Genomic DNA, 288,358 nt, shown 5'->3' on the forward strand with positions numbered 1-288,358 from the left:
GAAGCAGATACTATTATTACCCCTACTTTAGAGATGGGTAAATTGAGGCCCAGAGAGGCTAAGTAACTTGTCCAATGCCACACAGCTTGAAACTGGCAGAGCAGAGATGTGGGCCCATCATTTGGGCCAGGGTGCCATTGGAACACGGGAACTGGCTACCTCCTAAGCTAATCCCACCCACCCAATCACCTCTCCCCTCTGCCACTGACAGGTGCCTTCTGTGTTATCTGCAGTTACAGCTTCGAGACACGGCTGGGTTCTCTCTGCAAGTCAGGACAAGCACACAGGGTGGCTGGCCACAGGCTGAAGGCCCTCTGCCTGCTTTCCCCGCCCACAGACCCAGCCTCACTCCAGCTTGGGAACCCTCTGAGGGTGCTATGATCTGAATGTTTGTGTCCCCCCAAAATTCAAATGTTGATGCCTAACCCCCAAGGTGATGGTATTAGGAAGTGGGACCTTTGGGAGGTGATTAGGTCATGAGTGGAATGAGCACCCTTGTAAAACCAGCCCCATAGACACCCCTTGCTTCCTTTCCACCAGGTGAAGACACAGCAAGAAGTCAGCTGCCTGAGACCCTGGGAGGGCCCTCACCTAACCATGCTGGCACCCTGATCTTGGACTTCCAGCCTGCAGAACTGTGAGAAATAATTCCTGTTTGTTTGTTTATAAATGTGTTTATTTAATTATTTATTTTTTGGCCGCGTTTGATTTTCATTGCTGCGAGCGGGCTTTCTCTACTTGCAGCGAGCGGGAGCTACTCTTCGTTGAGGTGCGTGGGCTTCTCATTGCGGTGGCTTCTCTTGTTGCGGAGCGTGTGCTCTAGGCGTACAGGCTTTAGTAGTTGTGGCACGTGGGCTCAGTAGTTGTGGCTCGCGGGCTCTAGAGCGCAGGCTCAGTAGTTGTGGCGCACGGGCTTAGTTGTTCTGCGGCATGTGGGATCTTCTGGGACCAGGGCTCGAACCTGTGTCCCCTGCATTGGCAGGCTGATTCTTAACCACTGTGCCACCAGGGAAGTCCATTCCTGATGTTTATAAGCCACCCAATCGGTGGTATTTTGTTATAGCAGCCCCAGTGGACTAAGAGAAGTGGTTTTGTGCCGTCACCTCACTGCCAGGATGACCTGGCCGGGTCTGTGGCCAGCTGCCTTGCACACCCCATGAAGACCTGGCAGTCAGCCCCATGGAAGCAGGTCCTAGGTCAGGCCTAGAAGCTCCCGCAACCCTAGGAGAGGCTGCCCGAGACCTTGTCCTGGGCCTGCTGCTTGCCTTGGGGCTGAGCTTGCAGATGGGGCCGTGGGAGGTGGGTGGGGACTGAGGGAAGGCACTGCCTCTGGCTCTGCCCTACCTGCCGCCTTCCCCAGCTCTCCCTGTCTGCACCAGCTGCCCCAAGCCCCTGCCACCTGCTTTCATGCCCTTTCTCATCCAGTCAGACCTTCTCTCGTCTCATCACACAGCCTCAGTTCACTTACATCTAATGAGGAAATGCCTCCACCACCACTCAGCACAGGGCCTGCCCACAGCCAAGCAGCCCAGTCCTGCCTCTGGCCTCTGCTCCATGGCTCCTACACCGCCCGGTAAAGGGCGGCCCCTTCAGGCCCGCTGCCATTGGCAACACTCTTCTGCCTCCTCTCTATCTGGGAAACTTATTCTTATCCTTCAGAGCCCAGCAGAAGTATCACCTCAGGTAGTGTCACCCAGGCAGGGGGGAGCCTCCACGCCAGCTGCCACTTCTCAGACCATGAACCGAGAGGACTTGGGGCTGTTGATTTGTTTGATGTCCCTAGACCGAGCTCCCCAAGGATGGGTACTCATCTCTTCTTTTTCCCTTTGGATTACTTTAAAAAAATTCAAATTACACAAGTAATCTGTGAATATGTGCATACTGTAAAAAAAAAAAAAGTTAGAACAATACACAAAAAGCATAAGCCCCGACTCCCTCCCCATGGTTAATAGTTGTGTGAGTTTCTTTCTCTCTCTATAAATTGATTTAGTATCTTTTTCCATAAATGAGATTAACCTATAGGTGTTGTTCTATGGCTCGCTTTTTTCACTTAATCATAGATTATGTGTGTGGTAGGCAGAATAATGGCCCTTCTCCCAAAGATGCACATGTCCTAATCCCCCAAATCTGTGAATATGTGACCTTCCATGGCAAAAGGGACTTTGCAGGTGTGATTAAGTTAGGGATCTTGAGATGAGAAGGTTCTCCTGAATCATCTGGGTGGTCCCCATGTAATCACAGGGTCTTTATAAGAGGGAGGCAGGAGGGTCAGAGAAAGATCGATTGGAACATCTTACACTGTTGGCTTTAAAGATGAAGGAAGGGGCCACAGCCAAGAAATGAGGTGGCCTTTAGAAACTGGAAAAGACAAGGAAATGGATTCTTCCCCAGAGCCTCCAGAAGGAATACAGCCGGGCAGACATCTTGATTTTAGTCCAGTGGGATTTCTGACCTACAGAACTATAAGAAAATAAATATGTGTTGTCTTAAGCCAGTTCGTTTGGGGGTAATTTTCTACAGCAGCAGTAGGAAACTAATATGGTGGGTATACAGCTGAGATAAACAATAATATTTATGGCAGTAATTAGTATTTATTGAGTATATACTATATGCCAGATGTTGTTCTAGTGCTTTGGGTGGTATATTAGTGTGCTAGGGCTGCCATAACAAAATACCACAGACATTTATTTTCCCAGGGTCCTGGAGGCTAGACGGCCAAGATCAGGTGCCCACAGGGTTCATTTCTCCTTCAGCCTCTTTCCTTGGCCACCCTTTTGCTACCTCTTCACGTGGTTTCCTCTGTGTGCCCATTTCTTTGTCTTTTCCTGTTCTTACAAGGACACCAGTCATATTGGATTAGGGCCAATGGCCTCATTTTAACGTCATCACCCGTTACAGTCCCTGTCTCCAAATAAATCCTGAGGTACCGGGAGGTTAGGGCTTCAACACGTGAATTTGGTGGGGGACAAAATTCTACTCATAACATGTGGATTATCTCATTCAATTTCCACAGTAACCCAGTGAATTAGAAGCATTATTATCACAATTTTACAGATAAGAAAACAGGCACAGAGTGGTTAAGTTACTTCCCCAAATTTACACAGCAAATAAGTAGCAAGGCCAGGTCTGGGAATCACCTGTTCCTATCCTTTGCCCATTTTTCTATGAGGGAATTATCTGCTGTTTTAGGTTTGCAGGTGCATGGGTGCTCCAGAAGCATTGAGTAACAAATGAATGAGTCGGAATAGCTCCCAGGACTCCTAGAAGAACGTGGGCGAGGCTGGGCTGAGCCTGAAGGCTGCTCGTACCCACACGTCCCCAGGATGGCAGGGAATGCCTCCAGGGGAAAACCAAGAACCAAGCAGGAGGTGGGTGGCCAGGAGGGGTGGTGGGAGAGGGACGGTGCCACCCTCTGTTCACCAACTGAGCATACTCCTGGGAGGCTTTCTGGATGAGGGGGATGGTCTGGTTTCTCTTAACCCTCAAGGAACTGCTGCAGACAATTTTGTAGCTTGAGGTGTTCCACGGACAGTGTTGGGATGCTAGTGTCAAATCACTCCACCTGCAGCTCCAGATTCCAGATTTCAGTCACTCAGATGTCCTAAGAGAGCTCCTCTTCAGTATGGGCAATCCAGGCCAGCTGCAGAGGAGGGATGGCCAGTGACCTGGCCAGCTGTCTCTTGGACACAGGTGGCTGACCAACACCCATGGCCGAGGCCAGGCTTGCCTTGACCTGGCCTAACAACTCATTCTGGTCACTGTGGCAAAGGAGACAGTTGCCCATGAGGCCCAGGCAGGTCTTTGGCTGGCCGCCCAAATCAATGGGAATGCCCCAGTTACCTCTCGGGGACAGCAGATAAAGATGGCCTCAGAGCGTGGAGCTCCAGCAGACCCTTCCCACATGAGACTCTCAGCTGGCTGTGGTCCAGGGGCCACCACACAGCCCACCATGCCTGTTTCTTGACCTCTTCTCTCCACTCCATCCCAGTCTGTAACAGCAGGAGGTAGAGACACTCAGCAACAACTTTATCTTGATCCACTATGGTACTCATAGAGGGGAATTCAAGGGCCAAATAGAAGCTAAGAGAGTTCCCATTTCATCATAGGCTCTTGGTGTGAAAAAGTGTAACTATCACGTAGCCCCACTCTTCCCACTCAGCATTAGAGGAGTAGAATTTCCTATATAACATTCCCAGGGCAGAACGATTACCCGCCTTTGCTTGAACTCCTCCAGTGGTGGGGAGCTTACCTCTTTGCAAAGCAGCTGGTAACATCCCCAGGCAGGTCTCACGGCTGGAGGGTTCTTCCCTGCATTGCACTGTAACCCATCTGCTTGCTGCTTCTTCCACCCATCATCCCCACAGAAGATGGCCATTCCCCATTCCTCCTGGCTCTTCAGAGATTTGAAGGTGGCAAATGGGTCTCTTCCTTTAAGAGAAAAGTTATGGGGTTTTAGCAGGAGGAAAGAGATCCAGCCCTGTCAGTCCTCAGGGAAGGTCTGCCCTGAGTTTCAGGCCCGCTACAGAATGGCTTTGCTTTACCGATCTTCTCTGTGAACCTGCATGTGGGCCCAGGGCAACAGTGTGGTGGGTCTCTAGGCCCTTTGGACTGCAGACACATAGCCTTGCTGGCTGGGAAGGCCTCAGCCCACTGTCTGAGTCCCGGTGGAGTGTTTCTGGGTCCCTAGGGCCTGGAGATAGGGATACAACGCCCCACAGAGAGCACTGACCTTGGAATTTGACCGCCCAGCTCCCTGTTCTGGTTTCACCACTTCGGAAGCTTTAGTTTCTGGGCTTTAGTTTCCTCCTCTGTAAAATGGGGAAATGTCATGTTGTTGTGAGGATCAAATGACATCACATATGGGAAAAAGCTTTGTCGACCAAAACACACTCTGCAAATGAGTAACCAATTCTAGTGGTTAGCAAAGGGGGTGTGGGGCTTGGAGTTTCTTTGTTCTGGGCCTTCCTAGGGGGTGAGTGTTGAAGCAGAGTTGGTTTAAAGGGGGCTTTGGACTCCTACTCAAGCCCTGTGGCTGGTCCTTGGCACCCTGGAGGGCTCCCCACTGCAGGGCTCACAGCCCCCCATCCTGTATGACACCTGCAGGGCCTCTGTGCCCGTGTCTCCAGGAGTGGGTTCTGGCCCAAGTACCTCAGCCCTGCTTTGGAGACCTGGAGAGGTCGGGTAAGCCTCACGAGGTCAGGGTTTGGGATGGGGGCCAGGTAGGAGGTACAAGGTAGGGCCCCCTGTCTTTCAGTTGATTCTCCTCTCTTCTCAGGAGACCCCAGGGCTGCCTGCCCAGAGCTGCACATGCATGGCCTTCAATTTAGACAGAGGCTAATTCTAATTCCCCAGTAGAATGGGTTTATTGAGAGAAGCAATGGAGGCTTGGGAGTCGGGGCCCAGCCTGATGACAGTGGAGGAGTGTGGAGTAAGGGCATCTCATCTAAACCAACCCATCATTGGACAGATGGGCCCCTGGAGGGGAGGGCGGTCCCAGCCCAGTAGTGGGGGGCTAGATTTGCTGTGCTGGGGACTCCTGTGTCCCAAGCCAGGGCTCTTTCCCGGCAGCTTCCCTGGGTCTCTGCAGACTCTGTGCTTCCAGCCTGTGGCCCGTGACTCCGGCCTGTCTTCTGGCTGGCCTGAGCCCCGTGACTGGACAGAGATGGCTGCCGCCCTCACCCTCCTGGTGTCACAGGAGCAAGAGGCCAGGAGCCTCCACAAAGAGCAGCGTGTTGCCACCTGCCTAACCCCAATCCGGTTTATCCTGAGTTGGCAGATGCACCAGTGGGACGTACTTCCCAGGCGGAGCCAGGCTGGGCAGCCCCGTCCTTCCTCATGCCACAGGCCGCAAATGCGGGCGGGGGGCTGGGGGGAAGGGGAGACAGGTCTGGATTACCTGGGTGGGGGGTGAGATGAGGTGGGGAGCAGGCAGCTTGTTTCAGTGGAGGCACATCCCCACCCCAAGATGGTAGCATCCATTCCAGGGGGCAGCAGCGCTTCCGGCAGGGCCGTTCGCCCAGCTGGTGGCAGAGACGGGGCAGGTGCCGGGCTGTGACGGTGGCCTCCCCTCTCTGCCTGCCCATCCGCTCTGCTTGGGCTCCCCAGCTATAACGCAGAAACAAGTCCCATCCCTTACCTGTCTGGGGGGACACTGAGCCGGAGTGAGGTAATGTCGGCGTGGCTCAGCTCTCCACTGAGAGAGGCAGCCTCTAAACACAAGTCTACTTTTACTGCCTAGAGCTCTGCTTGGCTCCCTCTGGGGCCCCTGCTGCTTCCTGGCCACCTGGAGACCCGGAAGCTGGGCCAGTGTGCAGGCTGCCCAGGCCCGTCCTAGGCATGGGAGAGGGAGCTCCCAGCACCTAGCTTTCTGGGCCCCCCGGTCCTTGGTCTGGATTAACTCCTCACAGCCCATTGTTCAGGGTTCAAGGAGCTGCCCACTCCTGGCAATCTGGTTCCACCAAGAGTCTGGGTGGCCAGGCGCGGCCGGGGCCTAATGAGCAGGGTGTGCCCTGAGGAGTTGTTAGGAACAGGGTGACAGCTGTGGGCAGGTCCCCACCCTTGGCCGTCGGGCGGGCCGGCTTGCACAACAGTCACCTGTGCTGCGGACACCACGTGGCATCCTTGCCAAGGGTTTATTTTTAAAAAACAAATACTCAGCTTTGGTGGTAGGGGCGGAGACGGTTTCTAAATATTTAAAAGACATCATGCCAGCACTTTGAACCCCCAAATCTATTGTATTGGGAAAGATGATGCAAGTTTGTAAAATTGCTCCCAGTTACAAACAGGGTAGAACGCCACACCCATACCTAGGTTCTTGTCTCCCTCAGCTCGCCCCTTCCCCATGAGTTTATGTCTTTTTTTTTTTTTTTTTTTTTTGTGGTACGCGGGCCTCTCACTGTTGTGGCCTCTCCCGTTGCGGAGCACAGGCTCCGGACGCGCAGGCTCAGTGGCCATGGCTCACGGGCCCAGCCGCTCCGCGGCATGTGGGCTCTTCCCGGACCGGGGCACGAACCCGTGTCCCTTGCATCGGCAGGTGGACTCTCAACCACTGAGCCACCAGGGAAGCCCCTTCCCCATGATTTTAAAAGGAAAAGATTTCTGCAATCACTGGGCGATTGTGGGCAGGTGGGCCTCACACCGCGGCCATCCTCCACACCTCGGTCAGGAGGGGCTTCCTACTCTCTGCTCTCTGCCGGCAAACATAACTGCCTGTTGTCCCTTCCTGGGTTGAAAAATGCTGGCAGGAGGGTGGATTCCTGCGCCTGGCTGGTTTTCACGATAGGGCTGTCACCTAAGATCTTCAGCAGCTCATGGAGTTCGGGACCAAATCAGTCCTCCAAGTAACGACCAAGTGGACTCAAGATGCTGTGTGTTTCTGTGTGTCTTCTCTGTCTTCCAGAAGCAGGTCTCCTGCCCGGTAGCAGGAGTTAGTCTGATGGACACATGGGGCCTGTCGAGAAGGATGCTGAAGTACGTGTGAGTGTAAGTGTGTGTGTGTGTGTGTGCGCACCGGGAGTCTTGCATCCCGGGTCCTGCTGTCAGCTGGAAGGCTTCCAGCTTAGAAATGGGACTGTGGAATCAGAGGGCTCAGTGGGTGAGCTATGGGGAAGGCAAGGGCAGGTGAGCCTGAGAAGAACACTGCGATGGTAGCAATGTGTTCCGGAAGCTGGATGGATGCTGCTGGGTCTAGCAACATAGGGGGAACTTGGGGACACCAGACTTCCAGTGGGGTGGGGCCCAGAATATAGGCTGTTCCTCTAGAATCTCTTTCCAGTATCGTAAGCACTGGGGCCACAGCGAGGGCATCTGCTGAAATTCAGCCAGTCGGCCATCTCCATCATCGAGCAGCTTCGCCGTGCACCGCGGCAGGCTCTGAGGATACCCAGAGATTAGCCACCTGTGGTCAGCACAGCTTCAGGTCTCACTCTAGCCCGGATCTCTCTGCTGAGCCCCAGACCCTGTCGAGCTGCCCACCTGACACCACTCATCCAGTCTTCACAGGGCTGCAGGGTGAACACCATTGCCTCTGCTAGCAACACCGGAGGGATAAAAGGGAATGCAGACCTCGTCTCTGCCCACTCCCATCCCCCCAGTCCCTGTACTCCAGACACAAGAGCTCCTTCAGGCTCTGGGACAAGCCAAGCTCATTCTTCCATCCACCTCTGTAGCACACTGCTATCCATCCCTCTATTTTTCCAATTTATTTCAGAAAAATTAAGATCTCACCTTCCCTCTTCTGGGGAACATTCTTCAGTCAAGCCCTTAAAACCTGTCTCAGTGGAGGGAGTTTCCATCACCAGAAAACAAGGGAAGAGGGTCGTTGGAAAGACCTGGAGGTTAATTGTTAGAGCAGATGACTGCCATGGGTGGGGGGGTGGTCAGAGTAGAACATCTAGAAGTATGTTCAGTCTTACAGATGAGACAGTTCTACATTGTGATGGAGTGAGGTAAGGGGGGCAGGTACTATGTCTAATTTAGCAGGAGACCTTGGGCAAGTCCACTCCCCATTCTGAGCCTCCATGTTCCCATCGACAAAATGGGAATGATGAGTCCCACCTCTCAGGGTGTTATGAGGACCAGACGATATATACCCCTTATGAGAGTTTTTAGCACAGACCTGACCCATAGGAGATGCTTAATAAATGCCAGCTCTTTTTCCCCTTTTCTTAAGGCATCAATCCACTGCAAAGGCCAGGAGAGTCTAGAGGTACCCCCAAAGCATTTACATCCCCCAGGGCACTTCTGGGACAATGAGGAGGTGGAGGGACTAATCAGCAGGGACTGTGACAACCGGGCTTTAAGAAATTGCCAGCACTATGGCCATCATGCTGGTCTCTTAATTAGCCCGAGTTGATGAATAGCATGATTCATGATTTGCTGCTTCTCAACTATGCCCTTTCTGCTTGCCTTCCTCCCACTTGGCCCGACGGTTGCCACCCCCATCCCACCGTCCACATCACCCGTCAGCCACGCAGCAGGCCTAGATGTCAGCCACATGCAGGAGGAGGGGGTCGACTCTCCTCGGCCCCCTGGGCCCCCAGCCCTGCCCCTGTCTGGTTCTTGGACCGGCTGAGCCCAAGGGAAGTCCCAGCGGGTGCTGAGGAGCTCTGTGTAGGAAGCCCTGAGTTAGCCTCCCGACAGGGGTGACAGATGACAGACTTGGCCAGGGCCACATAGTGTGTTAGGGGTGGAGCTCGGGCTAGTGCGCTGAGGCCTCTGGTGCAGGGACTCAACACGCTCCGCTCACCTACCCCCTTCTTTGGCCCTGCCACACACAACTGAAGCAGGGCCTTGTCCTTCTTGTCCGTACAGACCTCTAGGGGACTGGCTGCGCCAAGTTCTCAGCAAATGGGTTCATGGAAGAGGTCTCCTGAATCTTCCAGCTCCATCCCTCTCTGTCCTCTGAGGAGCCGAAGAGGGCAGAGACCTAGGAAGTTTGAAGGGTCCACCGTGTTCCTCAGCCCTACGGCGGTGCCCACTTACTTGTCCACGGCCACCCGTACCACCTTCCATGCCCACCGATTTACCTTGCTTCTTTTAGTTCAAGAACTACGTAAATATTATGAAATTAACTTGTTTGTGTTTGACTCCTCATGAGTAAGGTTTGTTAGGTTGTATGTGGTAGTATATTTTGTTTGTGTTTTTAAATTGTGGTAAAATACACATTACATAAAATTTACCGTCTTAACCGTTTTAGGTATACAGTTCAGTAGCATTAAGTAAATTCACATTGTTGTGCAACCAGTCTCCAGAATTTTTCATCTTGCAAAACTGAAACTCTAGATCCATTAAACCCAGCTCCGCATTTCTCCATCTCCCGAGCCTCTGGAAACTGTTGTTTTTGTCTTTCATTGAGGTATACTCTGCATAGAGTGAGATGCATAGATCTCAAGTGTAAAACCCGATGAGTTTTTTTTTTAAGTTTCTGAATACTCCTTTTTATTTTATTATTTTATTTATTTATTTTTTAAGATGTTGGGGGTAGGAGTTTATTAATTAATTAATTTATTTTTGCCGCGTTGGGTCTTCGTTTTTGTGTGAGGGCTTTCTCTAGTTGTGGCAAGCGGGGGCCACTCTTCATCGTGGTGCGCAGGCCTCTCACTATCGCAGCCTCTCTTGTTGCGGAGCACAGGCTCCAGACGCGCAGGCTCAGTAGTTGTGGCTCATGGGCCTAGTTGCTCCGCGGCATGTGGGATACTCCCAGACCAGGGCGCGAACCCGTGTACCCTGCATTAGCAGGCAGATTCTCAACCGCTGCACCACCAGGGAAGCTCTCTGATGAGTTTTGACAGATGCATATATGTGTAACCACGTCTCCAAACAAGATATAGCATCTTTCCATCACCTCACAGACTGGCCTTATTCTCCTTTCCTTTTTCTTTTTTTTAAAACAAGTTTTATTAACTATAATCACAATCACCATGTTGTACATTAGATCCCCAGAACTTTTCTGTCAATCCCCACCTCCTTCTCCGAGGAAACCAATGTTCTAATTCCTATCATTATAGATTAGTTTTGCTTGTTCTAGAACTTCATATAAATGACATCATACTATACGTACTCTCTTGTGCTGGCTTATTTCTTTTAACACAATATTGTTGAGATTCATCCATGTAGCATCTATCAATACAGGCACACCTCAGAGATCTTGCAGTTTCAGTTGCAGACCGCTGCAATAAAGCGAATATTGCAATAAAGCAAGTCACATAAATTTTTTGGTTTCTCGGTGCATATAAAAGTTATGTTTATACTATACTGTAGTTTATTAGGTGTGCAATAGCATTATGTCTAAAAAAATGTACATACCTTAATGAAAGAATACTTTATTGCTAAAAAATGCTACCTATCATCTGACAACACAGGGTTGTCATAAACCTTCAATTTGTAAAAAACACAATATCTTCAAAGCACAATAAAGTGAAGCACAGTAAAACAAGGCATGCCTGTAGCTTGTTCATTTCTATTGCTGAGTAGTATTCCAGTGTACAAAAATATCACAATTTGTTCATGTATCCACATATGGATGGATGTTTGCTTGTTTCCATTTCTTGTTGTTATGAGTAAAACTGCTGTGAACATTTTTGGACAAGTGTTTTGGTGACTATATGTTTTCATTTCTCTCTGGTAAATGCTTGGGAATGGAACTGGTGAATCATAGGGCAGGTGTATGTTTAAATTTATAAGAAACTGTCAAACAGTTTTCCAAAATGGTCAGACCATTTTACACCCCAGCTAACAATGTCTGAGTCCCAGCTGCTCCCTGTCCTCGCCAGCATTCGGTATTGCTGGTCTTTTTAAGTTTAGCTCTTTCAGTAGGTGTAAAATGTGGTCGCACAGAGGTTTTATTTGCGTCTCCTGATTAACTCAGGGATGTTGAGCAATCTTTATTTGTTTATTGGCCAATCTTCTTTTGTGACATGTCTGGTCAAGTCTTTTGCTCTCTTTTATTTATTTACCTATTTCTTTATTTGGGGGAGTCCTTTTTATTATTGATCTGTTGATATTCTCTATATATTCTTGATACCAGAACTTTGTCAGATATATGTTTGGTGAATATTTCTTTGTAGACTGGCTTGCCAATTTTTGTAACAATGTCTTTTGATTTTTAAAAAATTTTGATGAGGTCCAATTTATAAATCTTTCTTTCAAAAAATGTTTTGTGCTTTTTGTGACCTGTTTAAGAAAACTGCCTTCTGCAAGATCATGAAAATTTTCTCCTCTGTTTTCTTTTAGAAGCTTTATAGTTTTAACTTATCTGTTTAGGTCTATAATCCATCTCAAAATAATTTTTGAGTATGATGTGAGGTAAGGGTCAATGCTCATTTTTTAATACATGAATATCCGGTTGTTCTAGCACCGTGTGAAATTAAAGACTTTCCTTCCCCATTGAATTACCTTGGTGTCTTTGCTGATTTGCTAATAATCAGTTGGCCACATGTGTGTGGATACATTGGGTTGGCCAAATGTTCGTTCGGGTTTTTCCGTAAGATGTTACAAAAATCCGAACGATCTTCTTGGCCAACTCAATACTTCTAGACTCTGTTCCCTTGATCCCATTGTCTATTCTTATGTGAATACCCACTGTCTTGATTACTAGAGCTTTATAGCAAGTCCTAAACCAGGTAGTGAGAATCCTCCATGGGGTAGCACAGTTTTGAAATACCAACAATTCCCTCCAGTATTTATTCTCTGCCCTTTTCACCACTCGGGCAGTTCTGTTTGCCAAGGGGAAGTAAGCATAAGCACAATCCCAAGATGCAGGGCAGACACAAAAGAGAGATTTCCTGGCTTTGGTTTTGAAAGCCCAAGTCCTCAGAGGAATAGAGACATAACATTTGGGGAACACAGCGTGATAGAGAGCAGCCTGCCCCTCAGCTTCTAGTCAACAACACTTTTAAGACAAGATAACCCACCCTAGGATGGGTGGAAGGAATTAGAGCAACCGTGCACCCCTACGTCGGGGTTAGGATCTCAGGGAGGCAGGGGAACCCTTGCAGAACCTCCCCTGTCTCTGCTGGTCCAGGGCAGCAGAACGAATCCTGGACCCTCACTGTGGCCCTGGGAATAGCTGTGTCCTGAATAGGCTGTGGATCAGAAGAGCAGCCATCCCGACAGAGGGATGGAAATTTACCCCGGTGCCTGGGTTCCCTGTAAACCTCCCAGAAGATCTGTCCTGACCCTAAGAAAAGGGGGAAAGGATCATGAATGGACTGTGATTAATGTCCTGCTACTCTGGTAGCAAGGGGTTTCAGCTGAGTTATAGGGAAGGAAAGAAAGATCCTAAAACACCTGAGTTTATTGCCTAAGATTTATTCTGCTTTATATGGAACTTCTAACAAACTACCTTTAAATGACTGAGGCTAATGATAATAAACAGTGAAGATGGGGGAGAGGAGCCCTCCTTTCTGCTGGGAGAAGGGCTGGTGGGGAGGAATCAGGGGGCTCCCTGGCCAGGCCATTTGCCTGCCTCACTAGTTGTTTCAGCCCGTGTTTTGGATCTCAAGATGCCATCAAACAATTCATCCTCCTAACATGTTCCTCTGAGATCTAGTGCCTCTGTCCCGAAGCACCTTAATAAAGTCCTTCTGCTTAATGCATCGCTCTTGTCTTTAGCAATTCAAAGGACATCATGCTGGGTCCCAAGTGACACCTCAAGATCCTCATGGAGGGAAGCTTGGAGGTGAGCCCCGTTTCCTACATGGAGGGACTGTCTGGGGAACTGAGACTCAGAGTGAGGACACTGTCTTCTCCTGGTTGCAGAGAACATTGAGGTAGGGCTGCCTCATGCTTCCCAGCCCTGGTGTGATTTTCCATGCCATCTGTGTCCTGACTACACCCATTTTAGGTATGGAGAAACTGATGCTTCAGCTCTATGTATTAAGTGCAGGACAATCTAGGTTGCATGTTGTTTTGCTTATAGTAGCATGTTCAGCTTGTGCCTTAACTCCAAGCATGTAAAATAAACACTTCAAAACACATTGAATTAATACCTCCCTCTGCTGGGATCTCATTTCCACCAAATGTTCAGAAATGGGACATGTGGAAAATGGAAAACAGACCAAAAATATTTGCTTGACTGGCACTGTGGATTAGGGTGTACAGGAGAGTATAAACACACACACCCACTCCACATACGCACCCTGCAGGTTGAGCCCTGGATTAGGGCCCTTTCAAAGCAGCCAAAGCTAGGCTGCCAAGTTCAGGGTTGCCCTGGGCCTGGCTGTGCTGGGGTGAGGCCAGGGGTGCTTGGGTCAGAGAAATGCAGTGTTCTGGAGCTCACTGAGAGGCCCTGCACCCACTGCCCAGAAAGGGGTGTGGGCTGTCACCTCCTGCTGAGAAGGCCATCGACACCCAGGGGTTGGCAGAAGGGAGAAAGGGTAAAAGGACTTCTAGCTAATTGCTGAGTAAAGTGAGCTCCTGTCCAGGGTCCTGTGGCCCCTTTCCCCAGCAGGACTCCTGCCACATGTCTAAGTGGCCCTGCTCGAGGGAGTGTTGAACTCATTCACCCTCCCAGCAGTTGACGCTCATGGGCCTCTTACTCATCCCGAAGTCATCAGTCATGTTCCCAGGAGTATGAGTAATTCAGGGAGGGAGGGGGAAGGGGAGAGGACTCACACTTGTTGTGGGGGGATGATGTTGAAGAGGCAGTGTGGCCCAGAATGAGCCCTCATCTTTCTTATTCCAGAGCTGGAAATGCTACTCTTTTTGAGAAGTAATGCATCCTTAATCTGCTGCAAAGTGTGGGGTGTGTGTGTGTGTGTGTGTGTGTGTGTGTGTGTGTGTGTGTGTGTGTAGAATGCTGGCAGTTTAAGGAAACTAGAAACCAAAGCAACAAGGACTTCTCCCTTCACTCCTAGGCAGCTGGGGAAGTGTGGTAGCCCAGAGGAGAGATGCCAATAGGGTACCTTTTAGACTTATTGATAAAATATGAACTCGATTTTTTTCTAACACATTATCCCATTTGTCTCTCTGAGGGGAACTGAAGCTCAGAGAGGTCATGTGAATTGCCCACCACCGGGAACTATCAGAGCTGGTATTAGAACCCAGGTCCCTAGACTAGTCCAGCACCTACGTCTCTGGACTGTGAGGTCTGGTCTTTGCCAGCCTCTGGACTTGTTTTCTCTGCCAGACCAGCTCTCCACAGCTGGGCTCAGCCTGGACCCGACAGCCATCCCCACCTTTTCCTACATCACATTCTCACAGAGGTCCCGGCAGTGGGTGTTCCTGGTGAAGTTCAAGTCCAGATTATTTTTCCCTCTTCCTGCTCTGGGGCTTGGCTGCCTTCAGGGTAGAACATTTTCTGAGGTAGTAACAGGTGGAAAAGCCAGGAGACCACATGTAGGATGGAGAGGTGGTGAGCCAGTCAGCCCAGACTATAAGAGGTGACCAAGGAAGTGTCCTTCTGGCCCAAATAGCGGTCAGGCATTTTGGCTATGGATTGGCTGAGGAAGCTGACATCTTAATACTGTACCTGAGTTTCTTATGTTTCCCGGCACGCTCCTCCCCAGAGAATGGATGGAATACATCCTTAATTCCCTGGAAGAGGAAACCCTGCAGGAAATACACTTGGAAGGGGAACTCCCACATAGTAGGTGAGCACCTACTATGTTCCCAGACATTGTGCTATGTTTTACATGTATTATCTTTTTGGATCTTCACAAAAACTCCCTGTGAGGCAGGCAGTATGATCCTCATTATACAGGTGAGAAACTGACGGTTCAGAAACTGACGTTTCAGAGTTTATGTAACTTGGGCTACATCACCCAACTAGTAAGCGAAAGAGGCAAAATTTGAATCCAGATCTGATAGCTCAGTGCCTAGTCCATGGAATCATCCTGCCTTAGAAAGTCTACAACAGCTCAGGAAATATATTCTAAACCACCTCATCTCAGGGGCTAACCTCAGATCGAGATCAAAGAAAAAACCGTTGTCACAGGATAATGACTTCTTGAGATCAGAGCCTCTTATCAGCGGAATTGTGTCCCCCCAAATTCATATGTTGAATTCCTAACATGATTGAATTTGGAGACAGGGTCTTTAAATAGGTAATTAAGTTAAAATGAGGTCATATGGGTGGGCTGTAGTCCAATGTGACCAGTGTCCTTCTAAGAAGAGGAGATCGGGACACAGACACACACAGAGGGAAGACCATGTGAAGACACAGGGAGAAAGCGGCTGTCTGCAAGCCAAGGCGAGAAGGTTCAGAAGAAACTAGCCTGAAGACCCCTTGATCTTGGACTTCCTGCCTCCAGAATTGTGAGAAAATAAATTTCTGTTTAAGCCACCCCATCTGTACTTTGTTATGGCAGCTCTAACAAATTAATTCAGAGCCCCTTTTAAAAATCATCTCTGTGTTCCGCACACAGTAGGCACAGAATCCACGTTTGTTGATGGGCAGAAAGAAGGAAATGCCTCTCCAGTAGACAGAGAGGATTCAAATTTTGACTTTTGCAACCAGCATCTGTCCTTCTGTTGAAACTTCCTGTTTCTGAGGAACAGAGATTTTTACAGATCCCAGAGGGCATCCAGTAAACCCAGCAGGGATTACCAAATAACTCTAGTTTTGATGAGCTCAGTGAGTATGAATCAGAAACAGACAGAGTAGTGTTTCCCTTGAAATATACCCAAGATTACATTTTAGAGGGAAAAGCAAAAATATGTTTGGGAATTTATCACCAGCCAGGAAAGATGGACAGTGTTGGGACCCTAGGCCAGGTGGAAAAGGTCTTTCCTTCCTTCTGTGCAGAACAGGAGCCACCATGGGCTTAGGCGAGGTCTGATGTTGCTATTGCTCATGCCGGGGCCTGTCCTCGTGGTTCTCACCCAAGTCTCCTATTTGAAAAAGGAAATTCTGCAGTGAGGGTCCTTCTTGGGAGCCCTAGTCATCTTGGTGGGCTGTGGTCTACAGGATGACCTGGCTCCAACTCCCCCAGGAGGGAGTCCTGGTAGCTTCCCCAGAGATGTAGAGGTTTGGGACAGGGAGAGAGTATGGGGTCCACACAGCTAGGACTCCTCAGCCCCTGACTCGGGGAATCAGGGCTCCAGGTCCTATGATGGGACAAGATGGGGCATGGGTGAGAAGGTCGAGGCAGGGTGGGCCACACATCTTGGTGAAGCCTGGCTGTTTTTAAGAGAATCCCACGAAACTGGCCGTGGCTAAGGAGGAGCTGTGAAACATCATGGAAAGTGAGTTCAAGCAGGAGGTCCTAGGGAGGCCTCGGGATGGTAGGGTTTGGAAGCAGTTAAGAGCTCAGACATCCTGGCTTCTGATTTTGGTTCTGCCACTTACTGGCTGTGTGATGTGGGCAAGCTTCAATGCCTACGGCACCTCAGCCTTTATATCCGTCCACTGGGGAAATCCGATCTACCTCCGAGGATCGCTGGAGGGTGGCATGGGGTGATGTGTGATGAAACCTCCAGCGCAGGCCAGACCCCCGTAAGAGCTCCATACTGGGGCCAGTCTCTCTCTGAGCGAGCTGGTCACCCAGCTATCAGAGTCACTTGCCCACATTAGACGAAGGGTCTCCTCTCCCAAGAGGGGATCTGACCACGCTCTCCTGGGTTTATACCGTCAGGGGGCCTCACTGCCTGGAAAGAGCATCTCGGCTCCTTCGGGATCGGCTCTCCTTTGCTCTTCAACCTCAGTTCTCGCCACCTTCCCCTGCACCCTCTCAGGATCTTTTTTTTTTTTTTTACATCTTTATTGGAGTATAATTACTTTACAATGGTGTTAGTTTCTGCTTTATAACAAAGTGAATCAGCTATACATATACATATACATATATCCCCATATCTCCTCCCTCTTGTGTCTCCCTCCCACCCTCCCTATCCCACCCCTCTAGGTGGTCACAAAGCACTGAGCTGATCTCCCTGTGCTATGCGGCTGCTTCCCACTATCTATCTACCTTATGTTTGGTAGTGTACATATGTCCATGCCTCTCTTTCGCTTTGTCACAGCTTACCCTTCCCCCTCCCCATATCCTCAAGTCCATTCTCTAGTAGGTCTGTGTCTTTATTCCTGTCTTACCCCTAGGTTCTTCATGACATTTTTTTCCTTAAATTCCATATATATGTGTTAGCATACAGTATTTGTTTTTCTCTTTCTGACTTTCTTCACTCTGTATGACAGACTCTAGGTCCATCCACCTCGTTACAAATAGCTCAATTTCGTTTCTTTTTATGGCTGAGTAATATTCCATTGTATATATGTGCCACATCTTCTTTATCCATTCATCCGATGATGGACACTTAGGTTGCTTCCATGTCCTGGCTATTGTAAATAGAGCTGCAATGAACATTTTGGTACGTGACTGTTTTTGAATTATGGTTTTCTCAGGGTATATGCCCAGTAGTGGGATTGCTGGGTCATATGGTTCTCAGGATCTTCTTACAGTTCCCCAAATCTCCCTCCACCCTGCAACCTCCGTGCCTTCTAGCACAACTCTCCTTCCTCTGCCTGAAACTCCCTTCCCCTCCCTCCATCTGGCGTCTGCCTACTCCTCCCACAGCGCGTATCACAGAGTCCCCTCCCCACCCTCTCCTTCCTTCCTGGGGGGCAGTCTTTCCTGCCACTCCCTCTGAATGGCACCGAGGCCCCTGGCCTCTGGCCTCATCTCCCTCTGCCCCCGGCACACCTACACTCTGCAGTGGAACTGTCTTTCCCTTCTAGGCCACGAGCTCCCAGTGTCTTGTCAGTTCTCTCTCCCTCCCCTGTGCCTAGTCCAGTGTTTGAAACACGGTAACAGTTCAATAAACGTGTGCTGAAAGACTTGATGACTTGCTAAATGAATGGCTTCTCCTGGATATGGGGGCCAGTCTCATAAATGAGTCACCGTGCCTTGCCCCCTCCCACTGACCCAGGTGAAACACTCCTTGTGATGACATCACTAGTTGCCCTTGATTCTCAGTATCACCCATGCCTTCTTCTTTCTTCTCCTTTTGGTTCTATTTGCTTTTCATCTCCCTCCTCCTCCTTCCTTTCCTTCCGCCCCTGGGGGCAGCACATCTAAATAAGGTGATGCTTCCCCTGCGGCCGGCCGGGTACAGCCATGATTTTCACCCAGTTACACTGTTGGATAATGGTGAGATAGAATCCTGAGATCCATCCCCAGGTGAGAAGGTGGGACAGATATGATTCCTGTGGTGCACCTAGCGTTGGACACAGAGACCCTGCAGCAAATGTGGGACCCTGGTGTTCTTGAGTTAACTGAGTAGGAACCTGAAAGGCGTGGGTGGGGGAAGGAGGAAAGTGTTTGATGGGACCTGGGCCAAGGAGAATGGGCACGGTGTGTGGGAACCTGGCAGGTTTGGGACCCTGAAAGCCTCCACATTCAACACTGATTCTGGTGTGGGTGGCGAGGGGGCACCACCCTCACGCATACACTCATGCCTGGCTGCCTGTGGTCCCTTGGGGAGGGCAGTTGTCCTTCCCCAACCCAACTCAGATGATTAGGCAGGAGCCCAGAGGTGACCGCTCCAGCCCTGACCCCCAGCCAACCCCAGGGTACACCCCTGCTCCTTTTCTCTCATTTTCCCTCCTTTTCCCCAAGACTCCCCTCAACTTCATTAAATGTCATGGAGGTGTTTCTGGCCTAAGTTATGAGGACTAGCCTTTCAGAGTGTGCCTCGAGATCACTGCCATTTTCCAGTTGTGTACTTTTCCATGAGAATGAAAAAATAAATTAGTACCTGCTTCTGGAAAACTGATGTTTATAGGATCATGAAGGAGCAGTTGGGATATTTGTGACTCTTAAAACAGAATACCACAAATATCTGAATAGAAGGCAGCTTCTGAGGCTGGAGAAAAATAATATTATAATGAATAAGAGGACTGCGACTTCATGTATTTGGTGGGAAATGTATGGCATGAACTGACCTCAAAAAGTTGGTTTGTAAATAAGTAAAAGTAAGTTAACCCAAGAAGAGATAAATCAAAGGGTACTTCTTGGGAGGGTTTTACGGGGCAGAGGGACACCAGCTGGCCACACATCTCTAGCCCCACACTTCTCACACTTCTCCAGTCATCTCGTCTGTTTCCTCACTGGCTGGTGAGCCCTATACAAGGCTTTATAGGCCCAGTGTCTTTATATAGCATCTCTCTCTCAATCCCTAGTGCCAGGCACAGAACCTGGCACAGTAGGTAGGGTGATCATATCATTTATCATCCAAACTGGGACACTTCAAGAGTGAAAGGAGGCTATTACTCATGATGTCAGGACAACAGTTATAATCTGGGACTAATGCATGAATGAACAAATGAACAAATGAATGAATGATTCTTTAAAAGGTTGAGGCTGTTGGCACTAAGGCAGCCATGATGTCACTGTCAAATAGAAAATTCATGTACCATGTGTACCATAACACGTTTTATGGTCCATCTTTGTTCTTCTCTTGCAGACGAGGACTCCTGTTGCAGAGAGCAAAGCTGGGCTGGGACTGAAAGGCCCTGCCGGCGCTGCTCAGAGACTCCTCCACCGTGGGCACTGCTTGCTTGGGTGCCAGGCACTGAGCTAGGTGCTCTGTGTTCTTACTGCATTTACTCCTCCCACCACCCTTGCGAAATAGGCGCTCTTCTAACCTTTTCTAGGTGAGTCAACCAAGGCTTAGTGAAGTTAAACAATGTGCCCAAAGTCACACAGCTAGCGTTATCAGAACCGCAACCCAGGTCCAAGTCTGTTGGATGCCGAAGCCTGTGGTCCTAAAAGTCCTCAACCCACCTTTTGTGCGGCCTGTTCTCTCCTGCTTGGTGCCCAGTAATATCAGGTTCATCTGCTGGAGAGGAGTCATGGGGGCTGGGGAATAGAATGGGAACAGAGAGTATGCCTCCCTGGAGGCCAATCCTGTGTCCAGTTGTGGGGTGGACAGGGCAGTGGCCAGGTCAGGACAGTGGGCAGAGGGTTCTTCGTGGGCAGCAAGCCCTTCGGGCTCTCCACAGGAGAGGATGCCCAGACCCCAGTGTTGCATCTGAGTCCACACGGCCAGGGAGGGTGGGTTAAGGAAGAGAAAGTGGGTCCCTTCTACATCCTACCTCCTGCCCTCCCCACCCCATCCCACCTTCACCCTTCCGGGGCTGTGGGGTTTCCTTGGACCCGGCCTGGCTATTATTCCAGAATGGCCATCTGAGGCCCAGCCACAAACCATTGGGAGAGCAGGCCCAGGGGCCTGAGGTCTCCAGCAAGGGTGGACCATGGCACACCCAAGAGCCTGGGGGTTGGGGGGAGAGGCTGGCAGGGGCCTGTCCAGGCTGAAATGGAGGAGGGGAGGCAGTGCCAGGACCCGTCTTCCCTCATAGGCACTGCTCAGCACCCTGCTGGCTGGATGCGGGGGGGGGGGGGTGGGGGTGGGAGGAGGCGGGCCAGGCTGGGTGTAGGCCAGGAAAGGGCTCAGCTAGGGCTCTGCTGAGCACTGGTCCCCACCTGCCGGCCTCTGCCTGCGACTCTCCTCAGACAGGCCTTGTCCCCTGGCAGCCAGTCGGGCCCCAGCCTGGGGACTTTGCCGGCCAAGTACAGCTAACTGGCGCCCTCTAGTGTCTGCCTCTCTCAGTCCAGTTGCCCCTCTTGGGAACAAGGCACATCACACACAACTCCCCTGAGCCAGTCCCCGGGCCAGGCCCCCCACAAACCTATCATGTATCTTCCAAACCAGGACGCCTCTGAGAGTGAGACGGGGCTCTGTGGACAATGAGGCTAGGACAACAGACATAAAATGGGACTGTCCCAGGCAAGTCGGGGCGTCTGATCACCCCACCCAGGTCGGAAGCACACCCTCCCTGTCGTGGCCCCCAGAACCATCTCTGGGAGGCGTCCCATTAAGGAAATGAGAACCCCGTTCGCACAAGGCCTGGGAGAGTAGGTGATCAAGAAACGTGTGATCGGGCTTCCCTGGTGGCGCAGTGGTTGAGAGTCCGCCTGCCGATGCAGGGGACGCGGGTTCGTGCCCCAGTCCGGGAGGATCCCACATGCCGCGGAGCGGCTGGGCCCGTGAGCCATGGCCGCTGAGCCTGCGCGTCCGGAGCCTGTGCTCCACAACGGGAGAGGCCACAGCAGTGAGAGGCCTGCGTACCGAAAAAAAAAAAAAAAGAAACGTGTAATCAATAAACAACTACCAGCTACACGTGGTGGTGGTAATCACCTGTTTGCTCTAGCGCTGGGCGCCCTGTTCCAGCCGGGCGGCGGGGAAGCTGCATCTAAATCTCCTTGTGAAGCAGGAAGGAGGACTCTGGCTCTGGAGCCTGGCATGCAGCAGGAGCGCGGGCCTTGGGGCTGACAGAGCGGACCCAAACATCGGCCAGTGATTAACTGAGATGTCCCCCTCCGGCTATTTTGGGTCTTGCTGCGGCGTCTGGAAAGAAAAGCACCCCTCCAGCAAGAAAACGACATTTTGACACGGCATCTCTTCCCGCTGGTTTTCAGGTGGGTCCTCAGTCTCCCTGCCTGTCCCTTTTTGCGCACGGGTTCGCGATGACCTCTACTCTGCTGCTCGCTCAGTGCCCTCCGTGACAAACACAGGCCAGCGGGTGGGCCGCCACGTGTCCCCGCCCCACCCCTCCCCCTCCATTTCCTCATCACTGCCTCGTGGTTTCTGGGGAAAGCCTCAGGGACGTGTGATAACTGCTGGCTCCCCGGGGCTCCCTGATGTGGGCTGATGCAATGTGGCCAGCATCTGTGACCGCTGCACCAGGTGGGACCCAGCGCAGGGAAGCAGGATGGGAGCAAAGGATTTCCACAGGTGGAGGTGGGGGGAGGGCCCGAGCGGGCTCAGCTTGGAGAATTCCAGGGCGAGGGCTCTGGGGTGGCACTCTGTGTGTGTGTGTATGATTTGAAGTGACATATAAGTGACTTTGGTGAAGTCAGGCGGATTTGGGGGCTGGACAAATGCCATTCTGGAGAGTTCCTTGGCACAGGGATGATGGGGCAGGTCTGGTGCCTTGTGTGGGAAAGGGAAGAAAGCTTTAAGTTGGTTTTTGTATTCCTCAAACCAGTTTGCCCACACCCTTGGCATCTGTGCCCCATGAAGGACCTGTTTGCAGCTGGGCATGTCTGGACCTGAGGGGCAGAGTGCCTGTGTGAGGCCAGTGGTCTCTCCAGCCTCTTGCCCAGCGGTCCCAGCCACTGCTGGAGTGGAGGAGCGTCTGGCTCTGCCCGCTGTCCTCCTGCTCCTCACTCACTCCTCCCCGAGTCCTCCCCCTCCCCCCACCCATCCCCTCCTCACTCATCCTCCCCCAGTCCTCCCCCTCCCCCCACCCATCCCCTCCTCACTCATCCTCCCCCCAGTCCTCCCCTCCCCCACCCATCCCCTCCCCACTCACTCCTCCCCCAGTCCTCCCCCTCCCCCCACCCATCCCCTCCTCACTCATCCTCCCCCCAGTCCTCCCCCTCCCCCACCCCATCCCCTCCTCACTCACTCCTCCCCCAGTCCTCCCCCTCCCCCACCCCATCCCCTCCTCACTCATCCTCCCCCCAGTCCTCCCCCTCCCCCCACCCATCCCCTCCTCATCCTCCCCCCAGTCCTCCCCCTCCCCCCACCCATCCCCTCCTCACTCATCCTCCCCCCAGTCCTCCCCCTCCCCCACCCCATCCCCTCCTCACTCACTCCTCCCCCAGTCCTCCCCCTCCCCCACCCCATCCCCTCCTCACTCATCCTCCCCCCAGTCCTCCCCCTCCCCCACCCATCCCCTCCTCACTCACTCCTCCCCCCAGTCCTCCCCCTCCCCCAACCCCTATCCCCCAGCCAGCGGGCCCAGCTGGCAGCAGCGCAGGCTCAGTCGCAGCAGCTCTTCTCTCTGCGCCTTTTCTGTCCTCGGGGCCCTGGCTCTAACATAAGGCTTCCTTCTCCAGCCCACCTGCAGGGCTTTGCACAGCCAGCAACACACAGGCATTGGGTCTGGAGCAAAAAACCCCGGGTTTTTGGGAGATTGGGATTGACATATATACACTAATATGTATAAAATGGATAACTAATAAGAACACGCTGTATAAAAAAATAAATTAAATAAAATTCAAAAATTCAAAAAACCCAAAAAAACAAAAACCCTGGGTTTGAGATCAGGCTCTGCCATTTACCAGCTATGTGGCCTTGGGCAAGCTAAACTCTTGGAAACTCAGTTATCTCATCTGTAAACTGGGGATAATAATACTTGATGGTCCTTATCTCACAGGGCTGTCATGAGAATCAAATGCATCATGCACGTGCGAACACTTTGCAAAGGGCTCCACCAATGGGCGGGATTATTATCGTTGTTTTCATACCACACTCAACCCAAACAGAACACTCACCCAAGACTGGAAACGTGCTGAGGGCTGGTGCTTTTCTCATATGGTCACTGTCTGGTGAGCTCACTGTGTGCCAGGCACTGTTCTAGGGACATGGGCTATACAAACAAATATGAGCCCCCGCCAACCTAAAGCTTACATTCTAGGCGGGGAGCTCCCCCACACCCCAATCTGCTCAGCTCACCCTCTGGCCTTTCTCCTGCATCTGCAGACCTTGCCTGAGAAGTCAGACAACATCGATCAGACTGCTAGGAGTTCTCTTCCTAAGTACCTCGCAGTCACCTGATGGCCTGGCAGAAGCCCTTGAGTGGGAAAACAAGGTCATTCTGATACTTGCTGGAACACTCAGAGCATTGTAGCAAGAAGAGAGCACGGTCATTAAGTCTAATCGCCCATTTTACAGATGAGGAAATTGGGGTCCAGAAAGGTTTAGCTGCCTTACCCTCGGTTATGCAGCTGGTCACACAGTTATTCATTTGGTCAACAAACATTTATTGAGCTCCTCCTCTGTGCCTCCCACTGGACACCAGGGACAAGGCTCTGTCTTAGTTTTGGCATAAGAAAGCAAGTAGGTGAATTTCAGGTGGTGAAGAGTGCTGGGCAGGAAACTAGGCCTCCAGATAGGGAGGGGGAGTGCCTAGGGGTTACGGAGGTCAGGGGAGGCCTCGTGAGGTGTCAGATTTGAGCTGAGGAATCAAGCAGAGGCCTTGAAGGACTCCAGCAATCCCCTCCCTACACTTAAAAGGCAAAGGAATCCCTCTCCATCCCCGCCCCCTGGGAAAAAGAAATGGCATCAGAAGAGAAAAATGGGGCTTGCCCCCTCCTGGGGGCAAGCAAGTCTCTCTGAGCCTAACGCTGAGTGACTCCTGGCGTGAAGAGTGAGGTGGCCCTCTCTGTTACCCAGAGCTCAGGGTACCTGGGGCTACTTTGGTTTTTTTAATAGACTAGTTTTTAGAGGAGTTTGAGGTTCACAGCAAAGCTGAGCAGGAAGTACAGAGAGTTCCCATTTACCCATGGTCCCCCATGTACCCCCGCCCCACACATGCACAGCCTCCCCACCATCCACGTTTGCCACCAGCGTGGTACATCTGTTACAATCCATGAACCTACACCGACATGTGGTTATCACCCAGAGTCCATGGATTACCTTAGGCTTTACGCTCAGTGTTGTACACTCAATGGGTTTTGACACCTGTATCCGTCATAATAACATCACACAGAATAGTTTCAGTGCCTTAAAAATGCCCTGTGCTCCACTTATTCACTCCTCCCTCCCTCCGAACCCCTGGCAACCACTGATCGTTTTACTGTCTCCATCGTTTTGCCTTTTCCAGGATGTCATAGGGTTGGAATTGTACGGTAGGGAGCCTTTTGAGATTGGCTTCTTTCCCTTAGTAATTTGCACTTAGGTTTCCTCCATGTCTTTTCATGGCTTGATAGCTCATTTCTTCTTTTTTTGGTTTGTTTTAATTTGATTTATTTATTTATTTTATTTTTGGCTGCGTTGGGTCTTCGTTGCTGCGCGCGGGCTTTCTCTAGTTGCAGCGAGCAGGGGCTACACTTCGTTGCAGTGCGCGGGCTTCTCATTGTGGTGGCTTCTCTTGTTGCGGAGCACGGTCTCTAGGCACACGGGCTTCAGTAGTTGTGGCTCGTGGGCTCTAGAGTGCAGGCTCAGTAGTTGTGGCACACGGGCGTAGTTGCTCCGCGGCATGTGGGATCCTCCTGGACCAGGGCTCGAACCCGTGTCTCCTGCATTGGCAGGCAGATTCTTAACCACTGTGCCACTAGGGAAGCCCCTCATTTCTTCTTAATGCTGAGTAAAGTTCGGTCTGCATATAGGGGCTACTTTTGTTTCAGTTTTTGTTTGTCAGCTGGGCTTCTATCTAGCTTTTCCTGCAGCAGTCTCAGCCCACCAGCCTCTCATTCCCCAATGGTGGAGGTGGAGCAGGGATGTTGCTGCTTGGTGCTTGCAGCAGGTCCAGCTGGAAAGGATGGGGCCTCTCTGGGCCCCAAGGCTGCACCACCCCTGGTCCCCAACAGGTGGCCACACCACCCAGCTCTGGCCGGCCTCTAGTTGGTAATGACTGAGAGGGACAGGGGCATCTTGGGAGACTGTGTGAGGGAACAAGGTAGAAGTGGTGGCTGTCCCCCATTGGCCACCTCTCTTTCTCTCTCCCTCTTCCCAGGCAACTCAGGCAGCCGAGCTATATTTCTTGATTTGGGGGAGGGGGAGACCTGGAGCATTTTGCCATTCGTGTTCTTCAGGGAAAGAAGTCTGGTGCCTTGCCCTCACACGATACTGTCTTCTAGAAGACTAGAAACTTCCATTGTGTTCACAATGGGATCTGATCCCCCAAGTAGGTAGTTCTCTGGGCAAATGACCCCATTTGCATGGGGAGAGCCTCCCTGGGGTAAGGAGAAAGGGTGCTGGTATATTCTGCTCTTGGAGCTGGCAGCGTAAAGGGGGAAATATTTCTGGAGAAAGAGGCTGCTCCTTTTGTTAGCAAGATTGAACCACAATGCCTGGGAATGGATACAGAAAATGTATATATATACACCATACAATGAAATATTATTCAGCCTTCTAAAGGAATGAAATTCTGATAAATGCTACAGTACAAATGAACCTTGAAAACATTTTGCCAAGTGAAATAAGCCAGACACCAAAGGACAAATATTGTGTCATTTCACTTATATTATGTATCTGGAATAGCTAAATTCATAGAGACAGAAAGTAGGATGGTGGTTGCCAGGGGCTGGGTGGGGGGAAGGAGAGTTAGTGTTTAATGGGGTCAGAGCTTCAGTTTGGGATGAAGAAAAAGTTCCAGAGATGGATGGTGGCGATGGTTGCACAACTCTGTGAAGGTACTTAATGCCACTGAACTGTACACTTAAAAATGATTAAAAGGGTAAATTTTATGTTAGATATATTTTACTACCATAAGAAACCTTAAAAAAAAAAAAAAAAAGAAAGACTGAACCAGGATCATAAAGTCCATAGAGCCCATCATGTTCTTTCACCATTGTTCACACTACCCCCCGCTATGACAATCCAACATGGAACCCTACGGCTCCCACCCATGGAACCCTACGGCTCCCACCCATGGAACCCTACGGCTCAAGAACGGAGCTCTCACTACCTCAAACGAGCTTTGAACCTCAGATGAAAGGACTTGAGTTGAGCCTAATCGCTGAGCCTCATCTTCCTCAGATATAAAACCGGGAAAGAATACTTGACCTTTCCAATGTCACAGAACTGTCACAGGATCAGTGAGGTTATGGATGTGAAAGTACTTGTCAATTCTGAAGCACTCAGTACAGATAAGGAATCATAAACAATAGCATCCTTATTGCTTCCCTAGGTCATTGGCTCCATCTGGGGACAACTCTAATTGCTGGAAAGTTCAGGCAGAATTGTGAAGTAGCAAAGGTTGCTCTTGGTATCACCTCTCCTCTTACATATGTCTTAGGATGTGCCTCTCCATGTAGCAGTTTCATCTTCCATCCCAACCCCTTAACATCGTGAGTGATGCTCACCTCCTGCCTATATCTTTTCCCTTGGGAACGTGTGTTAGGAAAACCCACTTCTCCTGTGTGTCTCCTTTGTTCTTGCACTTCTATCACACTCACAGCCCTCCTGACGCCAGATGTGTGGGATTTGTCCCCACCTCCCGACACCAAGCAATTCTGTGACGCCAGCTGGGTGTCCTACAATTTAATTTGGAATTGAATCCAATTCTGACGCTGTCTACCTGGAGATAGCATCCGATGCCACAGGTTAAGGGCTTAGTCCCACAAGAGTGCCCCCTGCACACTTCAGATGCCAATTGCAAGTCCAGGTTGCCACCTGTGCTGTTGACTGACTGGCTGTAAATCGGAGGTTTGACTAATTTGCTGCAGTGGCTCACAGACCTCAGGAACACTTTATTTACTGTTTACCGGTTTATTATAAAAGGATATAATTAGGGACAGCCAGATGGAAGAGATGCATGGGCAGGGTGTGTGGGGTTGGGGGGAGGTGAGGAACTTCCTGCCCTCTCCGCGCACGCTGTTCTCCCCACGTGTCCACCAACCTGGAAGCTCTCTGAGCCCCATACTTTTGGGCTATTTATGGTGGCTTCATCACATAATGATCGATCATTAACTCCATTTTCCCTCTCCTCTCTCTGGAGAATCCGAGGTGGGGCTGAAAATTTCCAAGTTTCTAATCGTGGCTTGGTCTTTCCAGTGACCAGCCCCCATCCAAGAACCCACCAAGGGCCACCTCATTACATCAAAAGACACTGCTATCACTCAGGAAATTGCAAGGGATTTAGGAATTCTGTGTCAAAAACTGGGTCAAAGACCAAATATGAGAACAAAAGATGCTCCTAGTGCTCTCATCACTTAGGGAATTATAAGGGTTTTAAGACTCTGTGCCAGGAACTGGGAAATAGATATAAATATTTTTTCTCTAATCTCACAGGATTCAGGATGCCACCTCCTCCAGAAAGTCTTTCCAGATGCTTCCTCTCTCTCCCTCATCTGAGCCAGATGGGGTTTTGGGAGCTGTGTGATGCAATGAATGTACAAATGAAATTATAAAGACCTAGGTTGAATTCTGCTGCCATGACTTACTATGCACGTGACCTTGGCAAACAACCTCTCTGAGCCTCAACATTTCTCTATAAATTAGTGGCAATAAGTTACTTAACAGGACAGTAATGATTAACTGGTATAAACAACAGTGCTAGAATATGAAGGATGCTCAAGAAATAAGTTTCCTTCCTCTGAACTTTCATAGCCCGTTATCTGAGCTTTCAGCCTTGTGTTACAGGTATCTGTGTCATTCATTCATTCATTCAACAAACATTTAACTGAATATGAAGGCAAGAAGTGTTATGACTAAAACTAAAGATGAAGGAGGATGGTTAGGAAAGATTTCACTGATAAGGCATTATTTAGGGAGAAACTTGAAGGAGTGAGTCCTATAAATATCAGAGAAGGACTTTGGGGCAAGAGCAGAGTCCCTGAGGCAGGAACATGCCGGTGGGTTTGAGGAGCAGCAAGGAAGGAACAGCCAAGGTGGCCAGATCAGAATGAGCAAGAGAGGGAGGGAGGAAGAACAGAGAAGTAGCAGGGACCACATCACATGGGGCCTTTGTAGACTGTGGCAAGGACTCTTTTTGTTCCCTGGTGAGATGGGAAGCCGTTGGAGCCTGTTGAGCAGAAGAGTGGAAGAACTGACATAGGCTTTAAAAGGAGCCCTTTGTCTGCTGTGTTCTATGCCGTTGACTGCACGGTAGCAAGGGTAGAAATAGGGAGATTGGTTAGCAGGCTATTACAGTAACCCAAGCAAGAGATACTAGTGGCTTGGGCCAGGAAGGCAAGTGGAAGTAGAAAAAATGGTCAGATTCTGAATATATATTGATTTGAAAGTAGAGCCAAGACTACTTGCTGGACAGTAAGAGAAGGATCTAATGCCAAGGTGTTTGCCTGGGGAAATGTGAAGATGGTGTTTTCATCACCAAGATAAGGAACCTACAAGGAAAAGCAGGTTTGGGTGGGACAAAGTGGGAATTACAAATTTGGCTTTGTATTAATCTGGTTATTATTATTTACCATGGTCTTCATTTGTTTCTAATAATCCAAATTTCCTTCTTATATTACCTTCCTTCAGCCTGAGAACTTTAGCATTTTCTGTACTGAAGATCTGCTAATGGTGACATTTTTTAGTTTTTCTTTATCTGGAAATATCTTTATTTTACCTTCATTTTTGAAGAATAGTTTTGCCGAGTGCAGAATTCTGGGTTGAAAGTTTTTACTTTCAGTACTTTAGAGATGTAGGTCCACTGGTTTCTTCATTGTTTCTTTTCTCCCCGGGCCCCCCACCTTTTTTTCAGCTTTATTAAGGTATAACTGATAAAACTGTAAGATATCTAAAGTACACAACATAATGATTTGATGTAGGATCCATGGTGAAAGGATTGCCCCCATCTAAGTTGATTAGTACATCCATCACCTCCCATATTTACCTTTTCTGGGGGTGGGGTGAGAACATTTAAATTTTCCTCTTAGAAAATTCCAATTATACAATACAGTGTTATCAACTTTAGTCACCATGTTACACATTAGATCCTCAGACTTTATTTATCTTATACCTGAAAGTTTGTACCCTTTTACCAACCTCTGCCTATTTCTCTGACCTATAGCCCACTCTTCTGCTCTCTGTTTCTATGATTTTGATTCCCTCCCCCACCCCGCCTTTCTTTAAGACTCCACATATAAGTGATACCATCAGGTATTTGTCATTCTCTGTCTGACTTATTTCACTTTTGTTGCAAATGACAGGATTTCCTTCTTTTTTAAGGCTGAGCAATTTACTATTGTACACATATACCACACTTCCTTTATCCATTCATCTTTTGACAGACATTTAGGTTGTTTCTATACCTTGGCTATTGTAAATAATGCTGCAAATAACATGGGGGTACAGATATTTCTTTGAGATAATGGTTTCATTTCCTTTGGATATATATCCAGAAGTGGGATTGCTGGATCATATGGTAGTTCTATTTTTAATTTCTTGAGGAACCTCCATACTGTAGCGACTGTACCACTTTACATTCCCACCAGCAGTGCACAGGGTTCCCTTTTCTCCACATCCTCATTGGCATTTTTCTCTCTCTCTCTCTTTTTTTTTTTTTGATAATTTCCCTGATGATTAGTGGTGTTGAGCACCTTTTCATGTACCTGTTGACCATCTGTATACCTTCTTTGGAAACATGCCTATTCAGGTCATTTGCTCATTTTAAATTGGGTTATATGTTTTTTTGCTATTGAGTTGTATAAAATTTTGTGTATATATATTTTTTATTGGAGTATAGTTGCATTACAATGTTGTGTTAATTTCTGCTGTATAGCAAAGTGAATCAGCTATACATATACATATATCCCCCTTTTTTGGATTTCCTTCCCATTCAGGTCACCACAGAGCACTGAGTAGAGTTCCCTGTGCTATAGAGTAGGTTCTCATTAGTTATCTATTTTATACATAATAGTGTATATATGTCAATCCCAATCACCCAATTCATCCCATGCCCCCACCCCCCTTGGTATCTATACAAATTTTGTGTATATTTTGGATGTTAACCCCTTATTGGATATTGGCCTCCATTATTTCTGGTGAGAAGTCAGGGTCATTTGAGTTGGGTTTTTTTCCCCCTATATGTAATGTATCCTTTTTCTCTGGCTACTTTCAAAATTTTCTCTTCATCTTTGGTTTTTAGCAGTTTAACTACAGCATGCCTTGAGGAAGTTTTCTTTGTATTTATCTTGCTTGGGGTATACTGGGCTTCTTGAATCTGTAAATGTATATTTTTCACCAAATTTGGGGGAAATTTGGGCTATTTCTTATTTTTTTTTCTGTCCAGTAGTCTCTCCCCTTTCCTTCTGGGATTCCAGTTACATATGTTAAACATTTTGATAGTGTTTCTTAAGCCTCTGAGGCTCTGTTCATTTTTTTTTCCAATCTTTTTTCCTCTTTGTTCTTCAGATTGGTTGCTTTCTACTGGTCTAATATCAAGGTCATTGACTCTTTCCTCTGTTATCCCCATTTTGTTGTTAAGCCTAGTCAGTAAATTTTTTATTTCAAATATTATCTTTTTCAGTTCTAGAATTTCCATTTAGTTTTTTTAAAATAGAGTTTATTTCTCTGCTGTTTTCTATCTTTTCATTGTTTACAAACATATGACGGCTTACTTCATGAAGCATAGTTATAACAGCTTACTTTAAAATTATGATCTGCTAATTCTAACATCTGGGTCATCTCAGTTTCTGTTGATTGTCTTTTGAGTATAGGTCACATTTTCCACTTGTTTCATGTGTTGAGAAATTTTGGGATATGCTGGACATTGTGATTAATTTGTGCAGACTCTGGATTCTGTTCTACAACTCCCCAAAAATGCTGGACTGTTTGTTTGCTTTAGCAGGCAGTCAACTTGATTGTATCAAACTATAAACTGTCTCTTGGGCCACAGTTCAAAACTCAGTTAAGTTCTTTTATTCTTGTCTGGGCCTCTTAAGCCTGCCTCATGTACTACATTTCAGGAATTGGCCAGAGAACTGGACAGAGTTTATATATAAAATGTGTGGTTCTTCTTCTCTGGGTCTCTCTTTTCCTGGATTCCTCCCCTCACGTTCTAAAGGCTGTGGCTGCCTTAAACTCTCTCCTTTGATTCTTCAGGCAGAAGGAGTGCAGGTTTTCTATCATTTTATCTGCCCGTTGTGACTCTACTGTAGCCTGCTTCAGGCAAAACAAAAACAAAAACAAAAACAAAACAGGAAACACACCCTGTGCATTTGCTTTTTCCAAGTGTTGATTCCTCTCCAGAAACTGCTTGCTTCTGTTCACTCTCCAGGGCCTTCAGGTAACTGGTAGTTTTTAAGAGTTCATAGTTATTATCTACAGGAGTCTGTCTCATAGGAGCTTACTGAGCTATCCTGGAAACAGAACTGTCAGTAGTTTTGGTTTGGACACATTAAGTTGCAGATGTCCATTAGATATGCAAGTGGAAATGTTCACTAGCCAGTTAGATATGCACCTAGAGTTCTGGAGAGAAATCATTCAACATTTGAAAGGATATAGATGGTGTATGAAGTTATGGGTGTGGGTAAAATCAACCAAGGTGTGAATATACCTGTAGAAGAGGAACAGGCCCAGAACCAAACCCAGGTGTACTCCAGGGTTTAAAGATCAGCATGATGAGGAAGAAATTAGCAAAGCAGATCAGGAAAGAGTGGACAACAAAGGAAGAGAAGAACCAAGAAAGGGTTATCCTGAAATCCAAGAAAAGAAAGGATTTCCAAAAAAGGCAGGGTAGTCAACTGTATCAAATGCTGCTGGTAGATTACCATGAAGATGAAAAACTGACTGCTGGATTTAGCAACAAGAAAGTCATTGGTAAACCTAAGAATAACTGTGTTGTTCAACTAGTGGAATCAGAACTCACTGAAATGAAGTGAGGAATTGAAGTCCAGGAGAATGGAGAAATCTATCAGGGACTTTTTACCATCAAAGAAGGAAGAAAAATGTGATTGAAGCTGGAGGGGGTTATGAAGTCAAGAAGTTTTGTTTTGATTTTTGACATCAGGAAAAATTATACCATGTTGGTTTGCTAAAGTAGGAAGTAATTGAGAGGGGATCATTGGTGTGTTGAGAGAGAGGGGACAGGATCCTGTGCACATGTGGAGAGATGGTCTTAGATAAAGTCATGAGCAGCTCATTCATAGCAACTGGAGGCAAGAAGAGAAGCTGTTGGGTATTGGATGTGATGGGGGTGGGAAAGACTATTATGAGAGGACCCAGAATAGGGGGAAGTCAAAAGAGGCAGCGGGCCAAAAAGAAATCCCCTTTATTTCTTAAACCAGTTTGTGTTGGATTTTGTGTTGCTTAGGACCAAAATCATCCTAAATGATCAATATGGTTGTTATGAATCTTTCAAAAATGAATTTTCATAGACCAGAACATTATTATTTATAAGAAATGACTACAAACTAATGAACTTTCATATAATAGACCAGAAGTTCTGAGTCCAAATGGGTATTTGCCATTCTTTCACTTACTTCTGGGAGCCAATTCCAAAGAATATTGTCACACCTTAAAATATCTTTTGACTCTATTCTGTTTTGAATTACTTTAAAAATCTGTGTTACATGTTTTGAATACCCTCAAAGATGACAAATCATGGTCTTTTGTTGGTGGATTAGGTGTTGGAAATATACATAAGCTAGTTGGAGTTGAGTCTGGCAAATATCTTTTATTTTATTTTATTTTATTTTTTTGGCCACACTGCCTGACATGCAGGATCTTAGTTCCCTGACCAGGGATCGAACCCGCATCCCCTGCATTGGGAGTGCAGAGTCTTAACCACTGGACTGCCAAGGAAATCCCTGGCAAATACCTTTTTAGACCAAAACCTGTTCCGCAGAAAGTCCAGTGCAACCTGGAGCCTTAGTATGGGAAAGAAAAGAGTCACTGTCCAGAGTTTGTTCTTTTGGAGTAACAAGTCATCTTTTGGATCCCTCTTGGTTAGCCTGACCATTCAACCTTGTGGAATATTTTCAACAGACACCATATGCTGATGTCAAGGAAAATAGCCAATGTGAACTTCATTTCTGATGTGCAGGAAGTTAAATTTTCTCCTTTGAGACAGGATAATCCTCAGATGTGTGTGAGGCAAGAGAGCTACGGGAGGGTCTCCTCTTCTCACTTACCTTTCACAGTGAGTCTGTATCTTTTTTTCTTTTTCTCTTTCTCCCTCTCTCCCTCACCCCCTTTCTCATGCTCACTGCCCCTTCTCCCCTTCTTTATTGAACTCTAATTGGCCTACAACACTATGTTAGTTCCAGGTGCACAAAATAGTGATTTGTTATTTCTATACATTACAAAATAATCACCACAATAAGTCCAGTTACCACTTGTCACCATACAAAGATATTACAATATTGTTGGCTATATTCCCTGAGCTGTTCATTGCATCCATATGACTCATTTATTTTATAACTGGGAGTTTGTACCTTCTAATCACCCTCACCTATTTCATCTATCCACCCTTTCCCCCCTGCTCTGGCAACCCTCTGTTTGTTTTCTGTATCTATGAGTCTGTTTTGTTCATTCATTTGTTTTGGTTATTAGATTCTACATATAAGTGAAGTCATACAGTGTGTATCTTTCTATGTCTGATTTATTTGACTCCAGGTCCATCCATGGTGTCACAAATGGCAAAATTTTATTTTTTATTGCTGAGTAGTATTCCATTGTATATATATACACCACATATATACATATATATACATCCATTCATCTATCAATTGACACTTAGGTTGCTTCCATATCTTGGCTATTGTAAATAATGTTGCTATGAACATTAGGGTGCACATATCTTTTCAAATTAGGGTCTGTGTTTTCTTTGGAAAAATACCTAGAAGTGGAATTGCTGGATCCTATGGTAGTTTTATTTTTAATTTTTTGAGGAACCTCCATACAGTTTTCCGTAGTGGCTGTACCAATTTACATTCCCACCAACAGTGCACAAGTGTTCCTTTCTCTCCACATCTTTGCCAACACTTATTATTTTTGTTTTTGATGATAGCCATTCTGACAGATGTGAGGTGATATTGTGGTTTTGACTTGCATTTCCCTGGTGATTAGTGATGTTGCGCATCTTTTTATGTGTCTGTTGGCCATCTGTATTTCTTTGAAGAAATGTCTAAATATTCAGGTTCTCTGCCCATTTTTTAATCTGGTTGTTTGGATTTTTTTGAGTTGTATGAGTTCTTTGTATATTTTGGATATTAACCCCTTATCAGATATATCATTTGCAAATATCTTCTCCCACTCAGTAGATTGCCTTTTTGTTTTGTTGATAATTTCCTTTGCTGTACAAAAGCTTTTAGTTTGATGTGGTCCCATTTGTTTATTTTTGCTTTTGTTTGCCTTGCCTGAGGAGACAGGTCCAAAAAAACATTGCTGTGACTGATGTCAAAGAGTGTACTCCCTGTGTTTTCTTCTAGGAGTTGTATAGTTTCAGGTCGTATATTTAAGTCTTTAATCCATTTTGAATTTATTTTTGTATATGGTGTGAGAAAGTAGTCCAGTATGATTCTTTTGCATGTAGCTATCCAGTTTTCCCAACATCATTTATTAAGGAGGCTATCTTTTCTCTCTTTTCTAAAAATTTATTTATTTATTTGGCTGTGTCGGGTCCTAGTTGCAACATGCGGGATCTTCTGTAGTTGTGGCGCGTGGGCTTCTCTCTAGTTTTGGCGTGCGGGCTCAGTAGTTGCAGTGCGCAGGCTCTAGTTGTGGTGCGTGGACTCCAGAGCACGCGGACTCAGTGGTTGTGGCACATGGGCTTAGTTGCCCCACAGCATGTGGGATCTTAATTCCCTGACCAGGGATCAAACATGCATCCCCTGCATTGGAAGGTGGATTCTTAACCACTGGACCACCAGGGAAGTCCCTAGCTTTTTTCCATTGTATACTCTTGTCTCCTCTGTCTTAGATTAATTGGCTATATAAGTGTGGGTTTATTTCTGGGCTCTCTATTCTGTTCCATTGATCTATGTGTCTATTTTTGTGCCAGTACCATACTGTTTTGATTACTGTAGCTTCATAGTATAGTTTGAAATCAGAGAGCATGATACCTCCAACTTTGTTCTTCTTTCTCAAGACTGTTATGGCTATTTAAGGTCTTTTGTGTTTCCATACAAATTTTAGAATTATTTGTTCTAGTTCTGTGAAAAATGCCATTAGATTTTTGATAGGGATTGTATTGAATGTGTATATTACCTTGGATAGTATGGCCATTTTAACAATATTAATTCTTCCAATCTGTGAGCATGGTATATCTTTTCATTTGTTTCCATCATCTTCAATTTCTTTCATCAATGTCTTAGAGCCTTTTTTGAGTACAGGTCTTTTACCTCCTTGGTTAGATTTATTCCTAGGTGTTTTATTCTTTTTGATGGAATTGTAAAATGGAATTGTTTTCTTAATTTCTCTTTTTGATAGTTCATTGTTAGTGTATAGAAACACAACAGATTTATGTATATTAATTTTGTATCCTGCAACTTTACTGAATTCATTTATTCTAATAGTTTTTGGTGGTGTCTTTAGGATTTTCTATATATAGTATCACATCATTTGCAAACAGTGACAGTTTTACTTCTTCCTTTCCAATTTTGATTCTTTTTATATCTTTTTCTTGTCTGATGTGGCTGGACTATGGCTTGGACTACCAATACTATGCTGAATAAAAGTAGTGAGAGTTGGCATACTTGTTTTGTTCTTGATCTTAGAGGAAATTGTTTCAGCTTTTCACCATTGAGTATAATGTTAGCTGTGGGTTTCTCATATATGGCCTTTATTATGTTGAGGTATGTTCCCTTTATGCCCACTTTTGGAGAGTTTTTTTTTTTAATCATAGATGGATGTTGAATTTTGTCAAAAGCTTTTTCTGCGTCTACTAAGATGATCATATGGTTTTTATTCTTCAATTTGTTAATATGATGTGTCACGTTGATTGATTTGTGGATATTGAAACATCCTTGCATCCCAGAGATAAATCCCACTTAATCATGGTGTATGAGCCTTTTAGTGTATTGTTGAATCAGTTTGTTAATATTTTATTGAGGATTTTTATATCTATGTTCATCAGTGATTTGGCCTGTACTCTTCTCTCTCTCTTTTTTTTTTTTATAGCGTCTTTGTCCAGTTTTGGTGTCAGGGTGATGCTGGCCTAGTGGAATGAGTTTGGAAGCATTCCTTCCTCTGCAGTTTTTGGAAGGAATTTCAGAAGGATAGGTGTTAGCTCTTCTTTAAATGTTTGGTAGAATTCACCTGTGAAGCCATCTTGTCCTGGATTTTTGTTTGTTGGCTTTTAAAAAAATTTTATTACTGATTCAACTTCATTACTGGTAATTGATCTGTTCACAGTTTCTATTTTTTCTATATTCAGTCTTGGGACATTGTACATTTCTAGGGAATTATCCATTTCATCTAGGTTGTCCATTTTACTGGTGTATAATTGTTTGTAGTAATCTCTTATGATCCTTTGTATTTCTGTGATATCAGTTGTAACTTCTCTTTCATTTCTGATTTTATTTATTTGGACCCTCTCTCTTTTTCTTGATGAGGCTGGCAAAAGCTTTAGCAATTTTTAAAAATCTTTTCCAAGAACCAGCTCTTAGTTTCATTGATTTTTTAAATTGTTTTTTAGTATCTATTTCATTTATTTCTGCTCTAAACTTTCTGCTTTTTTCCCTTCTAGTAACTTTTGGTTTGTTTGTTCTTCTTTTTCTAGTACCTTTAGGTGTAAGGTGAGATGGTTTATTTGAGATTTTTCTCGTTTCCTGAGGTAGGCCTGTATCACTATAAACTTCTGTCTTAGAATTGTTTTTCCTGCTTTCCATAGATTTTGGATCATTGTGCTTCCATTTTCACTTGTCTCCAGGTATTTTTTTTTAATTTTCTTTTTGATATTTTCAGTGATGCATTGGTTGTTTAGTAGCATGTTGTTTGACCTACATGTGTTTGTGTTTTTGCAGTTTTATTCTTGTAGTTGATTTCTAGTCTCATATCATTGTGGTCAGAAAAGATGCTTGATACTATTTCAGTCTTCTTAAATTTATTGAGGCTTGTGACTTCCCTGGTGGTGCAGTGGTTAAGAATCATCCTGCCAATGCAGGGGACATGGGTTTGAGCCCTGGTCCGGGAAGATCTCACATACCGTGGAGCAACTAAGCCCATGTGCCACAACTACTGAGCCTGTGCTCTAGAGCCTGTGAGCCACAACGACTGAGCCCGAGTGCCACAACTACTGAAGCCTGTGTGCCTGGAGCCCATGCTCCATAACAAGAGAAGCCACTGCAAGGAGAAACCCGTGCACTGCAACAAAGAGTAGTCCCCCCTCACCACAACTAGAGAAAGCCTGTGTTCAGTAACAAAGATCCAATGCAGCCAAAAATAAATAAATAAATAGATTTATTTTAAAAAATTTTTTTAATTTATTGAGACTTGTTTTGTGGCCTACCATGTGATCTATCCTGGAGAATATTCAGTGTGCGCTTGAAAAGAATACGTATTCTGCTGCTTTTGGATGGAATGTTTACAGATATATGGAGTCTGTCTGATCTGTGTCATTTAAGGTCAGTGTTTCCTTACTGATTTTCTGCCTGAATGATTTGTCTATCGATGTCAGTGGGGTGTTAAAGTCCCCTAGTATTATTGTCTTACTGTTAGTGTCTACCTTTATGTTTGTTAATATTTGCTTTATGTATTTAGGTGCTCCTATGTTCGGTGCATATATATTTACAATTGTTATATCTTTTTGTTGGATTGATCACTTGATCATTATGTAATGTCCTTCTTTGTCTCTTGTTTTAAGTTCCATCTTGTCTGATTGTATTGCTACCCCAGCTTTCTGTTTCCATTTGCATGGAATACCTTTTTCCATACTCTTACTTTCATTCTGTGTGTACCTTTAGATCTGAAGTGAGTCTCTTAGAGGCAGCATATATATATGGGTCTTGTTGTTGTTTTTTAATCCAATCAGCCACTCTATGTGTTTTGATTGGAACATTTAGTCCATTTACATTTAAAATAATTATTGATAGTTATGTACTTATTGCCATTTTGTTAATTGTTTTCTGGTTGTTTTTATAGTTCTTTTTTTTCTTTCTTCTTTTGCTCTCTTCCCTTGTGATTTGATGACTATCTTTAGTGTTATTTTTTAAATTTCTTTCTCTTTTTTGTGAGTATATCTATTATAGATTTTTGGTTTGTGGTTACCATGCGGTTTATAATAACTATAACTATATAAATGTATAAAATATATAACATATATGATTAAGTTGATCTCTTAAATTTGTACACATTCTAACAAACCCTGCATTTTTATTCCCCCTGCCACATTTAATGTTTCTGACGTCATATTTTACATCTTTCTGTTTTGTCTATCCCTTAACTACTTATTGTAGATACAGATGATTTTACTACTTCTGTCTTTTAACCTTCCTACCAGCTTTATAAGTGGTTGATCTACTACTTTTACTGTATATTTACCTTTACCAGTGATATGTTTTCCTTTCTTTATTTTCATATTTCTAGTTGTGGTCTTTTCTTTCCTGCTTAGAGAAGTTCCTTTAACAATTCTTGTAAAGCTGGTTTAGTGCTGCTGAACAATTTTAGCTTTTGCTTGTTTATAAAACTATTTATCTCTCCTTCAAATCTGAATGATAGCCTTGCCTGGTAGAATATTCTTGGTCATATGATTTTTTTCTTTTCATCACTTTAAATATATCATGCCACTTCCTTCTAGCCTGCAAAGCTTCTACTAAAAAGTCAGCTGGTAGTCTTGTGGGAGTTCCCTTGTATGTAACTAGTTGCTTTTCCCTTGCTACTTTTAAGATTCTCTCTTTATCTTTAATTTTTGTCATTTTAATTACAAATGTATCTTGGTTTCAATCTCTTTGGGTTGATCTTGTTTGGGACTCTGTGCTTCCTGGACCTGGATGTATGTTTCTTTCCCCAGATTAGGAAAGTTTTTAGCTATTATCTCTTCAAATATAGTCTCTGCCCCTTCCTCTCTCTCTTCTTCTTCTGGGACCCCTACAGTGCAAATGTTAGTATGCTTGATGTTGTCCCAGATGTCTCTTAAACTACCTTCATTTTTTAAAATTCTTTTTTTTTCCTGATGAGCTTGGGTGAGTTCCACTACTCTGTCTTCCAGTTTGCTGGTCTGTTCCTGTGTATCATCTAATCTGTCGATTCCTTCTAGTGTGTTTTTATTTCAGTTATTGTATTCTTTAGTTCTGTTTGTTTCTTCTTTATATTTTCTAACTCTTTGTTAAACTTCCCACTGTGTTCATCCATTCTTCTCCCAAGTTCATTGAACATCTTTATGATACTTACCTTGAATGTTTATCAGGTAGATTACTTATCTCCACTTAGCTTAGTTCTTCTTCTGGGGTTTTATCTTGTTCCTTCATTTTGCAGATATTCCTCTGTTACCTCATGTTGCCTAATTCTCTGTTTTTATTTCTATGTATTAGGTAGGTTGGTTACATTTCACAATCTTGGAGAAGTGGCCTTATGTAGGAGACATCCTATGGGACACAGCAGCACACTTACTTCCCTTTGGTCACCAGAGCTATATGCTCTAGGGATGCCCCATATATGGGCTGCATGTGTCCTCCTGTTGTGGCAGGTGGACTACCATGGGCACACTGGTAGATGGGGCTCACCACCAGCTCTGTTGGCTGCCAGGCCCTACTTTGTGCAGAGGCTGCCTGCTTGCTGGTGGGTAGGGCCAGATCTTAGTACAGCTGGCTGTGGGGCCGAGGAGATCCTGGGGCTGGGGCTGGTCCACTGGTGGGTGGATCCAGGTCACCACTAACCTGGCTGCTCTGCCTGTGGCCGGAGGGGGGGCGGTCTCAGGACTGGTACTGACTGGCTGGTGGGTGGTAATCCCCTGGTGCTAATAGGCTAGAGAGAAGACTCCAGAATGGCATTTGCCAGCACTGGTGTGTTTGTGGTAGAATGAGTTCCCCACAATGGTGCCACCAGCATCTTTGTCTTCAGGGGGAGTCCCATTTGCCTCCTGCCTCTCTGGGAGGACCTCTAAGATCAGCAAGTGGGTTTGACCCAGGCTCCTTTCAAATTACTGCCTCTGTGCTGGGTCTCAGAGCAGGTGAGATTTTGTGTACCCTTTAACAACAGAGTCTCTGTTTCCTACGGCTGGCTCTCCTGTATGCAAGCCCCCAGCCTTCAAAGCCAGATGTTCTGGGGGTGCATCTCCCAAGTGCAGGACCCCTAGGGCTGGGGAGCCCAATGTGTGGCTCAGACCCCTCACTCTTTGGGGAGAACCTCTGCAACTGTGATTATCTTTCATTTGTGGGTCACCTACCCATGTGTATGGGTCTTGACTATACCACATCTCACCCTTCCTACCTGTCTTGTTGTGGTTCCTTCATTATACCTTTAGTTGTGAAAAATCTTTTCTGCTGGTCTTCAGTTCATTCTCATCGACTGTTTCTCTGTACATAGTTGTAATTTTGGTGTGCCAGTGGGAGAAGGTGAGCTCAGGGTCTTCCTATTCTGCCATCTTGGCCACACCCTCAAGTCTGCATCTTTAGCTAAGATAAAGTCACTAGCAGACATTTGGACTGCCAATTTTCCTGAAAACTTTGAATTCTCCTAAAGAAACTACTCAGGCAGTATTTGGAAGTGTGGAATAAGAACTAGAATAGGGGTCAGAAACTACTGGCTTTTTGGCTCTTTCATTTATTAGCCATGCAACCTTGGATGAGAAACTCACTTGAGCCCCAGTTTCTCTATCTGTAAATAGCAGTGATTCATATTTGACCCAACAAGATTAAAAGGGGAAAGGTTTGTGAAAGCACCTAGCAATGTGTAATAAAGGAGTCATCTTGCTCAGGTTCAAATCCTGGCTCCAGGCAAGTTACTTAGCTACACTGTGCCTCAATTTCTATGTTAAACAGATATAATAATAGTATCCACCTCATAGATGTTTATATCAATCAGAGTTTAGTGCAGAAAACAGCAGAGAAACAGTGTCTGCTTTCCTCCCATGTTCCAAAATTCAAGCAAGTCCTTTTAATTGGTGGAACCAGAGCATCAGCTGCAGGCTGCTTTCTAGCTCCTGCAGTAGGAAGGTACACAGGAGGATGCTACAGGGGCTGAGGAAGCCAATCCACACACACCTCCCAAGTTATCACCAGGATGAAGTGAAATGATGTATATGAGGGCTTAGTAAGTGCTCAACAGACATCAGCCATTGTTACTTTCAGCACATAGCTAATGCTTGAAATATATTTGTTTATTCATTCATAATGGACCAGAATATAATCTACTCTGTTTATACAAATAGCATGTATTATGGACCCAGGTTTTCCCACAGCAGACTGAAGGTCTGAGTCTCCCTATTTCGATCAATGTCATTCAGGCTTTAGACACAGGTGTCTGGTCTACTGTGGACCATTGCTACCCTTCTTTGAGAAAACTACTAAGCGATTTGAGATAATATATGTAGAATGTTCTATCTCTGGAGGAATACTTAAGAAACTGATGACAGTGGTTTCAATGGTGTGCGCAGGGCTGGGGGTGGGGGTGGGAATTGGTTGAGTGGGGAAGAGGAGGGAGGGAGACTTGCATTTCACTTGCAGTGAGAAGGGTCTACCTTCTGTCATTCCTTGGAATTTTGTAATATGTCCATATATTACCTGTTCCAAAAATTGTAGAAAATTTAAGTCTTTGAAGCATACACTGATTTATTATTGGCATTCAACTTCAAAACAAACCCATCCTAGTTTCAAGCTACATGAGTCATAGCATCCTGGTTTTTAATGCCCATTCAGGGCACTCATCACAAATCAGAGTGGGTCGAAATGGGTTGTTGACAGAAGAAGTTCCAATGTAAGGCAAAAGGCGTTGTATAACTCTGCCCCAACTCCAGTTCTTGTGAAATGGTGTCTAAACAATCTGCTCCAGGCCTCAGGTGAGCGCCAACAGGGTACTTCTGCTCCACAAATACTGATGGCCAGTTGTCTTCCAGAAGGGTCCTTGAGGAACAGCTGTCCCTGGTAGGCAGCTACTGTGAGGAGAACAGCTCAGCACAGCTTTGCCATAGACCACACCACTGTTCTTTCCCCCCACCCCACCTTTGGTCAGTTTCTTCAGTCTGCAGATAATAGTAAATAAATCTATTCAGCAGGTTAAGTAACTCAGGAAACTGGGAAGGGGGGATACGGATTATGCAGCTAATTCCTTGCCATAATTCAGGCACTTAGTCAATCCTGGGTGAGAGGCATCAAAGTGCTGAGATGGAAGGGTCAAGGGAACAGACCTGATTATTGGGCAGACTCTAGAGGCTCAGTGGGTCAGAAGCTCTGGCTTAATCCTGAGGTGAGGTAAGGAGTGTGATCAATGAAAGCACTGAAACGGTGGCTGTCATTATGAAGAGGTATGTCTACAAGTGGCAGGACACTCAGGGGACCAATCTCATAAGAGAAGATTGACAGCATCTTCCTGATGAAAGTCTGAGATCAGCCTGGGCATTCTGCCACTGGCTCCTTGACCGGTGTATGGCTGTTAGCATAACTGATGCCATCTTGGGCCTTATACAATTTCTCCTGTCCTTTTGGTGACACTACTCAGGAAAAGTACTATGCAGTGAATCACTTCTCTGTCATCAAGAGCCTTGTAGTTAATAGATATTGCTTAATAATCATTTGGACCTGGTAACCCCTATGCTCTGTTAGCCCCCAAACAATGATGAAGACCTTTGCTGACATATTCCTGGCACCCACGAGACTAGTTACCCATCATAAATCTTAGGAATGCGTGTCCTGTTTCCAAGCACCTACCCGCCTACCCCGGGTTAACTATAAAATTGTCCCAATGGCCCCTTGGCGGCACAGAGTGTAGCTGCAGGTGCAGCTGGATTGTTGTCTGCCTGGTCCAGATACCCCCTGTGAGTAAGTCACCCTGCAATAAACTGACCCCTGGATTGTATGGAGCTGCCGGCCTCAATTTTCGGTCTCAAGATGCCTTCTCAGTTTTGTGGGCACTTTTGTTCCGTCTGTCCTTGAACAACTGGGAACAGAGTCCATCAGAGGGTGGTCTAGGAGGTTGGCTTTTATTCACCAATTTCACATCATAATTCAGTGCACACATATGGTACATACACTCATGCATTATTGAATCTACACTTTAAAGAAACAGTGTGTACCAATTAGTTATGATGCACTCTGATTTTTTCTTTTAGTGCTAGTTACAACCCACCAAATTGATGTCATAACCCACCAATGGGTTCGAACCAGTAGTTTGGAAAACACCACCCTAACCACATAAGCTAATCAGCTCTGGTCTGTCTGATTCTCAGGGGTGGTGAGCCACACAAAGATCCCAGGAAGTCTCTTGCACAACGGATTATCTTGGCATATCTATCCATTCCCAGAGATTTGCATATATGAACTTCAGAGCGCACTTGTGTGAATGCACACTGTCCTCCTTGACCTGACCTCAGACAGACTCACTTTCCTGACATTAGAGCCACAGTGCTGAGTGCACCTCTTCATTCCTTGCCTCTCTGATATTTGAACCCAGCACTGCATCTTTCCCACTCAGTCCCCATGGGAGGTCCCTGAGGTTAAAATATCTGAATTACAGAATGTCGAGGATGAAAGAGACCTTAAGAATCATTTAATACAACCACCCTTTTGATGCACCTCAGTAGTCTCCAGTATCTACTTGCATTCCTCCAGAGACAGTGAGCTCACTACTGACTGGGGCAGCCCCTTCCATCTTTGGACAGTATCGGCTAAACCAAAATCTATCTTCTTATGCTTCCATTTATTTGTTTTTTGTTTGTTTGTTTTGTGGTACGCAGGCCTCTCACTGTTGTGGCCTCTCCCGTTGCAGAGCACAGGCTCCGGACGCACAGGCTCAGCAGCCATGGCTCACGGGCCCAGCCGCTCCGCGGCATGTGGGATCTTCCCGGACCGGGGCACGAACCCGTGTCCCCTGCATCAGCAGGCGGACTCTCAACCACTGCGCCACCAGGGAAGCCCCTATGCTTCCATTTATTACTTTTTGTGTCAAAATTAGTCAATGTGTCTTCTTGGAACAGTGCCTGGCACGCAGGAAGCACTAGGTAGATATTTGTTACTGGCGACTAGCAGTGGTTGTATTAGGGTATGAACAGCAGTAACTCATCTAACCCTCTTCTCACATGACGGCCCTTCACGTGCTCAGAAGAAGGCATCACGTTGCCTGGGTCTTCTCTCTTCTCTGCTAAACAACTGCAGTTCCTTCAGTCCTTCTTGCTGTACTGTGCTTTCCTGCCCCTTCGCATCCAGCTTACTGTCCCCCTGATGCGGGCGGGTCTCTGACACGTTGATACTTCTATGCAAACACCAGCCTTCACAATTGGCCACCGGACTCCTCGTGTAGGGTACCGGGGCAGAGAACAGAGACTCTCACCTCCTGTGACCTGAGCACTTGGTGGCTAATAATGCTGCCCAGGGTTATTAATAGCCCACATCAGAGCAGAGGGAGGCCTGCACCCACAAATAATGGAGGAGTGGGAGGGGTGGCATCCCCCCCTCCAGAGCACGGTCCCTTAGGGGAAATGCACCAGCTGGCTTCCTGGAAAGAATGAGGCCTGCAGGAGTGTGGCGAGCCCACCCAGGAAGAACTCAACATCCTGTGGCTGCACCAGGGAGTCTCAGACCCAAATAGCTTCAGGGAGGTGAACGAGTGGTGGGACTGTAATGCATTTGGGAGGCACATGCTCCCCCAAGGGAAGATGCACTTACCCTGCTCCGGCCGGTTATTACCACGCAGGAATGTGGGCCCTCATGTTTCAAGATCATCCACATTTTCCAAAAAGCCAGAAATATGAAGTTTTAAATATAGAAACATCCCACTTTAAAAAGTCAACTAGTTCAACATCTTCATTCAAAATATTGTATGAGGCAACAGTGTCCAGGCTAGACCAAAGCCCTGTGACCCTCAGTTCTCCTTTTGGACCTCTGTTCTCTACCTGCAGAGCAGGGGGCCTTGGAGGAGGGTGCTGGGGCTGGGTGGAGCCTGGTGACTTCCTCTTACTTCAGTGTCGCCAGACAGTTCTCAAGTCACACTGCAGCCAGAGCCAAACTTGGAAAAAGGGCTCTGCTATCTGAGCAGCCAGAGGGAGCTTGCTGGAGTCTCACACTAGTGTTTTCTGGGCAGGTGGAGAGAGCATTTAGGGGCTGCCATGCGGTGGAAGAAGGTTTTGAATGGAATCCAACCCCATCCCCCTCAAGAGGTGGGAACATTACCACCTGGTCAACATTACCTGCTCTGTGGGGGAGGGAATCAGGCTTTCCTTGGCCTCTGGCTTCCTGAGTGACCTCATCTGTCCTTCCCAATGACTATTTGCTTAACTATTTGCAAAGTAGTGAACATAAAAATACTTTTGTGTGGTTCAAATGTAAAGCATGCAAGACAGTGTTAAAACGTAGTTGCTTATCCTAAAATTTTCCACTCATTATGGGATCCACAGAACCATAGATTTTTAGAGCAAAAAGGGGCCTTTCAACCAGCGAGCCAGCCAAATGAGGTAAACTGAGGCAGAGAGTAATTTGCCTAAAGTCTTGCTGCTGGTTTACTAATTCCTTTATTTCCCGTCATCCTCCCTGTGCTTTGGGAAAATGAACCCCAGCTGCTCCTCGCCCCATCCTACCACTCACACACACCACAGCTGGCCTGATCAACTTACCTTTGCGATAGTATCATATTTTGTGCAAAGTAGAAAATTTGCATAAAATATTAATAAATTTTAAGATATGATTTTATTTTAAAAGATTAATAAAAGTATTAATGAAGCCTTCATTTATATGTAACACATGATACAACGCAAGTCCCCAAAAGTTTTAAAAATTCTTCACAAATTGCATAATTTGAAACCTGGCAGGCCAAGTGAATTATAAACTGTTTATGGTACTACCACATGGTGCTACAAATTTAGCTAGTAAACAGAAACTACTACCAGACACTGTCAGGATTGGTTTTAATTTGCATGAGCTTTAAAATGTGCAGGTTTTCAAAATGCATTTTTCACATGAAATGAAGTGCCTGGTACTCCACTGAACACATTTTATTGTTTTCCCAGCTGGATGAAACCTGCTCTGGTCTGAGAGTTCTTGGTGATGTGGGAGACATTGCTGGCTGCCTTCCCAGTAGCCATCCCTGCTTTCTACCTTGTGAGTAGAATCCCAATTTTGCTTAGATATTGATCAACAAACAGTATGCTCAAGGAAGGTGGTACCAGCCCTAAGAGATGAGTCATGCTTGCTCTAGGCTAGACATGGTAATCCCATCTCCCTTGCCAGTGATTGACCCAGTTCTGCCCGCTGAGACTCAAGGAAGAGTCAGCTAGAGACCTCTGGGAATGATTTCTCTTGACAAAACATAGACATACACCAAAAGAGCCGTGTGTCCTTCCTGCCTTTGGACATTGTTATATAAACATGGGATGCTTGGAGATGTGGCAGCCATTTTGTAACCACGAGGGAAAGCAAAGAGAATCATAGAGAATACCTATATGCTAGGCTGAAACATGTGTTTTATGGTAACAATAAAGGGACAAAGAAGAAAAGGGAATAGACACAGAAATGTGAGGCATATAGGGCCAAACCTCCCAGCAAGACAGGACGAAGTCAGGATTACATTGGGCTGCCTCTCTTAGCCCCTGAGCTATTTCTCCTACACTAGAGATGTGAAAGAAACATATGTTCTTGGAGTGGGAGCAGAGGGCACTCAGAAGGTGTGGGGTTGCGGGGGACCCAGAGTGTCCTGTGTACCCTTAGGGGAGTGTGTGGGATATTCCTGCATGTGCCGTGTGCATGTGTGCTCTGGAGAGGACACGAGAGTTTCCCTGTGCCCCATAGGTATGTATGGAGTTGTGGGATAATGTGGAAACTCTCCTTCCCTTGGAAATTAAGCCATTCATCAATTCACTCAGTCATTTTACTAATTTACAAAATGCTGACTTTGGGCCACACCCTGTGTTGCTTCTTTGGGGGATGCAAAAAAGCAGAACACAGCCTTGCTGCCTTTTTGGAGTTTGCAGTCCTGGATAGGGAAAGAAATCATGCTTGCAAATTATTAAGAACCAAGATAGTACAAATCAAATAGCAGGTGAAGGGCCGAGGCAACCAAGGCTTGAGGGTTCAGAGAGGGAAAAGGTCTCTGGGGACTGGGGAGTCAGGAAAGGCTTCGTGGTGGTAAGGGCAAGAAGAGGAAGGAGTCTGATACGGAGGTTTGGTAACTGGAAGACAGGGAGACCGGAGGTTCTCAGTTTGGGATGTCAGAAGAAGGACGCTTCATCTTCCTTCCTCCTTGCACCAATGGGAGAAGCTTAAATTCTAGGTCTTAATCTACATTCTAATTCTTTGCTTCATTCATGTCAATAAATTTTTGTTGAGCAGCTACTATGTGCCAGCATGGTTGGCAGTTGGGGCTATAGAGAGGCAGATCCCTCCAGCAGCTCTGTATCTGTGTTGAGACAGCCAAAGGCAGGGGATAAGTGCTGTTCTAGGGAGAGACACCAGGTGCCACCAGGCCTGGCCAGAGGAGGGACACCAAGGAGAGCAGGAGGAATGGCAAGGCAGTTTTCAGGGGCACAGATGGCAATTTATCTTGAGCTTCTAGGGAATCTGCTAGGCTGGGGTGGCTGCTGGCTTGCTGATGAACCTATCCCCCACTCAACTTTTCAGTAGGGTCCAGTCCCTGTGACCAAGAGCTCACCCCGTCTCTTTGTGTGGATGGTACCCGTGGTCCATCCTATCATTTTGGTCTCATCCCAGAGGAAGGGGATTGAATAGGCAAAGACTCTGCTTTGCCACCCTGAACAGATTCTGTTTGCCTTGAGTTATATGGACAGCTGTAAGTTGACACCTATTTTCCTGGGGTGAGGAAGGGTGTGACAGGACAGCATGGGCCATCCTCTGCACATATTCCTCTGTAGGCAGAGCTTGAAGGTTGTTGGGAAGAGGTGGGCAGTTGTGAGCTGCCTCAAGGGTCTGCTCCCTGATCACTGGGGACCAGCAATGCTAACATCTCTACTGGGTGGAGTGGCTCCATCTGAGGTCACCTGGTAGGAGAGGACACCAGAGGCCTTGGGAAGGAAACTCCCCGAGTGTGGCATTCCATTTGCACAGTGCAAAGACCTGAGGCCATGTGGAGTGGCCAAGCTGATAAGGCAGGAACCACTGGGGCACACCTTCTTCTTTGGCCATTGTCAGGGGTCTTCTCTGCTCATCCAGGCCTGTTCCTGCCCAAGATTGCTGTGTTGGAGGGACAGGAGGAACTGGGAGGTGGCAAAAGTAGCCCAGTGCCTGGGGATGAGGTGTGAGACAGGTGGTGAGGTAGTTTTGAGGTGAGAAGGTAGCTGCTGGCCTTTGTTGGTTTGGGGGCATCTCCAGCCACAGGGAAGTGTTTGTCCTTCCCAGGATGGGTCATTACTGGGCCATCCTCATTTCCATTCAGCAAATACCTTTTGTGTAGGACCCAAAGGGACACAAAAGCAGTTCCTGCCTTAGGGAAGTTTGCCACCTATAATAGACAGCCAATTTGGATGCTGAAAGAGAGATGCAAAATATTCTAGAGCTTCAAAGCAGGGTGAGATCACAGCTGGTAGGAGGTGACTGGAAACAAGCTCCAATAGTAAGCATTCCTGCATCGCTGCCGGGAACCACATGCTGCATTGAGCACCTCATACTCCCGGCTTCATTTCTTCCTCACTTCACTGAAGTATGGATCAGCCCTTCCTTTTATAGATTGGGAAACAGGCTCAGAAGACAGAAATATGTGGTTTGCTCAAAGGGAGTCTTTCAGGGTAAGGGAGGAAGGGAAGGTTTAGGTTCACTGTAGAAGGCTTGAGGGCCTGGGCCAAGGCTTAGGTTCATTGTGGAAGGCTTGAGGGCCTGGGCCAAGGCTTAGGTTCATTGTGGAAGGCTTGAGGCCCTGGGTCAAGGCTTAGGTTCATTGTGGAAGGCTTGAGGGCCTGGGCCAAGGCTTAGCTTCATTATGGAAGGCTTGAGGGCCTGGGCGAAGGCTTAGGTTCATTGTGGAAGGCTTGAGGGCCTGGGCCAGGGGCTTGTGTCCCAGAGGGAATCCCTGATGGAGAGAGGAGGCCCAATGATGAAGAGAAGGGAAGAAGCAAACCAAGACCGAGGAGGAAGGAGGGCAGCGGGACACGTGAGCTGGAGGTGAGGGGAAGCGGGGAGGAGTCTCCTTCCTCGTGTGGGCAGTGGAGTTTCTTGGAGAAGAGCTGCCCAGAGAAGCACTGTCTTGGGCTGAAGGTGCAGCAGGCAGACGCCAGGGAGGAACCCAGCAGTACCCACCACTCTGTGGCGGAGAGCGAGAGGCCGGGTGCGAGGCCAATGAGAAGAGGGAGGAGGGGGCTTGTGAATGGTCAAAGTGAGAAAGGACCCTCTGTTAGCTGGGTTGGGGGGATGAGGAAGGGAGAGGGTCTGGTGAGAAGCACAGTCAATTCTCAAATATTCTCCTCAGTCCCAGCCCTGGCTGTGACGTGCTGTGAGTCTGTAAGTCCGTGTATCTTGCTCAGGGCTGAAGTCACCCTTGGGGGAGCTGGTCCCCACGGGATGATATCTGCTTTCACAGGTCCCATGAGGCATATTGGACCTGTGGTGCTGGCTCTGCCCTGGGCCAGGCTCTGTGCCCTGGACCCAGATGCAAGCAGCCATGCCCATGCCTCCCCATCTCTGGGAATCCCCACCCCATCCCATCAGACCTGCCGGCCAACCCATTATCAGTCTGCTCATGGCTCACCTCCATGCCTTTGCCCAAGCTCTTCTGATGAGTGCACATCACTTCTTCCAGACCTGGCTCAAGGTTTGCCTACTCTAGGTAGCTTTCCCGCAGGGTCCCACCCTTCGTTCTCTGCTTGACGTCTCTGTGTACCCTTACATGCTCTTTCCTTTTACTTATACAGTCTCTAGGCTTCATTTTTTGTGTATGTTCATCTTATCTCCCCAAAGAGATAATGAGATCTTTGAGGGTAGGGATTACATCTTACATCTTTTCTGTCTCCCACATAATACCTAAAATTGGCTCATAGAAGGCCCAGCATTCACAGAATATCAAATGAATGGGAATTCCCTTCCACCCACACATGGGCCCTGTGGCTCTAGGAATGTGACCACAAAACATACCCAGAGGATGTGGTGAGATGCAGGTGGGGAGCAGGACCAGGCAGGAACTGAAGCATGCCTCCACCATGATGTTTCTCTGGAATGATGCTTAGCTGGAAGGGACCTTGGTGATGATCCAAACTTCTTCCTCCATTGACTGGTAAACAAAAGTCTCAGGTGGGGCATAGGTGCCCCCAGGGGCACAGCGCTGAGCCGAGACTCCAAAGTACAGCATGAAGACCAGCAACAGCCCCCTCTGCTAGAACCCAATTTCCCAGGTCTTAGATCCGTGTCTTCTCAGCAGCATCCCCATGTTAGAAACACTCTTCTCTCCATGACATAGACCTTCTACTTCTCTGGCCAGTTTTTCTTTGTCTCCTTTGTAGGTTTTTCCATCTCTAGCTGCTCACTAAATACCAGCATTCCTTAGGATGCAGTCATTAGATGTTTCTCTTTCCACCCCCTCCATCCTCTCTCCCTAGGCAGACTCATCCCACCACACCTGGAATGGCCATCTGACTTCCGCATAACTCTGGCCCAGAATTCTCTTCAGAGTTTTCGATCCCTTTATCTGCTGCCTCTTTGGCATCTCCCGAGTGTCCATACCTGAACTTATGACCTTCCTCAGCATTCTCCAAAAACCTCCTCCCTGCCCAGTGGTCCCTACTCAGTGCATGAACCACTGTCCACGCCAGTGCACAGGGAAGAAATTGAGGCGTTGTTTTTTCTCCCCTCTTACGCATAATCCATTGGTTTTACTTCCTGAACATCTCTCTACCCACTTCTCTCCATCCCCACCACCATCCGCCAGCTTCAAGCCTCCTCCACCTCCTGCTCAGAGGGTAACAGCCTCCTGTCTGGACCCCTCCTTATCTCCCTATCATCCCTACTCCACACAGCCATCAGTCCCCTTTTTAAAATATTAGGCAGATCCTGTCACTTTCCCATTTGCGACTCTTTATTAGCTCCTTGTTTCTCTTAGGGTAAAGGCCAAGACGTGACCAAGGCCTACAAGGTAAAGACCCAGATATGACCAAGGCCTACAAGGCTTGAATAGCCCCTCCTACCTCCCCTGCCTCAGCCTCCCTTCCCTCGGCATGGTCGCCACCCTGGCTCTTCCCAGGATCCCACTAATCACAGAGCCTTGAAATCAGCCTGGGAGAGGTCCCCTGGCCGCATGTGTTCATATTATCATCTTATGTGCATTTGTAAAACTAATTCATGTTTCCCTCTCTACCTGCCTAGAATATAAGCTCCGTGAGGTCAGGGGCCTCACGGGGCATGTAGAAGTAGCTCAAGAAGCATGTGTTGGCTCTTAGGCCTCTCTCAGGGATGATGCTCCTGAGTTCTGGTCACCAAGCTATGGGGCAGATGAAAACCCAGGTGACCCAGCACTGCATGGGCTGGACATATGGCACATGAAGAAAGCACCTTTATTCTCTTATCAGCCCCTGCAAATGTTTCTTTGGATCCATTCTTCCCTGCCGGGAAACCCCAGGCAGCTCCCACTGATTTTCTGGTCACTCTCATGTAATAAAATATCTAGCTCTGTGGGAGAGATGTCAAAATGCCCAGCTTCCTTCCAGTCAGCCTGGGGAAGTTGTGGGGTGGGGGAAGTAGTCCGCTTCTGTCTCCATCTCCTTTCCCCCTTCTGGGAGAGCTCGGTGCTCTTGGGTGGAGGGCACGGGTGGGAAGGCGGGGGAGGGCAGGGAAGGGTCTGCTGGACTTTTTACAACTGTATATCTCCGTGGTGCCCTGCCTTCAGGTACCAGATTCTCTGGTGGAGGAGTCTGTGGTCACTTTGGAACCTCTCCTAGCGCTGAGGTTATTTTCCCTGTGGTTTTCTGCCACAGGCCACACCTCCTCAGCCTGGTCACACAGGGTCCTTCTGGCTCTACCAGTCCTATAGGAAAAATATAGTATTTTATTGGTTGTTTTTTTGTTTGTTTGTTTTTTCTTATTCTTTTCACAAAAAAAGAGCTCTCACAATATATACCTTTATCTTCTTAGTTTCTTTACTCAATGTTATACCCTGAAAAGCTTTGTTGGTTGGTGTGGGCCACCCCATTCTTTTTCATTACTGTATAGTATTCCATAGAGTGGCCATACCACAACTTATTCAATCACTTCCCTAGTGATGGACAGTTACAGACTTTCCAATATTTAAAACAACAGATACTTTGTTCAAAAGAGCTGGGAAGCTACAGGAGTCGATGCTGGCAAGTCCCAGTACTCAAGAGGGGCTCCGACAAGGCTCACATGGTAATGAGAAGGCGCACAAGTCGGGTGGCAGGGGAGCTCTGCACCAGCAGTCGGGAGCCCTGGGCTTGAGCCCACTCCCCTTCTCTGGGCGTCTGTTTTCCCTCCTCTGAAATAAAAGGGTTGGGATGCTCCAGGTTCTCAGTCTCGGGGTTACTCATCTAAATCACCTGGGAAACTCTAAACAACATGACTAACAACAAAACAATGAAATAACACCAATAAGAATAGTGCCTGGGCCCCACTCCTAGAGATTCTGATTCTATTGGCCTAGGACAGGGCTCTTTCTCAGTCATTTTTTAAAGTGCCCCAGGCAACTCTAATATGCAGCAAGTTTTGAGAACCATGTTCTAGACCAGGGCTTCTTAAATTCTACTGTGCACACAAAGTATCTGGGGACCTCCTTAAAATCTGTTTCCTGATTCAGTAGGTCCTGGGTGAGCCTGAGGGCCCAGATTTCTAACAGGCTCCCAGATGCTGCCAGGGTTGCTGGTCCTAGACTGTATTTTTTTGAGTGGAAAACTAGATCCTCTAAGCCCTCTTTCCATCCTAATGTCCTTTTCGACCATCCTATTTACACATTGACCTTCAGCCAACTATTGCTGGGCTAAGTGAGGCTGGTATGGAGAGTGTGCCTGAAAACTTGGATGCAAAACACAGTGGTTCCCCAGGACCATGCATGGCAGCTGGGGAAGCCCAGGGGCTTGACTCCAGCCGTGGGTGTATTGAGCCCAGAAGACAGTGGGCAGAGGGTTGGCAGGGCTTGTGAGATCCAGCTCCAGATCCAGTGCTTCCGTCTCGGCCATAATTTAGGCAACAGTTGGCCTAGGGGCCTCCAAGAGAAGGCAGCTGTTTCCAGTCAGGCCGCCTGAGCCAAGCTGCAAGGGATTCAGAGCAGGGAGTGTCACCTAGGAGGCCTGCCTCTAGGCAACTGCATTAGACACCTGGAAGGGGGTTCCCCTATCAAGACATAAGCTTGGTCTTTTCGTCCCAGTGTCCCTTCTGTTTACAGTATTTCTGGGCATCTTTATCAATCCGAGGCCAATTAGAATTAGACCATCTAATTGTTTTATCTGCAAAGTCATGTATTTATTTTACATTTTATATCATTTCTGTTTCAAAGTCCTTTCAAAATATTCCAATAGGTGTTATAGTTTCGACAGTGGGGCTATCTCCCATTCTCCTTTTTGCTTGCAAACCAGGTCTCTGATTTCAGGTTTGAGAGGATTGCTGTTATATCAGCATTGAGACTGACTCCTGAATCTTGTTGGAAAGTAATTTCTAGTCTGTCTCTGAAAATCTCCCTTTTGATTCATCTTTTCTCTGCTTACTACACCGAATCAAGATGTAATCAATTTTTATGTTCTTTAATTTTTCAAATAGATTTTATTTTTCAGAGCAGTTTGAGGTTCACAGCAAAATTGAAAAGTAAGTACAGAGAGTTCCCCCATACATCCCCTGGACCCCACATGCACAGCTTCCGCCACCATTAACATCCCCCCACCCCCCGCAGAGTGGTACATCCAGTACAGTCCATGAACCAACATGGACGCAGCATGATCATCCAGAGTCCACAGTTTACATTAGGATTCACCTTGGTGTTGTACAATCTGGGGGTTAGACAAATGTGGAATAACATGTATCCACCGTCATGATATCACACAGAATAGTTTCCCTGCCCTAGAAATCCTCTGTGCTCTGCCTGTTCATTCCTCTCTCCCCCGACACCCCTGGCAACCAGTGATCTTTTCACCGTCTCCATAGTTTTGCCTTCTCCAGGATGTCACATTGTTAGAATCACACAGTTTGTAGCCTTTTCATATTGGCTTCTTTCACTTAGTGATATGCATTTAAGGTTTCTCCATGTCATTTTGTGGCTTGGCCATTCAGTTCTGTTTAGCACTGAATAATATTCCATGGTATGGATGTACCACAGTTTATTTCTCAGTCCACCTACTGAAGGACATCTTGTTTGCTTCCAAGTTTGGGCAATTGTGAATAAAGCTGCTATAAACATCCATGTGCTGTTTTTTGTGTAGACAGAAATCTTTAATTCTTTTGAGTAAATATCAAGGAGTGTGATTGCTGGATTGTAGGGCAAGAGTATGTTTAGTTTTGTAGGAAGCTGTACCATCTTGAACTCCCACCAGCAATGAATAAGAGTTCCTGTTGCTCCACATTCTCACCAGCTCTTGGTGTTGTCAGTGTTTGTATTTTGGCTAGAATAAGTGTGTGGTGGATTTTAGGTTGCATTTCCCTAATAATATGATGTGAAGCCTCTTTTCATATGCTCATTTTCCATTTGTATGTCTTCTGGTGAGGTATCCATTCAGGTCTTTTGTCCAATGTTTTAATTAGATTGTTCATATTCTTATGGTTGAGTTTTAAGAATTTCTTTATGTATTTAAGATGACAGTCCTACATCAGATATGTCTTTTGCACATATTTTCTCCTGTCTGTGGCTTGTATTCTCGTTCTCTTGATTCCAATCAATTTTGACAGGGGAGGTCCCAGAAATCACTTTTAGTAAATTCTGACCTGTTTTCTGGGCTCTCTCGATGCCTGCTAGTTTAGCGTGCATGCTGGGATTCCTTGAGTCTTACCCTGGATTGGTCTATTTTGCTTTTTTCATTGCTAATTTAGCCTTTAATCTTCATACCAACATGCGAATTTGTTGGTAGAGATCTGGCAAGCCTGGCTTATAGGCTCCTGGGAGATCCCAAATTCTTCAGAAAGGAGGTGTCTGTCTTGTCAAGACTTGGAGAAATCCTGGGCAATAGTTTTTGGGTGTGCTGAGATCAGGGTTTAAACTCTATGGCAGATGACATGTGTGAGTCTCAAACAGGATGTATTTTTAAAGGAAACTGATGTTTTGGAGTGTCAAGGGGCTTGTTAAGAAAAAGGCAAGAAATCCAGGCAAGGGGAAGGAAGAGGTGGAGGGACTGGGGTCAGATCTGTGTGAGTGGTAGAGAGTGTGTGATGAAGAGCAGGTGGGTGTAAGAAGTGGGGCTTAGTGAGAGAGGTGGTTTTATCCCAGATGGTTTTACATTTTGAGTCATCAAGTTCCTTGTTTACCCTTGACCAAAAAATTTGAAGAACTGGAATTCTGCTTAGACGCGTCAGGGTACCAATCAATAAACACTGCTCATTGGGCCTGAGGAATTTTATTCTGGTCTTGTTCTAAGGTACCTCTCAAATGAGCAGTTCTACTTAAATCAAGTGCTTCCCCCTCGTACACTGTTGGTAGAAATGTAAATTGGTGCAGTCACTGTGGAAAACAGTATGGAGGTTTCCAAAAAAACTAAAAATAAAATTACCATATGACCCAGCAATTTCATTCCTGGATATATATCTGAAAAATAAAACAAACCCCTAATTCAAAAAGATACATGCACTCCAGGGGCTTCCCTGGCAGCTCAGTGGTTAAGAATCTGCCTGCCAATGCAGGGGACACGGGTTCGAGCCTTGGTCCAGGAAGATCCTACATGCCGCGGAGCAACTAAGCCTGTGCACCACAACTACTGAGCCTGCGCTCTAGAGCCGCGAGTCACAACTGCTGAGCCCACGTGCCACAACCACTGAAGCCCGCGCGCCTAGAGCCCATGCTCCGCAACAAGAGAAGCCACCGCAGTGAGAAGCCTGCGCACCACAACAAAGAGTAGCCCCCGCTCACCACAACCAGAGAAAGCCCGTGTGCAGCAACGAAGGCCCAACACAGCCAAAAATAAACAAATAAATAAATAAATTTATTTTTTAAAAAAGATACATGCACTCCAATGTTCATAGCAGCATTATTTACAATTGCCAAGGTATGGAAGCGACTTAAGTGTTCACCAACAGATGAATGAATAAATATGTGGTGTGTACGTAATGGAATACCACTAAACCATTAAAAAGAATGAAATTTTGCCATTTGTAGCAACATGAATGGACTTGGAGGGCATTATGCTAAATGAAATAAGTCAGACAGAGAAAGACAAGTACTGTATGATGTCACTTATATGTGGAATCTAAAAAATACAATAAATCAGTGAATATAACAAAAAAGAACCAGACTCACAGATATAGAGAACAAACTAGTGGTTACCAGTGGGGAGAGGGAAGGGGGAGGGTCAATATAGGGGTAGGGGAATAAGAAGTACAAAACTGTTAGGTATAAAATAAGCTATAAGGATGAACTGTACAACATGGGGAAGATAGCCAATATCTTATAATAACTATAAATGGAATATAATCTTTAAAAATTGTGAATCACTGTATTGTATACCCGTAACATATAATATTGCGCAGTGACTATACTTCAATTAAAGAAAAAAATTAAGTGTTCCTCAAAGTGTCCATTGAAGGCCCAAGTCATCCTTGGTGAAGTTCTGCTAGAGGGGACACAGGTTGGATTGAGAAGACTCCTGGCTACCGTCAGCTGAAAGTTACAGTCAACTGAAGTTGCTCTTACAATCTTCTGTCTCGGGCCCCTGACCTAATAGTCAGCTGCCTCTGAACACAGACCCAACTACCAGAGTCCCTGGCAGGTAGAGTATATCAGAGAGAGAGAATGCTTTCTTCGAATCAAAATCAAGGTCTCAGGACAAACAGCCAGGATGGGAGGACATTCTTTTCTGGCTTTATTGGTGACTTACAGCAAAGTTTGCTCTCAGAGGGTACTGATCTGGAGAGAACTGCCAACTCCCTGTTCTGTGAGGCTGGTTCAAACAGCCAGCTTACAGGAATGATGCCTGTGTTCCACTGTGTGGTCCTCCTCCACACGACAAAATAACACTCAAGGACACAGGACAGAACCAAGGGACGGGTAGAAGCAAATCACCAAGGACGCAGCCCTGAAGGGGAGCCCTAGCCAAATATAAACACCCAGGATTCAACAAGTGAATGAAACAGCCAAGGAACCTAAAGGAGAGCGGAGTTGAGGTACCACGTAAACTGACTTGTTGATACGGACGATGGTCCATGGGCAGTGAGGCTCAAGGGTACCACACCTGGACAAGAGCCACGGTCCACAGTGACAGGCAGGTCAGGCTGGATCTGAGTCATGGCACCAAGATTCCAGTCAGAAAAATCAAACAAAACCCAAGAGAAAATTAGTCAAGCCTGTTTCTTTATAAACTTGCAGCCACAGGGAACCGTCTGCAGTCACTTTCGTTTCTGCAGGGGTTCAAAGGTGTCTGAAAGGAGAATAAGTTTCATAGGGGAAGAAAGGAAATACTGGCAGTCTCTGATTGGCAAGCATTTTCTTCGGGGGGATTTTGGAAACAGGGGAGACTCTGATAGACCTTCAAATCTATTTGCCAGTCCTTGATTGGTTCACTATCCATCAGTTATAAGACTGGGAAATTTTCAGATTTTCCTGGGGTTTTTTTAGGAGGATTATTTTGAGAGATTTCTCAAGCATAGGAGGACACCTGGGCCAGACAGAGACCAAGCAGGGCTCCCTTCCTTTGTGTGGTGATGTACTGTTCTTGGTCCCAAGAGTGTAATTCTTGGGACACAGTTTCCTCCTGTGTGCAAGGCTGCAATGGAACTTTGCAGGGACTGTGAAGGCAGTTCCAACAGGCCCATGTTTGGATGGCTGACAAAATTAAGTAAGTGATGTAACACAGCTACAGAGAGGGCAGGAGCAGTTAATCTGCCATGAGGTAGCACTGGATTCTGTTCACCAGGGGCTCCGGAGGATGACTGGAGCCAGGCTGGGTATTTTCATCAATGTAGCAGTTGTTGAGCATCTGCTGACATCAGGCCCTGTGCTAAGTACTAAGGACACAGCAGAGAACCATTTGGCCCTTGCCCTACTGGAGTTTGCAATCAGAGAGACAGGATAGAACTTGAACAAGCAATTCCAAGTGTGTTGAATATTGGAGGAGAAGCAAGGCCAGGGAACCATGAGACAGGGCCTGACACTCGCTGGGCCAGAGAAAGCATTTTAGGAAGAAATATTTATGCTGAGTCTGGAAGGAGAGTTCGTGAGGCCAAGAGGTGGGAAGGGGATTGGTGTGGCCTGAGAGTTCCGGGCAGAGGGAACAGCATGTGTTAAGGCTCTGAGGCGGCCAAAAAGATGACACGTTCAAGGAAGTGAAAGGAGCCCAGCAAGCCTGGGGTCCGAGCAAAAGGGTAGAGGAGGGCTTAAGGCTAGAGGGAGGAGGAGGACATGCAGGGCCTTAGAAAGCATGCCAAGATGGTTAGACTTTGTCCAAAGGGCAGTGGGAAACTGTCAAAGGCTTTTATACGAGGGTGTGACATCAGATTTGCACTTTGAAAAGATCCTTCAGGCTGTTGTGTGAAAAAAAACAAAACAAGATTGGAACAAGCAAGAGAGGACATGGAGCAGCTATTACAGCCATTCAGGGGAGCAGAGATGGTGACATGGGCCCGGAGTGGGGCGGTGAAAACAGAGAATGATGAGTAAGCTCATGAGGTGATTGAGGGTCTAGAACGGATGAGACTCAGCAATGAATGATCTGTTGGGCTGAGGAGATGCAGCTTTCAAGAATCATTCTTGGGTCTGTCTACAACCACTGTTGCCACTTCCTGTAGGAGTGCAAATGAGTGCAGGAAAATCATACGTCCCGTTCTTAACTCCTTGAGTTTGAGGTCCTATGAAACATCAAAGTGGAGATGCTGAGTCAATGAATCAATGAGTTTATGGGGTTTGAAGGTTGAAAGAGAGGGCTGGCTGGAAATGGAAAGGTAGGAGTCAGTGAGGCATAGATTTTAAATGAAGCCGTGGTGGGGGCGGGTGTGGTTGGGGGGGTGAGATCACCTTGGGAGACAGAGAGAGGAAGAGGAAGGTCCAGGCCAGAGTGCTGAGGAGCTCCAGAAGCAGAGGGGGAGCTGGCAAAGGAGGCTGAAAAGGAAGAGTTGGAGAGAAGAAAGCAGGAAACTACATACATGCAGGCCCAGGACAGCATTTTCTGAGAAGAGGGGTAGCAGTCAGCCGTCAAACGCTGCTGAGACGTCAGGTAGGATGAGGTCTGAGGGCCTCACTGTCCACTAGATTGAGCAAATTGTCGATCTTAGAGTACGTCTGGTAGTGATGGGAGCAGGAGCCACGGTGGAGGGCAGGGGAGACGAGCGAGGGGAAAGGGTTTTAAAAGGTCACCCCCCTCGGGGATGGGCGAGGGGGTGTGGTGGCCGGCCTGCAGGGGCTGTTACAGGAATCCAGGCGAGAGATGTTACAGGTCAAGAGCTTGGAGCCTCACTCTGCTTAAGGAAACCTGGATCTCAGTGTCTGCAGAGAGGAACAATTGAAAACTTGGCTCCAGGTGGCTCCCAGAGCAAAGAAGAAAGAGAGTGGGGCGTAGGAGGAGGCATCCAGGGTTTCCATGGAGACCACACTGAGCTTCCGGCGGCTCTCTGGAGAGCCTGCGATTAAGGCCTACAGCCCTGGGTGTTCCTGGTCACACGTGTTTGACCCCTAAGAGGCCTACAAGGGTCAATCAAGGAACAAACGGAAATGAACAAAAGTAAGGAAGTATTGTGTCTTGGGTTGAGGACTGGCCTTTGGGCCAGAAAAAGCAGTATTAAAAATCTGGGCTCACCACCTGCTCTCCGTGTGATCTTGGGCAAGCTTCTAAACATTTCTGTGGTTTATTAGAGACTGTCTTCAGAAATGTTACAGTATGAAAATGTACGGGGATTAAAATGGAGAAAATTAGGAATTTGAAAATTCCTTTTCCTCAGGTTTTCTCTTCTGGGTTCTAACAGGTTATCACCCTGCAGTTATAAAGAAGGTCCTTCCAGAATCAGGGAGAGAAGAAAGGACTACAGGCTGGCCTGCCTCAGCCAGCAGTGCCCTGAAGAGAGGCACACAGGCGCTCCCCGGGAAACAGAACCTGAGGTGACAAAGCTCCGCAGGGCTGTGCCCAATCCAGGCCTGGCTGTGCTGATGACTGGAGCCCAGCGCAGATCTGCCCGCCCAGCCCCGCCTGGCCCAGCAGGCCCATCGGCATCGGCGCCCTGGGACAGAAGGCCGGCCCCCTCCCCCTCCCAGCCCACGTGCACGGCCCTCTCCCCAGGTGATGCCCATCACAGGTAAACAGGGAGCCGGCCAAGCAGACACACTTGTGCATCGTCATCATTACTAAGGCTGCTAACACCGCGTGCAGTGTGTGTGAGCGAGGCTGACGGCCCAGCCCCACAGCAAGCTGATGACGCCGGGCCACAGCCATCTCCCGCCCCACAGCCAAAGGCCCAGAGGCCCCAGTCTGGATCAGCAGTGCAGATGGAGAGACGTCGACAGCCGGTAAGCTGCCCCGATTTGGTGGTAGAGAGGCGTTCTTCCTTCTCTGGATCCGTGGTCCAGGAGAAGCCCTCTGAGCAGGTGGTCCACTCTGAACACAGGCCAGGGAAGCATTGGGGTCAGGCCACGAGGGGCTGCAGGAACCAGGATCCTCCCAACATGGTCCTAAGCATGCGAGGTTCCCAGGAAAGGCCAGGAGACAGTGGCTATTCCCTTTGGATTTGAAGAACAGATCATAACTCTCAAAAGATGCAAAAGAAATGGAATAAGGGGGCTTCCCTGGTGGCGCAGTGGTTGAGAGTCTTCCTGCCGATGCAGGGCACGCGGGTTCGTGCCCCGGTGCGGGAAGATCCCACATGCCGCGGAGCGGCTGGGCCCGTGAGCCATGGCCGCTGAGCCTGCGCGTCCGGAGCCTGTGCTCCGCAACGGGGGAGGCCACAGCAGTGAGAGGCCCGCGTACCGCAAAAAAAAAAAGAAAAAAAGAAATGGAATAAGGGAAAGCTTAGCCACATGGCACAGTTCCCGCGGGAGCACCCCCTCAGTGGGCAGAGGGCTCTCACACCACTTCTCTCCCCAGGGCACTCCCCCGGCCCTGCCCCGGGGGATCTCAGCTCTGGAAGATCCAGGGAAGAGCTTCTCCTGTGTTCCAGTGCCTACTGGCCATGCTGGCCCACCTGTCTCCACGGGAACCCTCCTTCCAGAATGGAGATGCGGGCCCTGGGCTTTATGCTGGTATCTGCTAGTGCAGGGTCTGTGCCAAGTCTCTCTGACTTGAACCTGACCACTCCCGGGCTGTGGTAGAGAGGGCAAGCACTCTGGGTTCTACCCTGAGTAGCTGAGCAATTGGGCAAGATACTAATCCTCTCTGGGTTTTCATTTCTTATCAGTAAAACTGGCCTAAAAATTCCATTGCTGCAAGCGGTCGGGGTGATTCAGCCCTACATGATGAATGGGGAAAGAGCCCTGGACTTGAATCAGCGAATCCAAGACCTAGCTCAGGCCCTTAGTCACAGACTGGCCCTCCTGCTTTCTCTGCCTCGGTCTCCTCCTCTGTACAATGGGGGTGGAGGGGACTGACTAGATGGCCGCTAAGGTTCAGGTGCCCTCTGACCAGTTCTGACCTAATCCCTGCTGCTTTCCTGCCTCTGGGTGGGATCCTCCCGAGGAGGGGAAAGGAGGTCCCAGCTGGGCATCCACCAGCTGGGATGGAACAGCATCCCTGTTTGGTTCTCTGGTCCTCCTGAGGTGGCCTCCACAGGTTAGTGGGTACCCGGAGTCCGGGCCGTGAGGTGGTCAGGCTGAGTGGCCCGCTCAGACTCAGCGCCCGGGAGGGAACGGTCGTACTGCCAGACTCTCCTGCCCAGCTGGGTGCACGAGCCAGAGGCTGCCCTCCACCAACGCACAATCAGGCTCCTTCCCGGGCTTCCCTCCGGAAGGGTGTTTAAGACCACTTCACCAGGCTCATCTCTCAGTCACGCCTGGGAGAAACTCACAGCTGTGGAGGTAGAAGACTTGGGTCAGAACCTCCTCTTTACAACTTACTGGTTGGGTGACCTTAGTTAAGGCTTTTAAGCCTCATGAATGTAGCTGGTATTAAATGAGATAATTCATTTATGAGTTTGATTAGAAGATGCCTGGCACCTAGTAGGTGCTTAGCAAATGCTGTTCAAGTCTTCACCTGGGTGTAGGTGCACTAAGGTGTACAGATGGGGAAACACATTGACGACTCCCCCGCCCAAGCCCTGCTCGGGGCGGGGGAGGGTGGGAAGGGGCTTGGGGGCTGTCTGGCTGATCACCTCAGGCTGCAGATTGCCCCATCTGCTCAGTCTCTGTGTTGTGCAAATACCACCATCTTCCATGTGCTGAGAGGCATAAAGGTTGGGAAGCACTGGGGGGTCTGGGGGGCTCAGAGTCTGGAGATGGTGGATGAGAGACGGGAGAGAGGGACCAACAAGCAGAATAGCGTGCGATTTGGAGGATGTCAGGGCTCGTGCCGTGGGGGCCTCGTGCTCCCCGTCTGTAAATGGTGGCCAGTCGGTGACGGTGCCCTTCTCTGCACAAAGGTTTGTGCGGGAGGGAGGTGCCCTATATGCTTGAAGTAGGCAGCTCGTCTCACCCCTTCCCCAACTGCTGTTGTCCAGTTCTTCACACTGCACGTGAGAACATGGAATTCATGCAATCAGTCTCACAGACCAGGAAACCAAGATGCAAGGAAGAGGAAATGCCTGCAGGTGGTAACGGGCACCATGGTTGGTCTGGAACTGTAGCCTACACATCCTGGTGCTCAATGACTGGGCCTCTCCAGGCCCCAGAATCTGGCCCTTTCCCCACCTACTCCCTGACCTCAGAGGGAAGCTCCAGAGTTTTACTCAGTGTGTTCCTGTGGGTTTCCTCTCTGGAGAGGCTGCCAGGTCAGTCTGACTTTGTCAGCATCCATGGCCTGTTCTGGCATCAAGCCACGTCCCAGGGACCTTTGGCTCGTCCAGAACAGCAGAGATGAAGCCCTCTTCATCCCTCAGTGCTGGGCACTGGGCAGGCCTGGCTCCACTGGAATCCATCATTGAACTTGAGGCGCAAATCCCAGCCTAGGCCAATTAATTCAGAAGGTCCGAGGGTAAAGCCCAGGCACAGGTATTTGTCTTGAAAGCTCTCCAGGTGATTCCAATGTGCAAGCCAGGCTTGAGAACCAACGAGCTGGGAGAATAATCGTGTGACCTTGGGGAAGACCATGGGCTATGAGCTTCAATGTTGCTTCTCCATTATTTTTTCCCATCGTGCTTCATGGTATTAGAGCACTGTGCCTGTCTCTTTCTCCTAAGTGTTTTGTCCTAAAACATGATGTGTATCCCTTTCATCTTTTCTGTTCTGTCCTGTTGAGCTGATCTTTTTATAGTAGTCTTGGTCTCTTTCCTTTTTATTCTGACTTTCATTCATTTATTTATTCATCCAACATTGAATGAATGCCTGCTATGACAGGCAATGTGCCAGCTGCAGGGGACATAGCAAAGAACAAGGAGGACAGGTCTCATGGAGTGTATGTTCTACTGGGATTTGCCCTGTCCTTTTTTTTTTTTTATTACTAATGCTGTGATATTTGAAAATTGTATTTTTTCTAGACATGCATTGCTGGTCCCTTCATTTTATCTCTTACTTTTGCATTCCTTAATTAAACTCATCTTTAGTATATTGATTATAAGAAAATCTGCTGCCCCAGGGAAGCTAAATCTGCTCAGTTACTTGCACTGGACAGTGTTTTGCCTGTGTGTGTGTGTACATCCAGGCTTGTGTTTTGTATCCACAGGAACACTGGCATCTAGGTAACATTCAGGTTTGGAGATGCCTAATCCAAGCCTCTTTTCCCTTCTGTGGCTGGGAAGGGCTTGGAGAACACAGGCTGGTTAAACCAGTTGTCTCTGCCTTTGGAGAACATTTAACCAACGAATGAAGATTTGTTGAGGGCCTCGTATGTGCAGGATGCCGAGCTAGGTGCTCTGGTGGGGAGGGGTTCCAGGGGTGCCAAGACGACAGGAAGAGAAAGGCCTAACTTCTCCCTCAGGAGGCCTACCAGGATCCTGCGACTAGTTCCATGCAGGAATGAGTGACACAAGGCCGTCATGGTGAGGGCCAGTAGGTGCTTCAGAGAAGCTGAAACTTGGGGTAGACAATTCTCAGGGCATGACTGGCATCCGTGCAGACTATTCTGAAATTGACACCCCTGGTTCCACCCCTCCCACAGTCCTGGTGTGTACCCTTCCTCTTCAAGCCATGGGTCTTTTGTAAAATAGGCACCAGTGGGTACTTGTCCTAAATGACAGGCACACATTCTACCACATTGGTAGAGCTCACCCAGGAGCCAGGGATTAGGTTTTCCTTTGTTGAAAGAAGAGAACAATTTTATTTACTCCTGCTCACAAGCATTAGAAAGAATCACAGGCATCACTTCTAGCTCCCAGTACACGGGAATTTGGTGTAGCTGCATCTTTCACCAGAGGGAAGAGCAAATCTGTTTTCTTTTTCTCAAAGTCTAAGGATTTCTTTATGGATCTGATCTACTACTCTCTGAGGTAGTGGTTTTCTTTTCTTTTCTTTTCTTTTTTTTTTTTTTTTTTTTACTGTGACCCATGTTTAGAAATACATATTGTATCACCACATGTAGCTGAAATGAAAGTTTCTCAAAACATTACTTACCCTTACTCTATGCAATGCCCTTGGTTATATTATATCGCATTCAATTTTTTAATGGGCTAATCATCCACCAAATTAAATTCACAGGATAATAATGTGTTGTTACCCCCAGTTTGAAGAATACTCTTCTAAGGCCAGTGCCCCTTCAATCCGCAGAGGCCCTGTGGCCAAGGCTTGGTCTAGCCCCGCCTTGTGGATTCTTGGACAACAGCACACTCTCAGCTTTTTTAGTCACTAAGATGCCTTCTGACCAAGGCATGGACTGCCATCCCTAAAAGATTTGAATTCATGGGCCTGTGCCTTTCCCAGAAGGAACACCTGCTGACTGTTGCTAAAGTCTGAAGTGAAGCATCTTACCTTCTCTAGGACATGTCCTCGTAGGACATTTTAGTAGCAAAAATCAGAGAAGCTTATAAGCTTTTGGAGTTTGCCTCTGGCTTTTGACAAGTCCTTTGTCCGTTGTTTTCACAGCTGCTAAAAATCACATAGGTCATCAGTGCTAATTAAGCTAACACATGTAACGAGCACACCACAGAGGATGACAAGAATGCCCAAAAAATGTTATTCCCCCACTGCCTCACAGTTGATGAGAATTCCTTGATGCACTGACAGGACTCAAAGATTTTTTTTATCTAAGAGCGAATTCAGTCTGTACTATATAAAAATGCTTCACACAGGTTAAATATGTGTTTAAGTCATTTCTCAATTTTTCTAAATGGAAAAGAGGTGAGAAGTTGGTATGTGTGCCAGTCCAGCTGGGCCATAATGGTCATGCAGAGAAGCAGTAAGAGACAGAAAGGAATACACAGACTGCAGAGCCAGGCTATTTCTGCCCATTTCCCATCACGCTTCCCACCCCACCTCCAACTGGCTTAAGCATGAGTGGGGACCTATGAACACCCATTCAGTCCAAGTAGGTTCAGGGGTGCTCCTCAAAGCTGCTGGTGGCCTGGAGCTGAGTGGACTCCTGACATCCTTGTAGCAGGACAGCAGCTTTGGGTCTCTCATTGAGCTTGTGGGCAGTTTGGTGAAGATAACAAGTGTCAGATGCTCAGAAGCATCTATGTCCCAATGGCTCCTGCAGACACGCCTTGGGTTTACTTCTTCTTCCTTCTCTGCCTTGTGTGCTGCCCTCTGCCAGGCTCCAGGACCAGCCGATCGTCAGCTGGTCAAGTTGTATCAGTGCATCCACACTCTTGGTGTGACCTGAGACCTCCGTGCAGCCCTGAGGCTGAGCCTTAGTCACAGCTAAACCAGTGGTCACCCACAAGCCGCACTTTTCTGAGCAGGTGAAAAAGGAAAACAACATCTTAATATGTGGAAGCCAGAAACAAAGGGCCGCCCACTTAGTCTTCACTTTATACTTAAGAGAACCTGACTATGATTTTAAACATTTGAGAAAAGTGTCAGCAGATCAAGACCTGAGGTTGGGTGATAGAAACCAGCTCCAGACTCCTAGCTAGACTCAAAAGTCAGGCTCTCAGCCTTGCTGCCATAAGGGTCACCAAAATGCAAGGATGGTTTAAATATATTTGTTCTATTAACCAAAGGCCATTGTTCCTTGATACTTGTGGAAAAAAAATTCAACTTTACCCCCTCAAGGCTATTTTGTCACCCAGGCTTTAAACTCCAGCGCCATCTGCCCAGTTTGGACCCAGCCCAGCATTCTGACTTCGTTTGCCCAAAGGAAACTTCTAGTTCTATCAGATGAGTTCCATGGCTCACCTCTCTGGCTAACATCTGTTCATTCAACATGCAGACAATAAATGTGTGGCACACACTTCAGCCCAACACTCCCGGCCACCCCTGGCTCTAGGGGCAGGGATCGGAAGAAACCTTTCTGTGCCACGGAGACTAGGGAGCCCAGCAGCACTCCTGAGACACTGTGGGAACACATTGCCCACTAGAGATCTCACATTCGGAGATGGGTGGTTTACAGTTGTTACAAAGTACTTTCACTCCTTTCATGGCTTTTAGTTCCATAGCTTACAGCGGGAAAGCTGGGGCTAACCTAAGGGATGCCCCCCAAGCTCTGATGGCTGTGGCTGACCTGGGATTCCAGCCCAGTGCCAGCAATTTCCAGTTGCCCGACACTAGCAATTTCTGGGCACTCACCATCCTGGAAGGCCACGCGAAGGGGGCTGTGTGGTCCTGGTCTTCTGGTGCCTTTGTCTAGAACATGCCACCCATCTTTGACCCATCTACCTTGAGAAGTCATCTACCTAAATGTTAATGTTTATCATTTACAGCTGGCCACTGCCCCTTTCAAAGGTGAAGACAGTAAACTTTATGACAGACGCTCTATCAGACAACAGAGGAGCATAAAAACAGAAGGAAGAGTGATAGCCCATCGGTCTGCAGACGTCTGGAGGGTTCCAGCATGGGGCTGCGGCCACGCACTTCCCTCCTGGGGCTGCTGCTGCTGCTGGGGCAAGGTAAGTCTGCCTTTTGCTCAGAGGGCAACCAGTGGGTCAGCCCTGCTGGTGTCCCATGTTGCTTCGGCACAGAGCTTGGGAGAGGAATTTTCATGAGCACGAAATGCACAGGTGAGAATAAGCAGGCTGCAGTGCTGAGCTTAAGTGCCCACAGCTGTGGGGGGCAGGCAGTTCTTAGGACAGGTGAAAAGTGTGGGCGAGCAACAGCCCCGTGGTGGGGAAGAAGCCGTAGGTGTAGGAGTCGTGAAGACCCAGATTCTAGTGCTCTGTGGCCTTGGGCAAGTCCTACCTCCCTGGACCTTGATTCTTAACATGGAAAAATACCACTATGACCACTAACGGTAAGCACATTTTGATCATTACATGGGCTTTGCTTGTTTTTGCTGAAAGGGCAGAGGAAGGCAGATTTGAGGATAATGAATCCTAAAGGATTGCACCGCGTTCTTTAGTACTACTGACTCTGACTGAAACGAGTGGGCTCCAAACCAGGGCTTTGGATTTCTTCTGAGCTGATGGTTAGAAGACAGTGCCTCCGTCCCTCTCCTCCCAACCCCTGGCTCTTCCTTCCTCCCTTTGTTCAGAAAGGCGGGATCTTTTAAACCGAAGAGGGCCTTAAAGATGATTTTGTTGTTGTTGTTTTTTGCGGTACGAGGGCCTCTCACTGCTGTGGCCTCCCCCGTTGCGGAGCACAGGCTCCGGACGCGCAGGCTCAGCGGCCATGGCTCACGGGCCCAGCCGCTCCGCGGCATGTGGGATCCTTCCGGACCGGGGCACGAACCCGTGTCCCCTGCATCGGCAGGCGGACCCCCAACCACTGCGCCACCAGGGAAGCCCAAAGATGATCAGGCCAAATGAGAGGCCTGGGCCCAGAGTCAGAAAGCTCTTGCCCTGGAGCCCGAGGGAGAGGAGGAGACGGGGACAGAGGCCGGGGCCTGGCTGGGGCCCAAGTGCTACTTCGGCTACCTACCTGGTACATGTCGGTCGCCCTCTCTGAGTCGCTGGGTGGGATGCGAGGCCAGAGAGAATTAGAGTGCCTGCTCTGCTTCCTGCACTGGCTGACTGCATTTTCCTGATTACTCCTGAGGCTTAGGAATCTTTATGTTTATGGACCATTTGAATTCTTCTTTCATGCAGTGACTGTTCTAGTGTGTTTCCCGTTTTTTTCAATGGGTTGTCCTTTTTCCCACTGATTTTTTTTTTAGTTTTTCATATGGGCTGTGCACTTGCTATTTGTTGGTATAACCAACAAGTATCTTCTGAAGCTTGTCTTTCATTCTCTTTATGGAGACTTTAAGTGAACAAACTTCTTAATCTGGGGGGAAGTAAAGGGAGACCAGCCAAATGAGAACAAACGGAGGCACGTGTTCCAAGGTTGCTATGGTAAAAGCTGCTATCATTTGCGTTTGGCAGAGACTCCGAGGCAGGCAGGGGAGTGGGAAAGCTTGACGACGGAAAAGGGGAAGGCTTCAGGGGTGCTCTGACTCGCGGCTGTTGCCAGGGGGAAGCTAGCTGCAGGCGGCTAACTAGAAACCAGGCATCTTAAATGATTCGTTTGGGAAACATACGTGGCTTTCTCTGGTTGGTCCTGAGTTGGAAGCAGGGACAAAAGTTGGGGAGCTGCAGACAATGGGCCAAGTCCTGACTGTTCTAGGCTGATTCCTTGCCCGTCTACTGCAGATGTGTGGGTCACAGTTGCATTGTCATCTATGGTCTGGCCATTGTTTGTTTGTATACTGTCTGTCCGTTTCTAAAGTTTTTTTAATCTTTTCTGGTTTGTGCTCTTTGTGTCTTTAAGAACTTCTCTCTGGCCTCGGGGTCATGAAGATATTATCCTATATTTCCTTCTAAAAAATTTATAGGGCTTCCCTGGTGGCGCAGTGGTTGAGAGTCCGCCTGCCGATGCAGGGGACACGGGTCCATATGCCGTGGAGCGGCTGGGCCCGTGAGCCGTGGCCACTGGGCCTGCGCATCCGGAGCCTGTGCTCCGCAACGGGAGAGGCCACAACAGTGAGAGGCCCGCGTACCGAAAAAAAAAAAAACAAAAAACTTTATAAATTGCTTTTCTCACTGGGTCTTTTAAAAGACATCTGGGATTGATTTTGGTGACTACTGTAAGAGGAGAACCCAGTTTTATATGTTTTTCATGAAGAGACCTGGTTGTCTCAGCACCATTTATTGAAAAGTCAGTTGCTTCCTCACCATTCTGAAGAGCCTCCTCTGTTCATATATAAAGGACTCATATGTGCATGCATCTGTTTTAAAACTCTGTTTTGCTTTATTTGTCCCATTGTCTATCCCTGTGCCAGTAGCACATTATCTTAATTCTATAGTTTTGTAGTAAGCTTTATTATTTGTGAGAAACAAGTCTTTCTGTTTTTACTTCTTCTTTAGAAGTGACTTGGCTTTGAACTTTCACATAAATTTTACTATTTGTCAATTTCGACCCCCTCCAAAAACAAACCTGTTGGGCTTTTGATAGAAATTGTTTTTAATTCTGTGAATCAAGGAGGGGAAAACAGACATCTTTACAATACTGAGTCTTCCAAACCATGAGCTTCTAATTAGACCTTTAATGCCTCTCAATGCTTTATAGTCTTCTCTGAGGTCTTGCATATGCTTTGTTAAATTTATTCTTAGGTATCGAATACTTTTGGTATATGATAAATGGAATGTTAAATTGTCATTTTGAAAATGTTATTGGTATATAGAAATAAATTTTTAATTTTGTACCCAATTAAACTCTTACAAATTTTAGTAAGTTATCTGTATATTCTTTTGAATTTTCTGTATACACCGTCCTGCCAGTGATGACGGTCTGGTTGCTCTCCTTTCAGCCTGTGTGCCTTTTCTTTCTTTTGCCTTACTGTGCTGGCTGGTGCCTTCACTACAACTGTTCATAGCAGTGACGGTTGGACGCACTCTTGTCTTATTCCCAAGTTCAAAAGGAAAGTGTTTAATGTTTCGTCAGTAAGTGTGGTGTTTGCTACAGGCTTTTCTGTAGATGCTCTTTATGAGACTAAGAAAGTTCTATTTTATTCCTAATTTGCTAAGCTGTTTTAAAAAAAATCATAAGTGGGTGCTGAATAAATTTTTCTGCACTTATTGAGATGATCGTATGATTTACTCTAATCTGCTAATGTGGTGAATTAAGTTAATTGACTTTTTATTATTTTGTTCATTTTTTTCAGTCCTTGCTTGTTAAATTCACCAAAGACTGCACATTGCATTTACTTGTGCTGCCTCTTTAAACCCTTTAAAACTAGAGTAGTTCTTTAGCCTTTTTATTCCCTTTCTTTCTTTTGTGTGTGTGTGTGTGTGTGTGTGTGTGTGTGTGTGTCCTTGAAAAATTGAGGCTGGCTTTTTTTGTGCCCACTGAAATTTGGATTGGTCCAAACTGTTTCTTTGTTGCTAGAATCAGATTAAACTCTTCAGGTAGAAATACAATGTAGATCACGTGTCCTTGATGTGTAACATTCAGCGATACATGTGACGTTAGCAAATATTTTCACTGGTGATGTTAAGTTTGATAATTTGGTTAAGGTGGTGTCTGCCAGATTTCTCCCTTGTAAAGGTACCTCCCCCCATGTGACTTATAAGTCATCTGTAGGGAGATACCGTGATACCGAGTGACTGTTCTTATACCCAGTGGTTTTTAGCATCCATTGATGATTCTTGGCTGAATTATTACCATGGTGAGTGTAAGATGGTGATTTTAAAATGGCTATCATTCCTCCTACTATTGTTAGTTGGCATTCCTCCATAAAATAAAATTCTCTTCTCTGCCCCACTCTTTTTAGGTTTTATCTTTCTAATATAAAATGGACATATGGATTCTTTTATTAATCAGTATATTATAACCCAGTCCTGTCATTACTCATTTTGATGATCAGGTTATTGGCCAGTGAGAGCCACTTCAAGCTGACTCCTGTTTCCCCATCAATTTTTAAGCACTTCTTAGCTTTATGGAACAAGTTATTCCAGGCGAATCTTCTATTTCCCCTATCTCACCATGCAATTAGCAATGTCTTTAAGGTGCCAATTGATAGGGGATTTTATTTAGAAACCAAGATGGAGATGCTAGGGGTGTTCATTGCTTCTGGAGTGTCATTATGTCTAAGTTCTCTCAGTGGACAGAGCCAAGAAATATTGTTTTCTTTTTAATGAGATGAATTTATACAGATATCTCTCTTTTTTTTTTTTTTTTTTTTTTGCGGTATGCGGGCCTCTCACTGTTGTGGCCTCTCCCGTTGCGGAGCACAGGCTCTGGACGCGCAGGCTCAGTGGCCATGGCTCACGGGCCCAGCCGCTCCGCGGCATGTGGGATCTTCCCAGACCGGGGCACGAACCCGTGTGCCCTGCATCAGCAGGCGGACTCTCAACCACTGCGCCACCAGGGAAGCCCCTGTCTTAATTTTAGTTAGAATTAGGCTTTTATCTCCTTCCTCTATTCCTGATTTGTATTGTCCTTATCCCACAGTGTAAGCTGAGGTTACAAAAATGTTGATAAATTTATTCATTTGCTGAATCCTACAATACACCCAACACAATATTGGAATTACTGCAGCAATAACATCACCACGGACAGAGTCCGAAATCTCTTTGTGGTTCTTTTCTCCTTAGAATATGCCCCACGCAGGGTATATAATCAAAAGACTTTGATCAAAATCACTTGTATTAACTCTTTCTCTTTTGTTCTCTCTGTGTGGTTATGTTACGTATTTGACATATAGTTAAATTTGTCTCTGTTTCTATTCACTTATAAAGTTTCTCCCATTCTTGATTTTACTTTAGTTTTTGAATATATAAAGCATTAACGTGGTTCAAAAGTCAAAACTGTGTGAAAAGATATACCCGGAGAAGTGTCATTCCCATCCCTATCCCATCTATCCCATTTCCACCTATCCCTGTCGGTAACCAATTTCATTATTGTCATATCCTTTCTATGTTTCTTTTTGCAAATATATATTCTTATATTTTCTTCCTTCTTGCACAAAGGTAATCTGCTATAAACTTCTTTTTCATCTTGATTTTTTTCACTTAATAATATATCCTGAAATGACATTATATCTGTTCAGAAATCTTTTTTATTTTTTCCCAGCCGTAGGATATTCCATTATGTACCGTATATATTCAACCAGTCTCCCAATATGCACATTAGATTGTTTCCAGTATTTTGCTACTTTAAGTCATGCTGTCATGAACAATCGTGTACATATGTCTTATTCATGTTGGAGGGAGAGCTTAGGATAAGTTCCTAGAACTGGGATTTCTGGGTCAAAGGATGAATACACATATAGTTTTTTTTTTTTTTTTTTTCTTTTTCTTTTTTGTGCTGTATGCGGGCCTCTCACTGTTGTGGCCTCTCCCGTTGCGGAGCACAGGCTCCGGACGCGCAGGCCCAGCGGCCATGGCTCACGGGCCCAGCCGCTCCGCGGCATATGGGATCCTCCCAGACCGGGGCACGAACCCGTATCCCCTGCATCGGCAGGCGGACTCTCAACCACTGCGCCACCAGGGAGGCCCCACACATATAGTTTTGTTAGATATTACCAAATGTCCCCCCAACCATAGGGATTATACCATTTTACATTCCCATTGACAATATATATGAAAATGCCTACTTCTCCACAGCTTGACAATAGAGTGTATTGTCAGGCCTTAGAATTTTTGCAAATGTCACAGATGAGAAGTAGTATTTCAGTTTTAAATTCTCTGATTGCAAAGGAAGTTGTCTTTTTGTTTGTTTGTTTGTTTTAAAGACCATGTGGTCTCAGGTTCCAAACTGCAATGAAAAAGGGTAAATTCCAAAAGCATCAACACTTTTCAAGTCTCATGCTTGCATCATCTTTGATAATGTCCCATTGACCAAAGCAATTCATAGGGCCAACTGCAGGTTTAAGGGGTAGAGAAATAGTCTTCTCCTCTTGTTGGGAGGAACAGCAATGTTATACTGCAAAGTGACATACATTCAAGGACAGGAGAGATTTGTGGCCATTTTGTAATGTACTTCACCTACCTTCATTGCTCTTGTTTTCCAGGATTTCATAGCTATTTTTGCGTGTTTATTTTTCTATATGAATTTTAGAAACAACTCTCCTAGCTTTAGGGAAAAAAAGGTATTGGTATTTTTATTGGAATTGCTGTAAATTTGCAAAATAGAGAGAAATAGGCCACTGTGTCTTCTAACCAAGCCAGGCCATATATTGATGTATATGAAGGCTTTTACTTTTTGCTATGTTAATTTTATACTTTCTATCTTGCTAAATTATTTCATTGTTTGAATTAGTTTTATCATTGATTCTCTAGAGTTTTCATGGTTAGTCCCACATTATCAACGAATAGAGATATTTTTCCTTTTTCTGCCTTTACTTCTTTTCTGATTGCATTGTCTAATACTCCAATACAATGTTAAATAGCAAGGGTGATAGTGGGGATTCTCACCTTGTTCCTGATCTTAGTAGGAACAAATTTTCCGTGTTCAGTTAGAAGATGGACTTTGGGAATCATACATACATACATACACATATATGTGTGTTTTGTGTGTTCACATTAAAGAAGTATCCACAAATTTGTGTTTTCTTGAGTGTTTTTATTTTTATCAGGAATGAACGTTAAAGTTTGTTGAAGGTCTTTTTGGCATCTATGGAAATAAGTGTATTATTTTTTCCTTTTAGATTTATTATTATGTTGAATGGTTTGCTAATGTTGAATCATCCATACATGCCTGGAATAAAATCAAGTTGGTCACAGTGTATTTTGTTTTTATATACTGCTGGATTTGGTTTGCTAACATTTGCTTAGGATTTTTTTCCCTTATATGTTCATGAATGAGATTGAACTATAACTTTCCTTTCTCTCACTACTGTTGGATTTTGATACCAATGTTATACATTCTCATAAAATAAATTTGGGAGTGTTCCTATTTTTCTCTTTTCTAGAATAGTTTTTAATAATGGAGTTATTTGTTTTCCTTTAATTGGTAGTAGAACTCACCCATAAGACCATTTAGGCCTGAAATATTACTTTTTGGTGGACTTTTGACTACTGACTCAAATTTTTTAATAGTTATAGAATTATTCATATTTATTTCTTCTTAAGTAAGTTTTGGAAAGTTTTATGTTTCACATTTACTTACACACAGTTCAGTGGGTCTGCAGTTTGGGATGACTTCAGGGATCTTGTCTCTGTTCCACATAGTGTTGTCTGGGATTGACTTGGAGAGTCTAAAATGCCATATCAGGGGACTTGGTACTGGAGTGCCTTTGTGCTCCTCCACACAGCCTTTATCTCTACATGAAAAGCCTGGGATCCCTTACCTTGTGACTCAGGGTCCAAAAAGAGCAAAATTGGAAGCCACAAGGCCTTTTAATGCCTAGACTCAAGAATAATTTCTGCTGCTTCTGTTGGTAAATGCAAGTTTCAAGGCCAGCGTAGATTCAAGGGGAAGGAAATAGACTTCATTTCTTAAGGGGGGAAGAGTGACAAAAGTCATATTGCAAAAGGGCATGCAAGATGGAAGGAAATGCCATGGCCATCTTTGGAAAAATATACAGTCTATGTTGTATATGTGTTTCCTAGTTCATTCATTTTTGTGTTAATCTTGCTCAACATTTGTAGTGTATCTTGAATCTGTGGCTTAATATCTTTCATCAGTTTTGAAAATTTCCCAGCTCGTATCTCTTGAAATATTGCTTTTACTCCACTATTTCTATCTTTTCTTTCTGCAGTGCTAATTAAATGTTTGTTTGCTTTTCTCACTTTATGTGCCATGTCTCTTAGCCTGTCTTCCAATTTTACCATCTTGTTGTCTTTCTATACTGCATTCTAAGTAATTTATTATAACACATATCCTAGTTTATTCATTCTTTCTATTGTGTCTAATTTGCTGTTAAACCTGATCATAGAAGATTTGGAAAATTGGTTTTATTTTTCAAATTTAATTTACATTTAGTTCTTTACCAAATTTGCAATGTTACTTTTTAAAATAATTTTGTGTTCCTATAAATATCCTCAAGTTTGTCTTTTATTTATTTATTTTTAAAATTTATTTATTTTTTTGGCTGCGTTGGGTCTTTGTTGCTGTGTGCAGGATTTCTCTAGTTGCGGCGAGTGGGGGCTACTCTTTCGTTGTGGTGCACAGGCTTCTCATTGCGGTGGCTTCTCTTGTTGCAGAGCATGGGCTCTAGGTGAGCGGGCTTCAGTAGTTGTGGCTCATGTGCTCTAGAGTGCAGGCTCCGTAGTTGTGGTGCACAGACTTAGTTGCTCTGCGGCGTGTGGAATCTTCCCAGACCAGTGCTCAAGCCCATGTCCCCTGCATTGGCAGGCAGATTCTTAACCACTGTGTCACCAGGGAAGCCCTAGTTTGTCTTTTATTTTTTAAAACATAGTATTTTTATAATTTTTGTCTGATCATTTCAGTCTCCAAAGTTTTTGATCTATTTCTGCTTTGTTTTTTTCTGCTGATACTTGCTCCTGGATACTGTGTTTGTTTATGTGCTTGGTTATTTTTAGTGTGTGATGCTTTGACTCCTTGAAAAGTTATTTGTGAGATTCTTTGAGGCCTAGGATGAAGACGGCTGTCTTCAGAGACTATATGAACATCATCTGTCAGGCACTTGGGACATTACCATGAAGGATCACTTCAAACTAAATTTGTGGTATGAGGTTGCCTAGAATAGCCAAGCCCCATGCTAAACACTGTACATATATAACATATTCCCTTTAAGTGGGATGTACTATCCTCCCCATTTTATAGATGAGAAAACTGAGACTCAGAAGTTAAATACTTGCCCAAGTTCGTTCAGCTAATAAGCACAGGAGCCTGAATTTAGTCCTGAGACTGAGTCCAGAGCCAGGGCCTTTCACCATCTCCCTGTATTACAGTAGAGCCCAAGGGAGGAAAGAACCAAACCAAACCAGGGCTTTTGTTTAAGCTTTAAAATGGGCTCACCAAAACCCATATTAAAACAGATTCCTGCTCTGAAAGTTTTGGTTTAGAAAACTGAAACATCATTATCTCAAAACTACAATTGGCCAAAACAAGCTGGCAAGGAAATCCCTGTGCCTAGTAAAATACCATTTTCACTAGAATTTCATTTTCCTGGCATGGGTCAGAAGTTCCCCAGGAGACTGTCATGCTTGTGAATGAAAACTCTTGCCTTGGTAACACACCCATGCCAGGCCTGTCGCTGGGAAGCCAAAGGTGGGAACTGGGTGAACTCACTGTGTGAGGAAAGGAATGCCTCTTTCATTATGAGAACAAGTAAAGTTAGTCAACGTTTGTTTCACAAGGGCCTGGAGTCCTTCCTGGAGGATGTCAGCCCAGCCTTCTAGAAATACTCTTTCCAAATAAGAGTAGAAAGCAATCTTGGAGGATTTCTGGTGGCCCACATCCTTCCAGTTATTGATGAGGGGTCGGGGGGACTTGCTCAAGTCACCTATCTAGTTGGTGGCAGACGGTGGAACTCTGGTGTCAGACTCTCTCCTCTACATCAGATGCCTGAATCCCCATTCCCAGCCCCCACTTCAGCTCACACACATGCCTCCAAATTCCTGCCCTGAGTAGCGGGCACAGGTATGGGATTTTCTCTGGGGGCTCAGAAGTCCTTTCCTGGGATGTCATCTGCACCTTGTAGATTTTGAGGACTTTATTGTCAATCATCATTTTCATCAAGTTGCATTTTTGCTACTGTCAGTTAACTGTCTGAGCACCCTTCTAAGAACCCAAGTAGGGCTGAGCCTGCCTGGGAGACAATAAACCAAATGTAAGGAACCCTCTGGGGAGAGAGAACTGATCTGCATAAGAATCACTGGAGAAGAATTAAGTACCAAAATAGGTGTAAGTAGCTGTAATAAAAGCAACAGGATTCAGAGAACTGAGAGATGAATGTGGGCTGGAGAATTTTCACGTGGGAGGTGAAACTCGATTGAGCGCTGGAGGATGAGTGGGCTTAAGATAAAGGCAGAGGAACAGGGAGGGCATGCAAGTGGGGGAAACAACATACCCAAAGGCAAGGTCAGGGCTCAACGTGATGGGTTTGAGGAGCAGGGAGTGGGCCTATTGGGCTGAAGGGCAGGGCTGGTGTTGGGGGAGAGGATGGGTTAGGTAAAGTGAGGTTCTGAAATCCTTAGATAAGAACAGTAGAGGTTATTACAGTGTCTTTTTGCTTAAAGAGACTTCTAAAGTGATTTAATCCAAATCTGTTATTTTTACATTTTAAAAACCTAAATCCTATATATAAAACAGATAAACAAGTTCCTACTATATAGCACAGGGAACTATATTCAACATTTTGTAATAAACCATAATGGGAAAGAATATGAAATAGAAAATATATATGTATAACTGAATCATTTTGCTGTACACCAGAAACTAACATAACATTATAAATCAACTATACTTCAATTAAAAAAAAATTTTTTTTTTAACCCCAAAAAACTAAGCCTTACAGAGGTTAAGTGACCAGTTCAAGGTCATGCAGCAAGTCTAGAATTTGGATTTGCTGTATTGGGAAGGGGAAACTGTTAAAGGTTCTTCAGCAGAGAAGTGGCCTAATGGAAGTGGTATTTTGGGCAGGATGAGTCTGCTGGTCAGACATAAAAGGTCATGCATTGAAAGAGGCAACACACTGGTGAGTCAGAGGCTCACCTGGCTCTTAGAAAGAGGCCCAGCAGGGAGTTTGCTGGGCTCTGGGAAGGCCAAGTGCTTTCCTCCTGAGTTAGGCAGCCATTTCCTCTTGCACTCTTGCATCTCAGGGAGAAGCAGTGGTCCTCGGGCAATGCTCCCTTCTTCAGACCAGAACCTCCCAGTTGTCTCTGGGAGGAGACCTTCCCGATGGGGGAGACATGAGGCCCCCCCACAGTTTCCTGGGATCCCCCTCCTGTTGGAGCTCACTAATCCTTGCTTCTGCCTCCATCTGGCTTTGGGGGTCCCTGGTCCCTTTAAATTCTGGCCCCTTGGGGCTGAGGCAAAGCTGGAGCAGAGTGATGGTGGAGGGGTCAGGTCTCTGACCTGCCACTGCCCAGGACCACTTGTTCATCTGTACCATGGGACTCTCTTCTTTGGGTTGTTCCTTCCTGGCTGTGACCCTGCCTCAAGTGTCCCCATGAGGAGATTAAGGAAAATACAGTCTAAAAGGGAAGCAGTCCTTGTCTGAGGTCATATAATGAGCCAAGGGCCAAACGTCAAGTCAGCTTTGAATGTGTTCTCTCCTGTTAGGACTGCTCTTAGAGCCATGTTCCCTCTCCTGGGGCACAAGATGTTTGAGGTTGAGTGTTGGGTGGGCATCAGAGGTGGAGACGGGAGGGTGCGTTGGTCTCTGTTCAGGATGGAATTTGTAATGGGTGTCTCCTTGGGGTCATCAGCACAAGACATGGGTGGTTTAAAGAACGGTGGTTTGGGACTTCCCAAATTATCTCTAATTTTTTAATAATCTCATCAGACTTAAGGTTGTGTCTACCCAAAAATTGTAACAGTGTTAATTCTAAATCATTTTTTGGCATCCTGCTGTTAAATCTATTTAGATTGGCTGCTGGGTAAGGTAAGGGCAGCTGAAAATACCTTTCTTGTAGACACGGCAAAGGAACAAATTTCCATATGTTGGCAACTCAGGCTATAGAACAACACACAAAAAAAACCTTTGTATAATTGCCTTTTAAAACATTTTTATTTTATATTGGACTATAGTCAATTTATGATGTTGTTAGTTTTAGGCGTACAGCAAAGTGATTCAGTTATACATATACATGTATTTATTCTTTTTCAGATTCTTTTCCCATTTAGGTTATTACAGAATATTGAGCAGAGTTCCCTGTGCTATACAGTAGGTCCTTGTTGGTTATCTGTCTTATACGTAGCCGTGTATATATGTTAATCCCATTCCCCACCTTTCCCCTTTGGTAACCGTAAGTTTAACAGACTTTGGTCCCAAGGAAAGCTGGCCAGACTAGGTTAAGGAGAACTGAGCTCCACACACAGCCTTCGATAACTTGCTGAGTGGTCTTTGGCAAGTTTGCTAACCTCTCTGAGTCTCAGTTTGCTGAGGTATTAAACGAGATGATCTCAAAGTTCAGCCCACCGCAGCCATTCTAGAATTCTAAGACAGAGGTCAGTCTAGCTACCCCAGAAAGGTTCTCTGGCCCTTGGGTCGCCCTCACTGACTGCGGCACATGACTGCCCAAGCACCCTGATAACATCCTGTGCTCCTCAGAGCACTGTTGGTATAGGAGCAGCAGCCGTGCATGACCTGTGTGGTGCTTGCTCACAGGTCGACAACAGCATCCCACAGGCCCTAAGTGTGAATGGGGATAAGTTGCTGCACAGGGTGACCGACAAAGCCCAGAAGACCTGCTTACAGCCCAGGACAGCACAGAAGACAAACCCTGGCTGACTTGGACCCTCCCCTTCCCAGCTTACCCAGATAGCTCACTGGTTAGTGGATGGCAGTGCTGCTGCGAGGCCTGACCCTGCCCTTGCTGGTGTGGTTTGTGTGAGCTGGTGAAAGTTACCTAACCTCTCTAGAGCCTGTCAATCCTGCCTCTACTTACCCTTTAGGGTTGCTGTGAGGACATTATACTTTTTCAAAGAGCCCCCAGATTTAATGTACACTGAGGAGTGGCCCTAATTCCACATGTGTTGGCCTTGACCATCCTTCCCACTTCCCAGGACATGTGCCTTCCATTCATCCAGGGAGACAAGTCCTCCCTTGCAAGTGTGTGGCCTCTCCTATTCACACAGTGCTTTCCTGTTCTCACAGGGAAGCCAGTCTCATCCCCATTTTATAGATGGGGAAGTCAAGGTCCAGAGAGATTGATGCTTGACCAAGGTTACAACATGACCATCTTTCTTCGAGGCAGGGACGGTGGTAGAAAATTGTGCTCTAGACACAGTATAAGTAAAAAATAATAACAAAAACATAGAGGAAATCTACTAATTAAGAGCACATGAGTTGTTTTAGTTTTGCTTTTGAAATCACACTCCCTACAGCTGGCCAGCTGTTGGGCTGACAAGCTTTGGGTTTCCGTGAAGAGTCAGGGCTGTTAACCTCAGAAGCACACGAACATCAATCAAAGGGCTTTGAAAATCTGCTTGGGTCCAGCACACCAAGGCCCCCCACCCCCAGGCCAATCCAATCTGAATCTCAGTGTTGGGGGCTGGGCAGCAGGCAGTGGGTTGAGAACCACTCGTTCAGAGGGGCCTCCCGGAGGAGAACCATGTGTGACTTTGCCTTGCCAAGGCCTAATATTATGATGGCCCTTTGTCGGCTCCAGGACCCCAGTGGTCACAGGTCTGTCCAGCTTGGATGATTGATCTCAGCCAAGCCTGTTCTTAAGAGTGTGCACACACATTCTGTTTCCTGCCTAGCAGGGTGGAAAAGTACTTGTCTTTTTCCCTTATTGACCATACTGAGGTGGTAGTTTTTCAGGGAGCTCTAAGCCCTTCATAGATCCATGAGCTTGAGGCTAAAACAACCTTCCAAATGGGAAAATTCCCTTGGGATTCCATGATTGGGGTCCAGTCAGGCCACAAGTGCTTTGACAATTTCTCCCACAATACCTCGGGGTGCTATGGGAAAGGCAAGAATTTTTCTTCCATTTACTGGTGGGAAGCAGAATGGGAAGCAGAGTGGGAAGCACTGGAGTGAGGGCCCAGGAGTCAGTGGGGATAGGACCCAGGGGTCCTAAGTTTCCATCTGGGTCTTCAGGTCTAGACACTTAGATTCCAGGTACAGCCTCTCTGTGACGCCCCAGGGCAGTTATCAGGGATGATTTAGATCATCAGGGTAAACACGAACTCTCTAGTTATGTAAGGAAATCCCAGAATATTGAGACTGGAAGTATCTGAAAAATGGTCTGTGCTTAATCATCTCCCTTATACTGATTATAATAATCATAACTACGAGTTACTGAACCTTTAGCACATGTCAGATACCATGCTTCGTGTTACATGTGATTAATCCTTACAGCAACTCCACAAGGCAAGTGTTATCAACCTCACCTTATAGGTGAGGAAACGGAGGCACGGAGAGATTGACTAGACCAAGGGTGTCCAAGCTCCTAACACCTGCCTGGTGTATGTACCACATGCCCCCCATGGTCCCCAGCTGCTGCCTGGACCAAGTGCCCTGGGCGGCCCCATTCTTTTTCTCTCTCTTTTTTTTTTTAACATCTTTATTGGCGTATAATTGCTTTACGATGGTGTGTTAGTTTCTGCTTTATCACAAAGTGAATCAGCTATACGTATACATATATCCCCATATCTCTTCCTTCTTGTATCTCCCTGCCTCCCATCCTCCCTATCCCACCCCTCTAGGTGGTCACAGGGCACCAAGCTGATCTCCCTGTGCTATGCGGCTGCTTCCCACTAGCTCCATTCTTATTCAGGTAGCTCTAGCTATTCTACCAAGGGACAACCTGTCTCCACTGGTCCAGTCCTGGTTTGGGGGCTACGTGGAACAAGGCCATCCCCCTTGGTATCCAGACCTTTCAGACACTGAAGGAAGCTCTCATGCAGCCCCCTAAGCTTCTCTTTTCTGTTCTTCCCAAGTGTGTTTAAAAATGATATCTGACTCTCTGTGCTTCAATGTGTCGTACCTGTTCTATGATCTTTTCTCCTCCTCTCTTGTCTTCTTTGGATCAAACATTTCTATTGTTTCAGTTCCCCCTCAGTATCCTGCCCAATATTAGCTTGCTGATTATACATTTTTGTCATTTTGGTATTTGATTACAACATGCATCCTTGTTATGTTAAAGTCTAATATAAATGAGTATTAATCACTCCCCAGATAAAGAAAAACCTTACAACAGTGTAACTCCATTTACTCCATTCACATCTGCCCACAGCAATACATTACATATATTTTAAACTCCACACTATCATTTTTTATTTTTTGTATTGGGGTGGGCAAACATTTTTTCTGTAAAGGACCAAACAGTAAGTATTTGGTTTTGTGGATCATGTATGGTCTCTACCACATATTCTTCTTTGTTTTATAACCCTTTAAAAATATAAATATCATTCCTATCTAATGAGCCATACAAAAATAGGCTGTGGGCAGATTTAACCTATGAGCTATAGTTTGCTGGCTTCTGTTTTATACAGACGATCTTATTTTGGATTTGCCTACATGTTTACTTTCTGTACTTCATTTCTTCTTACATTCCCATGCTTGCATGTGGGGTCATCTTCCTTGTAGCATTTTGAACATGTCACTCCACTGCCTTCTGGCCTCCACCGTTTCTGATCAGTTGACTGTTAATTGTAATGTTGGTCTCCTATGCATGAAAAGCTGTTTTTCTTCTGCTGTTTTTTTTTTTTTTTCTTTACCTTGGCTTTAAACTACACCTGGACACATCAATTATTACAGTTGATGTGTCTAGGTAAAATTGTGTTTTTCTTACCTAAAGTGGTTGTTTTGTTTGTTTGCTTTTGTTTTTATCCCTGCTTCTTGGATCTGTGACTCAATATTTTTCACCAAATGTGGGAAATTTTCAGTCATTATCTCTTCAAATCTTTTTCTGCCTCTTTCTCTCTCTGCTTCTTCTGGGACTCTTTACCTGGGTGCTTTCTATGCTTGACAGTATCCACAGACCTCTGAGGCTCTATTTGTTTTTCTTTAATCTCTTTTCCTCTGTATTTTTCAGAAATGTACTTTCTATTGATCTGTCTTTAAGTTTACAGATTCTTTTTTCTGCCATCTCAAGTCTGTTACTGAGCCCATCTAGTAAATCTTTCAGTTATTTTATTTTTCATCTCTGGAATTTTCTTTTTATAGCTTCTATTTGTTGAGTCTTTAAACCTTCACATTTTTCTTTAATTCCTTGAACATAGTTTCATTAATTCTTTGAACATATATGTAATAGCTACTTTGAAGACCTTGCCTGGAAAACCCAACAATTGGGCCACGTTTTCATTGGCTTCTTTTTTTTCTGGAGTATGGGTCTCACTTTTCAATTTCATGGCACATCTAGTAACTTTTGGTTGAAAACTGGACATGTCTAATAAAACTTAACAATTTTGCATTCCATTTCTGAGGGTTGTTGGTTCATTTTTTAGTAACCTGCCTGGAATTAAACTGTGGAATCTGTTTCCCTACAGTGGACAGCCACTGATGTCTTTGCTCAGTTTTTTATTTCTTTTTTTTTTTTTTAACCTGGCATCCTAGGAGTCACCCCTGAGTCTGCATGGTTTAGTGATCAGTGATTTGGACCGAGGTGGTGTCCAAAGACCTAGAATTTGTAAGGCTCTGTTTATTGGTCTGTGTGTAGGGTGGGGAATGAACACAAAGTTGCAGACAATTCTCAGGTGTTTCTTCACTTTAATTTTACGTGGGGCTCTTTCAGGTCTTCCCAGCACACAGACTCCCGGCCAACCGGGAATGTGTGAGGTGTATCTCTGCCCTTCCCTTTTCCTCCTTCTCATTCCTGGATCGCCCCATTGCATATCCCATCGGTTTACTCCTCACCCCAACTGGGAACAAAACATCAGGCTAACAAAGCTGCAGATATTATCCCTTTATTTCCACATTATTCCACCACTTTTCACTGTCTATTGTCTGTTGGGATTTTTTTCTCTCTTGGTTTCTGTTTATTTGGTATTATCTCCTGGGAATTTTTTTTAATTGAAAGCCAAGCATTGTGTATGAAAAATTAAATAACTGTATGTTCCAGATGGTGCTGTCTTCTTCCATAAAGGCTTTACTTTGGGCAAGCAGCTAGGTAGGGGCAGATCACCCTAATCTAATACTGGGAATCGAACTGACTCAGAGCTGCGCTTCAGTCTTTTTGGAGGCTGGTCTATTTCCACTTTATCCATCTTCCAAGGGTCTAGCTCTTTGAAGTCCCAAATAAAAGACTGGGACATTCACCAGGGCACCTGCTCCTTGATGGGCACTGGACTCCAGTGTTTCCCCCCAGCTCCGTGGACAGCCTGAAGCTCTGCCTAACATATTAGCCACTTATCTGCTGATTTCTGTTGCCCATGATTTGGCAAGTGTTTCAAGGGTAAAAACAGCATCAAATGTTGGACTCACTCTCTCTACTGTCCTTTTCTCTGGCTCTTTACTCCTCAAGTTCTTGCTGCCTTTATGACTCTCAACAGATGGGCACACATACGCATGCATGCGCGTGTGCACACACACACACACACACACACAAAATGGAGAAATGCATGATTTAATGTCTGCAGAGGAAAAAAATCAGCCCAGAAGATTCCATGATGCTTTCAGGGAAAGATGTAGGGATCCATCTCTTCGAAAACAAGCTCTTCTGAGCCCCTTTAAAACCTTTTAGATTTAGAGTCAGCAGATAGGGTCTCTCAACCCAGCCCCACCTCTCTAAAGAAAAATTTTAACTTTCATTGCTATAAAAGTATACTAATAATGACATCTGTCTCTGGATTCTTTTTTTCTTTTTTTTTCTTTTTTAAATGCCCTTGTTGTTTATCCATTCCATATATAATAGCTTGCATCTGCTAACCCCAACCTCCCAGTCCATCCCTCCCCTGACTATTCTAGATTCCACATATAAGTGATATCATATAGTATTTGTCTTTCTCTTTATGACTTACTTCACTTAGTATGATAATCTCTAGTTGTATCCATGTTGCTGCAAATGACATTATTTCGTTCTTCTTTCTGTAGTTCTTTTAAGTTGTAGTTTAGGTTGTTTATTTGAATTTTTCTTGTTTTTTGAGGAAGGCCTGTATTGCTATGAACTTCCAAGAGCTGCTTTTGCTGTATCCCATAGATTTTGTAAGATTGTGTCTCTGGATTGATAATGAAACAACTTCTTTCATCAAAATTAACAGATTTCAATATATACTTTGTGCAGGCACTGGGCTAGATCTTCTGCTTATATTATTCAATTTTTAAAAATTTATAAATTATAGAGTACAAGCATATCCATGACCATAAAAATCTTTTAAAAAATTTTTTTAAGAAAACTGCTATTTTCAACAGAGACCAAAGGCTTTCTTTGAGGAGCAATTTTTTATTTCTCAGGCATGAAGCCTGGAGGACCAGGAGATGTGCTGAGTGGGACATTTCTCAAAGACCAGGGGAGAGTCGCTCTAGCACCTGTGTTCCTCTACTTGTGAAGGTGCTGGCAAAGCCCAATGAGGAGCTGTGGCAGCAGCAACCAGCATGGTAATCTAGAGATGGATCCCAGGCTCCCATCGGGGATGCCCAGGGCTAAGGGATATTGCTGATCACCAGAGATGTTATCTTCCCATTTCACCTTGATGACCTCTTTTCAATCGTGTCTAGATCAGGGGGGTGGGATGAATTGGGAGATTGGGAATGACAAATGTACACTATTGATACTATGTATAAAATAGATAACTAATGAGAACCTACTGTGTAGCTCAGGGAACTCTACTCAGTGCTCTGTGGTGACCTAAATGGGAAGGAAATCCAAAAAAGAGGGGATATATGTATACGTATAGCTGATTCACTTTGCTGTACAGTAGAAACTAACACAACATTGTAAAGCAACTATACTCCAATAAAAATTAATTATAGGGCTTCCCTGGTGGCGCAGTGGTTGAGAGTCCGCCTGCCAATGCAGGAGACACGGGTTCGTGCCCCGGTCCGGGAAGATCCCACATGCCGCGGAGTGGCTGGACCTGTGAGCCATGGCCGCTGAGCCTGCATGTCCTGAGCCTGTGCTCCGCAACGGGAGAGGCCACAACAGTGAGAGGGCCGTGTAAAGCAAAAAAAAAAAAAAAAAAAAAAAATTAATTATAAACAAAAATAGTGTCTAGGTCAGACATTGGTTCACAAACAACAGCCCATGGGCCAAATCCAGCCTTCTGCCGCTTTCTGTATGACCTGTGAGCTAAGAAGGATTTTTACATTTTTAGATCGATTTTTTTTTCACGTGGACATCAAGTTATTACAGCATCATTTGTTGAAAAGACTGTCTCTTCTCCATTGTGCTGCCTTTGCACTCTTGTCAAAGAGCAGTTGGCTCTATTTGTGTGGGTCTGTGTCTGGGCCCTCGCTCTTGTTCCATGGGTCTGTTTGTCTATTCCTCTGCCAGTATCATCCTGTAGCTTTATAGTAACTTTTGAATTTGGGCAGTGTCAGTCCTCCGACTTTGTTCTTCTCCCTTGATATTCTGTTAGCTATTATGGGTCTTTTGCCTCTCCACATACACCTTAAAATCCGTTTGTTGATATCCAAAAAGGTTTTTACATTTTTAAATGGTTGAGAAAAATAAAAAGAAAGGTATTTAATGGCACATGAAAATTATATGAAATTCAAATGCCTCTATAATTTGTCTACATGTTATCTATGGTGGCTTTCACAGTACAACAGCAGGGCTGAGTATTTGTGACAGAGACTGTATAGTCTGAAAAATCTAACCTATTAACTATGTTGAAGAAGTTTGCTGAGCCCTGGTCTAAATCTTAGGCTGTGACTTACACTTAGTCTGGTTCTGAGCACGGCCCATGGGACCGGACTGCCCATTTTCAAGTCCTTCCATCACCAAGTGTTCACTCTGTCACCTTTAAAATGTCACTTACCCTTTCTGGGCCTGTTTCTTAACTGTAAAGTGGGGATGATAGCATTTACCTCATAGAGTTGTTGTGAGGAATAAATGAATTATTTCACGTAAGTGCTTAGAACAGTGCCTGGCACCTAGAAGCTGCATATAAGTGTTGACTACCATATACATTTTTATCCTGGCTTAAAAACAATGTTACCAAAATGGTCTCAAATCTCTGCCCTGTGAATTCACCTACCCCACTACTCCCAGAGTGATGACCATCTTAAAACACACCCTAACAGTCATCTCTTCAAAGACTGGTCATGGCTTCCTGTTGCCTGTGGAGCAGCCTGGCATTCACAGCTCCACAGCCCAGCTGCCATCTGTCTGTGCAGCCTCATCTACCCTGCCCTGCCCTGCCCTGCTCTGCCCTCCAGCCATGAACCCTTTGCTCCAGCCCTTCCAAGCACTCCATGTTTGTCCACACCTCAACACCTTCCCATCATGCGGTTCTTTCTGCACAGAAGCATTTCTTCCGGGCATTTCAAAAGGGTCACTGAGATCTGGGGGCAGGATACAGCCAACATTCCTGTTACGAGCTCCGAAGTGGAAATCAGTGCCTGATCTCACCGTGGGCGTGAAATGGAAATATACTCTTGTTCCTCATGAAACTCCAGATAAATTCTTTTCAGGGTCAAAAAGTAAAGCTGTAAAAGAAGGGTGGGGTAAAGAAATCAAGCTCTCTCCCCCAAGTCAGGCCTCCCTTCAGCCTTGTCTGATGCTGTCTGGGGGTTCTTGCATGATATGCTCTTACAAGGAGCGTGTGCTCTGGGCAGAGAACTGGGTGGGGAGAAGCCAGAGGGAGCGAGGGAGCCAGACCTCTGATTACATATCAGTATCATAAATGTTTCTTGAAGGTGTTGGAGTAAGCATCAAGATTATGTAGCAGTGTGAAAAAAAGCTCATGATACAACATTAGAGGGAGCTTGTAGGATACAACATTGCATCCACATTGATTACAACTGAATAAGAAGTGTGACTGATCAGGAGCCTGATGGTGGACAGGAGGGCGTAAGCATATGAAACCACTCTTGGGCTAGAGGGATAGTGGCACCGTGGGTGATTGTCTTGTTTCCTTTATTTAAAAATGAGTGCTGTTATTGTACACTATACTATTATTTCTGTAGCTAAAAGTTTGATGGTAGGTTTGATGGGAAAACTCATTAGCTTATAAAATGAGTCTCTCATTGTACATATATTTTTAAAAAGTAAAAAAAAAATGTTTTAAAAGACTGGCCCAAAGTAAGCTGGGATAAGGACAGTGTCTTAGCAGCTCTCCACCTGCCTTTTCTTCCTCTTTGCCTCACCATCAGTAAGCCCACTGGAGACAGCTCCTGTCCAGCTACTGTGTATAGTTATGGCTAAGCTCCTAAGCTCACATCACCTTCAGACTGTTCCCGGATGTCCTCTGCCTTCCCTCATTTGTCCTGGATCCCCAAACAACAGCAGCTATTTGTCCAACATTGCTCTCCCGGAGAGTTCTGCCCTTTGTTAAGGAACCAGTAAAGGCATCTGTGGTGATGTGCCCATGAATGATACTGGGTTATTACTGACCCCTCCCAGGTAGCACTTTTGCTTTTCGTCCTGGGGATTCTGATTAATAGGCTGCATTAATGGAAGCACAGTGTCCCAAACAATGGAGGTGATAGTTGGAGGAATGGAACCTGGACTTTCCTAACACAAAGGACGTTACTGAGCACGGCACGTAGGTTGGGCAGGGAGGAAGGGCACGAAAGCTGCAAATCTGGGTGGGAGTTAATTTCCAGCTAAATAACCTGAACTGTTTTTGCTTTCTTTTAGGAACTACCCAGGCCCGTACCTCCCCTGGAGAGAACACACTGGAAGAGCAGCTATGGCCAGAGGTCAGTGCTTTGTCCTCACGGGAGGGGGAGTGAGTTCGCTTCTAGAGGGTGAATCTAAGTCTTGATGCAAGTTGGCAGGTTCCCTCCCCGAGGCCTTGAGGGAATGGGCTAGATGAGTTGCTTCTCCAGGGATAGCTGGGCTGCCTGGCAGAGCATAACTGTATCCCCTGGAATTTGGGGCTCATCATCCCTGCAGAGTGAGCAGGTGGTTCCCAGAAGTGTCTGGAAAGATTATAGATGGGCTGGTTATCTCCGTGAACCTTGAAGCAGATGCTGTGAGTTATCTGAAGGCATCTGGGTGAGATCTTCCCAGAACATCTACAAGATAAGTGTTGAGAGAAAATGCTTTATCTCTTACTGAAATTGGTAATTCACGAGAAATTAACTTGTGTCTCCTTGTGACAGAGAGATGTGGTCAAGCAACTCATTTCTTGCACATTTTTCCCCCATTGGAGTATTTCTCCTTCCACTCTCAATTCTGGGGAGAAAACATATACTCTCCCTTCCCAAATCCCTCCATGTGATTCACAGAAGCAGAGGCTGCTCTGGATTTTCACGGGCATCTGAGGAGGCCAAGTGGTCTTGAGGACCCCAGCACTGGTCACCGAGTCCCTCCTGTGCTCTCAGCAGCCCCTCTGGGCTTAGGACACATTCCGTTCCAGTGGGAATGTGAGAGTCTCCCAGTTTCCACTTTATCCAGTTACCAGCAGCAAATAGCGTAATGCCTCATATACCTACTTTTGTGTAAATAATGAAATTTAAAGAAAGAAAGCAGATAATACAAAAAAAAATAGGATAGAATAGATTTTTAAATTTTTCAGTCTAGATATACTGGGTCTCTTCTTAAGGATTTCCTTTTTATTGTAAAATATACATAAAATTTACCATTTTTGAGTATACAGTTCAGTGGCATTAAGTATATTCGCATTGTTGTGCACCTGTCGCCACTATCCATCTCCAGAACTTTCTCGCTATTCCAAGAATTATTCTTATTCTTTTTCCTCCCTCCCTCTCCACCCCACTGTTCTGGGGTATCCTTAACTGCCATCTGCTAAAATCATTGTCAATAGGCACGTGTCCCCTTTTACTAGGTGAACTGGGTAAGGGGTTAGAGGAACATGACTGGAAAATTGTTGCTTCTGGATTTTGAGCCTAGTACAACAAGTGCATGGTCATTTCTACACCAAGTTTTCAGGACCTGTAATACTTCCATACAAGGCAGTTGATGTTTCTGATGTTCGGTTTCAGTGGCAGAGCCTGAAGAGTTTTCCATTCTCATGCAACTCAAAGAAGTCAGGATCTGATGTGCCTTCTAACTCAGGTATGTGCCGCTGAGCCACGAGCCAGGAAGGCCAGCGTCTTCTCTCTGGTGTGGCCAGCAGAGGCTCCAACACTGCTCCTCTTGCACTTTTTGGCTGTTCAAGCCTTCCCTCTTCCCCATCCTTAGTCCTTCCTCTTTTGGCCCCCTCAGTCATTCCTGTGGAGGGACACAGCCCAACACACCACGCAGAGATAAAACTGACATGACCCCACAGTGGTTTGCCTGGGTGAGGGCACCCTCTGGGAGCTCACCTCCAGGTGGGCCGACCGTGTCACAGGAGCTGTGGCTTGGAGCTTGGTCACTCACGTGCCTTCCCCAGTCCTGTAATGTAGCCACAGTGGCAGCTCTAGACATATTATTCCTATAATGGGCTACATTGATCTAATACCTGGATGCTGTGAATGTTGCTCTTGAGCTGGTCCTCTTCTCCAGCTTTATCCTATTATGTGGCTGCATTATAAACTGCGTTTAATGGATTTGTTTATGTTTGCATTGTACTGACTTACCAGGGTTTCCAGTTAAGCGTGCTCTTCTTACTATTCTGTCATGTAAGGAATGTGGGTAGAAAAAGAAATTGATGTACTTCTTAGGAAGTGGCTTCTTTAGGAGGCTTACCTTGAATGCCCCCATAACATGACCAAGGAATATATCAGTGGTTCCTAAAGAAACTTAATTCTAAGGATGCTGGGGGCCCAGGTAGGTCATGGAGGCTTCCTGGTGTACTATTTGCATACAGCTTGCATCTGGTGTTTATGTGTGTTCACAGGCTTTGAGTCCTTCAAGCTAACATGAGCCCTTTTGAACCCAGATGGTTTTCATTTTAATTTGTTGCTATCTCACTCATTAATGGTGGCCCAGAAATGCAGAGCCAAGGGATAGAGGGAAGTAAGAGGCAGAAAGAGGGCCAGGTGAGAGGGAAATGAGGGCTGTGAGTGACCTTCCATGGGACACCTGTTTGGAGATACTGAGTCCAGTTAGCAGTGTGGCCTCCAGAGAGGAGTGAGCCTCTTTGGAGCAGGTTTCCAGGGCTCCCAGCAACTGCCTGATCTTCAGCTTCCCACTCCCATAGCCAACAGACACAGCCTCAGCAGCTGTCCTTGGGGTGGGGGACGTGGGTCTGCTTCTCCCATTTGGCGCCCTTGGCCCGCATCGTGGGGAATATAGATCTGACCTTCTTACATGCGTTCTTGTCTTTGCAGTCCACTCTCTGAGCCCTTCTGATATTAAACTTGTGGCAGCCATTGGCAATGTGGAAACTGTGAGTTTGTCAAGGAGGTGGAGGTGGGAGGTATAGGGTTTGGGACTGGTGACCTTCTGAATGAGCGCCTAGTAACCAGGCAGAACGCTTCGTTTGGGGAGAGAAGAGCATTCTCTGAGTTGGAAAACATCCTAAACTCTAGGGTTCTGACTTGATGTTGTTGTTGTCTTAAATGAAATGAATGCCTCCCTTTACATTAGGATGAAGAAACTTTTGGGGTTTCATTTAAAAAATCAAACCTAATGATAAATTAAGTCAAAGGTCACACAGAATTTTAAAAGTAATCTCTTAAACTTTCTCTTTATGAGATAAAGAACAAAACTGTCCTTACCTGCGTGGTAAATGTTTAAAAATACACTCTTCTTTGCTAATAGATTGTAAGTGGTATTGTTCTATATGGTCAGGTAACAGAGAAAGAAAGCAATAAGAAGGGAAGGATGGAAAGAGAGAGGAGAGAGGAGGTGAGCAGAAAGAGAAGAGGGTTGGAGAGCAGAGCGGAATTGCCAGTGTGATTCCCCAGTCAGTCCTGGCTTCCCACAGTCCCACCTGCTCTGGTCTCAGCACTGCTGCCCCCCAAGTCCTAGCAGCCCCCAGCCGAACAGACAACTAATCAGGTGTTCTCAGCTCTGCCCTGGGGCCCGGCTCTACCTCCTGCACCAGAACCAGGATGCCCCTGCCTCTCGCCTCCTGTGCCTTCCTCCTGCCTCTACCTACCACATGTCCTTCCCCATGTCCTCCCATGTCCCTGCTGCACTCTGTACCCCCTGCAGCCTCAGCCCCTGCCCCTGGGCCCAGCCGGCCTCCTCCCTGCAAGGCCCATCCTGCTACCCCACGCACAGCACCAGCCGTGTGTAAAGGATGGGACTTCACATTAGAAAACTGACCAGGGCCCAGTGAAATCTGCAGCCAGGGCTCCCGCCCTTGTGCTGTTCTACCTGTGATGGTGGTGTTAAAACTGCACATGTGACTGTGCGTGTGCGTGTGCGTGTGTGTGTGTGTGTATGAGGGTGAAGGTGGAGGTTTCCCAGTAGGAGGGATGTGAAGGGGGGGATTGGAATAATGAGAAGAGAGGTTTCATGTCACACAGAGCACACTGACTCCGCCGAGCCTGTGTGTCCCTGCATGCTGATTGCTACATCGTAGAGCCAGGAATGTGTGACACCAGCTGGAGGCCTCAAATTCTCCTTCCTTGGGCAGGGAAATTCACTGCGGGGAAATCTCCACCCCAAGTCAGGTTTCTAAAGTTAAACCAATCAACAGTTTCCACTCTCTGGCCCCAGCTCTGAGAGAGTTCTTTCGCTCATGAATTATTCAGCCCCACATCTCCTGCTGTCACTCAGCTCACCCTTTCTCCTCCTGGGAGCCCGAGGCCCAGGGCGCTGGGAGACGGTTTCAGTCCATGACGGTCTCCTAGCCCCAGAATCATTATCATCACACTGATGGGCACCTCAACCTTCAGGGTAAGCCCTGAATACACAGTTCTTAGGAGGCTACCTTCCTCTGTCTGCCCTGAAAGTCAGCTGTCATGAGCTTAGCCTGGCTTATAAAAGACATCAGACCAGGGAAAAATAATGGAAGACAGTGAAATGAAAAAGACGGAAGTCTGTAAGGCTGATGCTTTTGCTTTGAGTTCCTGAGGCTTTCTGTTGCCAAGGCCGATCACTTACTTGTGTCCATTACTAGCACTTGTTTGTCTCATTGCTCTGGACTTCCTTTTCCTCACGGAACATTAAAGATCAGATTCATCAAAATTATTTTCAAGCTAACACTCGTGATACATGTTCAGTATAAGAAAAAAATCAAAGCACATGTAGATAGTATAAAATATGGAAGATCTCATTCACATCTCCTTTTCTCTTGCCTCAACACACACACACACACATACTCTCCAACATATAGGGTGAGAGAGAGAGAGAGAGAGAGAGAGCGAGCAAGTGTGTGTGTGTGTGTGTATAACCTAAATAGGGTTATACTGCAATATACTAGCTGTGACTTTTTTTCCCCCTTAACTAAGAGTCACAGACATTTTCCACGTCAGAGAGGTTATAATCCACTCTATCAAATTCCATGAAGCCAGGGCTTGTGTCTCACTTACTTGTGTGTCTCCAGTACAGGCAGCCAATGAAGAGTGTGGGGAGAAAATGGCGGCAGCAGGCAAAATGGTGGCATGGAAGTTTGCTGGGTTTGTCCGAGCCTTCCCTCTGTGACCTCTCCCTGAGCTCTCCCCCACTCTCTCCACCTTGTTCCTCTTGTTCTCTCCTTTCCTTCCCCTCACCACCCCCATCCAGCTTTCCTGAGGGAAACCTCTGCTATCATTCAGGTCCCGTTTGCTTGGGCACAGCCTATCCCCCTTGCCTCGGCCCCGGAGGCTGGCCTCCCTCAGGACTTCTCCTGTCTGGCATCCTTATGCTCCCTGACTTGCATCTGTGTGTGATTTTCTGTTTAATGTGTTACCTTTCCCTGGAAATTTTCCTTTCAAGCTCCCTCTTATTGAGAAGTAGAGAGGACTCCATCCCAGTTAGAGGAAGGTCATGATCAGCCTGCCCTCCCAAGAGGGCTCCAGAAGTGTGGCCCAGTTCTACAGACTGAATGGCTGTCATTGGAGCTGGGTTGTTAAGGGCAGGCAGGTCCTTTGAAGGGAAGCAACAGCAGGCTGGGTGTAGGTAGTGTGGGTACAGCGTCACCTGTCAGCACCACAGACACTGTCTTCCAGGAGTTCTGAGGGAGAAAACTGGTGTCAGAACCTGTGAAAATAATACTACTGACAGCAGCTAATATGTCCTGGGCACTTGCTATGTCCTGGGCACAATTCCAAGCAATTCCAAGCATCCCTATGTACTGGGCACAATTCCAAGCATCCCTGTGTACTGGGCACATCCCAAGCATCAAAAATTAGTATCGAGCAAGTATATATTGAGTACTTATGATGTGTCAGACACCGTTCTAGGTCCAAGGAATATAATCAAGGACAAAACAGACACAAATTCCTGCCCTCATGGCACTTACGTTCTAGGCAAGGGAGACAAGCAATACACAAATACATTTTAGATGATGGAAGATCACAATAGAACAATCTATTTTGTTTCTATGTGGGATGTTAATATTCTTCAGAGATGCATTTAAGTCTAGGCTCTCCCACCCAGTTTTCTATTCTGAAGAAAATGTTTATACCTTTTATTGCTCTGAGTTTGAACCAACAAGCTTTGGAGAAAACCTAACCTTCTTTCTTCCCTCCCTGAAAAACAAACATGGGTGGGTTTGGCCTTTTTCTGGATCCACGGGTTCCCTTTTGTTGGTGGGAGGGGGTGTCTGGCAGGCAGCTGAGGTCTCCCCAGGACAGGATCGGCAGCCATCCCTGGCTGGGCTGCTCACACCTTGCATCTTTTCCAGCCTCCAGACTCAGGGACGGATGACCTGGAGAAGCAAGAATGGTAATTGTCCTGGAACCACAGAGCAACAGAGTTGAGAGGAGCCTCAGAGCTGATCCGCTCTCATCTCCCTGCTTCATTGGCAGGGAAACCTGAGGGCCAGGGAGGAGACACCTGCTCCAGGCTCGCTTAGGATCAGGCGGCAGAGTGGGGACCAGAATGCAGCCTCCTGCCTCTGTGGCCAACACTCCCCGTGCCCGGGAATCCCCCAAATAAGGGGAATAAGGGAGGAAGAGTGGGAAAGGCCAAATGTGGGATTCTTGCTTCCTTCTTCCAGTCTCCTTGCTCTGCTCTGGAGGAAGCTAGCAGGGTTGGACCAGGGTCAGGCTCATTCAACACGGGGTCTGCATCCTCTTCCAACTTTGGACCAGACTAACGGGGACGGAGAGGAGGGTCCAGACCTGCTCACCCCCTTTTGGTGACTCCATTGCCATGTGAGGTGTGTCTCTGTCTCCAGGAAGGATAAACCAGAACCTGAGCAATGCTAAGCCAAAGCTCGTTATGAAAGAGACCACAGCAGTTGGGGGCAAGGGTTGGTAGGCGACAAATGCAGTCTGAGGCTTATATGCTGGCTTCTACTTGCAGGACTGAAAGCGAGGAATCACAGGTGTGCATGGGAGTGGTGACCGGTGAGTTCTGTGTTTTCATGGCCAGAATCCAGATTGTCCCTGTCCCTCCCGACACAGCAGCATTTCGGTTAGTGAAGAGTACCCTATTGCCACCTTGGGGCAGAGCCTGAGGAAAGGGGCAGGCATTCTGAGAGGACAGATAGGGAGCCAGGGTATGAAAAGACACATTCCCTGAAAGGAGGGCATGAGAAACGTATCTGAGAGCCCCTGAGCAAAGAGACTCAAGGAGACATTGGGTTAAGCTTCGGAGACATGGGAAAGGGGTCAGGGGGTGGCTGGACCAGAGTCCTGAGGCTCCTTCTCCCCCAGGACCCCAGGGCTGGACTTACAGCACTTCATCTGGGAACCTGTCCACCATTCACTGCCTCCACCCCCTAACCCCCCATCACACCAAGGAGAAGACCCAGCTCTAATTTTCAGTTTATTTCATTTTGTAGTAATTCCCTTACTTACAAAATAAATATCTCAGTTGGATTCAGGAAAATGAAATGAGAAGAATGAAAACCAACTGTAATCCTGTTATCTAGACATAATCATTGTTAACATTTTGGCCTTGTTATATAGGAATGTGCTTAGGAATATGCTATCTCTAACCTGGTTATTTTTCACTTAATATCAGAGGTCCCTTGCAAGTAGATTAAGTCATCCCGGCACCCCTGAGTCCCTTAATGCCAGCTGAATTAGCCTGGTGGATAGAGTCACCTATGCTTGGTGCTCACAAGTCGAGAGCAGGGACACCACTTTTCACTCCATAATTAGAGTGAGGAGACTTGGGCGACAATGCAGACGCTCTACTGAGCTGACACCGAGCAGAGCGTGAGGACGAGTGAGGTAGCTGGTATCCTGTCAGTTCAGCTGGTGAATTGCACCAAGGGCCTGGAATTATGAGGCTCCCTGCAAGGCTAAGGATAAATAAGGAACGGGTCCTGCCTTCAGCCCTCACCATCCAGCAGGAGAGGCTGAGGCCCGGTATGCAGCCCTCCAGGATCTGATTGACAGGTGAGAGGATACTGATGGCCCAAGTGGTGGGAGGGTCCCCATCGGCTGCCTGCACAGTGTCAGCTCCCTTCAAAGGCGGCCCCTCTAAAGCCGCCTCCCGGATTCCGTTCCCACGAAGCCCCAGGCACTCGCGGACAGGGACAAAAAGCAAGGGGGACTGGGGTGGGGCAGTGCAACCTCCCTGCCGTGACACTCTCCCCAGTCTGCCCTCTCCTCTCTGGGGAGAAGACGCAGCCTAGCTGCTCCTGACAGCACTATTTTTAGCGGTCCTCTGGCTGTCAGCTCTGGGATGAGTTTTCTGCGTGTTCCCCGGAGATCTCCCGCCCTGCTGTCGCTCTCGGGAGGAGGGAGGGTGGCGGGAAGGCAGCCTACCTGGGTCCCTGTCCCAGCACACTTTCCCGAACGTGTCAGTAGCACAGGACAGTGAAGAGCTTCAGTGTCCGGGAGCTCAGGCTCAGATCCCAGCCGCCTCAGGCAGCCCTGAGACCTCGGGGAGCTAGCTTGGCTCCCCCCAGCCTCAGGTTTCCTTCACACACACCTAAGTGCTTAGCACTCGGCCTGGCCTAGCACCTGCCGAATGCTCATTTTTTTCAGCTCCGTTTACTTCTAGGGGCCTGCTACGAGGTTGACCTCACAGCCCGAGGCAGCTCATGCTTCGGAACAGGGACAATGACCCTGGTACCTCACCCCAAAGGGGGTCCGTCTCCGCATGCCGAGACCACAGCCTCAAACCAGCTCTCTCTTTAGTTCTTTCAGATGTCATCAGACACTTCAATCCATCTGTCCTGAGGCCTGTCTGCAGCCCTGGGAAGGGAGTGGTACCCCGTAATGGTGCTGAGTAAGCTCTTTTTCTGGCACTTTGCAGGGTTGTGCACTCCTGTTAGTCCTGGGTTTCTAGATGGGAGGATTTGGGGTGGTGGGCTGGAAGAGTCAGAGGCTTAAAACTAGAGATCTGTGTTAAAGCCGAAGCTTACCTCCTGCACTGATTTTAGTCTGCTTGATGGGCCTAACTTAAAAAATCAGGTTGGGCTTCCCTGGTGGTGCAGTGGTTGAGAGTCCACCTGCCGATGCAGGGGACACGGGTTCGTGCCCCGGTCTGGAAAGATCCCACATGCCGCGGAGCGGCTGGGCCCGTGAGCCATGGCCGCTGAGCCTGCGCGTCCGGAGCCTGTGCTTCGCAACAGGAGAGGCCACAACAGTGAGAGGCCCGCGTACCGCAAAAAAAAAAAAAAAAAAAAAAAAAAAAAAAATCAGGTAAATGTCTGCCCTCCAGAACCCAGGAGTGGTGTAGTGCAGCCTCCCGCTCAGAGACTGGCATGTGGGCTGAGGCGATGGGCAAGCTTCCGGCCCTCAGAGAAGTTGTATTTAACTGATTTTTCTCTCTGCTTCCCTCCCTCCATGCAGAGACTTGTGGATTCAGGCAAAAGAGCTGGTGAGGAACATGAAAGAGAACCAGGTAAGAATCCATCCGACTCTGTTGGGGGCCATCTGTGTTTGCTGAGAGGCAATCAGGCAGCTGACGCCCCGGGGCCATCATGCCCTGAACTAGGCAACCAGTGTGGCCTGGGCCCTCTAAGACTGCCTTTCCCCTGGTGATTCTCTGGAGGCCAGTAAAATCCAGGGCCACTTCTCATGTTCACAATATGGTCCTGCCGAAAGTCAGCAGGGGGGCTAAATAACTTCTTGCTCAGCAAGGTGGTTGACAGCTTGGGTTCCAGAGGGAGACCAGTCTGAGTGTGAATCCTGAATTTCCACCTATTAGCTGTGTGATGTTGGGTAAGGCGCTTAACCTCTCTGAGCCTCAGTTCTCCCACTTATGAAATGCGAGTAATAAAAGGACCTGCATCACAGGGCTTAGGGTGGATTCAATGAGGTGTTGGATGTGCCTGGCACAGAGGCAGTGCTCAGTGCAAGGCTGCAGCTGTCATGGTCACTAAAGTGGCCACTGCTGTCGTTATTAATTACGATACCCATTTTAGTTCTTGGGTGGAGGCTTCTGTAACATACATGCTGGGGCCCTGGTCTCCACTCTTCTAGCACTTCAGACACTCTTTACTCAGAAACTCACATATGGGCTTGTAATTAGCCACCTCTAATCCTTTGTGCTCTCCTTATGAACAAGTATCAAGTCAAGGCAAGCCTTGCTACCAAGCTGGCTCTAACCAGGGTCTCAGCCTGGACCACTGGAACCAAGGGAAACCACTGTTAAGGCCAGTCACGCATTCATTAAAGAGTTCAGGCGTTCAAGCCAGGTCATTCCAGGTTATACAAGGACAGGGACAATTACAGGAGTGATGCCATAAAACGTTGGTTTCCTCCTCACAAGAGACTTCCTGAATTTCTGGAATGGTCGTAACATTCTGGAAAATGGCTGGGAGGGCTTGAATCCAATCCTGTAATTTTACAGATGAGGAAACTGAAGTCCCCAAAAGTCCTGTGACCCGTCCGAGTTCACTCAGCAAGTTAAGAGCTAAAATCTAAAAGTGCCTCATTCATATCCAATGCTCCTCAAGTACACCATGCTGCCTCTTAAAAAACAGAAGTTTATTTTTTGTTCCACATAACACATGTTCATTAGAGAAAGATCAGAAAACACAAACAGAAGAATATTAAAATCATCCTTAAACATGATACCCAGAGAGAATTACTGTTCCCAACTTGGTGTACATTCCCTTTCACAGTTTTTCCAAGCATGTTTATCTGTATATATTTTTTAAAATAGGGATGTTACTAGATGTAGAAGCTTTTTATAATCTGCTTTTCTCAGTATCATATTTCCCATGACAATACTTATGTTTTCCAGCATCATTTTAACAACTACATGGTGTTTTGTCTTATGAGCATTCCACAACTTACACAGCAGTCCTCTGTTTTAGACATTTATATTGTTTCCAATTTTTGACTCTTATGAACAAGGCTTGGATCGAATGGTAAGCCCTTTAAAAAAAAAAAAAGGTTTTGATAAGTTTTGCCAAACTGCCTTGTAGAGCAGTTTATACCACTTTAAATTCCCACCATATACATCTCCTTTTGGAGAAAAAAAATCCATACATATGGTTTTATGGGGGTGGGTGTATGAAATGGAAAGACAGGCAAAGCAAGCAGTTGTTTTGGCTTCAGGTTTCACCACCATCTCTTTTTGATGCTCTTGTCCTTTCTTCCAGCAACTTGACTTTCAGAATGACTGGAAGCTCATCAGTGTGTTCTTCAGTAACACTAGCCAGTGTCACCTGTGTCCCTCCGCCCAACAGGTAAACCACAGGCTGGGAGGCAGAGGGATTGCACATGCTGGGGTGGGTGCAGAAGGAACTAAACCTGCCTGATCTACAACTGGCAGGCTGGGCCTGATAGCACCTGTTTCAGAGTTAGGGCAGGCAGGCAGGCAGGCAGGTAGAGAGACAGACAGATATCTAAGGGCTCAAGGAAACATATTGAGGGAGAGGTGTTTTTAACTTACCATCCCTACCATTCAGGAAAAGGAAACCATGGTATAGATAAGCTGAGTCAATGATCATTCTGCAACTGAGGAAAATCCGCTTCCTAGTTAAAAAATCATTTTGCCTCTTTTAACTCTGATTTCATTTAAATGCTGAACTTAGGAAATAAAGCAGTACTTTTTTTTTTTGCGGTACGCGGGCCTCTCACTGTTGTGGCCTCTCCAGTTGCGGAGCACAGGCTCCAGACGCGCAAGCTCAGCGGCCATGGCTCACGGGCCCAGCTGCTCCGCGGCATGTGGGATCTTCCCGGACCAGGGCACAAACCCGTGTCCCCTGCATTGGCAGGCGGACTCTCAACCACTGCGCCACCAGGGAAGCCACAAAGTAGTACTTTCAATAACACCTCTTGAACTCTAGTTCACCGTGATCTCTAGTTTTAGTGGGAAGTTGTCTAGTTGTTTATTAGGTAGACTATATCTTCCAGGCTCTTTGGCGTTGCCAGGAATGAGATATGAAACATGTGACTTTTAAAATGTTTATGTGGGTGACTGACTATGACTTAAGTCTTTATTGACAAGTGTCCAGGTTAGGATCAATTGAAAGTGAGAGGGTGGCTTAGAGGCCTAGGCTATGGTGACATAAATGGCACACAGATGACTCTTCTGGAGCCTGAAGCCTGACTACCACCAAGCTGGCCCTGCCACTTAACGGCAGCTCAATTACCTGCCCACTGTCCTTTCAGCAGCCTTCCAGGGCTTCCACCAGGCCATGGCACAGACAAGGGTGAAGTTTCTTGAGATGCTGTCCTCTTCCTTTCTGTGCCCCTCTCCCAAATACGTACTCTTGCCTTCCTCCAAACGCCCCATGACCCCTGCTCCACCACCCAAATCCCCTCCCTTTGGTCATGTTAGGCCCTGGGAGAACGCTGACAGAAGCCCACCTTCCCTCATCAGCTCTTGTTAAACAATAGTCCTGCAGGTCTCCTGGGTTTGTGGCGTATAGATCTTGAAGCTTATTCTACTTCACCTCTGTTTTCTCCCATACCAAGCGAAATTTCCATGCCCTGTTTATTCTCTGCACCACCCCCTGCACTTTGGCCATTACGCACACCAACATTTACTCGTGAATTTACACAGTCATGCACTGAAATGCTCAAACAAGCACTTAGGCATTGCTGCATTCCTCTATATATCCACGCATCCATCCATCCATGCATCCATTCATCCATCCATAAATTATCTATTCATGCATCAATTCATTCTCTCTTCTTACACGCAGGCACACATTATTGTATTTATGATGAGTTTGTTCATGCTGGCATTTGTTTGATTTTTTAATATTTGAATGTATTCATTGATACTTACACTCATTCATGATTTCTTCCATATATTTTTTCTTGTGTTCAAGCATTCCTATGTGAATTCTTGCATTCTTTCGTGTGTTTGTTCCTTCAATACATTACATGCATTCTTGAATACGTACATGATGTATTCCTGCGTGCATGTGTCCATTTATGCATTATTTATTTTTATTAAATTTTAGTTACACAATGCACAGATGCTTTCTTCTTTTAAAAAATGAAACATTATAGTTAAAGCTAAAATCCCCTTTAGCCACCACCTCCAATCCTCTCTCTCTTTTTATTTCCAAACTTTTTGCATATCTATAAATCCTAGTATTCCTTTATGTGTGTGTATATAAGAGAGGGATTTAACATAAATAGTATTATATCGTATGTACTACTGAACAATATTTTTTCACTAATCAAGTGTTTTTGAGATCGTCATGTTGATACATATGGATTGAGTTTATTCCTGTTACTTCCTAAATAGTATCCCACTGTGTACATTTACTACATTTTATTTCACTATTTCTGTATTGATGGCCATTTAGGTGTTTCTAGTTTTCCACTAATATAAACAATCTTGTTCATTTACTTAACATGGTGGTTTTCAAAATACAGTGATTATATTTCATTGTATTCAATTACAATGTAATTTATTATATTTCAGATTATAGATGGAAGTATATTAGTGGGTCAAAAATCAGTTTAAAAGACTGATTTAACCAAAAATTATAAAAAAAGAAATAGACTAGAATCAACTATAAAATATTAGAGTTCATTGCATGTAGTAAGGTAAGTGTTGGTTCGTGATTATTTTTGCTTCATTTATATATAGATATGTTTGTACCGGGTTGTGATGTGAAACATATCTCACACTGTGGGTCATGATCAAAGCAGTTTGAAGAAAGTGCCTTGAGTAGATTCGTAAACATAGAATTGCTGGTCATCAGATACATACACTTTAAGTCTTAAAGGACTGCCTAATTGCCCTCCAAAGGAGCTAAACACCTTTATATTCTAATATCCTGGGACCAATCCCTACATATAAGGGGCTTTTCCACACCACCAAGCAATTCTCAGACACCAGCTGGGTGTCCTACAATTCAGCTCACTTCTGACACGACCTACCTGGAGACAGCATCAGAGCCCACAGGTTAGGAGCTCAGTCCTGCAAGACTGTCCCCACCCCCCATTTCAGATGCCAATCCCAAGTCCGGGTTGTCACCTGAGCTTCTGCCCAACTGGCTATAGATTGGAGGTTCCAACAAGCCCCTCCTTGAGTTCAATTAATTTTCTAGAGTGGCTCTTAGAACCCAGGGAGACATTTTACTTACTAGGTTCTTGGTTTATTATAAAAGGATATAATTCAGGAACAGCCAGATGGAAGAAATGCATAGTGCAAGGTATGGGGAAAGAGCAAGAAGCTTCCATGCTCTCTCCAGGTGGGCTACTCTCCAGCACCTGCAGGTGGTCACCAACAGGGAAGCTCTCTGAACCCATCCTTTTGTGCTTTTATGGAGCTTCGTTACATAGTCAGGATTGACTAAAATTGGCCAACGGCAATTGATTCAACTTCCAGCCCCAGGTTGGGTGGTGGTCATAGGCTGGGGGACTGAAAATTCCAACTCTCTGATCCCAGGGTTGGTTCTCCTGGCAACCAGCCCCCATCCTTAGGCGTAGCCCCAAAGTCACCTCATTAACATAGCAAAATACACTTTTATACTCTCATCACTTACGAAATTCCAAAGGTTTATGAGCTCTGTGCCGTAAAAGGGGACAAAGACCAAATATATACCTCGTATTACAAATGACAATATCACATATTCTCACCAGTGTCTGAGCGCACCCGTTCCCTACAACCTTTCCAACACTTGTTGTTATCAAAGCCAGTGATTTTTTATCAGTATGTGAAATTCCCTCAGGATCTAGTCATGTTGATACATATGGATTAGGTTTATTCACACTTAGAACCTCACACTTTTAATTGGTTGTAAACATATGACAAAAGTAGTTATGCTCCACTCCTGATTTCTAAATGGCTACCTACCAGTGACTTAATCTCTGTAAACTGAACTCACTGAAGCGATGTTTGCTATCATCCACTCAAATTCCCACTGTATTGCATTTTTCTTCCCGTCTTGATTTTCCTTTTGCACAAAGACCACCAAGGCTTTGGAGCCTAGAATAAATCCCACCTGCACTTCCATTTCCCCCAAAGGACATTGTGGCTCATGGTTCTGGCTCTCGGCCTCCTTGGCCCGGGTGGGCTGGTTCCTCCCTTCACTTCTGCACTCTTGCTTCTGCAGCCCAGACCCAGCCCTCACCTCCTAGCCTTCCTGGTGGCGCTTCTGGACACAGCTAACCAGGATCCCCCATCTGAGAAGCTCTTACACAGCACTTCTGCATCCCCAAAGCACATCCCAGGCATGGCCTCTCCCTCAGGGGTTGTCCTGCAGAGTCCCAGGGGCTGCAGGCTTCCACCCGACCTCACAGAGCAGCTCTGCCTTTAACTGTGGCATACATGTGGCAGGTTTCCTAAAAGAGTTCATGTGAGAAAAAGGTATTTTATTGTCAAGAAGAAATGTTAAACTCCTGTCCTGCCCTACTTAGCACCTGGAATTTTCCTCCCCTAAGAGACCTTTGGGCTCCTTTCATGGGGAATAGACAAGGGCTTGTGTCCACATGTGTTCTTTAGGGATTTCTTAAGACCAAAGTCATAAGAGAGTGAGACCAGGAACCATTCATTAGGCAGTGATGGTGCTTCCTCAGGGCTGCTATGGTGGATGCAGCAATTCAAAGGCAGGTGCTTCAGAGGTGACTAGTAACCTGGCTCATAGCAGTGACACAGGGATGCTTTTAGGGTCTGGACTCTTGCTTACTGTTCTCCAGTTAAAGTCTAGTTATATGGAGTAAGAACAAAATTGCAAGAAGAGAAAAAATAAAGGAAAAGAAAAACAAAGCCTCACACTGCAAAACTCTGTTACTGAATCAAGTTTGTTTGCCCCATGCATGACAGGCCAAATGCTGGGACACCGAGGTTTGCAGAAAGAAAAGATTTATTCAACAGGCAGCCAAGTGAGGAGATGTGAGAACAAATCTCAAATCCACCTCGGGATATTTATGGGATAAAGACGCAGGGCAGTCCGAGGCATGGGGAATGTGGGGGATGTGGGGGATGTGGGGGATAGATGACTGGAGAGAAGAAACAGGTGAGGTAATCACTCTGAGCAGGTGCAACTAAGCTCCATGCTTCTTCAGGGGACACATGCTTCTTCATGGGATGCATGTTCAGAAAATGGTAGTGTTAACATGTTCTGGGCCCTCTGATGTCAGAAGGTCACTGATGGGACACTCAACACACGCCCAGTTGGAGGTCTCAACCAGTCTTGTCCAGTTGGAGCTCGAGCCAGTGAACAGCTGACTCCAAGTTCCTGAAACACAACTTGGGCAAACATCTTATTGTTTAGGCCATGGAATGCTTGGAGGACATGCAAGTTTTTTTTAAAAACAATTAAAGGGAGCTTGATCAGTGAAGGCAGGTTACAGTTCATTATTTGTTAAGCAAGTTGTAGTTTAAGGTATCTAATGGATGACAACACTTGGTTTCAAAAATATACCCATTTATTCGTTGCAGATGCCTTTAGAAACAGGTGTCAACATTTTGGAGGACACGCTGGCAGTATGACTCAAGAAACCTAAAAGTGTTTGTGTCTTTTGACTGAATAATCCTACTTCGTGGAATAAATCCCAGATAAATAACTTGGTAGAAAAAGTTAAGCATGGTTGCAGGCACATGTTTGATAACAGAGCATTCTTCTGATTCTGGGGGCAAAATATGGAAATGTGTAAGTTCTTTTGAAGAAATAAGCTTTTTCCTGACTTCGAGTTATGGAGGAGTTTATCATGTGTGACCTTATAGGCAGGGGACATTTTATAGGAGCATCATGTCTTCCACTAAGGAACAGGGACAGTTGGTGCCCCAAGGACAACCATTCAATACCTGGAAAGCCTAGGTGGGCCCTGATTCACTCTGTAGCAGTGAATCAGCACCTTGACTAAGAGGTTTCTAAATCAGGGTTTGCAGTCTGGGGAGGCCCCTTCAGGGATTCCCTGAGGGAAGAGGGATGCCCTGAATATGATACAGGCAGTGAGGACCTTTCTAGACCAAAGTTCCTATGACTCCTAAGAAGGGAAAGTCATGCTTAATGTCATGCTCAGGGAGAGAAACAATGAGACAGAAGGCTTTGTTGCTGGCTATGGCAGCAGGTTGGGCTGGACTGGCTTCCAGAGGACAGCCTCACACCAAAGAGGGGACACAGGGGCGGGAGGCTGCCCTCCACGCAGTCCCAGCCCGACTGATGGGCAGCTGTCTCCAGAGTCACCGCCTGTGTCCCCCACCCAGGAAACAGAATGGCTGCTAGGCCTGCTTTGTCTTCCTGTCTGAGCCAAGTCGCCTCAGGGGACAGCAGGTTTGCAGGCAGCTTAGGTATCTGGCTTGTTGCAAAGTTTATTTTTGTTTGGTTTTGTTTTTACACTGAAAAGGTAAACCAGGGTCGTTTTTTGAAGGGCTCTCATTTGTTTATTTTCATTACCTGCAAGGAATTGGGTGGAAAGGAGGTGTCTTTAAATGCTCAGTGACAGGAGCCCTTTTCTTAGGGCAGATGTGGCAGGGAAAGGTCTGGTAAGAGTGCCATGTGGAAGTTTTGAGGTTCATCTGGGTCCTTAAATCCAAGCGTTCCCCCTTTGGACCTGATTTTCTTCAGATCAAAGTGATTCCATCAATCTTTGGGAATAAATCTGGTCTCATATCCCTCGTGTGAGCTTTAGAATTGCCTTGACTTTGGGTTTGCCCTTCCCTGACACGGAACTTCTCATTTGGGAGAGTTTACTTTTTTCCTGGTGGGTGATGTGTTGGGGAAGTCAGAGAATGGACAAAAAAATTCCCAGGAAGCTCTGGAAACTCTACACTTGTGTGTGGGAAACTAGGGTCTAGATGGGGCTTTTGTTACGATCATCTCTGTTGAGGGGGGATGGGGGTTGGAGAGGGGAAGGCACAGGCCAGCGTGAGCCTGGGCATCTTTGTCCCGTGTCCCCCGTCCCCACCCACACTCAGAACATTTCTCCTTCCACAGCAAAGACACGTGACGAGCAGCATGGACCAGCTGACGAGAATGCTGGACTACCTGCATCAGGAGGTGAGGTTGGCAGCCCCCTCAGCTTGGTGGGACCAGGCACCCGGAGCTCCCTCACGGGCACCTGCAACACCCGGGAGAAGCTGCGCTTCCGTGGGTTGGTGGGACCGGTTCTGGTTTCTTCCAAATGGCCGCCACCAGGACGGGGAAATGGACTCCCAGGAGGGAGACCATGACCCCAGGGAAAGGGAAGGCTCTGGAGTGCTTTTGATGAAAACACGGGTCACAGATAGAGCTCTTCACTCGTGCAAAGGATATTACTAAGAGAGGCCCCTGGGGAGGAGGGAGGAAACAGCCCTGTTCCTCCCTGGGGTCTCTGTGACCCTCTCTTTCCTGAGGCCCGGCTCTGTGTCTGGGGCAGTGATGGCCTGGAGCCTGCAGGGACCTTGAGAACTCTCAAGGCTTCCCTAAGTGACTAGTGTGAGCACTGCAAAATCCCAGGGAAGCTCAGGGTTCTCACCTTCCCCGTCTTGCCCTAGGGAGGAAGAGGGCCCACAGTCCCATTACCACTGGGTCTTGCTGCCCTGTGTTGGGGAGGTGCCCTGCCCACCATGAGGGGCGGTGAATGACACATTTCTGGATGGCGCAGCCGACAGAGCTGACAGCTTCGAACTGACCCCAACCAACCATGTCCCAAAGGGCCTGCCTGTTTAACCAAGGAGAGTCCCGTCATGTTCAACCAGACCCCAAACTAGGCTCAAACCAGGGGTTCCAGAGAGGCCGCAGGGCAGGGACTTTACAGATGCTCATCTTGCCCCTCGTATCCCCCTAGGTCCCCAAAGCATTTGTGAACCTGGTGGATCTCTCCGAGGCTCTGAGGGGCTCGCATCAGGGGACTCCGCTCAGGTAAGAAGGGAAGTGGAAAGGGACCAGCATTTGTCAACTGGTGCCACACACCAGGCACTGCGTGGGGCACCTCACGTGCATCAACTGATCCAAGGCCTGGAGTCGGAGAGAGACAAAGCGCCGTGTGTGAGATCACACAGCCAGCGGGGGCAGTCAGGCTGCGGAAGGGGCCCTCTGCCGCACTGTTTTGGGGACTGAGTTAAAGGATGAAATATGCAGCCTGGTTGACGTAGTGACAGGTGCCCTACCCCCACCAGAGTGACTTGAGAGTTTAAAAACCAGCTTGGGCAAAACAGCTGTAAGCCAAGAAGTATTATTTCCAGAAATTGGAAAGACAATTTCGTCTAATTGTATTTTATTTTCACACAACTTGATTCCCATGTATTTCTGAGATTTTTCAGAGAATTTAAACTTTCTGAACCCAGATCCTGAGATTTCTGACTTGGCATGTGGAAAAGGAGTTCACGTGGATAAAGTCAGGGCAGGGGCGTCGTAGGTGGTGGCAACGGAAAGGAGAGGACAGTGCGGAGAGGATGGGGGGTTTGAAGAGGAAGGAAGGCGAAGGAAGGGCTCAGAGCAGGGGAGGGGAGAACAGGAGGTGGGTTTCTGGGGAAGGAGCAGTGAGGGAGGCGGTGCATCAGGAGATGAAGTGAGAGGGAGCGTCTCCATAACGCACCCTTTTTTCTCCCCAACGTGTGCTTCCTTCCTTCCTTCCTTCTCCTGGGCCGTCTAAGACTTCCGACTTCCCCTTCCCCGGCTCCCAAAGCAACTCCCAGTGCCCCCAGCCCCACCTTCCTCCAAGAGGGAGTCTAAACGGCCCCACGCGGCATCCACGCTCACTTCCCGCTTGTTTTAACCTGCAGTCCCACGGCCGAACCCTGCAGGTGCTCAGGGGAGACCTCGCAGCTGTCCAAGGTTGTGACCCAGTGGGCCTATCAGGTGAGCGTACTCTGGGACACTGCCTGTTGGCTCACGGGGGCAGGTGGTCATGAGAACAGGGGTGGTGGGAGCAGTTAGGGTGCATGTTTGCTGATGTAGGACCCCACCAGCTGAAGTCAGAACTGAAAGTCAGGAGCGAAAGACAGCAGCTACTCTTGCGTCACTTCCAGGTGCTGACTTGATTTTCCTGCATGTAAAGTGGGAACTGCCGTACTGGTGGAATGCGGGGGGAGTGGATGGAAGTGGAGGGTGGTGGTGGTACCTACGGTAAAAGATGCTGAAGAATTCTGCAGATCGTTCCGAGATGCTTTCGGTCGTCATCACCCCTTCTGCCGCTGCATCTGTGGCTGGTGGACGGGTTTGCCTGGACTAGGCTTATGCCCAGACTGCAGCCCGGACTACGGTCTGGCTGCTGAAGATGTGCGTCTAGTTTACAGGAGAGACCCCAAGACAGTGTGGGTGGCTCAGCGGAAGCCTCCATCCCCCCCAGCAAACAGTGCAAAGCACGGTTCCCATTGACATGTGTTTACATGATGATTTTTATTTAAGAAGCAGTTTTCTATGAGAAGTTTTCTATATGAAGCTGTATGTCATTTCTATTGCTTTGGACATGACATTTTTTGAGTGGTTAATAGCACATCCTTCTACAGAACTCAGCCCTTGAAGAGAGAGTGGGGACCCTAGCTACATACTGGGCTGGCGTATACTTCTTGAGCTCCCAGAGAATAGTTCTCAGGTCTTACCTGATGCTGGACTTCAGAGGAAAATGAAAACCTGATTTAGTTCATCAAAGGGCCCTGAAGTGTGAGATGAGAGGGAGCTTCCCAGTAGCATGTGATTCAGAAGAGCATGGGTGGGTGATTCTGACCGGGGGGGCTCCTGGGAACTCCCTGGTGTGAGGATGGGGCAGGCTGAGCCTCGCTGGTGCTCCTTTCTTCAGGAAACCTGGGAACAGCTCCTGGCCTCCAGCAAGTACAACGAGCAGAAGTCCTTCGCAGTGGTTTTCCAGCCTTTCTTCTACGAGACAGCCCTGCCGCCACCCTCGGTGAGTGAGGGCCTGGCCCACACCCCCTCCCTCCCCCTCCCCCTCCCCCTCCCCTGCCCTCTCCTCCCAAACCAGTTGAGCTTCACCGAGCCCAGGATGTGTAGTCTCAGGGGGAAATGCTGCAGTGCTCTCTTATACTTTTTGGACAACTTCCCCGTGGGGTTGGATAGCCCCGTGAGGAAGGTTCCGAGACGCAGAGCCGCCCAGAGGTAAAGAGCATGGACTCCAGCCAGACGGCTTCTGGCTTTGGGATGGGCCGGCTGTGTGACCTTGGGCAAGTTGTTTGAACTCTCTGTGCTTTGGTTCCTCATCTGTGAAATCAGGGCCGTTATTAACATTCCGCCTGCTAGAGTGGTTGTCAGGATGATTAAATACATGTGAGGACCTTAGAGCGGCGCCTGGTTCTTGGCAGCCTGCAGTATCTCTCAGCTATGGTGACTCTTCAGGGTGGAATTTCCAGGCACCACACTGCACTCCTCCCCCTGCAGGCACCTCCACATCTATCCCTGCAAGGGAGGGTACTTTGAGTTGTTTCCTCACCCAGGTCACTGGGCAAACGCCCCTTACCCCTGGGGGGCCGTGCACACCACAAGCGCTGTGGTGGGTGCACACGTGCTCAGCTCAGCAAGGTCTCTGACGCCTCTGGGGCTTCAGCACTGTACATCTGGGACAGCCCCTCCCTCCAGGCTCCTGGCTCCTGCTATTGGAGTCATTGTGTCCCTCCAGGACTTCAGTGATGTTTAATAGGAGGAGGAATATTAGTTGCCGTCCCCCTCTCCTACTCAGACCATACCTGAATCACTTCCCTGTCACCTCCTTCTGCTGTTTAGTTCGGTATGTACAACGCCACAATGATGAGGGGTGGCCAGAAGTGTGATGTGCCCCTATAGACCCTCACCTCCTAGCCTATAAGTCCCCGCCATTATTGATGGGGAGGGCTGAGAGATGGAATCTGGGTGCATCAGGACCCCCATCTCTGCCGGGAGAGCTTCAGAGTGTGCGGCAGGGCTGTCCCATCCCTGGGGGCACATGGGACTTCTCATCTGGTTCTCTTCCAGGGGGAGCGACTACTCCTGGATCCCACCGTCCTCGCCTTGACTCTCTGGAACAGCATGGTGAGTGGCTGGGGATCCCAGGGCGCTGCCCTGCCAGCCTGGGGTTTAGTCTATGGGAGGAGAAGCAGGGCCTCGGCTGTCGTGCCCCGTCTGCTCACGGCTCTGATGGAGGGGTTGAAGGACCCCAGCAGGACCCCAGGATGATGATTCTGGGCTATCAGGGGTCCCTCCCACATCCAGTGACAGCCCATCTGGGACCACCTGGGAGTGTCACCTCCTCTTCCCGGAAGCTGGGCTGCAGCCCTGACAGTGAGCACGGCTCCGTGGGCAGCCTCAGTCCTGCTCTTTCCAGACGCAGGAACGTTTCCTTGGCATCTGTCTGGGAGACCTCACTTGGAGCGGGGCACTAGGGAGAAGGCTTGCATAGCAACCTGGTCCAGCTCTCCCTCATTTTACACTTAAGTTTCCAATGCCCAGGGTGGTGCCTGGGGTGAGTGTGGAGTGATGAAGACCTGGGTTCAAAGCTCTCACAAGCTGTGTGAACTTAGGGTCTCAGCTCCCTTCCTGTGAAACCCCCGACCCAACACGTGGAGAGTGTAGAGCTCCCTCCTGGCCCACAGCGAGTATTCACCCTGGGTGGCCCTTCTTACTCTGACTGTGACGGGCTTCCCCCAGACTCTGAAGGTCCCCCAGGGCTGTCTGGGATTAGTCCGTGGATGGAATGTTCCGTCAAAACTTTGAACCTCTCCAGAGCACCAGACAGAGACCTGATTTTGCCATTTATTTTTTTCCCATCCAAACTGTCCTAGAATTCCAGTGACAGCAACTTGGTTTTCTTCTTCCTTGCATTAGAAAAATTTCTCTCCATCTCCTCAAACTGAGGTGCTGTGCTGAGTCCTATGAGCAGCTGTAGTTGGGTGTGCGGTGGCCAGTAAGACAGCAGGGAGGGCAGGGGCCGGCCCAGGCAGCCCGGATTGATGGAGTCACACTAGCCTTCAGAGAAGGCATTTGATTTCTTTGAACAAGGACCCTTGTTGGTGGGCCTGACCCCTGAGCAGTCAGGCCCCAGAAAACCACTTTGCTGTTCGTCTCCCTCCACCCTCTCTCTGGGGGAGGAGGGCTGATTCTTCCAGCTCAGCCAAACCTCTCTCCTCCTGTGTTACCTTTCTCCCAAGCAACAAAAGAAAGCCTAGAGGGTGCCTACCCTACGCTGGGTCCGAGGAAGATACAGGAGACACACCAGATGGCCTAGCGAATAGCTGGAAGGGCACGGCAGGAACAGGGTCATGCCCTGGACAGAGTACCCAGAAGGGATATGGGCAAGAGGCCAGGACAGCCCCATGAGGGTGGGACTGGAATTGGCTTTGTCGGCCTGGGCTGGGGGGGAATATGTCAGAGGAGGTGGGGCTGGCATTCCCAGGCAAGAGGAGCTGTGTGAACAGAATAAAATGCACTAGCAAGGGGTGGTGGGAGAGGAACGGGATAAGGAGGCCCCGCGAATGAATGAAGTGCCCTGTGCAATCAGACAGGCACACGGCATGCACAGCGTCCTGAAACCCACTCGAGGGTGTGGATGGGCAGGTGCCCAGAGGGCAACAGGAGGTCTCACACTCAAGGCCAAAGGACTGGGACCCAGTAGGTGTCCCAGGGGCTTTGGGGAGGAGGCGGCTTTCCTAGGTGGGCAGTTACCTGCCCAACGAACCAGCAGTCATTTCCCAGGGAGAGGCCTCGAGGTCCCTGTAGCCGAGCCAGTGAGGAGGGAAGCGTGTCCCCTGGCTTCCTCTCGGGCAAAATGCCAGACCATCCCACGGCTCCCGAGTGAGCACAGCTGCCAGAACACATGGACAGCTCCTGCAGGTTAATTTATAAGAAATTGAGAAGGTAACAGGTTAGGGGAAAGGGCACTGGGTAAGGAGCCAGAAAACCTGGGTTCTGAGTCCAGCTGTGCTTTTGGTTGTTTCTTGAGGTGAGTCCTGTGGTCTTTCTGGGCCCCATTTTCTCTATTTGCCAGCCTCAGAGGACCTTGGAAAATATAGGAGCCGTTCACCCTTGGGTTCCCTCCTGTGTCCTCCCAGGTACATGGGGAGGCCAGGAGCCTCCCTGCCCCCACCTCTGTGTGCCTCTGTGGTGTTGGGCTTAACTGCGACTACAGAGGTAAAAGCCAGCTATGTCCGTCATGCCCACATTTACAGACACACAAGAGCCCCGAGTGAGGGCCACCCTCTTACACGGGGAGCAGAGAGGGGCCAGCAGAATCGCTGTGACCAGAGGGGCCCAGCTTCTACCGCTTCTCTGCTTGGCCTCGACCTAGGACACAGCGATGGTGGCGACCGTGCAGGGCCACACAGTGTCTGCTCCCCGGGCCAAGTCCCGAGGTGCGCGTAAGCTCTGAGGGCCAGTGAAGGAAAACCACACACACACGCACGCAGACATCGTGAGCGGCCCTGCTTCGGAAACACACCTGGCTGCATGAGCCACCCAGACGGAAGCTGAGCTCCTGGCACGAAGCAGAGGAGGATTTTGTGTTTGGGACGTAATTCATTCCCTGGCCCCTTCCTGCCTCCTCAGTGACTTCTGATAACTCTTATGTAACCGTAGTGTCGATGAGACCCACCTGTGGGGACTCAATTGCCAGGTCCAGCGGTCACGGCCCCCCACCTTATTCCCAGCCCTGCGCTAGTGCCAGAGCCGCAGGGCGAGGTGAGGAGGGTTCACAGTCAAGCGGGACTCTTGCGAGCATGTCTAAGGTCATCCCCCGACCCCTGCCGCGCTCCAGTTCATCTCGGGGGCAGGGAGGCTGTGCAGAAGAGATGCGAGCAATTAAAGGGCTGAAGAGTGGAGCAAGAGGACAAGACCAGTGTCCCCAGGGTGTGTGCGGGCGTGTGCGGTGCAAGATGGTGGATGGGGGGACACGCAAAGGGTCATTTGATATAGCCGAGTCATTTTCCATCCTGAGGATGGAGGGTCAGAGCGTGTGTAAAGGGGATGAATGACAGCAGGAAGGATGGAGGTGACGGATAAAGAGACATTTAGGACAAGGTTCTTAGTGCAAATGGGTTTATTGGGAAAACCTATGAATTTTCCTTTGGAGTCCTTAAAAAATTAGGTTCTGTTATATCCATTTGACTAAAATGATCACAACGTGGCTTTCTCAACATTTCTTTCCAGATTCTATTATTGATTAAATTCTTGAAAGATTGGAGAAGAGAAGTCAGGCCACTTCGACCTTGGGCCACCAACTCAGGCCCACTGAGCCTCCCTTTCAGAGCGGCCCTGAAAGTTCTGGGTTGGAATCCCATACTTAGGAGTGTCCACCATCAGAATAAAACTGAAAGGAGATGGGGAGTGCAGTTCCTCCTCCACCCCCTGAGCAGAAGGTTGCCACTCCTTTTTACAGAAGGTTAATTACACCTTCTTATCTGACCCTGTCCCTTTGGGTGAAGGAAGGTTACCTGAGAAGGTAAAGTTCTTTCCCTGCTTCTTGTTTGCTGGTCACGGATGCCGGGATGAGACATTGCTGAGGAATCTAAACGGCTCGTGGAAGATGGCAGAGCCCGTGACGGAGCCAGATGGGGGGCTCCATCCTGTAGCCTCCTGCCTCTTTTGTCCCCCGTCAAGGTCTGTGGGAGGGGAGCAGAGGGGAGAGGAGGGACCCGGTGACCTAGGAGCCCAGCTTCTCTGGGCAGCAGGGCTGGCAGCAAACATGAGGTCCCCAAACAGTAGAAGACGGCGCGTACAAGAGAAAACCTGTGATCTCTCAAAGCCACTGTATTTTTCTGTTAAGTGTTTACAAATGTATAATGAACATTTAAAAATAACAGAAGGAACTTAAAATCCTTGCTCCATTGAATTCTCCAACCGCCTTCATTTTTCGATCTTCCCTCCAATGCTTTTACCTGAGCCGATCCTCTGCTGCTTTCTCTGGCGGGTACCCCATACACTTTTTGTCCATGTTGTTAGATAGGCTTCAGTTATCATTTAAGTAGCTGCCTCTATCAGCCGCTGGTACCACTATCACTGTTCCTGAATTGCTAGACACTCTAGTTGTCAGCGTGGTGCCGTGCTATGTCCCATGTCACTGTACCTCTGTGTCCCAGGTAAAAACATGGGGCTTGCCAGGTGACAGAGGGTTTCATTCATTCCCTGCTGGTTTACATGAGAGACATTTATTTGCCCTTCCTTCACATTCCTACTCTCCTCTATGGGAAATTTAATCAGGGAGCCGGCCAGTGGCAGGGCAGCAAGGAGGGGGATGCGACATCAAGCTGAATAACTGGCTCCTGGGTGATCAGGTAGCCGGTGACCCTATGAGAGCGATTTGGTGGAATCTGGACATCCATGTCCTTGTGTGAGCTCAGCCTCCCTGGTGTTCAGTTTCCCCTGTAACAGGAGGGGTGGGCTGGGAATCAGTGGTTCCTCTCCCGCAGTGGGCCTCAACTTGAGCATGCATCAGAATCCCTGGAGGGCTTGATAAAGCACAGGGAGCTGGACCCCACCCCAGAGTTGCGGGCTGGGAATTTGCCATTTCTAACGTGTTCCCAGGTGATGCTGATGCTGCCCGCCCAGGGTCACACCCTGAGAAACACTGAGCTAATGAGCCTTTCTCAGTGGTACCCTAGGATGCCGCCACCCGTGTAAGACTTTTCGGTTCTAAACATCACCTTCTTTTCTAGATGGAGCCAGCAGGACAGAAAGATGAGCCATTCAGTGCAAAAGAGAGAAGGCCAGTGAAATGTCCCTCTCAGGTAAGCAAGGACTGGAAGGGGCGGGGGGGCGGGGGGCGGCATCTCCTGCTGAGTTGGGGAGAAAGGTGGGGGCACAAAGCAGGGGGCTTTGCTGCGAAGTGGGTCTTACCTGGTTGAGACATTAGCCCGTTAGAGTCTCGGGTCTGTTCTTCTGGGCCTGGGCACCCCTAAGGTTTATACCTGTGGGCCAGGAGAGCTGTTTTAACAGAACTGAGGCCCCTTCCGTGCTTGTAGAGGCCATAGGAACAAAGCCACAGCTCACTTGGCCCCAAATGCTAAGATGCATATCTTAAATATGTGCGTAATATATAGTAGGTATAGAGTTAATGTTGCTGAATAAATTAATGAAAAAATAACTGAATGTAAATGAATAGAATTCTTTTTTATCACTTAATGCTAGTCAAATTTTTGGCTTTATTGATGAATTGGTAAGTTTTTGTTACCAGGCTGTAAGAACTGTATAATTCACCCTCTTTTCCTCTTTGCCTTGGCTCTCAGGAAACTTAAGATTAGGTTCTCTTTTCATGGAAATATACCTACTTTGCCTGTTGGCATGAACCTCGGGTAGAGAGCAAAAGATGCTGACTGCTGCAAATGGGAAATTTCAAAATGTTAATGAGCTCCTTCAGGGAACTAATGGGCAGTACAGAGAAGAAAAGCCAGAGAATGTTTCTCTCATCCTTTAAAGGATGGTATGAATGTTTCCGATTGGCCAAAGGCATTGCTGGGTGATAAAAGTTGGTGATTATAGGATACAGATTTCTGGATCGTGGTTACAATGCATTACCTTTCTCTGCAGGAGAATCCCTATCTGTTCACCTACAGGAACAGCAACTATCTGCCCACGTTGTTAAAATCCCATGCGAAGTTTGAGGTATGGAGAGGTTTTTCTGTGATTGACAAACATGCAAATGAACCCGGGGCCATACCTTGCTGAGTCTTTTGAAGCTTCCAGGGCAGTTCTTTGTGTTCTGGACCCCCATGGGTAGGTTGGAGAAGAGTGAAGGAGCACATGTGTGGCTGTCCCCTTGGTGCTTGAAGCAGGGCTGCCCTCCAGCTCCGTCTTTAAAATGGCCTCAGCAACCAGCATCCCATGGCTTCACGGGGTGTGTTGGGGGGCTCAGCACTGCCTGTTCCCCGTCTATTTTGATGCGAGACAAGAATTTCAGGCCCTCCCCAAATCTCTGACAAGTCCTTTAAAACTCATCTGAGCCCTTAATCTGAAGAGAAAGTCCAGAAAAGGCAGGGAAATGGGGTGAAGTCTGAAAGCTGTCAGCATGGAGACCGGAAAGCCTCAGCTGTCGGCCACACCTTAGGGGCTGCCTCACACACGTCTTGCTTATGACGTATGAGTCTTTTTCTGATACTTCCTGTCAACATTAGATAGGGCACTCCGCACTCCTCTGAGGATGCAAGAAACACTTGAAGGTTGTCCTCCTTCTCAGAGGACTGGGGACCAATGTGGGTTGAGACGAATTTGGTGGTGGTTCCAGCACCACCCCTGCCTCCCTATTGGATAAAAGAGGGGGCGATTTACTCCCAGTGGTATAGGCAAAGCTGATGGCCTGGGCCTGCACCACAAAGCCCAAGAGATACAGCGTAAAAGACTTGATTTATCAGCTTGTCCCGAGCTTTCTAACTAATATCACAGCAGTAAGGATACATCTGAGAGGCAACATGGTGCCGTGATTTGAGAGAGCTGGCTCGGGGTTCAAATCCAGACTCTTGCACTTACTGGCTCTGTGTCAGGGGGACTTAACACCTCTCTGTGCCTTAGTTTTTCAAATCTGGGAAATGGTGATAGTCATAGTACTACCTAATAGAGTTATTAAGTTGTAATAAGTTATTAAGTATAAGGCACATATAATGGTATCTGGCATGCCATGAGTTTTATAGTAGAGGGAGCAATGCATATCTTCAGGATATATTTACTGAATACCAGCTGTGTACCATTAGGATGCAAGCTCCATGAGGGCGGGGACTCAGAGCAGGTACCTAGTCACTATTAGCCGAATAACTAAATGGGTGGGCAGGTGGGTGGGTGGATGGGGACCAGGCATAGGAGATAAAAACACAAATATGTTGCTTGTCCCAAAGAACTCAGTCTAGTGGAGTCACCCAGCAGTGACAGCACAATGTAAAAAGTGCTGTAAGGTTTCCACGGGGTATTCTGGGAACACAGCGGAAGAACAAATGACAGGCAGGAGAGAGTTGAGAAGGCTTCCCCAAGAGTACCCATGACCTCAGCCTGAGGGTGACAAAAGTCAAGCCAGGTGGGTGGGAATGAGGGAAACGGAGGGAGGGAAAGGGAAAGAAAGAGCAGAGGTAGGTGTGGAGGGACAGAGAGTCAGGTGGATGGTTTGGAATGTCGGGGGCTTCCTAACCGTGCTGAGGAGGATGGACTTTATGCTGATGGTAGTACAGAGTAGAAATATGCTTATTCAACCAACAAGTGTTTATTGAGCATCTACTGTGCAGCGTTCTAGGCTCTGGACATACAAGAAGCAAAATGGATGAAAATTCCTGCTTTCACTGAGAATTTGGGCAAGGGAGTGATTTTTATATTGAGAGAGAAAGAGTCCTCTGAATGGATTCAGAAGGCTGGGGAGGAAGCCCACAGGCCGGCAGCAGTGACGATGGTGAACAGGGCCATGTTCCAGGAAGAAGGGACGAGGCCTGAACTTAGCCTGAGGCTGAGGGACTGGGGAAGGGGGGCTGGCTTGGGAACATCTGGGAAAGGGTGTTGTGGACACTCAGATGTGAGTGTTGAAGGAGAGGGAGAAATCCTACATGATGCTTAGGTTTCTGTACTAAGTGATATCTTCCAAAATAGAGGCCCACTTCTCACCCAGTTTCTTAGGTTGCAAGATCCATTTCTTCTTATTTCTCCATGTGTCTCATTTTAGGTGAGAGAAGGAACGGAAATCAGGTGTCCTGACAAGGATCCCTCTGACACGATCCCCACATCAGGTACGCGGCTTGAGTCAAGTGATTTTTAAACTCATTTGAGGTCTAAAACCATCAATGTACGAGCAGCCTTAAGATGACAGGGGCTTTCCACACAATCTGAGATACACCTGAGAAGTTTTCAAGGCCATACAGCTCTGTATGTATACTTGTAAGTTCATGCCTGTGTTTGATTATTCTTTAAAATATGATAACATTATCAGAAAGCATTTATTGAGCATTGACTCTGTGCCAGGGCATGCTCTGCAAAGGGCCCAGTGTCAGGTGAGTGAGCTGATGTCATTGTCCCTGCTGGGAAGCCTCGATGAGGTGAACTTATCCTCTGAAAAATAAAACTACCTTTAAGCAGGAAGCAAAAGTAACCAGTCCAAGCTCCGGGTCAGAGCCATATGCAGAGTGCACTCAAACGCTGGAAAGCGTGCCATCTTACAGACGTGCCATTTTCACTGCTTCTCTGTGTTTCCAAGATGACTGGTGCTGGGCCATGAAAATGAGGCTCATGGAACATTCTAGGCAGAGACCTTCCCAAAGAGGGGCTGCCTAAGGGCTGAAACTTTTCCTCCAGGTGAGCCAACCTCTGAGTAATGGCTCTGTGCACATGATCATGGGAGGTCACGGGAGAGCCGTGTGGTGGCCCACGTGACTCACAACCTCAGCCCAGGAGCATTTCTGCAACAGTGCGATAGGTTCTCATGCTTGGTCCTGGAGGGTGACTCATTTGTTCATTGATTCGTTCACTTGTTCACGCATCTATTAGATGACTGTTGAATGCCTCTTATGTGCCTGCCAGGATGGAAAGTGAAGTTTGAAGATGTTGCAGTGTGCAAATCTTTGTAGTCACATTGTCTCCTTTTGCTGAGTATTAGTAGAACAAGTTTAAGTGTCAGCCCGCCCTTCATCCCTGTCTTAGCTCTACACGCTCAAATCTAGCCAAATGATGTGCAAGTAACTTAAAAATCTTCTCACCAAAACTTCGGTGTGTAACTGGTTCTTGACTAAGTTGCAGAATAATGGAATAGGTGATGAAAAAGTCTTACAGTGCTTCCCCAGTGGCGCAGTGGTTAAGAATCCCCCTGCCAATGCAGGGGACATGGGTTCGAGTCCTGGTCCGGGAAGATCCCACATGCCACAGAGCAACTAAGCCCATGTGCCACAACTACTGAGCCTGCGCTCAAGAGCCCGTGAACCACAACTACTGAGCCTGTGTGCCACAGCTACTGAAGCCCGCGTGCCTAGAGCCTGTGCTCCGCAACAAGAGAAGCCACCGCAATGAGAAGCCCGCACACCTCAACTAGAGAAGGCCCGCACGTAGCAACAAAGACCCAACGCAGCCAAAAAATAAATAAATAAAAGTCTTTTTTTTTTTGGCTGTACTGGTTCTTCATTTCTCTGCGAGGGCTATCTCTAGTTGCGGCAAGCAGGGGCCACTCTTCATCGCGGTGCATGGGCCTCTCACTATCACGGCCTTTCCTGTTGCGGAGCACAGGCTCCAGACGCGCAGGCTCAGTAGTTGTGGCTCACGGGCCTAGTTGCTCCACGGCATGTGGGATCCTCCCAGACCAGGGCTCGAACCCGTGTCCCCTGCATTAGCAGGCAGATTCTCAACCACTGCGCCACCAGGTAAGCCCCTGGCAGGAGTTCTTTAGACCCAACCAAGTTGTCAATTACTTGCCACGCAGTCTTAATTTGGATGTTTGGTGGTCGTCTGGGTGGATCTTTTCAAGTCCAAAGAGATAGAGCAATAGGAGAATGAGAAAGACTGAGGGGGAAAAGCTTTGGCCTCAGTGCGCTTCTTCATGGCCAGAGAACTGGTCTCTGCCAGATCCTGCAGGCGATGTCAGCTGGCACTTAACAGGCTACTTGAATCTACATGGCTCAGGATAAGTCCCAGCCACCCTTCAGAGGGGAGCCATAGCCCAATAGGCGGATTGAGATTATGGCCTTTGAGGCCCCGCATTGGGTGCCAGAAAAGATGTTGCAGGAAAGAGAGTGGGGTGTGAGAGGATGGTCACATCCCAAGTCATGTCTGAGTCCCTGGGATGGCCGCCAAGTGTGGGTTCTTGGCTTTGTGCAGGCAAGAATTCAAGAGCAAGACATAGTAAAGTGAAAGAAGGTTTATTCAGGGAGATACACACTCCATAGACAGAGTGTGGGCCATCTTGGAAGGCAAGAGGCCAAAAGTCTTTTTTTAAAAAGTCTTACACACACACACACACAGAGTCTTGAGACTTTTTCCCCCGTACTTAGTGACAGCCCCTTCCTATTGGTTAGTTTACTAGCAGAACTTCAGTAGCAGAAACAAATTGTTAGCTTCATATGTAGGCCCTCCAACAGCAAAACCTCAAAGAAGTATGTATGTATAGAGAGAGGGAGGGGGGAATTTGAATGGTTTAACAGCCACATACTCTTTACAGTGAAATGATACCATCCTCCTTTAATCTTATCATTCTGAAAGGATGGTGTGTAAAGATTTTGCAATCTGTCTAGATTATGTTCCCTTCATGACAGTGATAACCAACCAATCCATTAGAGCATATCTGAACATCTGAAAGCCAATAAAATGTGAATCTCTTCTTTATTCCTTGACCCTGCAGATTATCTTGTTTATTGGCACTTGAAGATGTAAGCACAAGAAATCTCGAGACCTTGAGATCTTAGATACTCTGCTGATAGAAGCTGTTTGGATAAGCAGATGGATAGATTTATGCCTCCTTGATCTAACCAAGTGGGCCTGGGACCAAAACATGAGCACTGGCCAACTGGGTGGCAGCTGGGCTAATGTTGGCCCTGCACCTCTGAGTCCCCTGAAAAGTGTCTTCAGAAAAATGGCAACAACTAACGGGACAAAACAAAAAACACATTTCATTACTGCGCTTGATCTATGATTGGACATTTTAATCATACTTGTGGCTGTCAGGGTGGGAAAAAGACTTAGCACAGGGTCACGTTATTATTACCCTTGATGATCGTCATACTGGTGAGGTCGTTCACTCTTCTGGAGATCATGTTGGCAATTTCTAATTGAGATGAAGGCATCTGACCCATACTTGTAAGAGCAGATCATCTTATCTTTACAACCGCAGTGACTCAGCACATGGTAGGAGCCTGATGAACGGTGTTGAACTCATCTTAATTATGGAGTATTTCTACTTCAGCAAATCAAAAATTCCCAGAGTTGAAAACGATCTTAAAAACCAACTGGACCAAAGTGCCTTCTGTTAAGACAACTTTTCACTAAGACTCTCTTATAAAATAACTGTTTTATCTTCAGAGTTATTTTCAAAAATCTTCCTTGTAGTCCCCTTTTCTAGTGTCTCTCTCAAACCAACCCACAGATACACCTAGCTAATGAAAAATGATAATTTCAAAATAAGATACTGCCTTCATCAACAGGTCATGGCCCCTGGCAGCCCGGGTGCCTCACGCTCACTCCATTCAGAGCCCACAGGTGATGAACCTCTTCTACTGATCCATGGGGCTTGGGATGAGATATACAGAGCTGATGTAAGTAATTTTTTTTATTACCAATCGCTATTTGGTAGCATGAATAAGTGAATGCACACATGCGTGCTTCCAATTTTTCCCTTCTGATCAGTGCATACATGCAATTTACTGAGTGCTACCTCCTGTGGACTTTATAACTTCATAAGTACTTACATCATTTTATATTACTTCATGGCCCTGTCCCTAACATAGTTGGGATAACTAAGAAAAATATGCTGGGCCTGGTAGATGACTTAAGGTTCTCCCAGTGAGAAAAGGAGTAGCATTTTGTAAACAGAAGAGTGGCAATAAAGAGCCAGAGGGCACATGGCTCACTGGCTATCCATTGAAGCTGGCTGTCTTGAAGTCAAGCTGCTAATTCCTTGCAGAGGGGAAAATTCATAGTATTTGAAAATAGGAGTCCACAAAGCTAATGCTATGCCACTGTCACCAGTAGTATCAATTAGAACAGTTCATTTATTTTAAGCTATTGATTCCTTTCTAAGTCCCTGATGTCATTTATTTTACCCATTTGGCTAAAATGAGCTATTCAAGCGCTGATATGAAAAATGCCCAGGTTACAGGCACTGGGTGACCACTAGGGGTTTCACTTCATTGTGAATCAGCTGTGTACTGTCCAGTGTACATCCTGAAACCGTTTCTATAGTCACCACCTGCTCATGAGTCTTGTGGCCTAACCTAGCCTGTGACTAGGAAGTAGTCACGCCCCACAGGGAATAACAGCCTGTCTGTCCCCTCAGCGTGACCAGCCTACTGAACAAGTTCAAACTCACCCTCAAGACACTCAGATGAATGTATTTCTCTTCCCTGCAGTTTCCACCATTTAAAGCTTTGAGAGCTGTAGTCTCTGACACAGAGCCACTTCCTTAGCCTTTAATTCAACTGAGCTCCTACTGTGTGCCAGGCACATATTTCTTCACATAAACTTATGCCAAAGCACTTCAAAGACAGAAACAAGGCCCAACCTGTGCCAGCAGTTTACCACCATTGCAGAAGTCCTTATATAAGTCCCTAAAATCTGAGAGCAAAAGGGTTGGGCAGCCCTAGCTGACAGTTGAGAGAAAGTTGGTTTTTCAGATTATGGCCCCAGGTTTAAGTTGTTGGGTTACACAAGACAAAACTCCCAAGTGTCAAGTCTTTTTCCTGCTGTTCCTTTTCATGTCCAGTGGGCAGTTTCCCCATTCTATACTCTAGTCAACCATTTTCTGTCTATCCATGATCTTTTATCATAGTTTGGATGGCCTTCTGATAAGAGGCCCCTTCTGTAAAAATCTTGATGAGTGAATGATGTGTTTATCAACTGCTTTCAAGGTGGTGGACAGTTTGTACCAGAAAATGTTTAGCTAATCAGCCCACACAAATTTAATCTTATCTCTAAAGAGTTCTTTCCCCAAGGAGAGCAATTGCTAAAGTGCTTTGCTGTGGTTCCAGGCTGTGTCTTTATCATATATGATAATATTAACAAAGCTCAAATCAAGGTCTCCAGAATGTCAAACCAATGAAATGTGTGTTGGGTTCTATTTGAATAAGATCCCAGATGAGTCAAACTCCTCCCCTCTAGACTTGGTTCATTTGGTTTATTATCTCTTACAGGTCATTCCTTACAGAATGACCAACAGGAAACCACCCCTCCCAACGTACCTACCCATCTATCTACACGTATACACACACACACGTAGATGTGGACATACATGAGCGCGCGCATATATGTGTGTTTCCTTTCTGCCTGCTACAAATTTAGGAGACAGGAATGGCCAGTTTCAGCTTCCCCTTTAGCAAACTGCAATGTGCTTTCAAAGCAAATCTATCCATCTCTTCCACATTTTACCAGCCCTAAAGATTTCCCCTAACCTTGACACACCAGTTAGTGTTCACGGAATTCACTGTATTACACATTATGGCAACAAGAATACGGTGATTGACTGTTGCCATCAAGAGCTAAAATAAACCATCTAGAGTTGAGGGGAGGAGGTCTTATTTTCCATTTTGTTGCCTTTTTTACCCAGAGCCTCATTTCTTTGAGAAGAGGTCATTTGAAAGTTCTCAGGCTTGGCCCCACCGATGTGTGCTAATGTGTGCAGCTGGCTTTGTGATTTGATAATATTCTTCTAACCACATAGCCTTGGGCCCACCCCAGACCTACTAAATCAGGAACTCTGAGGGTGGCAACCAACCATCTGTGTTTTAACAAGCTCTCCAGATGATTCTGATGCATGCTCGAATTTGAAGACCACTAATCTCTATATTTTGCATGCACACATTCACAGCTATGCATGTGTTAGTTTGCATGCTGTCATGGGGAAGAGGCAGGGACTTTTACTTTTCCAATGAGAGGAAATCCTCAGTGGGAGCAGCAGTCCCACATCTGCAGACAGCATGGAAGTCAGGTAGACAAGATGTCTCCATGGAAGGAGACAAGACCTAGAGATCTCTTTGAACATTGTTCCCACTGACTGTTAACACAGCTTCCCATGCAGGGGTGATCATACACCATGATTTGGATGTTGATGAGTGAAGCAGGCTATATGTAGCCCGCTGGTGTCGAAAGCATCTTGTTCTCTGTGTTTTACTGCCCTCGTTATAGAGTGACTTGGTAAAGAAGGGCTGTCGAGAGAGCCTCCTGGCAGACAGATTTCAGTTTATCCATCTTAAGCAGTGGCCCACTGAAATGATGGGTTTCTTTCCCCACTGAAGTAGTGGGTCACCCCGTGGTACAAATGCTATATTAGACTTCTTCCAAGGCTGAAAGCTAATTGACAAGTTACTGCAACATCGTGCCTCTAGAGACCATGAAAGGCACGTCTGAGGAAAGATGGAGCTGTGTCAAAGTTGGAGTGACTATGGGAGGAGGTGCCCCGGGGGAGTGGGAGGTGAACTTGTGATCTGAGGGGACAGAGCCACATATGGCAGAAGGAATTTAAGTGTGATTCCCAAAATGCACTTGGATTCATGTCCGTATGTATATAAGGTAAAGGGGTAGATAGACATAGGACAGGCGTATATATGCAAGTAAATATATATATATGTATATGTATGTGTGTACGTGTGTGTATATATGTGTAATATTCATGTTAAGCTCCTAACTTGTTAGCCAGGCATAAAAGGTCTTTGGCCCTAACATACATTTCCAATGTTATATTTTTTAAATTGAAGTATAGTTGATTTACAGTGTTGTGTTAATTTCTGCTATACAGCAAAGTGATTCAGTTATACCTATATATATATATATATATATATATAGATCGATACATTCTTTTTTTAATATTCTTGTCCATTATGGTTTATCATAAGTTATTGAATGGTCCTCTGTGCTATACAGTAGGACCTTGTTGTTTATCCATTCCATATATTGTATAATAGCTTACACCTGCTAACCCCCAACCTCCCACTCCATCCCTCCACCAACGCCTGCCCTCTTTGCAACCACAAGTCTGTTCTCTATGTCCATGAGGCTGTTTCTGTTTCGTAGATAGGTTCATTTGTGTCATATTCTAGATTCCACATATAAGTGATATCATATGGTATTTGTCTTTCTCTTTCTGACTTACTTCACTTAGTATGATAATCTCTGGTTGTATCCATGTTGCTGCAAATGGCATTAGTTCATTCTTTTTTATGGCTGAGTAGTATTCCATTGTATATATGTACCACATCTTCTTTATCCATTCATCTATCGATGGACATTTAGTTTGTTTCCATGTCTTGGCTATTGTGAATAGTGCTGCTATGAACATGGGGGTGCATGTATCTTTTCAAATTAGAGTTTTGTCTGGATATTTGCCCAGGAGTGGGATTGCTGGATCATATGGTAATTGTATTTTTTGTTTTCTGAGGAACCTCCATACTGTTTTCCACAGTGGATGCACCAACTTACATTCCCACCATATGTATAGGAGGGTTCCCTTTTCTCCACATCCTCTCCAGCATTTGTTATTTGTAGACTTTTTAATGGTGGCCGTTCTGACCGGTATGGGTTGGTACCTCATTGTACCATTTGATTTTGTATTTCTCTAATAATTAGCGATATTGAGCATCTTTTCATGTGCCTATTGGCCATTTGTATTTCTTCTTTGGAGAAATGTGTATTTAGGTCTTATGCCCATTTTTTTGACTGGGTTGTTTGTTTTTTGTTGTTGAGTTGTATGAACTGTTTGTATATTGTCTATTTTGGAAATTAAGTCCTTGTTGGATGCGTCGTTTGCAAATATTTTCTCCCATTCTGTAGGTTGTTTTTTCATTTTGTTTATGCTTCCAGTGTTATTTCTTGTTAGTCTCCTTCCCATGCCCTTCACTTAAGTCAAACTGTACCACCATCTGTTCTTTATGGACGTCACATGATTTACCACACCGCATCCTTATCTCATCATATCCTGAGTTCAGACATGAACTTCTCCATGTAGCCTGCTCTAAACTCTCCTCCCCCACCACACACACACCTCTGAGGGTAAATCATCCCTCCAGCTCCTGAACCTCTTATCACTTTATTACCTCTCATAGTATTCATCAGCCTATAAATTATTATAGCTATGGATGTTTCTCATTCCCTGCTTATCCTGCGAGCTTCCTGAGCACATTCTCCGTTTCTGACCACTGTTTTGTCCCCAGGGCTCCCAGCCACTGCTCAGTGGCCAATATGTTTGTCATACAAGTAAGTAGCTGCTTAGCCACATCATAGCACATGCCTAAACTCAAGAGATAAAATAGTAGCAGGCTATGGAAAACAGTTTGGGGTTTCATCAAAAAGCTAAACATAGGATTACCCTCTGGCCCACCAAGTTCCACTCCTTGGTATATACCCAAAATAATTCAAAACAGGCATTCAAATAAAGACTTGTATATGAATGTTCATAGCAGCACTATATACAATACCCAAAAGATGGGACCAACCCAAATGTCCATCAACAGATGAAGGAATAGAAAAATGTGGCATATCCACACAATGGAATATTAGTCATAAGAAAAAGTGAAGTACTGGAGTACCTGCTACAACGTGGGTGAACCTTGAAAATATTAGGCAAAGTGGGGGAAGCCAGACACACAGGTCACATTTTATGATTCCATTTACATGAAATATCCAGAATAGGTAAATCCATAGAGAGAAAGCAGATAGTGATTGTCATGGGCTGGCAGGAGTGAGGAATGATTGCTTAGTGGGTACAGGTCTCTTCTGGGGGTGATGAAAATGTTTTGGAACTAGATAGAGGTCATGGTTGCACAACATTGAGAATGTATGAAGTGGCACTGAATTGTTGACTTTAAAATGGTTAATTTTATGTTATGTGAATGTCACCTTGATAGTGGTTGTCATAGTGTTTTTAAAAAACAGTAGTATAAAGGCATTTCCCTTTTCACTTCATAAAAACCGAGCTGATTTTTTTCTAATAAAATGGTATAATATTTTATCCCAACTATCAACAGATCCTAGAATGGATGAAGTATGCATTTCACCTCCACCACAGTCCCCTCCTTACTCCCAGATCATGTCGCCAGGGGCTGTTTCATGCCCTGAGAGTAACTGCCCACCTGCGGCATCAGGTTCACCCAACATCAGCAGACACCTCTCCGAAAGTGGGGCCACCTTCCAGCTCCCGAGCCCTGTGTCCAGGCGCCCCAAGGAGGAGACTGGCAGTCAGGCTCCACGGCTGCTACTGCAGAGCTCTAGGACAAGGATGGCCTTTTAATATCTTTGTCCAAGCTGAATTGTTCTATTTTGTCTCAGTTTTCCTGGAAGATGCTCCTTTGTTTTCAGAGGAGACAAGAAGCTCACCTTCTGTTTATCTTTGCTTTCAGTTCATAGGCTGAAGCTGGCTGACATCAAGGTCATCGGAGCCCTGGGTGACTCGCTCACGGTGAGTTACTGACGGGGGAAGGAAGGGGCAGGAGAGGAGAAGACCTTGGTTAATAGGAGAATTTCACTCCTGGACCTGAAGCGTTGCCATCTCTGGTCCCAACCTCAGTCCCTCCCCACCTCCATGCCCACCCTGGAATCCAGCATTCCCTGCCCATCGTGTTTCCCCACCTCCTTTCTAACCTCATCCTTCCTCTCCTAACATGGGAATGAAGGAGAGAGCAGGAAGTGGGGGGACCCCAGAAGGAGCCCCTGAAATGAAAGTAACCCAGCCCAAACCGCACAGCCTGTCGGTGGTGGGGTGTAGGGCCCCTTCAAAGACCCGGTGCTTTGTTTTGTCCGTGTAGGAAAGCGAAGGGAAGGTCCCAAGGGCAATGGGATGATGGGACAGGAACGAGTGCTAATGGGGGAGGGGTGAGAAAACCGGGGTCAGTGGAAGAGACGGAGGTACTAACGATGACCCAGCCCGTGTCTGCAGGTGGCCTGTGGTGACCTCCCAGGCCCAGCAAAAAGCTATCCAGAAAAAGCAGAATCAGGTCCTTAGAGAGCCAGGGTAGGGGGGCTCTGAAGCTCACGAACTTCAGGTCCACAGCGACTCATTACAGAGGAGTCCGGCTGCTGTTCTCTGGATCAGTAGAATCGAGGGCCTCCAGCTGAATTTTCCCCCAAATACCAGCTGACACCTTTCATGTCTGTGGCCTCTTCACATTGATATGATCTCACTCAATATCCTCAACGAAATCCTGGGCCATATGACTGTCCTCAAACTGAAACCAACAAAGGAGGTGAAGCTGGTTGAAGCGAGGTGAGTACCGCAGCCAATAGCTTGTAACTGCTGGGTGAGGACAGGACTCCCAGGTCCTGACTCTGAGGCCAGAATTCTGTGCCTGCCCTGTAGCCATCTCCTCCATGACCCCTCAGGTACTCTTCACCCCGAAGGCCCTGTGGCTCCTAACCTTCTGGGAAGGACAGGCAGGCTGATCCTCAGCACGGCTCATCCCAACCACTTCCTGCTGGGTGTGGCCTGATATGGCCTCCCCCACCCCCCCCCACCCCCGGTCTCTTTGAAGATGCTCTTGGGGGATACGGAGTCATCAAGAATCCACACAGCTGGAAATGCCCTGGCCATCCAGTGGTTAGGACTCAGCGCTTTCACCACTGTGGCCCAGGTTCTATCCCTGGTCCGGGAACTAAGATCCCAGGAGCTGCGGCGTGGCCAAACAAACAAACAAACAAAAACCAGAATCATCCCAGCTGTTCAGGACTACCTGGGCGGGCAGCAAGGCTCCTCCCCCCAAGGCCAGCCTTCCTCACAGGCTGCCTGGGAGGCTAGCCCTTGGCATGACCTTTGGAATGGCTCTGCTGGGAAATAACATGCTTTAGACAAGGGACATGCACCTGCAGAGTGTGTCAGGGTGTGGTTTTAAAAGACCCTGCTCTTTCTTTAGCTGAGGAGTAGGTACATGGCGTTTCATTTTAATTTTTCCAATTGTACATATGTGAGACCTATTCATATCAAAGGATTACAGGATACTTCCCTTTCTGATACAGTTCACAGCTTTTCAAAAATGAGGAAAATGGGGCCCTGAAATGTGTCCTCTGGAAAACTGTACACTGCAGTATAATTTTCAGAGCGCTTCTGCCAGCCTAGGGTCCGGGCAGGGTTTCTTAGAGTGATGCCGCCCTTGGAGGGCCCCAGAATTCCCAGTGGGAACTAGCATTCGTTTCTGATGAGGCAGGATGCAGGTCAAGACATGGTGCTATCAAGACGCTAGATTCTAAAGTGCCGGACATTCCAGCCCGGCCACGACAAGAACACAGACCCTCTGGCGAGCAGGCAAGGAAATCACCCCCTTGTGGTTCCCTTTCAGGCAGGTAATGGAGCCGGGTCCAAGCCTGGGGACGTCCTGGATGTCTTAACTCAGTATCGAGGTCTGTCCTGGAGGTGAGTGCAGGCGTGGCAACGCCCAGAGACGCCCCGTCGCAGGGCAGGGGAGGACCCCTGAGCATGTAGAAAACAAGTTCTCTAGCAGAAGGATGAGTCAACCTAGTGCTTTTCCGTGAGAAATTTCTAGGTTTAATTTAAGGAAGGTATTTATCAGCTTCCCCAAACCAGGCATTCCCCCAAAACAAGCCAGGACTTGAGCAGGAGGAGTTTAGGGGAAAAACTACTCAGACGTTTGGGTTGGAAAAGTTTGGGCTTGCATTTCTCCCTCTGGGCAGTCACCTCAGCAGGAGGCAGCAGCCTTCAGAACCTGGGTTGTGTAGGAGCCCCAGCTGCCCGCTCTGTGTGACCTTGGGTAAGTTATTCAACCTCTCTGAGCTGGTCTCATCTTTGACGCAGAGACGATAATACTGCCTTAGCATTGTTGCAAGGCTTACAGAGAATTTAAATGCCCAGCACAGTGCCTGACACAAAGGTAGGTATAAATGGTAGCTGGGATCATTATTAAAGGGCCTTCATTTTACAGATGATGAAGCACGGCTCAGAGAGGGCAAGTAACCTGTCCAAGATCACACAGTCAGATGGTAAGAGAGCAAAAAGTAGAGTAGATGACCCCTGACCCCTAATCCAGCACATCCCCCATCATGTATATTTCGTGCAGGCTTGTTCCTGCTCTGCCTGTAATCAAACCCAGGCCGCCACAGGCTGTGGTGAGCTCCTGCTTCACCTCTGCTATGAAAGCCCAGCTCATGCCAAGCGGGAGAGGGCAGGTTCGCTGTTCCCTCAACCTGGAATCCAGCATCTCTGGCACCAGCTTGAACCTGAGCGTTGAATCCCTGGCATCCTCCCTGTCGATGATACACAGAGTTAAACCCCAGACGTTTTGAGAACCTTTGAAATGTTCCCAGACGTACTTGGCAGAGAATGAGGGGATATGGAAAAGTAGGGAATCCAATCAACTCTGGAATGCTGCTTATTTTCATGCCTAGAAACCCATCCAACTTTGATTTCCTTGGAATTTTAGAAGCGGCTCAAAAGATGGGTTGCTCTCTAGAAGATACCCTTTAAAACCCAGGTTTTCCCCAAGCCGAACAGGACGAGAAACATGAAGGCAAACTTTTTTTTTTTTTTAATAATAATAATAATGCACAGCTGCAGTGGCTAGTCGGCGCTGGGCTGGGCTCTGCATCCAAGGAAGGGCCATTTCCCCTTTGGAAGATGGGGCTGAAGAGGCCCACTTAATTCCCCTGCCTCAAGGTCAAAGCTCAAAGTTAAAAAACAAAAGTCAGCCATGACGGTTTAAGCCAGTTGTTTGTTTGGACGTTCTGGTTTGTGGGGCAAAGGAGAGAGAAGTTGCTGTATTCTGGCTTTTCAGTTTTTATACAAAAATAATGAGGAAAGGGCAAGCCCCAAGCCCCCAGGGTGTTTCTCAGAAGGAGCAAGTTCTGTCTTGGTGGTGTCTGAGGTGTTTCAGCGTCGCTGGCAGTTTTTTTTTTTTTTTTTTTTTTTTTTTTGCCTGTCCAGCTTGTGTTTATTTACCTGTTGGGAGATTGATTTCTCCCATCAATCTTTCTTACAGGGTTACCTTTTACTGCAATCTTTTTACTATACCAACAATATTAACAATAATTCTTTAACATCAAAAACTTGTATTTACATTTCCCTAGATGCACATGTTCTTTTTACAGTTTAATCATTTGGATTGAGGTACACATAGGTCATACACATGTTACAGTGGGTTGGTATAATCCCTTTTTTTTTTTTTTTTTTTTTTTTTTTTACACAATTTTTTTTTTATTAGTTTCTGAGGATATGGGGAGGGGGAAGGGTAAGCTGTGACAAAGCGAAAGAGAGGCATGGACATATATACACTACCAAACGTGGGGTAGATAGATGGTGGGAAGCGGCCGCATGGCACAGGGAGATCAACTCGGTGCTTTGTGACCGCCTGGAGGGGTGGGATGGGGAGGGTGGGAGGGAGGGAGATGCATGAGGGAAGGGATGTGGGAACAGATGTATGTGTATGACTGATTCGCTGGCAGTTTTAACCTTCATTTTCTTTCTTGTCCCCACGACGACGCAGTGCGGGCGGCGATCAGAACCTCAGCAGCGTCACCACCTTGCCCAGTGAGTACGCAATCCCGGGGGTCCGGGGCGGGCTCGCCGCAGCCCTGCGCGTTTCTGCAGCTCCCCCTGGCGGCGGCCGCGGGCTTGGCAGGGAACCGGGCGGCAGGAGACAGCCGCGTTCGGCAGGGGGCGCTGCTTCCCCGAGGCGGTCGCCCTGCTCTGTTGCTTGAGAGAGATTAAAGCCTTTTTTTTTTTTTTTTTTTTTAAGAGAAATTGCATTTGTCCGAGGAAGGAAGAGAGTAAGAGGGAAAGAATGCTCAGGCCAACTCTTAGTGCAAGTTATTATTAAGAAATGATTGAAGAAGGAAATAAAGGAAACCCATGTTTGCTTTGCCTGTCATCCAGAGCAGAGCACCTTTCTGGGAGGCGTTGATCTAGGCTTGGGCTGTATTAGGCACCACTGCATACAAAGACGTTGAGTTCCTGGTGTTGGTTTAGGAAACGCTGCTATTGCAGCAGTGATGATGAAATTACCTTGTTCGGGCTGTGCAAACACGGCCATATTTGGGGTGCAACCTTTTCTTTAAATTACTTCAACAACCTGTTCGGAATGATTTTTTTTAAGCCTGACTACATTCTTTGAATGGTCTTATTCATCTTCTTATTCTCCTTAGTGCAGGCACAGTGCTTGTTCTTAAAGTACGGGTACAAAAAATGTTACAATTGAATTATTTTCCCTTAAAATCTTCTGGCTAACGATTTTGCCTGAGAGGAATTTAATCGGTCCCATTCTCATTTACTTTTCTCGTAATTATCCCTCTGTAATATATCTTTAGCAGCTAAAAAATTATTTGAGCTTTAAGTCACCAAGACTTTGATGATAAAGGGGGTTTGATCACCACATGGGCAGAACTGGTTGGACTTCATGTGTGTTATCTGTTCTTGCTATTTGCAAATCCTGTTGATTTTAAGTAAGTACAGTTCTGTGGCACAAGTACTTCCCATCTTCCTTATTTCTAGGTCCACACACAAGAGCTATAAATAAGCTCCGCCATCTCTAGGAGATGATTTGGGTTGCTTTTGTGAATGTAATTGGGCTATGAGCTGGGCCAGCATACATAACAACTTGCTGGGCTCTCTGATTCCCACACTATTGTGGTTGATAACATGATTGGAAATCATCTGACTCAAGATCTTTCACTAAAATGATTTATAAAATATTAAGACAGCATCATCTGGGTGGACGCCCGACACGCTTAGCCCAGCAGTGGAACATTGCCTGTTCAGACTTCCTTACTAGAGTTGTGAAGACAGATTGACTGTAGGGACGGGATAATCCATGGAGAAATAATCACGTGGTAATGTGTTGGAAAACTTATGAGAACATAGGGTCAGAACAGAACCTCAGTTCAACTCCCTATTCAATGTAATCCAGCAAATACACCTGTGCTGGGTGCTTCGGAAACAGGAGAATGAGGTGAGGTCCCTGCCCTGATGACATCACTGAAGTCTCTTTAGGGACATGTCTCCCTAAAGACAGACATGTGTACCAATAATTATAGCCATGTACAAAGTTTAGGGGAAAATAAATAAGAAGGCTGTTACCCTGCCTTTTGAAAGAGGGCTTTAAGAACTGGAATTCATCAGATAAGAAAAGGGGATTGAATGTTCCTGGCAGAGGTAATTGTATGCACCAGCAAGTTCTTGTCCTGTCCAATGAGTAGTGCCTTCTGTGACATTCCTGATAAGTACCTAGCTAGCCAATGCTGGATGCTTCCAGTAATGGGGAGTCTAGGACAATCCCTTCCGTTTTCAGATAGCTCTAGTGATCTCGCAGCTCTTCCTTCTATTGAGTAGACCAGAGTAATTGCCATCCATCGGTACAATGTCCCCAGAGCCACAAGGAATGAGTTCAGTCCATCTGTGTTGTGTAGGCCCTGTAGCAGTGCTTGGTTGGAGAGAGTCCTCTGCTGGACGGCATGATGCCTGAAAGTTCTGACTGATACCTAGCCCGTTCCTTTCCCCCATCCTAGTAGATTGTAGGTCTGGGGAAAGTACCCGCTAACACGAGCTGACAGATCAGGCTTTAGCCTAGGATTCTATTCTTAATAACGTATGACTTTTAACAGTTCTCCTAACCTTTCTGAACTTTGAGTTATTCTTAATTCAGTCCATAAACATTTGTTGAGCCCATGCGAGGCTCAGGGGTGTATACAGACCCTGCTCTCATGAGTTCTCAGCCAAGCTGGGGGGGGATGCAGAGTGAAAAGTGTAGATCCAGCATGGTAAAGGCATTAGAATGTAGGAGATTGAAAAGATGAACAAAATCAGCAAGGAATTAGACTGACCAAGGTAGATGGTGGGAAGAGAGCCTAAAAATCAGAAATGAAAGAGGAGACATAAGTATAGAAATAAAAAGGATTATGAGAGAATACTTTGAACAGTTGTATCCATACAATAGAATATTATTTGCCAGTAAAAAAGAATGAAGTATTGATACATGCTAAACATGGATGAACATCGATAACTTGCTAAGTGAAGGAAGCCAGTCACAAAGGACATGTTGTATTGTATGGTTCCATTTATATGAATGTCCAGAATAAGCAAACCTATAGAGATAGAAGGTAGTTTAGTGGTTGCCGTGGGGCTGGAAGAAATGGGGAGGGACTGCTAGTGGCTACGGAGTTTCTTCTGGGGGTGATGAAAATGTTCTAAAGTTTATACGGGTGATGGTGGCACAGCTGTATGAATGTACTAAAAGCTATTGAATTGTACTTTAAATTGGTGAATTCTATGTTATGTGAATTATATCTCAATAAAGTGATTACATATTTAGAGAAAAAAGCAAAGTGCCTGACAGCAGCTCCTGAACCAGACTGGCATTTATTCAACACTAATTCATTGAGCACCCTTGTGTGCTGCACATGTGGTTTGGCATCAGCCTGCTGGACATTTTATTTTGGGGGCCAAGCGAACAGTAAGGGTGAGGGCTGTGGGGTGGGCGTTCTGTTTTGTTGCCAGCACCCCCTGGCACTTACCAAAGGAATCTGAAGATTGCCTTGGGGCAGTGACGACGAACCTCTTTTCCTTGTATTTTCAGACATCCTCCGGGAATTCAACCCTTCCCTGAAGGGCTTCTCTGTTGGCACCGGAAGAGAAAACAGTCCTGGGGCCTTCCTAAACCAGGCCGTGGCAGGAGCCCGAGCTGAGTGAGCAGTGGAGCCTTGCGGGTGAACCACACGGGTCCCCGGGAACCTGGTCGGGGGCTTAGCCTAGACCAGGGTGTATGGCTAAAGGCTCGGGGTTTGGTCCAGGGGGAGGATCTGAGGGTCAAAGGCTGGACTGGGCGGGCTCTCTTGGGGGTGTCCTGTGCTGTGGGACGCGGAAGCCTGCTGGCTCACCCACCAACTGCGCCCCCAGGAGCTAGTCACAGTTGATTCTGATGCCAGGTACATGCTTTGAGCAAATTACTTTGCCTCGTCTATAAACCTTATGTTCACGTAAGACAGCAGCCATAGGAGGACTCACTGACCCCCAAGTCTCACCACTCTGTTAATGCTCCGTCTTTCTTGTCACCTTCTCCCTCTCTTCCTCAGACTTGCTTTTCAGGAGGCTTTTTCAGGCTCCATGCTTTGCATCCTTCCTGGTTCACGGGAAGAGCACCAGTCCTGGGGCCGGCGGGAGTGGGGGGTGTCTGAGTCTGAGCCCTGGTTTCTCCCCTGGCCTCTCTAAGCCTTAGCGTCTAAGAGATGGGGCTGAACCTCTCCCATGGGCCGGCTGGGAGGCTCAATGCCATGTTTTTTGGTGTGTTTTTTTAAACATCTTTTATTTCTTTAATGTTGTATCCATCTATTTATTTATTGGCTGCGTTGGGTCTTCATTGCTGTGCGCAGGCTTTCTCTAGTTGCGGCGAGCAGGAGCTACTCTTGGTTGGCGCTGTGCGGGCTTCTCATTGCGGTGGCTTCTCTTGTCGTGGAGCACGGGCTGTAGGCCCGCAGGCTTCAGTAGTTGTGGCACAAGGGCTCAGTAGTTGTGGCACACAGGCTCTAGAGCGCAGGCTCAGTAGTGGTGGCGTAGTGGTGGCGCACGGGCTTAGTTGCTCCGCGGCATGTGGGATCCTCCCGGACCAGGGCTCGAACCTGTGTCCCCTGCATTGGCAGGCGGATTCTTAACCACTGTGCCACCAGGGAAGCCCTCAGTGCCATGTTGAAAGTGAAAGTTCTGGTGAGCTGTAAATAGCACAGACAGGATGGTGGTCCCAGCAACAGTGCAGCAGGGCTGCAGGACCCACCTGGGGTAAACTGTTAGCGAGCAACAGGACCACTGAGTCGTGGTCCAGGGGCACTGGATGGAGGGTTCCAGAGAGCGGGGTCAGCTTTCCTGGGTCCTACAGCTCCATTTCTCCCCACCATCCCAGAACCCTGAGTATTTCTTTGGGTTTGCTGCCAGTCAGAGAACCAGTGAGGGCCACATCCAATGTAAGAAAAAGAAATGGGAAGATCCTTTTTGTTTCTTAGTCCTCTATTTCTTCCAGAATAATCATGAACTTTACTATGTAGTTCCTAGGGATTCCTATGTTTAGGTTCCTAGATCCCCTGACATCATTCTCCCAGCTCTCAACACCATCCTGAATCTACGAGTTCCCAACTAGAGTAACTCTTATTTATTCAGGACAGGAAAGGTGACAGATTATCTGAAGCAGAGACCATACAAAACCTAATAGGTTTTATAATGAATTCGGTGGCTTCATTTTCCTTTTGGTGGGGAGGGGGTGAAAGGCTACCGATTTACTGCTTAAAATTTTAGGCTTACGTTAATATTACCTTAATCTTGCTTTTTTCCAAGCATATTTCAGCTGGTGGTGTAAGAGGAGAGGCAGTTCTAAGCATGATTAGGTCAGGAAGGCATCCAAGAATGAAAGCTTAGCTGAAAGCATAAATGTAATGAAAATTGGAGTGTGATTCATATGGCCCTGGGTTTCTCCCCTGATTTCCCCAAGGCCTTGGGGCTCGTTTGTGTGAGTCATTTATTTGTCCAACCATGTCCTGTGTTGTAGGGAAGAGTTGGGGATTATTATTCCAGATTATTATTACTATTACCATTACAGATGAAGAAACTGTAGCCCAGAGAGATGCAGTGGCCTGAACAAATGCATTATATCAACCACGTGGTCTGTCATCTTTGTGCCCCCAGGCTTTACCATAGGTCCAATAATGACCCTTTATGTGTATAGAGCAGTGTGCAATTACATAGTACCCTCACGTTTGTTATCTCTTGTGCTCTGAACTGTAACTGTGAGATGGACAGAGCAGAGGGTCAGATGCCCATGTTTTCTTAATGATGATCTTGAGGCTCAGAGTGGCCAAATAATCATCCAAAACTCTGGTCCATAGAAAGAACAGCAGCCCTGCTAACTTCAGAGCAATAGATGAGGAAACTGAGGCTCAAAGGGGTGAAGGGGTTTACCCAAAGTCTCCATCCAGGTGATCTGATACCTAGCCTATTATGATGAAGAGCAGGCCAGCTGGGCTAATAATTAAGAGAGGAAGAGGGTGACAACTAATGTTTCCTGCTAAGTCCTGTGCCAGGGACTTTATTGATGGTGATGGTGATGATGGTGGTGGTGATGATGGTAGAAATAACTCAATGGATTGTTCCTAATATGGATGTTTACCATGTACTCTTTTAAGTTCTTTACGGGCACCTTATTTAATTCACCCAACATCTCTGTGAAGAAGGTATGCTTGCCATCCCCATCTTCCAAAGGAAGAAGCTGAGGGTTTGCAAGGTTAAGTACTTTGCCGAGGTCTCACAGTGGGTCAGGGGTGGAAGCAGGATTCAAACCCATATGCTTCCTGGCACCGAGAGTGGCTCTTACCCCATGGGGCTGCTTTGCTCATCTCTACTAAGACCCGTTAAGATGGGGGGGGTTATCGCCTATCTTTTGGATGAGAATTTAAGTCACATTCCCACAGTTAGCAAGAGGCAACTAAATGGCACACCCAGGTGTGTCTGACTCAACCATGTCACGTTGAAAGTGAGGGCACCCTTGCAGCTGAGATCTTGGCACCTGCAGAAATAGCCACGTGTGACATGAAACACTCATATGCAGCCCTCTGTTTGTCTTGAATGAGCCTGGCTTGGAAGAGAAAGAAAACTATGAAATCAAATATGCCAATCAGAAGACAACGCCGCTAACAGTCACCCCCTCATATGTAGAGTGCTTTGCCCTTCCCAAGGCGCACTCCTGACTCCCACCCCCAGCAGAGACCGAGTGGGGAAGGAGCTGTGTGACAGGGCATGGCCTTCAGTCCAGTTTTCCTGCTCCATATCTTATTCCCGATTTCTCTGCTAAGTCCCCTCCCAACCCCGGCTTCACAGCCCCCGCTGGTCACATGACTTCTTCCTGTGTGTGCCTGCAGGGATTTACCTGTTCAGGCCAGGAGGCTGGTGGATCTGATGAAGAATTACACGGTAAGGGCTTCCCTGGTGGCGCAGTGGTTGAGAGTCCGCCTGCTGATTCAGGGGACATGGGTTCGTACCCCGGTCTGGGAAGATCCCATATGCCGCAGAGCGGCTGGGCCCGTGAGCCATGGCCGCGGAGACTATGCTCCGCAACCGGAGAGGTCACAGCAGTGAGAGGCCCGCGTACCGCAAAAAAAAAAAAAAAAAAAGAATTACACAGTAAGTCTAGGGGAGGTGGCACCTGGGACCACTTGAGGTAGGATGCCCAGAGGAGGAAGTGGGTGGGAGGATCATAGAGACAGAGAGGGTCAGCTCTGAGGTGGGGGTGGGGGGGACAAGGCCACATGGGAATCCAGAGAGGCCACCTTTAAAAAACAACAAATGATTAACACCTGTGACCTCTGACCTTAGGACCCACAAACCAAAGAACAGAAATTATTCATGTCCCCACTAAACCCTCCTGTGTGTGAGGACCCATCCCTACAGCATTCAGCACTTTGTATTTTCCTGGACTTGACTCTGGGGCAAGGCTTTTACTTGTTTGTTTCCTATTCATTTCAGAATATAAATTTTCAGGAAGATTGGAAGATAATAACCCTGTTTATAGGAGGCAATGACCTCTGTAATGTCTGCAATGACCCGGTAGGTCTCCAGGCCCTCACCCAAGGCTCCCCTGGGAAGGATTTCCACCCCAGGTCGCTGGAGCAGTGCAGCTGGGTTGGGACTTGGCTGGTAGTCGGGCATGGATCCAGCCTGGGCAATGTATCCGGGGCCACGCAGACACTGAAACACAGGCTCTGTTTGCGATGAACTCACACCGCCAGGGCAGGGAGATACAGACAACTCACCATCCTGATGTGTTTCTAGAGCAGCACATAGAAGAGAGGTCTGGAGTCAGAACTGCCATGGGATTTGGGGGGGGTGGGGGAGGGAGGGGTGGCATCAGAGGTTTACAGAGAGCAGGAGACTTTCCAACTGGGCCAGAAACATGAGAAGCTTTGTCAGGAAGAAAGGAGACCAGCAGAGCAAAGTGGTGGGTCTAGCTGTGGCCTGGGAGCCCCTGTCCCAAGGGGTGACCCTGCCCGCCAGACCCCTCAAGGCCTGTTTTCCTGGCATCAAAGTCACCAGGGCCTGGGGGTTTCAAGCTGCAATGCGAAGGGCCCGCAGTGGGGCCTGGGGGCTGCTGGCTGCCAGGGTGGGGCGAGGCGGGAGGTGGGACCATGGGTCCCTCCCCCACTTCCCTTGAGGCTTTGATCCATTTGGTAGAGCAGGGCTCTTGGCTAAATTTCATTCAGAGACAGGGTTCCACTGCTTTTTTTAAAAGTTTGAAAACCACAAGTATCGAGATCTGGGGAAATCACCATTAAAATGTATTTATGGTTGGGGAGGGGGTTTGCAGGACCCTCTTCCCCTCTCATAATCTCCTTAAGTGATTTGATTGAGCTTTGGCTTCCCAGGCATTTGAGGTTCCATCAGAAGTGATCAGCCCCTAGGACCAAACAATGTTCAAGCTGTAGGAGATCTTAGAGGTCCCCTGCTCCAACACCCCAGTTTAGGGGGGCCCAGAGGTGTGATGTGCTTTGGCGAAGGCCGTACATCTTGTTGACATGAAGTGGATCCAGAGATTTCCATAGCTCCATGCAGAAGAAAAAGTGTTTCCCTGAGGGTCACAGCCTTCACCTCAAGCCTGAGGACCGTGGGGTGAGGGTGGAGGCTAGGGCCCCAAAAGATAGCCTGTGTTTCAGTGTTGCCCATTCTGGCTGAAATGCAGGAGGAGGGGACCCAGGAGAGGAAGTGGTCCTGGTCTACCGAGAGGTGGGGTGATGAATGGGGTTAGAGACGTTTCCTCTTCCTGCAGGTCCGCTATTCTCCGCAGAACTTCACGAACAACATCGGGAAGGCTCTGGATATCCTCCATGCCGAGGTACAAAGACCAGGCCACACGGCCTCTGGGCAGCTCAGCCGCAGGCCTCCTCCTTGGGCCTCAGTCTTAGCCTGGAGGCACCTCTGGCTTCCTGCTGAGACCTCCCTGCCAGGTCCCCTTCCCCTGGAGACCAGCACAGACCATGCTGTCAGTCCTGGCCCCAGCAGCCTGAACACATATGCGTCAACAGGGAGCAGAGGGGAGAGAGGGGGCAGGGGTGAAGGCTGTGGCTGGGGCCAGATGAAAGGCCGCAGACCTGACACCCAGCAGGAGACACCGGCCCCAGCCCTGGGTTAGAGGCTGGAGCAGCCTGGCCTCGATCCTCTTGGGGACGGACCTTGCCTTTGCTCAGGTGCCTCGGGCGTTTGTGAACCTGGTAAAGATCCTGGAGATCATCGGCCTGAGGGAGCTGTACCAAGAGAAGAATGTCAGCTGCCCGAAGCTGATCCTCCGGTGAGTTGGAAGTTCTCCACCTATTCCTGAAAAAGCCATGGGACCCTCAGCAGAGAGTGACTCTGGTTAGTTAGAAAAACCAAGGGCAGGAGTGTGAGGAGTGCTAAGACCCCGTGGTCTAGCCTGGAGGAGACACCCCAGGACAGGCTTCCCGTACCCTTGGAGTTCATGTGTTTGCAACCCAACGTGCTTCTATTGCCAGACAGCTCAGGACACCCTTCGGTCCTCCAGGGAGGGAAGAATAAAACATGATGGATGGAACAAGCCTCTGGGGGCCAGTCTCACTGGCCACTGCTAGGGCCTCCTTCTAAGTGTGCCCCGCCCCCTCCCAGAGGCCCAGCTCCAGGACAGAAGGGGCCTCTGTTCAGCGTCGGTGCTCCAGGCTGGGCATTCACAAAGGTGGGGCTATTGTCACTTTCTAAAAGAGAGGGTGGTCAAGTCAGAATCAGCATGGTCTAGAGGACAGTCTCATCCCCCGCCAGCAAGAGCAAGAGCCCTGGCCCTGAGAGGCCGCTTCATCCCCAGCCTCCAGAGCCAAAGATGGCTCCCCTGCTCGTGTTACACGTGACCCTCAGGAACAAGATATCCTCCTACCCCAAGCGTGAACCATTCCTTCCTGCAAGGTCTCCTCTGGACCATTAGCCCAGATCACAGTGGCTGTGCCCCCCACCCCCTTCTCCCCTCCCCAGCTCTGTAGAGGCCTCCACCACTGCCCTGAGCGCATCATGTGATAATGGCCCGTGTGCCTCTCCCCGCAAGCCCTGAACTCTGTGTCCCAGTCACTGCCAGCACGGTGTAGGGGCTCTGTGGCTGTTTGCTGAATGACTGAATGAATAATTCACAAGGGCCAGATTTGCTCTGGGAAGTGAAATGGTATCTTGGCTGTTCCCTGGAGATCCATGCCAAACTGCCCCTGGGGGCCTTGACTGCACAGGTCCCCTGCGGAAGGCCTGAGGATGCTGTGGACAGCGGGAGGATGGCTGCAGGGTGACACATGCCTGTTAGCACAGCTGGCGTCAGGCATGCTATTTTCGGCTGCTGACTCATCCCCTGCTCCCACTCCCTCCAGTCACTGGGCCCCACGGGGGGTTCAGCTTGTTCATTCCATTTCAGAGCAGCTCACCCCAAAGTCTCTGGCTGCCCATCACTGCAAGGTCTTTAGACAATTAAAGCTAAAGGTTCAGAGTCCGACCTGCAATGGCCAAGTCACTGGCTGTGGGGTTAGGAAGACTCAGGGTCACCTTGTCCTGCCACCTCTCCAGTGCCCTGCACTCCCTGTCTCTCAGCTGTCCTGTCTCAGTGGCTGTGCTTTCCTTGGTGGCACTGAGTCTACACTGAGCCATCCTCACTATTACCACCTCCTCCCCCTGGACCAAAAGCCCAGATTTGCAAGTTGGCTAGTCAAGGCAGAGGTACGGACTGGGCAGAAGCAGCTTAACTAGGGATTAAGAGCTCAGGTTCAGACCAGGCAGACTTGAGTTCAGGTCCTGGCTCCCACACTCAGCATCCATGTGATCTTGAGAAACTACTTAACCATGCTGAACCTCAGTTTTCTCATCTATAAAATGGGGATAATGAAAATACATCTTCTAGAATTGCTAAGAGGATTAACCAAGTTAATACCCATAAAGCTCTTGGCACAGTAAACATTCAATATGTGTTAGCATTATTATTATTGTTGTTACTATTATTTAAAAGAAGGCATGCCTCACCTGTACCACACGGTTCTCAGACATTCATAAGGTAACGCAGCTCCGTAAAAGTCACTCCTGCAGATGTCAGAAGACATAACTACTCCATTTTCATGGGCAAATCCAGGTCTGGGAAGTTTTCTTCACTTCCATCTGGTACAGTTGACAGGTTAGCTAGCTAGGGCCCTGTTAGCACAGGTTTCTGGTACCTCCGAGTTAAATATATTCTGAATCTCAAGCCAACACTTCTGCATCATGCACTCAGCCAGGGGTCCTGGTGGATGGGGCATCTCTTTGGTTTGGCCTGCAGGAATCTGTGTCCCTGTGTCTTGAAGTTTGATGATAACTCAGCAGAACTTGCCTCCCTCATTGAAGTGAATAAGAAGTATCAGGTAAGCCGGGAAAGGGTTCCAAGGCTGCACAGCACCTGCTGTGTGGTTTCATCACTCTGCTTAGAAAACGAACAGACACTTAGATTATGTTGACCCCGACTGTGTGTGATGTTACCACTGACCAGTTTGCAGATTTTAATACTCCCCCTGCCCCCCGCCGCAAGGCAGCAGGTTCAATGCCGAGTCACTGAACACACGTCACCAAATCTCAGTTCCCGGCCTTACACGAAAATGAGTATTTCCAATTGTCCATGGAGAAAGAGTGTGAGATTCTGACTCCTGGGGACGGGGCTGGGGGAATTCTTGCCGCCCGAGAGAGTCTGGAGGATTCAGTGAGAGAACATGCCTTCCCTCTGCCCTCCCCTCCGGGGGGAACAGGTGTTATTGGAGTGCACAGGGAGAAAGAAAGTCAGCAGATGCTCTCCCAACATCCTGTGGGTTGTTCCTTTTAGGCCTTTCTCCATCAAATCTTTGACCAGAGCAGCTGACTCCCTTGACTCTCTTGAGTTTTTCCCCCAATAATCATGCAGTCACTCGAGAGAATAACGGTAGTCTTCCAGCTCTTCTGGAGTGGGCTGCAGGCGGCTTCCAGGGTGGATCCATCCTTCAAGTCCATGGACTCCTTGGAGCAGAACCCTTCCCTGCAGCCTCTTTCAAGGCAGCCATATCTGCCAGCAGTGTCAGGGCTCAGGGGAATGAACCTCTGTTTATCGTCCTCTGAGGCCATCCCCCAGCCCTCTGGGTGACTCCCCAGCTGCACTTCCTTCTGCCGTGAGCAGGTGCCTCTGTCTCAGGTGAGGAAGTCCATGCCTCACCAGGAGAGGGAAGGCAGCCGAGGTTATGGCCATGAAAGCAAACCTTTTCCAGGTGGGGTTTGGGTGCAAGCAACAAGCGCTTATGCAATTCCGGTTAATGTATTATTTATTATTAATCCAGATGTATGACTTAAGCAGAATACCTGGAAGAGCTAAGGTCAGAGGCCAAGCCATGAGAAATTGTGAGTCTTGGAATTCTAGGAGCCAAGCCATAAGAATAAAAATCAGGCCAAGGAACTAGTCCAGTGGAGACACCATGGACACCACTGTCACTGCTCTTCTAGGGACTGGATGCAGCTGCCACTCCCAGCAGAATGGATTCTGTGCTGCCCCTCCATCTTTCTATCACTAGCTTCCAAACCAAAGCCTGAAGCGGGAGCATCTACTGGGGGACCCGTGGGCATGTGTGAGGGGCATTGGGAAAACCAGCATCTGGGTGTCTCACCTTCTGCAGTACAAGTCAGGATGGTCTTCATACAGTGGAGTTTTGTTTTTTTGTTTTTTTTTAATATAGGAAGTGGGTCCAGATGCTGGGCAGCTAAAGAGAAGGAGAACTATTCACAAAAATGGCCTTCACTGACCTCTCTAGATTGGCCAGCTGTTGTTCCCAGGTCTGATCTTGGTTACCACGGAGACCCTGATCTAGCATCCTGGACAAGCTCACAGCTCAGCCACATGAGGCCATCATGCCCTCTCTCTGAATCCTCTGACTCTCTACTTCCGGCTAAAGCTCTCACTCCATCCTTCTCCTTGGAGATGATCATTGCTGTCAATGACCACCATGTGCTAGGCATTCTCCACACTCTTTCCTTTACTTCTCAAGAGGTGCAAGGCTCCACTGTGAGCCATTATGGCTGATCCACGGGGGCACTAGCAGCCCCGAAAGGGACTTAGGGATGGTCCAGGCCTCGGTGAACATTCTCCACTTCCAGATGAGGAAATAGAGGTCCAGAGAGGGAAAGCATCTTGCTGAAAGTCACACAACCAGTTAGCGGTATTGCACCTTCTGCCTTCCTCAAGGCTCTGATTGTAACTGGAAGAGACTCCCCCCAGGAGGTCAGAGGTGAGGTATCCCCAGCATGGGGACTCTTTTTCTGGCTGACCCTGGAAAAAGAAGGTGTTCTTGATATCATGATGTCTTCTGAAGTGACTGCTGTACTGTTCTGGGTGTGGAAGCCTGACTTCCCCTCCAGCCAAGGTCCTGGTCCAAATGATGGAGACCCAGCAAGCAGTGAAAGGGCAGAGTCTGGGAGAAGTGGGAGCCAGAACTGGGGTGACTCGTCCTTCTGGAAGTGAGCCCAGGTGGAAGCTATGAAAGTAACAGCTCTGTTACCTCCTAGACAGATCTGAGAATCTCAAGTGTGCACACACAGGAGCACACGTGCTCACACTCACTTCATGCATGAGTGATATAAATAGGCATTAAACGTCATTGTTGATCCACCTTTAATTTTCTGAACACAGGTAGGACAGGAATAAATGTAAGGGTTATCCAAAAAAGTCATTTAATCGAATTTGTACTCACCCCACTTCCACCCTAGTCTTTAATCAGAAGCTTTAACGGAGGATCAAACGGGTGGACTTGGATTTTTCTTTTCTCCCAGCCTGGGTCACATAGATGCAAAGGCAGCAGAGGTTAGGGGCAGGGGTTGAGATAAAGCCTGATCTGAAAAGTAACTAACTGGCTCCTGCCCGATCAGTTGGGATTTTGCTGCAGATTGATTTCACTCAAAAGTCAGACTCTGTTTACTTCTGTAATGGAGAAAGAGTTTGCACAAAAGACCGGGCAGACGCAGAGAGCGTCTCCTGACCCCTGCCCCCCTTCCCCCTGCAGGAGGGGACTCACCAGCTGGTCGAGAGTGGGCGATATGACACAAGGGAAGATTTTACAGTGGTCGTGCAGCCGTTCTTTGAAAAAGTGGAGATGCCAAAGACCCCGGTAAAGCCTCATGGATGAGTGGGAGCCACAGGTGTGCCAGCTGTTTCTGAGCATCGTTTGTGTTATCCGACGTCCCTGTAACCCAGCCCCTCTATTCTGTCCTGTGACCAGGAGGGGTTGCCTGACAGCTCTTTCTTTGCTCCTGACTGTTTCCACTTCAGCAGCAAGGCTCATGCCTGCGCAGCCCGGGCCCTGTGGAACAACATGGTAAGATGACCGAGGTAGGAAAAATTATTCTCCTTCTGATAGGAAAAAGATTCCAGGAAACTGTCGGAGGACTTCAGAGGCCCATCACTCAGGCTGTGTGATCCCCTGCACGGCGACGACGATAAACCCCATGTCCTCCGTCCCTCCCGCCCTTCTCCGGCCTCACCTGCATCCTGACTTTTCCATTCTCGCCACCTCTTTCTCACTCTGCATCCTCCTGCTTCTTGGTTTAGCTGGAACCTGTCGGCCAGAAGACAAGAAGGCATAAGTTTGAAGACAAGATCAATATCCCATGTCCAGACCAGGTACAGTGAAGAGTGCAGCCTTGCCAGGGGTCTACCCAAAGCCTGTTTCCCAGCCTTTCAAAGTCTCTCATTAACGTTTCTCAGTTCCTTCCGTCCCAGGTTCTCACCCCCACCCCCAGCTCTGTTCACCCACCCACCCATTCCAGACTCCAGTTAGCCATCCACAGTGCCCCATCTGATTGGACCGTGAAGGGTGACAGCCAGTGGCCGGGAGACCCTAGAGCTCGCCTCTGTCTCTCCATGTCCCAGCGAGCCCTGGCCTAAGTCTGCACACGGCTCTTTCCAGCTGGGCAGAGGGACATGGCAGCACCATCCAGATCTCATTTTGAAGGCCAGGGGTGGGGAGGACCTCAAGGGCAGAAAGGGATAGAGGATACCCCATGTCCACAGAGCCCCTGTCCCCATGGTAGGATGGAAAGGGCGAGGGGCTGAGACCTAGAAGCGTATCTTCTAGGATGGAGGTGGGGTTCGGGGGTGGGAGGTCCATTTGGAAGCCAGAGCTAAGAAAGCAGACATTCACCAGAAAGGCAAAGCAGATCTCCGCGTTCATTCACAAATGATCAGAAAGATTCTTGGACCTTTGCGGCTGCTCCCTCACCTCTGTCAGTTCCCCTAGATTCCCAGAGGGGTCCCAGGCCCGGGACGGGAACCCACTGTGCTGGGGCTTGCAGTGGGCAGGACCTCAAAGCGCCTGGCTTTTCTTGTCTGGGCGGGAGGTGCCCAGGCTGCTGCAGGGCGGGAGTGGCACAGGGTGGGAAGGGGGCCTGCGAGTAGGGGACCTGTGCTTGTATTAGCAGAAAGTGGGGCTCTGCTGGGAAGGGGCAGCGTGGGGAAAGAGAGGTGACCCAGCCACCTCAGCCAGCTGGGTGGGAGGCAAAGAGCAGAGGTGCTCATTCCTGGGAGCCGTGCAGGATTTATTCCGGTTGTTCAAGAGGTTTGCAGAGACGGCTGGATACATCCTGGGAGGGAGCCCAGCGGTCAGCCTGGTGGCAGGGGGCTTGGGAATGTGGAAAGGGCTTCTGCGCACCAGAGCAGAGCAAGAAGCAAGTCAGCTTGCTGCGGTGGCTCACCACCCCCCTTCCCCTCACAGGTTTGGCCATTTCTGAGCACCTACAAGAATGTTATGCAGGTATCCGCTGTTGCTTCCTTTCAGCTCAGCCGCCAATGCGGTGGGTGGCCCCCGAGCTAGGACCAGCCCTGCAAGGCGGGGTGGGAATGTGGGCAGGGGTTCCCGATGGGCCATCGGGGGGATTCACATTCTTCTGTGAAGTCTATCCACCTACACCTTCAGACAGCAGGGAGGGCAGAGCAGGAGCCGTTGATAACAGCACAGATAGGGGGCCGGCCAGTCAACTCTCAGCCTCTCCAGACATAAGTCAGGAGAACCATCCCCCTCGTAAAGCTGCTGCAGAAGCAGGGCTGGCATGCGGTGGGCTGGCTTGTTTTGTTGATGCCCTGATTTTTGCACTGGATGGTGGGGGCCGTGTGTGTGGGGGGGTTCTGAACTAGGTTAGCAGATGGAGCCCAGCCAGATTCTCAGAATCACCCAGGGAGCCTTCTTCAGATGTCCTGCTAGGCGGTCCCCAGGGTAGGGCCCAGGGATCTGTGTTTGTTAAAGCTCTCTGGTGAATCTGATGCCAAGCCAGCCTCTCTGGCCCCTGGCAACCCTGAGATTCTGGGATTCATTCTACACCCCTAGGATCACGGGAGCCAGCTGCTGTGCAGTGACAGAGCCCCTTCTGCCTCGCGGCCCACCTCAGGTAAGGCCCCCTGTGGCACGGCAGAACCCAGGGCCCCTCCACGAGAACTCACTTATGGCCGGGGCTTGCTTCCTGTCTGGCCGATCACCTGGGATGAGTCCCTGCTTTGTCCCTCTCTTCTGTAGTGAAGTCTGACCCAGCAGGACCCAAGGCGGCCAGGGTCCTCCTGATTCAGCCCGCCATCAGGAGCACGTGTGGAGTAGCCACAGGAGCGCTGCCCTCAGTGGCCCAGCCTGGGGTGTGACCTCACCCGGGCCCGGAGGCGGGGCGTGTGGTGCCCAGGAAGGCCCCAGAGGGAGCCAGCTCTGCGGGTTGCCCTGCGGCCCCAGGCTCTGCAGTCACTGCTGCTGCCTGCCGTAGGCCTGGAAAGTTCTCTGGAGTCTTCGGAAGAGACTTGGGGGCAGGGAAAGACCCAACATGATTATTCCTCAGATTCTTGGTGGAAATCCGGAACCCAGCTCTAAATAGGCCGTGCGTCGGGCTCTGCACCGCATCTCGGATGGGCCAGCGCCCATTTGGCCGTGCACTCAGGTCACAGCTGGTGTCCCACGTGACTGCTGGCACCAAAGTGCTGGGATCCCACTGTGCCCTAGCATCCCCTTTCCTCCTCCCCCTGTCTCTCAGCACCTCTCCCTTCCCATAGGCCCAGGATCGTTTATTGTGCCTCTGATGGGGAAACTGTTTTCATCTAAGCTCCGCCTCTATGGCGCCATGGACGCTCAGTCCTGCATAGCCGAACACACATGCGCGGTCATGTTTCTGGTCTTGCTTAAAGCAGGAAGCACTGGACTCTGACTGGAGCTTCCTTCGCACAGACTCAGGTGTGTCTGTTTGTCTTTCCAGTGCACACCCTGAGACCTGCAGACATCCAAGTTGTGGCCGCTCTGGGGGATTCTCTGACTGTAAGGACACGTGGGCCCCACGTGGCTGGGGGTGGCTGTGTCAGCTCCAGGTCCCTGTCCTCCTGACCCCAGGGCCTGTGCTCCTGGCCTCTGCATTATCCCACCCCTCCTTCCTGACTCTGTCAGTCTGAGTGCAGGACAGTGGTTTGATTTTGCAGCCACTTTCTCAATCAGGTGTGCGAGGGGGGACTCTTTTTCAGGAGCGAACTGAATTGTCTCAGGCAGTAGAGGTTTTGAACAACTAACGTCACCTTTTGAACCACTGCAAAAATATGTCATTTTGACTAAAAAAATCTCCTAAACCTAATGTGGGTGCTCTTTTCCCTTTGGATTATACTTTACGAGCAGCTCCAACCTTCACATCCGTTTCCTCTTTGCCTCTGCCCCAAAGCAGAAAAGGCTCCATAGCTGTGGCAAAAGCTCTGCTCTTAAGTTCCAAGAAATAGGGCCATTGTACCATCCCCAAACAGCACTTTCTGGCAGCACAGCTAAGGCCATGAGATTGTCTTACAGAATGTCCCAGAGGAAAAGAGGAGAAATGTGAAGTGTATGAGAAATCTGTCCACTGGGGCCCACTCAATCCATGCGCTCTTTCTTCATGTATGTAAAGAACTTAGGAGCAGAATGCTGCTAATAATATTATAAGTGTCTCACATTTGTAAAGCACTTTAGAGGCTTCAGAACTGTTTTTGCAGCTATGATCCAATTTGGTCATCAAAACAATCCTGTGAGATAAGCAGGGCATGGCCTCAGCTCTGTAAGGAGGCAGCTGAGATTCGAGGAAGGCACGCAGCCGGGGAAGCAGCAAGCCCGGGTGTTCTGGCTCCCAGGGCAGCGTTCTGCTCACGCTATGTTGCGTGCGCCGAGAACACCTTGGGAAGCCCTGCATATACACAGCCTCCCTTTTCTCTGAGTTGCTGATTTTCCTGTGGATTTTGATATGTTTTCAAAGGCTGGCAATGGGATTGGCTCCAAACCGAATGACCTATCTGATGTCACTACTCAGTACCGGGGGCTGTCATACAGGTAATGTTAACCCATGACCCCCTCCCACCCCATGCTCACCCGCAGAGATCGGCCGGGGATTTGTCTCCTGTAAATGCATAAATACCAAAGAGCAAGGACCAGGTCTGGAGGGGGCTTTCAGAAGGAAAACCTATATATTTCTGCCAAATGTAACAATTTGGTGAGTAGAGAGGATATTTTACTGCTAATAACCCTTTTCTTTTAATTGTGCAGAAAGAGGAAATCAGGGTACTTATCAGACTTCTGGGTCAACAAATCCAACATGAAATGCACCAGAAAGCACCAAATCTCTGAGTCTTCACCTGCCCATTTGCATGTATATGTGCACACATAGATTCTCCCATGTCTCTTGTTTACTGTCCGTATGTATCAATTCATGTTGCTTATTCATCTTCTGTAGCCACACCTCTGCCTTTATGTATATGCACACATCTGTACAGAAAACTCCAAAACGCAGCACCCACTTCAGGCAGAAACAACGAGACAAAAATCACAACCAATAGGCGTTGCTGAGCCCCTCCCGTGTGCCTGTATGGTGGAGGCGGGTGGGTGGGAGGAATATATGGGAAGCACAAGCAAATGCTTATGCTCAGTTGACAAGTGTTATTTAAAAATAAAAGATGCCTGAGTGCCACAGGACTATAGAAGAGGGAATACCCAACCCTGCCAGTTGGGATAGGAGGGCTTCCCAGAGAAGGTGGTAGCCAGTTATGCCTTGACAGATTAGCAATTTGGTAGGCGAGAAAGGGCATTCCAGGCAGCAAGTAAGAAAGCTTAAGACGAGTCAGGAAAGTGGTTGGAGGTGGGTATTCGAGAGTTTCTTTCTTTCCTAATAAAGTTCTTGTTTATGAACCCTTCACAGTCATTGGCGATTAGCTCAGGATTCAAAACCACTAGAACACGGCCTGCCACAGGAGGGCAGAGCGCTGATGAGAGGCAGGACAGCCCAGTGCCGGCCCCCTCCCTCTCCTTCCGAGAGGTTCAGATGAAGGGTTTCTTCTAAGAAAGGGAGAGGGAACGGAGTGGGGACAACGAGGACCGTGACAGTTCTCTGGCCAGCCCTGAGGACAGTGCCAGAGAGAGTTTTTCCCGGGTGAGAGAAAGGCACCCTCACTCAGCCAGGAGCCACCCACAGACAGGATCCAGGGCGTCGTAGCATGAGGACATCACCCCGCCTAGAGCTGCGCTAAAGACCTCGCAGCTCCCGAGGTCCCACACACCCCCTGCCAGGTGGGGGGTCTCTACCGGGCTGCCGAGGGACAGAGTGGAGGTTGCCTCCTGACCACTGGGCCCCAGGCTTTACTGAGGCCGCAGCGGAAAGAAAAGCCAGAGGGAGAGCAGGAAAGCAGAGCTTATTACAGTCGAAAAAGCATGAGGTTGTGGCAGCTTTACTTAGTCTGAGCTAAAGAAGGCAGTGGCCTCACATCCTAGTGTGGGAAAACAGAAAATAAAGCAGACAAGCCAGCCAGCAGATGACAGGCAAGCTACACCTGGTGTAGTCAGGGGAGTGGGGTGATCTGCCCAACTTCACAAACAGTTCAACACGGATTCCTGGGATTCCGACAGAGACAATCTTCTGCTAAAGGTTCTCTCTGCAGCTGTGGAAAAATTCAGTCATTGCTCTTTGTTTCTTCCTATGAGTGAGGTCCAGTAAGGCCTGATGTTTCAATCTTCTGGTTCCAGTTCCAAGGGCTTGTGTGCTCAATGGCTGCTGCCCCTTTAAACCCTTTATTCTAAATGTTTCAAAGACCTGCCCCAAGTCCCATGTGCGTTAAAGATAGGAGCTCTTGGTCAGAGTCTGAGAGACAGTTTGACACTTGATAAAGTGTGTAGACTAGGGTTTCTCAAAGTGTGTTCCATACAACACTAGCCCCCGTCTTTTCTTTTGGGGAAAATATTTCCTACTATATCCTTCCTCGGGGGAATTCACATGCATGTTAGCGTACTAAAGGCTCTGAGAAGCCGCCCTACGTTGAAGAAATCTGTTTAAATGGTGTCTGTTGAATCCAGTGTTTCCCTTAATCCCAGAACTCTTTCTTTGTTCATAACTCTTTCTTTGTAAATACCTATTAGCATCCCCTGGGAAATGTCCATGCAGTAGACTGATCTGAGAAAAAGCAATTTTCTGAAGCCATTAAAACTTATGGATGGGAAATATGAGGCAATTAATTGATTATAGGTAAATTAAGAATGCAAATCGAGCCTCTTCCTCCAAGGAAACGAAGTGGAGAGAGTGGACCTCACGGAGTCAGACGGGGGAGAAGAATTTTTGGTAGGTGGGCGGCTGTGAGCAGGGCCTGCAAGAAGAGGTTTGGCTGTGAATATTTCCAAGGTCCCTTGACCTGTAAGAATCACACAGCAGTGAAAGGCCCCAGCTCTGGGTAGCTTAACAGTGTGGTAGGTCCAGAGGTCTTTAGAGAATTGCCTTTCCAATTGAAATGTTTGCTTGATTGGACTCATTCAAAGGACCAAAATAATATTTATCAAAAAATGCATTTCTTTGTCTTATTAATTAGGAGATCAGTCTCATGTTATTGAAACTCCTCCAATAGATGTTATCAAGCATCTTCTCTGCATCTCTCTGCACACTACGGGTGACTAGGGAACAAAGCCCAGCCTTTGAGCTCATGGTGTCATACAAATTACATTAATCTGAAGGGTCTCGTGTAAACTAGCTGTTTCACATGGGTCTGTTTTCTTTCATGTTTCACACAGTTCTGATCAGAACGAGGGCTTTCATATTTTTGTTCCTCCATATTTATTTGTATAATTCTCTCTTTTCTCCTGGAAACGGGCTCAGAGAGATTTCTGTGGCCTATGGGTCTTGATCAGCTACCTCACTTGTTTTAGAACAAAGATAGTTTTAGACAAGAAATTACAATAGAATGTACTTGATGTGTGTGCGTTTACATATATCTCTGTGTTTATATGTTGACTGAAGGAGAAAAGGGGGCAGAGTTAGAACACAGTGATTGGAGGAGGTATATGGCTTTGTAGTTTCCTGCCAAGTGAAACGTGTTCTGATTAAGTGCTTTTAGTCCAAAGAAGGAAGGATCAGGAAGCAGCTAAAGTAGTAGCTTCATACAGAGTTGGGAAAGGATCAGAAGCTTAAAAAAAAAAAAGCCCAACCAAAAGCCAAGTTAAGTTCAGACATTGGATGGAGGTAGGAGGGAGATTCCTGAGTGAGATAGAAAGGTAGGGCTTACCTGGCTTCTTTTTCTCTCCACCACTTGAGGTTCTTGAACCTTTGACTGAAGCCCCTGACCACCATAGTGTGAAATAGTCAACTTCATTCCAAGCCTTCCCTTAAATGAAGAACAGCCAAGACTTTGATTCATGGCCTGTCCTTTGGAAGGTTATACTGGTGGGCTGAATGCTAACACTGTGTTCTCAACATCTCTTGGCCTGGGATAATATGCTGGGACTGAGGAGGGAAGAAAGAAGGAGGCACAGAAGAAAAATAACAGTAAATACAATACATCTGAACATTGGACTTTTTTCAAATAGAAATACTTTTCTCCTTGCCTCCCCCATGTATTCAATTTAAATGCATGAAAGGCAATGAAACGTTGTGTCTCTTGAAGTTAGATTGAGGGCCATAAAACTAGATGAGATGAGATGAAATTAGATCCGGCATTGGAAGGCAGTGAGAGGCCATCCCCCAAACCTTCCAGTGGAATTTACCTGACCACTGGGCAAAGAAGAGCTTATCCATTTTCTAAAGGTTTCCAGCGCAAGCTGGTTTTTAGTTACCTTTATGGTTTTTAGTTTCCTTTAGAAAGTTGATTAACCCCTGTGTGCCTCAGCTTCCTACTCTGTAAAATGGAGATAGTTCATCTTCATCACAAGCTTGTTTGGAGATGTGAGATAACTAACGTAGAGCATCTGGTTCATGGCTGAGCTCATAGTATATACTCAGCTAAGTGCGCTCCCTCCTGATTTGCTGAAGAAAAGCAGCAGCCCTCTTTCAGCTTCAAATCCTGAATTTGGGGGAACAAACTCCTCGGGGAATTCAAATATTCTCAGAATCCCTCAAACACAAAGAGATGTCTCTGGCACATCTGACAGGTACTGATGGCATGGGCATTGTTAAAAGCTGGGGGCACTTTTTTGTAAAGCCTATGTATTGATTCAATCTCTCTCATTGGCTTTGTTCACTCTCTACAGTTCAGGAGGGGACAGCTACCTGGAGAAGGTGACCACCTTACCGAGTAAGTAACCACCAGTGGCTTGAGGTTGTTCTCTGGGTCCATCTGACCCCCAGGCTTCCTGAAAGTGCCTCTCAGCTAAGAAAGGAGGGAATAACATCCTCCTTATGGACTGTCATTGAAATGAGAGGAGAGGCCTGTGGACAGGTGGCCGAAGGGGATGGAATAAACTCTGTGTTTGGATTCTGCAAACCTGGGTTTGAGCCCTGACCCTTCTGTGTGCTGGCCAGGTGACCTGGGCCAAGTTACTAAACATTCTGAGCCTCAGATCTCCTCAACTGGCCCAGAGGGTGTGGAGATAGTCAAATGGGGCAGTGAGTATTTGCTGCACTGTAAACTATAAAAAAAGAAAGAAAGAAAGAAAAGCTGAGAGGCTCTTGTTGTCTTGGCCCAGCCTGTCATCAAGTCGTCTGAGGCCCCAACTCCTCTCAGGAGCACACTCTGCCTTCCATCCTAAGCCCTCTGTGTCCGGTGCACCCTTTCCCTTCCAGATATCCTTCGGAAGTTTAACGGAAATCTCACAGGCTATGCTGTGGGCACAGGCAACGCCAGTGACACAGATGCCTTCCTCACTCAGGCTGTTCCTGGAACAAAGGCTAAGTATGGCATTTGGGGAGGGGAGGGGGCCTGTCGGGTAGGGAGTGGGAGGCATGTAGTCCCCATTAAGGTTGTAATTCTGACCTCTGAGTGCCAAGGGGACATTCATCCATTGCAGCAATGATTTGAGAAGTTCTTGGCCACTCTCTTCTGTGGCTGCCCCGTGACCAAGGCCACAGGGAGGCTGGAGGGCTGGATCTTGGACAGAGGCCATGCTCCTAGAGCCTGAACTCCTGGCCTTGCTTTCCTGTGCAGCACGTTCTAATCATTCAACTAACTGACCCACCTTAGCCAATTTTTAAAACTTACCATGGCATAATGGTACTCTCTACAGCACCTCACAAGTGGCAATTCCCCCAAAAGATCAGGGAGTACCAACCAAATGGATGGGCAAGCCAGAATCTCCAGCCTTAGAGGCTACTTAGAGGGGCAATAAGTCATGTCCTGTCCCTGCTCCTGCTATGGAGCTACAGGAAATGCAGCTGAGAAGCCAGAGGCAGCTGGAGCCAACTGCTCAGCCTCCCAGGCTGATCGTCCAAGGAGGCTCCTCACCCTGCTCCTAGAAGCCTCAGCCACCTGGCTCTTCTTGCTCCTGGCCCAGCCTGGGAAGACCCTTCTTAGTAGTAGAAACGGCTGGGGACAGATGGACCCACCACCAGGTGCCAGGAGATGGCCATTCTGTGGATCCATCTCACACTATAACAGGGACCTAAACTAGTGAGGAGCTGGGGATGCCTGAGGTCTAGTCTTTCCATGAATTCTAAATCCAAGTGTTTGTATGGTGTATATTTATTCCCCCACCTCTTTCTAAAAGAAACATTTAGCTAAGTTTACCAAAAATGACACAGCATATACATAAGAGAGAAAAATCACAGCCGCTGGTGGGGGGAGGAGGGGAAGAAGCGACTGTGTCAGTATATGAGCCTTTTTACGATTCTTGTGCCTAAGCATCAAACTCTCAGCTTCCTGGCAGCCAGGGTAAAAAGAGGAAGCATGCCCAAACTTTCCTAGATCTCATTTCAGAATCTACACCAGTCCTTCAAAGGAGATGAACGGTTTCCTAGCATGGAATCCTTAAAGACCCTTTGCATGTGGAGTCCTAGAAAGGAGACCATGTGTAACAAATATAATTGTCAGTACCCTTGACTTTTGCTTTAGGACCAACACACGACTGGCTTTGCGAATGCTTATTTGTTCTAAGAACTCTCCAGAGAGGCCAGTAGCTTCTTGTCCTGAGCCTCAGGGTCTCTGCCAGCTCATGGTGGGGCGGGGAGGGGTTAATGCCATAGAAACCTCCAGTTCAGGCCCTTTAGGATGAAAGGTCTGGGCGCTGTTCCTCAACAGGACTGATTTCCTCTCCTCCTCAGGGAACTTGCAAGCCAAGTCCAGACTCTGATACAGAAGATGAAAGGTGACCATGTGAGTCAGATTTATGGTTACTTTTCCATTGCTTTTTCTTCTTTTTTCTTTTTGGCTGCTTCGGGTCTTCATTGCTGCGCGCCTGCTTTCTCTAGTTGGGGTGAGCGGGGGCTACTCTTTCCGCGGTGCATGGGATTCTCATGGCGGTGGCTTCTCTTGTTGCAGAGCACAGGCTCTAGGCATGTGGGCTTCAGTAGTTGTGGCTCGTGGGCTCTAGAGTGCAGGCTCAGTAGTTGTGGCGCGAGGGCTTCATTGCTCCGCAGCATGTGGGATCTTCCTGGACCAGGGCTTGAACCCGTGTCCCCTGCACTGGCAGGCGGATTCTTAATCACTGTGTCACCAACGAAGCCCTATGGTTATTTTTAAACACTAACTTTCTGACCCACTAAAGTCCCCAAATGGAATTGTCTGCCATGAAACCAGTGAGCCCCCTGTCACTAGAGGCATTCAAGCAGCAGTAGGGCAGCCCCTGTCGAAGGCCCTCTGGAGATTACGTCAGCTGGGGGGAGGTTTGTTGCTGATCACAAGGACCTTGAAAATCTCTCCTGATGCTGAGAATCTGTGGTCTCTAAACAAACCTGAAGTTCTCTCAGCTCTGAGATGCTGATGCTGTTATTCCAAGAGGGCAAGGAAGTTTCAGAGGGTTGAATGGATTGCCTAGGGCTGTGGTGTTTTTGTTTGTTGGAAATCATCAGGCATTTTCCTCCTTCTGTATAGAGAGTAAATTTCCACGAGGACTGGAAGGTCATCACGGTGTTGATCGGAGGCCGTGACTTATGTGACTACTGCACGGATTCGGTAATGGGGGCGGGCCAAGCCTACTCATCTCCCTTGATTTGACCTGTAAGCCTTGGAGATCCTATCTGAGAACAGTCCCTAGAATCAACCCTAGGATTGTCCACCTACACCTGTGTGTGTGTGTGCACACACATGCAATTCACACACGTGCACACACACACTTCTTGCCCCCCAAACCCTCGCGTTTCTGGCTCCACCCCCATGTCCCAGCTGGCATGAGGCAGCAAGTGACAGATATATAGTGCTTCTATTCCCGTTGCTTACAACTCCTGAGAATTCAGAAAAAGAAGAAGCAGTAAAGCCCAAGCCCATGAAAGAGGTACTAGACACATTCTGCTCCTGACCTGAAGCTCTGGCTGAAGGTTCCAGTCTTCTGTCTGGCCCATCTTTGGCAACAGCGAGTAGCCAACTGTTCATCTCAGATTCTGACATGACGAACTGGTCACAGTTGGATGCCAAGGGAGAACGAAGCCTTGGGGCTGGAGCCGGGTGGGGAGACTGCCTTCTCCCCCTAACCAGCTCCTCTCTCCATCCTGTCTCTTCCCAGAATCTGTATTCTGCAGCCAACTTTTTTGACCATCTCCAAAATGCCCTGGACATCCTGCACAGAGAGGTGAGTGGCGGGCTCCCACAAGCTGGACACAGCTCAAGCGTGTTGGGGGGAAGAGGGTGAAATGCCCCCTCCCCTGAAGGAGACAGACAAGGACGTGGGCTCCTGCCCTTTCCAGAGTTTGGGGCTTCCCCCCAAGGAAGCCTCATTCTATTTGGAATCAGCCCTGAGGGTCTCAGGCTTGAAGAAGGGAAGGCAGTCCCCCCACCTCTACCTGGGACATTCCCTGGTGGAGGCAGCTGGGCAGCTCCCAGGCTGGGCACCACTCTCTGAGTGGCAGGCGGTGTCTACAGTAGGCCCCTCTCTGGTCTCCCCACCCCCTGGCATGGACAAGCCTTTCCAGCTGCCCAGGAGGGGGCGCTCTGACTACCAGATGCTTCTATGGGTTGCCAAGACTCTGGGCCTGCTCAGCAGAGTTAGCCCAGGTCGGGCTGGAAGGAGACAGTCAAGGGCTAATGTCCTGGCAAACGGGCACCTACCTCACCAAATTGAAAGCTAACGGATTTGGGGCTTCCCTGGTGGTGCAATGGTTAAGAATCCACCTGCCAGTGTGGGAGACACAGGTTCAAGCCCTGGTCTGGGAAGATCCCACATGCCACGGAGCAGCTAAGCCCATGCGCCACAACTACTGAGCCCACGTGCCACAACTACTGAAGCCCGCGCACCTAGAGCCCGTGCTCCGCAACAAGAGAAGCCACCACAATGAGAAGCCTGCGCACCGCAACAAAGAGTAACCCCCGCTTGCCGCAACTAGAGAAAGCCCACACGCAGCAATGAAGACCCAACTCAGCCAAAAATAAACAAATAATTTTTTAAAAGATTAAAAAATAATAATAACAAATTTTTAAAAAAAGCTAACGGATTTGGGTTCACTAACCGATGGCTGAACGAGCTGAGCCCTCAGCATTTAGACTCGGGTCTGCCATGTTGTCCCACTCCAGGAGGCCCATTCATGCTGCTGTCAACATGGGTGGCACAGCCTGCAGGGCCCTAGGTGGTCACCTAGTGTCGACACCTCCCAGAACCCAACTCAGGGACTCCGGAGCCAGGTCCCACTTCTTGCGGCCCTAAGGCAGCTTGTGAAAGAAGCCCCTCAGCCCCTTTCTCATCTGAAGCCTCTCCCGTAGGTACCCCGGGCGCTGGTCAACCTCGTGGACTTCATGAGCCCCCGCATCATGCGGCACGTGTTCCTGGGGAACCCCAACAAGTGCCCGGTGCAGCAGGCCAGGTAGGCGGGTGCTTGCTGGTCTGGCTCATGTGGTGGGGACTCCTCGGGGTCTCTGTGACTTGGTCCGTCCATGTGTGCAAGTCTGTAAAGGGGTCTGTGCCAGGACCACCTCCTTCTGGGAAGCTGGAGCCAGGGCCCCCGCTTACCAGCCTCAGGGTGCCAGCAAGAACCTCTGTGATACGGGGAAGCCACAGGGAAGAGGTTAGGGCTGGGGCAAACACTAGTTCTCAGAGATGGTGCAGCCCAGCCTGTGAGAAGGAGCAAGATAGAGGGATGTGTCCACAGGTGGTGGAAGTGTAACGGAAAGCAAGGGAATGGTCCCCAAGATTCACTTACCTTTGTGGGGAAGAAGCAAATTGGGGAAGGACACCGGGAACTTCCAGCTGGGAGTGTTTTGTTTCTTAAGCTGCGTGAGAGGTGCAAGGTGTATGTTTTATTATTCTTCCTACGTTATATATCCATATAGTCATTTAACAAATACTTTTTAAAATTTTGCTGTGCACCAGGTACTATCTGAGTGCTCTAGAGATATCTTTTTTAACATTAAGTGTATTTTATGGGTGTGAAATAATCCATAACAAAACAAAAAGGGACACAGTGGGGCACTAGTGTGAACTCAGGAGGTGTCTGAGGCATGAGCATCAGAGGCCCCGAAATACCAGCTCCAGTGCCAGAGCATGCACTTGTACTTTATTTCTAAACGCTGGACATTGGCTTTTCATTGTCTAAATTCATGTGTTCAGCGTAATTTGCTGCAGGCCCAGGGCCTGTGGTGCAACACTTGTACTCTGTTAACGTGAGAGGGTGCCCATCCATACATCCTTGGGACTTTGTCCATTCCCCTGTCAGGCCTGAAACCTGCCCTGAGCACGCGCGGCAGAGCCTCCTAAGCCAGGGCTCTGGTGAGCGCCTCACCCCACCCCACGCAGCAGAGTCCGTCTCTGACCTAAGCTTCTGCTCTGGGTCCCCCTGCCTCCCCCTCTCTGTGCAGCATTTTGTGTAACTGCGTTCTGACCCCGCGGGACAGCTCCCAAGAGCTGGCCAGGCTGGAGGCCGTCACCCGAGCCTACCAGGTAAGACCAAGAAAGTCTCTCCTCCCCCCCGATGAACACGCCCGTCCAGAGCCCCCCGGGGGAGGCACACAGGGAAGGGAAGAGCTGTTCAGGCTTTGAGGGGTAACATCGCCCTCCAGGCCACTTCCTGGCTGAGGTGTCTCAGGCAACCCAGTTGGAGTCATCCCAAAGGAGCCCAGGTGGCAGAGTCCTCATGGCTGAGCTGTCCTTGGTGGCTCAGCCCTGACACTTGGCCCGAAGAGGGCGGCAGCCCTAGGTGCCCCATCGGACTACCTTTCCCTCCACTGCACCATGGAGGCCCAACTGTCCCCGCAACCTCCCACCTCCCCAACAGGCAGGCCACGCACGAATGGGGAGGTTACAGGTCCCGAGCCTGGGGGCCCTCTGGAGACTCTCCCTAGGTTTTTCTTTCCTTGTGGGACTTCCTGCCCGGCCCTTCAGAACTTGCGGTCCACTTAAAACCAAAACCACAAGGTGGCACAACCCATATCCAATTCTCTGGAAAGAGATTTACCATCAGGTGTGTCTGTGTTCTCAAGGGAAGAACTGAGTCAGCCCACCTGTTGAGGGAGACGGGGACAGAGACACTACCCACCCACCCCCACCCCTGCCCTAATGGGCACCTGGAGCCCCAGGGCCCGTGCGGAAGGCACCCATGTGTGTGTCCCCAGAGCAGCATGCGTGAGCTGGTGGAGTCAGGCCGCTACGACACGCGGGAGGACTTCTCCGTGGTGCTGCAGCCCTTCCTCTACAACATCCAGCTCCCCATCCTGGCGGTAGGCTCCCTGCCCTCCCTGACAGGGCTGCCAAAGGGAGGAGAAAATTCAAGGCAGAAATGCCAAGTGCTGCCATGAGAGAGAGGATAAATGGGGCGGACCCGGGCAGCTCTGCAGCTGCTGGTCTGGTGGGTACAGCTTCCCCGAACATCAGAGCTGCATCCCCAGAGGCAGCCCCATGTGAGATGTTCTCATTACTACTCACCACAGCCTCCATTTTACTGAGCACCTACCATGTGCCAGGCACTGTGCGCACCATGCATCAAATCTTCACAACTGCCTTTTGAGGTGAGTTTTATCATCCCCACATAACAGAGGCTCAGAGACTTGAAGTATCTTCCCTAAAATCATACAGGAAAATAAGGCACAGAGGTGAGACTTGAACATGTCCAATTCCAGGCTAGTTACTTTCTGCCCCACAGCCAACACTGCAGTTATAACGGAGGGTACCGTTTCCACCCCTGGCTCTGCTCTCCACTTGACACCTCCACTCTGAGCAGAAGAGCTCTGTGAATGGACCAGGGTGGGGACTCAGTTCTCTCTACCTGGGCCTCCATCCCAAGGCCCTGGCCTACCTGGAGGGAAGCCGGATGAAGCTTTGAGCACCTAGGCTTTGCCCAGGCCTGCCCCAAGGCTTGGCCTCTTCTCCCTACCAAGGTCACTGGGACCAGCTGGCCAAGGGCTGAAAAGTAGCTTTTTCCAGCTGGCTGACCAAGACTTCCTCAGGGGCTAGGATCTCATTCCCTCAACCATGGCATGGGTTACATACATGTGCCTAAAAATACATATAGCACTTTTTTAATTAAATAAGGGGAATTGTGGGACCAGAAAGCAGATTAGGAGTTTGGGGTCACTCAAGGCTGTTGATCTGTGGGACTGCTCTGATCTCCCTCTCGAGGTGAGCAGGGCCTTAGGAAGCCACAGGCTGGGAGCACCCTCAGGGGAGGAGGGCATTGAGAGGTCAACCCCAGGGGTCAGGCCCACCAGCTGTGGCCCACTATCCACCCTCTGCACCAACGGGATCTTAAGGACGTCTGTTTCTCTCCTTCAGGATGGGCGCCCAGATGTGTCCTTCTTCGCCCCAGACTGCCTCCATCCAAATCAGAAATTCCACTCCCAGCTCTCCAGAGCCCTTTGGGTCAACATGGTAAAATAAGTGGGATGTCCCTGGTTCTCTGGGGTTCTAGTCTAGAGCAAAGCCCCCTAGAATGGAGCTTGTTCCTGGCCTCCCTTTGCAAGCAAGATACAGAGGAGCCGTGGCCAGCGCATCTGTGGAAGTCTGTATAGAACTGAAAATACGGAGTCCTTACGATTCCAGGATCAACTGCCTCCCCTCTTATGGGCTTTGAACTGCGGTGCGGGACTCTTTACATGAATGCAAGGCAGAACCCTCACGTTTGTTCAATATTTTCTATGTGTCAGCAGCTGTTCTAGGCAGTTTAAGCCATGTTATCTCATTTAAGCTTCTCAACAGCCCTGCAAGAAAAGTCTTAGGAGTTTATGAGGAAGCTGAATCCTACAGAAGCTAAGAAACTTGCCCAATATCCCACAGCTGGCAACTGGCAGTGCCAGGAGTAGAAGCCAGACCCCCTGAAATCAAATTCTGAGCTTCCCCCACTGCAGGATGCCCTGCCAGGGAATGTTCACTTCAGTGGAAACAAATTAGTACACGCATGTCTCTCTTTTCTTCCTCAATCAGCTTGAACCACTAGGAAAGAAAACGGATACCCTGGACCTGACGGCAGATATACCCCTCCCCTGCCCTGCTCAGGTAATGAGGGAGGGCCTGCTGTGCTGCTCGCCAGAAACCCAGAGCTCAGACCCCACCTATCCCCTTCACCCCGCACCGCAGCTTCCCCTTTGCCCATCTTGCCCCCTGACTGGGAGAGGATGGACTTCGGAGGATGGAGGGAAGTGGAGGGGAACACAGGGGGTAGAAGAGGGTACAGAAGCACCTGTGTCTGTGGGAGAGGCAGGTGGGAGAGGAGGCCTGGGCCCAGCAGAGGGAGACGAGCAGGGTGACGGATGTGGATTCTTGAGAGGTGGCGTTAATAAGCCAGAAGGTGGCAAGACCACTCATTTCAGCAGCGGTACGTGGGGCAGTTGGGAAGGTCTGGCTGCAGGTTGGAGGCCTAGCAAGAAGCCAGCTGGGCTCAGAAGCTGTGCTTAGTGGTCGTTGGGCCTGGATCGCGAATGTCCGGCAGGGAGAGGGTCAGAGAGGAGAGCCCTGGAGCTGGGTGGGGGAGGGGCAAGCAGGCCCGGCCTTGCCATGACTGGGGTGAGGCTGGCTGGGCTCCTTTTAAGGAGGAAGAAATAAGTGGTTGTTAAACCTGATTTCAGGCCCAGGGGTGGGGCAGATACATGTGCCCATTGCCTTCAACCCCCTCTTCGAGCCCCTGTCTTATGGCTCTTTAACCAAATAAGACTGAGGCCAGAGAGCCCTCAGAGGCAACAAAAGCAGGAGAGCCTGGCCCAGTCTGGGAGGCTGGGTTTCCCACCTGGGTCGGGCTGCTTTGCCCTCTCCCACCCTCCCAGCTGAGCAGGGAGAGGACCTGCAGCTCCCCCGTGTGTCTGCCAGGGCTCCAGAGACAGTGGGCAGCCCTGCCTGGTATACCCCTCCCTGTCTGCTGCCTTCCCCACCCCAGTCTCAGGCCCAGGCTCAGCCTTGTGTACCATCAGCTTCATCGGGAGGGTGGGGAGAAGGGATGCAGGAGTGAAGGCAGGGGTAGCAGAGGGCTCAGATGCTGGGTCCAGGGCTTGGAGCAAAGGAGATGGTCAAAAGGTGTAATAATCAGTGAAATGTGGGCAAGGTCCGAGAGGGCCCTTCTGTGCCAGGTGTAAACCCTGTAATTGCTAGACCCATGTACAGCGGGTTCTAGGGGAGGGGCCAGGCAACCTGGGTAGTGGGGGCATTCAGGGACTCAGAGCAGTGGCTGTAAGCCATACGGGGGTAAGTATTTCAATATTTTAACAACCCATGTGGCCATACTGTGGCCATGGAAAACCCTCTCCAATCTGCCAGTTCCCCTTCCATTAAACAGTAAAAGTAATAACAACCCATTCCAGGGAGCCGTCATTTGCTCTCCTCCTCACAAATATCTGTTAAGTACCAGGTTGGAGCCTAGGCACTGGGGCAGGTAGAGCCCTGTCACCATAGGCTTCAAAGTCCCAGACCAGGCAAGGAGCCCCAAAAGGCTGCTGCTTCACCCAGAATCTCAAGCCACATGGGGCTCCGCTTCTCCTCCTGGACAGAACCTGACTGAGCCACTGGTGAGCAGAGGAGAGCAAATCCAGCCTCCTGGAACCGTAGAAGCCCAGCCTGGGAGAAGCGGTTGCCAGGCAACCCCAGAGCACATTCCAAAAAGGATCCATCTGTTGGCCAGCCCAACTTCACCGCACCAGGCAACGTAGAATTCTGCATTCCTCAGGTCCCATCTGCTCCCTCCCATGTGCCTTGGAGCTATATAAAAGTCCACCAGCAACTCAGTGTGAGCTGACAGGGGCCAGGCAGCACATATTTTAATCCTAGCTGAGTCTAAACATAGAGGCAACAGGCAGGACCCAGCAGGGAGGAGGGGGCGGGGACGGACGCAAGCATGGGGAGCTCTCTCAGCTTCCTGCCTGCTCCTCCCCCCGCCCCAATCAACTGCAAGTGCATTCTGCCCAGCCGGGCACTTAACAGTGTTCCATGGATTTCTGTTAGACTTTAAGGTTGCACACAGGATTTTACGGCCAACTTTTGACCAATTGCACTGTGGACTGTGTTGTCCCCGTCCTGCCTTCATGGCCTCTGCCCGCTCCTTCCCTAACCCAGGGCAGCTGGCTGTGGCTCCTCCTCAAGCTTTGAAGAAATCAGCCAAAGATGAGCAGGGTCCTTTTTCAGGTCTTATTTTTCTTGCGCTCTCTAGAAGCGTTTGTCAGAGTTAGCCACCTCCTCCGTGAATTTATTCCTCCTTGCATTTGTGGATGTAAAACCACCTGGATTGTTCTGTTTTTCTAGTGTCTACCCCCTCCCATCTCTTTTAATGACCCTCCTTCCTTTCTCCCAGCATGGAAAATGTGGACATTCTCCAACTTCCATGTCTCAGCCCTATTCTCTTTTCTCTTTCTTTAGGTCCCCGCACTCTGAGATCTGTCCATTTCCAGGGTTTCCCATTAAATTTCTTTGCCTAGGATCCCCCAACCTGCGTCGTCATTTCTTACTTTTTTCCCCAAACTTGAGCTCTATTTCTAACCCTTAAGAGATCTTTCCCCTTGGCTGCCCTCTATGGTGTAAACTTACCCAGAAGGCAGATTAAACATATGATCAGGGTACCCACAAAATGGGGGAACCAGGGGGAAACACGGAGAGACAAACTGAAATAATTTCAAGTGATATTTCATCCAGTCTTTCATCTTGAGAAAAAGCTGAGGTTTGTTGGATTCCCTTATACTTACTTGATTGTTTAGCAGTGTTTCTAGTTTGAATTACATATGGGGTCTATGATCTTTTGAAGGCTTTGGACTTCTAAATCTCCCATTCCTGCCCTGACCTCCTCATCATCTCAAACTCAACATATTCGTTCAAAAAATAATGTTTGAGTAACAACGTCCAAATAGGAATGAAATCGTTGTCTTCCCAAACTCTCTGATCCGTAGGACTTCCTATTTCTGTCCATATTGTTGTGGCTGTCACAGTTCTGCAGGTGTGAAACATCAGGCACGCTCTCTGATAGGATTCTGCCTAGTGCTTTTCCCGCTGGCACCCTTTCCGTTCCCACTGCCACCACCCCAGTTCAGGTCCTCATCACTTTGTGGGTTAAAGGTCACCTGATGCTTCCCATCATAGAGCAACAGAGAATTTTATAACCTTAGGATCTCAGTGCAGAGGGCCTTGGAGTCCTGTGGACTCCAATCTCTCATATAATAATTGAATTATTCTCCCGCATCCCTCCCAAGGCAACTAGAGGCTATGGCCTCTACTTAAACTTCTACACTCTCAAGGCAGTGCTTTTCTAACAGCCAAGTGGCTACCTGTTGACAGGTTGTAAAATCAGCCTAGTAGGTCACGTTTGGGATGGGATGATGGTATGGGATAGGATGGGAGGATGGGATGGGGTGGGGGATGGGATAATAATACGGGAGGATGGGATGCGATGGGCCAGAAGTGTCAGAGGGTGTTCCATGTGCTGCTGTTAAGTCCTCCTCTCTTCTACCACTACCACCCTCCCCTTGGTCTTCTCCTCAGTTTCCTCAATTATTTATCGCAGACGAGTGTCCCAAACCCTGCCTCACGTAGTAGGTATGTCTCCTTGGAACGTGGCCCCCGCCCTGAAGTTGGTGCCCGGCCCTGACAGTACACACCTGGTTTGGTCCGAGCAGCACAGAACAGAAGAAAACCAGCTCTCCTTCACAGAACTTTACACCTAGTAATGCTGCCAAGATAAACATGACCTTTTCCCGAAGCCACTGACTCATGTGGCTGACTCACATCAGGTGGCTGTCTGGGCTGTGCCCACCGGCAGGCCACACCATCTTTGCACAGCTCTGACTAGGAGAACATATCCTTGTGCTGGCCTTCAACAGGCTTAGCTTTCTACTTACTGGTGGTATCAACCTAGCCTAGGAGAGCCAGCGGACTAATGGGCTCCCTCTTCCCTCTGCTCAGTGCCAGGCCTTTAACCCAGTCTGACTCATGCAGACACAGTGCGGTCAACGGGCAGTAAAACAGGCCCAGGGCACCCAGGCCGCCTGTCCGCCCCTGTCCTGGACCTGTTCTCATTGTTCCTGTTCTGGCCTCACCGCCCACCGCATTCCAGTGTCTCCCTGACGCCTTAGTTCAGTCTCCCCTCTCTGACCCCTCCCTCTACTGTTGGATCATGTGATGAAATAGACACTCCACTTTGATTTGAAGCATGTCTGGAAGGGCAGGGGGCGTCTTTACCCTCCGGTTCTTCCTGTGGTAGCCACTCTGAGACTAGCTCCAGCCCCCAGGCCCTGTGCCCAATCGGGGCTCCCGTGAAGTGGGGAGCGAACGATAATGAGTGACCCCCCTCCCGGTGAGTCTCGTCTTTGAGGACCACACATTCCCAGATCTTGCAACCGTTCCTCAGCAACTACTGCACTTGACACACTATCCTCTGACGCTTCGCTGCCTGATGCTTCTCATGTTCTCTGCCTGACTGGGTTGTAAGCCTCTGTATCCTCCCCTCATTCTGGCACCTAGAACAGAGCTCTGAACACATGGGGCTCTACAAAGGTGGGTCATTTATTTATAGGATGCTCCCAGAGTGCCCTCGTCTGATGGTGAAGCTCAGGGGACACTGAATAGCATTGGCCAGAGACAAGCCTCGTTAGCCGGGGCGACGTGCCATTGTCAGCTCTGTCTCCTTGCGGTGTTGCAGGTGGTCCAGGGCACACTTCCTGCCCTTGGCCCTGAGTGCCCCTCTGAATCGTGTTTCAGCTAGGAATGCCGAGACTCAGAGGTTAGGAGAGACGTGCACTGCCCAGGGAGCCAAGGTCTGTGCTGAGGGCTTTTATGTACATAGATTTCATCCTCCAAGGTGACTGCTGAGACCTTCTCTTCCTCATCCCTCTGTCTGACCAGCAGGGTCTTTCTCGGACCTGATCCCCGTGATCAGGAGGAATTCCCCGTGAGGAATGGAAGGAGGCCGCTGCTGGTCAGGAGGCTTGACAGGTCGGGCCCGGCTCTGCACTCACTGCCTGCTCTCCACGTGGAGCAGGTCCCGCCTCCACTCTGCCCCTCAGTCGTTCCTCATCTGTAAGGTGGGGGCATTCAGGCGTTGCAAACTCAGAGGCAGTGCCAGGCCGGAACACAATTGTGTGGACGGGATCAGGTCTGGGACAAGAGGAGGTGGTAGGGCCAGTACTGAAGGGCAGGCACCTCTTCTGGAAGCATTCAGAGTCGTGGTCTTCTCTCCTCTCCCTTCCTTTCCTCCTCTTCCTTTTTAAGCAGCTTTCAGGCCAAAATAGAGCAGATGGGCCGTCAGCTTTCAACCCCTGGTTCGGATCTGCAAGGACCTCGTCTCCAGCATTCCTGTCCTTCCTACTTACTCCCATGTTATTCCCCAATTTTCAGACCATGGCCCTTCTACGCCACTCAGCACGTCTTGTGAAGGTGCTGACAGCCCTGGGCTGTTTGGCCTGATCTCTGGCTTATGAACTTCTTCTTGCTTCACTGTCATTTTCACATTTTCTCATTACCTGCTTTCCCCCGTTTCTCCTTTGTCTACTTCCTTCTTCGACTAACTTATCACCCACAACTGAATAGACCTGGATTCTTGACTGGGCTTGTGTGAAACTGACTGTAAAATAAATAGGCGAGCAGGGAATGGAGAGGCTGTTTCACGAGAAAAAAACACAACCGGAGTATGTGAAGCCAACCCGAAGGGGGTAAGATACATAATTCAAAGGAGGCAAAATAATAATAATAGCAACAGATATTAAAATACATTGATGATCATAACACTTTTTGGTGAAGAAAAAAGTGCTATAATGTGAATCTCTTGCCAGAGAAATGACAAAGGAAAGAAAATCATTCTGAGGATTAGGGAGATGTTCAATTGTCAGGGTGAAAACAAAAGCGCAGAACCCTGAATAGAACATGTATGGAACCCTTTTTAGGCCGTTTATTATGCATCCTTTGTCAAAGCTGTTATGTAAAACCCTCTAGGGAATGAATGAAATTATGTTTGTACGGTTCTTTCTATTTAAATGCAGAAGATCATGTTAAACAAATCTACAGGACAGGATTGTTAGTACTTAATGTTTCCTAAGCAATCTTCCAGGCTGTCAGATAACCTCTCCCTGTGGTTTCTTTCTCTCTTAGAATGAACCCTTCCTGAGAACCCCCCGGAACAGTAACTACACATACCCCACCAAGCCATCCATTGAGGTAACCCCTGACGCACGTCTGTCTCTCTCAGGGACAAACCATTTCCACCTCCCGGCGACTCAGGGCGTGGTGTGGGTTTCGGAAAGTTAGCTTAATCAGAAACGTACCCCTCTTACATACTGGAAATTGGAATGTGAAGAAAAGGCTCCCGAACCACAGAGTCCCAGCATTGTCCCAACATGTTCTCAAGTGTTTACCTGATGTCAGCAACCAACTAGAGGAAGCGCCTATGGATCAGTTTTCTTTGACCTTTGCACAAACATCATTTCTGATCAGGCAGCTCAGCCTTTCAAGAAGAGATGAGGGGGAGGCGGTGGGTATGATGCACTGTCAATTTCCTGTAGTTGAGTGGGAAGAACCTCAGTTCCGGGGGCTGGGCCCAACAGGAAGCTGACACATATGCAGGTGGGTCTCCAGGGCTTGTTTGGTTCAAGTCAATCATTCTAGCTCTGAGGATTCAGGGCCCATGGCTTTAGGGACAGCTACTGCAAAGATGGCCTGAAGGATCCTGAACCACACCAGGCCTTGCAGGACCGGCCTGGTCCAGACCACTTGTGTTGGCCACCAGATCGAGGGGTCAACCACCAGTGTCGGATGAGCACCTATGGTTTGTCCAGTCTTGTGAGGGGCCGGAGGGCGTTCAGAGAAGTGTCCACGTGGTCCTGCCCTCAGGAGTTAGAGGTCATTCCAGACTGGGCACCTACTATGTATCAGACACTGATTCAGGAAGATAGAGCAGTGCACCAGACAGATGGGTCCCACCCCTCATGGAGCTTACAGTCTACCGGAGGAGGCATCCAGTAGACAGCTAAGCACAATCACTTCAGATAGTGAAGACAGCTCTGAGGAAGTTGATGCAGGAAAGTGAGATGGGGCAGGGAGGGTGGCATGTTCTGATGAGCTGTGCAGACCACGTCAGGCCTCTCTGAGGAGGAGAGATTTGAGCTGGGATGTGTATGATGAAAAGACACCGGCTATCTGGAGAGCCAGAGCCAGAGTCCCAGGCAGGACCAGGGAGTGCAAAGGCTCAGAGGTGGGGCTGAGTTGGGTGTATTTGATGAGAGAAAGAAGTCAGTGTGGCTGTGGGTGTGTGAATGAGGTAGAGAGTAGGTCATGAGACCAGAGGGTTTATTGAGGGACCGATCACACAGAATTTGAATCCCTAAGAAAGAAGGTTGGACTTCAGGTGGAGCGCTGTGGGAAACTGTCGGAGGTTCTAGGAGAAGGTGATGTAATCTATTTCACCTTTTTAAAGACTCCCTGACTAGTGTGGAAAATGGATTCTGGAGCAGCAGGAGTGATTGAGGAAAGACCTTTTATAAGCCAGCTGAAGCTCAGGCTCACGTTAGCCCAACAGAGGCGTGTCCCAGGCCAACCACTGACAAAATCCATTAGAGTTTAAGTGTCAGCTACATCTTGTCAGTTGGGCATTGATTGATTTATCTAACATGCGTATATTTATTGGATGCCTAAATGGCATAGGCACTGTGCAAAGTGCTGGGTATACACTGGTGAATACACTGGTTCTGGTTTTGTCCTCTTGGATCTTAGTCTCATGTGTCTTTGCTTCTGTTCCTGGAAGAGTTAAAAACCCAGGCCTAGAAAGGGGTGGGATTTGTTTCTTTTTTTTAAACACCTTGCTATTTAAATTAGCCACAGACAGGCAACAGCAACATTACTTGAGAACTTGTTAGAAATGCAGAGTCTTAGGCAGCACACCAGTCCTGCTGTCTCAGGATCTGCATTGAACAAGACCCGCAGGGGATCTGGGTGCCCTGGCGTACGGTGCCAAGTACAGTTCTTCCCTTGGGACAGATGAGAGCGCTCCATTTCCAACCTGGGTCTGTCCATCTGCATGGGGTGGGCTTGTCTCTGGCTCACCAGTTCTCTGACATGTTTCTAAAGTGCTCACGGCTATAGAATTTTTTTAAATTGCATCTTCCCCGGATATTTGTCATCTGCGCACAAATGTGTTCTTGATTTCAGTAGAACTCCCACACAGAAGGACTCCATCCGTGTGAACTGAGCAGTTCCTTGGAATAAACTAAATTACATCAGATTAAGCAACTAATATTTAAAGGAAGTTTCATTCTTGCTCCCTGTGAGAGGAGTGTTTTAACAAGGCATGTCTTCCTCATCATCTGACCAAATGAAAGAGACAAGCTTCCAAAGCCTTTGGCAACCACACGCCTAGAGAATCAGTCAACCGGACAACACCTGTGTGTGGAGCCCTACTGTGCACTCAGTCCTCCTGGGCTTGTCCCTCAGGCCCCTCTGGGCACGTGCAAGTGTCTGCACTAGGGAAGGGACTCTATCTTTCCCCCAACTTCTGCGCCCTCTGCTTCCCTCCCCATCCCCTCCTCCAGCGCCTGGCAAGTGTGCCCTATATTCCAGAGACAAGAGAATTGGACTGAAGGTATCCAGGTTATAGACATTAATTTATATACATTCAAGGAATTGGTTGGCTATTAAGTTAAATACGCCAAAAGAAATGATATGCACGTATTCAGAAATGATATGCAGAAAGCAGAAACTTTGCAGTTGTAAAAATTTCACATTACTGTCCTAAATATATTGTAGTTATTGTTTTGGTCCTAGCATTGTAATTAGTGTCCATTAGTTTCATGTTAAACGACACCATCAAAACCCACATGGAGCCTCTTATTAGGCATCCAAGTCTGTGTTCCTTTGGGAGACCACCTGTTGCACACCTTCACTGTTTTCTCCCCTGCTTTGGATGACTGTGGGCTCCATTTAAGGGTGTAGATAAGTTGAGGTGGGAAAGACTGTGGGTGTGCATGAGTGTGTCCACACATCATGTGTTTTGTGCATGGTGGGTGGGGAGAGACCTATTTTCTCCTCTCTGATTCCCCTCTCACTCCATCCACAACTCACAGCTCTAGCCTCACACTATCCCCTACAGTAACATAATTCCAGCCTCCACCAAGAATTCCTTAGCTAGTTCTTCCTGGGCTGAAGCTAACCTTCCTGCACAGTGAGTGTTGGGCGTTGTGTCTTTCCTCCTATTGATTTAGAACTGGGGCAGTGACTTCCTGTGTGAGGAGTGGAATCCTTCCAACAGTGTCCCCACGTCAGGTGAGTATACACATCATCACCCCCTTCAGTCAAGGGCCTGGCTAAGTGTCAGGTTGTTGGGAGAACCTACAAACACACCTGGGAGCCTTGAGCAGGTCTTGCTGATTCCCATGCAGTGCAGACCTTGATCCCGGGTAGCCCATGCCAAGCTAGGCTGCAGCACTGCTGGGCTCCCAGGCTCTCCACAAACCACACTTCTCCTCTCGGCTTAGTCCCAATGGCAGCCTTTCAGACCTCCCTGCCCAGTGAGGTAGGTATAGTCAGGGATTGGGGTCCTCTCTACCTGTGCTCATGACCCACCCACCCCCCACCCAGCTGGAACTTTCCTGGACCACTCCAGTGAGAATTGGGCTCCTCTCAGGATGGATAAGAGCCGTCAAGCCCATTACCTTCAGTGCCTTAGTTGCTCTGAATAGATGGAAAATACAAATTTTCTAAAGCCTTAGGCTGGAACTAAGTTTTTTGTTTTGGTTTTGGTTTTTTTTGTGGTACGCGGGCCTCTCACTGTTGTGGCCTCTCCCGTTGCGGAGCACAGGCTCTGGACACGCAGGCTCAGCGGCCATGGCTCACGGGCCTAGCCGCTCCGCGGCATGTGGGATCTTCCCAGACCGGGGCACGAACCTGTGTCCCCTGCATCGGCAGGCGGACTCTCAACCACTGCGTCACCAGGGAAGCCCTGGAAATAAGTTTAATGGGAACCTGTGGGATAAGAACAGAATCTCAGACTCCGCCAAGTTAATAGTTTCAAAGGAAGACCTCCACTGACCATCCGTCTTTCTTCCTGTCTCCCTAGTCCATGAGCTCCGACCAGCGGATATCAAAGTGGTGGCTGCCCTGGGTGACTCGCTGACTGTGAGTACTGAGCTGGGCCAGGCCCTGTGCGGAATCAACTCTTCCTCCACATCAGCTCTGTGTTCAGCATTTAGCTGAGAACATACCTGTATCCGGCAATGAAACATAGCCAGGCAGCCACAAAACACCACCAGGCGATCGAGAATGCCCTCCCCTCTGCCCTTCCACAGCCTGGCTCAATACCACCTCTTCCACGGGGCGTCCCCTCCATCCCCTGATAGAAGCCGTCCACCCCCCTTCCCCACTGTTCCCAAGCATTTCATCTGCGTGTGTTAAGGCAGCGGTCCCCAACCTTTCTGGCACCAGGGACAGGTGTCGTGGAAGACAGTTTTTCCACGGATGGGGGAGGGGGCAGGGGATGGGTTCAGGGGGTAACATGTGTGATGAGTAGTGGTGGAGAATCGCAGATGAAGCTTCGCTCGCTTGCCCGCCCCTCACCTCCTGCAGTGCGGCCCAGCTCCTAACAGGCTTCGGACCAGTACTGGTCCGAGGCCCAGGGGTTGGGGACCCCTGTGTTAAGGTACTTATCCAAGTCTGCCTGCCTTTACCAGGGCAGGCTCCTTCCTTCCTTCCTTCACCCAGACTCCTAGGGTGGTGGGTCTTACCCACACACTGCCCAGCACCCGCTCACCCCATTTAAAGATGTGTTCGTGGGGGCAGAGGGGGCCCAATACCTGCACATAGCACAGTTTCACTAAAGGAATTGTATTGGCCAACTATTTAGCTATTGTCTGTGTGTGAGACACTCTGCTAGCAATTCAGAGGGAAAATAAGTATGAGATGTAGTCTTAACCTTCTAGAAACTTGTCCAGCTGGGGAAATAAAAAAAACTTACACAGAAGGAGGCATGTAATCATATAGGGGACAAACAGGATTTGTGAAATCAGGTATACATTTCAGTAAAGAACAACTTCTCCAGATGTGTGTGAGTGTGTTTTAATTTTGGAATGAACGTGGGGAAAGCTGTGGAAGGAAGGATACACACCAGGCTCTTAACCATTAGTTGATTCTGGTAGTGTGTATGTGAGGGTAAGGGGTGAGGAGGGGAGGGGATGTAGAACCCGGAGCAGGAGGCAGGGTGATTAAAGTAGGGGTAAATTATTAATTAAAACATCTTTGTAGGGCTTCCCTGGTGGCGCAGTGGTTGAGAGTCCGCCTGCCGATGCAGGGGACACAGGTTCGTGCCCTGGTCCGGGAGAATCCCACATGCCGCGGAGCGGCTGGGCCCGTGAGCCATGGCCACTGAGCCTGTGCGTCCGGAGCCTGTGCTCCGCAACGGGAGAGGCCACAACAGTGAGAGGCCCGTGTACAGGAAAAAAAAAAAAAAAATCTTTGTATCATTTCACTGGTTATAGTGAATGCATATTACTTTTGTAATTTTTAAAGAGGAATACTCTCTTTTTTTAAGATAGGGCCTTTAGAAAGCAACTATACTCCAATAAACATTTATTTAAAAAATAAGGCCTTTAGAAAAAGCGTTATGGAGGAGGCAGAAATTGACAAAGGTGTTAGAGAATGAACTGGAGACTTAATGGCTGGAAAGGAGGCACTTTAGCATTCCCAGAAAGGATGGAGTGGCTGGTAGTAGGCTGGTCCAAGGCCCTCATGCTTCAGATCAACTTATTTAGACCTGAAGGTTTGTGTGGACAGGGAAGGAGGCGGTGAACAAGGAAAGGAAAGTGGACACCAGGTCATGGTGAGCTCCGAATGTTGGTGAAGGGGTTTGGCTCTGACCCTGTGAGTAAGAGAGACCCACTGAAAGGTCAGAGTCGGGGGGAGGCGTGAAGGAACAGGTGTGCTTGGCAGAGCAGGTGGGCAGCCCCGTGAGATGGGAAGAGACGCTGGAGACCGTGGGGTCAGGTGGAGGCCAGAGCTGTCCGCGGTGAGGAGATGAGAGTCTCAACTGGAAATATGGCAAAGGGAACACGAAGAAAGGGATGCAAGCCAGAGAGGGTGGGGAGGAAGAATCTTGCTTCTTCCACAACTTGGTTACCGGTTGCGTGTGGAAGATCGGGAAGTCAGGACGACTCCGAGATTAAGTGGCCTGGGGAAAAGCTGGTACCATTTTCAGAAAAGGTAAATCCAGGCCCCAGCTGCTACACCAGGGCAAGAGGGCCCCTCCCCAGTGCCCCCAGCCGGCACCCGACCCAGCCCAGCTCTAGAGCCTTCTCTTTGCCTTTCAGACAGCAGTGGGAGCCCGACCCAGCAACTCCAGTGACCTCCCCACATCCTGGAGGGGACTCTCCTGGAGGTGAGGGTGTTCTCCACTCATCTCTGTTGATGACGCTCCCCACAGAAGCATGGGTGGTGTGTTTCCCTGTCACCCCTCGAGAGATGAGGCCGGGTACTCGAGAATCCTGCCCCAGGGCAGACTGTCTGGTTCTGACTCAGAAATATGATGACCTGTGATTTTAACAAATGTGCTTTCTCTTCCCCAGCATTGGAGGGGACGGCGACTTGGGGACCCACACCACACTGCCCAGTAAGTAGCAACACAGAGAGGCACCATCACTGTGGCCGTAACAACCCCTCCCTGAGGCCAGGGCCCTTCCCCTGAGGGAGGGAAGAGAAGGTTGTCTGTAAGGAGAGAAGTCAGCCTGCCCTGAAAAGACCCAGAAGCGTCCTGCCCACACCTGTGCCCCAACACTGCACGTCCATCTCCCTCTCACCTGTGCTCTCTGCTCCTTCCCTCTTCAAAGACATTCTGAAGAAGTTCAGCCCCAAAATCTTCGGCTTCTCCACCGGCACCCGGGAGGAGACGGCCGGGCTGAATGCAGCAGTGGAAGGGGCCAGAGCTCGGTGAGTGGACGTGGGTACTGGAGGGACAGAGGAGGTCAAGGCTGAGAGATCGGGGACAGAGAAGGGTAGTGTCTGGGACCGGGGCCCACAGACGGACAGTAAGAGCCGTGATGCACGGAGCACTTCTGCTGCCCGGCCCTGAGCTCCCCGTCATGTGGATTATCTCCTGTAATCCTTACACCCTTCAAGATGGGTACTAGCGTGAGGACACAGAGGCTTAGACCGTTTCCTGAGTGGCCCAAGGTTATCAGAGCGAGTGACCAGAGGAGCCAGGATCAGACCAGGCTGAATCAGAGCCTATGCTCTGCCCACTGCGCTGTTAGCACCTCTCAGGGCAGCGGGGAGAAGCCCTTGAGGGTGGCTGGACAGGAGGCATGCGGCCAGGGCGCAGGGTGCCCTCCTGCTGATTCCAGCTGACCTCCCAGCCCAGAGGAGGCTGGGGTCGAATGTGCAGGTGACGACTCTCACCTTGGGGACACAGAGCAGGACCTCACGGCCGGCCGCCCTTCCCTTCTCCCTTGCCTCTGAACCTCCAGCCCTTGACTCTGAAAAAGCCGTATTTTGACACTAGGGAGTTAGATGGTAGGGCCCTCAAAACAACATGGCAGTTGTTTGTTTTCACTTGGATTTCTGTGGTTGACAACAACCCAGATAATTAAAGTTGAAACGCCTGACGGAGTTCATTGATTTTCTGCACAGAGCGTGCTGGATCTTTTCTTTGTAGAAGGGTTGCTGCACTCAGATCACCAGGGAAACAGAACCGGCTTGACTCACCCTGTTTACAGGGCAAGTTCCTTTCAGACGCGGTAAGGAGGGCCCCACGCTCGCTTTGAGCCTCTGAGCCACAGGAAGCGATGTCAGGTCCTCAACGTCATAAGCAGGAAGAATTATTTTCTGCAAAAAATTGGGCTTCATGGGGCCATAATATCAACCTCTAGTTGCTGGTATTACCATTATTATTATCTTTTTATTATTATTTTTTTAGAGCCCAGGCTTCATTAACCAGGAATTGATTCCTTAGTCTGTTGACATTCAAGCCCCTTTCCCCTTTCTGCTTCACTTCTCTTAAACTGCTTTTTCTATTTCACTGCTGCTTGGTGTCTCCATCAGGCACCTAGAGTGCCTGGGGGAGTAGCCGAGATATGCAGCTTCTTGTTCGTATCTCTGTGGTCCCGTGTTAGAGGAAAGGGGAGCGAGCCATTAGTCAGCTGAAGTAAGCAAGTTTGGAGAACTGTTCTGTGTGTCTCCCTTATCTGCACTGTGCCATTTAGCACGGTGTGGGTAAGGATGAGTTCACCTACAGAGAAAGATAAATACCACAGCAGAGCAGCCAGGATAATGAGACCTGAGGTCAGACCACCTATGTCCATATCCCAGCTCCCAGACTTGCTGGCTGTGTGACCTTGGGCAAGTCACTTAGTATCTCTGAGTTTCCCCATCTATAAATGAGAATAATAATAGTACCTATTTCTCAGAGTTGTCACAAGGATTAAATGAGACCAATCACCCATGGAAGGCACTTAGTACAGTATATAATATGTATGCAAAAAAAGTTTGTCATTATTAGAGTATTTTGTTTCAAAGTTTTATTCAAGATCGAACTTCCTTTCCATCCATCAATAAGCAAGAATTCACTGAACAGCTGGGAAGGACTGAGCCCCAAGATGGTTACTAAAAGATACAAAAGAATCAAAAAGTGAACTGCCTTCCTATAAAGAGCTTGCTTTCTAGTTAAGAAGACTAAACCAACAGGATATAATTTTTTGAAAACAAAACAATGTTGTGTAATGGCAATGTTGCAGACTGAAATGATTTTGTTCTTTGGAGCACAACTAAGAGAATAGAAAGGTATAAAATGTGAACCGGGCAGGCTAAATACAAACAGCTGCAGACCCGGAAGGGACCTCAGAAGTCGTCTAGTCTTGGCTCTTTGTTTAAAAGATGAAAAAATTCAAGGCTAGTAGGATCCAGTAACTTGGGTGAGCTCCACAGCACATTGGTAGCAGAGCTGGAAGGGGACTCCTGGTCCTGTAACTCCCAGAGCATGGCTCTTCACATCAAGACTGAAAAAGGAAACAGAGGAGGTGTGGATAAACAAGCCCCTAGAGAAGGCCCATGGGGGAGGTAGGGCTTGCGCTGAGCCTGAAGCATGGGAAGAACATGGCTGGGAAGAGGGGAGAAGAGGGCATTCCTGACTTCCCCTAGTGCTCTGGAGGGCTTATCGCCCATAGATTCCCCTATTCATATCTTGAACCTCTTAAAAGGTTACAGGGATTTCTGTGGTCACCTTTAACCAGGACAGGCTTTCTTTATAGCTTTCTGACACACGCCATCAATAGCAGTAGCATGTGAGATACGGTCCTGAATGTATTAATGAGAAACATGGCAGGGATGGCACCATGTACGCTTGGCCACATGCCCAGCTCATTGTGGACATGCAAAGACTCAAAATGCCCATTCTGTACCAGTTACTGCTTTTATGATTTCTTTCATGGAAGCCTCCACTGGCTGTATCCCTTCTCACATACATATCTTTGTTTAAATAACAGTTTATTGAGGTGTAATTGGCGAGTACACTGTACATATTAAAAGTGTACAATTTGATCAGTTTGTTATATGCATATACCTGTGAAACCATTACCACAATCAAGATGATAAATATATCCATCACCTCCAAAAGTTTCCCTGTATTTCTTTGTAATCAATCTCTCCCTCTCACCCCTTCCTGTCTCTTCCCCACTCCCTGGGCCCCAGGTAACCACTGACCTGCTTTCTTATCACTATAGATTAGTTCTAATTTTCTAGAACTTTACAGAAACAGAATCACAGGCTATGTACTCTTTTCTTGTCTAACTTCTTCCACCCAGCAAAATTATTTTGAGGTACATCCCCATTGCTTTGTGTATCACTAGTTCATTCCCCTTTATTGCTGGGCAAGGTTCCATTGACATACCTGTCTCTTACCCAGAAGCATTCACTTCCTCGTTCATGGCAGGTATCCAGGAGGTGAAGGAAGAAGTAGCCCTGTCCATATTCGTCTCCCCCATCCTGCTTTGTTGCAAGCGGGAGAAGTGAGGAGATGGGGAATGGTGTGGAAATCCAAAGGAACTACAGAGAAGAATAACAAAAGGATTAAAGGAACAGAGAGTGGGACTTAGAGGTAAAGGTTAAAGGAGTCGTGAAGCCTGGAAAGGAGAAAGCTGAGGGATCATTGGGGACGATGAATTTTTTCAAATATACAAAAGGTTATTTTTAAAACAGGCAGCCAAATAAGAACTGAACAGGCTCAGTTCGGTTTCATCCTGCAACGAAAGAGCTGGATGAAATATAAGGGAATGTCCCTGATTGGAAGGTCGAGCAGATCCCCCCTGAAGTGGCTTCAGAGGACCAGGCCTGCAGAAGGGGGTGGTGAGATGCAGATTAGCCCTTGGCAGGGTGTCAGGATCAATTATGGCTCCAAGATCCATGGCAGATCTTTGATTTTTAAACAGGTTGAGATTTCTTGAGAATTGAAAGCCTTTCAATGCATTCTGAAGGAGTGAACTTTATATAACATTTTTCTTCCTGAAACATCTACTTGCCAGGCCCTCCCTCAGGAGCCAGCCCTAATGTCCCCTTCTCTTCCCTCCCCTCCAGGGACATGCCGGCCCAGGCCCGGGACCTCATGGAGCGAATGAAGAACAGCCCGGTGAGTACAGGATCCTGGGCCACCCCTGGAAGGCGCTCTGTCTGTAGCTGGGGTGGGTGCCAGCCACCCTAAAAGCGTCCCCTCACTGCAGCTCAGGCTCTTGGCTGCTCTTTAAGAGGGGCCAAACGAGCCATGAGTAGCAGGCCTTGCCACCAAGACGCCGCCGGTCTCTGCCGCCCCCCTCCCCAGGCCCTCCCCCCACCCCCCAGGGCCGGCTGCAGGAGGTGAGCGGGGCCTCGGCCTCTGGCAGCTTTCCACTTTACCCAGGAGCTGGCTTCCAGAGCCCTATTATGTAAACTTTGGCTTCTAAAAATAGGCTGCTCATTCCAATCCTTCCTCCTTCCCGCTAACCCGGCCCCTCTAAACCTCCCCACCAGCACTTTTTTAAACACTCTGTGTTTATGCCTTGGAACTCAGCGTCTGGGAGGACTCCTATTATGGCGGCGCTGAGTGGAAAGCAGGCTCCTCCGGGGGCCGCCCCGTCCCCCTCCCACCTCTCAGTCCACGCGGGGCTCCTCCTCCACCCCCCTCCCTGGACCCAGGCCTGAAGAGAGGCCAGCTCTGGGCTTTTGCTTCTAGATGTGTCTTGTGCCCTCGGCTCCTTTGAAGGCCTTTTGATCCCACTTTAGGGGTGGGTTAATACACACCACCTCCTCCTGGACTGCAAGTTTCTTAAGAGGATCTCAAAGGGAAAAAGGTCCTCTGTACTGAGTGAGCACACACGTGTGCATGCATGCATGCACGCACGCACGCACACACACACACACTTCTCTGGCGGAGTCCTTGCCCCAGCACCAAGGTGAGGGCGGGAGAGCCTGCACTCGGCATCTTCTCTCCACTGTGATACAAAGAGAGGAAAAGGCACCTGGGGGGCCGTCTGGCACATGCACGTGCCCCCCCCCCCCCCAAGGCCTAATGGGATCTTCTGTCCCCTCAGGAAATCAACCTACAGAAAGACTGGAAGCTCATCACCATCTTCATTGGGACCAACGATTTGTGCCATTACTGCGAGAACAAGGTAGGGGCCCTGAGGGGGAGCTGCTGGCCAAGGTCACCATCCAGGCCCAGGGCCGGGACCTCCCTCATGGGAGGCACACGGGCCGGCTCTCCTGGGCACCTGAGTCTGCCCGGGAAGCCCCAGCTCACACATGCCAGGAGAGGCCTGCCTTTCCCACTGCTGAGTGGCCGCTGCATTGGTTCCCTGATTCCAGAAGTGTCTGGATGTCCCCACTCTTCAGGCACTGCCAAGGCGGCCTCTCTTAGGCACACAAATACTGTTCTCTGGTATCCAGTGGATAACTAGGGAACCCCACCCTCACCTGCTTGGAGTCCCTGCCCACTTTTCTTGGCGTCTCTTGGTGGTGGGGAGGTGCAGGGGGAGGATCAAACAATGTCATAAACAGGGTTGAGTCAGTTGAACTGGTCCTGGTCGATGGCTTACTGCCCCTTCAAGGACAACACGCGTTAACCAACCTCTGCCGGCCTGGGACCCCAACCCGCTCCTAATGGTGTTTCTAAGGGGAAGTATGTCCAGACTTACAAACTGTGGGAAGTAATAACTTTTGGAATACATCTTGTTCTAAGTTGAGGATGTGCTATATTTTATTTGGCCAGAAGAAAAAAAAAAGCAGCTTCCATAATTCAGCGGTTGTGGTAGAATATTTGACAGTCACAGGCGGCGGGGAGAAGGCATTTATCATTCCTTTGGCTCAGAGACAGTGACCAAATTCTGGATGAGAACCGGCCTCTCCCCACCCAGGGCCTTTCTCCCTCCCTGCCCAGACTCCAGAGGCAGAAGCGACCCAATCCCATGGGGTTTTAAATGCCATTGTGTCCTGCACTCATTGGGGTCCAGGGAGCCAGAAGTGACCCCCAGAATACCTGTCCTCATGCAGACAGTCAGGTTTATGATCCTGAGAGCAGCTTTTTGTGGAAAGACCTGGGGCCTCCATCAGGATGAACTCCAGCTACGTTTTAGGAAGGGGCTAAGTCAGCCTCCAGTTGGGAGATGGGCCAGAGGAGGAGACCCTTGAGCTGAGTTACAGGGATGGGAGTGAGGGGGAGGCAGTGCAAAGGGTCCCAGGCAGTGGGGCCAGCACGGACCAAAGCCCAGAGGAAAGAGACAGCATGGCCACCCGGGGCCCTGTCCTGGTTGGAGAAGGAGAGGCGGGGGAACGGATGGGACTGGAGCGGCAGTGGGGTCCAGCACTGACAGGTCTGGGTTAGAGGAGCCGGGAGCAGGGTGGGGATTGTTCATGGTACCTAGTAGGGGTCAAGGGGTGACTTCTTACAAGAGACTGTGTCCACCAGCAGTAAGGGCTGGGCTTCCCAGCCCATGCAGTGCCCTCCTGTACTGGCCTCAGGCCACTCTCCTCCTCCCAGGAGCTGAGGAGAGCCCCTTGCTTCTTCACAGGAGGCCCACTCAGCCAGGGAGTATGTGTGGCACATCCAGCAGGCCCTGGACATCCTCTATGAGGAGGTAAGGCAGCACAGGGGGAGCACGCTCCTGGGTCCTATTTCCTGGCGGCAACCAGGCTGCTCCCCAGGGGCTGTTCCCTGCGTGCATCTAGATGAGTTGTGTTCAGTGAGATGCACGCCAAGCAGACCCCCCCACCCCACCCCACCCCGTGAGCAGGTCCCTGGATGGGATGGTCGGGGGGAGGCAGCTGCCTAGCTCCTCTGCGGGGAAGATTCTAACTGGATCCGACTGCATCTGTTTGGTGGCAAAGAAAGAGCTTGCTTCTGGAGCCAATCGGCCTGATTTGTAGCCAGGTACTGTGGCTTACTAGCGATGTGGCTTTGGGCAAGTGCCTTGTGTCTCGGTTTCCCAATCTATAAAGTGGGGCCAATAAAGGAGATTCCACGGGATAATCTAAGGCACGTTCCCTCTCTGGGCCTCAGTTTATTGGTAAAGTTGGGGAGGAGGAAGTAGATTGTAGATGATCCCCCAAGCTCTTTCCAGCAGTAACCAGTGCCCCCCCACAAGTGCCTGGGGACTACTGAAGCCCACCTTTCTTCCCACAGCTTCCAAGGGCTTTCGTCAACGTGGTGGAGGTCATGGAGCTGGCTGGCCTGCACCAGGGCCAAGGTGGGAAATGTGTCATGCCACTGGCAGCCCAGTAAGTAGACATACGTGGTCCCAGGGGGAGGGCACCTGGGGAGAGCAGGGCTTAGATGTCAGTGGTTGAGACTGATACAGGCGGAGCCAGACCTTCTTGTCTGGGGAGCAGACAACAGCAATTAGCCAGGGGCTTGGAAAACCATTCAGAAATGCTGCTACCTTATTGAATGCCTACTGTACACAAGTCGCTTTATTTCCCTGGACCCTAGTTTGCTTGTCTGGAAAGTGAGGCAGACAAATGACCCGTGAGGGCCCCTGACATTGTCTGTGATGCCAATCCCCAACTTCAGCAAGTTGTTCCTGTTTGAGAGGCAGCACAAGGCAATGCGCTTTCAAGACAGCTCTATCAGGCCTCAAATCCTGGCTCTGCCCTTTTAGGAGCTGTGGGACCTTGTACAAACTACGCAACCTCTCTGGGCCTCTTACTCCTCACTTGGGAGGTAGAGGTGAGGTCTAGCGGAAGTGCAAATAAAGTACATGGTCGCCGTGGGGCAGGTGCTCAGGAAATAGTAGCTTTTTGAACGTGCTTGATAGGACTGTCCATGAGAGCCAGGCTTGGAGCTAAGGTACAATGTGCAAGAATTTCTGCTGGGGCTGGGATTTATTAAAGCTCAGCTGTGACCCTGCAGGAAGTTGCCATCTTCTGAGGCCAGAGGTTCGCCCAGAGTTCCTGTGACCATTGTTAGCGGGGGAGCAGATTCTACAGGGAGCTGAGGAGTCCTGTCCTATCTGGGGTCAAATGGATTCACTGGGAAGGTGACCAGCTGGTTCCTATTCTCGAATGGAGTGGCCAGTGCTGCCCAAGAGACCCCTCACTCTGGAGCCCTGTGGGAGAGTCTTAAGCAGCCAAAGGTAGAGAAGGGAGGCCTCAGGAACATGAGGAAGAAAGGCTGGGCCACCTTGGCAGTCTTCCCCAAACCCCAGCCCTCCTGGAGAAACCCCAGGAGCTGCATGCCTGGGAAGGAGCAGTCAGGTGGCCAGGGGAACAGGCAGCCTGTCCACAGGAGACCCGGGCACTGGTGCCAGCCCTTCCACCTTCTCTCCCAACAAGCACCTTCTGGACCTCCTGCCCCTGAGTTATGGGTCTGTGATCCGGGCCCAAGAGGAAGCAAGGCTGTGTTTTGGGGACACCTCCATGGGGGGGGCAGCCTCCTGGGGGCACCGAGCCTCAGGACTCCTTGTCTCACAGGAGCAACTGCACCTGCCTCCGAGGCTCCCAGGAGAACTCCCTGGAGATGCAAGAACTGAAGACAGTGAACTGGGACTTCCAGGTGACCCTGTCCCCCCCTCCTCCCTACCCCCCCATCTTTACTCCTGGAGTGAGGGCTCTACTGAGATCACAGCCCCTGAAATATGTGTCCAGGTGAATCAGACACCAAGGCAGGGGTGGGGCGTGAGAAGCTCAGAAGGGAAGCTGGGGAGAACGCCCACGTCTCAGCTCCCGGAGGGGAGAGGGGCTGTGTTCACTGCCCTAGGGCTCCTCCCTCCTTTACCTTCTCACGTCTGTCTCTGTGCTTGCCGTGCCTCCCTTGACCTGCCCGTGCCCTGGCCCTTTCCGCAGTGTATCCATCTCATGCACAGAGCTTGTCTTCTTACCTCTTCTGAGAAGCTTCCCCCGACGAAGCACCCCCCGGGCAATTTCAATCAGCACTTCACTGCCCCTAAAGCCCTACATGGTTTTGATTTTTCCATCTCCCAGATGAATGATAAGCTTCTGGAGGATGAGCACAGCTAGTCTATCCCTTTTACAGTCCACCTTTTGGCACTTAAGAAATGCAAAGACCATGGATGCTCATTCCCCAATGTCACAGGCATTTTGAGGAGCTGGTGTTGAAACGCTCCCCGTTTGAACTGAGGCCCCATGTTCTAATTCACCTTTTCATGGAGTGAGAGCAGGGGAGGCCTTGGGTCCAAGCAGACGTCAAGGCAGAGCCGGGTGGCGCCCCCACCTGGTGCAGACTAAATGGATGCTCAGGCACTAGAGCGGCTCCTTAGAGTCCCTTGCCCCTGACGTGACCCACCCAAGGCCACAGGAACAGACCGTCTGCCTGGCCTTGCAGGCGGTTAAGCAGCCTCTCTCCCCATCCCCAGAGTGGCCTCTCCAGGCTCTCCTACCAGTACGTGCAGCGTGAGGACTTCGCCGTGGTTGTGCAGCCTTTCTTCCAAAACACTCTTGTCCCCCTGAACGACGTAAGTTGAGGGCGTGTCTGGGAGGTGCAATGGTGCAGAGGCCGTATCTTAGGCAATGTACTTCCTTTTCTACATGGGTTTTTTGGACCATCTCTCTCCAAGAGTGCTCCCAAAGCGTTGCTGTTTCTGCTTTTCCTCTGCACCCACCTTTTCTGAGTATAACTTGAACTTAGATGTACTTGGAAAGAAAAGGTGAAAATTAACAGTGACCAAGCTCCCCAGACATGGCCCTGCTATTTGCTGGGTTGGGATAAAATGGAAAGCTTCCTGATGTATTCTTTTTCAACCATTGGAGCAGGGATGCTGAAGGAAAAGGGATGTGGGCTATAGGTGGCTATAATTTTTTTTTTAAAAAAATTCCAAAACCAGGGAATTTCTCCATCAACATCTGAGCCAACTGGCCGCAGAGTTGAAAGGATGAAAGTTGAAATGCCCAGGATGCCACGGGATGGGGGGTAGCAGTGCCCTTGTCCCAGGAAGATAATCCCCTTGCCTTTGGTCACAGAGAGGGGGCGCTGACCTCACCTTCTTCTCCGAGGACTGTTTCCACTTCTCAGAACGCGGGCATGCTGAGATGGCCACCGCTCTCTGGAATAACATGGTCAGTGCCTGAGGGTCGAGTGGGCTTGGGTCAAGGGGACAACCCGAGGATGCTGACTCTTTCCCACAATGAAAAACCTACTGGCTGATGTGGCTCCCTTCTCCCCAAAGCTCCAAATGGCAGCTCACGTATTTGTCCTAGAATAGACAGATTCTATTCTTTCGGTAATGCCCCAGTGCTGTGGGGGGATAACTTTGTCATCAGATAGACTGGATGAAAATATCAGCATGAACCCCTTACTGTGTGACCTTGGGCCAATGATCTCTCTCTGGCCATTTGTATCAACACCTACAAAAACAACAAAAATGACACAGGTCTTAGAAGACTGAGATAATGTGTGTACCGCACCCAGCACAATAATCCACACAGTCCCAACTATTATTTCTTTAAACATCAAAAAGAACAGAGCCACTCAGCCTGTTTTCCCAGGCTGCCACCCTTCTAGCCCTAATGGGGGAAAAGGGGACCTTACGAAATGAACATACAGCCCAGAGGCCACAGGGACAACCCGGCCTTGTGCCTTGCTCTGCCCTTTACGGCTGGCCACTCATGACTGGACAGTCAGCTATGTTTGCACAGAGCTCGACCAGTAACCCTGAGCGCTGTATCCTCTTGCACGGAGCGAGTGAATGCCTTTCCAACCCACTGGCTTCTTTTGATCTAGGCTCTGCGGGTAACCCAATCCCCACCCCAACCTGCCTGCTCCCTCATTTCTCCCATGGTGACTAAACAATCCACACGCCTGCTCCTTTCATTGCAGTTTCAGGCCTGCTGGGGCTCTGCCAGGCACCACTGTGCAAATATTCCCACACCTGTCAGCTCCGCCAGCGTGGCCAGTATCTTACTGGGGCTGACTCACAATACTGTCTTTCTCCTTAGCTACACCACCTCCTCCTCTTCTCAGAACAGCATGTAAGGAGGTTTTCTCCTTGGCGTACTTAATTGCAGACTCAGCCTTCCTCTGCTTTTGTTGTCCTCCTGTTGACACCACATTCTGCCCCCTCCTGGAACTTTCGTCATCTCCTGTCAGTCCAGGACTCAGAATTGCAATCAGAATACCTTTGAGTTCCCTCCCAACCCTACCTCCATGGTAGTTTTTTAAATCAAAGTTAAAACAATTCCTGAGAGCAGTTATGTGTCTTTTGAAGACTTTTTTGCTTTGAAGTCCAGGTGTCACTCAATTTCATTCCTTTTAAAATCCCCTCCCCACACCCCTCCAAAGACTGGATCCCTCTGCCTGGTCCATTTCTCCCCCTGTGGCCTCGGGGGAATACACAGACTCCAAGGAGGGGCAGGAATGCTAAGCCCTAGCCTTTCCCTCCCAGCATCCCCATCAGGGCATGTCTTCCTACCTCAGGGCATTCTGAGCCTGCTCAGTGCCAGGACCCTCCACAAGTCTCCTGGGGGGTCGATGGCCGTATTGATGACTTGAACATTACAGGGCCCATTTGTCACATTCTGCATGATTTAATGTAGTTCTGGCCTTTCTCTTCCAAAACAGCTCGGTAGGTCTTCCCATTCACACAGGTGAGAGGCTTCTGTTTCATAAAAGCAAGTAGAAGGGATTTAGATCTGAAAACAAACAAAAGGTGAACACTGTCATGGAGCCATATTATTAATATTTCATAAAAGCAAGTAGAAGGGATTTAGATCTGAAAACAGACAAAAGGTGAACACTGTCATGGAGCCATATTATTGATACTACAAGACTGTCCATGGCCCCCCAACCACCTCTGTCCCAGCCATAACCCAAATTTAAAAAACAAAAACAAAGCAACGCAAAGCAAAACAAACCTAAAATCATCTATGAGTATGTTATCCTGTGCTATATGATTTGTGGAAATAATTACAGGGTCCAGTGTTTTCCTCCAAAACCATCTCAGATATAAAGCTATAGCATCATGCCAACTTTTCAGGTTGTCTTCTTCCTGGAATTTCACCCCTAAAGTGACATAAAATAAATGATGACCCGATAGACCTGGAAAGGCTCTTAGAGGTCATCTAGCCAGAATGCTCTGTAACTAAAATACAGAGACATGGAACAATTTGCCCAAGATCACACAGCCAGCTAGTGGCAGAACAAGGATTAGAACACGGGTCTAATTGCCAAGCATCCTGGCCACAGCACCACCCTGCCTCCCTGCTCCCAGCCTGATAAGCACATGTGTAACCAGTGAATTCATGTCTCGTAATTAGAGTCCTATGACATAATGTCTGCAGGCTTTGGCTGACACCCTGAGTACCCCCCTGTGGCAACAAACATACTTGAAACTGTTGCATCTCCTGCCCCTCCTCTCTGGACAGTTTATGCATCCTTATCCAGAGACTTCCGCAAAGCCAGAAATACCAACGGCACTAGGGAATTTTTTCTCTTCCTTTTTTTCTTTTCTTTTTTTCAAATATGGATTTACCTATCTATCTATCTATCTGTCTGGCTGTGCCGGGCCTTAGTTGCGGCACGCGGGATCTAGTTCCCTGACCAGGGATTGAACCCGGGCCCCCTGCATTGGGAGCTCAGACTCTTAGCCACTGGAGCACCAGGGAAGTCCACTCTTCCTTTTTCTTTTGTCTTCTTATGAACAGTTTTTTCTCCTCTTTTCTGATGCCTGTTCCTCTACCGCTGCCCGCTCCCTCTTCTGTGGAAATCTTACTCTCAGCTAACATTAGCATCCCCCTGGGCGCTGAGTAACAACGCTAGCCTCCTAACTGGTTTCCCTGTCTCCAGGCTTACAGCCATTAGAATAGCTCTGGCTGTGTATTACACTTATCTGGGGACTCTTAAAAACAATTAATACCTACAACCACTTTGGGAAACCTTGGTATATCTACTAAAGCTGAACACATGTATTCCCTATGGCCCCAAAATTCTACTCCTACGTATATCTCCCCAACAGAAAGGTATACACAAGGTTCTCCAAAAGGTGGATACAACAAGAATTTTCATAGCAGCACTATTCATAACCCCCAAACAGGAAACTCCCCAAATGTCTACCAAAAGCAGAAGGGATAAACAAACAGCACATAAAACAGAATACCTCACAGCAATGAGAATAACACTTCAACAACATGCAGCCATACAGATTTCAAAAACAAGCAAATAAATACATGGTCTTATTGGGGAGTGGATAGTACTGGAAGAGGGTAGGAGGGAGCTTCTGAGTGTTGATTATATTCTGTTCCTTATCTGGATGCTATGTGGGTATGCTCATTTTGTCATAATGTATCAGCAGCTCACTTATGATTTGTACTTGTTTCTAGATGTATGTTAGCTTCAATAAAAAAAGTATTTAAAAGAAAAAACAGAGAAAATAGCCCCAAAACAAAACAAAAACCCAGTGCCTGGGCCTCATCCCCAGAAATTCTGACTTTGTCTGAGGTAGCACCTGGGTTCAATACATTTTAGACACTCCCCAGGTGATATTATTGCATAGGGCTTGCAAACCACTGCCTTAGATCTCCTCACCCCAGGGCAACCACATAGTCTGCATAAATGAAATCTGACTAAGTCATGCCCCTGCTCTCAAACTTCCAAGGCTGGCCCCTCCCTGAGGAAGAAAGGCCAGGCCCCTTAGCGCAGCACACCAGGCCTTCCGGGACTTGGCCCCAATTAACCTCTCCAGCGGCCGCTCCCATCTCCCTGATTTGCATTTAGCAATCCAGCAGGGAGTGAAGTTTCCTGCACCACCCATGCTGTCTCCTGCCTCTGTGCGTTTGCCCTCGCTCCTCCCCTTATCTCAGGCTGCCCTTTCAGCCTCCTTCCCCGGCTAACTCTGACCCACCTGAACACTCAACTCAGGTGCCAGCTTCTACAAGAAGCCTTCTCCGAGTCCCCAGAGCTGGCCCCATGGCACCCTACCTTGTCTCAGTCCCGTCATTTGCCACATCGTTGGTATCCACAGTGTCTGTCTTAGGTAAGGTAGGTTCTAGGAAAAACAACTGCCTTTCTTGTGGCCAGCCTCAGGCCTTTATGAGTCCAGTTCTTCCATCCATCCCCTCAACTACTATTTCCTGAGCACCACTATGTGGTGGGGACTGCCCCAGGTGCTGGGGAACAGAGCGTCCCTGCTCTTGGTGAGCTGCCAGTCTAATGGGGAAAAGAAATAAAAAGTAAATAAACCAATGAGGTAATTTCTGACCACATTCATGGCTTAAAAAAAAAAATAAGGCAGGGTCATGTGACAGGGAGTAACAGTGGAGAGAGGGAGGCCTCACCGGAGAGTGATGTGTGAACTGAGAACCGAACGTCGAGAGGCTGCCAGGCACTCAGAGGTCTGGGGCCACAGTGTTGCAGGAAGAGGAAACTGGACCTGTGTGGGCCAGAGTCAGGAAGGAGCTTGAAGTGTGTGAGAAGCGTAAAGGCCAGTGTGCCTGGAGGGAGGGGAGCAAGGTCAGAGGTGGGCAAGAGCAGGGGCCGGGTCCTTGGATGGCTTTCGTTGGGGGAGCCATGTGATCTGGTTTGCCCTCCGGCTGCTGCGTAGAGACAGACTAGAAGGAAGCAAGAGGGGAGTTGGAAAGACCATTAGGAAGCTGCTGGAAATCCAGGTGAGAGGTGAAGGTAGCCAGGACCAGGGGATGGCAGTGGGGGAGGAGGGAAGTGGTCAGATTTGGGATGTGTTTTGGACTGGCTGGTGGATGAGGTAGAAGAGGAACAGGGGTGATTCTTCAGTTTGAGGTCAAGGAAACTGGGTGGACAGCTGAGGTGTGTAGAGAGAAATAGGGTTGGGAGGGGAAAATCAAAAGTTCTTATTTTGGACATGGTCAGTGTAAGCTGCCTTCCAGAAATCCACCTAGAGGTATCAGGTACGGTGTTAAATGTATGATTCTGGAGCTCAGAGAGAGTCAGAAGTGGAGATTTAGGGGAAAAAATGTGCGGGTTATTAGCACAGAAGTGGTATTCAAGACCATGGGGTTTTCTGAGATCTCCTAGAGAAAGAAGAGGTGGAAAAGAGCAAAGGACCAACCACCAGGCCTGGGGCTTTCTTCCAACTTTTGACCCAACGACTGATGAGGAGAGAAGGGGGAGGTGGGAGGGAAACGAGAAGTGTTGTGAAAGGGGTGCATCAACTTTGACAAATTCTGCTGAAAAGTCAAGCAAGATGAAGCCAAAATAAGTGACCACTGAATCTGGCAAGGTCCTTGGTGACCTTGACCAGAGCTGAGTCAAGTGGTAGAGACTGAAGACCTACTGAATGGGTGTTAGAGAGAACGGGAGGTTGGGAAGTGCAACCAGGGGCTACACACAACTCTTCTAGAGTTATGAGGAGTAATGGTGAAGGCAGCTGGGGGGAGGGGGAGGGGGCGGGGGCTTCGAGGCTGAGAAATAGACTAGGCTGTGCACTGATGCCGAGGAACCAGTAGAAAGGGAGAAACTGACACAGTCATCAAACCCACATGATCATTACCTTCCTCGACGCCAGTTAGTTCCTGGGTTCCTGGAGTATCCCTGGGACTCAGCCAACCTGATCCGTTGCATTTGTTCTGTCACTTAGTGGTTCTGCTACAGCAGGAAAAACGCTACCTCACCTCCATAAGCGTCCTCCCGCTCACACGTGTTTCATCTTCTCATCTGACGCTCACAACACCAGATGTGGAGTGGTCTGGTCATGGTTTAATGCCCCACCCCTAGCCCTGGGGCAGTTCAGGAGCCCACCTAGCACCACACAGCTCGTTATCGGCAGAGCCAGGACCCCAGTGGATGTGCCCACCGTGCCCTGTCCAGTCACCGTGGTGACTCTCCCCAGACCAGAGCAGCCCTTCCTCCTCTAGTTGTTACTGACAGGTGGAAAAGGCGTTAAGACAACAGAAAGCAAGGTCACGGGCCAGGTGTGGTCATTAGCCAGCATAGTGGACTTTCCCTTCCCTCCTGGGCAGTACCTGGGGGTCAGGAGCTGATGAGGTCAGGAACAGGCAGGGAAGCAGATCATAGGATGGGTGGACACCAGACATTCAGGACAGAGTCTGGATAAGTGAGTGCCAGGGATCCATTCTCCTCGGTGCTGGCCACATGCTGCCAGGGGGCAGGCTACTGGCTTGAGATGCTGGGGAGGGAGTCACAGCAGCTTCCAGCTCATTCTCAGAGGGTCCCAGGATCAAAAGCATGAAGCAGAACCTCCCTGAACCACAGCTGCTCCCCGGGACGTTTCAAGGAAATCTTTTCATCTATGCGGAAAACACATGAAAGTAGCTCAAGTGAGAAAATGCCAATTTCTTAAGGTTGACAAGCCAAGCATAGTAAAGATGTCATGGTAACCAGTACATTTTCAAAATTTTCCTGAAATTGGCTATCCCCAAACACTTCAAGAAGTTGGTAAACATGATTATCACCATTTTATAAAGTTGAAAATGCAGAGTGTCTGCAGTCACAACCACCCACAAGGAAAGCAGGAGGTGGAGGTCCTGGGCCCGGCCCTTCCACTCTCTCACTGCAGCCTCTGGACCGGTCAGTCTCTCCTGGGCCTCAGTGTCCTCCTCAGTAAATCCAGGACACAGACTCAGGGTTGCCCCCTCCCCTGATGGACTCTGACCTGTCAGTCTGTGAGTCAGAAGTCAGGTCCAGCTCTGGCCCCAGGGCCGCTAGTGTCTGCCATGGGTCTTGCCCCTCTGGCTGGTTTCAGCCTTGCAAAGGGAGGGAATCTGGTGTGAGATTCTCCTCCCTCGGACAGGGAGGTCTCTCCCAGCTTTGGAGGGAACCAAGGTTTCCTTTTCTCTTTTCAGCTGGAACCCGTGGGTCAAAAGACAACCTCCAACAACTTCACCTATAGCCGAACCAAACTCAAGTGCCCCTCCCCTGTGAGTAAGGTCCTGCCTGTCTAGAGTGGAACAGGTGCTTGGGGGAGGGGGGAGGTCCTGGCCATCTGGAGGCACAAAGGTCCCCTGGGAGGCTTTACCATCATGCACGTTCATTCACGACCACCATTCTCAAATCTCACCTCTCCTGGCTGCCCCGACACTTCTCAGGTCCTCAAGGAGTGAGGGGAGGGACAAAGGAATGGGTTCACCGAAGCAGGAAGAGGCCCGGGGAGGCAGATGAGCGAGCACTGGCCAGAACCTCATTACCCCCATGACCCTGGAGGGTCTGTGGCATCCTCCGTCTTAAACATGCGTCGAGGAGCCCTCCCATGCCAGCCACGCTCCTGGGAGCTGGGGGTTGGGAGGAAAAGAGAAATAAGAGGCCGTGTCAGTTCTGGGTGCCCGCATCGTCTTCCTGGCTTTCCAGAACCACCAGTGTCCAGGCCCGCAGCACCCTCGCCCGTGCCAGGGCCGAAGCCCCAGCCTTGTCTCCCCAGCCCTCCTTTCTCCCTTCTCTGTCCGTCCTGTAATCACTGCCAGACCCAGAGTGGCCCACCTGGAAGGGGTTCCGGTCTTGTCAAGGCTGTCAAAACCCTTCCCTGGTTCCCGCACCCACGGAGGAGAGTCCAGACAAGAGGCCCACCTTCTTCTATCACCTTAGGCACACACTCCGCTCCTGGAAAACAGAGCAGCTTCCCAGAGAAGCCCCACGACAGCCCCTGTCTGTGCATCTGCTTCTGCCGTCTGCTCCTTCTGGAGGCTCATCCCCCATCTCCGCCTGTGGGAAATTTTCACATCCTGCAAGGCCCAGATGTTGCCCTCTCTGGGCTACTGTCCACCTTATCTCACCCTACCACTCCCGCCCCAGACACACATCAGCATTGGTCTCTCTTTTCTGTGCGCACCTCTCACAAGCACTGACCCAGGCTCCTTTGTGACGTGATTGTTTCTGAACATGTCTTATCTCCCACTGGACCTCGAGCAAGCGATGTCACACCTGAGCCCTCAGACCCTCTCCCAGTTCCTAGCACAGGTCTCCCCACAGCCACCATGCTACCAGCATTCACCGGGGGGAAGGAAAGGATCCAGGGAGGTAGGCCCTTCACATTTGGGTTCTTAACCTACTACAGAACCAGCTGTCCTTCCACACTGACCTTCCCCCCTCGCGGGCACTCCTGGGATGGGAGAATGGGAATAGCTGTCCAGGGCGGCCTAGAGGAAACAGAGGTGGGGACTCTGCAAGCTCCCCAGGACTCTCTTCCAGGGGTCACCTCTCAGTTCCCGATCTTTCAAAACTGAGTTGACAGGAAAGGAGTTTATAGCTGGGTGTTGACCACTCTGGATACCCCTCCTTATTCAGGGGGTTGGGGCACAGTGTGGATGAAGGAGCTCTACAAACAGGGATGAGCCGTGGAAACAAGGTGATTGCACCATCTCTGGGACGGGGACTACGCAAGCCTCAGATGGGTGGTTTTCAGACCCTGAGCCATGACCCTCTCCTCCTCCACAGGGGCGCCCCTACCTCTGCACCCTGAGGAACAGTCGGCTGCTCCAAGACCAGGCTAAAGCAGACCCCCCAGTGCCCACCTGGGCCGTGCCAGTGGCAGCAGGAGGTGGCCTTGCGGTTGGTGTCGGCACAGTGATGGCCTGGAGAGCCCTAAGAGGTCGCCAGAGGGAAAATCCTCCCCTAAGTCTGAACACCATGAGCTTCTAGGCCCGCCAGCCCCGTGCGGGCTCCCATCCTGAATTCCCCAGCCACGTTCCTCACCAGGTCTCTACCTTGGCCACCCCTGGCCACTACGGAGGCCACTCGCTTCAACACCTGGTAACGTAGGAAGCCAAAGGGACAGTCATAACTTCTTGGGACCTGGGACCTATGATCCTGGAATTGACCCATTTAAATAAAGGCCAAAGCCGTTCTATTCTTGGGTTTGCCTGCTTGAAGCTCTCGCCTTCCAACCTGTTGTGTGGCGCAGATGTGGGAGCTGGGACCTTTCATGCCTTGTCTCAGCCAGGGATGGCCAACCTGAGCCCAGACCAGCACCCAGCAAGCATATCCTCAGTCACCAAAACCACTATTTCAAATGTGGGGAAAACCCTGGTCACCAGGGTTTGGCTGGAATTTGGGAGCTTGCCTGCCATCACTCAGTACCATCCCACATCTCTTCTGTACCCAGGACAAGGTAGACAGAGCATTGTAATACCTCCAAGGTTGTGCATGTCACGGCCTGGCCAAGAGACGAACTCTTTCAGAAATACAAGATGCTCTGTGACAGCGTGTGATTCAGTCCTGGGGCAGTGGCAGGTAAATATGTCTGCTTTCAAGAATAGGAGTTCCTTGGGAAAGTTTTCCTGGAAGAGAGCAATTTTGAAATGTCATTTTACAAAAGGATTGGGACATGAATACTTCACATATCCTCAACCTGATTTTCTCCAGGTGCTAAATTTAGGAAAGAATTCCTCTTTCTACATTACCAGGGTTTTGAGAGAGCTAGAGAGAGTCTGATAACACAGGCTCCCTTCATTCAGCCCCTGGCAGGGGCAAGGCCCTGAGCTGGATGTCTTACACAGATAAGCTCTTTTATTCAGCACAAAAACCCAGGGAGGGGGCTTCCCTGGTGGTGCAGTGGTTGAGAGTCTGCTTGCCGATGCAGGGGACATGGGTTCGTGCCCCGGTCCGGGAAGATCCCATATGCTGCAGAGCAGCTAGGCCCAAGAGCCATGGCCGTTGAGCCTGCGCGTCCAGAGCCTGAGCTCCGCAATGGGAGAGGCCACAACAGTTAGAGGCCCACATACCACACACACACACAAAAAACCCAGGGAGGGGTTGATGAATATTTTTGAAGACAGAAATAGTGGTTGCACAACACTGTGAATGTACTAAATGCCACTGACTTGTTCACTTTCAAATGGCTAATTGTATGTCATGGGAATTTCACCTCAATAAAAAACAAACAAAAATCCATTATCATCAGGATCTAAGTACCTCTCTGACCCCAAAGCCTGAGATGACAAAGAATATGAGTTAGAATCCCAGATGTACCATTTAAATGTGTGGCTTTCACAGCAAACCCCATCACCAGCCTGTCTCAGTTTCTCAGACACCTCATCTATACAATTCGAATGAGAGTACCCATTTTGCCTGTCTCCCAGCACTGCGAAAAAACAAGACGCTGTAGAAAAGTACTCTGTAACTCTAAAATACTGCACCCACGAAAGTGGGTTGTCTTCTCCTCTATGAAGAGTTGAGCTAGGGTCTAGGCTTCTGGGGATGTGGAGGGGTCCAGAGATGGGTTTGGGAACTGGGAGGTAATGTACGGGTGAAGACTGCCTGCCTTCCTCTCATGAAGGGTCATCATATTGTTTCTCTTTGGCAAAAATAGAGTCTGCAGAGGACCTACCCAGTCCCAGCTTTCTGCTGGTTTCAATTTCTGCTTCTGTACAAAGGGAACAGCATACCTGTCCCACTTCTTCCCATGGATGAAAAACAATATCACATACCCTAAAGAACCACCCATCCCAGCTTGTGTTCCTGGCTTAACACAGTGTGACAACCAAGATAACTCATTAAGTCGAAGAGTTCGACTTTTTTTTTTTTTTTTTAATTCCTTAAGTTTCCCTTCCAGTAGCTCCTACTTCAAAGAACCATGGAATTCATAACCACAAGTCTCCCCTCACTTGGGTTGGGGGTTGCAATTTACACTACCTGAGTAATCCAGGAGCCCCCAGTCTGAAAAGTTAATGAAAGGTGTGGTTCCCAGACTGGTCACCAAGGAACACTTTGCAGAAATAAAGAGAACTCCTCTTTGGAGGGACACAACCACAAACCAGGCCCCAATTTCCCACCAAATACACACTAAAAAGCCAAAATTTAAAAATACATGAGAGCACTTACTTGAACCTGGTGGTATTATATATACATGAAAACATGTCCTCTTCCTATAGGAAAATGTTCAATCTAGTTAGGAAGACAATCACAGCCACACCAGGAACAAAACCACCAAATCCTGAGAAAGCTACACTCTGAGATACTCTCCATAGAGGCTTTCGAGTTCAAGAAAGATTAGTGTGGATTAAACTTGGTCAAAAGACTTCACAAAGGACATAGAACTTTAACTGAGCTCTGAAGAATGGAGAGGTGATTTGTTTAGAGGCTGAAAAGAAGGGGGTCATGGAGACTGGGAAAACGCCATCTAAGTGGAGAGGTGAATGAGCATGGTGTGTATATAGGGACAACAAGAAAGATGTCCAGAAACAATGAGGATGGATGAGCCAAATACAGTCAGATTATGGGGACACTATGGAAAGGACCAGGAATTAATAGTGATTATATTGTTACAGTGGTTGTAATACCAGGCTGCATTTGATTTGGGACTAAAATGCTATTGGGAAAAGATTGGTACAAAGAAAAATAATATCAATAAGAGTTGACTTAGAGTGCTTACACTATGACAGGCAACATGGTGCAGAATAATTAAACTTCCACATCCCTGTTATCATCCCCTTTTTACAGAAGAGAAAACCAAGACTCAGAAGAGTTAATTGGCCCAGAGTTATACTTTCATTACCTAATGGGACATTCATCAAAATGAATACTGGTTTCCAGGGTAGGGGAATAACCCAAAAATACAAATCAGATGATCCTAGCAGTAAATTGGGCTGAACTGCAAATAAATGTGATATAAAATAAAAATCTAGAAAAGAGGGATACACATTATCCTCACAAGGCTGTGATGGCACCGCGAGTTCCTGTGCCTCCAACTGGTCTGAAGAGCTCAGCCACCTCTAGTTAGTAAGCTATGATTTTAAAAATTAGCTATAGGGACTAAGATTTATTTTGCTAGAGTATATGTGGAGTTATAGCAGCTAGCAAATCTTTTAATTAGGGAAAAAAAATGAAGAAACAATCCCAGTGAGAATTAGTAGACACAACACATGACAGGATTAGACCCACATTTTACATAATAGTATTGAAGACAGACTATATGTAAGCAGATTTTCAAAGATTAAAGACAAAAGGAACTATTCTGTATGATGCTGTAGTGCTGGATACACGACACTATGCATCCTTCAAAACCAAAAAAAACTGTACAACATAAAGAATGAACCCTAAAGGAAACCATGGACTTTAATAGTGCATCAATATTGGTTCATCAATTGTAACAATGTACTCCACTAATGCAAGATGTTGATAATAGGAGAAACTGTACAGGGGTAGAGAGGGGGTATTTGGGAACTCTATTTTCTGTACAATTTTTCTGTAAACTTAAAACTGCTCTAAAAATAAAGTATATTAGTAAAAAAAAGGAACTTAAAACATGAGATAAGGGCTTCCCTGGTGGCGCACGTGGTTGGGAGTCCGCCTGCCGATGCAGGGGACATGGGCTCGTGCCCCGGTCCGGGAGGATCCCACGTGCCACGGAGCGCCTGGGCCTGTGAGCCATGGCTGCTGGGCCTGCGCGTCTGGAGCCTGTGCTCCGCAACGGGAAATGCCACAACAGTGAGAGGCCCAGGCACCGCAAAAAAAAAAAAAAAAAAAAAAAAAAACAGAGGTAAGACTAAGGTAATTTTTTAATGAAGGCAGATTTATAAAAGAACTAAGAACCAAATGGAAATTCTAAAAATATATTATTAAAAATAATCTTCAGTAGATTTGTTCAAATAACAGATTTGACACTCAATGAACCAACATGTCTTGTGTATTTACTGTGTATCAGGCACTGTTTTTAACAGTAAGTCTCTATTACTCATTAATTCTCACAACAGCCCAATGAGATAGGTACTACTATTATCCCAATCTTACAGACAGAGAAACTAGAGCAGATTCGGTGTCTTTTCAGTCTTTTTGTAAGAATTAAATTAGATAAAAACAATAGTTTAAAAAATAGGTGTTCAATAATTCCCATATCCCATATTAAATCCAATAGATTATTTAGGAGGGCGTTGTGAAACAACCATAATAATGAAAATATATTTGGTACCTTACAGTTTACAAAGCACTTTTATATGTTCTCATTTGATCCTCACCACAAACTTGGAAGCAAAGTGCAGTATTATTAAGAAAAAATATCCCAAACTTGGAAAGAAGGCAGGAGAGTGACCACATGTCCTATTAATGTCACTGTTGAACAAAGCTCATCTAAGAAATATTTAGTTATCTAGAATACACTTGTGTTTGACTTTGCTATTTACTTTTGATTAGAGCTCAGATATTATGAAGTTATGTTGACTAATGGATTTCTGACTGGTAGAAAAGATAAAATCAAGGTTATGATTTTATCACCCTATAGAACATTAACTAGTTTTCTATTAGCAACATCATTTCAGTATTCCTTTGACCAGCTAACAACATAAATCTCCATTCCTCAAATTCTTTGAATCAGACTTGACCATCAATAATTCCCTCATTAATCACTGAGTTAAAGTCTTAACATACGTTCATCCTATATTCGTATGAGAATCATATTTTAAACTTTTTAGAAAGAAATGACTTTTTAAAAATACCTAAGGGGAAAAATAATTTTTAAAAATTATATGAAAGTATATAAAACCACAGGATATATTATAAAAACCTAGTAAATTTGAACAAGTGGAAACCGACAACCCAGTAATTCCATCCCTAGGTGATGGCTCTCAAAGAAACATTTGAAAATGTGTCTCTCTTGGGAGATGTGTACGAGAATATTTATGGCAGTGTTGTTCATAAAAACAATAAAGCCGGAAACAATGAGGTCAATGTCCATCAATAATGGACTGGGAAAACAGCTCATGGTGTATTAATATAATGGAGTAATTATGCATCAGTGAAAATAACTACAGCTGCATTCATCAGCTTGGGTGACACATATAACGTTGAGCGAAAAGAAGAAAGTATTACAAAGAACACATGTAAGACGACTCCATTTAAACATGGAGACAGGCGGTAAACATAGAAAGGGAAATCAGTGTAACCATTATCAGAAAAACCGTAATGTTACTTTTGAGAGGAGAAGGGGGTTGGTGATTGAGGAGGGATATACAGAAAGCTTCTCAGATACTGGAATGGCAATTTCTAAACGTGGGTGGTAGTTTCACAAGATCTTGCTTGATAACTATTCTTATAATTGAATGTATATATATTTCAGGCTTTTTCTGTATGTGTATTTCATATTTTTTAAGTTAAAAGAATGAAGGAGGAAGATGTTTTATAAAAGAACCAAGCTAAATTAAGCTGCTTATTCATTCAGTGACCAGTTGGAGGAGTTTTTTTACCCAAGGGCCACCTACAGAAATTTGGTGAGTGTTCAAAGTCACTAAAGTGAAGTAAACATAAGTCAAAGTTGATCCGGGCAAAGAAAAAGAGATCCCACATCCAGCTGGTGAGGAATCAGCCTCCCTGCAACAGGCCAGTTTGGGCCCAGCTCCTGAGCAGCATGGCGATGTTGGGTGGCAGCCAGGGCTCACCAGTTTTCAGCAACAGGAGGCCACTCAGGTGTGTCCCCCTTGTATTCCATGCAAAGTCCAGAAGACTTGTCACTATAAGCTTGTCCCACTGTTCTGGCAGCTGGCACTGTGATACACCAAGGGCCAAGGGAACATGTGCCTTCCCGGAGGCCCAGAGTCCACCCCTCCTGGGCCCTGGCTACCCCATCCAGTAACAAGACCGCTGCCATCAGGACACTGTCACACAGTGCTGGGTGAGCAGGAAGTAAGGACGATGAGAGAAGGAGGGGAGGAAACAGAGGCTTCTCCTAGACACATTCACCCTGATGGCGTTTCAGTCAGCTGAACTTCATTCTTTATGATCAAATAAAGTCTCAAGCACAAGCAGGCTTCGGGAGTAGGGGAACTGGGGATCAGATGGGAGCAAAAAGGGACTCCAGCCCTGAATGATTAGGAGTGACCTTATTTCTTCAGCTGTAATAAAGCAGGGATAATGTCTACCTTAAAAGGCTGTCAGCAGATTAAACGAGAAAAAATGTATGAAAAGGGGCTGGTAGAGGAGGAGCTTGATAAAATGGAAGCTGTAGTTATTCTCCTCTCCTGTGTGCAAACTGGGCTGAAAGCGTGTCCGTGAATCCTGCTCTCCCCCACTTGGCAGTGCGTTGTCCGCTCTGGTTCTCCAAACATTTTCAACCTAAGCCTAGAATAAAGTGATTGGCCTTCCAGCAGAAGCTCAGCCTCCCCCCCCCGGTAATCTAAGAAGAGGCCTCTCCCTTGGATAGAACAGTTGAAGCAGCAGCCCTGGGTCCCACATCAGAGGTGAACAGGGTGGCCTCAGGTGCCTCTGACGGTTCCTTTCTGAGCATCAATGAATTCAATTCGGAATCGTCTGAATTGCTGATATCCCAAAAGGACTATGAAAGAAGTTGACAGTACAGCCTTCCAAGTGTTATCATCTTGGTTCCTCTAACTTGGGGAATATCTCAGGGTCCAGGATACAAAGGAGGGCAGGCTCTCACCTCCCAGTCCCCAAATCACCTGGGAGGCAGCCGTTTCCTCTGCTCACTGGGCCAGGGGACTCTATAACGTTACAAAGTCTGGTTTTCGTTGATTTCTAAACCTGTCTAGGCTTAGAAATAGAAAAGCTAGGCCTGCCTTAGACCGTTCAGTGCTCTGTGCTCTCAAAAGCCAGAGGGAGACAGGACCTCCCTGCACCCCTGTCCCCTGTCTGTGGGGAGAGGAAGGAGGTGGCCAAGGAGTATCAACCCCCTAGAGAGGAAGGGCCGGGCCCTTGGGCAGAGCCAAGGATGCCCTACCCACAGCGAGGCCTACAGGGCAGCTTGGTGTTTTCCACTTGCTGGAAAAATAGCTCAGAACTTATCTCCTGTGCCCTGCAGATCGATGATGACATCATTATATATGGAGGCTCCATGTCGACCTTTCTTTTCCAGTTCTCTTTCTGTAACTCATTTTACACAGAAGGGCACATGATCGGGATCTCTTTGGGTCTGAAATCCCCTGAGGAGACAAGGAAACAGTTTCCAGAATTGTCCCCAGGGCAGCCCTCCTTCTAGAAGGCGGCACAGGTACCTGTGACACCAGCCTGCTGCTGGCATATCTCACAAGGCTGTTGTGAAAGTTCGGAGAGGGTCCGAGGGTTGAGTATGGAACACACCTGGCACAGAGTGAACACTCAATGAATTTAGCTCCTATTAGTGTTATTTATAGACGCACCTCAGGATTCACATTTGATGTTTTTTGTTCCTCTGCCAAATGCTTACTTATGTATTCAGTACCCCAGCCCCCCTCTGCGAGTTGATGCTTATGTTGTTCCTATGATGGAAACATTTTTACCGATTGATGTCTTCATTCAGCCAGTCCGCCAGGCATCCTATGGAACTGCGGCTCCTTATCACGTGCTCTGTGTGGGCGAGAAGTAAACTTGAATGAGGAAGACTCCGGGTCACCTCCAAGGGATTTACATTCTGCTGTAGGGATTGCCACACTATTTCGATTATGTACCTGCAAAAAATGTCAGCACGTGAACCACAATATAGTGATGTTTATTTACAAACTATATAGGTATATAACTATACTAATATATCAATCACAAAACTCACAAAAATAGACATTTATAAAGAACAAGATAAAGGTGAAATAAAGGTTTTGCTCTTGCTAAAATAGTAATATTTGGGGGGAGGACAGCATTTTGATTGAATATGTTTCACTATTTTTAGACTCTTGATTTAGAGCTTTGTGATATGACTATTAAAAGGCCTTGTTTCAGGTTAATTTTCTTTCTGAACTTGCTTTCAAAGATAGTCATGGCTTGGGAATTCCCTGGCGGTCCAGTGGTTAGGACTTAGTGCTTTCACTGCTGGGGCCCGGGTTCAATCCCTGGTCAGGGAACTAGGTTCCCACAAGCCACATGGCACGGCCAAAAAAAAAAAAAAAAAAAATCATGGCTGAAAAAAGATTCCTCACAAAGATGGATAATTCCAAACAGAAGATGTACCTGGTTGGTTGTGCTAAGTCATGATTCTCATTCAATTATACAGATTTTTGTTGAATGTCACTCATGAAATACCCTTCTTCCTGATGTTAATCTTTATTTTTTAGCAAACTAACTGGAAGTTATCCGATTTGTCACAAATGGGTTCACACCCCACTGATGAAGTCATTTTGAAATTTTAAAAGCAGTTTTAAAAAGTTTACTTCCCAGATTTTTTTTTTTTTCTCTTTTGCAGTATGCAGGCCTCTCACTGTTGTGGCCTCTCCCGTCGCGGAGCACAGGCTCCAGGCGCGCAGGCTCAGCGGCCACGGCTCACGGGCCCAGCCGCTCCGTGGCATGTGGGATCCTCCCGGACCGGGGCACAAACCCATGTCCCCTGCATCGGCAGGTGGACTCTCAACCACTGCGCCACCAGGGAAGCCCTCCAGGTATTTTTAATGTACACAGATATGAGAGTTTATGGCGGAAGCTCATCATTGTCAGCAGCAGAATCACATAATAGTAGCAACATTTCCAAACATGTGTTTTCAAAGCCAGCTCCCAACACCACCTTTGTTTTTTTGTTTGTTTTGTTGTTGTCATTTTGTTGAATTTTATTTTTTTAATTTATTTTACTGAATTATAGTTGATTTAAAATGTTGTGTTAATTGCTGTTGTACAGCAGTGATTCCGTTATACATATATATACATTCTTTTTCATGTTCTTTTCCATTATGATTTATCACAGGATATTGAATATAGTTCTCTGTGCTATACGGTAGGACCTTGTTTATCCATTATCTATATAATAGTTTGCATCTTCTAATCCCAAATTCCCAGTTCATCCCTCTCCCACTCCCCTACCTCTGTTTTTAAAGAGTATTTTCACACACCACACTCTACAACTTACTTTCAGAAAACAATTACTTCCTCTCCTTTTCCATGAAGTGAGGTGGGGTTTTTTTGTTTGTTTGTTTTTAATATTTGCTAGGTGACATATTACCAACAACCAGCTGTCATCAGAGAAAAGGTCAGCAAGTTTGAAACAGTTGTCTATTGATTTTAAAAATGCATAATTCATCTTCAGGCTTGATGGCTTTTACAAGCACATTGCCAAAATATTTTCACGGTGACTCCCCATCTCATTACAAAATGTTACAAAGATTCTATTACACTTAAAATTCTGGCTCCAGTAACAATAACCACATTGATGATATCCTATCTCATTCTGTACGCTTGTGGCTTTGCTGCAATAGCTTGCCAATAAATGATACAGTAAAAGAATTTCATTGACGGTGCTGTGTTTGTACTCTTACCTGGGAATCTTTTTATTCTAGTCAATGGAGTAAGTCTATTAGTGAAGACGCTTCCAGGGTTGTGTTTTTTTTTTTTTTTTTCCCCCTGGTACGCAGGCCTCTCCTGCTCCGCGGCATGTGGGACCTTCCCGGACCGTGGCACGAGCCCGTGTCCCCTGCATCGGCAGGCGGACTCTCAACCGCTGCGCCACCAGGGAAGCCCCAGGGTTTTTTTTTTTTTTAAGAAGTGATTTTCTCTTGAGTATATGTCTTCACTGGTACATATTCCTTTTTTTTTTCTGCTTTATAACAAATTTAATCAGTTATACATATACATATGTTCCCATATCCCCTCCCTTTTGCGTCTCCCTCCCACCCTCCCTATCCCACCCCTCCAGGCGGTCACAAAGCACCGAGCTGATCTCCCTGTGCTATGCGGCTGCTTCCCACTAGCTATATTCCTTTTTTTAATGGTACACACAGAAAGAGCAACTGTATGTATGTTTCATAACTGAAACATTTCAACAAACACCATAGGCTAAGTTATATTGGGTTTTTAATCTATATTTTATCCAGATGCCCAAAGCTTCATAATCTGTTCTAACACTTGGCAATATTTTCTATGCATCTTCCAACAATGGACACAGACAAGCACGTACCTATTCTTTTTTCACTGTGTGGTTTCCCTTGTTTTATTTTAGTCATTATGGCATGTGGCTCTTTGCCTCTGCTAGTAAGAAAACTAAAAAAAAAAAAAAAAAAAAAAAAAAAAGGAAAAAAATTACCTCTAAACATTTATCAGTAAGTTTAGTGAATTTTGTGAGGTGTTGAATTCAAAACCCTATGATTTCAAACATTGCTTTTAAAAAATATAGTGGTTTGCTGACATGTTACCAAATGCTTAGTTTTTAAATGTTTTGCGAATCCATGTGGTTTTATTTCATTAGCTTAAATCTGAATGTACAATAATGCACTTAGGCAGGGGTTTATTAGTACTAGGAAGAGGTGCTTATAAATTCATATTTCATATAGACTTCTTGACTTCTTGATAACATCAATGTCAATGTTTTGGGGTTTTGGTTGCAGGGTTTTTGTTTGTTTTGGGTTTTTTTTTTTTTTTGGTCTCCTTGTCAGGTCGGCTTAGATCATCGTTGTTTTTCTTTCTCAATGTGGCTTTGAATGAGCCCTTACTCTCATGGCTGTCAGCTCTGCCAGTTTTCTTGTTGCTTTAATTTGTCTGACAGCTTGTTGTCAGACAGATTTCAACTCTGGTTCTATTACTCTCTAACTCTATGACCTGGGAGGACAGTCATCACACCATGTTGAAAGTAGACAATTGAGCAAAGGACCACTTTCAACCCCTCTGTGCTGGGTTCACACTGCCACACCCAGGAAACCACCCATACATGTTACACTTGCATGACAATGCCGGGGTCAATCCACACAGAAAATATTAGGAAGGCCAGCTTCTTCTTTATTTTTAGATTAAAATGGCAAATAAGTAGAAAATGTAATATTTTCTTCCACATCCTAATGGGTCAACCTATATAATTCTCTTTGGGGACAAGTCCTCAACTGAAATCACAGTTATCACTACAACCCATCATTCTAACACTCTTGCAACCCAACGTGCTTTCCTAAGAGAGAGAGAGAATGGTCTGAAGATAAAGCTGGTCTCTGGACTCCTGCCTAATAGGACCTGAGCATGGAGTGATCCCTGAGGGGTGGGGTTGTGTTATCTGTCCTGGGTAGTGGGTGTGAACAATTAAGAACTACTGTGCTAGATGGAGAAACAGACAAGTAAACACATGTAGTGAATGTTGAGTAAAGTTGCATACAATATAAGGACCCTCATGAGACAGAATGAGGAGAAATTCAGGAAGATTTCAGACTAGAAGTAATGGAACCTTTGAATAAGTTATGAAAGAAGGGTAGGATTTCAGTGGGAGGAAGAAAAAGCATCTGAGTTATGGGATGAGTGGCAAAATGTTTGGGGAACATGGAAATATTCATAGCTGATCAGAAGAAACAGGTAGCGAAACTGGTTTCTGTTAAGGACCTAAGATGTGCCCTCCTCACATTAACGCTGTGCAGTGTTTTCTTAAAAGAGAATGGGAGATTTGTTTTCTTCCCTGATGAGAAACAGCTTCTCCTAGTGTTATCCTCCTTAGTACTTGAGCCTGGGAAATTGTGAAGAAACTTGGAAGCCACGCTAAGGAGTTGGACTTTGTCCAGGATGCATTTGACAGTATGTTAGAGGCAGAAGGGAAGGATTTGTTTTAAGTAGAGGCATGGCATGATTAGATACCTTCCACAGCACTCGAGAACATGCTTAAATACAAGTTCCACTGATATCAGAATCACCTGGAGAGCTTGTAAAAAAAAATGCAGATTACTGGGCCCTGCCCCAAATCATGAGAATCAGAATTTCCAGGGAGGCATACAGACAGCAAGTTGTATTTCAAAACTCTCTAGCTAAATTTTTTTCTTGCATTAATCTATCACCCTACTGCTTCACCTCCACCTAGAACGGTTCAGGTGCACATTAAAAATTGAGACCAAAGACTAATAGAAAAAATTTTTTTAAGAATTAAAAAAATTGAGAACAAATATATTACTGGTTTTAGGAGATAACTGTGTGGTTGGTTTCTGAGCTAGAATATGTCAGCAAGTTATTATGCTTCTATCTGATAGTTACCTAAGCTACTCTTAGGTTCAAACTTGAAATTCTATGTTCATTCCTTTTCAACTCTAAGTCTGTTGTTATTAAAGTGTCTAACTCTTCCCCCCTCCCAAACTTGTATCCCTCTCCTTTTCCTGGTTCCCAAGTTTTACATAAATCATGTAGCCAAGGCCAGGTGCTTTACCTTTAAACATTTTATCCTTACAACAACTTCATGAAGAAGGTATTAGGATTCTCATTTTTAAAATGAGACTGGAAGCTGGACTCTATAAGAACAGATAACTCATCCACAGTTACAGGGTTAGCAAGTAACAGAACTAGAATCTGAAATCTGTCTGACTTCAAAACCTGTGCTGTTGAAATTTTAAACACTAACAAGTGTTGGTGAGGATGTGGAAGAACTGGAATTCCCCATACAGTGCTGATGGGCATGGAAAATCGTTCAACCACCTTGGAAAACAGTTTGACAGTTTCTCCTAAGGTTAAATGTACCCTTATCACATGAGCCAGTAATATATTCCTATATTTGCCCCCAAAGAAAAGAAACATACATCTATACAAAAAGTTGTACAAAAATGTTGATAGCAGCTTTGTTCATAATAGTCCAACACTGGAAACTGTCAAACTGCCCAACAACAGGAGAATGGGATAAACAAATTGCCGTATATCCATACAATGGAATACTACTCAGCAACTAAAAAGAATGAACTACCAATCCTCACAACATGGATGGACCTCAAAAACAAAAAGAAGCCAAATATGTAGGAGTACATACTCTGTGATTCCATTTATATGAAATTCTAGAAGAGGTTAAAACAGATCTATAATGACAGAAAGCAGATAAGTGGACTCCCTGGGCAGGGGCAGTGAGTGCAAAAGGGGATGAGGGAGGGAATTCTTGGTGATGGGACTGCTTTATATCTTGACTGTGGTAGGGTTACATTTGTCACAACTCATTAAACTGTACACTGAAAATGGGTGATTATACCATATATGTTATAGCTCAATAAAGTAGATTTTTAAAAAAACAACTTGCAGGCTTCCCTGGTGGCGCAGTGATTGAGAATCTGCCTGCTAATGCAGGGGACACGGGTTTGAGCCCTGGTCTGGTCAGATCCCACATGCTGCGGAGCAACTAGGCCCGTGAGCCACAACTACTGAGCCTGCGCGTCTGGAGCCTGTGCTCCGCAACAAGAGAGGCTGCCACAGTGGGAGGCCCGCGCACCGCGATGAAGAGTGGCCCCCGCTTGCCACAACTAGAGAAAGCCCTTGCACAGAAATGAAGACCCAACACAGCCAAAAATAAAAATAAATTAATTAAAAGAAGGCTCAATATTAAAAACAAAACAAAACAAAACAACTTGCGCTCTTCCCACTAAACCACACTGCCTCTTTCCCTGGCTCTACCCTAAATCACACACTCTGCCCACAGACCAAGTGAATGGTGTAATGTGCTGTGGTGTCTACAATGGAGGCCTGGGAGGCTGCACAGCTGCCCCTGGTGACCAAGTGTGATTTTGGTGCAATATCATGCCCTAGTTTATTCCTTTACTGAGCTCTAAGTGTAGTTTAGCCTGAGCCCCCATCCAGTAGGGGGCAGCTTTTGTTTTCCTTGTTATCTGTGCTAGGGAACCAAAAGGCAGGGACCCCTGGAAACTTCTCCACACTGAGCTAGAAAGGCACCACCATGGAGAGAAGTACTTCCATGCCCCTCCCCAGGCACCACCAAGAAACCTAGTGGGAGCCCAAGCCAGGAACAATGGCAAAGCTGTCACCTACCCTGGCCTCCTTCCAAGTGCCTCCCACACTGAGAGGGGCTTCTGGAAGAAGAAGGAGGGCATCTCCTCCATTCCCTGGAACTCAACATTTTCAGCCATCTAGATGCAACTACATGTAGCACCTTCTCCTTGACTCCTTCTCCAACTTCTCCCTGCCAGGACCACTACTCCCCTTCTAGCCTCTGAATTTGCTTATTACCTTGCCTCCTCATGAACAGCTTAATTATACTGCATATGATACTGTCCTGTATGCTAATTGCTTTGTGTGTCTTCCTTAATGTCTCTGAGAAAACAGTTTTTTACAGCTGTTCTCACAAGGCAGTGGTGATGTATTGATGGACTGATTGACTGATTCCATCTTTACTGCTGGACCGATGCCAAAAATAAATCCCATGCCTTGCCCCCTCTAAAATGCTGTAGCCATACCACAGAAATATAAAGGACCATAAGAGACTACTATGAGCAATTACCTGCCAACAAATTATACAATCTAGAAGGGATAAATTTCTAGAAATATAAAACTTACCAAGGCTGAATACGAAGAAATAGAAAATCTGAATAGACCGATTACTAGTGTAGAAGAGATTGAATCAGTAATCAAAAATCTTCCAGTGAACAAAAGTCCAAGACCAGATGACTTCACTGGTGAATTCAACAAACATTATAAAAAAAAAAACTACTACCAATCCTTTTGAAACTCTTCTAAAAAACAGAAGAAGAGGGGATACTTCCAAACTCATGAGGCCAGCATCACGATACCAAAGCCAGACAAGGACACTATAGGAAAAATTACAGGCCAACATCCCTGATTACCATAGATGCAAAAATCCTCAACAAAATATTAGCAAGCTGAATCCAAGAATAAATTGAAATGATCAAGTGGAATTTATTCCAGGGATGCAAACAACCACAAAAGCAATGTGACAAACCACATTAATAAAATGAAGGATAAAAATCATATGATCGAACTCCCCAGTGGCACAGTGGTTAAGAATCAATCTGCCAATGCCGGGTACATGGGTTCGATCCCTGATCCAGAAGATCCCACATGCTGTGGAACAACTAAGCCCATGCGCCACAACTACTGAGACTACATTCTAGAGCCTGCGAGCCACAACCACCAAGCCCGTGCACCACAACTACTGAAGGCCCGCACACCCTAGGGCCTGCATGCTGCAACTACCGAGCCCACACGCTGCAACTACTAAAGCCCATGTGCTCTAGGGCCCGCATGCTACAACTACTGAGCCCACATGCTGCAACTACTGAAGCCTGCATACCTAGAGCCCGTGCTCTGCAACCAGAGAAGCCACCGCAATGAGAAGCCCACACACCACCATGAAGAGTAGCCCCTGCTCACAGCAACTAGAGAAAACCCGTGCACAGCAACGAAGGCCCAAGGCAGCCAAAAAAAAACAAAAACAAAAACAAAAACCTCATACCTTAATATTTTAAAAAAATTTAAAAATAGATATGATCATTTCAATAGATGTGGAAAAAGTATTTGACAAAATTAATCATTTCATGATAAAAACTCTCAAACTGGGTTTAGGTGGAACATACATCAAAATAGTAAATGCCACATACGACAAGCCCACAGCTAACATCAGACTCAATGGTGAAAAGCTGAAGGCTTTTCCTCTAAGATAAGAAACAAGACAAGGATGCCCACTCTCACCACTTTTATTCAACATAATATTGGAAGTCCTAGCCAGAACAATCAGGCAAGAATAGAAGAAATAAAATCCTCCAAATTGAGAAGGAAGAAGTAAAATTGTCCTTTTTTGCAAATGATATTATACGTACAAAACCCTAAAGACTCCACCAAAAACCTGTTGGAATTCATAAACAAATTTAGTACAGCTGTAGGATACAAAAATCAATATTAAAAAATCAGTTGCGCACCCGAGCGTGTCCCGCCGAGGCCGGGCTGCTTCAAGGGGAGGCGCCAACTCATCGCGGCGGCGGGCAGTAACGGCGACCTGGGAGGCGGAGCGGATGTGGCTTGGGCCTGCGTTGTGTCACATTTACCTTACCCTAGACGACAACTTCACAAGGATCTAGAAGGAACAGGGTTAAAGATGACTGAATACTGGGCTCCAGAAATTTAGAAACAATCAGGACTGCACAGGACCATGGAAGACCATATGGAAGAAGAACTTTTCCTTCTCTATGGAAAAAGTGGCAAGATGCCAGTGAAAGATGAGAGAGGTGGCTTGGATGTGAGCAAAGTAGTGAAGCCAGTACAGGCTACTCTGTCATCTTTGAAGATGTTAGATGTGGGCAAGTGGCCAATTTTCTCCCTTTGTTCTGAGGAAGAACTGCAGTTAGTTCGTCAGGCCTGTGTCTTTGGCAGTGCTGGCAATGAAGTTTTATATACTACAGTAAATGATGAGATTTTTGTGCTTGGTACCAACTGCTGTGGCTGTTTGGGATTAGGTGATGTCCAGAGCACCACTGAACCTCGGAGACTGGATTCTTTAAGTGGCAAAAAAATTGCCTGCCTCAGCTATGGGAGTGGTCCACATGTTGTCCTTGCAACGGCAGAAGGAGAAGTCTTTACCTGGGGTCACAATGGTTACAGTCAGCTGGGCAATGGGACAACTAACCATGGTCTAGTGCCCTGTCATATCTCTACTAATTTGTCAAACAAACAAGTCATTGAAGTGGCCTGTGGGTCTTACCATTCTTTGGTGCTAACATCTGATGGAGAGGTATTTGCCTGGGGTTATAATAACTCCGGGCAGGTAGGGTCTGGATCAACAGCTAATCAGCCGATCCCTCGAAGAGTCACTGGCTGCTTACAGAATAAAGTAGTTGTGAACATAGCCTGTGGGCAGATGTGCTCGATGGCTGTGGTGAACACTGGGGAGGTCTATGTCTGGGGTTACAATGGAAACGGGCAGCTGGGACTCGGCAGCAGCGGCAACCAGCCAACCCCCTGTAGGGTAGCAGCTTTGCAAGGCATTCGTGTCCAGCGGGTTGCCTGTGGCTATGCACACACATTAGTATTAACAGATGAAGGTCAAGTGTATGCTTGGGGCGCAAATTCTTATGGCCAGTTGGGCACTGGCAATAAAAGTAACCAGTCCTACCCTACTCCTGTTGTTGTGGAAAAGGACAGAATTACAGAGATTGCGGCCTGCCACTCTGCCCACACGTCTGCAGCCAAGACGCAGGGAGGGCACGTGTACATGTGGGGCCAGTGCCGGGGCCAGTCGGTGACCCTGCCTCACCTCACCCACTTCTCCTCCACCGACGACGTGTTCGCCTGCTTCGCCACGCCTGCCGTCACCTGGCGCCTCCTGTCCGTGGAACCCGATGGCCACCTCACCGTGGCTGAGTCCCTGAAGAGAGAATTTGACAATCCCAGCACCGCAGACCTACGATTTCTGGTGGATGGAAAGTACATTTATGCACATAAAGTCCTTCTCAAAATTAGGTGTGAGCATTTTCGCTCTTCGTTGGAAGACAATGAGGATGATATTGTAGAAATGAGTGAATTTTCATATCCTGTTTACCGAGCCTTCCTGGAGTACCTGTACACAGACAGCATCAGCCTGTCCCCCGAGGAGGCCGTAGGATTGCTAGATTTGGCTACATTTTATAGAGAAAATCGTTTGAAGAAACTCTGCCAACAAACTATCAAGCAAGGAATCTGTGAGGAGAATGCCATCGCGCTGCTCTCGGCCGCCGTGAAGTATGACGCTCAGGATTTAGAAGAATTCTGCTTCAGGTTTTGCATAAACCATTTGACTGTAGTAACACAGACGTCAGGCTTTGCAGAAATGGACCATGATCTCTTGAAGAACTTTATCAGCAAAGCAAGCAGAGTTGGAGCCTTTAAAAATTAATCCTCACCTACAGGAAAGAATTTTTAGCATTTCCATTTTCCCTGTAAAAGCCAGAGAATAATTCTCTTTAATAGTATTTATGATGAGCCACATCTGGCTGAATACTTAATGTTCTGTCAAAAGAAGGATGGTGGTCGGTCTTCCCTACCTTTTGAAATCCACAATCTAGAGAGAAGGCATTAAATGCTCTCTGATCAGATGGGAATAAGCTCAAGGGAAAAAAGTTGAAATGTCTTACTATACTTACCATTTCCTCTTTCGAGTCACTTAAGTTGGAGACTTTTGGTAGGTACATGGGTCTAAGTATATGCTATTCTGGCCAAATAGCCATATTCAACAGGCTGATACCCCATAGATAGCTTGACAAGGAATGCCGTCACTACCACACTTGCAGCATCCAGCACAGTGCCTTGCATAGAGTAAGGCACTCAGCTTATTATATAAATCTTAATTATGCCCCGAGAACAGCTTTATTTGTGAGATACTGGATGAAGGAATAACTTTCACAAAATGAATTTAAAACATCTGAGGCTCATAGTCTTCTGTACGTCGTTCTGAGAAATAGTGGCTAATTTAGAGCGTTAATTGGAATTCACAAAAGGCCTTAGCAATTAAATTGTCAAAGACCCAAGGGCTAATTTTAATTCTGTCTTTACTCTGAGTCATTAATTTCTCACACGGGGTTATCAAATAAGAAGTGTACTATCTTTGAATGAATGTTGTTTCTGGGCTCATTTGCCTTACATAATTGCATAACGTCCTTTACTTTTGTGTTAAGCAAGATTTGCCTCTGTAAGTAGAAACGATTTTGTTTTTCTGGTAGTTGACTTTTATGTCACTATAAAACAGGTCTTTTAACTTGGCACAGTGTAATTATAAAGTACTAGTCGAAAAGGAACTATGCTTACATTTCATGGACAGCACTAGTAAGAAAGAGATGAATTTATACTGTTTAGATCAAGTTACCCAACTACAAATGAGAAACTGGAACAGGATGTAGGATGTAGAGTCTCCTAACATGTATTTTCACAATATGATACTATGTAGAGAAACAAACCTCTTTTGGAAACCTTGTTCTGATGCTGAACTGTTTGATAATAAAGTGCTTATTTGCAGATAATAAAAAAAAAAAAAAAAAAAAATCAGTTGCATTTCTATATGCCAGCAATGAACTATCAGAAAGAGAAATTAAGAAAAAAATTTTTATTTACAATAGCATCAAAAAATACTTAGGAAAGAATTTAACCAAAACAATTAACAAAATGGCACTAAGAATATACATATCGAGTGGGCTTCCCTGGTGGTGCAGTGGTTAAGAATCCGCCTGCCAATGCAGGGGACACAGGTTCGAGCCCTGGTCCAGGAAGACCCCACATGCCACGGAGCAACTAAGCCCATGCACCACTACTACTGACCCTGTGCTCTAGAGCCCATGAGCCACCACTACAGAGCCTATGCTCTAGAGCCTGCGAGCCACAACTACTGAGCCCGCATGTTGCAACTACTGAAGCCCGTGGACCTAGAGCCCGTGCTCTGCAACAAGAGAAGCCACTGCAATGAGAAGCCCGCGCACCGCAACAAAGAGTATCCCCTGTTCGAGGCAACCAGAGAAAACCCACGTGCAGCAATGAAGTCTTAACGCAGCCAAAAATAAAAAAAAAATAAAAATTAAAAAAAAAGACCCAATGCAGCCAAATAAATATTAAAAAAAAAAAAATAGATAACCAACAAGGACCTACTGTATAGCACAGGGAACTCTAATCAATATTCTGTAATAACCTATATGGGTAAAGAATCTGAAAAAGAATGAATATATGAATATGTATAACTGAATCACTTTGTTGTACACCTGAAATTCACACACTGTAAATCAACTATACTCCAAGAAAAATTTAAAATAAATTTTAACAAAATGTAAGATGTCACTTCACATCTGTTAGGACAGCTGTTATCAAAAAGACAACCGGGGCTTCCCTGGTGGCGCAGTGGTTGAGAGTCCGCCTGCCAATGCAGGGGACACGGGTTCGTGCCCCGGTCCGGGAAGATCCCACATGCCCGGAGCGGCTGGGCCCGTGAGCCATGGCCGCTGAGCCTGCGCGTCCGGAGCCTGTGCTCCACAACGGGAGAGGCCACAACAGTGAGAGGCCCGCGTACCACCAAAAAAAAAAAAAAAAAAAAAAAAAAAAGACAACCGATAACAGGAGCTGGCTAGAATATGGAGAAAAGGGAACACTTGTACACTTCTGGTGGAAATGTAAACTAAAGTACAGCCACTAAGGAAAAAAGTATGGAGGTTCTTTAAGAAATTAGAAATAGAACTACCATATGATCCAACAATCCCTCTTCTGGATATATATCCAAAGGAAATGAAACCATTATCTCGAAGAGGTATCTATCTATACTCCTGGGTTCATTGCAACATTACTCACAATAGCCAAGGTATGGAAACAACTTAAGTGCCCACTGATGGATGAATGGGTCAAGAAAATGTGGTTTATATACACACTGAATATTATTCAGCCTTAAAAAAAGAAGAGTATCCTGTCATTTGCAACAACATGGATGAAACGGGACGGCATTATGCTAAGTAAAATAAGCCAGACAGAGAAAGACAAATACTGCATGGTATCACTTATATAGAGAACCTAGAAAAAAATTTTAAAAATTAAGGTCAAACTATAGCAACAGGGAGTAGGAAAGTGGTTGCCAGCTGCTGAGGGTGGGGGAAATCGGGAGAAGTTGGGAAAAGGTTACAAACTTTCAGCTACAAAATGAAAAAGGGCTGATGATCTAATGTGTAGGATGGTGACTATAGTTGATAAGACTGTACTGCATAATTGAAATTTGCTAAGCGAGTAGAACTTAAATGTTCTCACACTAAAAAAAGTGGACATGTGAGGGGATGGATGGGTTAATTAATTCCAGGAGGGGAATCCTTTCAAAATGAGCATGTATATCAAATCATCACATTGTACACTTTAAATATTTTGCAATTTTTTTGTCAATTATACCTCAATAAGTCTGAAAAAATAAATTAAAAAAACTACTATAACCATAAATCAACCAACCGCTCCCAGACAGCTTCTCATTTAGTTTTCCACAGACCAAAGAGTTTACATGTGTTTTGTGCCTGCAAAATCTCAAAGGGAATAGAAAGAATTGCAAAATAATCTCAACAGGTAGCTTAATATAAGATTTCCTTGTTTCTTTCTGGGAACAATCACCTGAATTTTATTGACATAAACTAAATATAGGCCCTTTTTGCCCTTTGGCAACTGAGGATATATTTCTAAGTCCTTTTACCCAGCAACCACTTGAAAACAGACTAGTGAATCAGAGCCCTGCCCAGTTTCAACCCAGGCAATGAATGAGTCTGCTGGTGTAACTTATACATAATGGGTAGAGACGGATGGAAGAGCCAAGGCTCCTAGTTAGTGGTTTTTGCTGTGACCCCAGTTGGGGTCTGGAATGCACTGATACCTTCAATGTACTGTGGCTTTGACCCTGGCATATAGAGTCCTGAGCCTGGCAAGGGCAAGTTGGTAATGAAAAGAGACAAGGGGGACTTCCCTGGCGGTCCAGTGGTTAAGACTCCATGCTTCCACTCTAGGGGGCACGGGTTCAATTCCTGGTCAGGGAACTAAGATCCTACATGCTGCATGGCCCAAAAAGAAGAAAAGAAAGAGAGAGAGAGAGAGAGAGAGAGAGAGAGAGAGAGAGAGAGAGAGAGAGAGAGAGAGAGAGAGAGAGAGAGAGAAGGCTAGAGAACGTGGATCCACAGCAGGGCAAGGACAACAGTGAGTGGGTAAGTCGGAGACAGGCAAGGCATCCAGAGCTAAAGAGGTGAAGGACAGAGCAGGGAGTGAGGGAAATCCCAGCAGCCTCTTGGGGATGGAGGCTTAAACAAGATGAGCTTGGGTAGTAGATACACAGGTGGAGAAACCCTGAAGGGCCAGTCTTATTTTGCTCCCCAGGGAGACTGTGTTCTTAGAGGTTCTGCCAAAAACCTGTCCTTTCTTAACAAAATGATGGGCTATCAAGAGGGGTTAGAATTGCCAGGTAACATACAGGACACTCAGTTAAATTTGAATTTCAGATAAGCAACAAATAATGCTTTAGTATAAGTGTGTGCTATGCAATATTTGGGACGTACTTATATTGAAAAAATATTCATCACTTAGCTGAAATTCAGATTTAACTGGGCATCCTGCCATCCTAAACCTGTTAACCTTAGGAGGGGCAGATAATTAGTTTCTCACCAAAGAAAATGTTTGTTTCAGAATCACACCTTGGCAGAAAGCTCCCACCCCAACAGTGAGATATGGGTGTAGACACAGTGAAAATAGAAGGAAGCAAAGGAAAGAGGATTTGAAGGGAGCAAGCAGGAGTATTAAGAGATTGGAGAGAGAACAGAAGAGGCAGGAAAAGAAAGAAAATAATAACGTGAGATTAAAGATGTAAAACAGGGGCAGAAAGTCCAAGTGATGCCAGCCTTACAGGGTATTGAGTCACTTGCAGAGGGAAGCAGTAAGCCCAGGCTTCAGCTCTGAGCAAAATAAGCTGACACTCTTTCGAATGGAAGAGGGAGCCAGCAAAAAGAGTGTGGTCAAGCAAGACAGCCTGAGATCAAGAAGACAAGGGTAGCTTGCTGGCTGTGTATCCTAGACAAGCTACTTAACCTTGCTGAGCCTCATTTTCTCAGCTGTAAAATGGAGATTAAAAAACAGGGTTTTATACCCTAACTCTTGCACATGTACCACTATAGATTTGTTTTACCTTTTCCAGAATTTTGTATAAATGTAATTATAGAGAATATGCTCTTTGCTGTCTGGCTTCTTCAATTTTTAAAAATTCATCCATGTTGTTATTCTTTCATTGCTGAGTAGTATTCCTCTATATGGATATACCACAAGTTATTTATCCCACTTACCTGTTGTTGGATATTTTGGTAGTTTCTGATTTGGGATTACTGTGAACAAAACTATCAAATACAAGTCTTTGCGTATATGTATGTTTCATTTCTATTGGGTAAATATCTAGCAGTGAGACTGCTGGGTCATATGATAAGGGTCCATTTAACTCTAGAAGAAACTGCCAAGCTTCTTTCCAAAGTGGTGGTATCATTTTGCATGCCCATCAGCACTGTATAAGGGTTCCATTTTTTCCACATCCTCACCAACACGTGTTATTATTGATCATTTTAATTTCAAGAGCACAGGTTTTGCAGTCAAACAGACTTCAAATTCTAGTTCTGCCACTTGCTACCCCCATAACTTTGGATAAGTCATCTGGTTTTATTGAATCTAGTTTCCTCATTTTTAAAATAAGAATATTCATACAATGAAATTTTATGTGGCAAGTGAACATGAAAACTATGTGTTCAATTGTTTAGCACATCTAATTACTTCCACATTGTATTTATTCAGTTAGTCTCAATTCTGAAGACTAGTTTGTCTGAGGTTCAAATTTAAGAGCCCTATCAAGATGTCTTTGTATAAAAATTACCTGAAATAGGGCTTCCCTGGTGGCACAGTGATTGAGAGTCCGCCTGCCAATGCAGGGGACACGGGTTCGTGCTGCGGTCCGGGAAGATCCCACATGCCGTGGAGCGGCTGGGCCCGTGAGCCATGGCCACTGAGCCTGCACGTCCGGAGCCTGTGCTCCACAACGGGAGAGGCCACAACAGTGAGAGGCCCGTGAACCGCAAAAAAAAAAAAAAAAAAAAATTACCTGAAATAAAGTGCTGCAGCCTGATGGGCTCACCACAGGGATCAGGCAGAGCTATTAGGTCTGCCTTCACACCTGCCCCAAGGTAGACAGGGGAGGAGCTTACCCTCCAAATCAGGTGTAAACACACTCTCCTAGAGCTTTCTCTCCAGCAGTGGATAACAGAAAAATAAGGGGACTTGGAGTCATTAGCCAATTTCTTAAACCTTCTGAGCCACAGACTTTTCATGTGTAAAATGGGGTTTATGATTCTTATGACATAGTATTACTGTCAAAGACCAACATTTGACAAACTGTAAGTGCTACGCAAATGATAGTTTTACTGCCACTAGAGAGAGAGAAAAAAAGATTACATCCAGATAGGGACCTTCTTAAAACTAATCAAATGGCAAATACAAATCCTCCTTGTCAACTTTCCTAGCCACACTGGAGATGATGGGTTTCTGTGCCAATGGGCAATTGAGGAAGTTCACTACAGGAGGGGCCAGTATTCCTATTTGGCACAGGAGAGAGGGAAACAGGCCACCAGAGGCCAGGCAGGCACACAAGATATCGACCCTTGGCGATTCCTGTTCAATAGGGCTGAAGTGAGCTCCAGGAATCTCCAAGTAACCAATCTCCTGAGCTGATTCTAATACTCAGTCTGGGAACTACAGACTAATAGTTCTAAAAATGTGGTCCTCTGACCACTAGAATCAGCATCACAAGGGAACATAACAGAAATGCAAACTCTCAGTTTCCATCCCAGATCTATCCCATCAGAAGTTCTGGGGGTGGGACCCAGCAATCTGTGTTTTAAAAAGCCCTCCAGGTAATTCTGATCAATATCCAAGTTTGAGAACCACTGTAGTAGTCAATGACCATTAAGGACTTCCCAACACAGAGGGGCTGAGGCCAGAGCAGGAGGAACAGCAAGGGAACAGATCCGTAAAGAAAAATCAGGGAGTGTTGCTGGTTCCAGCCCAGATGGCTAGGGTCACACATAGGACTATGCTTGATCCAAAAAGACAATAAGGACTGCCTGCCCCCTACTCCACTCTGTCCCTCTGGGTCCTGCTCGCTGGTTGAACAAGGTGGGCAGCTTATGTCCTGGTAAGCAGAGAAAGGCTGGGGTCCCCCGGCTTTGTTGATCTTCTATTCTGAATTTCAGTATAGTTTGGCACATTGATTGAGACAGGCTGCCAACCCCCAGATACAAGACCCCAAACACGAGTTTAAAATGTGTTAGACTGTGATAACCAAACTTTAAAAAGGCATTTAAGAAAAGACTGGAAGGAAACATGCCAAATTAGAGATGAAAGGGTGGACTAATCTTAAAATCACGATTCTGTTTTGTTCAGGTTTCTAAAGCTAACCACCCCTTCCTCCAGCACACTCATGAGGGGGGAGAAGGCCAGGGTCCCAGTATGGAAGCAGGAATCACTGCAGGTGTTGCCATTGGCCCAGGTGGGTGAGGGTTGGACTGAGTTTCCCAAACAGTGTTCTAGGAGATGTTAACAAGTGTGTCAAGGCGAAAATAAGAGAGGGAGGGGTCAAGAAAAAGTTTGGAAAATTCTGCTTTTAATAGTTCTCATCTGGAAATTCACATTGCATATTTGCATATTAAAGGTGCTGAGGACTCCTGTAATAAAGGAACCTGTATAGCTTCATTTAATCCAGTATTTCCCATCTTTATTGAGCACAGACCCCTCTGTCTTGACACACTCAGAAGCATCCTATGGAGCAGTTCTCTGCAGACTGTCAGCTTGGGAAACACAGATCTACAAAAATTGTCAGAGATATTCTTTGCACTCCACCTCCTGCTTCTCTTACTGCAGTCTACCGGCCTGCTTGCCTTCCGCCGTGGATTTAGACCAACCTAAACACTTAAACCTAGTTTTGTCTTGGACAGGAAGTCTAAAAACGGCCTCTGCTTTATGCAACCCTAGTTAGTGTCGGTCTCCATGCTTGGTATTCTTGGTCTCTTGCCTAGACACATTTTTTTTTTTTTTTTTGCCCAGGCTGTTTGTTGCCAGACATGAGTCCTTGACAATTCTTCTTCAGAATTCTGGGCCTGGGTTCTGAAAACCCAGACTCTGGGCCTGGCGTGCCTCCTGCCCCGGCTCTTCCAGACCTGAGCCTGGTCTGCTGGGTGGCACACCCCTGCCTGCTGCTCCGTACATCAGCTGTCTCTGGGCATGACCTTGGACCTGCTCTTTTCTAGTACCTATGCCCCTCCCTCTAGAAGCATTCCTGCCCCTCCCTTGGGTGTTCCATGTCCTGTTCTCATTCAGATGCCAACTCAGCTCCCAGAGCACTTTGGTTAATTTTCAGGTGTTTTTCTAAAGAGTTGCATTTGGGGGTAATAAAATAAGGCATGACAGCTACTGGTAATAAATCTGCCTGGGCTTGGATGGAATGCCCCCTCTGAAGGTTCTCTGCTGGTTGGTGACACTCTGCATTCAAGGCAGGTGACCACCACAGCATGTGCATGTGACCGAAGAGCACCAGAACTGGGGGCAGACCATTTGCATTATGGACCTAGACCTGTGACCTTGAGCAAGTCTGTTAACCTCTCTGAGCCTCAGTTTTCCCATCTATAAAATGAGGTTAGTAATACCTGTCCTGCCTAGCTTAAAAGGAGGCATCAGGAAGAGTAAGATGAAGCAAAGTGTTATGGGCTAATTAGAAGGTGTACATTGCCGTAACAATGTAAGGCGTTATTGTCAGTGTTTTACAATTTAGCATCTTCTGCCCACATCACAGGCTCAGGATGGGAGCAGGGGGAAGGGGGTTGTTGCTTTTTTTTTTTTTTTTTTAAGATACAAATAAATGTCTTTCAAAGGTTGGCTCTACAAGCAGTCATGAAGTGACAGTGACATTGCTGACCACTTCCCCCTATCCACCCCCATTGAATTAAAAGTTTCAATTAAGTGGCCATTCACCCTGCCGCTTTGGCACAGAAACATGGCCATAAATGAATGGGGTTGGCCACTGGACTCAGGGAGATTTGAGTTCCCTCTCTGGCTGGATAAGCACCATGCCCAGGGGAGGATGAATCTGCCCCTCTCCACGGAGCAGGCCCTCCCTGCCAGGGTAAAACCACTGATGAGACTGGAACAGACTGTACGGCCCCTTCGAGGAGACACTGGAACAGTGGGTGATGACACTTGCTCTGGAATCAGATGACACTGATTTGTGTTCCAACCCTGCCACTTACTAGCTCTGAGACCTCAGACATAGAGTTCAGTTTCTTTTGCCCTTATACTTTTAAATGGAGGTAACAGTGCCTACCACACAGGTTGATATGACAACACTGTGGAAACTACCAAAGCTCTATATGAGGGCTTCTCTGGTAGCGCAGTGGTGGAGAATCCACCTGCCAATGCAAGGGACACGGGTTCGAGCCCTGGTCCGGGAGGATCCCACATGCCGTGGAGCAACTAAGCCCGTGCTCTACAACTACTGAGCCTGCGCTCTAGAGCCCGCAAGCCACAACTACTGAGCCCATATGCCACAGCTACTGAAGCCCACACACCTAGAGCCCGTGCTCTGCAACAAGAGAAGCCATGACAATGAGAAGCCCGTGCACCACAATGAAGAGTAGCCCCCGCTCGCCTCAACTAGAGAAAGCCTGTGTGCAGCAACGAAGACCCAATGCAGCCAAAAATAAATTTAAAAAACTTTAAAACCTCTATGAGTGGAAGCTAGAGGCAGTGGAGGTGGAGATGATGGAGCTGGTGTCGTGGTGCCAGTGATGGAGAGGCAGCAGCAGAAGCGGCAGAGGCAGTGGTGGAAGTAAAACGTTGGTGGAAACAGAAGTGATGGTGGTTGTGTATAGCTGGATTGGACTCCAGAGGAGACATGGGTCCGTCCAAAATCCCCGGGAGTAATGTCCATCCTGGAAAGAGAGCCTCAGAGATCCCAGAACAGACAAAGTGAGAGAGAGGCATGGACATATATACACTACCAAACGTAAGGTAGATAGCTAGTGGGAAGCAGCCGCATAGCACAGGGAGATCAGCTCGGTGCTTTGTGACCACCTAGAGGGGTGGGATAGGGAGGATGGGAGGGAGACGCAAGAGGGAGGAGATATGGGGATATATGTATACGTATAGCTGATTCACTTCGTTATAAAGCAGAAACTAACACACCATTGTAAAGCAATTATACTCCAATAAAGATGTTAAAAAAAAATCCCAGAACAGAGAAAAGACCCCTAACATACCCATGGGATCCTAACAACCACCCCCCTGGAGTTCAGGAAGGCTTTGGTCACAAGGGGTGCGTGGCAAGGCTGCCGGACACACACCTCTCCACCGCAGGGATGTCCCAGGGGGCCAGCCGCGGGAAGAGGGGAAATGCTTGCCTTCTCTTTCCGTCTGGTCCTGGGTCACTGGACCACAGATTTCAGAAAGTTGCAGACAAGGCTGGGAACTAAGTTCTGTTTCGATTCCCAACTATAATCTTCTACTTTCTGGTGAAGGAGACTTCAGCCTTTCTAACCACTTCTCAGTGAGGCCCATGTGGGCCTCACTTCTGAGGTCAGGGGGATGCTAGATCCAATCAGTAGATGACTGGCCAGCTTTTAGGAAAGATGAAGATCTCTGCTCAAAGAGTGGCCCATGGACCAGCAGTATCGGCATCATTTGGGAGCTTGTTAGAAATGCAGAGGCTCAGGCCCTGCTCCAGACCTACTTAATCAACATTTAAACAAGATTCTTGGGAGAGTAATTTTGTGTGTGTGTGTGTGTGTGTGTGTGTGTGTGTGTGTGTGTGTGTGTGTGTGTGTGTGTGTGTGTGTGTGTGTGTGTGTGTGTGTGTGTGTGTGTGTGTCAGCAAGACTGTATTCCTCCTGGAGGCTCTAGGGGGAGAATCCATTTCTTTTCATTTTCCAGCTTGTAGAGGCCACCCGTATTCCTTTGCTGTAAGACCCCTTACTCCACCTTCAAAGACAGCAATACAATATTCAAAAAAAATTTAAGAAGCACTCATATAGTGAGCCATGTCTGGACTGAAGTCCTTCCTCAGTCTCTGGTGTCATTTTTCACAGTATTCAATCAAATATTCATTTCTGTTCATTCAATAGATATTTACTGTGCATCTATCTTGTGCCAAGCATTGCACCAGACCCTGGGGACAGGGCAGTAAACAACGCCAGTCTAGGGCCTGAAGAGCTTATGGTGATGTCTTCCAAAGGAATGGAAACCAAGGCCATGGCCATAGCCAGTCCTCTAGGGCAGATGCTTCCCTGGCTGCATTCAGGGAGATGTCCAGAGTGCTGGACATTTACTGTCACACATTCCCCTGTGGAAACCTCACCTTGCTGTTGACAGCAGAGCACAGTGAGTGTTTATGGCTGCAGGTGCTGGCATTCGTACCTGGCATACAGTAGGGACATACTGTATGCACACAGAACTGTAACACTCAATTACGGCTGACTGCCTCTCCTCCCCCAGCCTTCTCTCTTCTCCCCTCCTCTTCATCCCCTCCGTCCCCTTCCTTCCTCCTCCTCCAGATTTGTCCCCCAAAAGCCCTCCTTTATTCTTTCCTACCATTTCCCCCTACATCTCCCAAAAATCGCCATGTGCATTTTACCAATCTGTGTAGCAAAAACAGCTGGGGATCCAATGGTTCTCAAGAGTTTGTTTTAAGCCAGGATGACATACACATATCACGTACCCCTGACGCACAGCACTTAGGAACATCTATAGCTTTGTAACATGACTCTTCCTTTTGAAGGCTCTTCAGTTCAAATGCATAGCTGGGGCAAGCCAATCACCCGCCCACAGGCGCCTGGACGCTGGGGTGCCTCAGATGCCCACTGCAGGAAGATTAGATGCAGCTGTAAGGCTCTGATATGCCAGGCAGCCCTGCCACTGGATGATATTTTGAAGGGCCAAGGGACCTCCCCTTTTTGGCTAATAGCAGCAAACACAGCTCAAACACAAGGGGGAATGGGGCACAGTGGGGGCACAGAGCAAACAGGGCTGTTTGAAGTAGTATAATCCAAATTCACACCCTGACTATGAGGCAGGAATTTAGAAATTCATTCCTCCAGAGGGGAATGAAGTATTGGGTTGTTCCAAAGTGGTAGCACAGAGTAGACGGCCTAAGTGCCTGAGCCCACAGCCCATCCTGGTTCTCACCAACATGCAACCAGAGTGAGATTCCACATCCACAATCAGCATTGTGGGTGAGGCCCAGACCTCAGCCTTCCCTGTAATTTCGATGGATATTGTGTGACTCCTTGCCCAGAGGACTAAACTTGATCTCTCGGATGGAATATCCAGCATAGATTCTCTCTTACGAAAAGGAAAGAAAAGGAAAGAAAATTGCCTCTGGCTTTCCAAGTGAAAGAAATAGACTCCCTCTCCCCAAGCCCCTGTTTACAGCAAAGCTGACGCAGAGGGCTAATGTGTGTTTATTCGAGGCAGTCACTCGGGTTTGCACAATACAGAGGGCTCGAGTCCCCTGTACAGGATGTGGGCTGGGAGGCGGGAGAAGGAGCCTTTGTGATGAAGTAGGTGCTTAACCTCCTTCACCCTCACAACTGCACTATTTGTGAAGTAGGCATGAGGGATTCCATTTCAGAGATGAGAAAACTGAAACTCAGCAGGATGAAGAGCAATTCCCTCAAAATACCCAGATTCACAGAACAAAACCAGGGTTCAGAGCCTGCTTGGCCCGATTCCAAAGTGCTTTCCTCTACAACCCTCTGCATTCGCTCCAGAAACCTCTCCCAGGGAGGGCAGGGGCGGGGCGCACATGTGGAAGGTAGACTTGTAATTAAAGCTGGGAAAATCCATGATCTCCTTGGAAACTAACTAATCATTCACCCCACGTGTTTCCCAGCAGTGGAATTGGGGCTCAGGCATCAACAGTCCCACCTCCCTCAGCCCCCGCCCCAACACCTTTTCTGGTCTGGAGCCAATCCTGCCAGGTGTACAGCCTCTCACCCACCAGCCGTGTGTACTGGAGTCACCTTTCCAGGCACACAGCTGTTGCAACAGACACTCATATGTCCACTTACCTTCTCTAAACCGTCCAGTCACCACCGAGTTCTTGGGTAGCTCCTGTTTCTAGGCCTGGAGTCCCTGCCCCTTTGGCTGGTCCCTGCTATGAAGCCTTGCCCTTGGCTCACCCAGCTCTAAGCCCGATGGACTTTCAAGTGGCTACCTGTCTACTCTTGCTTCTCCCCAAGACCAAGAGACTCCCCTTTCCGTGCCCCACATTTGGATACTAGCAAACCCTTATCATGTGTCAAGCCCAATTACTGATGTGGACACAGTAAGTTTTTGGTCACCTCCCTCAGAATGCAACTCCACAAATATGTGCCTACCTCTTCCCCACCCCCAGTGCTAAGATCCTGGCGTTCCTTCCAACCCTGCTCACCTGAGCCACCACCTTCACAGGTGCAGACACAATGATGGTGATGTGACTGTGAGGACTGGTGCATTATTTAGCAACAATGTGTAAAACACGTAGGCTAGAATTTTGACTGCCTGCTAGTAAACACGGAGTTACAGGATTCAATTACAGCCCTGGGACAATTAATTTTTTTTTTTTTTTTTTTTTTTTTTTTTTTTTTTTTTTTTTTTGCTGTACGCGGGCCTCTCACTGCTGTGGCCTCTCCCGTTGCGGAGCACAGGCTCCGGACACACAGGCTCCGCGGCCATGGCTCGCGGGCCCAGCCGCTCCGCGGCATGTGGGATCTTCCGGGATCGGGGCACGAACCCGTGTCCCCTGCATCGGCAGGCAGACTCTCAACCACTGCGCCACCAGGGAAGCCCGGGACAATTAATTTTTACCAATAACTTTTTTTTTTTTTTTTTCCGTACGCGGGTGTCTCACTGCTGCGGCCTCTCCCGTTGCGGAGCACAGGCTCCGGACGCGCAGGCTCAGCGGCCATGGCTCACGGGCCCAGCCGCTCCGCGGCATGTGGGATCCTCCCAGACCGGGGCACGAACCCACGTCCCCTGCATCGGCAGGCGGACTCTCAACCACTGCGCCACCTGGGAAGCCCACCAATAACTTTTCATAAGATGATTTACTGATTTTAACATGACACAACCAATTCAGGCACACCAGTTCCTGACTGCATGGAATACTGATATCTCATCCATCTTCCCGTCCCTGGAATGACAAAGCACTGGCAGGTAGAGATGTGAAACAAAAGCCCGAAAGCCCAATCAAGCCGACAGTACTCATGGCATAACATCCAAGTGCACCCCTTCCAAGGGAGGTGTGGCCACCCGTCACCATGGCAGGAGCTGGAGGGAGACGGGTAATGAGAAGTACGGGAGGTGCCGGGCATGTTGTGAAATGTGGGGAACGCAAGGTGCTCATTGACAGTGTTTGCTCATGCAAGGCACCTAGGAAGGGTATTACCAAGCAATAGGGCAGAAATCGATAACTCACTGACCACCAGGCAGCCTAGAATCTTTGGCCCGTACCCCAGAGCACAAGAGAAAGCTGTCCGAGAGACCAGCATCCACTCTGGCGCGGCCTGCACGTTAGGCCCTGGTGCGCCTAACCGGACCTGCCTGTCCCCGCTGGCTGCCCACCCTCCTCCACGGCCGGGTCCCACCAGTTCCCTTACTTGTTGCCCCCGGCTGGCCACGGTTCCTCCTTTGGGATGCGCCTTCTCCTCTCAGGAAGCAGCACGCACTGGACAGACACCTTAGTGCCTCTTCGAAGCCAACGCCCCAAACAGGCCAGGATATACCTGACCAGCCGCCGAGACGCTCACTGCGGCCCAAGGAGCCCGCCAGCTCTTTCTTCCAACACTTACAACTTTCACCTGGGTGCCTACTAGAGCAGTGTTTCTCAGAATCACCTGGAGAGCTTAAAATTCAGATTGCTGCTAATTTAGCTTGCCTTGAGGGAATCCAAGAATTTGCCTTTCTAACAATCCCCAGGTGATCCTGATACTGCTGGTCCCGGGACCACCTTTGGAGAGCCAAGCGCTGTGTTAATGAAAGCCTGAGGGCGCTCTGAATCAGTGTAAGGCACAGCTGATGCTTCACTCTCTTGCAAAACTTGTCCTGAGCCCAAGATGGAACTAGACAGGAAAGCCCGTCAACAGCCCTACTCTCGTGTCCAGTATAAGACATGGTTCCCCGAGCGCGGCCTGGCTCTGATATTGTTCTTGAGTTCCTGGTTGGGGGCAATCAGCAATTAAATGAGAACTTTATGGCACTTTAAGAACACACTGTGTGGGATGGACCCCAAGATAGACTTTTACTGAAGTGCAGGCAGCTACAGATTACAGGTCCTGGGCCTCCCATGAATTTACAAGGCTGGTGATTGACAGAGGCCAGACAGCCTGGTGGGGTGTCCCCAACTGGAGAAGGCACATTCTGAAGCTCCTCTCTGGGCCTTCCCTGGAGTTGCTGCTTCGCTCTGAAGCAGGCCTCCAGGACTTCATTTATTTACAAAGCAAAAGGAATTTGGAGCTGGTGCACTGGAGGTAGGTGATTCAGCAGTCTGCTCTGGCCTCCCCATTCTAGGGAAGAGATCACTGGGCTTGCAGTGAAGGAATGCAGGCTCCAGGCCTCCTCAGCACTAAATGGATATGTGACTTCAAGCATCGTCTCAACATTACTGAATACCTTATTTCTTCTGTTAAGGGGAAAAAAATATCTGTCCTAATCACAAATGCATAATGATGTTCTAGGACATTGTTTAATTTCATTAGTATTATTGTTATTTTTTCTAGGAGAGGATTATTTACCCCAAAGAAGCTTCTTCCTTGTTCTGGGACACTTTCCTGGCCCCTCCCTCCTGTATAATTTTTGCCAGTGTTTCATCAAACACTTGTTGAGCCCCTGCTCCTTGCCAAGCACTGCACCAAATACCAGAGCACAAAAATGAAGAAGACAAGATTCTCAGCCTCAAAGAGCTCTCAGCCTAGTAGGAGTGATAGCAAGTGTCAAATAATCCCGTTCCAATGGGATGTGTTGATACCAGGGTGTGCAGAGGGCACTCTGAAGCAGAAGAGAGGCCTCATATTCCTACCTAATATTTAGTCTCCCATCTTCCTTAGTAACAGAACTCCCAGTTTTTAGTTTGATATGGGGCCACCCAAATAAAGATTATAGTTTCCATCCTCCCAGGTAGCTAGATGTGATTATGTGACTAAGTTCTGGCCAATGAGATATAATTGCAAATGGTATGGGGATATTTCTAAGAAATGTCCTCAGACAACAATTAGCATGTGCCCTTTCTCCTTACCCCTTCCTCCATCCTGTTGCCTGGGATGCAGATGTGATGGCTGGAGCTCCAACTGCATCTTAAACCATGAGGATAGAGATGTTCTTGAAATGATAGAGCAGTGAACTAGAAAGGAGTCTGGGTCCCTAACAGCTTTGTGTACCACACCTGGGTTGCCTATATCCAGAATTCATTTGCATGAGAGAAAGTAAATAAACCTCTATGTCATTTTTAAGCCACTATTATTTTGGGTTTTCTGACACATGCAACTGAGCCTAATCCCAACTAATTCAAAGCCAGGTTGTGAGTGGCTTGACGACTTTGGACTTCATTATAGAGGCAAGAAGGAGCTACAGCCAGTTTATAAGCTGTGGAGTAACTTGAGGTGGAAAGATAAAGGGAGAAGGAAAAAAAATGACCCAAGATGAAAAGTGAATGTGGAAATTTATTTCTGTTGATAGAAATGAGGAACCTCTGATTTGAAGGGAAGGTAGTTGAGCATGATTTTAGACTTGTGGTCTTGAGGTTTCTGCAGTAATTCAATGTTAAAGAATCCAAAAGGTAACTGGGGGTGTAGAAGTGAATCATAAAAGAGAGGTAAGGACTGGATCTATAGGAATTACTTGTATAAAAGCAACAGCTGACATACTACAACATGGATGAATTTTGAGGACATTATGCTGAGATAAGCCAGTCACAAAACGACAAATACTGTATGATTCCACTTCTATGCGGTACCTAGAGTAGTCAAATTCATAGAGACAGAAAGTAGCATGATGGTTGCCAGGGGTTGGGAAGGTGAGAATGGGGAGTCAATGTTTAATGGAGACAGAGCTTCAGTTTTACGAGGTGAAAGGATCTCTGGAGATGGATGGTGGTGAAGTCTGTACAGTATGAATATACTTAGAATATACTTAATACCACTGAACTGTACACTTAAAAATGGCTCGGGGGCTTCCCTGGTGGCACAGTGGTTGAGAGTCCACCTGCCGATGCAGGGGACGCGGGTTCGTGCCCCCGTCCAGGAAGATCCCACATGCCGTGGAGCGGCTGGGCCCGTGAGCCATGGCCGCTGAGCCTGTGCGTCTGGAGCCTGTGCCCCACAATGGGAGAGGCCACAACAGTGAGAGGCCCGCGTACCATACACACACACAAAAAAAATGGCTAGGATTGTAAAAACATATACATATGTGTATGTGTGTGTGTGTGTGTTTGAATAAATAAATAAAGGAAATATCTATTAACTTTTAAAAGTAATAGCCCAACCTCAAGAGTAGATGAGGTTTCCTGGAAAGAGGGAAAAGTGACCCAGAAGGGCTTACCTTTGGGAAACAGAAGAAGGAAGCTGGTCTAAAGAAAGAGCGACAGTTGGTCTGAGAGATGGAAGGAGAGGGAGGAAAGGCTTTATGTCACAAAAGGCAAAGAGGGAGAGAATTTGTGACATGATTCAGAAACTTTTGGAAAGTAGCAATGCCAGAGAGAGACAGAGAGAGATTGTTCAGCAAAGTCTAACCAAATTGTTTTGGTAACAAAAGAGTCTGTGAGTTAGCATTTCATGCAAGACTGAAACTGCAGGTGGTGATCATCTAAATTGGATTTTTCAAAGCTGGTCAAAGAAAATGTCATGTACAGCAAGACTGGGCCTGCGTGAAGAGCAACCCAGGCACCCATTCCATTGTAATTATTTTCAAGGTAAAAGGGCTGCCTGCATGAAGTGCAATGGAGAATCGATGCAATCAGAAGTCAGTTTCTGAGCTATGGTAGGAACCCAGAAACGCAGGGTAAAATGTGTCAGCAGCACACTTGGGAGAAATGCCCAGGAAGAGGGAAAAAAATGGTCCCAGAGAGAAGAGAATTCTAGAAAAGAATCTTCACTGTCTTAAAACTGCTCCCTCCACTTTGAGTCAGTCTGGAGAGGTGACCTTTAACACTTGATCCATCTGGGATCACTTTAAGAACTGAGGCCTGTGGAAAAAACCTTGGCTTAATGTCTGGTAACAGAATTCCTCTTAGAGAGGAAACTGTCTTCCCACAGGATAGTACCTTTACCAGCCTTCAGATGGCAGGTGTGACTGGAGGCATAGGCTAGCAGGAGACAAGCTTATGAAGGACAAGGTTAAATAGGGCTGCATCGGTGAAGGGATGGGAGAACAGAGTGGGGGACCAGTAGGAGTACAGAGTCCCTAAAGGACTTCTAAAAGTAGAGGGCTCGGGCTTCCCTGGTGGCGCAGTGGTTGAGAATCCACCTGCCAATGCAGGAGACACGGGTTCGAGCCCTGGTCCAGGAAGATCCCACATGCCGCGGAGCAACTAGGCCCGTGAGCCACAACTACTGAGCCTGCGCGTCTGGAGCCTGTGCTCCACAACAAGAGAGGCCGCGACAGTGAGGGGCCCGTGCACCGCGATGAAGAGTGGCCCCCGCTCGCCGCAACTAGAGAAAGCCCTCGCACAGAAACGAAGACCGAACACAGCCAAAAATAAATTTTAAAATAAATAAATAAAATTTAAAAGTAGAGGGCTCTCACGGTCCACTGTTTGCAACTCTGTAATGAAAACGCACTCCTGTCTCCTCAACCTTTATTGGAGGACGGAGGTTTGGGTAAAAAGTAAAGAACAAAGGATGAATTCCCTGTTGGCACAAACACCAGGGTAGCAATAAAGGGAAAGGCCCAAGGCCAGAGCAGAGAACAAGAACTCGTTGGAGACAGGAAGCTGGAACCAGAGGTGACCTTGAGAATGAGAGCAGGAAGCCCCCAGGCAACGAACGTCTGGGGTAGATTACCGTGAGTCTGGCTTCGTGAAGAGCCGTGCTGGGGCTTGCGGCTGTTGGAATAGCCAATCAATCTTTTTAGCAATATACCACTTGTATCCTTAATCCGGCTCCGTCCTGTCTCCTTCAATCCAACATGACAAGTTGCAAAGAGAGGGGGCGGCTCATAATGTCACACGAAACTGAGAGATCAAAGAGGAGGAGAACTAAGGAAAGGTCATGATGACAGTGGAAAGGAATTTTTCAGCAGGAGTAAGGTCAGGGGTGCTACATGCAACGGTGTGGATTGTGCACTGCACAAAGGCAGCCCATCTGCAAGGCATCCTCCCTTCCCGGTCATCACAGAGTGGATATTCATGACAATTTTCCAGCCAAAGGGAGAAAACTATCTTGAGGAATGGGTCCCTTTTCTTAATTGGCACAATGTGATGGGCCAGCAGCAGCCTTGGTGGAGACAGAAGGCAGACGGCACGAAGGTTATAAACAAATCGCTAGTGAAGAAATGAAAGCCATGCATTTGGAGCTCCGACACGGGTATATATGCTATTTATCTAGAGCTGCATAACAAATTACTCCAAAATTTAACAGCTTAAAACAACAAACATTTATTATCTCACAGTTCTGTAAGTCAGGAATCCAGGAGCAGTTCAGCTGAGTGATTCTGGCTCAGGGTATCTCATAAACCTGCAGTAAAGCTGTCGGCTGGGGCTGCAGTGATTTCAACGCAACTGGGGCCGAAGGATCCACTTCGGAGCTTCCTCATGGGGAAGCTGGCAGACTTCCCTTCCTCCCCGTCGTTGGGCTGAGGGTCTCAGTTCCTCACCACACCACGCGGGCGTTTCCATAGAGTTGCCCACAGCATGGCAGTTTGCTTCCCCCAATGTGAATGATGCAAGAGAGAGATGATGGAGAGAAGGGATGGGGTGAGAGAGAGGGAGGGGAGGAGAGAGGACAGGAAGATGGGAGAAAGGGAGAGGAGAGGGAAGCATGGATACATTTCCAGGGGAAAACAAGATGGGAGGAGGGGAGGGGAGGAGAGGGAAGGGGGGAGAGGAGCGGAAAAGAAAAATGTGGATACATTTCCAATACAGAAACCATAGTCATTTTATAACCTAATCTCACAAGGGACATCCCGTCCTTTTTGCTCTCTTCTGTTCTTAGAATAGGTCAGTAAGTCCAGCCCTCATTCAAAGGGAGAGGAGTACCCTAGATTGTGAATACTGGGAGATGGGGATCATTGGAGCCATCCCTGTCAGGATATCAAGTTTCAACCACTCTTCCAGTGAGATCTTTACTGGAGAGGGAAAGCAAAATCTTTCTCTCATCCTGGGGGAGAGATCATTTAAGAGACAACAGAATTTGGGAAAAGTTCTAAGCTCACTTTCAGCAGAAACCAGAGTGTGCCCCAGTTAGTGACACAGCGCCTGAGTTGAGCCTGATTGCAGAAATCATTGCCACTGGCTGCCCCTCAGCAGGGACCTGGTCATTTGCTTTACAGGGATTTAAGCTTTGGTGCCCAAGCAAGTTGCCTGCATCTACCTCACGTGGATATGAAGAAAGTTCATGAATGCCAACAAAGGTTTTTAATTTGGAGGAACAGCCCAAGCAAAAATCGAAAGAGGCATTCAAGGAAAACAAAGCACCTCACAGGCCGGCTTTGATTCTGCTTTCTGAGTAGGCAGACCTGTTATGGAGAAGTATGGAGGGAAGAAAAGGCTCACCAGATCAGCCAGTAACAGGCAGCACCTGTTTCCCACACCTCCAATATCCAGGGCTGGTCAGGCCCCCTAGAAGGCTGGGCTTGAGACTGCCAACTATACCCTAGAATAAAAGTCCTGTGTGGAGGGACTTCCCTGGTGGCGCAGTGGTTAAGAATCCGCCTGCCAATGGAGGGGACACGGGTTCAATCCCTGGTCCAGGAAGATCCCACATGTCATGGAGCAGCTAAGCCCATGTGCCACAGCTACTGAGCCTGCGTTCTAGAGCCCATGAGCCACAACTACTGAAGCCCGCATGCCCCAGAGCCTGCACCGCAACTACTGAAGCCCGCACACTCTAGGGCCCACATGCTGCAACTATTGAGCCTTCATGCTGCAACTACTGAAGCCCGTGCACCTAGATCCTGTGCCCCGCAACAAGAGAAGCCACTGCAATGAGAAGCCCGTGCACCGCGACAAAGAGTGGCCCCTGCTTGCCACAACTAGAGAAAGCCCACGCGAAGCAACGAAGACCCAACGCAGCCAAAAAAATAAAGTCCTGTATGGAGAGTAGCCTCTTGTCTCATCCTGACTTACACCCCCCATGGGACTCTATGGAGACAGAGAGAAGCACAGGGATAAAAGAGAGATATTCTCAACTTGGAACATACTGAAACAGGAGGGAAGGGGGCAGGGCAGAAACTTTAAAGGAATGACATAGCCCGAGGACATGCATAAACTGATTAGAACCAAATGGGTCCAAGATGGCGGACAAGTTGACTTCCACTAGACCTTGAGCCTTGAGCTCCCTGTAACACATCAGCAAGCTAAATGACACACCCACAGGCACCATGACAGTTCCAAGGCTGACCATAGGGATCAAAAAGTGGGTGGTGGCCCAATTCCTCGAAATCCCCACCCGGTCCTGAATTAGCTGGAATACTCCTTCCACTCATTAGCCTATGAAATTACCCACCCCTATAAAAACTGACAATCCCATACCCTGGTGCCTTTCTCACCTTCTGAGATGGTCTGCACCTTGTCTGTGGAGTGTGTTTCTCTCCAAATAAATCCACTTCTTACCTATCACTTTGTCTCTCACTGAATTCTTTCTGTGATAAGACATCAAGAATCTGAGCTTCATTAAGTCCTGAAACCAGGTGTGTGATCTCAGTTGGAAGACCGTGGGTTTTGGCCAGGTTCGAGTCCCAGTCACATGGATTCAAATCCCAATCTGAGTTTTGACCAGGTTCGAGTCCCGGCCATGTGGGTTTGAGTCTCAGTCTGAGGCGCAAGGTTTCAATACCATTAGATGACAGCCAACTCTTCTGGATTCTTTTAGATGTGCCTGTAATTTCTGAACCACTCTGGAGTTGATTCAATTAATAAATATTTATTGAGCGCCTGTTATAATGATGGGTGAGCTCCAGGCCATCGGCTGCCACACATGAAGTGGGCCAGGCGCTAGGAGGTGGGCCAAGCTGGTGGGCATGGTGTCGGGAAGTTGTTGCGTCAGAGGTTACAGTTCAGGGTCGGTTCATTGGGCAAGAAGATGTGCAGTAACCATGAACCCAAACTTCAAAGTCAAGGGCAGAGACTGACAGGAGATCAAAGGCAAGACACACATAATACTGAATCTGCGTAAGAGAGCCAAGGCTAATGCTCAGCAGTTCCAAGTGAACAGGGAAAGCATACATATCCCTGGCCAGAGAGTAGAGGCCAGGAGCCAGCATCCTTTCCTGAAAATAGGGCTTGCTTCTGACATGTTCAGCACCCTGTCCTCAGTATCATAGTGATCAATTCAGGTGCTCAGGCCAGGCAGGAGAACACAGAGGCGTGGTCATCTCTATAGATACCCATAAGTCAAGGTTTGGGGTCTAAGGTGGGCATCAGAAAACAATCAGGGAAAAGCATCCAGACCCAGAGGCTAGGAAAGGTGGCTCAGGATCCAGAATAGGTGAGTGGGGTCACGTAACAGCCCAACCAAGGTATGAATGCTGATTCCAGGGAATTCTCAGGATTAATTGTAGAATTAATTCCAGGATTAAATATTTTAAGCAGCCTTGTTCTGCTGGACTGAGGACTGAGGCCATGTCTGTCTTTTATTGGGTATCGCCAGCCTGGCCCAGAGCCTGGCATGAAATACATGCTCAGTAAGTGTGTGGAGGGAGCAACTGCTCCCAGAGAAAAGTGGGGATCTGCAGAGGGTGGGGCCCAGGTCCAGGGCCCAGAGAGTCCTCACAGGTCAGTGCAGAGGTAGAAGGGTTTTTCTTCCAGTTATAAGGAATCAGGTGAAGCCAACAGAGCCCAGATTTCAGGCTGAGAGCAAGCAGTAAGATGCCAACCTTCTATTTCATTTTCCTCCCCCTGTCACCCTCCTGGGTCTCCTTCAGAACAGAGCAGAGGACTCCAAGGACAGCAGCCATTCACCTTTCCCAGGGCCCGGCCTCCAAATGATGGATCTGTGTAGGTGGAAGCCAAGCGAACAACTTCAACATGAGACTGTGAAATATTCCCTATACCCATAACTAAGTGGGTGGCTTTGAGCAAGTCATTTAACCTGTCTCTATTGTAGCCACAAACTCTTTCCTTATCCGTACTAAGAAGCTTTTTAATCTGATGTAGTCCCACTTGTTTATTTTTGCTTTTGTTGCCTTTGCTTTTGGTGTCAAATTCAAAAAATCACTGCCAAGACCAATATCAAGGAGCTTCATTTCTCTGAGTTTTCTTCCAAGAGTTTTACAGTTTCAGTTATTACATTCAAGTCTTTCATCCATTTTGAGTTGACTTTTGTGTATGGTGTGAGATGGGGGTCCAATTTCATTCTTTTGCATGTGGCTGTCCATGTTTCCCCATTTATTTAAGAGACTATCCTTTCCCCATTGTATATTCTTGGCTCCTTTGTTGAAAATTAACTGACCATACATACATGGTTTTACTTCTAGGCTCTCTATACTGTTCCACTGGTCTATGTATCTGTTTTTATGCCAGTACCACACTGTTTCGATTACTATTGCTTTGTAATATAGCTTGAAATCAGGAAATGTGATGCTTCCAGCTTTGCTTTGCTTTTCTCAAAACTGCTTTGACTATTTGGGGTCTTTTGTGTTTCCATAGGTTTTAGGATTATTTTTTCTGTTTATGTGAAAGGTGCACTGGAATTTTTATAGAGATTGCATTGAATCTGTAGATTGCCTTGGGTAGTATGGACATTTTAACACTACTAATTCTTTCAATCCATGAGCACAGAATATCTAAAGGAAACCATCAAAAAATAAAAAGGCAACCTATGGAATGGGAGAAAATATTTGCAAACCATATATCTGGTAAGGGATTAATATCCAAAATACATAAGGAATACATATAACTCAGCAAAAAACCAAATAACCCAATTAAAAATGGGCAAAGAATCTGATTAGACATTTTCCTGAAGAAGACATATAAATGGTCAACAGGTATATGAAAGAGTGCTCAACATCACTAATTATCAGGAAAATGCAAATCAAAAAACCACAATCACTTCACACCTGTTAGGATGGCTGTTATCAAAAAGACAATAAATGCTGGCTAGGATGTGGAGAAAAGGAAACGCTTGTACACTGTTGGTGGGAATGTGAACTGGTACAGCCACTATGGAAAACAGTATGAATATTCCTCAAGAAATTAAAAATAGAACTACCATATGAACCAGCAATCCCACTTCTGAGTATATACCCCAGGGAAATGAAACTGTTACTTCCAAGAGATATCTGTACGTCCATGTTCATGCCAGCAATATTCACAATAGTCAAGGTATTGAAACAACATAAATGTCCACTGAGGCATGAATGGATCAAGAAAATGTGGTATAAAAATACAATGGAATATTATTCAGCCTTAAAAAGAAGGAAATCCTATCACTTGCAACAACATGGATGAAACTAGAGGGAATTATGGTAAGTGAAATAAGCCAGACAGAGAAAGACAAATACTGCTTGGTATCACTTATTTGTAGAATCTTAAAAAAAAAAAAAAAAACGCACTCTTTTAAAAGGTCAAACTCATAGAAACGGAGAGTAGGAAAGTGGTTGCTAGGAGCTGGGAGTGGGAGAAATAGGTAGAAGTTGGTAAAATTCTACAAACTTTTAGTTACAAGATGAATACAGCCTGAGGATCTACTGTATAACATGGTGACTATAGTTGATAACACTATATTTGTATAACTGAAATTTGCTAAGAGAGTAGAACTTCAATGTCCTCAAACACACACCAAAGAAGGTGAATATGTGAGGTGATGGATGTTGATGGGGGAATCCTTTAACTTGATGGGGGAATCCTTTCACAATGCATAAGTGTTTCAAATCATCTCGTAATTCATGTCTTACCATTTTATAAATTATACCTCAATAAATCTGAAAAACAAAACAAAACAAAAAACTATTTCCTCATCTGTAAAATTAAGGCATTTGACTAGAAGGAAGACTCTCCGGTTCCCTTTCTTTTCTGATATTCTGTGACTCAATTTTTCTGGCTTTGAAGAGTATATGGATTAGGATTGACCTGCCATGAAAACATGGGGTGGCTCAGCAGCTTCTAATGAGAACTGGAGTGGGTCTAGAGGAGATGCATGTACATACCCTCTGCGTTCCGTTTCCATGGGGTTTGGTTCTAGAACGCCGTGTCTGTTAGGAAGGTGAAGCATATTTCCTGTAGGCAGTTTCTTATGCTTCCTAAGCTCTCTGGGGAAGAGGCAGCATGACAAAGCTGAAAGCTTGTAGCCTTAAAAATGAAGAGACCTGGATGCTGGTTCTAAACCAGGCGTGTGAGTCAACAATTCACTCATCCTCTTTGGGTCTCCATTTGCTCATCTCTAATGGACAGAATGCCCACCCTGCCTGCCGTACAAGACTGTTGGGAAAGGCCTCCCCAAAACATTAAGTGCTAAACAGATGTGTCATATTGTTAGCAGAATCCTGTCAAATGGCTGGTAGGACATTAGTGAATGTGTGGGGCAAACAGTCCATAGTTTGGAGGCGCAAAGGACTCCTTAAAGATTTGTACATTCTGGAAAATTAAGATGAAAGCTGGACTTTGTGAGTCTGTCTGGTAAGAGGCGATGTGGCATAGCTGTCGATCCAGGAGAACTGGAGGATCATGATTCCAACGTTGCCATTTACTAGCTGGGTGACTGCGTGCGCACCACTTCACCTTCCTTTCTTTCTTTTTTTTTTTTTTTAGTATTTATTTATTTATTTATTTAGGCTCCACCAGGTCTTAGTTGCAGCACATGGGATCTTTAGTTGTGGCATGAGAACTCTCAGTTGCAGCGTGCATGTGGGATCTAATTCCCTGACCAGGGAATCGAATCCGGGCCCCCTGCATTGGGAGCGCAGAGTCTTAGCCACTAGACCACCAGGGAAGTCCCCACTTCACCTTTCCTGAGTCTCAGTTTTCTTATCTATAAAATGGATATAATTTTTGGGCCTGCTTATTTCCCCAAGTCATCACTGGGTCAAATAAGATCATTGTTTCTAAAACTGTGGTCCACTATAAAGCCCACCGCACACTGGGCATCAGTACTCCTGGGAGTGTCCGGCACTTAGAAGGGACTCCTAGTAACTAACCTGGCCGAGCCAGCGAGGCACATGCAGCCTGTAGCACCGGCTCCAGCATCAGAGTAGGTGACCGAGGCAGACACTAAGGAGACGATCTGTGGGCAACTACGAGTCTTCATCTGCCTCCAGAGCTTTCCCCTCCTCCCTAGCCTAGAACCCTTCCCATTCGAATCACTCCCATGGAGCACGTTCAGTGGAGAGACAGCTCAGAGCCCAAGGGCATCCAGGCAAAGGGCAGGTAGGGACTAGAATCCAACCTCAATTCCACCTAGCAGGGCCTGTGCCTGCCCACAGGGAGGGGCGCTTTTCTCTAATTCTCACGGGCGGCCTGCCATATGGACCAGCACATCCCTCACCTGGAAGTTAGGAAACAAGTGATCAGGGTTTAAATGAACAAATGTTCCCTGAAATGTGAGGGTCACTCTTCCACTGCCTCCCATTAGTAAACAGAACTCTAGAGAAATAAAATGCCAACCAGTAAATTCCGTGTGTGTGTGTGTGTGTGTGTATGTGTGTATGTGTGTGTAAACCTTAGTCCTCAAGGGTGTGGCAGGAGAGGGTAGTATGATGGGACCCACCCAGGAAGCCCAGTGTAGGCCCTGGGAGCTGCGAGACGTGGGCCAATGCTGGATGAGACAGAAGAGCAGCATGGCACCCATCTGGGTTCCAGGGGACGAGTTAATGGAGGGTACTTTGACCAACACAAACTTGGCTGGCCTCAGAAGCTCATGAAAGATCGGTCCTTCCAGCTTAGGCTGTAGGGGAATACCTACAGTGTGTGATATTATGTGAGGCGTCTCACCCCTCTGACCTCTCGGATGAGCCCTTAGCCTTCCACCAAAGTGCTCACTAGAGCACTTCTAACCCCTCTTCATTTGGCAACACGGTCAGACCCTGAGCACTGCTAGGTGGCTTCAAGTCAACAAGAATAAGCAGTCAAGGCCACTCCGAGGTCACCTCATCCACATGGACTCTGGTGACTCCCGTGCCCCTCTCTTCTCTCCAGATGAGACACCTTATTGCCTGAGCCTTGCAAATCCTCCAGGGAGTTCTGGGAACTGGACTCTGCGCAAGACAGTAAACAGAGACTGTGGATCGTGCCATCATGGGAAGGGAAGGAGGTCTTCCTTCAGGGAGGGCAGCATAATAGCCCAGGACGTAGCTCCCTATAAACCTTGGCAGGGCAGCCTCGCAGCCAAGGGCATGCTCACCTCACAGCAAGAGGGGGGTCTGGAGCCAGGCATCTCCACCAGCTTTCTAGCAAAACAGAAGGGCCACAGAAAAGGGCTTTCCTTCCAGTGGAATGAAGGCTCTAACCTAATCCTTCCCCTTGGAGTCCATCCCCTCACTTTGGAGTCTGAGAAACTTAACTGTGGAGAGAAGGAAAAGGAAGAAGATGTATCTAGGGCAAATTGCACATCCTACCCTGAACCTCTGGTTTTGAGGAATGGGGAATAAAGGGCTAGTTATTATCAAAGGCCTTGCTGGTGTGGATGACGGCCTAGACATAAACCCTTCAAGGCATTTTCAAAGGTTCCTTCAGCTTTAATGCAAAACTAATCTGAAGGCCAAAGAGTCACCTTTTTTCAAGAATGGATATTATGTTAATACAATAATGCAACTGATTCTTCTTGCCCTCATTTACAGCCCATTCACATTTCTCATACTGTTGTCCGTGTTTTTCATGTTTGAACATCCACAGAGCATTAGGAAAAGCACTCAGCCATGCTCTCCCAGTCATCTCAGTGAGTGATAGATTCTCTATTTCATCAGGATTCCCCTTGGGGCTCTCATAACAGATCACTATAAAGCAGGCCACCCCTAACATCTGCAGGGCCCAGCACAAGAGTACAAATAGAGCCCCATTTATGTAGGGTCTAATATTTAAAGGTTATAGATCAAGCTACCAAATAAATAAAATGTTATACCATCCTATGCTAATAAATACATATTCTCAATGACTTAGGCCAGTTTCAAATTTAGAACTCTCACCCTCCTCAGAATTCTGCTGCACAGGGAGAGCCTGCCCCAATGCTTGGGCCTGGGCTCATGGACTTTTCTTCCCATCTGCCACCGCCTGCCCACATCCCAGCCCATATCCCCAAGCTCCCACTATACACCCCACTAAGAGCCTCCCGTTTGCCACCCTTTGTACAGACTGGCCCTACTGGCTGTGACCTCTGCCTTTCGTAGGATGAACCTGGAAAAGAGGCCTGAAGAAGGCTGGAAACAGGCTTGGGATCATTCAGGCAGGGAATTCAAGGTAGCATAGAGAGTCTCTAGGTATGCAGAGAATATTCTAGAATTCTCTAGGTACCCAGATAATGTTCTAGAGGAGGTACGTGGGCTCCAGGTAGTCACATCTCCTTGGCCCTGCAGACTCCTTACCCATAGAGAGAGGCATAGCTGAAGGAGGTTCATAGTGGGGGTCCTGTAAAGCTCAGGGTCCAGAGTAAGAGAGGGCATCTAAGGGCATTACTATTATGTAAAATCTGAATCCAGAAACTCAGTGCTCACCCACATCATTCCCCATGACTTTGGGCAATCCACTTCAACTCTCTGGGCAAACTTCTTCATTTATAAAATGTGGGGTTTGAGCCAAGAATTTTTAAGTGCCTTTACAGAACTGAAATCCAATGCTTCCACTCCAAATTAAGTTCCAATAACACACATGGAGTACCTACCATGGGCCAGGCACCAGGATGAGTGCTTTTGCATGCACAGTCTTATTTAATCCATGATTCCCTCGCTGCACACTCACTTCCCAGCCAGACAAGTTTATGGAGCTGTGCTCACACTAGACATCCCAAAGACATCCAGGGATGGACACTAAAGATGATACAATGCTAAGAGCATCCAGGAGCGAACATCCGGCATCCAAACAAACCCACAGTCCACCTACAGCAGCAACCGTGAGGGGCTGGCAGAGAGGTGGGCACTATGAAACAGACCCGGGGGGAATGGGTGCCTCCTGCCTAGCCTATGGGTGGGGAGAGAGCTGTTTAGGGCTGCAGTGCAGACACTATTTCCTACTCACAAAAAGCAATAAAGCTCCTGGGTCATTCTCTTTGCTCTTAAAGGGACAGGTCTGAGCCAGGCAAAGAGAACAGTAGTGGGAGAAGGGAAGCTAAAATCGAAGGAGGCATTAAGGTCAATTCCACGATTCTTTTGCTAAGACTTGAGGTGGGTCTGCGGGTGTTTGGGAACACGGCTTCCCATCCTTTTTCTGTTTCCCTAAGATTCTCTAGAGCTTCACAGCCCCCAGTTGGTGAAAACATCTCTCCTAAAGGCCCCCGTTCTTGAGGTCAAGTTGACTCATGTACCTCTTTGCCTTGGTTAGCTGGCCCTCCTCAGGTCACAACTTACTATTTGACCTTGAGGGAGTATCTTCATTCTCTAGGCCTCAGTGTTCTTAACTGTAAAATGAGCCTTCTGAGGACTACAAGAGATAACACCTGTTACGTGCCTGGCACAGGATAAGCAGTCAGCAATTGCTAGATATGAAGGATAAGCAGTCAGCAATCGCTAGATATGAGTATCATTGTGCTTTCCAGTGGGAGAGCAAGAAAAAGGGAGAAGCCAGTTTGGAGCCAGATCAGCCCTGCAGTCCTCCCTAAAGAACAATGTGCCACTTCTTCCCTGAGGACATCGGTCTTTGACCTGTCACAGTCAGGCACAGGACAGCTTGTAGTCACACTGCAGAGTTGATCAGCCAACCACACCGCACCCCCGGGCCTCATCAAATATTGATAGAGTGTATAATGTCTTCCGAACACAATACACCACTTCTCAAACATGAGCCTGACCTTCTCTGACCCCAGAGCAGGGTGAGGGCTTCCACATCCCTTAAGTGGCTGCACATCTAGGGGCAAACATCACAGGGCATGCCATCCTTTTCATGGCAGGATGAAAGCTCCCACTGCCTGCTTTTAGGTTTTACCTTCTAAGCCAGCTCCTCAAGAAGGGAAAGGATGGAGATGAAAACAAATGTTGGAAGCACATCTTCTGTGCCAAGCGTTGGACAGAGGGCTGTGCATGCATGATCCGATTTAACCCCAACAGGAACCCAATAACATGGGTGGTACTGGCTAGAGTTTATGGATGAGGGCACTGAGACACAAGGCAATTCATTAGGTAACTCAAACAAGATCACAACATTCGTCCAGGGTGGAGTTGAGGTGTAGACCTATGTCTAAAATCAGCGTGCTTCTGCTGACAGTACATAGGAAATGAGAACTGAGAAAGATGGAAAAATCCCACCACCCAGATAGATCTATTCCTGGGACCACTGCCTGAGCTCAGGCACATTTACCTGTGCTGCCTTTCTCAAAGGCTAATCACAGAATGAAACAAAGTCAAAACTGTAGTTCTACAACCTAGTGCTTACCAGTGGGGAGAAGGAAGTGGGGAGGCACATCACAGGGGTGGAAGAGTAAGAGGTACAAACTATTAGGTATAAAATAAACTGCAGGGACTTCCCTGGTGGTCCAGTGGTTAAGACTCCGTGTTTCCACTGCAGGGGGCACGGGTTCGATCCCTGGTTGGGGAACTGAGATCCCACATGCTGTGCGGTGAGGCCAAAAATAAATAAATAAACTACAAGGATATATTGTACAACACGGGAAATATAGCCAATATCTTATGATAACTATAACCTTTAAAAATTGTGAATCACTGGACTTTCCTGGTGACGCCGTGGTTAAGAATCCGCCTGCCAGGGCTTCCCTGGTGGCGCAGTGGTTGGGAGTCCGCCTGCCGGTGCGGGGGACACGGGTTCGTGCCCCGGTCCCGGGGGATCCCGCGTGCCGCGGAGCGGCTGGGCCCGCGAGCCATGGCCGCGGAGCCTGTGTGTCCGGAGCCTGTGCTCCGCAACGGGAGAGGCCGCAGCAGTGAGAGGCCCGCGTACAGCAAAAAAAAAAAAAAAAAAAAAAAAAAAAGAATCCGCCTGCCAATGCAGGGGACATGGGTTCGAGCCCTGGTCCCAGAAGATCCCACATGCTGCGGAGCAACTAAGCCCATGCACCACAACGACTGAGCCCATGTGCCACAACTACTGAAGACCGCGCTTAGAGCCGGTGCTCCGCAACAAGAGAAGCCACTGCAACAAGAAGCCCACGCACCGCAACAAAGAGTAGCCCCCCTTCACCACAACTAGAGAAAGCCCGTGCGCAGCAATGAAGACCCAAAGCAGCCAAAAATAAATTTTAAAAATAAATAAATTTAAAAAAAGGAAAAGTACGTTCCTTTAAAAACAAAATTGTGACTCACTATATTGCACACCTGTAACTTATGTAATGTTGTGCAGCAACTATACTTCAGTTAAAAAAATAAACAAACAATTCTAAGTTCTATGGGCCACTGCCAAGCAAATCCTGACCAGCTCACATCTCCTGACCCTCTGAACCAAACCTTGTTTTCAGATTCTTTGTAAATAAAATTGCAACTATTCCTTCAGAATCCCCAATAATATAGATATTTATCGAGATGTCCCTGTGATTGGGCCCTGCACTACGTCGGGGCAGGATGGGACAAAGGTGTGGCACATCCATTTCTTAGCATAGCTTAAATCAGTATTTGCCCTCAAGTTATTTGTAATCTACTTATAAGTCACAAGGATCATCATAATAATCAATGGTATTTATAAAATGCATGAGAATTCAGAAATTAACTCCATATTAGGGCACCACCAAAGGAAGACCATATGTCTCCTGGGATCTTCATGACAACCCGGTGAGGTCAGTAGGGACTATTTTGAGAAAACTTGGTCGCAAAGTGTTCAATGACTGTCCCAGAGTCACAGAGCTAGTTAATGCTGAGCCAGGACTGGAACCCGGGTCTGTCTTATAAATGATACGAACTGCCATTGTAGAGCGAGCCATTTTATAGATTACAAACAAACAAACAAAAACAAACAAACAGGGACTTCCCTGGTGGTGCAGTGGATAAGACTCCATGCTCCCAGTGCAGAGGGCCCAGGTTCGATCCCTGGTCGGGGAACTAGATCCCACATGCATGCCGCAACTAAGAGTTTGCATGCCACAACTAAGGAGCCAGCCTGCCACAGCTAAGACCCGACACAGCCAAACAGATAAATAAATAAACAAAACAAACAAACAAACAAAAACTGGGGCAAAACAGAGAGAAGTAAAGTGGAATGGTTTGCCTCAGCTCACACAGCTAGCCGGGATCTGAACCTAAGCAGCCTGGCTCCAGAGTCTGGTACTTAACCACTACACCTTCCTCTGTAGCAACTTAATTTCTACACCAAGTTCCCCATCCACTGGGGAAGCAGGAAGCTAAGTTCTGTGATTTTGTGATTCTTCTTCCCTTTTCTCTGAAGTGTGTACAAGTTCCAGTGGCGGGGGTGGGGTGAGGGTGGGATTTGAAAAATGCCAAAGGGGCATCTCATCCAGAGGTGGTCCGGGCTTCACTGACCCATCTGGGCCTCAGTAATCATGTCCCACGTGGGTGGCCCTCACTGTCCCCTGTTCCTGTCCTCCAGTGGGGTGCCATGCTCAGGGCAGGGGACTCACTCCCCTCCTGTGTGCCATGCTGGCCCTAGGAAGTTCTGTGAGGCTGGCCAAGGCCTGATAGGCCACGGTTTACCATGCGGCCAACGCCTCTGTGGTCTGGCTACCTCCCCAGGGCTCCACTGCAGGAAGCCAACAGCATCTCAGCCCCTCTCTTGCCCCCCAGTTTCAGTTCTCTTGTGTTTCCCTCAAACTTTCTGTCTACGCCCATAGTCCCCTCTGGTCTCCTAAAGATAAATTTATGGGGCCCCAAACATGGGAAGATGCCTTTGTTTCTTCCTCTGCCCTGTCACATCCCTCCCCTGAGGTGACAGGTTTAGAAAGGCCTGGCTGCTTGTGGAGGAGAGGTCGGTTATGGCAGGGAAGCGAAATACTTGGAGAGAAAGAAAACAAGAAACTTTGATTAGGATGATAATAGATAACTATCTACATACATATTGAGGGGGATTTGAGAGCGGAGTTAGTAAGGCTTCACAGAATACCTGTATTTGAGGGGAGATCGTACAGCAAGTAAACACTGATCAACCAAGAGGAGAGAAAAGGCAAGTTTTTCTATCCAGCCAGCCCAGGGATAATTACACCAGCCTTCACAACGCCAGAGAAACCGAGGGGAGAAGATTGCGAGTTGTTTCCTTCATGCTTGAATTAGAGTAAAGGTGAGACAATTAACTCCATTCATTCTTGAGCACCTGTTACGTGCCCAGTACGGGTACCTGGTACCAGCACCTGGTACTGGGGATTCAGCTGAGAACAAAACTGACACAGAAGATGTGCAGCAGGTCCAGGGCCACTGAGAGGCCACGAAGTCCAGCATTCCAGGTGGATGCCACGGCCACGCGTCCTTAAGGGCCACGGGCTCCCAGGGTGAGGGGTGGACACAAGGTCACAGACAACAGGTCTTGGCAGAGGGCTTGATCACGGTGGTCACCCAGCAAAGGCAGCTGCTGTACCGATTATCAGTGTGAGTCTTCCCCAGCCAGGAGCCACATCACTGTTTAGACTCCCATGGGCATCTCCACTGCAGGCAGAGGAAGCCAGGAAATCTACATCACGTTCCATGGCCCCAGGGACCTGTGTCTCCCAGTGTTGGAAACACAGCCCCAGACATTAGCTTTGGTACAAGCCCGCCAGGCCCCCAAGCCTAGAGAGAAACCTGCTTCCCAGCATGACTCCCTCATTCCTTCTGGGTGGACTGTCTTTATTTGGCCAAGTCCCGTGGGCAGGGATTTAATTAACTCTTTACATGCCTTTGCAAAACTCAGCAGGGAGAACAATGTCTCCTCTCTCCACGGAAAATGCTGATGCCAAGGGAATGTTTTTATTTGGTTATTATCCTGTCTCCTCTTGATGAGATCCTATAGTGCCAGTTAACCAGGGCAGGGATCTGTCTGAGCACCTCAGGGACTGGACTGAAAAATTCTTGGGGGAGTGGGAAGTGTTTGTTTAGTTGGGTTTGAGGTTGGCAAGACTGTGGCACATGCCCACTACCTGCAAAGCATGGTGGGAGATCTACAAAGGTAGAAAAGAAGTAACTCTTTGTTTTCAGGATAGTCCCTGATACAAGAGAGTAAATAAATTGTGCTGAAAAACAGGAACAAGTAATCTGAAAGGAGGGTGACCCCCAAGACCATCAGCGGCTCGAAACTCAGGATCAAAACCCTGAGTTTCGACGCAGAGATCTCACGGGAAAGGGAAGAGCCAGAGCAGCCATTTGATCCTCCTCCATCCCCACCCCAAGTGACCGGATAAGGTCAGGCTGTGAGAGAGGATCCTCGCTTATCTGCGACACACCCACCGAGCTGGCCTATGTAACCCGGTCGCCTTATCAGGAGCCCTGTCTCAAACGGCCAGAGGGTCAGCAGAGCAAGGAGGGCGGCAAGGTGGTTCCAGGTCCCCATGCGGAAAATGAAGAAGCTCAAGCTCCTGCCAGAAGTTCCACTAGGCTGTAGAACAGCCTTCTAGAAGGTCCCCTTGGCACCAGGTACTCCCTGTATCAACCCATGGCAGGTGGGACTTCCATTCCGAACTCTCTGAAAGCCAGTCTGAATCATATCTCTGTCGTCTGTTCCCCCCTCCAGGGGCTGCTTTCTGCTGCCAAGCTCCTATGTCAGCTCCTCAGCCCAGCATCCTGTACCCTAACTCCCGTCATCGGACGGCAGGTACCCTTCCAGCGTCACCCCGGTACTCATGCTGGTCACCCACCTAGAACTCTCTCCCCTGGCTTCATCTGTTGAAATCCTGTCCCCTCTCTCTCAGGGCAGCCTCAAATGCCCTTTCCCTCACCGAGGCTTCCCTGTTCCCCCAACCCCCTGTTCCTGCCAGCCCCCCGACCCCCCACTCCTGAAACGACGTTGCATTTCATACCTGACAGGTGTCACTTGCCACACTCCACCCAGGACGGGCCTCTCTCACTCCATTAACTTGGCAGCTCCCTGAAATCAGTCCCCATCCTGTCCCCTCTGTCCCCCTTCACCAGAGTCCCACACAGTAAAGGAGCTCTCTGTGCTTCTATCCCCTCCGTGTCGCCCACTGTCCCCACTCCTCTGCACGCGTCACACCTGCTCCCTCTCAAGAGGGGATGGTCAGGGCCACTAGAAGCCTGCTGGGGAGATCCTTTGTTGTTCAGCTTCGGCATTCATTCACATAGAATTAAACTGCTATGAAGTCCTAATGGAACTCTCCCATCTCTCCTTTCCTTGAAACACTTGCTCCAACATTTAAAAAAAAAATTGTATTGGAATATAGTTGATTTACAATGTTGTGTTAGTTTCAGGTGAACAGCAAAGTGAATCAGTTATACATACACATATATCCACCCTTTTTTAGATTCTTTTGCCAGATAGGTCATTGCAGAGTATTGAGTAGAGTTCCCTGTGTTACACAGTAGGTCCTTATTAGTTATCTATTTTATATACAGTAGTGTGGGTATGTCAATCTCAATCTCCCAATTTATTCCTGCCCCCCCCAGTAACCATAAGTTTGTTTTCTACATCTGTGACTCTATTTGTTTTGTAAATACGTTCATCTGTATCTTTTTTTTTTAGATTCCGCATATAAGCGATATCATATGGTATTTGTTTGTCTGACTTAACTTCACTTAGTATGATAATCTCTAGGTCCATCCACGTTGCTGCAAATGGCAATATTTCGTTCTTTTTATGGCTAATATTCCATTGTATTTATGTACCAAAAGAGAATTGACAAGAGAGCCTCCGTGCACATTCCTTCGACCCTGACTTTTTACTCAGAACTTTCCACAGCAAAGAGGCCCACTCCTGAACTGAGGAAGCTTCGCCTTCCCTGGCTTTTCTTGCGAGGCACTGCCTCCGGTTCTCGTCCTACCTCTTTGATTATTCTGACTTCTCTTTCTCCAGCCCCTCAGTCCCATTGGTCCCCAGCCCTCTTCCCTCCTTATGGTCCCTCCCTCAGAGGATGGGCCCACTGCTATAGCTCCTGCTACCTCTTCAAGTTGTTGACCTGAAAACTCCAGTCCTCAGGTTCCTATCTCCCAGCAGCCCTCTGGGCACTGGTGCTTGTACAGTACATGCAGTTAGGGTTTGCAAATTTAAATCCCCAAGTGCAAACTCTGTCCTCCTCCTGGACTTCCCTGTTTCTGCCAACACCACCATGCAGTGCAAGTGGGGCCTTCAAAACCCCACTCTGGCGCCGAAATGCTCAGACTCACTCTCAGAAATGGGCACTCTCAGAATTCATTCCTGAACGGCCCTTTCCCCCACCCATGCCTGTTTCCCCCCGCCTTGCTGCTGCCGCCCGTCCCTCTTTTTCAGGCTGCCCCTCCAGCACCAGGCACAGATGGACCTTCCCTGGCTGGGAAGCTTCTTGCTATTTCCCAGCCTCAGACTTGGGTTCCCTCCTTTACCAAGATGGAGTAACAGACACCCCCTCCAGCCAGGTCCTGTGTCCACACGTTCTCTGCTCATGGCAGCCCCCAGGTACCCGGCTTGTGTACCTTTCGGACAGATGCCATCAGTTGTCCAGGCTAGAACGCCCAGAATCGGCTTTAACTCCTTGTCCTTCAGTGCCCAGATCTACTCACTCTTCTGGTATAATGACTCTGGAATCTCTCTCTTTAGTTCCTTTACCCTTGTTTGTCATCACCCTCAAACATACCGATTACTCCCTCCCTCCATGGGCTCCCCTGAGCTGTGGTCCCACTTCCATTCCAGTGCTGAGCATTTGGCCATGAGTCTGTCTCCTACCACACTGTGAGCCTGGAATTGGGGCCCATCAAGCCTGTACCCCTAGTGTTGAGCAAAGTCCTCTTTATATCATAGGTGCTCAGTAAATGAAGAACTGAATGAGTGCCTGCCTGCCAAGTGCAAAATCTGATGTGAAGTGCTAGGTGGACCCTGAATTTGCCCCTTGGGAATGGTTGGATATGGACATACAAGATGGATAACGGCAGCAGGACACCAAGGGAGAGGTCCAGACTGAGTGCTGCAAGACTTCTAAGAAAGAAGAGGTGACCAGAGGCTAGGGTTTCAAAGGCATCCAGTAAAACAGGCAGACTTAGATAAGTAGAAAGAGTGTGAGGTTAATGCAGGGAAGAGAAGGGGAACAGAGAGGAGGGTTCAAGAGTCAAGATGGCGCTTGGCTTATAAGAGGCAGTAAGTAGACCTGTTTGGGGAGGCCAGGCTGAAAAAATGGGCTGGAGTCCAATTGCAGGGTCAGAAGAATACCAGTCTAATGGCGATAATTTAGCTAACTTTTACTGAGCACCTACTAGATACCAGACACTAATCTATGTTTCATTTGTGACTCATCTTGCTTATTCCTTACAAACTTCTGAGGTAATTACTGTGGTTACAGCCATTTTATGTTGTTGTTTTTTTTTTTTTTTTTTTTTTGCGGTACACGGGCCTCACACTGCTGTGGCCTCTCCCGTTGCGGAGCACAGGCTCTGGACGCGCAGGCTCAGCGACCACGGCTCACGGGCCCAGCCGCTCCGCGGCATGTGGGATCTTCCCGGACCGGGGCACGAACCCGTGTCCCCTGCATCGGCAGGAGGACTCTCAACCACTGCGCCACCAGGGAGGCCCGTTACAGCCATTTTATAGACGAGGAAACTAAGGCACAGGATGGTTATATTACTTGTCCAGGGCCACACAGTGATCAAGTGATAGAGCAGGGCTCAAACCCAGAAAGTTTGATGCCAGGTCTCACACTCCTATCCACTATCCGCAGCAGCCTCTCAGTCTAAGGCTTGGTCTTTATCCTGAAGGAAGCAAGGAGATATTAAAAATGGGGGGTGGGGGTCAGGGAGAGGAGAGGGAGAAGAGTGTCATGAAACCACCGGGGCTTGGGGAATATTCATCTATGAGCACTCTTTAGGGGGGGTCGGAAATGGAAAACCTCAAGTCTGCAGGGTTAATTCAGAGGAAAGGGACAAAACGGTGCTCTGGGTCTGAGAGCATATCACTACTTATTAGGCACCTTGGTCCTTTCTTGGGGACTCAGTTTTCCCATCTGTAACTTGATAGGAAGGACTGGGGTCCCTTCCGGCTCTGAGGTTCTATGGTTTTATGAGGATTTTGTGATATGAGGACATGGCCGCATGAATTCATCCATGGCATAGAACCAGCCAGGCCTCATCTCCAGCCCCACACTCTTTATGGAGCCTTCCTGATACAGCCTCTGACTCGCGTGCCCTTGTTGTCAGCACCACACATTGGTCACTTGACGTGAACAGCCTCAAACCATTAGGGGCCTCTGAGGGTTGTCCTCAACTGAACCCACAGCTCTTGGAGGTCAGCACAGGTCATCTTATACTTCCCTGGGCTTTTCTCTCAGCATCTGACTCTGTGCACAAACACCACAGATCTTAAAGATATCCTGAATTTTGAATAACCCCCAGCTGTGCAGGCCCGAGGTTACCTTGCCTGTGTTTTTAGGGCGTCATTTACGTCGTGCACCAGGTAACCGGGACACACTCCTATAGAGTTCCCACCTGTACTGGTGTTGTACCCTTGTCATAGGCCCCTTCCTTGCATTCAAGGCACCGCACTGCTACTTCTTGGCTGAGTGATCCTTATTCTTTTTAGTGTCCATTATCTGTAAAATCAGACTAGTCATACCTACTTCCTAATGTGACTGTGAGGATTAAATCAGACAGTATGTGTTGAGGCATGTTGATGCATTTTATGAAATGCTATCTAAATATAAAGTAATGTACAATAAATCCTACAAGGCACTGAACTAGGTTTAAGTTCTGACTCCAAAGTGAACTAGCTATTTAATTTGGACTAGCCATTTAATTTCTAGTCTCTTCCATCCTCATATCCACGATCTCCCTTTAAAATCCCTGTGGTCATCTTGACCTGCCTATTCTCACCCCTCCCCACTCCCAGGCTCTGGCGATCAATTTCCTTCTCCGCCTTCAAGGCCTAGATTAAAACCCTAATGCCCACTCAAGTCAGCATTGATTCTCTCATTTTCTGGGCCACCAGTTTAGATAATTTACACTCTCCTGCAACTGGCTTCATCCTGATTATATATCCGTCTTCCTCTCTAGACCAAGGGTCAGGAAACTTTTTCTATGAAGGTCGAGATGATAAATATTTTGGACTTTGTAGGTTATATGGTTGCAACAACCTGATTCCACTACTGTAGCATGAAAGCAGTCATAGACACTGTGTAACTGAATGGACTTGGCTGTGTTCTAATTAAGCTTTCTTCACAAAAACAGGCACTAGACCAGAACTGACCCAAGGGCCACATTTTGCTCACCCTGCTCTAGACTGTCAGTTCCCTAAAGTACTGACAAGCTTTTATTCTTCTCTGTGGTTTCTCGTGTAGCCTCAAGGCCAAGCACAGAGTTTAGCCCCCAGAGGTCTCAAATAATTTATAAATTAATAAATAGCAGTAATAATAATAGTGTGCTTTTACTGAAGCCTTATCAGGTGCAAAATACTTGGAACTCTGTAACAAAGGTATTTATTATTTCATTTTACAGATGAGGAAAATGAGAGATTAAGGACTTTGCCTGCAGAGCTGATACGTAGCAGAGTCACACCCAGGTCTGTGCAAATCAAACCCACCGTGCCATGCCACATGTGTTTGCAAATGTTAACTGGAATGCATTTGAGTGGTGTGGTCAAACTAGGTGTCCTCTAGTTTTCCTAGCAAAGTCAGCAGAAGATTCTTTACGGCCCAGCTTGGCTTCCCACGCAGTCACGGGCTGCCCCACCGGGCTGTGGGGAAGCACCACCTGACATGCTCATCTGTCTCCTCCTCGCTTGCCCAGCGCCAGTCCCCACATCTGCCTGGGCACACAGCTCAGCAGCGGGCACCATCAGACCTCTGTGAGCGTGAGCAGAGCCTGCCTTGGGGGGCTGGGCCCCTCTGTGCACCAAGAGCCTGCCGCACCCCATCCTCCACATTCTCTCTCAGGAGCCCAGGGTGTGAGAACCATCGCGGTGACCTCCTGGCTGCTGGAGTGGGACGGTCACCCCAGGCTCTTCAAGAGACAAAGGGAATTTATGGGAGGAGGGAGAGCAGGAGGTAGGGCTGAGGGCCAGATCTGAGTTTCATTATCTAACTTTCTGTTCCCTAGGCCTGTCTCAAATCCCTTAGAATCCCAGGCCTTAAAAGGACAGAGAGAGAGAGAGAGAGAGGAAGCAGGTCATTTATAAGTAAATGGTCCTCCCAGACGTTCCAGGAGTGGGGAACAACGTGAAGAGTCCGGGCTGAAAGCAGGTAGTAGAAGATGACGCTTGGAAGTACACAACAGAATTTAATATCTACACTTCTAGGAGCCACTAAAGCATTGGCTCAAGCAACTGAGATTGTGATTTTGGAAAAATCCCTGAAGCAGTGGTCAGGGAGAGTGGAGGAAACCAGTTAGGAAGCTGCTATCGTAGGCGAACTGTTCAGAGGCCCTGAAGTAGGGTGACGACGCAGTGGGCATGGGGACTGAGCTCCCCTTGTTCTTTGCTAGTACTACCCGTGCACCCCACCTGTTCCTTCTACTTCCTCTCATCTTTCATTCGTTCAACAAATATCAGCTGAGCCCTACTATGTGCAGACACTGTGATAAACACGGATACCCCTGTTCCATTCTCTCTCTTCCCCATCTTTTCCCTTTCCTCTCCTTCCTTCTTCACGCCTCGCAGCCTCTTTCCTTTCACCAGCTCCTTGCTTCCCCGACATCCTCCTTTACGCTACTTTTCCAACTGGAATTCAGGGGCAGAGGCCCAACCCCCATCTCCTCCCCAGGGGCAGGGGGCTGGGTGGAACCACTGGATGGAGACCGTGCACAGGGAGCTCTCAGAGCTCAAAGTGAGCAGCAATGTGGTCCGGAAACCAAACAAATGCATCCAACCCCCCCACTCATCCAGTTTAAACATACACACCGCACACCCTTACCCCATCATAAACCAGAAAAAAGACAGAAATATACCACCCCCTCCAAGGTACGCATCAGTGAACTCACTATCAGTTTAGTGGGGTCACTAAACTCAGCTGGTATGTTAGGGTCCAACCAAAAAACAGAAAGCACTGAATACTCACAACGAGGGGGATTTAATGCACGGAATTAGTTACCTGCGTGACAGAGGAGCTGGTATATCTATCAGGGGATGATGAGGCAATCCTGAGCGGCTGGAAGCAACTATCACTCCCAAGGACTAGAGGGATGAGGAGAGAGAGAGAGAAGAGGCAGCGTTACCTGAGCCCAGGGGCGAGGGTCACCTGCCTAAAGCTGGAATAGTAGCAGGCCTATCTGGCCAGTACCAGAGACCCAAAAAGAGTCACTGCCCAAAATGCCCTAGCTTCCCACCAACACCTCCGATTGGTCAAACCCAGCCAGAAGCCACTGACACAGAGCCTCTAGTGGTCATCCTCCCTGTGATTCAGAGCAGAGCAAGAGATCCGGAAGCAAATGGGCTCAACTGGTGTGGCTTTGCCTTTTCTCTTACCATGTACCTGTGCCAGGCCTCCAGAAGCCCACCTTGCTTTGCCTTTGATCCACAAGTTTTAGTCCTGGGAATCAAAGAGAAGCCACTTTCATCCTGGTGGCCAGGTGTCACTCTGGGCTCCATTTCCCTACCCCCTTGGATCTTGCCTTCTGGATGTTCAAACTCGCTTGTTTCCATGATATCTTCCTTCCTTCCTCCTCCCTTCCTTCCTCTTCCCTTCCTTTTCTTCCTTCCTTCCAGTATCCCTCATTCACACATCTGATTATGTGTGGATCACCCTCTATGCATCAGGCACTGTGTTGGGCACTGGCCACATTTTGGAGGATGAGAAATACTCCCTGCCCTCCAGGAGCTCACAGTCTAGTGACAATTCCATATATAACCCTCAGAAGTAAAGGCAGGGGTGGTCACTTCTGCCTGGGGAGTGGTCAGGGGAGTGGTCAGGGAAGGCTCACAGAGGCGCCAATGTTTAAGTTGAATCTTGAAGAACATTTCACAGCTAAGTAAGAAGAAGCAGGGCTCTAACAGCATATTCAAAGATCTGGAGGCTAGAAAGAGTTATAATCCAGTGGGGCAAAGGGTGTGAAGGTGTGACAGATAATGGTAACATCTAATAGACAGGCAGGGCTCATTGCTGGAGAGCCACGTGGGAATATTTCTCCTGGGAGCTATCACAGGGTTTTAAACAAGAGAGGAAGCTTATCAGAACTGAACTTTAGAAAGATCAATCTGGCTACAGCATGGAGGCGGACTGGGGTGAGACCTGACGGTGGAAGACCAGGGAGGAAACTGGTGTCTGTGCAGGAGTCCAGGCAAGCCAGGCAAGGTGAAAACAGCATCTCTGGGAGAAATCCACAAGGACCTGGTCCTAGTCAAGGTTTGATTATTTAAAAAGAAGGAAAAGAAAAGAGAAGGAAAAGAAAAAGAAAACCTGCTGGGAGAAAGTCAAGCTTTTTTCCAGTAAATCAGTTGTCAGGGGCTCGGGTTGCTAAGCTACAGGGAAAATGGAACAGCCCGCTCTAAAAGGAGCTTTGGGGGAGGTGGGTATAATCAGTCCGGTTGCTCTCTCCTCCAGGCCCAGAGGAGGGGAGGGGGGGTTCTCCAGGAAGGACCCACAGGGTGCACATGGCAGCAGCACAGCAGTGAGAGGAGGCTTCAGGGCCTTGGCTGTGTCTGAGACGCGAGCTGGCTGTGCATCTCACTAGCTACTCACCATGGCTGCTGTGCACAACGCTCCCAGGCCAGTGAGCACAGGGTGGTTCCACTATGTAGGGTCACAAGCTCCCATCAGTCTTTTAATTTGTTTTTAGGCCATGGAGCTGTGGGTTTTTCTGCATCTCTACTCTTCCAGGTTTGCCCTGTGTAACCAAAGAGGCTCTTTTTTTAAAGTCAATTTCATCATCCAGTGACTTAACTACTATCACCTGTAGCTACTTAAACAAAATTCAGAGAACGGGGGTGGAGAGAGTTGCACCGCAGTGGAGGCTCAATTTACTTTCCAGCGTCTTAAATTGACGGATTTGTCCCTGGATCTCAAACTTGAAGCAACAAGGCCTGGGGTCTTGTAGGGGGCTCATCATCAGGTCTGGTCACACTGTTTGTGGCCAGGAGCTCCAGGTGCACATTCCTGGAACTCTGTTGCCCTATCCAGGCCCAGCACACACCAGCTTTGCATTTATAATAGTTGCTCGGAGACAAAGTATAATACTCTTCAAGGTCAATCATGTCCCACCTCCCTCCTTCAGATCAGAGAACATCCCCCTGGACCACATCCCCCTGGACCAAGTGCTCCTGGAGGTAACTGTTTGGGGAGCTGAAGCCAGTGTAAGCTGCCTTCCAGGATCAGACCCTGAGAAGTGAGCACAGTGATGGGGTGACTGGAAATAGAGAAACCAGAGGAGCAAGAGACAGGAAACTGGGAGTCTGTCGACATGTGGTGGTGGGGACTGGTGACAGATGATGGAATCAAGACCTGACTGAGGAGAGAAAGCCTGACAGAAGAGGTGAACTGGATCACAAGGCCTGTAGCTGAAAACCAGCAAGAAGGAAATCAAGGCTGGAGACAGAGAGAGAAGCTTCTGGAGGAGACAACCAGGACAGGGAGGACCTAGAAGAAGAAACTGATCATTGTCAACATTACCTGTTGAGCTCCCACCTGTTGAGCAAAGACTGTGCAGGGCCCAGTGGTGGCACGAGGCCAGCTCTTCCCCCAATCCTTGCAAATCGACACTACCCAGGCCCCAGGGGTTTATCTGTGCCTCTCTTTCCCACTTACGACCTAGGGGGCCTTGGGCAACTTACTTAACTTCACAGTGCATCAGTTTCCTCATCTGTAAAATGGGAATCAAATCATCTCTACCTAACAGAGTTGTTGTAAGGATTACATATGTTAATATATGGGAGGTGCCTAGAACAGTGTGTGGCACAAAGTGATTACTCAATAAATGTAACCTGTTATAATATGCATCATTATTGTCATCATCCGCATGTAAGTGTGAAATGAATAGCTTCTAAAACACGGAAGAGGGGGGAACTCTCACCCCCGTTCTGTAACTAGGGGGAAAGAAGGCTGAGAAGGTCAAACACTTTCTGAGGTCACACAGCAAATGAGTGCTGGAGCCAGGATTCAAACTCGGATATGGCACTCCTACTCTCCAGACTTCAACTTCCCCATGTGACATGAGTAACGCCACTTTGCAGGGGTGTTGTGAGGAAAGTAAAGGTTATCACGGTGAAAAGGACGACACATGGCATTTTCTGTGTCTTGTCACCAACAATCAAAAACCATGAGATGGTTCTATATCTTCTTCCCACCACACGTGGATCTCTTACTGTTGTTCCTGGCTCCCTATCTTTACCCCCTGCCCTAGGAAATCCTCTTGACCTCGATTTCTGAAATACCTTTCTGCCCTTTGCTCACTCTTGGTGCTTATATTTTCTTTCCCTAGAAGTTTCCATCTACTTCCAAGTCTCCAGTCCCTGTTTGCAGTGAGTGCCTGTACCTGGGCCTAGCTGGAGAATTAAAATACTGTTTCATTCCAAGGACCAACCCCAAGCAAAACATTGGATTGGGTAGAGCTGGTCTTGGACGTCACTGCTTTTGTATGCCCCCCCCCCTCCCTGCCCCTGGCACCTGAGGTCCTTCGGTTTTCTCTTCCTCTAACCAAAACTGATCTCTGGACAGAATTGGAAATTCCTTCCCACGCAGGTGAAAGTAACAGATAATCACTAATACCTCCAAAGAGCATTTCTATTTTCATGAGAGTGAGAACCTTCTGCCCAAGCACTGAAATCTCCCTACAGAGAATTTCACTTTGGTGCATCTCCAAAGTATAGGGCCTTCCCTATACCATGCAAGCTGTTGGAACACACCTATGCATCAGCCAGGCCCAGGAGACGTCTCTGGACTGCTTCCTTGCTTTGGGAGCAGTATGTCACGCCTATGACAGCTCTTATCTTTGTATCTTAAAGAGCTCTGGGAATGTTAATTAATGCAAGACAAGAGTCTAAAAAAGCAGACTTGCAGGCGGCAACTTCCAGCTACAACTGCAGTTCCTTTTACGCTTATAAGTCTCCATTAAGAAAGAAATTCAAGGTTTCTAAAGCCCATGTCAGCCCTTGTTCTAGCAAAGAGGTAATATATGCCTCCAGTGTTTTCGACATAGTTTAGTTCCGTTCCTAGCTGATTTCTAAAAAGTATTTCATTATTATTATTCCATTTGTATCAGGTATGGACATCAGTGTACAGGTTCAAGTTCTACCTCTGAATCCCAACTTCGTGACCTTGGGCAAGTCTTTTGAGCCTTCTATCTCAATTTCCTCATCTATAAAATGAGATAATAGTACCTAACTCTGGAGATTGTTGTGAGCCTTAAATGAGATAATATCTGCAAAGTACCCACCCCAGTGCCTGGTACTTAGAGGCACTCGGTGAAAGTCAGTTCCTTTCTCTCTTCTTCCCCCACATTCTCACTCCTTTGCTACACAACACTGTAGAGAAATAAACAGAAAGATACATTCAAGGTTCATCCAGCACCATGTGTTCTAAAAGGATATATATTTGATTATTAAAAACTTCAGACACACATTGCTTTTGTTTAAAGACTTTTAAGGGAGGGATTAATTAGGAGTTTGGGATTAAAATATACACACTACTATATATAAAATAGATAACCAACAAGGACCTACTGTACAGCACAGGTATACAGCATACAAGATATACTCATTATCTTGTAATAACCTATAATTGAAGAGACTCTAAAAAAGAATAGATATATGTATATAGGTATAACTGAATCCCTTTGCTGTACACCTGAAACTAAAACATTGTAAATCAACTATATTTCGATAAAAAATTTTAAAGACTTCAAATATTCTCTTCCACCTTTTCTACCCTATCCTAGGAAAGAGAAGAAAGAGTAAAAGAGGAACTGAAGAGAAAGTTGTGGAGAGCTGTGTATGCTGATCATTGGGTTAGACACACCAAAATAAACAGATTGCTTTGAACAAAGAGATTATTTACAGTCTACAAAGTAGAATTATGAACCTGGTCCAAGCTGCAATGTATAAGAAAGAAGCCAGCCAAGTGTTCCCTCCTTTGGAAGCACCGTGACAATTAAAACTGTCAGCTGGTGTGGCTGGCATTCATCTCAAGATCACAGTAACAGAAATCTTGTCCAGTTCATCATGGCCTTCTTTAACCTAGTCTGGGTGCCCTCACTGTGCTAGATCCAGGTAGGTGGGGCAGGTCGATAACTGCAAATTGCTAACACCTTTTTGATTTGGGATCAGAGCCAGGAGATCAAAAGCAGTGGTAAAAATCCAAGAACGAATGTGAAGTTATACTCAGGAGGCAAAGCAGGATATTAAGAGACCAGGCCAGAAAATTGAATCACACACTGTGGATGGGTCCATGATGAGGTGCTGGATAATGGAGCAGTCGGCATCAGCTGATCCAAAAGTGCCAGGCTGGGCCAGGCATACAGCAGGAGCCGAGTGCCAACCCTGGAAAATGAAAGGAGTAGATGGAAGAGGAGCGGGGACCAGGAAATAGCCAAAGCTGAAAACAAGTAGAACAGGTTAAGGTCAGAACTCTGCAATCCCACTGCTAAATCCAAGTGTGAGTTACAGCAAGAACAGAGGCTAAGACACAGCCTGAGGGCTGGTGCATTTCCACCAGAGCAGGACCGGAGCGCTGTGGTGGCAGGGATCCCCCAGCCTCGTTCACTGCCTTGTGCTCAGAACCTGGAGCAGAGTTTGGCCAAACCCACAATAAGAACAGCATAAATACTGGCCATTGTCAAAATCAGCAGAAGCCAATGACTGAGCAAGGTGACGGAAACCAGGGGTTCAACCAAATGGAGGACACAACACCCGAAAGTGGGCTTTTCTCAGTGAGTGCCTCTCCCTGCCTCAAAGCGCTGGTAGCCAACACCTTCAGTGGTACACACCTCAGACCTTCCCCTCACTTTCCTAAGTTCTGCCTTAATTTCCTGTGGTTACCATAAGGAATTATGACAAATTTGGTGGCTTAAAACAGCAGAAATTTATTATCTCACAGTTCTGGAGACCAGAGTCCAAAATCAGTGTCAATGGGCCAAAATCAAAGTGTCAGCAGGACCATACTCCCTCCAGAGGCTCTAGGGGAAAATCTGCTCCTTGCCCCTTCCAGCTTCTGGTGGCTGTTGACATTCCTTGGTTTATGGCTGCATTACTCCAATCTTTGCCTCTGGTTTCACATGGCCTTCTCGTATGTGTGTGTGTGTGCATGTGTGTGTGTGTGTGTGTGTGTGAGAGAGAGAGAGAGAGAGAGAGAGAGAGGGAGAAATAGAGAGAGGGAAATCTCCCTCTGTTTCTCTCTTACAGGGACACTTGCAGTACCATTAGGGCCCACTTAGATAATCCAGGATAATCTCTCCATCTCAAGATCCTTCATTAAATCACATCTGAAAAGAGTCTTTTTAAATTATAAGGTAACACTTGCAGGTTCTAGGAATTAAGACCTGAGGTCACTGGGGAGCCATGATTCTGCCTACACAGGGTTTAAGGCATCAGTGGTTGGGACAGGATTCCAGTCTGCCTTTCCCTGGAGTGATGTGGCAGGGCCAGGAGGGGAGGAGAGCTGTCACCAGGACAGAGGCAAGACAAAGCAGGGCAGAGCAGGGATGTGGGCGAGGCTGGTTGCAGACCACATGGCAACAGGCAGGGTGATATCAGTGAGGCCGTGGGGCAGAGTGGAGCTCAGCACCAGCGTCTGGGCAGGGACATGTTAACGGCTTCCAGGAAAAGGCGTGAGTCACTTGAACACCTGGTCAGGGGAAGGAAGAGACCAAGAGTCCAAGGCCTAGCTGATTGCACTGCTTGGGTTCAGAGCCTTGGTGAGCCTCAGACCTCAGAGCCTGTGCCCGACCTCCCTAAAGTGAGCCCAGCTGGGCCACAATGAACAGGACCCGGTCCCTGTCCTTGGTGAGTTCACATCCTAGTAGGAGAGGCAGGCATAGCTCCCTCTTCACAGGGCTGTCTTCCTCTGTGTCTCTTATAAGGACACTTCTCTTTGGATTGAGGACCCACCTGGATAATCCTGATGATCTCATCTCTAAATCCTTAACTTGATTACATTTGTACGGACTCTTTTTCCAAATAAAGTCACACCCACAGGTTCCAGGATGTGGGCGTGTCTTTTGGAAGCCACCATTCAACCCACTCCACCTCCCCTGTCAAAATTTACCTGTCCCGTGCTTGATTCCTTCAGGTCCCAATGCTGATGTTAAATATTTTCAGCAAAACTGTTAATGATTTAATGTGTTACCTCTCTGTTTTATCAGAGAACTCCTAGAGACTTAATGTCTTTGTCAAGAGACAAAGGCTCTCTAGGAATTTCAGGCTCTCTGAAAAAAGATAGCTTTGGGGAAAGGCTCTTTTATCAGCAGCCCTCCTATCAGATCACAATTTGCTGTGGATTTGCTCGGTGACCCAACCACTGGAAATCATGGGAGAGTTTGAAAATGCTGATTTCACCATTTCATCTCCTGGCTTTCTAAATAACTTTTTTTTTTTTTTTGGCGGCACGCGGGCCTCTCACTGCCGTGGCCTCTCCCGCTGCAGAGCGCAGGCTCAGCGGCCATGGCCCACGGGCCCAGCCGCTCCGCGGCACGCAGGATCTTCCCGGACCAGGGCACGAACCCGCGTCCCCTGCATCGGCAGGCGGACTCTCAACCACTGCGCCACCAGGGAAGCCCCCCTAAATAACTTTTGCTTCTTTTTATTCCTAATCCTTCCCTTTCAGACCAATTAATAGTAACCCTGCGCTGTGCTAAGTAATTTACAAGTACTTGTTTCATCCTTGGAACATTTCTATGAGATGGGAACTATCTCATACTATGTGTATTTATTAGTGCCACCACTGAAACAGGAGGGAAGGGGGCAGGGCACAACCTTTAAAAGAATGACATAGCCATAGGACATGACAAAAACTGGTTACAACCAACTAGGTCCAAGATGGCAGAAGATTTGACCTCCAGTAGACCTTGAGCCTCATTATAAGCTCACTGTAATAACATAAGCATAAGCTAAGTGACACACCCACCAGTGCCATGACAGTTCCCAGGCTGACCATCAAAGTGCAAAAAAGTGGGTGGTGGCTCAATTCCTGGAAATCTCCACCCCTTCCCCAAGATAGTTGGAATAATCCTCCCACTCATTAGCCTATGAAATTACCCAGCTCATAAAAACTAATCACTCCATATTTTGGGGCTTCTCACCTTCTGAGATGGCCCACACTCTGTGGAGTGTGCTTCTCTCTAAATAAATCCACTTCTTACATATCACTTTGTCTCTTGCTGAATTCTTTCTGCAATGAGACATCAAGAACCTGAGCTTTATTAAGTCCTGAGACCAGGTGAGTGATTCTAATTAAAAGACCGTGAATTCAAGCCCCAATCTGGGTTTTGGCCAGGTTCGAGTCCCAGTGCATGGGTTCAAGTCCCAATCTGAGTTGCACAGTTTCACCATGACTGAGAGACTCCCTTCTTTTTAGGAGTATGGAGTCTCAAAGTGGCGATATTGAGAGACACAAACGTGCAAAAGGACCAGACAGAATCCTTCTGCGTGTTTACCTGTGAGCATAGGGGGAGGAAAGAATGAGGATGAAAATACAATTGAGAAAACAAACAAGTCTAATTTCTGCTAAGGTGGGATGCCTTTAACACCCATAAAGGTATTCAGTAACACTATTGTCCCATCCCCAGCAGGAAGAGCCTTTGCCCCAGTGATGGTCTGTCAGACTAAGCTGCCTTACCTCTCAGGAAGAAGGGAAACTAACATTTATTTCAGCATGTAGATTTTTAGACCATTTCTCTCGCATTATTTTACTTAATCCTAAAAACAATCCTCTGAGGAAGATGTTACTACCCTCACTTTACAGATAGGGCACCGGAGCTCAGAAGGCCTTTGTGTTTTGCCCAAGGTCACTCAGCTGAGCAAGGAAAAGCCATGACTTGAGCTTACATGTTCTAACTCCAGTTTTGGAGTTCTGTTTTATATTGCAGCTCCGAGTTGAAGATAAATCCTGGTGATGCTCCGTTGCCTGTTTAGATTTGAAAAAGGATCCATGTGTCTCAGGAAGGTGGAATCTGGAAACCTGCAGAGTCACAGCTGGTGTCCCCAGCCCCACGTGTCTCCTTATCTCTCAAGCAGACTTTGCCTACCTCTGCCTAGAAAACTTCTTGAACTTGAAGACTCACCTCAAATGTCTCTTTGAAAGCTTCTAGATCCACCACCCTCTGGCTCCAGGTAGAATAACTATTCTCAGACCCATAGAGATATGTGCATTACTAATAGAGCACTTTGAATATGCCTGCCTCCCCAACTAGGATGTGATCTCGCCAAGGACAGGGATTGGGTCCTGTTCACTGTGGCCCAGCTGGGCCCAGTTTAGGGAGGTCAGGCACAGGCTCTCGGGTCTGAGGCTCCCAATACAGCCCACCAAGGCTCTGAACCCAAGCAGTGCAATCAGCCACACCTTGGTCTCTTCCTTCCCCTGACCAGGTGTTCAAGTGACTCACGCCTTTTCCTGGAAGCCGTTAACATGTCCCTGCCCAGACGCTGGTGCTGAGCTCCACTCTGCCCCACGGCCTCACTGATGTCACCCTGCCTGTTGCCATGTGGTCTGCAACCAGCCTCGCCCACATCCCTGCTCTGCCCTGCTTTGTCTTGCCTCTGTCCTGGTGACAGCTCTCCTCCCCTCCTGGCCCTGCCACATCACTCCAGGGAAAGGCAGACTGGAATCCTGTCCCAACCACTGATGCCTTAAACCCTGTGTAGGCAGAATCATGGCTCCCCAAAGACCTCAGGTCCTAATTCCTAGAACCTATGAGTGTTACCTTATAAGAAAAAAGACTCTTTTCAGATGTGATTTAATGAAGGATCTTGAGGTGGAGAGATTATCCTGGATTATCTAAGTGGGCCCTAATGGTACTGCAAGTGTCCCTGTAAGAGAGAAAGAGGGAGATTTCTCTCTCTCTCTCATACACACACACACACACACACACACACACACACAGGAGAAGGCCATGTGAAACCAGAGGCAAAGATTGCAGTAATGCAGCCATGAACCAAGCGTTGTCAACAGTCACCAGAAGCTGGACACACACACACACACACACACACACACACACACACACACACACACACACACAGGAGAAGGCCATGTGAAACCAGAGGCAAAGATTGCAGTAATGCAGCCATGAACCAAGCGTTGTCAACAGTCACCAGAAGCTGGAGGAAGGAAGGAACGGATTCTCCCTTAGAGCCTCTGGAGGGAGTGTGGCCCTGCTGACACCTTGGTTTCAGCCCATTGATACTGATTTTAGACTTCTGGCCTCCAGAACTGTGAGAGAATAAATTTCTGCTGTTTTAAGCTGCCAAGTTTATGGTAATTTGTTATGGCAACCACAGGAAACTAACGTGGGCCCCAAAGGGTTTAACTTTGCTTTTCTAGGTTCTTTCAACCCCCATAGTTTATCAGCTGTCTTAGCTGCCTCACTCCAGTTTCTTGCGGCCACTTTCTCTAAGAACCTAGAACAATAACCACCATTTATTGAGCACTACTGCATGCAGTAAGCCAGGGCCTTCACATGAGCTGCATCCCTAATCCATGCAATAACCCTATGAGATGGGTATTGAGGCCAAAAGAAGTTAGGTTACTCACCCAGGATCACTCAGCTAGAAAATGCTGGAGCTGGGATCTAAACCCAGCCGTGTCTGACTTCAAATCTTGTGGCCATAGCCCTGGTGCCTCACTGCCCGAGTGGGGACCTTGTCTAGTTGACTGTCAGTTCTTCAGAAGCCTATCAGGATCTCATACAAATAACAAGAGCTTATTATGTGCCAGGCATTGTGCTCAGCACTTTCCATACATCATTTTATTTTTATCATTGAAGCAACTCCATGAGGTAGGAGCTATTAGGAACCCTTTACACAGACAAGAAAGCCACCACTAGTGGTAGAGCCAGCACTGAGCCCTGGGTCTCCTAGGGGTCCTGGACCAGAGTCACTTTTCCTCTGATTCTCTCTGCTTCTCACTTGCACTAGCACACTAGGCTGTAATTTGACTTGGATGCAGTTCAGACTTCTCAAAGGCTTCTGTGTTGTCCACAGTCTGGAGGACTTCCATCAGGTGTATGTGTGGAGCTTGCTTATTAGTTTCCAGAGAGTTCAAAACACCCACCATGCCACAAAATATTCCACTGCCCAGACATTCAGAAACACCCTGCCCACATTTTCAAAAGTCTCTCTACTTAGTCCTATCTGCACCCTCCTCCCCCTTCTCATTAGAAAACTTGAGAAAGTTACAGGGCAAAATTAATATACTAAAAAATCTGCAAAATATAAATTGTTACAACATTGGTCATTATAACAATGATCATATAAAAAAATAGGAAAGAAGGAAAATGTGAAGGATTTCACCAGAATTTGTATCCCAAGAGAAGTCTTTAAAAAAAAAAAGTATCTTGGGCTTCCCTGGTGGCGCAGTGGTTGAGAGTCCGCCTGCCGATGCAGGGGACATGGGTTCGTGCCCCGGTCCGGGAGGATCCCGCATGCCGCAGAGCGGCTGGGCCCGTGAGCCATGGCCGCTGAGCCTGTGTGTCTGGAGCCTGTGCTCCGCAGCGGGAGAGGCCACAACAGTGAGAGGCCCGTGTACCGCAAAAAAAAAGTATCTTAACAGAGGCAGGCAGAGGGAAGAAAGCCAGGGAAGGGATAGGATGAGACAGAAAGCAAAATTCTTTATATTTATAAACCCTGAATATCTAAATTGATTTATTTACAATCAGTGGTAATTTGTACGCTCTTATACGAAATGTTGAACAACTTAATTGAACCAGCAAGCCACACAACGTGGCCAACAGACAACAAACTGGCTTTGGAAGTGAATTATGATTTCCTTGATCATTTTGGCTCTTTGGGGGGTTTGGGAAAAAAAGAAGAGTTGAACGAAAGGGAGAAAAAACCGTCCATGTTTGTCAACAGAAGTAAAATAACGAAAAGAGAACAGAATCAGAGCTGAAAACCTAATTTCATTCTTAGCTCTGCCACTCATTTGCTGTGCGACCTTAGACAAAGCACTTGCCTTCTCTGGGCTTCAGCTTTTCACATCTGCAGATGATTTCTATGGTGCCTTCAAATTCTGTAACAATATTTTTAAGTAATATAGAATCACAACGATGTTTTTTGTTTTGTTTTGCTTTTCTTCTCAGAGTTGTATAATCAAGTAAAAGAATGAGATGTTGTTGCTGCCAAACATACACATTTATCCAGAGGGCAAAACCACACAGATGTTTGATTAAAAATCTTCAGACAAAAGCTGTGCCTCACATCCAAATCCCAAGCTCAGTGGAACTGCCCTCGAGATGCCAGACGGAGCAGCCTTGCTAGAGAGGAGGTCCGTGGAGCCCTCTGAATCTCTTTCATTGAAACACTCCCAGAAAGCCAGCCTTGTCATTAGCCTGCAAAGTAAACACCATCCTCGGCAAAAGCCCAGTCAGAGTCACCTAGAGTCAACCTCTCTCTTTTAAAAAGAGAGCTTTCACCATTCATCACCCACCAGTCCCTGCTTTAAAACATGAAAACAAACATGGGGCTCCCCTAGGAAAGCACCCTTGCCTTTCATCCAAAATCACTGAAGGCTGTGGGTAGGACTCGGAATTATGTTTCAGTGGCTGGTCCAGATCACACTTTGTCAGGGAAGAGAAATCAACAGAGGGGACAGAGAGGCAGGGCTCTGGGGCTGGGGGTAAGAACAGGGCCTCTCTGCTGTGATGCCACAGAGCTATGGGTGGTATTAACACACTCAGAACATTTTACCCAGAGTCCAGAATTTAGACTTATTAATAAGCATTTCTTTATACTGAGTTTTTACCACATCATTTTGTTTTTGTTAATTAAGATTCTGCTCCATTACATTAAAGCTGCATCTTGTGTTATGTTTTGAATCCCCACCTAGGTAGCAAATTGTTCAAGGGCAAAGGAAGTTCCAGTTGTTTGGTTTCTAAGCCCAACAAGGAGCCCAGTGCAGAACTGAGCCAAGACAGGCAGACTCCCTTCGCCAGGAAGTCAACAGCAGCTCTTTAATGTGCCCAAAAGCCCTTCTCCCACCAGTTCATCCCCATCCATTTCTGTGACCCACAAAGTACTACTTCCTCCTCCAGGTCTGAGAAGACTAAGGAGTGCATTGAGGAAAGTGTTATTAGGTTCCTACACAGCCCAGACTAGTCTATACCACATCTGGGACTTTCTGAATAATGATTAAAAATAATAATAATAACTGCTGGGCTTCCCTGGTGGCGCAGTGGTTGAGAGTCCGCCTGCCGATGCAGGGGACACGGGTTCGTGCCCCGGTCCGGGAAGATCCCACATGCTGCAGAGCAGCTGGGCCCGTGAGCCATGGCCGCTGAGCCTGCGCGTCCGGAGCCTGTGCTCCGCAACGGGAGAGGCCACAACAGTGAGAGGCCCGCATACCACACACACACACACACACAAAATAATAATAATAATAATAATAACTGCTAACATTTACTGAGTACTTACTACGTGCTAACTGCTTTATTTTGCAACACAATTGATAACCTTATGAGATAGCTACTTTATCATCCCCATTTTGCAGATGAAAAAACTGAGACCCAAGGTACACACCTGGGATATAGATCAGGGCTGGCTAACTTGAATCCTGTGTTTTAACATCTCAGATGTACTGCTTCCTGAACAAGTTTTTATATGCCTTAAGAGAAGAGATTCTATCTTTTTCTTTTCTGGACTGTCACAGAGCCTAGAGAAATTCTGAGCAATAAATAGTAGACTCTTGGCATCTGCCTGTTAACTGACTGATTGATGGAAGACCCTTGCCCAGGATGGTCAAATGCCATACACAAGAGTGACAAAAGGATGGAGAGGGATCCTGCAGAGAGTTTGGAGAGCTGCTTAAAGCCAGACCAATTTAGGGTAAGGTAGTGTAGCCACAGAGATCCCTTCTAGGCGATACTCAGAAACTTCCAGAAAGCCCTGAGAAAAAAGATGGTCTTCTCTCCTCTGAGAAAGACTCTCCAAGGAATAATAAGGCATCCAGATACAGCAAGGGAACTGGGGTGGCTATTCGACCAAACCTAATTCACTGTCCCCATCATTGGTGGTCACTAAGGAGCCAGTGTTGCTCTTTGCAAGAAACTGCTCATCTGTTGTCCTGGCTGACATCCAGTTTAGAGAAAGGTACAGTGCTCAACTGTTCCTACACTTTGGGTGGTCTGCAGAATTTTTGTTCCTTTTCCTACACTAAAGATGTGAAGGGGGAATTCCCTGGCAGTCCAGCTGTTAGGACTCCACACTTCCCTGGTCGGGGAACTAAGGTCCTGCAAGCTGTGCAGCATGGTCAAAAAAAAAGAAAAAGAAAGATGTGAAGGATTGCAGCCCCATTTTCCTAATGGTTTATATTTCAATATTTTATTTGCAAATCAATTATTTGGAACTGAGAACACATTTCCCATAGGGAAACATATTATTTAAAGAGGTTAGGATCTCAGGTAGGTCCTAAAGGTCTTATTTTATCCATTGTTAATAGTACTGAGCTCAGTGGTACATATCAGCTACAAATAATCATGTTTGTATAGGAAAATGCAATCTCAATTCTATATCAGCATTTGAGGACAGGATTCCCCCTAGCCCTTGGAGTAAGGATTCCTGAAAATGAGAGGATTGGCAACTGTGTGGTGCCTGATAGCTTTCTAACTGGATTTGGAGGGGAGATCAGGATTTGAGGGTATGAAATCAGGCTAGCCTTATTTAAGGAGGTCACATTTGCTGAAACAAAGAGTTTATCAACACCCCTGATGTCTGTTAACTCAGGATGGCACACATGAGGGTATAAGTCATACTCCTGACATCCTTCGGGGCATTTTAAAGTTCAAAGGGATTTCCACCATAGTCAGCCTGTTAAATCCGAGAGGCAAAGAGACCATCTAGTTTCAGCTCCTATCCTCCACCTATTATTCTGAGTTGAGGGACAAAGAGTTGAAGAAGGAATGCCTCCAAGAAGCTCCTTATTTTTAAAAAATAATAATCATTATAATAGCTACTACTTTTTTTAGTACCATTTTATGCCAAAGACCTTATAATTTATTGTGTTTTAATTTATTAAATTCTCACAACTCTATGTATAGACTTATCATTAACCTCACTTAGAATATGAGGAGACTGAGGTTTAGCCTGCTTAAGTAATTTGCCTTAGATCACATGGCTAGTACATGGAAGAATCAGGATTCAAATCCCAGTCTGTATCAAACCCCAAATTCCAGACTATTAACTGCTTTGCTATACTTCCAAATAAAAAATTTCCAGAAAAGACACCACAAAGTAAAACTTGCTTCAAGTATGTTAAAAAATATATGTATTTTTATTTAAATGATAATCTTAAAAATAGATATAAGCATATTCTGGATTGTCAGGCAGTCCAATTATAACTGAGTCCTGTTGCAATTTAATGGCTCACTATGTTTTCTTTTTTTTTTTTTTTTTTTTTGCAGTACGCGGGCCTCTCACTGTTGTGGCCTCTCCCATTGTGGAGCGCAGGCCCATCAGCCATGGCCCATGGGCCTAGCCGCTCCGCGGCATGTGGGATCTTCCCAGACCAGGGCACGAACCTGTGTCCCCTGCATCGGCAGGCGGACTCTCAACCACTGCGCCACCAGGGAAGCCCGCTCACTATGTTTTGTTTGTGATTTATTTCTAGCCAAGAGAGGCCGAGTATGATAATGACACACCAAGTGAATGAGGGTTTTACAAGTGATTGAACAGAGACAAATCACAGGAGGCTCGCCTCACGCAGTCTCAGCACACAGCAGTATAGGTATGCCAGACACACAAGGATTTGCCCCTTAGGTACCATCCTCACAATACTTTACACAGATTCCACCTTTCTCTATCCAATATTGCACACTGTTGACTCATCGTTTCGAAAACTAGCTACTTGGCTGCTAAACTGTTTTAGTCCCCATTGCGAATTGTTAAGGACTAAAGATTTTCACCAAGTCTCCTCATAGCTATTCTTCTTTCCTGATGATGCAATGAGTAGTTATAAACATCCACTAGAATCTTCTCATTTGCCTTCTTAGAAGAAACTCAGATAGCTAGTGGGAAGCAGCTGCATCACATGGGGAGATCAGCTGGGTGCTTTGTGACCACCTAGAGGGGTGGGATAGGGAGGGTGGGAGGGAGACGCAAGAGGGAGGAAATATGGGGATATATGTATACATATAGCTGATTCACTTTGTTATAAAGCAGAAACTAACACACCATTGTAAAGCAATTATACTCCAATAAAGATGTTAAAAAAAAAAAGAAACTCGAAGAAACAAGACAGAAACCTACTGGTTCAATCATGTATGGGTAGCCCATCAAATGTGTTTGTGAAAAAGGAAGAATCACAAAGTTTAACATTTGGAAAAGTGGGAGAGAAGAAAGCAGTGAAAAAGCAGTACAAATAGGAAGCACAAAATCAGATTATAGAAATAAATCCAAATATATCAGTAATTGCAATAAATGTAAATGGATTAAACTGACCTATTAAAAATAGAGAAAATATTAGATTGAAAAATATTATGAATCCAAATATATTTTTATAAAAGACTTGTTAAACTGTAAGGATTCAGAAGGACAGAAAAAAGTATGAAAAAATATAAAGCTGTCAATAGTCACCAAAATAAATAAATAAATAAAAGCTAATGTGGCTATTATATCATACAAATGAGTTTAAGACAAAAAGTATTATTAGGGAGAAAGTGAGTCACTACATTTTGATAAAAGTGTTAATTCATCAGGTAGATGTAACAACTCTAAATGTGTATGTACTTAAAATTTACCTAGAAGGAGTCATTTGAAATGGTCTTAAAGGATAAATAGGAGTTTACCAGAAAGACAAGGGGAGAGGGCCAGGGAGAAGAACATGCCAGACAGAGGAAACATAATGCACCAAATCCAGAGGTGAGAAAACATAGCATGTACAGAGGTCTAAAGCACTGCATAATTACATTGATGAAGCCTTTGTTTCTTTGACACTTTCATGTACCAGAAAGAACTAGACCAAGTTCCTCTTCAGCATAAAACTGAAGCCACTAGAAAAAGAATACTTACTTACATGGGGGATGGAAGGAGTAAAAAGAACTAATGGTTTCATTTTCCCTGGCAAATCCTGCACTGCAGATTTGCAAAGTCCCAGAGTAATTCACTCTGGTGATGTCATTTTAGCCTTGGATGATGGCACATCCTAAACAATCATGTGGATAACACCCTTCAGCTGTGACTGAATGGTCTAAACAAGATCAGCAGCATTGCTCAGCCTCAGAGTGCTAGCAGGCTGCCTTAGTTCCTCACTTTCAAAATCACAATCTGACTTGTTACACATAATAAAAAGAGAGCAAGAATGGAGAAAGAAAAACAAGGGTGGAAACGACTTCATATTAATGTCATGACCTAATGCATCCATTTGATCTCAGTTGGCAAAGGAAGCAGAAGATCCAGTTTGACAAAAAAATCCAGAATCGTTGCACAATGGGGTTCTGAGTTAGGAACGTCCTTTATATATTGTCAGTTTCTTTATATATTGTCAGCCAATCGTGAGCAAAACACCTTAAAGAGTAGCCAAAAAGTTTCAGGAAATGATGTGCACTTTAGAAGGAGCTGCTTTTTTTTTTTTAATTATTATTATTATTTTTTGCGGTACGCGGGCCTCTCACTGTTGTGGCCTCTCCCGTTGCAGAGCACAGGCTCCGGACGTGCAGGCTCAGCGGCCATGGCTCACGGGCCCAGCCGCTCCGTGGCATGTGGGATCTTCCCAGACCGGGGCACAAACCCGTGTCCCCTGCGTCGGCAGGCGGACTCTCAACCACTGCGCCACCAGGGAAGCCCAGGAACTGCTTTTTAAAATTTCATATGATTCAGAGGATTTGTGTCCTTTGAATTTGGACCCCATTTTTTGCTGATATTTTTAACTAAGGAATTATCTAATATGTGGTGAGAATTGACACTTATATACCCATTTTTAATTTTGGTGATGAAAACTGGAAAATCAGGAGAGGCAAGCGGGATGTGGGGAGGGATTGTTTCCTTTCCTGGTTTCTTCAAAAATGTCCTTTTCTGCAAGTTAAGCCTGGCTTTTGCTTTAATCATAGCAGAAAGCATTCTCCACATCAGAGAAAGTAAAGAACAGGCCTTGAACCCTGTGCCCTATTTTCTCTCCAGCTATCCAGGTTTGTCCTCTGCCCTATAAGGAGCTATTTTCCCCTCTTCTCTTGTTGGTTCCTCCTTTCATTGTTCAGTCCTCAGTTTCTTTCTTGCCCAACACAGAATGGCAGAATTTATGCAACCTAGTACTTTATGTAGAAGCTACTTTATTCTAATAACTCAGCAAGTATTTATCAAGTGCCTGCTGTCTGCCAGCACTGTTCTGGGTGCTGGGAATACTGCAGTGAACAAATCAGAAGAAATCCTTTCTGTCACTGAGTTCCCTTTGAGGCCTGCCAGAGAAGATGGCTCAGAGGAAGTGTTATCTGAGCTGACATCAGAATCATGAAAAGGAGTGAGCCCAGGGGAGAACACTTGGAAGAGTGCTCCTACCAGAGGGACCAGCCCAAAGCAAAGCCTTTGAGAGGAGCATGAGCTCTGTGCATCCCAGGAAAAGAAAGGAATTCAGTGAACTATTCCTGGGATCCAGTCACCCACCCATGAAGGCCACTTGTAGCTGCTAGGTCACTGGGCTGGAGCCATGCCAAGAGAGGAAGACGTGCCCCCTGCTGAAGGTGAGAAGTTCAGATTTTGAAGGGCCTCTAATTCCATTCCAAGCTATGGAGTGGAGGGTGGGGATCCTGTGCTTCAAGAAATCAGTGTGGCAGCTGTTGGCAATGGCAGAGTAGAAAGACTAGAGAGAGGAGGCAGGCCAGTGCAACAGTCCAGGCTCCAGAGGTGGTGGCAGAGAGCAAGAGAAAGATGAGGTCTCTCTAAGAAAGGGAGAATGGGGCACAGTGTCTTCCAGAGAAAAATCATCAGTTTGGATGAGGAAGAATGGGGGATTAGGAATATGAAATAAGAGAAATTAGCTTAGGACATTTTGCCCAGAGTTCCAGAGTCTGAGCAAACGCAGGAGAGAGAATCCTTGAGAGGTCTAAAGAGAGAGAATTAAAGACGTGATGAATCAGAGAGGGAAGACCAGGTTCCCAGCAGACCTAGAGCTAACACACGGACACACGGACAGATACACACACTTACAGTCACACACTCATGCATCAATCACAGCTGCATTTTCATTGTGCACCATGTTGAGGGAAATGAGCTCAAAGTATCTTCTTTTATACAGAAGGCAGGAGGACCAGTCTGTTTGTATAGACTGAATCCTCAACACCTTTTAACCTTTGTTCCCTCTCAGTAAACATAAAAATCACATACTCCCTCTTAAAGTTATTTGAAACTTCAAAATAAAAATAGTAACTAAAAACAAAGCAAGGTGATTTCAGAATGTTTCTTCAAGTTACATATGCCCCCCTGCCCAGACTTTGGTCTGTACCCTTCTGACCTAAGGGCTCTCCATGAGGATCCCTGATGAGTTGTCTAAGCCTAAAAGGGTGGCCACATCTGCAGCACCAGCCTCAGGCTGCGTTCATTAACCCAAAAGGGAAAAGGAAAAGGCAACAACTTTGTGGACTGCCAAAGCCTGTCTTTAAAAATATGTAGATGGGTTTAGTCAAAGGAAGGAGATGGATCCTGGGGTGAAGACAGAGCTTACCTTGCTTCAGAGAGCAAAGCTAGGCCCAGAAACTAAAATTTTAAGAAAAAAAAAAGTTTCAGATTAAAAAAAAGATCTCACTAAAGATGCTAAAGATCAGAACTTTCTGACAGTGGAAGAACCATAGGTGAGCTGGGTTGCAAAGCAGGAGCCTGCCCTGGGTCTAAGGTCCCTTCTAATACTTTCATTCTTTGATTTGGTTTATATCTAAACACCATGAGCGTGGCACTGAGGAGGCTGTTTACAAAGATTTTTGTTTTCTCTCTCTTCAGAAATAGCCAATTAAAAAGAAATATCAACATCATTAGCCATTAGAGAAATACAAAGCAAAATCACAATGAGGGTCCGCTTCCCACTCACTAGGATGGCTATAACAAAAAAGATAGACACGGGGTTCCCTGGTGGCGCAGTGGTTGAGAGTCCGTCCGCCTGCCGATGCAGGGGACACGGGTTCGTGCCCCGTCCTGGGAAGATCCCACATGCCGCGGAGCGGCTGGGCCTGTGAGCCATGGCCGCTGAGCCTGCGCGTCCGGAGCCTGTGCTCCGCAACGGGAGAGGCTGCAACAGTGAGAGGCCCGCGTACCGCCAAAAAAAAAAAAAAAAAAAAAGATAGACACTAATGAGTGTTGACAAGGATGTGGAGAAATCAGAACCTTCATATATTGCTGGTGGGAATTTAAGATGGTATAGCCTCTTTGGAAAGCAGTCTGGCAATTCCTCAATATGTTAAACATAGAGTTACCATATGACTCAGCAATTTCACTCCTAGGTATATACCCAAGAGAAATGAAAACCTATGTCCACACAAAAACTTGTACATGAATGTTCACAGCCGCATTATCCATAATAACCAACAACTCAAATGTTCATTGGAAACAATTCAAATGTCCATCAACTGATGAATGGCTAAATAAAATGTAGTGGGACTTCCCTTGCGGTCCAGTGGTTAAGACTCCATGCTTCCACTGCAGGGGGTGCATTTTCGATCCCTGGTCAGGGAACTAAGATCCTGCATGCCTCGTGGTGCGGCCTAAAAAAACAAAAGTGATATATACGTACAATGAGATGTTATTCAGCAGCAAAAGGGAATGAAGTCCTAAGACATGTTACAACACGGGTGAGCCTTGAAAACCCTGTAAGTGAAAGAAGTCAGTCACAAAAGACCACATATTGTGGGATGCCAACTATATGAAATGTCCAGAATAGGCACATCTATAGAGACAGAAAGTAGATTTGTGGTTATCTAGGGCTGGGGAGGGGATGGAAGGGAGAAGGATGGGAGAGGAGTCTGGGGGGAAATAGGAAGTGACTGCTAATGGCTACACAGTTTCTTTCTGGGATAATGAAAATGTACTAAAGTTGATTGTGGTGATGGTTGAGCAACTCTGCAAATAAACAAAAAACATTGACATCTAACACAACATTGTAAATTAACTATACTTCAATTAAAAAATCACATGCCATTAAAGAAAGAAATTGATAAATTTTTAAAGATTGACATGTACCCTTAAAACGGATAAAAATGTACGGTATGTGAACTATATCTCAGTAAGACTGCTAAAAAACCCAGAACTCTGGCACCAAGTTCAGAATGCAAATTGACTTATGTATCCCAGACCAGTTTAGATTTGTGCTGTCAATACATAGGGGGCAGTGGGAGAGAAAGAAAGAGAGAAGGAAAGAAAGAAGGGGGAGCAGGGAGGAAGAAAAGAAAAAGAAAAAGAAAAAAGAACTATTCTCACAGCAAAACGGGAAGTAGATTTTTGGCATAAATGTTATTTGTAATTTGCTAATTAAAGAAGGATCTCTATCACGTAAATATGTGCTTCTGAATTCTGACACCAGAGGTGTTTTTTAGGATGATTGCTCCTGAATTTCCCCGATGCCCAGACAGCAGAGCCCCCTGACATGCACCCAGTATTTAACACACACACACACACACACACACACACACACACACACACACACACACTAACTTGATTAAAGGCCTCTGGCCCCAGAGGTGCAGCACTTCATGCTGGTTCAAACGTGACCCATTACCCTAAATATTTCTTCCTGAGATAACACCATCCTGAACTCATGGGAGCAGTTCTGTACCTCTTTTGCCCTATGTCTTCAAAACAAAAGGTTTGTGGGTTGTGTTGCTGCCCATATTAGAAATAAAAACTACTTTGGAAAGATTTGAGTGACAGAAGCTCTTAGATAAGAAAAGACAAATGAATTAAGTTGTCAAATCTTTCTTTTCAAAGAGTATGAACGCAATAGGTTCTTGCCTAACGAAGTATCATTAGCCAGGAGTGCTGAGCATCCCTTGTCTTCTCTTTGTGTTCATCTCATAGTCCTGGAGGTACTTGAGAATTAGATGCATTTGCAATAATTGCACAGGTGACTGAGGATATTTCACAATAGCAAACCATTCATATTACTTTTAAAATGTAAATATGTGTATGTAGCATGCATGAAACATAATACTGATTCTCTATTGATGACTAGATATTAAACATGAGAATTGCAATAATTTAATTTTATAAATATACTTAATAAGATTTAATCAAATATTCAGAGTTAAATTTAAAGTTCAGTTATATTTAAATAATCTTTATTTAAAATGTTGATATATTCATGTATTTGTTTTTATTTTGCCTTTAATTTTAATAGATAATACAAATATTTTAAAGCAATAACTTTTTGAAAATATTCAAAGTAATTATAATTTAAAATGTACATTCACTTAACTTACATTTTGATAAAAATATACTCAAATTTTAAACATTTTGAATATAATTACACTTTATATTTACTTTGTTATTACTGTCAATTGAATACATTACATGAAAATCTTTAAGAACATAATCAGTGATTTTGCTGAAATGAAGAAAATGTGGAATGAATGATTTGTGAATTATTTAAGTCTTTTGTCACTCATACAAAATGTCATTAGCTCATCCAAACACGTGCAACAATTAAATTCAGCCAGCTTGGATATTTTGCTACCTTTCATCATATTGAGACTATAGCTTTATCAGTGTTTTGGGATTTTGTCATTGATTTGTCAAGATAGAAGGATAGGATAATCTTATTTAACAGTTTTTAGCCTTTTTTTTTTTTACAGCTTTTAAATATGTGGACATAGGGTACGTGGGTCTCCATTGGTGCCCTTGCCCAGTCTACTTCCTTTCCTTGACCCTACCAGGCACTAGCCTTTACAGTTACTTAGAATATTTCAGGACTTTGGGTGGGTAGTCTCTCTATAAATCCAAATTACTAGGCTTTATTAAACTTTTTACATGCCAAAGCAGACAAACAACATACATTTTTTAAACACCCACATTTGAAAATTCTTCTAGGTATAATCCCTTGTAATGTACAGCCAGCAAAGCAACCATGACATTCCCTCATTTTCCTGACTAAATTTAGAAGCAGATATTTTCAGAATATGAAATTAAATTACAAAGGTCATAGGACAATGAATAATATGCCATGTGTGGTTAATTACACTTAGTTCTTTAAAAAAAGAAAATCATCTTAGCCTCTATATAAAAACTGTGTATATGATTATTTCACTTTGAAATGTCAAAGGGTTACTTGGTTTCAAAAAGAAAATGGAAAAGCACAAAGATATTTATGTAATACTGAAAGAAAATCTTTCTTAAGAGAATGTAATGTTTAATTCTTTATGGCTTCCCTTTGTCCTGGGGCTAGCTTACAAATATGCAGTGCACAATACTTTGTGCCATTGAAATTAAGGGTTCATGTATTTTTAGTCTTTTCAGAGAAAAGAACCAAATAATTAAGATACAGAAAAGATATGATTGTTTCCCAACAGTTACTAAATCTGATGAACCATTATAATCATAAGGTACATAGAATTACATTTTATCTTTTTCCATGAGGAGATAACCTGTACTTTTAACTTCAAACAAGAGGCTGTTTTTTTCTACCCTTAATACTTCAGACTTCAAAAGTAAAACATTTCTGAGATACTTGAATCAAAGGCAATTGTCTGCCTAATTTTTATTTCTGCCATAATTAAAGCAGGGAACTTAATTGTCAGTGAACTCATTCTAATACTCTAATAAGACAAAATAAGCAAGCCATGTTGTTAATGGCAATGACGGAAGTGATAGCTCTGGTCAGTCTAGCAAATGCTTACCTGTGACTTTGGGTGTTCACCTAAAAAAAGACACACTGAGGTCAAGCTCACTTTTGGTTTTTTGGGTAATTTTGCCCTGCCATGCCCAGGGAGATCAGAGAAAGATTTTTCCTCTCTATTTTTTTCTTCCCTCTGTTGCCCTAGGACTTATACTCTTGTTTATTCTGATTGGTTTAGCAAGTATCAGTGGACACTTACTGTCAGACACTGTGCTTGATGTTAGGAATTCAAAGATGAAGAATACAGTCTTTGGGGTCAAGAAGCCCAGTCTAGAGAATTCAGACAATGGGAATACCGTGTGATATATGCTCTCTGCTAGAGGCATGCATGAGGTTCCTGTTCCAGCCCAGCCCACAGATTTTGAGTCCAGAGGAGGGATTCAGTTTCTTCATCTGGATAACTTCTCTATGGTCCATTCAAATTGTAAAATGTACATGATTCTAGTTTTTTTTGTTGTTGTTGGAGTATAGTTGACTTACAATGTTGTGTTAGTTTCAGGTATACAGCAAAGTGAATCAGTTATACGTATACATATATCCACTCTTTTTTAGATTTTCTTTCCCATATAGCCCATGACAGAGTATTGAGTAGAGTTCCCTGTGCTACACAGTAGGTCCTTATTAGTTATCTATTTTATATATAGTAGTGTGTACATGTCAATCCCAATCTCTCAAATTATCCCTCCTCCGCTGCCCCTTTACTACCCACCCCCTGCCCGATAACCATACATTTGTTTTCTACATCTGTCTGATGACTCTAGGTTTCACATTATTTCAGATGAAGTGTTTAACAGCTACACTGATGCAGCTATAGACTTTCTCCAATGCTGATGCCAGGATCAGTCTGTCTCTTCCAGGCTTCTCTTAATGTTTTCCTTATGCTATTAACCTACCTAAAGTCCCACAGTTACATTTTATCCATGGGGGCTGGGGGGTTGGTATGGGTGTGTTTTGAAAGGGCAGTACCCCTTCAATTCACCCTCATTTGGTGGAGAATGGTTTTGTCATCTTACTCAAGTTACTTTCCACAGATTTAAATTCTAAAAGAATTTGTCTTTGATCCTTTTGAAGCAAATACAAGTCTGAGACACACTCCTCTCTTCTGTTTTGGAAAAGAGAGGCCTTAAAATGGTTGTATCTTGTGATTTATTGCCAGTGTACAAGGCTGATTCCAGGCACAGGCTCTTGGTTTGTATCATCCAAGCTCACAGGGTTTGCTGATTCAGGAATCATTCTGTTCTTTATAGCTCTTCTGCTGGCCACTTCTAAATAAGGAGAACCATCTTCCAGCTTGAGTTGTAAAACTCATGTTTTGTTTTGCTTTTTTGAAGAGGTTTCAAGAAGACCCAAGGCAAAATGGGATGAATTGTAGATCAGTGAATTTCAAGCGGGAGGGATAAGAGCTTTTTCAAACTACACAGTGCCCCTCTGCCCATCCCTATCCATCACAGCATTTGAGAATCACTGCTGTAGGGAGTCTCAATAGGAGATTAGAACCTGGAGACCAAGCTTCATTTACATTTCTGTCACCAGCTCCCCAGCTGTTCTGTGATCCTGGTTCACCTTCTAGTCAATACACTAATCTGTTCATCTGTATACTTTGAATTTAAATACATAAAAATGTAAAGTGATTTAAATCCCAAAGAATGAAATATATAATGAAAAAGCTATCATAGAAAAAAATATATTTAGACTGCCTACTATACTTACCCCCAAAACAGCAAAGTTGGTTGAACTGGGTTCTTTCAGTAAGTCTTGTTTACCCCTCAATGAAACAGATATTCAATTGTAGCTAAAGGATCCAGTTTCAAAATGATGCCCGTTCATTCCCTGGGATGCAATTGAGGTGTATAATCCAAACTCCAGGGGCAGATCCCTTTATCTAGATGAATGATAGAGCGCTGACAGGACCCAGCAGAGCCAGGCAGTTACAGACCCACCGGGGGTAAGTATGTAGCTTGGAGACCTATATGAGATGTCTCAGAGAGCCCTTGGATTTGGTACTTCCCACCGGTTACCTGAGCTCATCTCATTCCTGGCTAAAGGCATTTTCTCCTTAGCTTTCTCTAAAAGTCTCACCTTGCCCTGCCTCCCCCTCTGCTTTAGTTCTAAAAACCCTTGTTCTCCCAAGTGTCCTAAGAGGCAATAGCTCTTATCTGGCCCCTCCAGTCCCTGTTCCCCTCTTGGACTTACCTATCTCTGTGGTTAGCAAAACCTAATGTATTTATTATCTGGCCATTTACAGAAAAATCTGTCAACCCGTGGACTAAAGTACCCATGGCTCCTCTGTTGGGGACGCGTCCAGCAGAATCACTCCTGGCCTCTCATCTTCCCCTCACTCAACATCCCCTCAGGAAGTCATGTGAATTATATGACTGTTGAACTTGGGAGAAGGAACTGAGCTTAGATCAGCCTTTATCTTCTCAGAGCTAGCTTGTCTGGTCCACTCTCTGCCATGGAGTACGGGGCCAACAAGTCACTCTGCTCTAGAACTTTATCTCAGGGGTAGACTCACACTAACCCAAGCTAGCAGAGACTGCTATATAGCCAGAATACTAATTTATTCCATTTTAATGATAAATGCAACCAGCTAGCCAGTGGGCCCTCACATCAGCAGATCAGGGCATTTGCTCCCCGTACACAGGGAAAAAAGTGATTTAAATTCTGTATTTAGAGCATCAAATCTGCATAAGGAGAAGTAGGGAGATGATTTATCAAAGGATACATTTGCTGCAGAGACCTAAGAGCTCAAGTCCTTGGGCCAAGGCCACTTCTCCCATGAACACTACTTGGGAAGCTGCTATCAACTTCTGGTTTCTTAGCTTGGGTTTGTTTGTTTGATTGTTTTTGCTGTACGCGGGCCTCTCACTGTTGTGGCCTCTCCCTTTGTGGAGCACAGGCTCCAGACGCTCAGGCTCAGCGGCCATGGCCCATGGGCCCAGCCGCTCTGGCATGTGGGACCTTTCCGGACCGCGGCACGAACCCGCGTCTCCATCGGCAGGCGGACTCTCAACCACTGCGCCACTCAGGGAAGCCCTTAGCTTGGGTTTTCTATGCTATAGGCTAACAGCAGCTCTGCCCACCGCCGCTGTTCATCCAGGCTTTCTCCAAACAATCAATTACCTTTACACTTGTTAAATTAACAGTCACATTCTGGTGCTTGCCATCCTGAGATTACCCCCAAGTCACCTGGGCTGAATTTATAGGTGTTTCCAGTCACACACTGGTTATCTATCAGTTTACTCCTTCAGTTGACTTACCGTATCTGTGTGTGTGTGTATATTTGTGTGTGTGCCTTACCCATTTAACTCCCAGAAGGAAACCTCATTTCCTACTTCCAGTTTTCTTTGGAAGCCATTACCTCATTTACTGCTAACAAAGGCATTTTTGATCTCTTTGGAAAGAAAACTTTCAGTATAACTGTTTTTATCATACTTTAAAACTTAACTACCTGAATTCAAGCACGTAAGCAGTTTTTGCTGATTTCATATTGTAATAATTTATAAGACTGAGCCAATGATGACAAATACCTTGTAAAGACTCTCAGTGTAACTCATCTGGTCTTTAACCATTGTTAGTCTTACGCAATAAACTCAACACATCTTTAAGATCTCTGATTTGTTTCCAAAGGAGGTGGATAAAAGTATTTGACTCTTAAGCAAAGAAATAGCTAGCTGGATGCCTTGGACAACCAGAATCAGTCTCAGATCAGAACCAGTCTTTCCCACTGTCTTCCTTTTTCTCCTCCCCAAACATCTCTCCTGTGTGAGGCATAGTTTGGGGCACTGTAGCCTGTAACCGTGAAAAAATGACATAATAGATGATTCTTGACCTAATGGGGCTTATGCTCTAGTTGAGGGAGACAGACTATAAACAAACAAACAAGAAAAATATCAGCAGCTAGTGAGTGCTACAGAAAACAAAAATGAATAACGTAATAGATGGAGGTCATCAGTTTAAGCTAAGACCTGAACAAAAATTAGGAGCCCATTATAGGAAAATGAGGGTAAAGAACATTACAGTAGAGAAGGCCTGGGACATGCCCAAAAGGAGGAGTAGGCTTGGTGAGCGAGGGAAGAGAAAGAAGGCTAGAGGGTGGCTGGCAGGGAAGAGAGCAGGAATAAGAATAAGTCTTCTACCCACAGTACGGGATGTGGAATTTGTGCAGGGGCAAATACATTGATAATTTCCTCATTTAGAGAGACTGTAGAAACTGTAACATGTTTTTTTTGCCTGCCTCATGTTTTTGTTCTATTTTAAAAATATGTAATAAGGAAAGGTGGGTGTGTAATATGGGTTGGTTCAGTCTTCATAGCATTGTCTCTGGCTAAACTCATCTGTAAGTCTTTTCCAGATTTACCAGGTGATATACCATGTTCCAAATCAATCAAATGACATTTGAGAAGAGCAAAAGGGCAAGGATGTTAAAAATTCATCACCGTGCCCCTCAAGATCTCAGAGGTCACAGGTGTTTAAAAGCCAAGGAAGGAGGACTAAGGCCCAAGTGAATGGCTTTTTATGAATTGTTTTATTAAATTTGATAAACTTACCCCTTTGGAGGGATGGAGATGTCAGGATTCTGGGTCTCAAAATGTGTCTTCCAGCTCAGTGATACTAAGGAAAGGATAAATCAGGCCTCAAAATGCACATTGGCCCTGAAGTTTGCAGGTTCATAAAGTCATTGTTCTCAGTTCGTTCAGGAGAGAGCTGGCTCTGGGGAATTGATTCACATTAATCAGAGTTATAGTAGACTAATTAATGAAGTACAATGCCATTTATTCATATACCTGTGAGAGTTACAACTACTGACTGAAATTCATGTTTTTGGTCAGCACACACTCTGGCTGGTAGGAAAACATATTTAAGAAATCAGATTAAAGTCAGATGGTTAAATGTTAAATATGGAAGTTGAACAAATCAAGTTGGATGTTTGGAAAGGCTATATTCATTAAGCAGTCTTTCTTTTCATTGCAAGGACATACAGTCCCAGGTGGGCAAATGATCTACTATTCAGATGGACAGGGAAGGCCAGTGCTGGAGAAACATTGGCAAATTTTTACTCCTAGTCTCTCCTTTTTTCTAGAACTGGGTCACTGATTCCCAGAGGGTGGTCTGAAGGTCACCTTCAGTAAATGTTCCTTGGGTATTTATTAAAAATGCATTTTTTCAGGCCCCGTCCCACACTTCTGAATCAAAATCTATGGTGTTGGGCTGGGAATATTGATTTAAATTATTTTTCTGGGGAACTGTAAGCACACCAAAGTTTGTTTCTTTTTTTAATTTATTAAAAAAAATTTTGGGGGTGCGTTGGGTCTTCATTGCTACATGTGGGCTTTCCCCAGTTGCGGCGAGCGGGTTTCTCATTGCAATGGCTTCTCTAGTTGCAGAGCACAGGCTCTAGGCGTAAGGGCTTCAGTAGTTGTGGCACGCAGGGTCAGTAGTTGCAGCTCACGGGCTCTAGAGCACAGGCTCAGTAGTTGTGGCACATGGGCTTAGTTGCTCCGCAGCATGTGGGATCTTCCCGGACCAGGGCTTGAACCCGTGTCCCCTGCATTGGCAGGCGGATTCTTTACTTATTATTTTTAAAATATTTATTTATTTATTTATTTTTGGCTGAACTGGGTCTTTGTTGCTGTGCATGGGCTTTCTCTAGTTGTCGTGAGTGGGGGCTACTCTTCGTTGGGGTGCGCGGGCTTCTCATTGTGGTGGCTTCTCTTATTGTGGAGCATGGGCTCTAGGCGTGCGGGCTTCAGTAGTTGTGGCTCATGGGCTCTAGAGCGCAGGCTCAGTAGTTTTGGCTCACGGGCTTAGTTGTTCTGCGGCACATGGGATCTTCCCAGACCAGGGCTGGAACCCGTGTCCCCTGCATTGGCAGGCAGATTCTTAACCACTGCGCCACCTGGGTAGTCCCTCAATATCTTGTAATAACCTATAACCTGAATTTAGAAGGGAAAACTCAACAACACCGCCGAATGATAGCCCAGTTTCACAGGGTAGCTTCCTTGACTTTATAATGAGCAGTATTTTCATTCATCATTATTATGGTGACTCATTTTCTCATCTAATAAATGATGGCTCTTTCATTTCCTTCATAAATGTTGATGAATTTGTTTCAATATCATCATCAGTATTTATTCTTGTAAAAATCTGTTCAGCAATTCTAAAGGAAGCATATTCTGCTGGAACATATGATCCTCCAAACTCCAGAACTCCACACTCCAGAGGCCCTCCTCTGGATATGCTCAGCAGGCGGATTCTTAACCACTGTGTCACCAGGGAAGTCCCCACACCAAAGTTTTGAAAGCCGCTGCTAAGCTATATAACCTTAGGCAAGTTAGTTACTTAACTTCTCCAAGCCTTAGTTTGTTTGTCTGTAAAACAGGGATAATAATAGGTCTTATCTTCCTGGGCTACTACAGGGATCATGTAAAGCCCTTAGAAAAGTGTCTGGCACCTAGTAAGCCCTCAATATCTGTTTCTTGTCATTATTATTACCACCATTATTGTCATCATCTTCATTGCCATTATTTGGCCCACCGCATTCTTGTTTGCTCACAGATTTGATTTTTTTAATTAAGCAAAGCCAAGTTTATTGGTTACTGTAGGAAGGGAGACCATACCCTTGACAGAGTCTTAGTAGCATCTCCCAGATTGTTTTTCATTGATGACATTTTGGGGTTTCTGCTTCTTAAGGCTGGAAAAGATGGTATCCTAAGCCATTTCTAAATCATGCAGCAGGATGGATTTATTTTTAGGAAAGTTTCTAATGGCATCCACAGTGTTTGAATTAAAGCTTACTTTTGATCTCAGAGTTTGGCACATCCTTGCCCCTGCCTTAAAAGTCAGGTTGCATCTTACTTTGGGGCTAAAAGTTCTGTCTACTGACAACAGCAACATATCAAGTTGTTTAAAGTCATTTCTTTAAAAGTTGTCACTTGTTATGAATTACCCTCATATTTACACCTTCCTTTAAAAAATGAACACAATGGGGACTTCCTTGGTGGTCCAGTGGTTAAGACTCCATGCTTCCACTGCAGGGGGCGTGGGTCCGATCCCTGGTCCAGGAACTACGATCCCACATCCATGTGGCTGGGAAAAAAAAAAGAACACAATGTAGAAATAGAGTTCTCTCAACTAGTGTTGGTTGAGTGATGGTGATTCTAATTAAATCGGGTGAAATCTTGGAGGTACCATGCTAGTATATTTGGAACTAGAGTACCACATACCATGTTTGGTAACTTGTCAGTTTGCAAGTAGAACTTAGAGCAGCACCATTCCTATTAACCCTTTCTTCTCTGAATACTTCAGAGTATTCAGAGTGGCTTATAACTGTTAATTAAGCCTCAAAACATCTCTGTGACATGGATAATTACACTAGTCATTCCTACATTTTAGACGGGCACATTATAGGAGGAAGAGGTTAAGTGAAGCTAGTTCTTCCAGTTAGGCTGATTCAACAGCAAAACCACTCAGGGAATGTTTAAGCGTTGCAATCTAAATAGTTCTGCAACTGGTTTCTTTAAGTATAACATTTAAAACTGAGTTGTAATAGTATTGCAAGTCCTAGCCACATCAATCAGACAAGAAAAAGAAATAAAACATATATCCAAATTGGAAGGGAAGAGGTAAAATTGTCATTCTTTGCAGATGACATGACATTCTTAATAGAAAACCCTAAAGACTCCACATAAAAACTGTTAGAGCTAATAAATGAATTCAGCAAGGCAGCAGGATACAAGATTAATATACAGAAAAGTGTTGCATTTCTTTACACTAACAATGAAATATCAGAAAGAGAAAGTTAAAAACCAATATCATTTAAAATCACTGAAAAAAAAAAAAACCTAGGAATAAACCTAACCAAGGAGGTGAAAGACATATGATGAAAACTATAAAACACTGATAAAGGAAACTGAAGATGATTCAAAGAAATGGAAACATATCCCATGCTCATGGATTAGAAGAATTAATATTGTTAAAATGGCCATACTGCCCAAAACAATCAACAGATTTAATGTGATCCCTATCAAATTATCCATAATATTTTTCACAGAACTAGAACAAACAATCCTAAAATTTATATGGAACCACAAAAGACCCAGAATTGCCAAAGCAATCCTGAGGAAAAAGAACAAAGCTGGAGGCATAACCCTCCAGGCTTCAGACAATACTACAAAGCTACAGTAAGTAAGATGTTACGGAAAAAGCCAAAAGAACTTTTTGGCCAACCCAATAGATACAATGCAATATTACTCAGCCACAAAAAAATAATGAAATATTGCCATTTGCAGCAACATGGATGGACCTAGAGAATATCATACTATTTGAAGTAAGTCAGACAGAGATAAACAAATATTACATGATATCACTTTTATGTGGAATCTAAAAACTAATACAAATGAACCTATATACAAAACAGAAATATTATATGATATCACTTTTATGTAAAATCTAAAAAACAATACAAATGAATCTATACACAAAACAGAAACAGACTCAAAGACGTAGAAGACAAACTTATGGTTACCAAAGGTGGGGGGTGGATAAATGCAGAGTATGTAATTAACAAACTACTATACATAAAACAGATAAGCAACAAGGATTTACTGTATAACACAGGGAACAATATTCAATATCTTATAATAACCTATAATGGGAAATAATCTGAAAAATATATGTATATAACTGAATCACTTTACTGTATACCTGAACCTAACACAATATTATAAATCAACTATACTTCAATTAAAAAAGATAAAATAGAGTTGTTGAGAAATGAATACATTTTTGCAAAAACAAAAATTGAGTCTAACCTGGTGAAGAAAAAAGGAAGGTACACCCTGCGTTTAGCCAGGGCTTAACTACTCTGACTTCCTTTATGTCCAGTCTCCCAGTGCTGGACCTCTCCCCTTCTAATAAGTATGGATTCTTGTCCCTCCCTCTCATTTCCACTCACCAGTAAACTGTGACCCTACACTACCCACTGGTCTGCAGTGGAGGGAACAGCCTGAGTTACTGACGGCAGGCATGGCTCAAACAGCTTGCTGAGAGTGAGCCATGTCTAGCAGACCCACAGCGCTCCACTTGGCTCTCCCCCATTTCACTCACGTGCTGGTTTCTGCTAAACATAGCCCAGTTCCCAGGTCACCAGCTGGCAAAGCTCTGAACTATTTTTAGCTAGGTTCAGGGCTCAGGGCACTCAATCTGGATAGGAAGCTGAGATACCACTCTAGTTTTTAAAAATAATAACTTCTATTTTTCTCTCATTACGATTTATCATGACTTCATTTTAGACTTTCTGGAAAATATAGCTGAGGAAAAGGTGAGAACATTTAAAACACATAGCACAAAAAAGAAAATTAAAATTTTCTTTAATTTTAGGGTAATACTCTTCATTGAGGTGCTATATCTATATCTATCTATATATACAGTAAAGCATACTAATCTTAAATACACATTGTGTAAGTATATACTTGTTTAACCCAAACCTAGATCAACATAATGGATATTCCAACACCCCAGAAAGTTCTCACTTGTCCTTTACAGCCAATATCCTTATGCTCCAGAGGTAAATCCTATCCTTACTTTTACCACTTTTGATTCGTTCTATCTGTTTTTGATTTTAATATAAATGGAATCATATGGTATATACTTTGGCAGCACCGCATGCAGGATCCTAGTTCCCTGACGAGGGATCGAACCCGTGCCCTCCTCAGTAGAAGCTTGGAGCCCTAACCACTGGACTACCAGGGAATTCCCTAGTATATACTTTTTATGTTTTCCTTTTTTTCACTCATTATGTCTGTGAGATTCATACATTTTGTCACATGTAGCAGTAGATTGTTGTTTCGTCTGTTTTTGCTGTATAAAATTCCACCATGTGAATACACTACAATTTATCACTTCTCCTATTGAAGGATATTTAGTTTGTTTCCAAATTTTGGTTATTAAAAATAAAACTGTCATGAACATTTTGTTTGTGTCTATTAGTGACCACACGCACCCATTTCTGGTGGGTATATACCTAGGAGTGGAACTGCTAAGTCATTAGGGTAGCCTTAGATCTGGCTTTTATAAATGTGTCAGTTTTCCAAACCAATTCTACCAAATTTACATTCCCAAGAGCAATGTGTGAGAGTTCTAAAACATACCTTCACTTGATAATTTCAAATCTTTTAACTTTTAACTATTCTAAAGAGTATGAGTTGGGGACTTCCCTGGTGGAGCAGTGGTTAAGAATCTGCCTGCCAATGCAGGGGACACGGGTTTGAGCCCTGGTCCAGGAAGATCCCACATGCCGCAGAACAACTAAGCCTGTGTGTGTGCCGCAACTACTGAGCCTGCATTCTAGAGCCTGCAAGCCACAACTACTGAGCCCACATGCCACAACTACTAAAGCCCGCAGGCCTAGAACCCGTGCTCCACAATGAGAAGCCACCGCAATAAGAAGCCTGCTCCCAGCAATGAAGAGCAGCCCTCGCTCGCCGCAAGTAGAGAAAGCCCGCGCACAGCAACAAAGACCCAACGCAGCCAAAAGTAAATAAATAAATAAATAAAATTAATAAAGAGTATGAGTTGGTATCTCATTGTGGTTTTCATTTGCATTTCCCTGGTGACTAATGATGTTGAGTACTTTTTCAGACACTTACTGGACATTTGGACAATCTTTTCTATGAAATGCTTCTTTAAATCTTTTGCCCATTTTAAAAATTGGGTTTTTTGCCTTTCTTCTTATTGGTTTATAGGATTCGAGTTATTTGTTGGACCCTCAGACTCTTCATCTATAAAAAGAATAGGACCATGACATTAAAGTTCCTCCAAGCTCCAACAGTCTACTATTTTACTCAATGGATGCTTTTGGTAGAGACAAAATAGATGAGTTCAAATAAACAAAATACATCAGAACACAAAATATATACTTAAAGGAAAACACAGAATGAAGAAAATACATGTGCTCAATATATATAAATAGGATCTTCCCATCCAAAATATATTGATAAAAATTGATATAAATATGTATGGTCAACATCCAACTGTATTCCGTAAGTAATTAAGGAAAATGAACCAGAAGTTTGCACAGCTGATTATAAATGCAGTAAATCACTATCTGGAAAAATGGAGAGGCACTGTTAAAAATGTAAATTAAGGGCTTCCCCAGTGGCGCAGTGGTTAAGAATCTGCCTGCCAATGCAAGGGAGTTGGGTTCGAGCCCTGGTCCGGGAAGATCCCACATGCCACGGAGCAACTAAGCCCAGGCGCCACACTACTGAGCCCGCATGCTGCAACTACCAAAGCCCGCATGTCTAGAGCCCGTGCTTTGCAATGAGAGAAGCCACCACAATGAGAAGCCCATGCGCCACAACGAAGAGCGGCCCCCGCTCGCCACAACTAGAGAAAGCCCACGCGCAGCAACGAAGACCCAACACAGCCAAAAATAAATAAACTAAATTAAAAGAGAAACAATTAAGTAAAAGGGGGAATTATGTCTTTAAAAGGAGATTTACTTATGTCTTTGTTCGACAAACATTTGAAAGACTAGATCTGTAGTCTCTTCCTTCAAGGAACTCAAACTCAGGGAGATAGATGTAATAATTATAGGCAATGTTTCTGGAGGGCTTCCTACGTAGGAGGTACTACTTAAGTGCTTTAGATGTATTAACTCTTTTTTAAAAATAAATTTATTTATTTTATTTATTTTTATTTTTATTTTTGGCTGCATTGGGTCTTCGTTGTTGTGTGTGGGCTTTCTCTAGTTGCGGAGAGTGGGGGCTACTCTTGGTTGCCCTGCGAGGGCTTCTCATTGCGGTGGCTTCTCTTGCTGCGGAGCATGGGCTCTAAGCGTGGGGGCTTCGGTAGTTGTGGCCCATGGGCTTAGTTGCTCCGTGGCATGTGGGATCTTCCCAGACCAGGGCTCAAACCTGTGTCCCCTGCGTTGGCAGGCAGGTTCTTAACCACTGTGCCACCAGGACAGCCCAGATGTATTAACTCTTAATACTCACGGCAACCCTGTGAGGTGGATATTATTATTGTCCCTGAAGCACAACGATGAAATAACTTGCTCAAGGTCATGGCATTCCAGTTTAGGGAAGTATCATCGTTTATTTAATTAATCCCTAATCATTAGGCCCAACTGATAAGTAACACGGCTGGGATTAGGATG

At 47.0% G+C, this 288,358-nt stretch overlaps 2 protein-coding genes and 2 long non-coding RNA genes across 6 annotated transcripts; 3 read left to right on the forward strand and 1 right to left on the reverse strand.

The window, feature by feature from the left end:
* The first annotated feature begins 301 nt into the window (after positions 1–301).
* PLB1 (phospholipase B1) lies at positions 302–193,968 on the forward strand. The gene is made up of 63 exons (XM_082643282.1): positions 302–637; positions 19,897–20,086; positions 21,707–21,911; positions 46,988–47,078; positions 61,005–61,542; positions 67,974–68,159; positions 89,508–89,569; positions 90,818–90,890; positions 92,090–92,148; positions 95,539–95,579; positions 96,162–96,205; positions 97,952–98,042; positions 98,609–98,660; positions 100,369–100,455; positions 107,119–107,181; positions 107,951–108,024; positions 108,888–108,963; positions 109,904–110,008; positions 111,067–111,123; positions 115,737–115,808; positions 116,608–116,682; positions 118,715–118,778; positions 128,070–128,128; positions 129,999–130,072; positions 132,156–132,199; positions 135,240–135,348; positions 138,562–138,613; positions 139,166–139,246; positions 140,463–140,528; positions 140,881–140,981; positions 142,983–143,064; positions 145,714–145,818; positions 145,930–146,025; positions 146,259–146,330; positions 147,421–147,459; positions 148,030–148,090; positions 148,934–148,992; positions 149,945–150,018; positions 154,186–154,229; positions 154,718–154,826; positions 156,191–156,242; positions 156,960–157,040; positions 157,588–157,653; positions 158,778–158,878; positions 159,870–159,951; positions 160,623–160,727; positions 161,779–161,874; positions 162,427–162,498; positions 168,556–168,621; positions 171,657–171,717; positions 172,511–172,569; positions 174,753–174,820; positions 175,008–175,051; positions 175,269–175,368; positions 179,005–179,056; positions 179,994–180,074; positions 181,470–181,535; positions 182,081–182,175; positions 183,367–183,448; positions 184,269–184,367; positions 184,873–184,968; positions 191,683–191,757; positions 193,268–193,968. The coding sequence occupies exons 6-63, from the start codon at positions 68,105–68,107 to the stop codon at positions 193,469–193,471; spliced, it is 4,380 nt and encodes a 1,459-aa protein (XP_082499408.1). The 5' UTR covers positions 302–637; positions 19,897–20,086; positions 21,707–21,911; positions 46,988–47,078; positions 61,005–61,542; positions 67,974–68,104; the 3' UTR covers positions 193,472–193,968.
* On the reverse strand, positions 176,940–203,707 carry LOC309816084. Of its 3 annotated transcripts, XR_014295967.1 has the most exons (12): positions 202,987–203,707; positions 201,034–201,201; positions 193,962–194,109; positions 191,898–192,108; positions 190,843–191,127; positions 188,825–189,052; positions 186,321–186,540; positions 185,050–185,256; positions 184,893–184,955; positions 184,293–184,545; positions 178,322–178,476; positions 176,940–177,431 (listed from the first exon to the last, which is right to left on the reverse strand). It is a non-coding gene; the product is annotated as an uncharacterized lncRNA (long non-coding RNA). The 3 variants fall into 3 exon arrangements; XR_014295965.1 differs by lacking the exon at positions 185,050–185,256; XR_014295966.1 differs by lacking the exon at positions 185,050–185,256 and having other exon boundaries at positions 184,893–184,976.
* Positions 203,708–209,334: 5,627 nt separating this feature from the next.
* LOC309816080 (RCC1 and BTB domain-containing protein 2-like) lies at positions 209,335–212,645 on the forward strand. Its single transcript, XM_082643283.1, has one exon. The coding sequence runs from the start codon at positions 209,562–209,564 to the stop codon at positions 211,278–211,280; it is 1,719 nt and encodes a 572-aa protein (XP_082499409.1). The 5' UTR covers positions 209,335–209,561; the 3' UTR covers positions 211,281–212,645.
* Positions 212,646–245,660: 33,015 nt separating this feature from the next.
* Positions 245,661–250,877, forward strand: LOC309815556. Its single transcript, XR_014295891.1, has 3 exons — positions 245,661–245,773; positions 245,871–245,951; positions 250,766–250,877. It is a non-coding gene; the product is annotated as an uncharacterized lncRNA (long non-coding RNA).
* Positions 250,878–288,358: the final 37,481 nt, after the last annotated feature.

This window comes from Mesoplodon mirus, assembly GCF_964341445.2.
Source record: "Mesoplodon mirus genome assembly, chromosome: 14".
Classification (NCBI taxonomy): Eukaryota; Metazoa; Chordata; class Mammalia; order Artiodactyla; family Ziphiidae; genus Mesoplodon; species Mesoplodon mirus.

Coding starts and splice junctions, on each gene's coding strand:
- PLB1 (XM_082643282.1), top strand. CDS start 68,105: ATGGGGCTGCGGCCACGCACTTCCCTCCTGGGGCTGCTGCTGCTGCTG. Junction 146,026..146,258: donor GGGCCCTGTGGAACAACATG/GTAAGATGACCG, acceptor TTCTTGGTTTAG/CTGGAACCTGTCGGCCAGAA. Junction 191,758..193,267: donor AACTCAAGTGCCCCTCCCCT/GTGAGTAAGGTC, acceptor CCTCCTCCACAG/GGGCGCCCCTACCTCTGCAC.
- LOC309816080 (XM_082643283.1), top strand. CDS start 209,562: ATGGAAGACCATATGGAAGAAGAACTTTTCCTTCTCTATGGAAAAAGT.